Source organism: Anabas testudineus, chromosome 11 (assembly GCF_900324465.2).
Source record: "Anabas testudineus chromosome 11, fAnaTes1.2, whole genome shotgun sequence".
In the NCBI taxonomy this organism is placed as follows: Eukaryota; Metazoa; Chordata; class Actinopteri; order Anabantiformes; family Anabantidae; genus Anabas; species Anabas testudineus.
Genome location: NC_046620.1, coordinates 15,288,165 through 15,576,522, shown reverse-complemented (window position 1 = coordinate 15,576,522; position 288,358 = coordinate 15,288,165). Strand labels below are relative to the sequence as shown.

The 288,358-nt window shown below is 41.0% G+C and overlaps 2 protein-coding genes across 4 annotated transcripts; one reads left to right on the top strand and one right to left on the bottom strand.

Annotated features, from left to right (window-relative positions):
• Nucleotides 1-69,014: 69,014 nt before the first annotated feature.
• On the bottom strand, nucleotides 69,015-91,089 carry LOC113154857. 3 transcript variants are annotated; one of them, XM_026349263.1, is made up of 7 exons: nucleotides 91,020-91,089; nucleotides 88,647-88,860; nucleotides 87,531-88,485; nucleotides 86,230-86,370; nucleotides 85,071-85,225; nucleotides 78,898-78,970; nucleotides 69,015-69,168 (listed from the first exon to the last, which is right to left on the bottom strand). In XM_026349263.1, exons 2-7 carry the CDS (start codon nucleotides 88,794-88,796, stop codon nucleotides 69,134-69,136), a joined length of 1,509 nt encoding a protein of 502 aa, XP_026205048.1. In that variant the 5' UTR covers nucleotides 88,797-88,860; nucleotides 91,020-91,089; the 3' UTR covers nucleotides 69,015-69,133. The 3 variants fall into 3 exon arrangements, with proteins under 3 accessions (XP_026205048.1, XP_026205047.1, XP_026205049.1); XM_026349262.1 differs by lacking the exon at nucleotides 91,020-91,089 and adding an exon at nucleotides 89,769-90,049; XM_026349264.1 differs by lacking the exons at nucleotides 85,071-85,225; nucleotides 86,230-86,370; nucleotides 91,020-91,089 and adding an exon at nucleotides 89,769-90,049 and having other exon boundaries at nucleotides 69,041-69,168.
• Nucleotides 91,090-91,670: 581 nt separating this feature from the next.
• Nucleotides 91,671-284,254, top strand: csmd2 (CUB and Sushi multiple domains 2). Its single transcript, XM_026348691.1, has 72 exons — nucleotides 91,671-91,845; nucleotides 106,550-106,766; nucleotides 121,888-122,000; nucleotides 143,956-144,150; nucleotides 148,074-148,281; nucleotides 177,660-177,772; nucleotides 179,812-179,889; nucleotides 181,621-181,708; nucleotides 182,778-182,902; nucleotides 186,339-186,460; nucleotides 188,644-188,747; nucleotides 190,775-190,887; nucleotides 195,149-195,331; nucleotides 197,110-197,300; nucleotides 197,545-197,680; nucleotides 200,076-200,270; nucleotides 201,326-201,464; nucleotides 202,354-202,541; nucleotides 203,129-203,317; nucleotides 203,882-203,998; nucleotides 204,478-204,693; nucleotides 205,351-205,539; nucleotides 206,816-206,985; nucleotides 207,132-207,288; nucleotides 207,464-207,655; nucleotides 211,225-211,351; nucleotides 220,077-220,279; nucleotides 220,460-220,651; nucleotides 221,378-221,516; nucleotides 221,663-221,850; nucleotides 225,081-225,275; nucleotides 225,961-226,077; nucleotides 227,903-228,016; nucleotides 233,070-233,165; nucleotides 233,585-233,788; nucleotides 234,504-234,628; nucleotides 237,000-237,096; nucleotides 237,966-238,070; nucleotides 238,220-238,338; nucleotides 240,195-240,264; nucleotides 241,726-241,842; nucleotides 242,157-242,366; nucleotides 243,672-243,860; nucleotides 247,054-247,231; nucleotides 248,988-249,133; nucleotides 249,228-249,308; nucleotides 249,870-249,983; nucleotides 254,858-255,046; nucleotides 255,932-256,078; nucleotides 257,501-257,689; nucleotides 258,745-258,930; nucleotides 259,009-259,203; nucleotides 259,507-259,680; nucleotides 259,783-259,956; nucleotides 260,064-260,237; nucleotides 263,407-263,595; nucleotides 264,217-264,390; nucleotides 265,553-265,735; nucleotides 269,008-269,184; nucleotides 272,701-272,880; nucleotides 273,001-273,174; nucleotides 273,321-273,494; nucleotides 274,524-274,597; nucleotides 275,301-275,412; nucleotides 275,691-275,870; nucleotides 277,269-277,334; nucleotides 278,310-278,471; nucleotides 279,289-279,401; nucleotides 280,076-280,163; nucleotides 283,111-283,243; nucleotides 283,592-283,769; nucleotides 284,095-284,254. Exons 1-71 carry the CDS (start codon nucleotides 91,671-91,673, stop codon nucleotides 283,749-283,751), a joined length of 10,806 nt encoding a protein of 3,601 aa, XP_026204476.1. The 3' UTR covers nucleotides 283,752-283,769; nucleotides 284,095-284,254.
• Nucleotides 284,255-288,358: the final 4,104 nt, after the last annotated feature.

The window sequence follows — 288,358 nt, the reverse complement described above, 5'->3', positions numbered from 1 at the left end:
CATTAGCTTTGTCTTTTCCCTCTACCATAGTTGTGCTTCCTCCTCTCTGTCTCCCTCTCTCTGTATTTCTCTGCATGTATCCATGGCCTTGGAGCTCTATATCTCCAGGGTGCAGTTGCTGTTATTGATTTTTGTTGCCTATTCTTTTCTCTCTCCTCTTTCCACTCACCCCAACCGGTCAAGGCAGATGGCCGCCCACCTTGAGCCAGGTTCTGCTGGAGGTTTCTTTCTCTAATGGGAGTTTTTTTCTCTCCACTATTGCCTAGTGTTTGCTCATTTGGGGTTGTTGAGTTTTAATATTGAATTGAAATAAATTGAAATTTAAGAAACAAAAAGAAAATGGAGAGAAGAATGGGGGGAAAATTAACAGTCCAGTAAATTTATTTCTTTATTTCCGTAAGCTAGTTCCAAATGTGGCTTTTTTTGTCAGGTAATGCTCAGCATGTGTTGTTATTTAATTATAAAAATATGTTATAATTACACATTACACATCATAACAAAAATGTGACAAACAGCTGCTTTTTGATTTAATGACACAAGTCAGGTCATCAGGGCAGGAGGAACATACAATTACTGCAATAGAAACAAATGGACAACTGGATACATTTCAAATGGATACTTCACAATTTAATGATGACATTTTAAATGAAGGATTTTAATGTATATGAACGTTGGTAACAACCAGTGTGTTGGCAATGAAATGCTTAGATGAAGACAGGATCTGAATTAATATAGTGATAGTGTGTGATAGTAGTAGTTCCTGCAGTGGTTTAAATCTGGCTAATGAAGACATGTTGTGTAGTAAAAGTTTCCGGCAGTTAAATCACCAAACACTCAGGCCTATCTGTAGCACTGACGCAAAGAAAACATCTTGGTGAAGGAATCCGATGACGTGCGTTTGCATCTCTGTGTGTCGGCGGCAAGAGGCTAAAAGGACAGAAGCAGCAATTCTCTCGGCAGACGCCATGTCTCCCTTTCAATGGCTTGACACTCAAAGAGGTCTCTCCTCTCTCTTTCCCCCTTGACACCTTCCATCTCCCGAACAAGACCGACGACATGTGCAAATCCCAAAACACAGTTCCATTAAAACCTTTCGGCTGCTGACAAGGCCCCAGAAGATGGTTGACATGTGCAGCCTTTGGGGAAAAAGGCAGGGTTTTACTCGTGTCACCCTATCTCTCTCCCCAAAGCGAGAAGTAAAACAGAGGAACTGCCTGGCTGGTGCGTTGTGAGACTCGCTGTCATGTGTGCATACTAAAAATGAAAGAAAATAAATACATACAAAATAAATAAAAAAACACCATCCTGTCTTACCACCACTTGTTAACCCTTATGTGACTTTGACAGCATACAATTGCTGCTTTAAAGCTTTATGCTTATGGATGCTGTAAGGACAAAGTAAAATATACTCAACAAAATTAACAAATCTTTTGTGATTTCGTGGCATCATGTATCATTTCATGGCAAAATAAACATTTGAAGTTGCATCATTCTATCATGACAGATTCGCTCCAGGCTCGGCGACACGTCACTGACGGTGAATAGACTTGATGCTCTAACAGTATCGCTCTCTTTTCGTGCGCAAGCTGTAAACAATACGTCACCCCTGTCACATCAACGAGAAACAAGCGCGGTTCCATTTATGTGGCGGAGACTTGTGGGACTGACTCGGGGGGGGTTGGTTGGTGGGTGGGGGGGGTGAGGTGTACCTGCCAAGCTCTTGTTCCCTGGGGACTGGGGCCATAATAGCGGACAAGGCCAGTCATCATTAAGCCTGTTCCTCCTCCATGGGTGCAGTCATAACATTATAGGTTTGATTAAGACGTGCCTCACGAACATGACAGGGAGAAAATTGGTTGGAATAAATCAGTCAAAACTCGATGTACATTTTCACAAGCAGTACGCCCAGGCTACTCTGAATAACCAGAGTAATGTAACACAGAGATGAAAGCATTTACATACTTAACAGCAGATACATTTTCAATAAATGTACCATTTCCACCGGCCTCACACAGCTCAAACTAATACATCACCGTGTCATAAACTAATTATTTGCCAACTAAAGCGAAAGAAATGAAGTCAAATGACAGAATTTATGTGTATTATTTAACAAAAATAAAATGGTCGAGGCTTTAAAAAAAAAAAAAAAAAAAAAAGAGGGCTGAAAATGTTTGAACACAGATGACAGTAATGTATGCTAAAAAGATCCAAAATTGGTATCAATCGACCCATTTCTAGCACAAACAGGACCTAATACCGTCACATATTTCAAAGCATCCTACATTTTGTGTGCAGCCGCCTTTGGGTGTGTCGTTTTTTTTTACTTTGTACAAAAAAGCATCCAGTTCCTACTGTACGTTCGACTAGTTCTCTAGAGGAGGAATTTGCCTTGCAAATGGATTCTGGTTATTTCCCACTGATGAGCTGCCTCTAAGATTTATTTTTGCCACAAAATCGCTTGAGATCGTCAGAATTCTGCTGTTGTTAACTATTTTCTAAGTTACTTGTGCATTCTGTTGATTTGTTACATGGGTGAAAAAGAACATGTTACACTCTAGGCAATTCCTACTTGTAGCCAGTTGTTTGATTGCTCAAAAGGATGACACTGGAGCTCGTCTGCTTTGTCTGCTCTCATCTGCTGAGTTTCTTTGTTATACTGTATATCTCTTCTTTGCCAGAAAGCAAATTAATCAGTGTGAGGTCATTCAAGTTTTCTGGCAACTACCCTTTTTAAAAAAAATGAGATACAGCTACATGAGACAACGCTACAATGTGTAAGGTAAAGTTTATGTGCACTCACTGATGCACACCTCATCTTGGGAGCGTTACTCATTCTTATCCGCAGTAAGATCACTTCCCCTATAGACAACTACATCTATTAAGACTTTTGTGAAAAGCAACACTTTTTAAAGAAGAATCCGTGTTGAATTAGGAGCGCTGACATTGCTTCTACTTTGCATCTAGCAAATGGAGTTTCTGTCATTCAGCCAAGAACAAAGTGCATTGTGTCAAGTCTGATCTAAACTTAACTTGGATGCCAGGTAAAAGGAACGCACTCAGATGTGGTGAAAGACACAAACATGTGTGGATAGAGTACCAATAACAAGAAATCAGGACTGTGCCCCTATTACTGTTTAGATGATTCGATTTAAAACCAGACCAAGTTAAAGTCACGTCTGTTGCACGGTTTTCATGCAAGTAGTAGGTGAGAAAAAGGACAAAGAATACATCAGCAAAGTGTAATCTGGCAATCCGCACATGGCTTCACTCTTTAAGGGCTGTGACACACCAAGCCCGACATCAGAGAACTAGAGGCAACTGTTGCATCACCTCAAGTTTTCTTCATCTGGGCCAAAAAGTGGCTCTTTTACACTGCCCTCTCTCGCCACAGTTGGTTTATAGCTACTTTTAATAGAGAATCGCAAGATTTTAAAAGTCAGTGTTTCTTTTCGTGCAGTGATGCCCTAAGCCAAACAGCCAATCAGAGTGGTCTCTCTCACCAATGGGTCTGTCATCAATCCAATGCTGCACCATCAGGCTGCAGATGTGGGTCAAAATAGTGCAGGGCACACCACAAAAATGACAGGCTGTCATCATGGTGTGTCATGGCTCTAAGTGAGATGTCTGGCTTTCTGGAACTGATTCACCATTTGCAAGTTCACCTAAGATAATAGAAGTAAGAATAAAAATGTTATATGTTAATATAAACCTAATGTGTAGGAGGGCTATCAAAGACAATAATTTAATAAAAACACATTTAATCATCATGGAATAACTTAATTAGTTTTTTTTGGAAGTCAAGCACTGTGTTCTTTTTAAGTATCAAGTATTAACAAAAGAGTCGCCAAGATCTCTTCTTTTTCCAATGTTTCATTAAAATGAGGAGCTGTCCTTCCCTCTCACTCCCAAGTGGGGAGAGAAAACAACACAATACTCTCTCGGATCCTTCCCCAAATAAAAAAAAAAAAGAAAAAAAAAAAAGGGGCAAATAAAAATCAATGTGATGGATTGATGAGCAATGATTTTGCCGGGGAGCATCTGCGAAGGGTACAAGGGTGAGTTGCCAGCTGATGACACAGTGACACATTAAGACTGGAGCACTTGGACGATAAAACGCAATCACCGCGCCGCAGTCAGATTGCAACCATCCGCCGCAAGTTTTGTTGGAGGCAATTGACTTTTACACCCACTGATTTCTCATCTCAATCTCAGAAGTGGGCGGCGAAAGAGTAGGAGGGACAGGCACCAGACGTTATCAGCCTGTGCTTACCTGCAGCTCCATTCACGTCCTCACAGCTAGGGACTAATTATAATCCTTATCTCCCAAATGCCACTTCAAAGTACCCCCATTGACAGGTGCCCATTGATATACAAATCACTGATTGAAAAAGGGGCAGCTGATATTTTCACTTCCTTTTATAAAAAAAAGATATGACAGTATGCTGATGATATTATCCTTTTTGTCATTCATGCGTAGCGAGATTAAGTGGGAGGCAATGCGGTGGCTGTCAGCATTGGCTTTTGATAGCAGTTTTTCTATTTACCCATCAAAACACTGAAAAACATCTCCAGTAATGAGCTGTTCCTCCCTCCCAAGCATAAAGACCCCAGCTGTCACAGCGAGCAGTGCGTCCCACACTCCTGCCTGCCTACTGTATAGTGGGCTGATGTGTGGATGATAATGCCATCATGAGGATTAGCGTCTCCGCGGAGAGCAGACTCGCTGCTGTTGTCTCACACCCATCACTTCCACTCCGTCTAAAGTTAAAACAAAGCCGTCCCCGCCAAACAGATGACTCAGATCTTGTTTTCTTTGATATAAAACTCGACTCAGTGACATTGACAGAACCAGGTCTTGCTGTACTTGCTGTTTTTCTTTTAAATCTATACATGTGCAACTATGTTGAGTTCTACATGTGCACTTGTGGCCTTTGTAATGAACCTACTAATATGTACAAAATGCATGTAAAGTTCATTCATATGTTCGTTCAGGGATGGCGCAGAGACTCCTTTTGTTCTCTTTATGCTCCTTTGATTTTTCTAAGAGATTATTTTCAGCATTCTTTTCTTGGATTTCACTTCCTAGCAATATATTTTCCCCCAAAGGGATGCACCATTATCAGCTGGCTGTCTTTTCAGAGTAGATGCAGGGAATTGAGTTAGATGCCTCGCAAAAGGCCTTTCGTACAGGAAATTCTCTTTGAGATTATAATGCAGATATACTCTAAATTAGAAATGGTATTTTCATCCGGCTAAGCAAGAGCAGCAATTGTATAACTAATAGAGAGCCTGTTTTTTTTTTTTTTAGGGTCTATTCATTCTGCTCCTCTCATCAACGTCCCTCTCTTCATCTTCCCTCCTCTTCTCTCTGATGACTGATTAGTCTTTTTATCTACTCCTGTTAGTTAGCTGGTAGAGTGCGAGCGGATGACAGCGTCTGCCTGCCCTTCCAATATCCAGACGGCTGCTCTACCTGTTCCTCCACCTTGTCATGCCGTATTACCGTCTCTTCCTCTGACACAGCTTCTCCTGCACAGATCAGATGGAATTAACCTTTTAAAAGAAGATTGCAAACCAGCCATTAACTGTTTACGCTGCTGCCACATCACTCATTTCTGCTGTGTGTTCTGTCTCGCCATCCTTCATATGTCGCACACATTTTCTCATTTGTGTCTCCGTCAGCTGCCACATTAGGCTTCTATCTCATTCTCTCTCTGTCACTTTCCTGCACATCGCTCCTCGTGCTCTTTATTTTTTTTTTTTTTGTCCTCTCTTGCTCGTGTCTGTCTTAGTGACTCTACCTCAGCATCAATTTTTTTGTGTCCCTCTCATGTCAGCCCCGAAGCTGCAAGGTGGACAAATGTGGCAGAAACAAGCTCAGAACCCCACAAAGATGCGGGACGTTCCAATTTCCAGCAAGGGGATAAGAACGCCGAAAGGGGAGATGGAGTAATTGCCTAAACTGCTGCTTGACCTTGGGAGGATGAGCAGAGATCCAAACACAAACTCTGAACTCGCAGCTTGACCTTGTGGTGGAGGAGATGGTGTTACAGTGCAAGCATGAGCGACGGGGACAGGGATAATCTAGTATTGGACATCCTAACGATGGTTATTTTATTCATAACTGAGTGTATATCACTTGTGGCCACACTGACACATTTCACATTTCGCCAGAGCGAGCAGAGATTGAGGCGTCAAGGAGGGAATGACTTACGAGTGAGCGTGACAGGAGCTAATCATACTAGTCTCATACAACCTGCAGGATGATAAAATAGAGGAGAGGAGACGTCTCACACACACACACACAACCACACACCGTCACACACTCATCTTCATCCTTACAGATACAACAAGGAGTGACCTTAAGAATGGACTCGATTAATTACAAACTCTTAAGAAGCCCTGTTGATTCCACTTGACACGGGGTGTTACTCCTTAATTAAAATAATAAGGCAATTAATAACAACATGGCTAAGGTCACTGCCCATACAATGCTGGACTACCACTTAACAGCCTAAGAGGCTCAGGTTGTGTGTGTGTATGTGTTCATGGGGAGTTTGGGCGTGCATAAAAAAAAAAAAAAAATCCCTGCAAACGATGCCGCTCTCTCCTGTTCCCATGTCCTCTCTCTCACTCCCAAATAGCCACTCATCCTCCCACCGCTGCCACCACAGCATCCACCTCCTTTCTTCAAGCATCCCGTTTTGCCCCCCCTGCAGCTAAAAGACGGTGTGCCCTTGCAGGGTAATTATATTAGGTTTAGTGATAGAGGATCATAAAAGGTAAAGCACTCCAATACCAGGGAAATTGGCTTTGGGTCCCGCTGTTGTGTTTGATGTTGTATCAGGGTTGTGTACCTCGCCATGCCTTGCCTTTAGTAAATTGAGTCATCATGGAAAATAAATAGAAAGAATAAACAAACAGTCTTAAATCAGCATCCTTAGGAATGTAGCATGTGCCTCCTTGCTTATTTCCACGTTTAGTCCCTGCGAGGCTGTACAGGGTGATAATATTAAACTTTATGGCCTCTTTTTTCCACCGCCTAACACCACCTCTCCCTATTGTCCTCCTGAACTTTCCTCCCTTCTTCTCCCACCTCCCTCACCCATTCCTCCCCTATAGCCCAGCAGGTCATAAAGCAGAGACAAATCCTCCTCCCCACTCATAGGAGGGGGATCAATAACTGCTCAAATGATCCTTCAGCTCTAATTAAAGTATACCACAACAGCCCTACTTACACCCCGCCAGGCTCTCTGTGCCTCGCCCTTCTCACCAAGCCCCGTGGACACCATCCACATGTCCCAACCTGACCTCTTGTAACCCTCTGTGCAACTAATGCCTTCGCTGGCTGCCTTCCTACACACACTTTGCTCACACTGGCGCACACACACACATTGACACACCACCAGCTAAGTGGTCCATGGTGGCCCATGCACACCAAGGGTGATGGTTGAGTAATGACTATGGATTACTTCATTATCCCACCCCTAACACGCTGGCAGGGTGCTTACACGAGACAGCCTTTAACAAAGCCACTGAAGGGAGGGCACTGGCAAACACTTCACCATTTTAAATACTTATACTCTCCTACAGTATATGTTCCAAAACACAAAGTCTATTTTTTATCGGTCTGTCTCACCATTTAGTATTTTCTGCTACTTCTGTGCCTCTCGCTGTAAAGTTTTCCCTCAAAGAAGCAACAGTCTAAGAATAATTGTTAACTAAATGTTATCGTCCGTCGTAATAATCCCTTCCTGTCATCTATTTGAACCTTAATCAAGTCCGGCGGTCCAAGTGACAGAGATGTGACGTTAATCAATATCTTATCATCTGCAGGCAGACAGTAGCTGCCTTACCTTCCAATCAAGAGGAAGACGAGGCAATGAGTAATTGGCTCCAAATTGCGTTTTGATTATAAGATATAATTATAAGATTATAAGATAACAGTAAAGGAATCCCACTGGATAACTGTACACATTTTGGAGTGTTATTGTTTTCTTTTTCTTTTATTTCTTGTTTTTCTCATAAGAAAATAGTTTGTGATGATTATTTGTTCATCTCTTCATGTAGTGAAGTCTGGTAAGCAGCCTACAGCACAGACAACTGAACAACACTACAGCCAAATACAGCATATCATTTACTTAGGTTTGCAATTGCTTACTGGTTTTGGCACATATCGACAGGAAACAAACACTGTTTAGGAAATACTGTGTTTGATTTGACTGGTAGTACCACGAAATGCAATGGAGAAGTGGATAGAAGGCCACCTACTACTGCATGTACACGGCTCGCTGTGCATCCAGTACCTCAAGGTACAGTAGATCTATGGCACAGACTGTACACTTTGACTTTTATGCTATTACTTTACTATATTGCCGTCTCGGAGGAAAGCTCTCAGTTCTCTTTTTAAAAGAGAGAGATGGCCGTGAAAATAGGAAACACTGTGCGATGATGAAGCCCCAACGGTTCTTTGAGGAGAAATCCTTTTTTGTGTCAGCACAGAGTGGTCCGCAAATGGGCTGACATGACTTTGTAGTGTAGTAGTAGGTCAGACCCTCGCTTGTTTGACTATGGATGAAAATTGTTTAGTGATGTAAGTGAATGAATGTTACGAGTGTCAATGCAGGCTCTATATTTCATTTCTACTATGAATAGCATCAATTTCTATTGCTCTCAACACAAAGTACAGTAACACAAAGGGGCTTTTACAGTGTATGTCTTCAGGAAAAAAGTTAGATAATTCTCACAAGCAACATCTGACCACTACCAACTGTACCACATCAGTCTTCCTATTCAATCATGCAATTCAGAAACAAAAGATGCTAAGAGCTGTTCAGACAGGTTTGATGGCTGTGAGTCTGTGGTCGGGGGGGTTGATTCACTGAAGCTGTCCATCAGGGCGATATTCAACTAGATGATTTCTGCTAAAAGAAGAAAAAACTGCTCATTTTTGCCATCTGGCCTCTCTCACAGTTTTGCTAAAAAAAAAAAATGCAAATTTTCTTGCACAGAATTTTAGCTTCAGTACATATTTTTTTGGGGCATTTTTTTTTAATAGAAATCTATAATATTGGTTAAATACACATTTTTACATTAGTTGATTATGCTTTGCGGTGTGTACACACCATACTGGGTAAGGTGTAAAAGGATATGAACCTTTTAAATTTAGTATGCCGCAGCAATATTTTTAGATGTGCAGTTTGCTTCCTGTGTTCCCGCTGAACTATTTTGAGTCCTACACTTTTTTGCACTTTATGTTTTTTCCCTCCTATTCTCTCATCCTGCGTTTCTTTTTTGCCACAAAATTCGGAGTGAGAGAGGATCCTGTCATCTTTTGCAGTGCATAAATAACACAGCGAGGCTACTGATACATTCAAAGGAGGCACACTAAATAAACAATGATATAGTCTAAAAAAAAAAAAAAAAAAGCTTTGTTTAGGGAGATACTGGGGGGCTCTTCATGAAAGAAAATCTGTTTCTTAAAGGATAACATAGGTCATTCAGATACTTTGCTCATACAAAATGCTTAATCAAAGCTCAGTGACTTGATAATTGATTGGGGTAATAGCGAAGGCCTAGACATGCAAATAATTTCTTCCTGGTCTATCACCACTTTTAAGTTAAAAAAATCATTTTTAGCAATACTACAATATGTGTACGTATGCTTGTTTATTGTAGTACTGTATAAAAAAACTGTACTGTATAAAAATGTGATGTGCCCACCAAAATTAAACCTGAAAAAAAAATCTAATCTAAAGCTGGCTCATTCCTTGGTTGACATCCAGTGGCACCAAACAAGCAGTGAACCTACTGATTCCATCGTGGATCCACCAACGTGTCCGACTTTGCAGTGAAAATTTCCTTTGGCCGCCTTCAAGCATAAACATATGCAAATAAAGGAGAAACAAGGATAAACAAGAACCGCATTTTAGGACATTATTTATTTCCCAGGCGTATTCATACACTTGTGCTCCATATGCATCTTGTTGATTTGTTGTTCAGTGGCAGTTGTGTAATCAGTGACCATCTAAGACATGCAATGGTGTTGACTGTGCCATCAATATAATGACAGATCAATTCTGTACTAATAGTATTGCAGTTATCCACAAATGGCTCCAGATTTAGATGGATCTTGGACCGCTGATGATTCTGTAGACCACTCTCTTATTTCACATTTTATAATTTCGCCTCACTGAAATAGTTAAAGGCTCATATCTCTTAAACCTGACAGTGCTCAGTTAGTGTTTTCTGTTTCAGTTCATAGACATTTTTCATGCCTTACAGCATGCTAAACACATTTTTACAAATCCTTCAGATGTTTTCGTGGCTTTACTTGGAAACAATCCAGGAGAAAGCAAAGTGTTTTCGGAAAAGTAGTCCGTCAGCGAGAGGATGAGAAGATAACTGGACAGGACAATAGGTAGTAACTGATGAGTGTGTGCGTGAGTGCAGGGCCTGAGCAGGGCTGCAGGTTTGAATTAAGGTGCTATGTTACTGAACTACTGGCCTACATGCAAGGGCAAGAGTGTTCGGAATTGACTTGAAGTAAATGCTGAGAGCCATGGAAGTGCGCATAGGTGGGCTATGAAGAGAAGAGAATTTATTTAGGAGAGGGAACATGAGGGCTTTGTATTTTTCCTAATGCTATTTGATTTCTAATCAAATACCTGCAAAACCAAAAACCTTTGCAGCCTTAACCTTAGATGGACTCGGTCTTTAGTACTAATGAAACAGGGGAAAACATTTTCTCTCTCATTTTCTCAATATGATGTGAATATGTTAATAATTATTTTGGCAAGTTCCAAATAGTTGCAGATACACTGATGCTGAACATGTTGATAAAATGTTCACACCTGTGGTGTTTAATCACAGTCTTTCTCTAACCTTAGCCAAAGTGCTTTTGATGCCCAAACCTGCTCATTCGCAGGGCTCTGGAGTCAAACTTAGATCTGCGGTGTGATAATTGCACACTTTGTACACCTTCCATCCATCCCCAACCGTTTCTTTGAATCTCAGTTTCCATTAACAATTATAATGCTTCATTCATTCCTCAAATATATCGCACGGAAGGATAAACCAGTCGGTGATATATGGTCACAGTTTAGTTGCACTGGAACGTAAACAAGTGGCTATAAACAGTGAATTAATTATTTTTTATTATCAGGATTTGATTCATTGGGTTCAGTACGGTTTGGAAAGTCTAGAAGAGCTAGAGGATAATGTGATTTTATCCCCATTTCTTTGTGCAGGGAGCTGAAGGAGGTTGCTGGTGTGCATGCTCTAAGGGAGTTGAGTCACCCAGGTATTTTTCCCATCATATTTTGATATAGTCCACGAACATGAACTATAATGGTGAAATGTCCTGCTAAGAAATGAGTGCCGTTTTCCTCATTAGGGATTTGTGCTTTTTTAGCTCAAAGCACAGATTCATGGATGGGCTAGCATATCTGTAGTCACACTTTCTTTCATTTTAAACAACATTAAGTTCATTGCCCAAATGCTTGAGTTCTATAGGAACACAGGACAATGTCTTTGCATGTTACATGTGGGTGTTTTTTTATTTTATTATTTCATTCTTGCTTTCCTAAAATCACTTGTAAAGTCCTCCTAATGCACTTCATTTTACGTCAGGTAAGTAAATTGGTGCTGGCTTGGAGATATCCATGTGTCATCTGAGTGGGGCCTAATGTGTTTACCACAAAATATGCTTTTGGGCTGCTGATGTCAAATTGCTCTGAGTACTCCAGCCGCAATTACACAGCAACAGATGACTGGGGTGCGGCATTGATCTGGCATAACTGATTGCATCTTAACCATGCCCTGCATGAAATTAGAACAGAGTGGGAGTGGGAGATTAATACAGATACATCAGGGATTTTTGGACATATGCACATAGTATTAAAGTTGCAACAAAATGGCTCTTGCTCTCATGGCTTTTATATCAGAACTATCACAAACTGTGTGTCATCTCCTTTAAAAAAAAAACAAAACACGAATTTGTTTTTAATGTGTAGCATTAAATCAGAAAGTAGCAAGGGAACAATAATACAGGACATTAAAGTTTGAGCATGTCTCCATCTGTGCACACACGAACACCAGTGTGTGCAGGAGTTCCTATTTTAAAGTATGCATGGATGAAAACAGTAATTTTTTAAAGTAAGCTCTTCCTACATTATTGAGTTTCAGTTTTTATTCTTTTCAGCTTTTATTTGCGACTTTTAACAAACACTTGAAACTCCCTATTGTCTTTAAAGTCTTCTTTCTCCGGCGCTATCGGACTGCCAGCACATTTCTTTACCTTTTCTCCATTAGCATGTTTGAGTATGTGTGTCTGCACAGGAGGTTAAATGATTTACTCTCCAGTGGCGAGGTCTGTCATGATTGGCCCTTCTCCGTGCATGACCCCATATCTTCTCCATTTAACGTCTCTGTATCCTGTTGAGGAAAAAACCACTGTACGAGCACTTTACTTTGTTTTTACGAAGCATTTTATTGCCTACAAAAGCTCTGCAAATGCATTGTCATGTTTGTCATCCATCTTGACTCCCCAAGAGGTCTCCACTGCTACTGTATCTAGCGACAGAACCACATACTTTCATTGCTGTGACACATTTCATTGGTCACTAGAGGTAATCTGTGACCTATTTGCCCTTCACACCGTTGTCTTCAGTGCTTTGTCTTTAATATGATCACAGTAAAGGTTGGGTGTTACAGTAGTCTCATTGTGTTTTATGGCACTGCTGATAGCCTGCAAAATGGTTCATTTTCCACAGGTGATTGCTGCCTGGACAATTGGCGCTGCTACTTCATTATAGTGCGGTGCGTTTGCAGACGTGTGTATGTGTGTGCATGTGTACATAATCGATCATGTGTTTGGTTCTATGAATTTAAATTTACTTCCTTTAACTTCCTCTATCTAATGTCATTTAATGACTATAACCAGGAGGTTGTGAGCTGTGATTCACATCAAGTTTGATTACACACTGTATAGGTCTAGGACTTTTATTGTGAAAGATGTAAACAAAGGTGGTTTAAGATGCCCCATTGACAGTGTGTATGAAGGAAGATTTTATAGAGCTGTTGAGGAGCTGTGGTTTGACTACAATTTTTATTTTCTCTTCCACATCTATTTAGATAGGTCTCACTGAATTTACCCATTACACTGTTTAACCTAATCTCAAAGGCCCCCCTATAGAAAACAATAATTAAAGGATCTCGTCATCCCTATCTGAAAGTTTTTTTCCTAAATACACAGTCTTGTTGCCATAAATTAGTCTTACAAATCTTATTGTCCATCTTGAAAAAAAAAGAACAAGTGCGTCCAAGATATTTACAGGTTGTAATTGATGTTTCGTCGTTGGCATCGTAAACACCACAAGTTGGCTCCAGCTGAACTGACTTTGCACTGGGGTTCTCAAATGGTGACGGAGGATGTTAAGTGCCAACAAAAGCTGTCATAGGTTGGTTTCTTGGCTAAATTGGTGCCATATGTATTATATTAGGCCGATCAATCAACCTCAATGATGCAGCTAATTAGAACATAAATGTATCAAGGCGCAGTGATGCCCATTGAGGTGTGACGCAGCATTACGGTAGTGTTAATTCACTTTTTATTAACGCCTCTCCATCTCCCTTTCTGTCTATTTTTACAGTGTGCACCCATCTCTTTACTGCCTGTATGGATAGACTGTATTTCTGTTTCTGAGACAGAAAAGACAAAGGCAATAGGACAGAACCGTCTCCCAAGCATTATTGTATCTGAGTCATTGAGGAAACAGCTTTATTAATTTGGTATCCCATACAAAGATGGGAACAATTTGCTGCAAATTTTCATTCATCAATCATCAGTCATTCTGTCCATTAAAGCTAATGCATCATTTCACTGTACTGTGTATCATGGTATAAATGCCATCCTCCTCCAGACAGAACTTTGTATTCAACAAGTGACTGACTCAAAACACATACTCATTTACTACTACTAATATTCTTATACATTCCTCATTCAAATGCTGACGACTTTGATATGAAACGTCTCAGACTTGAAATGCTGATTAAAGATCAAGTGGTCAAAGGCGCTTCTCAAGCAATCACATTAATGAGTTGGGCCTCCTCCAACTGCAGCTCCATCACTTGGGGTGTCCGCTTGTGAATGTGTGTGTCTGAGAAAGAGAGAGTGGGGGAGCCTTTCTGCCATATAGCAAACACAGTGTGATGGTAACAGTGTTTGTGGAAGGCACTGATTTGCCACTGAGAACACTGATCTCAAAAAGCATTCATTACATTACTGACTATATGCAAAGGTTTACACGCCAACGTAGACACTTCATGTATCAGATCAATGAGTTATATTTGAAGAATTTAAAGATGCCAAGACATAATGTAAGGTTAATGGATATATCTTCAGTGTAACATAACATGCTCTTCTGGTCCCCTATTACAGCATTAGCAAATCCAAAGAATAGAGCAGAAGGACATTAAATAATTTAGTGGCATTTCAACCACATCTGCATACAGACAAGCATTTATGTGTTCCTCTGTTTTCCTCCATAAAGACTGAGGAGGAAAAAAAAGAAAGAAACAAAAACAAACATAAACGTCATGCTAAATCACTGCTGTAGCTGTGTGCTCATTTCTCTTTCCACGTACTGATTTTCCAGGGCTTTTGAGATGAGTTTGTGTTTGTTTAATGAATATTTCATTTTTCAGTTAAATGGAAATGTCGTCAAGAAACCATTCGCAAAGTGTAGTAAAATACAGGGAGACATACAAACCCCTATATCCAGATGAGCATCACACGCAGACAGAGGCAAACATGAGCTAAAAGGGAGCAATGATGAAAATATAGATTTTAAGTTTATGTTATTATATTTGAAATCATCACTGTATCATGTATTCATGCTTTTCATTTGTTGTGATAATATTCTTTGTCCTTAATGCAAAGATTAAAATAAACACATGCCATTGAAACATCTGCTCTAAGGTGCAGTAACTAGATATCTTAGTAATATTATTTGCCTTTTACTTAATGGAAGTAATTCCTTCAATATTACTTCCTTGCCAAGGGGCCATGATGTTATTTCATGTACTGTATTGTAGGCTGTTCATTGGCAATAGTGCGTCCAATGTTTCATACTGCGGCATTTAGTCCTGGATGATTTAGATACTTTAGGGCAATGTTAGCAACTCTGTATTTAACTAGGGACATGGAAACTTACTGTGACTGTCCTCCTAAGAAAAATGATGTTGTAGGTTGTAAGAGCACTAAAAAAATCAACATGAACGCTTCACCATTCAACAGAGATCTAGCACCTATCTGGTAATACCCTCAAAGTTTGCCAGGGGAGGTTGGGGTGGATGGGTGACGGAACAAAGCACAGGACTTTTTACACAGGCTACTGTTACCAATAACGTGATGAGCATGACTGCTCGGAACGTCATGGTTCTCATGTGACAAATGTTATGTGTAGTGAAGGATGCAAATTAATTCCCAAGCAACATTTTCAGTAACTTAACATGTTTATTTAGTGTCTAACCCAAACATCTTTATGCCTAATCACAACCACGTTGCGTAGTTTGCATGATTGTAATCTGGTAATGTGACACAAGTCATATGACAAATGTCATATTTGTCATATTAGAGTTTTATTTTTTTATTTTTTGTCTACTGCTGTTGGACAATAAAATAATTTCATATTTTCTGTGAAAGAATGAAAAATGTAACAGTGGATGCAGCTTGGTAAATGTCATTTAAACTACTTTTTAAAAACAAACACAAAACCCTAACCCTAACTACTTGTTGCAATAATTCCTGCAATTAATAATAACTCGCAAGGAACTGATTTTGGCTGCTACCTAATCAGATCATAATTGGACATGATTCGGCTAAAAATCTTGTATAAATGTCAAAAACCCCATTGGTCAAAACATTTTTTTTTTTTTCTTTTCATTTTGTCATGGGTTCTGACAAAGTCCCGGCCATCTGCTCTGCTGAAATATTTAGTCATGCTCTGTTGCAGCATTCCTCTCTAGGGCTGTGTTACAATGCGGAAAGACCAAGGGGCGATATGGTGGCAGTTTGTGAGGCAGTGTCACATTCACATCTGTATAACACACTTGTGGAAACAGCGGGGTTAAAAGGAGTTACTGAAGTTACAGGATTGAATACCACCACCAAAATCAGTTAAATGTTCATACAGCAGTGGCTGCTGTCTTTGTGCAGGGGTGACTCAATCCGCTCAGGCATCTGAGTGTTTGTGTGACTGCGATGGATCTGGCAGCCGATGTGACGATGCCATTTTCTCAAAGCATGTGCAACACATGGATTATTCATGAACATAATATGCAGTTCGCCATATAGTGTCAGGAATCGGTGTTAAATTGGTGACATTATTCTGCAGTGTGTTCCAACATGGTTTCTCAAATGCGCTCGTTATTAGTACAAGTAAGTGACAAGGTGTGCTAAAATGATAATATTGAATGTTGAATGAATATTCATCAAGAGCTTACAGCTGCACAAATGTGAGCAGAGTAGTAAAGGCATTATTTTCCTGAGAATTACCTCCCTTTAATTAGGGTAAACTCAAGTGCTCCCATGCGAGATGGGAGATGTCCCTCAAGCCGCCCTTGGGTGTTTTTCCCCTGCCAGTCATGTCCATTACAAATCCAAAGGAATCCAGCAAGACTTGTGAAATCCTTTGTACAAACTGCAATGCAAACTAACCTTATTTGGTATTCAACAACCCATTCTTACCACCGCTTCTCGGGAGAAGAAAGAGTCAGCCGTTAAATCAGCAAATTCAAGAACTTAATAACTTCTGTTCTCAACAAATCTGTCTGAGTCCACGTCTGCTTCCTAAAAAAAGAACAGATTGCTTCTCATATATGTCAAATTCAATTCTAGTCTTGTTTTTTGATTGTGGACATTTTTTACACATGTTTTTTATGTTGTTTTTGTTTGATTTACTATACTGTAAGTGCCAAACAAATGGTGTGAAGGCCATAATAAATCTGGCTTTAAACATCTCTAAGAAGCTTGCTTTGGGATTCTAAGTCACATATGCAAATTTGCAAAGGGCCGACTCAAACTATAAGTTAACTTGCAACCATAAAAGTGTTTGTGTGCTTGCTTGCTTGCTTGGTTTAAGTGGTTATATACAGGGCTTGACCTTTGCTTTGATGTGTATTGGATCGGAAAAGGTGGCAACAGGAGCCAGGCAAATCCACCTGAGAGAGAGAGAGAGCCTGGGTGATGAATGAGAGACGTATTGCTTCCCAGATTAGGTTTGTTTTCCAATCATCTTCTAGCCATATACCATATTGATTAAAACCTAATAACCTCATAAGATGCTCTCCTCCACCTTTCTCATCCTTCACCACCCCTCCCTCCCTTTTCTCCATTCCTCGTCGTCAGCATCCTCCTCCTCTTCCTCCTCCTTCTTCCTGTGTCTGTCCCCAAAGAGAAACGACTTACCAGTTCTCCTCTCACCATTAAAGAAGAGGGCTGACAGCAAATCACTCTTCCTGACCTCAAAGTTGTGCCTTTAATTTTGATGATATCTATCAATCATGACAAGGATATGAAAAAATAAATAAATAAATAAATAAAATAGAAAAAAAAAAAAAAGAATTGGCTGGGTTATACATCCAACCCATGATTAAAAGATATTACCTTGTAACACACACATCAATCTAGGGGTGTCAAGTGTCACGCAGACAAGAGGGTAAGGAGGGGGAAGCAATCTGCCAGCTTTATGACATCATCCTTCATTGGTGCAACATTCGGTCGACAAACATTTGCATGTATTTAAAACATTTGCTTGTTGTAAAACTCAGATTTTTAACACTGACGACTCCTTAAAGTTTCATAAAGGTGACGGTAACCTTGTGGGCACGACACTCTTTGCCTCGGCCGTTTGTTTGCGATCGTTACTCCGAGCCTCACATGAGCCCCCGAGTGTTTGTCACCACTCCGTTTTACAGGTGCCATTCTGCTGATACTCGCGCAGCCAATATTTCCTTCATCAAACAGTCCATAATGGGGTCTTAAAGCGTCACTTAAAACTTTCTCTCCTCCCATCAGCGCTCTTCACGCCCTTTCCTACGCCTCCTCCAGCTGCACCAAAACATCCTAATATAACATCCCATCACACTTCAGGAGCCTGATGAGCCTATATTTTCAGGAGAAGTGAAAAAAGGAATCGGCAGCGTGAAGGCATGTCACCGACCGCGCTCACACATGCAGACAAATAGACACAAGAGGGAATCAGCCTAACCTTCCTGTGGGCTATATTTTACTGCTGATGGACCACTATTTGTTCCATTGCCTGTATGAGTGATGTTCAGATTCCTCTATTTGCTTCCTATTTGGCCCCTCGTTTTCATTCTTTTTTCTTCATCGTCTGTCCCATAAAGCTGTCTTGCTCTCCATCTTGTTACTCTCCTGTTAATCTCCAATAAGAAAACATCAGAGAAGATGGTTGAAAAGAGAGACAAAACACACACAAACACACACACAAACACACACACTGCCACCTTGCACTTGACATTTGTGAACCTCCGCTCAATTTCTTGAGATCATTTAATTTCCTTCCCATTCACCGCCTTGGTCACAGGAAAACAAGTCTTGGTATATTAACCTTATTAGTGGTATTTGCATTCTAATTAAAGAGGAATTTACTAGCCTAGTGGGGGGGATTAAGGAGCACGGGGACTAGTGGGGCATGTGGCAGGCAGCAACCTTTTAACAAGGCTCTCGCTTTCATGTCGTAATGATACAGTGGTTGCTTGCCTTTGTTGAAATGCCCTGTTTCCCTCCATCTAGCCAAATTTCCTAAGCTATCTTCTCTCACAGAGGGGCATCGAAAAAGCGAACGCTTAGATATGCCAAGGTCCCTGCATCCAGCTGAAATGGGCTTGACTTAAAGCTTTGGGGGAAACTTCCGCTGTTGGAAAATTAATCGCAGGAATATCAAACATTTTCCCACTGTAGACTGTGCAAAAGTTAACTTATGGTGTAGAAAGGCAATAATCATCTGTGGTGCAATGATCACATCATCTCACTTTCACATATTTGACTAATCAAATATCCAGCAGAAATTTTTCTTGCCGGACGACCGTGCATTTCCTGCCTCTCTGCATTCACACCCAGAGCGATCTCATTAAAATGAATGAGGAGGCTGCGTTGTCTCACAGGCTGGGCCACAGGTTGTCAAACTGTGAGACTCCCCTTACCCAGTGGGGCACTGGGTGAAGTGAAAGGGACAGATGCACGCAAGATGCAACTGTGCTAAGAACATTAAGAAGTTAGACATTTTAATTTGGTCCACGGATTTGGATCATTTAATTGTATTTCTTCTATACACAGATTTTAGATTCAATGCTTACACTTGCGTGAAGAAATGTCCATTAATCTGTTTTGATAAGACTTTATATAGCACTTGCCAATCAAGCGACTGATGTCCTTACTGTGACAGTACTGTATGTACATTTCAGGAACTGCTAATTGCAAATTTCAGCAATCCACATATTGTTGCACAGATTTGCAAAACGTTTTTCACTGACAAGTTGTTAAATTGTTTAATACTGTGTTCAGTCCCACCTGAAATGTAGTGTCAAAAATTCTCTGTCTTATTGTATTATAACATTGGTATCAAATTCATCTCCGCAGTTTATCCGCAATATAGTAAATAAATGAACACCATCCTCTAGTATGATTCTTGGCGATGCGTTTCCCTATACTCCCACACTTTGCTGTGCATCTGCTGTAGATTCATCACATTTAAATGGCATTGCAAGAGGAGGAATAGGTCATTCAGTAACTCCAAAGCTGTCTTATTTAATTATTATGTTGTCTTAGTTTCATGTTGGCTTCATTCAGGATTCACTCTACTGAACCCAGTAAGGAGTGGTCCAGCATGATAGTTGCACTGAAGTGCAGGCTGTCTAGTTGTTGCATTATGTTGTATTGTTTATTTCAGTGCAGTAATTACAGTAGGTTTAAGGTTACAGCATGTAGGAGTGTGGTGGGTTTTGTGTTGGATGGCACTCAGAAACCAGTGAGAGTAAAGTAATGCATAATGTAATGAGTCATTAATACCTGGTCAAGAGCTATTTGTTGCTCACTAATTGGCAACGCCTTTACTTTTTCAATTAGTGAAAGAAAAACAGCCCGTAACCGGCGCTCCCTCAAGCTTGCAAACAGTCGTCAGCAGATTCCTCGTCCTCTCCATCTCCGTGGTACATTTCACTTTCTCTCCAGCCTAAATGTCAGTCTTGCGTACACTTGGCCCCATATTGACTCTTTGCTATTTTGTTTCACTGGTTCTGTCAGGCCTGTCTTGCTGGTCATTTCCAAGCTGAGTGGATCACTGTGTCTGTCTCCCCGATGTCCTTTGCTTGCCTCACCGTGGAAATGTAAAAAGACGATGAGCAGATCTGAATTGATTTGTTCTCGCAGACTGTCCCGTTCTTTCAGTTTTACTCATCTCGTCTCTTGTCAGATCTTGTCTTCTTTTGTGTAGTCAGTAGTCTGCCCTCCCTGTCTCCTTTTTTTTTTCTTGCTTGTTAGTGTTTTCCCTTTAAAACAAAAGAATTGAAACTAAAAGATGAGGCCTGACATACAGTAGTAACACTACTACAAATGCCTCCATGGCTATTGTTGTAATCCAAGTGTTTGTAGCCAGCAGTGTGTCGCACAGAGAAGCAGTTAACAGAAGCAGACGGGGAGCTCAGACTCTTACTCACAGAACATATACGTGAGGTGATCCTCAGATCAGTATAATCGATAGGAGTCAATAACTGCTTCGAATCCATCAGCTCCCCTTGAAGTCAAGGGCACATGTGACTTCAGCAAAGCTGACCTGTTTCCACTGCGGAAAGAGATGATTTTAGATTTAGATTTTTTTAACCATATGTTATTTATACTTGAGAAGCTTCAGAAAATCATGGGGACATTTAAAGCTTGAGCTATAATTTTTATTTATTTATTTTTCCTCATTCATTTGCAAGCTCTTGATTGGATTAAGCAGTAGCCTATTTGCTTTGGTCCATATATTTGACATGTCTCCTTTGTCCTCTCTTCCTAGTCGTGTTTTCTGCACTGTCTCAGCCTATAACGTCCCCCCACAGCTGTCAGCAAAAAGCCCCATTTCAGACCTTGCTAAGTGCCAAGTCTTCCATCTGACTGCATTGAGATTTTTGTGACATTTGATGTAAAATTTATCCACATGTGATCATGCATATAAACTCACATTTGCGCACTCCCCTACATGCGTGCTTGCAAATGCCACATGTAAACTTTTAAGAAACTGTGTATGTATGATAAAGGTATAACTTCAAACTTTGTATAATCAGGACTGTAGAAGAAAAAAAACTATTAGAAGTTTTGTATTCCAGTATTTAGGATTTGAAAATAATTAATGATTAACAAAGTTGTCGTTTTCAGTTTAAAGGGTCTTTGCGACTGTACACGTGCAGATTCATTAATAGAAATCAAACATGACAATGACTTCAACCATGAAAAGTGCTTATTGATTGTTATATATTTTTTAAAGAAATCAGTTTAAATTTTCTAAATAAATCGACTAATTCAGTAGCATGATGTGCTGAAAGCTGATTTACAACTAACTGTCAAGCTATTAAAATTACTGCAAACCTCACAATGAAGACTGATCTTACTTACTTACCTGGTTCGCTGCTGGTGGACGGAGAAGGATGTGCGCGATTGTTCATCGTGTATTTTGATAAATTGCTCCCGATAGATTTATATTCGAGGGGCTTTATATATAACAAAGCTCTCATCACTTGCACAGTAACAATTATGGATGTTTGACTTGAGCTCTCTGCCTCCTCTCTACCTGGCTGCTCTCTGCTGTGTGTGCAGTCTACCAACAGGGTTGTTGGACACAAGACGTAATTTACTTTTTCAGAAGTTAAGTCCCAAATTGGAAACAAATCCATTTACATGCATTTACTCTCTACTGAAATCTTTTTAAAATTCATTCAGTCTCACATGTCAGAATTATTAATGCAGTGCCAACGTCTTTGTTTCTCCAACTTTTGTCCCTTTATTCTCCATCTGTTCTCTCTAATTGTCTTCCTATTAACGCACTCAGACTTGAAAAGCCGACCTAGTATATATATATATATATATATATATATATATATATATATATATATATATATATATATATGCTCTCTGCTTTCCAGTCTGATGTCGCACCATAACTTTACACAACACATTGTTGATTTATCTTTAAAAACAAATACGCAGACGACCTGCACTGAACCAGCGATGTTTTTGTCTGCATCATGGAAATTGCTCTCACACAGCTGTTCAGTCGCAGAATAAATGAGCATCCTTTCTTTACACTCTTCTCAAACAGAAACAGTGTGCTTGAGAGATGCGCAAGTGGTTTTATTCTGTTTGCACGAGATTGTCAAGCATCATACAGTAGTATTGGAGAGAGAATGAGAGAGGGAGTGAAAGCAGTAGAGGCAACAAGAATGCATGTGAGAAGAATTTCACCAATCCTTATTCCTCGCCAACAACATGATTATTTTTTGAGTGTGTGGACTCAAAACGGAACGAGGGTTGCTATTGCAGCAGTGGGGCATGAAATTTTCATTTGGTCCTGAAGTTTTCATCATGCAGTATGTACAGTATCATTTTCCCAAACCAAGTAGGTGTCAATCCTTCTCAATCACCGTATCACCAACATCTATATGCCCCTGCTCTTCTACAAATTCCTTTGAGGCAAGTAGTTCAGCCTGCAGGGCCCACACAGGTGCCAGCTATGATTCATTCTATTATATAAATGAATGCACCGAATCAAACACACTGTAAGCTCACCAAGAAACGTGTCTTTCCATTCAAACGTCTTTTCTTTTTTTTTACACTTCTTTCTCTTCTTTTTATAGTGCATGGAAGATGAGTTGACCTGGTGATGGCTACCATATTTGTTATCTGCAATAAAGTACAGTATCTGTGGTAACCAGTTAAACACTAAAGTGTAATAGAACAGAATCTGATGCTGATTTTTTTTTAAACTAATCTATTCCACTGATGGACACTACTTAGTAGTAGTAAGGAAATGAAGCACTGGTCTGATGTATACACAGTGCATGCATCCAAGCAACAGCAACATGATACAAGCATCATGAACAAAGAATGCTGACTAATGAAGCTTCTCATATTGCAGCCCACCAGCAAGTATACCTGCCAAAGAGTGTCACTGTCAGTTAAAAATACATATGTAGATGGTACTCATGTTTAATAGATTAGTCATTTAAATACCTAAGTCACCCTCACCAGATAAGCTTCGGATATTGTTGAGCCATCGTGCCTGACGTGTCGCTTCAGTGTTGCATGGATGCGGGAAACCGTGCCCTTGGATTGGCAGGGTGGGTGCTTCTTAATTTCCATCAAAGGAACTGGAGGCTTCGGTGGAATCACACTGCTCATCTTACCTGGGAAAACGTGGTGTACTCTACTCTGAGGTCCTTCAAAATTATTCAAAAGGGCAAATGTGTATTTGCACTACCATTGTGAAATCTGTATGGCGTAGTTTTTTAGTAATTAGTTAGTAAAAAATGAATAAAAGTTTAATGCATTTCAGCGAAATGCTGAAAAAAAGTACTCCCCCACAGAGGACGAAAATATTTTATTGCGTCTCACGAGGCTAGGAATAGAAACCTACAGTCCAGCATTTGATCATCTCACAGATAATCAAGGTGTGATAGGAACGTGTTAAGATGCAGTTAAACCAGACGGGCTTGTGTGATGAAGCCAAAAGCGGGACGGGATAGAAAATAGCACTGGTAGGGCAAAAAAAAACTTAACCTGTCTGAGCTAACATAGCTAGCACAAGAGAGATTTGTCCTGATCAAAGATTTATTCTGATCAAAGGGGTCACATATTTAGCAAGGTGCAGTGAGAGTCTGACTTCTGGTCAGACTGTACGGTGTTTGTACAGAGAGAACTGAAGGGTACAGCAAAGCAGTAACTCTTCCAACCCTTACCTTCTGTCACAGACGTTGGTTGGTGATCAAAAGAGTAAATTTGAAGTATATTAGATTAAACTTTTCTACGAGGTGCACGCTCTCACTCTCACTGTTTTAGAAACGGCTATTTTAGTCCCTACTCAGAGCTGGTGACTGCTTCATATTAGGCGAACTCGCTTTCTGCCCTTTGGAAATATTCTGGGCACATCTGACGAGATCCAAGGGTACAACTAAATGCTCAAGGGAGTGCAACTTGCAGCTGCCCTTAGGATGTTTGGTATCCCACAGGAGAGGTTCAGGCAATTTGCTGGGGGGAAAAGACATTTGAGCTGCTCTGTTCACCTTCATTGCACCTTGGTCATGATCAGAATGTCTTCAAAATAAATCAGCAGGATTGATAAGGTAGTAGGGTAACTAAGATTGACTGTAAACCTAGTATCAATGGCACGAGTTCCCCTATCTTGGTCATTTCAATTCTAAAATAATGTGACATGGTAGACATACAAGTATTTTCTTCCCTTTTTTGAAATACCAAACACCAATTTATGATTGGCTGCCAGAGACAGAATAATTCGCAAAGGATTAAAAACCTGTGGCAGCACAACAAACAATCTGTTTTTTGTGGATATTTGTGCTTACATCCGCTGATGCATGTGAAATTCGGTGTTTATTTCTCATTTTGATACGGCACCAGGTCTTACTCAGAGGTGTGTAGGGGCTGTTAAATAAAAATGAATCTCTTGCTTTTGCTGTATCGATGTATCTGTCAGATGCTAAGTACGTTTGATCGCCACTCAGTGAAAGTTTATTTTCGAGAAACTAGAAACCTAGAGAAAAAGAAATGGTGGAAAACAAATTAACCCACAATTACGGTGAGATTATTTTTAAGAAACATGGTCCTTTGATATAATTGTGTCTGGCACAAGCAGTAGGGGTTAATATATCAATGGACGGTTGCACAAATGAGTGGAAGCATTACATTTGTTATCAGACATGAGTCAAAGCATTGGCTTAATTAACCCAATTACCATCTGAGGATAATATTACAATGCCGAGGTTCACCATTAAGTCACTCTCAATGTGTTTTGATTACTTATGTTGTCCCTTTTCTCTCCCTCGCCCTCTCTTCCTTCCCTTTTTTCTCTTTCTCTCTCAGTCTCTCTCTGCGAGCAAATGCATCTTATTATGCAAAGGCCAAGCTGTAGAATTAGCAAGGTAATAGATGTGATCCGCTTGCTAACCCCAGCTAGCAATCATGCACGGAATATCAAAGAGGGCCTTACACACAAGTGAGCTGCGTATTGCTGCGCGATGGGGGCTTGTCATCAGCCTGTTGAGAGCAAGCGTGCCCGGAGTGTGTGAGCGCGTTGTGCCGCATCACGTATGTGTCCAACATCTGTTGCTGTGGGACAAAATTTAGAGGTCAGGGTGTGGGAAAATGTCATCTCCTACTAGAAATACAACATACCTAGTGAATTTGTGTGTGTGCTTGTGTGTGAATACGTCAGCCTTTAGTTAATCTCAGATTTTTGCACTGGCCCACTGAATGAGTTAAATGTTCGAGCCCTCAATCCAGCCATAAAACCACCTTCCATCTGCTCAAAAAGAAGCCAGAAACTGTGAAATGTGTGGAAGTCCATATGAAGTAATTTGCTAAAATACTAGAATATGGACTAAGTTATATTCTCAGACAGAATGAAAGGCGATCGCATTGCCTCTCATTGGCAGCAGTGGCAGATGTGTGGGCGCTCTTGCCCAGCTGGAATGACATTGCGTCTTTCAGCCGCATATCAAATGCGAGGCTAGATTCTGATCAGCTGAGGTCTCTTACTCAATCTGCATAAAAGGCATTTCACACGAACGCAATGTGACTTTCAGGGCCTGTGAGTGTGTGTGCATGCTTGGCTTGTAATGCTGGAGAGAGCGTGTGAATGTGTGTCTCCGATCAGCTGACATGCTGGGTGTGTGTGTGTGTGTGTGTGTGTGTCTCGGCATGAACGTGTGCCTGCTTGTGCACTGGTTCCAAAAATGCTGATTTGCACGGTCGAAGGGATGAGATTTTCATATATTTAAGGACAGACACGTTGCTAAACTCTGACAGGCCGAGGGCACTGATGCATTCGCAAAAGCCTGTGTAAACTATAAGCTGTTGAATAGTGAGAACGTGCACAGGGCACAGCTGTAATGCAGTCATCCCTGTGTCCTGTAGTCAACCTATTTTTGCATTTTATTTTAAAGTAAAGCATGAAAAGCAGACTTAAAATACACACTTTTTTTTTGTTCTCTTAAATCCTCAGCTCCTGTCCTTCTTTTCTTCTCCACTGGCCTTCAGTGAAAGTTTTGGAAGATAAATAATGCATGTCACAAAATGGCTGAGCTATCAGAAAGAGAGCAATGAGAGGGAAGAGGGAGCATTTTGGTTGTCATGGGCCTGTTCACCTTTTCCGAGGCCGAGATGATGCCGAAAGCAACGGCGAGCTACGTATTACTAATGGTATGATTTCATTGAAATCGTGGCGGAAAAAGTCAAACTAAGAAATGTAGAGGCATTAAACGGAGAAGGGGTAGAGAATAGAAAAGTGGAGAGCGCTGAACCTCTGGATTTTTATCTGACTGTTGAAGGATGGAGGGGTAGACAGGAGAGGAGACTTTCTGCATGAGGAAGCTTTGAACAGCCATTGTTGGTTTTGGGAGCAAGCAATGGAGTGATATGCGGACAAGCGAAGAAAGATAAAGAGAGAGGGAGAAATGCAAAATGAGAGAAATGTCAGCTCCCGGGAGAATATTTGGCCTTGGCAATTTGTGTGTAATGCAGAACTTGTGTTTTTTTGTGTGTGTGTGATTTTTTTTATTTTACAGTCAAAGTTGCATCAAGTAGCAGAAAAGTACAGACTCACAGCAACAGTGATGTATTGTACATACCATAACAAATGAAAACAAAACAATGATCTGAACACTGCACAGGCCTGGAGAATAGGAGGGTGATTTTCCCTTAGATCAACTGTTATAGCAAACCTTCGCTATTACAGGTGGTACAGCAGCATTGTTGAGTTTGTGTCTGGTTATCAAGTATCAGCTATCACTTGGTGAGCCGGTGAGGCAGAGTGGATTTGATTCTTTCCTCTTTCCATGTCCCCGTTCCCCCCCCCCCCCCCCCCCCCTCCCGCCCCCCCGAAGCAGGGCATTGTTCTCGTCCTCCCTCCCATCTCTCTACAGTACCAGAAAAGGACTCGGCTCGACCCGCAGGCAAGTGTAGAGCAAAGGCCATGGAGCCATCCATCCTCCCCAAATGTGTGACAGAGGTCACCTTGAAGCCAGACACTTTTTAAATGTATAACAAGAAGAGGCATAAACACACCCACACAAACACACACACACACACACGAGCGCTCTGAGCTCTCATTCTGTCCTTGTCCATCCCTAACCCGTCCTTTCTTTCTGTATCCTCAGATATCCATTCCTCGCTGTCTGTCTCTGACCTCGTCTTTGCTCCTCACTTTTCTCTCCGTGTATTTGGTTATCATTCCTCAACCTAATATAAGTACATCACTGAATAAATAGTATTTATTGTTTGCTTATCTTGTTGTGTGGAATACTTATTAAACCATAGCTTGTACAGGTCTGCTGCCCTTGGAGACAAGTACATTGTATGATGTGCTATAGAGGCTTCTCAGTACAAGTCTCCCAGATGTTACCAGACTTAACATGATGCAGAAAATCTAGCTCATAGGAGTGTGAAGACAAAAATAAATTAGATGGCAGTGCAGACAAATGCTCCATATCAAGGCCTATCATGCGTTTCCACATGCAGTTGCAAAGTATAATAGCTGGCAATTGTCAAGCGCTGGTGTATCTACAGTTCTGTATTGACTGACAGATGCCAGTTGTTGTCTGACGTATCTGCCGCCAACAGGCACAGCAACAACGTTGGTTATTTCTTTTTTTTTTAATTGTTGACTTTCCAAAAGGATTGGAACAGGGCTTTCCCACCGAAGGTCTGTAGCTTTAGTTAGTAATAAAACAACTAAAAATTGATTATCAAAATAAGTATTAGACAAAACACTTGGAGATACTATTGTGATTGCCCCAAGTTGTTGCTGATACCAAACAAGACCACAATAATGCAGGTCACGGCAGTTATCTGTCTGCTGTGAGGCCACAGTGGGATTGTGTGTTATCTCAGCTCTGTATTTCTGCTGAACTGTAATAACATTCATAGTTAAAGTGGACAAAAGCTGCTTCCTACTGCCATTGTTATTAGTACTGGTAAAAGAAAAATGCATCCCTAAATCCACAGAAATCAAAATTACATGTTATTAGTATCGCACTATTATTGTTACTTCTACTTATACTACTGTATACCAATACTATTACTGCTGCCAATACACCTGCTAATAGATACTCTATATTTTACTGTATAATACTCTGTAATACTCAATTCCGAATGCCCACGTTCTTCATCCTATCACTTTGCATTTAAAACACTCTCACCTCCACCTCAGTTTCCACCCTTAGGCTTTGATTAGTCTTCCTGGGGAAAAGATATGTCATTATTAGTCTCCGGTCTCCTCCTGTGAGGGCTTAAATGTATGCCGCGGGGAGAGACAAGGTCAGATACTAAATGGTTATCATTAACCATACAAATGCTGTATTTGCATATCATCCTACACAACTGTTTGAATGAACTGATATTACTATTTTTGTATATGGGATTGAGGCACTTTTGTTACATTTGGTGGACGTGTGCCCTTTCAAATAATACATTTTCCTCACTGTTTATTTCTTTTATTTTTTGTCTGAAGAAGGAATGGCTTATCTGATACTAGACTATTACCCTGCAGCTATGGTATGAGTGCTTAGTCTTGAATGTAATCAGCAAAGACAAGTGTATGTTAGCAACTCAGGTTAGTTTTTCTGCACAATAATTGCTTCTGTTGTTCTACCTCGTATCAAACATACTGCATTACTATAATAAATTGTGTAATTTACTTCGTGATTAATTAGCCAGTTGTGTTGCAAAGAACAGGACTGCAAACACAGCAAGTCTTCAAAGGTCACGCATGCACCCGTGCAAGCACACACACACACACACACACACACACACACACACACACACACAAACCACACCCCAGGATCTTCCCGAGAAGGACAGATGCCCTTATTCAGCATCAGTTAACAGGCGATGTGTGAAGACATTTAGAGCAGCACATTTAACATCCCCACCTTGTCTCTCACCCTATCCGGAGTTGTTTATCTTCCGCCCTTGATAAAGTGAAGGGTCTTATTGTCTGGGTGCGCATGCACGCGGCAGGTGCGCGTGTGTCACGAACAATCAGTTGAAACATTTCCCACAGTCCCAAACCAGATCAATTGACCTTCCGTGAGACATGTGAGCAATGAAGAGTGATGGACGAAATAGGAAAGAGGATCAGTGCTGTTGAACTGTTAAAGAAACAGCAGGGAAAAAGAGAAAAGAGGGCTAATACGAATTAAGTAAAAGGGGAGGAGGGAGGGTCATGGTGCGGGAAAGATGACAGGTAAGGCTGTATATACATGATGTGGGGCTAAAACCCGCTGCAGGATAACGTTGCATTCACAGATACTGTATTGGTACAAAGTAGCTTGCTGTAGCTGGACTCTGGTGAATTTGTAGCAGTGTTGTGCCGAGTGTGTAATTTACTTTACATGCTCTGAGCGGGCAGATGTTGTCTGATGCATCCGTCACATCAGACAGGAACACCATTGGTGCTGATCACGTTTTTACAAGTTGTACTTTTCTATCCTGTTAACTCGTGTCACACAATGTGTCAATTTGGTGAAACTATGAGACGGCTGCAATCCGCAAGGCAAGGTTGATTGCAAACAACCCCTTTAGCATCTGCGCTTAGAGCTCAGCTTAACACGAATGAGTTCTCATGTAATTCGTGTCGCTCACTCATAACCAAGCTGCGTTTATTTACATCAGTTCACACTGGCCTGAAGTTTGACGTCACTGCTGGGATTAAAATATGACTTAAACCTGCAGTTTTGCTTTTAAGTGCATGTTGGGGAAAGCTGTTTTTTGGGGCCAGTGTGCACCGTGTAATGAAGGTGTAGTGGCCGGTGGATCAAAACTGCTTTGCTTCTTAAATTCTTTATAATCTTTGCATTTTAAAACAAATATTACAACTGAGCCTGACAAGTATTTCATTAGTTTGGTTATATTTAGTCACAAACAAAAGTATTGGTCATCACTTGGTGATGCCACCATGTGAACAGTAATGGGATCCCCCAAGTTAATATAAGTTACCCATTTAATTAAAGTTAGCCAATGCTAAGCAACTCGAGGCCCTGCAGACAGCTGTAATCAGCGAGGAAGAGAAAGAATCTAAATCGGTGAATAGGCAGTGGAGAGTAGGAACAATACAAACAAAGCATGAGGACATTCAGATCTCTCAGTGCCCTCTTTGGAATCCCCTGAAATCTTTCCCAAATCCGACCTTAAAAGAAACTGCGGGGAAGAGATGTGCACGAGCCATGGCCATCTTATTGTGCCTGCTACCCCTCCATCCCTACAGCGCATAGGCCATGAGCTCTGCGAGCTGCTGAATAAGTGGCTTTCCTGCAAACAGCCGACAGAGGCGAGTTATATGTAGTGTGTTGAGCTGAATCAGTGTGTGAGTGCCTGTGCTGCGGGTTTGTGTAGGCACAGTTTGTCATATATACATCTAATGCAAAGGGCTTTAATAATTCATATTAGATAAAAATATTACAGTTCCACTACCTAACAATTACATGATTGAGTTAAATAAATGTTTAGGTGAAAATAAGAAATGGTTTCAAATTGAGTGGACATGGTGTCAAACTGCACTAAAAGCAGGATGGACAGCTTTGTCTTATCTACAGCTACTCTTTCTTCTTTTACCTCGTTCTCTCCTCCAAGTTGAACTCAAAGCTCCTGGTTTCTCCTTTTTTTTTTTTTTTTTTTTTTTTCATTGAGTTCACCTGGATGAGCTCAGACTTTGGGTGTTTCGTCTTCCTCTGCTATCTAGGAGTGAGCAGTGGAAGACGAGGCTTTTTCAACAAAAGGTAGCTTTCAGTGTTGAGCGAATGATGTAATGACCTGTAAAATGCATATTAATATTGTAGGTGGTCTGAATACTCTATAGTACTGTGGGGTAGTTTCAATTTAACAATGTAATTTACCAGTGCAATTTAAAGATACTAATACTTATTAACCACAGACCTAGATTCATGCTGCCCTTCTGTTTTACAGTGGATGTGAGCACGAGAATTGAAGCCTATAGCATCTATCATATCAGAAACATTGAGTAATTATGCAGCAGGAAAAAAACAATACAACTAAATGAATCATTAAAGCATTTCTGAATAGATTAACTGTCAGGTGTGTTTTAAGGTGTGTAACTTGTCTGGCTTTGTTGGTAGCATTGACGCAACACATATACACCAGTGTTGCCCCATGAGCTCAGAGGTGTACTCATCCTTATATGTGGTTTTAGTGCTTAGTTTTAAAAACACATTTTCTCTTTCTTTTCCCCCTGACGGTCACTGCAGCCTGGCCGACAACTGGAACACAGCTAATCTTCTTTGTGTGTTGCTTCAGCAGCCTCATGATGCTTTCTGCACTGATTATCGTGTCCCCAGATTACCAACAGGTGACTAAAAAGCAACAAGAGTGTCACTAAGCAGCTGGTACTTGAGGCATTGACTCAAGGCTCCAGCTGTGCGGTGGGTCCTGACGCCAGGCAGGGTGTCAGCTTGGATATGCTCAGAGACAGGAAGACCTGCAGACTGTGAGACCTGTGTCATAATGACTGCTGACTGCTAAGGGCAAAATATATCTCTCTACAAACCTCCTTAGTGTTGCACTCAGTGGTAAAGCAGACTTTAAATAATGAATGTTAGTTTTTTTTAATAAAGTCACTGCTTTGTATGATTTTTCCAATGCCTCCTTTTTTACACAACTCTGGTTTCATGGCAGGTCTGGGGAATGGCCATCGGCAGTTGATGGTCTGAATGACCTAAATGCTGATGTGTGAATAAGAAGCAATTAATTATGAAACTCTTGAGTCCATAAAATGCACATTTTCAGTAGACTTTCGGCTTTACTAAATGCTTCATATTTAGTGGCATCAATAGTGGATTAAAGCGATCACGCACTCAGGACACACATTCTCTTGTTGTGTTGGAAGAGGCACATTATATTTCATGGTTGCTGGTGTAAGTGTGAAAATACCATTCTTTTTTTGTGTGAAAACAATTATTTAGAAATATTAATTATCAAAAATATGATTGTAATTAAAATCCTAGAATATGATAGAACTGTAGAATCAACAAAAATGCAAAAACTAGATATGTCATGTTTGTATGTCAGCACTCAAACATGTATACAGTAATGTGTGCTGCAAGTGGGTGCATATTCTGTGCTTGTATGGGAACAAAATACAAAATTATAATTACACATATTCATGAACACAGCCTAAGCAGGTTTTAAGAAGAAACTTCTTCTTAAGAAAGGCTGGATGTGTGAGGTCCCTTATTACTATTGTGTGGTGGTGGCAGTATCATGATTTGGGCCTGCTTTGCTGCTTCTGGAGCATGAGCACTGCCATCATTGATAGAGCAATGGAATCTGAGTCTCACAGCAAATTCACACAGGAAAATGTCTAGTTATCTATCTGTGAATTGTAACTTAACAGAAAGAGTCATGCAGCAGGACAAGGACCTTAAACACAAAAGTCATTCTACCAAAGAAATTTATGATGTTTTCATTACAGTCATGTCCTCCGTCAGCTCTGCATAATAGAGTTCACGATGTAGTTGTTACTCCTCTCCCACGAAACTCTCCCACACACCTCAAAGGATATGCACCTCACAAATTAAAATGTTTGAACTAAAGGAATTTCACCCGTCATGGTCATCTTGAAAAAATGAATTAATTGCTTTTGTGGCACTGATATCAGTGTGAAATGAAATTTGAGCCTCACTGCTGGATTGTACCCACGGTGCTTCTGCAATTAATTAACACAGTAATGATCAGTGCAAGAATTAAATTATCATGTGTTAATGAGTCTAGCACACTTTTGGTGAGTAGTGTTTAGGTTTGCCTCCAGACAATGCTAAACACAGGACACACATTTAGCGTCTGTCACGTTTGCTGCATATGTTGCATTTTAAATTATTTTTGCTGTTTTTCCAAACCTTTTGAAGCTCCCCATGCTTTTATTGTATGATGAACTGCATCAGTGGATGGCATTGGTCTGCCCTCCATCAAAAGCTCAACTGCTGTAAAGCTTTATAAAAGACTGGCTAGTGATTACTTCCACAATGTGTCAATTCATTGGAATCTATAAAAGTAACGTGATGCCACCAAACACCACATACAGTATTCTGTATATTGTAGTTTCTGTTGCCATTTGGTACAGTGGTCAAAAAGGACAGAGGTAATCTGTGATGGTTATCTTTTAATTTTGCTAGGTAGGGGAACATCGTTGTTAATTATTTACACACCATTAATACAAGCTGGACAAATACTGCAGCTGTTGTGTCAGCATTTTCTCTATTGATTTTATGTTAAAAAGTATGCCACTACATTACAATGATCTGCATTCTGCATTTCATTAAGGAATCCTATTGTCACATATGCACCTCAAGACATGATGCTTTTATGCATTTAGACGTGTCTCACATAAGGGTGCTACCGTTGCTCTGTGGGTTGCAAAGGCTGCCTAGGAGTCAATATTCTGTTGTCTCATTTGTCAAATCCCACAGCTCATTATCTATATTTTTCCTTTAGATGCTCACATCTTCATTAATGTGTGTTAGTAATGTTTATACAGTGCATTATACACAGTTTATAAAAGGAAATAGAATTTACTAGAATATCTTTTTTAAGATGTAGAATATAAATTCTGCCAGAGTTTGTATTAAACAATTGTCTGTTTTTACTGAAGACTACACAGTTGTTGATGTGAAGTAAATGTACATTAAAAATCAATTAATTTCATGTAGTATTTCTCTCCTAGTACTTAGATATCAGAGACAGAAAGTGCACTGATCAGGCTTTTTTCTCCCCCCTTATTGATTTTAATAGCAAACACAAGAACAAGTAACAAATGCACTGAATTAGCATTTATATTTAAAACTACAAATAAAAAGACTGACGGTGTGGGTTAGCTACTTTAACTATTAAGAAGACATTCAAACATTTATGTTTGAGTGAGTTTGCTAGTCACAAGAAACATCTGTTGACACTTACCATGCCTTTTAAAAGTCACTACATTTTCTGTTTCTTTAAACACTTCTTATGAGCACAGGAGGTACCATGAGGGCATAAACTGGTATGAGCCTATTTGCGTGCACATTTTTTTAGGTCTGCATCCGAGCAGGCACCACTACGTGTCACAACACTGAGCTGTTCATTTCTGTGCTAATTAAGTTATTTGGTGTGGGACCAGTAGTGGAAAAATATAGAGTTTCTTTATGTTCATTTATTTTATAAATGACAGATATCTAGCTGGCATTCGTGTCACTGATATGTTGCTCTGCTAAAATAAACATCTGTTGACTTTTAATAATAATAATGAATACTTTATTGATCCCCTTGGGGAAATTTGGGTTGGACAGCTGCCAGACAGCACATGCAGAACACATAGTTCTTATTCATCAAGACCTTTTAAACCAGAAGCTCATCACCCAACTTTCTTTCCATTGAATCTGGAGAAACTTTTTCAAATGATGGCATAGATGAGGCACTGATGCACAACCAGGTTGTAGTGCTAATGCCACAAAGCATTGTTCAAGAGTAATTGAACACACTCTTGCAGCAGCTTTATTAAAGTAAGAACAGTTTCACAATGTACCAAGCACAGCAGTCAATGATTTTTTGCTAGAGCTTCACCACTTAAGTAGCTCTCTCTCGCGTTCCCACACTGATAGTGTACTAATTGATATTTTTCAGAGGCACCAGATCCAGGTTGACAGAGAGGTCATAGATGAAATAAGCACTTCTCTGTGGGAACAGGGAATCCTATAAATAAAGCCATGATAAATGGTGGTTCCCTTGAGCTCTGCATATCAGCATAAGCAATATTATAAGGCCAACTTCAACATTATTGAGCCAGCTGATAATATTTTGGATGCCAAAGAGAACAAAACCTTCCAGTACGTCCCCATCCTTGCATCCATTCGGGTTCTGTTGAATAGGAAAGATATCGCGGACAGGATAGTTTGTCATCATGCAAAACAAAGGGAAGCAGAGACAGCAAAACAAATTGCGTACAAGTCATTTAGGGATGGTCTGCATTATACGCAAAATGGTTGTGTTGATTGAGCACAGCATTTTGTGTTACTTTGACACAATTCAAAGCAAAAATTTTGTGTGCAACCATTGTGTCCACTATTGAATTGAGTGAATCCAATGATTTTTTTTTTCCAGTGTACATAGCTGTTTTCAAACTTATTCTCTTCCCCCTCTGCCAGCTCAGATAAAGTCAGAACGCCACTGTAGAGTAGTTTATAGGACAACGCATATCTGCAACATCTGAACGTAAAGCTTATGCACACTTGGGTGTATGTAGGGATACAAATATAAACCATTACTCATTCAGTCGCTCTAATAACTGGTTGGCTACAATATATTAATTAAAAACTGTAAATGCTACATACACTACATATACATACAAGTAAATCCCATAATAAATACAAGTTTTTTTGTAATTTGTATCAGGTATCCAGCAACAAAAAACACAAATTATGACTTTAATGCTCAGTAATGTTTGTTCCAGTCTCAACATTTAAAGTGTATGAAGGCCTGATAAGGACATTGTTCAATAACTAAAGACGCACTGCACCTATACTATAGTATATTATATTTTACCTCCTCCATGGCACCTCTGGGACTCCGTATTTTTCATGAGACAGTGTACATTAATGAACATTTCTGTAAATGTTTCTGAGTTATTTCTATTCTGCAGAATGACCTCAAGAGAACCACCCAGGCCACACATCCTAAGAATATGACTGAGCTGGAGCAGTTGTGTGATGAAGAATAGTCCAGAACTCCTTCTGAGCATTGAATGCTCGTGGAAATTCCCACGAGGACATGCAGGACATGAAAGGGTGCAGTAACCTAAACCTACCTCTGTGTTTTGTAGATAAGCTCTATGAGACAGACATGCCTACAGAGAGACAAAGTACCAGTGTTCATATGATTTAGTGAATGACCTCATCCCTCTCCTGAGGAACCAAAAAAAAAAAAAAAATGACACTGTCACTTTACAACACTGACTGTATGTCATTGTCACGAATGCACCATGGGATTGTGTTGAACCTGTACTTCTTTCATATACACAGTGCAAATCCTCAACTAATCATAAATCATAGGCCCATCTGGGAGCAATGATTGATTTCATTGCAGTGAATAAAAGGCAGAATCAGCCTCGTCTCTCTATTCCTCACAACCCCTGCAACTCTTCCTGCTGTGCTCACTCTGCCAATCCTGTGAAGCTACATAGTAGACAGCAGCGGGGAGTGTGTGTGTGCGTGCGCGTGTGTGTGTTTGCATTTGTGAAAATCTGCGTGTATGTCAGTGGGAGTAATGAAGCAGAGGATGAGGCTGACATGAAGTCTATCAGAAGGTGTCAGTTTGGGTTAATCCTGATGCTAACCTGTCTGTATACACTATGAATCACACATACACACACACACACACACACACGCTTAAACTATGAAGCCTGTCCCTCCTACACACATGCTCTCTCACATCTTAGAAGTTTGACATGAAAGTAATTGAGGAGGCCATTGTCAATTAACATTATTTCACTATCTGCCTAACCTGTTACTGCTTCCGTGATTACAAGTGTCAATTCGCGTGCCATGCTACATTTATTTTGTTCTTTCGGGGAATGGGTTACTAAGGTCTGTGAGTGGCAGCCTCAGCGGAACATAACATTGCAATCATGTTAAATACTGTGTGCTCCTTGTGTCAGATTTAGAAAATTATAAGGTGTGTCTTTACTCTGAGAGAACAATGTTTTATTGCACTGGCTAATGTGTGGCTTCATTCACATTTAGGATGTGATCCTCTATTAAAGTCAATGCTGACATACTTTTCTTGTCCCCCAATATGTTTCCGGCTTCACCTGTGCCGATGAAGACAGAAACACAAGAAAGCCTTTTTTTTTTATGATTTGTTTGAAAAGGTAACATCACCGTCCCGCTGGATACACAAAGACAAACTCTGCGCTCCCCGACTGCTGCGCAGCACCAGCAGCCAAACTTGCAAACATAGCTTTTGTGAAGAAGTAAACTCCAAGCAGCAGTTGCTCTGTTGTCTACAAATATAAGAGCTCGCAAAAAAAAAAAAAAAAAAAAAAAAGAACAGGGACACGGCGAGTGCAGTTTCATATTTTATAGCAGAAGAGGTGCCTCAGCACTGCCTCAGCTTTATGCAGAATACAGGGGGAGTATAGAAGAGCAGCTTAAATCAGACTAAATCATACTACAAATTAAAAACAAAAAAAGAATTCATCCAGCAAGCACTTTGGTTGGACTATAGTGGCGCCTTATCTTTCTTCCAACCTCTCTGCTTATTCATCTTACTGATAATGCAAATCCTTAAAAATGGCCAAAGCAATAAACTGTCAAGTTCAACCAAGGCTCAGTTGAATAGAAGAGCACTCTAGTTTTAGGCGACACAGTGCATTTCTGGAACTATTTAAAGCTGCGGATTAACACGTTTTGCGCACAAGACAATAATAGAGCAACATGGCACAAAGTAGTGAGCTACTCCAGGTTTTCTAATACTTGTTAGTAAAGTGAGTTCAGTAATATCTTTATTCTATTTATGGGATTTGTATAACATAAGAAACACAACACTCAGATAGCCACTTTTTTTTTTATTAATCATATCACCAGCCTCTCTCTACTGCATCTCTGCGGAACGTAGGTTTTAAAGTTTAGAAAACTCCTTCTAAAAATTAGCTGCTACCAATGGCCTTTCTCGGTCCTATCTTTCCTCTCTCTGCCCCGCGGCCCTTCCCCACGTGAGTCGACATTTCCCAGCAGTGCTTGATGTATATCTGACCTTTGATGTTGTCGCTGCGTGTCCTAGAGCCTGAGGTCCAATTAAAACTAACAACCCTCACGGCCCTCCAGCCATCGCTCGAACACACCCTTTTGCTTTTTCTGCGTCTCACCCATTACTTTCCTCTCTAACATTCTTCTTCTCTGCTCATCCCCTATTGCTCTCCTGCCTGTATGCACCTCTGTTGTTCCCTTATCTCCTCACTGTCTTTCTCATCCTTTTACTTTTTTTTTTTACTTTTATTTGCAGTCCATCCCTAACTCAAGAATGTCTGCTTCCCTTTGAGTTCTCATCTTCTTTTCTCTGTTGTCACAACAATCTATCTTTTATGGGCACACTGATTTTTGCCTTGCCTCCCATTCCTGTAATAGTTTTGCTGGAAACTTCAGATCTCCCATTTCAGCATGCTGCTCATTTCCTCACTTGATACACGGTCTGTGTCATGTGGAGGCAATATCCCGACCTCATTTATTCCATTTAAAGCACATTTGGTAAATTCAACAAGTGTGGATGCTGTAGAGTCCCACAGCATATTCATTGTGATGACATATGGATCTAATTATTTATGTGTGTGTGTGTGTGTGTGTGTGTCACCTCCCTGCTTCTCTGATCATCTACCATCATCTCTTTGATGGGCAACATCAAAACAATTACTGGATAGCACAAATACTATATAATACACTAATGCATGCATTATAGATGGTCTTCTTGTTACATTCTTGTGCCATCAAATTTTTAGAGAGTTTTGCACATTTATCAATTTGTTTGTTAATTTTGTTTATTACAAAAATATTCACACTAATAATTCACTACTTACAGATTCTCAAGCTTTGTCAGATTGGATGTAAAACATCTTCAAGTGGCCACAGATTCAATTGATTCTAAATCAAGATCTCATGCACTTCTCATGCATTCCTGCTGTAATCCTACTGTATGATCTCTCCACTCTATGGTAAAGGTCCAGCCTTTCAGCCTTGTTACAGCTGGATGGCTCTAAAGAGTCCATGAGAGTTGTTGTAGTTTCAAATTGCAAGGACTCCTGGAATATTGCATTTCACAGTTAATAAAAACCACTGTGCTCCTGTATCATTTATAGTAATAGATGCTCTAGATGTACAACAGTTAAATTTTAGTCTGTAAAAATGTGTCGTATCCCACTGTGCCCTGCATCTTCCCACTGGATAATAAAAAAAAAAGAATATCAATTTATAAATGTTTAAATGTTTCCATGCTAAGCTAGAAGTCACAGTGGCATTTTATTCAGAAAGTTAATCATCTTTATTCTGCGTTATATAATTTCTCTGTGAGGGTACATGCATACACAGTTATTGATTTAATCTGTCATCACTGTGTGTTGCCTTTTGGATTACATACTGTAAGTGTGCCAGCCCTTGAGGAGGGTTCTTTTTCTATTGCTCATCTCTATCCCTTGCAGGATACACCAGAAAAACACACTTTGGCACATGGGCCACTAGTTACTGTGATATTTAGTAATATGAAATCAGTTCTGTTGCATAAAAAGATAATTTTGAAGATTAACATTTTACTTTACTTACTTTACATTGCATTTTTTACATTCTAGCCAAGGTAGGGTGACTACTAGTGCTGAGCCAAACCTTATGGAGCGTCAGGTCTCCACTCGGTCCTGATCTGCAGTCCACCTCTCTGCCCATTCTTGTTAAATAATGCATGCAGACTGGTGACCTCCCTGACTCCATCTGTCAGCAGTGTCGCTATATCTCGCAATCGCTTATACTTACATTCTACATGGCTAGAAAAGGTCTGTGTAAATGGCAGCAGACATGTAAACGTGTAGATACTGTATGTTGTCACTGACGATACAGTTGGTTGGGCTAGAGATACAGGTTTGATTCTCTCTCTCACTCTAACAATCATAGAAACAGCTGCTTTGTACATGCCCGTCCAAAAAAAAGTCACACACTCTAGTATTTTGTTTGACAGCCTTTAGCTTTGATTGCAGTACACATTCACTCTGGCATCAAGTCTCTGCAATGTCTCCACAATTATTCTCATCCAGAGTTGCTTTAATTTTCATTTTTTGGCAAGATCTTGTACAGTAATAATGATGGGAGATTCAGACCGCTGCGCAAAAAGTCTTCTCCAGCACATCCCAAACATGCTCAATGGGGTTAAGGTCTGGACGCTGTGGTGGCCAATTCATGTGTGTAAATATGTGTCATGCTCCCTGAACCACTCTTACACTATTTGAAAAAATCTAGTGATGGAATAACCTGGTCATTCAGTATATTCAGGTAGTCAACTGACCTCATTCTTTGGACACATATGATGCTGAACTTAGACCAGACCAACTGCAGCAACCCCAGTACATAGCACTGCCCCCACAGGCTTGTACAGTAGACACCAGGCATGATGGGTGCATCACTTCACCTGCCTCTCTTCTTACTCTGATGAGTCCATCACTCTGGAACAGGGTAAATCTGGACTCATCAGACCACATGACCTTCTTCCATCGATCCAGAGTCCAATTTTTATGTTCCCGAACAAACTGAAGCTTTTTTTCCCGATTAGCCTCACTGACAAGTGGTTTTCTTAAGGCTAAACAGCTGTTTAGTGCCATTCCCTTGAGTTCCACTCACACTGTGTATGGGGAAATGCTCTTACTTTTGCTATTAAACTTAGCCGTGAGAGCTACTGTCGTTTTTCTACGATTTGATTTCACCAAACGTCTAACTGATCACCAACCATGGTCATTCCAGATTTTTTTTCTGACCACATTTCTTCCTTGAAGATAATTGCATTGTTCTTAACACAATTTCAAGTTTTCAGATGTTTTCTTTGCTCGATTCATGCAAATTAGACCCTTCTGAAACAAATTAACAACTTTTCCACAACCATAGGATGCGTCTTCACACATGGTTGTTTAAGAAATGAGAGGCGACTCACTGCATCAATTAGGGTGAAAAATATTCATCCATGCAGTAATTATCTAATAGGAGGCTCCTAACTATTTGCTTAGTTAAATCCAGGTGGTGACTTTTCTTAAGGACAGACGGTGTATATATAGTGTGAGTGTGCAGTAAAAGTCAAATTCTTTCTCGGCGTCTCTACCTTTCTCCACGTCTCCCCCTCCTTAGGGTGCAGTCAGAATCAAGGTGATTACAACATGGATAACTCTCACCACAAAGAACCTGTCAGACCTGTACAAGGCACCACTGCTTTTAATGTGTTTTATCCTCCAGATTACCATAATTATTTGGCTGAACATTGGCCATTCTTCCATTTCATATTCAAGTGATGTTGAAACCTGCCTGCTCTGCAATTTAGAGATTTTTGTGTGGAAAACACCGCAGAGTTTGGGACTTGATCCCCCATGGGGATTTTTTTAAAAGGCTACTTTTACATTTTCTACTTGTCAGCGTGTTTTAATATTATACAGTGTATCCCATTATATATATTTTTTTTAAACTGAAAACATCACTCTGGTATTTAATTCATCTTTAATTTTGAGTTATTACAGTCAACCAGCATAAGTCCTATACTAAGTTTGTGGTTTCGCGCCATGTTATAGAACAAACAATATCTTTATGGTGTTAGATCCCATATCAATTTAGAAGAGTCAGGTGGTTCTGAAGTAGCTTAGCCTAAGTGCGGTGGCCCATGGGATTGTCAGCCACCCTGTAGAGTGTTACAACACAAGCCCATTTATCTTGCCCTGCTGTATAGAAAGATGCTTTGCCGCCTAAGTGGGGGGTTTGGGGTTGATGGATGTTAAAAAACTCAGGGGTTGTCAGAAAAGGGAGGCGACAATCTGGGCTTTCTGGGACCGTGTCACAATGCAACTCCAGGTATGATGGCAAGAGCTGAGGGAACGTGTTGTGAGGGTACCTGCTCAAGGGCGAGAGAGGAGCGTCAGTGCAGGATTGCTGGCTTCCTTCGTGTCACCTTTGTACCCTTCCCTCTAATGGATGCAAGACCCATTCCAAAAACAGCACAAGAGCACATTTTTCTCCTGGAAACACAAACACATACTAGTACAGTACAGCAGCTGCCTGTACAAACAAACCGCATTCATCCACACACCGCATTCATCCACACACACACACACACACACACACATAAAACACAATAAGCAAAGACTGACATACATAGCCTGCATTGCCTCCCCCAACTAGCTGAGTGACCCCTGACGAAGGAGTATCAGAGTAGTTGCTGGTGCATCATTGTCATTCCTAATGGTGTCTATGTGGGTGAGCATGAACCCATCTAACTACAGACAAGTGCTACACAGTCACTGGTGATGAGGTTGACCTGGCTTTCCTCATGGCATCACTCCTAAACTACTTACTGACACTAGTGGTGCTCACAGAGAGATGCAGGGAGATTAATTTGTCATACATACCTCCTTAGTAGCACTGTCAACGTCTGCCTGCAGCCCAATGACAACAAATTAAAGTTACAAGGAAAAGTAATTATTAACTATCTGTAATTTCCCGGCTTTCTGCGTAAAGGTATTACTTAATAATAGGTTATTTGATAACTCCTATCAGGTACTTCTTGACAGTCTGATTTGTAACACTTGGATGTGGATAATGTAATGTGGATGTGACTATGTGAATATCGATTTTGCTTCAATCACTGACTGATTTACAGCTCAGTGTGTAAGTTATGCCTTTTTTTTAAGGGTTATGGCGAAAATTGTCTTAGGAAAAAGTTGAATCCCTCTCTTCATTTTTGAAAGTTGCCATGCGATACCACTAGTAATTTAGTTCCCATTAATCCAGCATTTTTCATGAAGCTTGGCAGAAGAGCCCTTTCAAAACAAGATCTGAAATGTCATGAGCACACAGATGTTAGAGATGCGCAATTACTTTCAGGCCCTCCACACACAGGAGAATTGATTATCGCACATTGAAATTCAGCTTGCAACGGTAGCGACCTCTGTCATTAGATGCTGTGTGATTTGTCTAATTCCCCTGCCTTTATCAAAGCTCACAGCACTGTGGAGGCTTCCTACAGTGTATGATATTATAATTGTGCCCCACCGAAGTTGATCCGCTAACTCTTAAGTATTTGAAACTGTTTGAGCAGCCTCAGCATGGCCACTTCAACAAATAATTTCACAAATTACATTACAATCCTAACAATGGAAGACACATCCAAAGTTAAATACTTGAACAAATCCAATTCCCTAATAGTTCTTCAGAGATGATTTCATGTTCCAAATTACAGTAATTCACACGGTTCAGTAATGGGGGGGGGGGTTTATTCAAAATGATTCGAAATTGTGAGTTTCGGCGTGTACTTTTCAAAGTCAACTGCAAGACATCATTAGAAAATGACAAATAAGCCGAGAAAAAAACTAAAGGCAAATGGAAATTAGAGAACCTGTTTTATATTTGATCACAGCAGAAAATGATCAGTTATTATTAATTATTCTTCACGACCATACATGTGTTTTAATGTTTTGCCTCTAATGTACAATTTGCCTGTTCTTAAGGGGATTATATCAGATTGAAGTATGAACATTGCTTGTTACCTTGTCCCACAATATATATTTTTATAAGAAATATGACAAATGTTCGCACTTTGTCTCTTCTGTTTCTTCCTCACATTGAAATCGGGAAACCAGAATGTCTTCCCCTCATTTATGCATTCTTCCTTTTTTGTTACTCTACTCCATGGCATCTTGTTGCTTTGAAATCCTGAGGTGAAGGAAGAAAAAAAAAAAAAAAAAAAAACCTTTGATGTTCCATTGCAATACTTCAAAGCAGAGTGCTGTCGTAATTGACCTTGAAGTAATTAGGTAGTGAATTGTTGATCCTGACAGTTTTTACAGTATGGCGTCCTGCTGGTTAATGTGAGTTCAGAGCCTTGCCGCACGACTGCAGTCGCACAGACCCCGATGGAGGGTCAGAGAAAGAAATGCTCTTTTATCTTCACATATATGAGCATGCATGGACAGTATGGGCACGATGATATGTGTGTATACATACAGAATCACTAAACCACATATGAATTAATGTGTGTGTGTGTGTGTGTGTGTGTGTGTCCATGGCACTCTGAAAGCCCTGCTCCTATTGAAGTGGCCTCAGTGTCACTAATGAACCTTCAGGCACACTGTCAGGGATACAGGCCAATTTGTGTGTGTGTGTGTGTGTGTGTGTGTGTGTGTGTGTGTGTGTGTGTGCATACTGTGTGAGCGATATCTTGTGTGGCCAGTGGGGCTGAGGAGGCTGCAAACCGGCGATAGCACTGGCCTCTGTTGTGCACTAGCTAATCTACTGAACTGCAAGACACAGGGGCGGGAAGGGGGGAGATGGCGGGGGGGGTCAAGGAGAGGCCTCGTCCTATCGGGCAGCTTGGCCCAGCAATCTAAAAACATACTCCTGGAGTGTACTCCTCCACCTCTTCTTCCATCAAGGTGGAACAAAACGTAGGTGATGTGATCCCTGGAAGGCAGCCCTGTTGTTTGTCATACTGTACAGCCACCTGAAGTCAGATAAGGGACTTCAGAAGTGAAAAGTAAGACCTGTATGAAGGGGGGTGGTAAGCGGAGCAGTATCTGTCTACAGTATCTCTGCATCTGTTTTGTATTTTAAATAATGTTAGACAAAGCGATTAAAGGGTTTTGTTTTTTCCCTGCTACAGTATGCTACGTCTGTCGATCTGTGCTTGTGCAGTGCAAACCAAAAAGCATAAATATTAAAGTGTGGAGGTTCGGTTTTAGCTGGATTAAGTTATTTCTCTGGCAAATCCCGTGTGATTAGAGGGTAAACAATATAAGCCACACAACTGCTTTTAATAAAATGTGGGAATGATTAGACAAATAAAACTTATTAGAAATGTATTCTTTGTCCCTCTTTTTAATCCATTCCATTCATGTCATAAAGGCTTAAACCCAACCTTCTAGCTTAAATATTAGTAATGGTTATTGTGCTCTCCTGAACAACTGCCTTGGTTAAAGATTACACCCTGGATGTCTTTATTTATTCTCTAGGATGAAATAATAATACATTCAATCTGTTTAAATCCATTTTTCACATCAAAAGTGTACCCTTGCACACCACCGAGTATCCTTGATTCCTCCACGGCTCCCTGAAAAGAAGCGGCATCTGCCATAGTAGCTGCAGCGAGTCATTCAGGCTCACACAACAATCATTAAGCCAAGGTTGAAATCAGTCAAGGACCTCCACCTTGGCCCAATCATGACTCCGTCCGCCGTGCCCCATGGGAGAAGAGTTCAGTGATTAAAATATCTGTAATTACTCCGTCGGTGCACACGACTGTGTGCAAGTGCGGGCGTTTAGGTATATGTGTGCGTCCACGTGTGGGTGTGCGTCCGTGATGGTGTTGTTAGCAAAAGGACACCTTCAATGTAGCCCCTGCGGGGAGAGAATAGTGTAAGTGCTCCCAGTGTGAGAAGTGTTGGATAATTTGACTTAAGGCATTGGCACCTAGAGAGGGGTTGTAAGCAGTTTGTCAGAAGCCAAGTATCTGCAAAGCCTTCATGTGTGTTTGTGTGTGTGAGGATACACAGTATATGATTTCCTTTATCTATGCATATATATATATATATATATATATATATGCTTTTTTCATGCAATTGTCCAATCAGCCAATTATGTGGGACTAGTGCAATGCATCAAAACATGCAGGAATAGGTTTAGGAGCTTCAGTTCGTGTTTACATCAAACATCTCAAAGTTAGAGAAATGTGTCCGACTGTGGTATGACCGTGAATGTCAGACAAGAAAGCCTGAGTCTTTCTGAAAGTGCTGATCTCCTGGGATGTTCACCCTTGACAGTCTCTGAATCGAAGGAGACAAAGTCCAATGAACCATGCTGGCGAAAGACAATAGGAGTATAAGCATTTTATAGCTAAAATAAAGGATGTGGCATCGCAGATAACCACTCTTTATAACCGTAATGAGCAGAAAAGCTTCTCAAATCGCACACATCGAACCTCGTGGCGGATGGTCTCCACTCCTGTCGGCCAAAACCAGAAAAGCAGAGGCTGCAGCGGGCACAGGCTCACTAAACTAGACAACTGTCTCTCTCTGAAAATATGGAGCCTGGTCTGATGAATCTTGATTTTCTGCTGAGACTTGCAGATGGCAGCACAAATCCACGGGGGTGTACGGGCCAAAAATTACCCAATGGCTTCCAAGTATGATGATGCGACGTGTCACAAAGCGAGAGTCGTCTCCAACTGGTTCCGTGGACATGACAGTGAGTTCAGCTGACAAATCTGCAAAAAGTATGTGATGCAATCATGTCAACATGGATCATAATCTCTTGTGGAATCAGTGGCATGACGATTTGAGGTTGTTTTTATAGAGTAAAGGGAGGCCCAGTAATAGTTTGTTGTCCCTAACAAAGAACCCAGTGAGTGTATAGTCATGAGGGACAAAGAAGGAACCACAGCCTATGTGCTATTCAACAAATGAAACTAAAGTGACAACTAAGAGGCACTTTAAAAAGTTTTGTGTCCTTTCATTTTCGCATCTTTAGTCGCCACACTTACTGTGCACTAAAGAAATTTAGCTGCATAGAAAAGTCACTTGTGTAGTACCAAGCTCATCTCTGAAACGGTCTCGAGCTATTACGCCGACTGTCCTTAAGATTGTTCTGTGCCGAGGCCTCACTGAGAGAGACGATAAAAGTGGCACGAGACAGACAAAGTGCTCCTGATTGAAGTGGCAGAGCCAACGCGAACACAAAACGCGTTGTGATCGAAAGGTATTGTGTCAAAACTGCTCATTTGTGTCAGGGCGCATTAAGATGGTAGTCGGCACACAGCTTAGCTCTTTTGTCTGCTGAAATTACCCACTGGCTATGTGCGTGTGTGTGTGTGTGTGTGTGTGTGTGTGTGTGTGTGTGTGTGGCGCAGCCTAGTTTGAGAATAACATGAGCTATATGACAGCAGGTTGCGACCGTGTACCTGCCCATAACTTTTTTTTGAATGCACCAGTTTCTATGTTCTTCTTTTACATTCATCTGGGTATGCAACATGCATTACATTATAATGGACTCTTACGCCTATTCAGTCACTTTCCTATATGCATATTGTATATAAATAAATGAAAATCTTTTTCAGACTGCATGCAAACAGACAGCACATCTGTGATTCCTCACACAGCACACTGGCAGTTACTGAAAGTGGATGGCGTCCTGTTGCGAAAGTTGTCAGACGTTTGCTATACATTTAGAACGGTACCATTCTTAACATAGGATTGGCACCCTCCATGTTTTTTTCCCCGTACTTGCCCTTGTGCTGTTGCGCTCTGTTTAAAGTTGGCCAATCTTTTACCTGACAGCTGCAGGATGAGGAAAGGAGAGCAGAGTTACGGACACAGTAATGGCTATGATCATCAAGACCATCATGATCAGAGGGGTGGCCCTGTGGCTAGTCTACTTAAATCAAAGAGAAGGTCCATTAAGAGTGGAATATCCGCTGATGGAGATGGAACTATAAAGAGGGGAAGGAGGAAGGACTCCTCAGTGCAACAGTCCCAGAGCTCCATTAGATATTTCTGAAACCTAAGGAAGTCTGGTGTGGGTGTCTGTTGAAAGAAATTACTTAGGAATATTTCCACTAAAACTATAATGCTGACTTAGGCAAGAAAGTGTGCAAAAATGTTTTACTGTTGTAGTGGCACAACGGCTAGAGCTGCACCAGATGTGTGATTTATGATCCACCAACTATTTTAAGAAACTAGAGCAGAGTAAAGATTAACATAAGGATTAGGAAATAAAATGATACTGTGTCGTTTTAATTCAGTGGACAGTTTATAGTATAAGGATGACATAAGGACCGGAATAGTTAAGTACAACTGTATTTAATAAAGGCGATAAAACACACAATGTGGCACAATACTAATAAAGGAGATAAAATCCACATTGTGCTACAGGACTAACCCTCCGCTATATTAATCCTAGTGTGGGCATGCAGCACAAAGGATCCTGTCGCAGAGTGGGGAGAAATGGGATCTCTAATAACTACATTCAAGACATTTTAATACGTTCTAAGGTCTTGAATTGTAATTTCAGCTGTGATTTTGAGGTCAGATCAGGGCACAGCAACTAAAAATAAGTGAGGGTAATAGGCTGGAAGGAATAAAAAAAACCGAGGAAATGAGAGGATTTGGGTGATGGGAGGGAATAGCGAGTTTAGAAAAGGCCACTGGAAAGGAGGAGTGGCGTGTGTGTGTGCTTGTGCGTGTGTGTGTGTGGACTTGTGTGTAAGTTCATGTGAAGGATGCTGTGATGAGGGTTGTGGGAGTGATCAGGCACATGCACGCAGGAGGCTGGGGGGGGGGATTAACATTTAACCACCTCCCAGGTACAAGGAGAGATGGATATCAGAGAGAGAGAGAGAGAGAGAGAGGGGACACAAGAACAAGAAAAAAGGGGATGTTTAACAGTATAAGCCAAAAAAGTGAGTGTGGGAAAAGTATTTAAAGACAAAATGTACATGAATTTTTGCATAGTGTGACATCTAAGTGCACGTAATGGGGAGGTATTACATGTAAACAGGTTGCATTGGAATTTTTCTATGGGCCACTCGCAGGTGCTGGTGCCAGACATCAAAGCCACAACATTATCCCTAATTATCCCTGGGTTGTTGCGTTCCCTCGCTCTCCCCACACCTCTGCTGCTTTAGCCTCCGCTGAAGGAACCGGCACAACAAAGATCCATACGGGGCCCTTTGAAACGCATTCATATTGTAATGAGCCTACAGATTAGAATAGGAGAAAAAAGGTGGTTTAACGCAAAGCCTTCCAGAGAGTAGCGCAACGCAATCGGAGAGATTGGTGTTCGCCTCAGGAAGCCTCAAAGGCTGTAGAGCGAAAACACAGCGAGCAGTTGAAAGTGAAGGCGTCCGAGATGTTGTTATAATTACTTTAAGTATTTCCAGTCAATCCTGTCGCATCGCTTGTTATCCGGATTCATCTGTTAGCGTCCCAACCCTTTTACGGCCTGTCTAGTCTTCATCACAGCCTTCGACATGATTTTTGATTGATTTTTGAACTTGTGACCTCCTGGTTAGCGAACGGTCGACGTCCTTCTCGCGATTGACTCATCATCTCCTCGCTTTTCTCTCTGTTAAGACATCGTCAAGCACTCGCTACCTGTGCGATTAACCTCTATCCCTGCCGCTTCCCTCTGATGCCGTCGTCTCACCCCTTTCCATCTTCTATCCGCATGATTATAACGACTCCTCTCGGTGTGAGAGAAAAACAGGGGGGGGGCATTTAACCAATGACCAGAGGCCATTAAAGTCATTGACCTGCTGAGTCTGAGTCCAACTGTGTCCTTGACCAGCTCTGTGAACCACACTCAAAACAAATGGAGGCCGATAGCCTTATATGTAAACACACACACACCTACTTACAAGCACTGAGGGATATACACAACCGTGTGCAGACGCTCTGTGAAAGTTGCAGAGCCACCAGCGTGCATTAGCGAGCCTGACAGAGCTCATTTAGGTTTGCTGGTGATGAAAGGAGCACACAGCCCCGTCCCAGTGAGCTGTGTGGAAGTGTTGTGACAACGCAGAGTGATCCACTTAGGAGGTGCATAGTGCCCCTCAGGGGGGGTGGGAGGGGGGTGATGGCAGACTTCTCTGGTGGCTCCCTCTCTTTCTCTCTCTGCTACTGGTAATGTGAGCAGTGCACTAAATGCTCACCATGCCCCTCAAGATGACGAGCGGAGGACACCACGCTGCTCTGATGAAACGGTGGGGCTAACACGGAGAGCAGGAAAGGGGACACTGTTTGAGACCCTTTCGATGTCTCTGTACGGAAGTCCACAATGGCACCCGGACCATTTTTCCTTATCATCTTTGTTCCTTGTGTTTTCATTGGTTTTGTGCTGTGTTTTCTCGCAGTTGTGCTTCTCTTTCTCACATGTACTTGATATTGTAGCTTACCTATACAAGGGAACCCAATCAAAGAAATGATATAAACTTATTCCTTTAGCTCGGAGGGATTTTAACTCATTCCCCCTGATCTTCGTTGGCGTCTTGGCACAGGACGTCCAACTGTTAAGTTCTTAAGTTCTACTTTCCAGCTTCGCGTTGCCACATAACATTCTTTCAGTAGCCTCCTGGCTTATCTACAGTACATGTTCTTGGGCAAAATGGAGATGGACAGCAGTTTTCCTTCAGGGCTTTCTCCATGCAACTTTGCCATTCGGTGTTCTTTTTCACACCTTGCTCTCGACGTGATCTTTATTGGTTAAGCACTCCTGGGGAGAGCATGGTGTTGAATATTTTCCACATGATCTGTATGACAGTCAATTGGCAAAGTCCAAAGTCTTTAGAAGGAATTTTTAATCCCTTCCAGCCTGGTGATCACAACAAATCTTCTTTCCACAATAAACAGTACATGTAATTAGTTATCTCATTTTCTAACTGGGTTCACTATATCTAGTTATATCTCACATTTTAATTCATATTTATGCAGCAATAGAGAAAAATTCGAAAGAGTTCATAAACGTTCAAGCACCACTTTAAGTGCATCTTGCTGAGCCTGAAACACTTTCCATGTTAATGTTAAACACCTGCATTTTTGTGAAGTTTGCTTAGATGCAGAGCATTAAATGAGAAATAAGCCATTTAGCTTGTCTTATTCTTTTCAAAGGTAACAAAATCCAACCCCCAGCAGCTTTAAAGCTTACTCACACTTAATATATAAAAACAAAAAAGTGAATTAAGTGCTAAAACAACCAAACAGTTCCTGGAGGCTCCATTGGTTGCCTGGAAACAAAACCACCCGTAGTGTAAGACAGCAAACTGTTGATTTTACTCTGTGGTTCTAACATGTAAAACTAAAGTATGTGGCTGCTGTAGAGTGTCTACAGACATGAGAGAAGTATCCTTCTTCTCATCTAACTCATGGCAAGAAATCAAACGAGCATTAGCCCGACTCTCAAAGTGTTAAATCGTTTCCCTTACTTTAGCTCTAGCTTCCGTTTTATTTATCCGAATCCCGTAGAAATACAAAGGCTCCATCTCCTCCCTTCCAGAGGACACGAGAATGAGACGTGTTCATCAAGGTTTCTGTGCGACACTTGTTGTGTGCCAGGAGGCACGGTGGTCACAGGGGGTAGAGAGGCGCACAGATGGCAGCGCAGGTGTGGAGATGCCACCACATCAAGCGCAGTCATCAGCCCCATCTAAACGCGCTCTCGTATGCATCCATTTCCACACACACACACACACACACACACACACACACATGGTTTGCATTAGATCAGATGACTGGAGCCTACAACTTTAAAAATCCTTTTTTTTTTTCTCCTCTCTCTCTCTTTGCGTCTGTCTTCTCGTCTTTACATCTGTGAGGAAGCTGAGCTGTCAGCAGCACTGTCCTGTTAATAATTAAATCTAAAGTGGAGTCAGAATGGCCGTAGCTCTGACACATTAAACATTGATGCTGGGAGTAAATGCGTCTTTTATCGTAACATGTAACAACCCCCTCAGTCCTGGTTGACAGCTTTCCAAGAGCCGAGATTTCTCTTCTTTTTTCTTTTTTTCTTTTTTTTTTTTGAGCTCTTCTTTTTCAGCATATCACTTGTTTGTCATGTGAGCTGGCAAGCATGGAGGAGTAAACAAAACAAGACAGCTTGAATGATACCCTGAATTGGAGTCGCATGGGAGACGTTAAAATGGATGTTTGGAAAGTGACAGTTCTGCTGCTTGACACTTAAATACTTTGCATTCTACTTGGAGTACATATGTTTGTTTTTTTTAACCAATGAATGACGTTTCATGTCCTTTTTTTTTTTTTTTTTTTGGGCAAAGGTGTCCTTTTGTAAAAGAAAACTTTCTTTTCATCCATCAGTCTGCTTTTAATTGCAGGGTATAATTTATAAGACTCCCCAAACTTTCAATAGAGCAGGTGTAAGTGGGCACTCCTATAGAAGCTGTTGGTCTCATTTAACATATTCTTGACCCTTCACCGAGTTAATGAGAAAATGGAGCCCTGTACAGTAATGTGTGTGTGTGTGTGCTGATAGCAGTAGCAGCATTTATAAACCACCGTAGTGGATTAATTACCTAAAAAGAGTGCTCTTCATGCTGAATTCCTAAGAGAACTAGCTGATTTGGTTCATAATGAGGCTCGCTCATTACAATGACAAGTCCTCACGGCTCATCAGCCTGACTTTGAGAAGGCGAACTCAAGTGCCGAGTCTGTGGCCTTTAATTTTAAACGTATATCAGTAGCAAAGTATCAATAAAAGCACACTGGCAACTCTTTGAAGTTTGACCTCCTAGTTTGGGATGTGTCAAACATTAGCATTTTGTCACTCTGTGTCACTTTTGATTTAGAACATACTTTTTTTTTTTCACAGTTTATAATAATCATAATAAGATGTGTAAAGTCTTAGTCAATCTGACATGTGTTGATCTTCACTGAATACTGTAATACAAAGAAACTAGTAATCTGATTTTGGCAGAAAATGCTTCATGAGCATGCACATGTACTGTAACACACTATCAAGTGTACTGAAATATGTACTCGTATGGTGTGTGAACTATTTGCCTAATGACTTCTAACAGCTTGCAGGAAACAAGACACATATTACGAGTGTTTGAAACCATATTGGATGCAACAGCGCAAGGGGGACAATATAACCACCATGCTGCTCTCCCTTCATCACAGTCAAGTTCCAGGCTAAAGGAATAAAGAGAGAAATTCACCCGATGGCCCTAATGCATCAAGTGGCCCGTTACAAAGCACTGTTCCCAACTTGAAGTCATTTATAACAAACCGAAACCTGTAAAACTCTCCCTCCACCTTCATCAAAACTGGATTAAAGTCTGTCTGTGGCTATAGGCGCTCAACACCTGCAGAGAAGATTATGGTTAGTGGTGCACACAATTTTAAGAAGATATTATCTTTTTGTACTTTGTTAGTCAGTCTGACTCTCAGGCTCCATCGCAGGGGCCGTCTTTATCTTTGGACTTCAATCTTTCCACCTCCCTTTTTTACACCCCCCTCTTCCTCTCACATCCATTTCTCCCCGTCTTGCCACTGCTCTTTGTAAGTCCTTCTGTCTATACCCTATGTAGTGCCGACTTGTGTCTTTATGTGCATAGAGGCTTTGCAGTTGAGTCACATAGCAACTGCAGTAGGTATTATCCTGGAGTTCCACTTGCTGTGTGAAAATAATGGTTATATTTCTAAGAACTAGACACAAAAAAAAAAAAAAAACAACAGACAACTAATATAGTCTCACTGCAGAGTGGGTGGAGGTCAACGGAGTAATATTACAAGTGAAAAGGTGCAGTCTTGAGATCACCACAATAACCACAGATATTTCTCTCAAATATGATTAGTTCTAATATATAAATATAGAATAAATATAGAGTAGAATATTTACAATATCCTGGATTCATATTTGTTGTAATAAGAATGCTGCACAAGGTTTTAAACAGCTTTTTTTGTTTTTACTAATAATGCCACTGATGAGAGAACAACAAGACCAATAAAAAATAATACAGCTAAGGACTATAAAACCAAAACAATGAATTCAAAGATGCTCTCGAACCCCACAAAGCTAAGGAGCACTGCAGAGTCGGATGATAACTGTCAGTGGGTTCATCACCACTAAGATGAACCCATTTTGATCTGACGGCAACACTGAAGCTGTTCAGCATCAACAGTAAACAAGAGCTGTGGCTTCAAAATCTCCCGTCATGGGTGTTACCATGAGTGGTCCCACTTTAAGAGAGGGAGGGCCTAGGCGGGTTTAACGACTGCGCAGCTCTCCGTCATCGATTAGCAGCAGGGGAGGCGGGAGGAGGAGTGCTTTAGGGGTCAAAATGTGGTGTTCAGAATACATATGTTTGATCAGTGGAATGGAAGACCAATTTGCAGGGGTATGGCACTGGGATCAACCCTCTCACAACGCTTGCTAGGTTATTCCAGTAATAAAAGCATGGAATGGTTTTATTACTGTATTGATTGGAGGAATTGTGCTGCATCGACTGTGTTTGTGTGTGTGTGTGTGTGTGTGTGTGTGTGTGTGTGTGTGTGTGTGTGTGTGTCACACTTTTCTGTGTCTCTGGGTGATGTGTTATTTTGCCCAGTGGTGCTAATTGCTGTTTGGCTTTTAGTGAATCAAGACCGGCCACTTGAGGATTACAAAGGTTGTATTGATGAATATAAAACACTTTTTTTTCTCTTGCTCATCATCGTTGACGCTGATTTATTTATTTTTTTTTTTTTTTCGTCGCCATGTGGATTCCAGTTCACGCCAGTGTGATAGCCCTGGCAACAGCAAACACATCTCAGATATTTATAAGTGCTTACAAATACATATCTGCTTAGGGTGCAGTCGCCCCCGAAGGTATTTGAACAGCAAGCCTACTGTGTTTGTTAGCTGTACATCAAAACCATGTGTGTCTAAGATCAAAATGTGCATGTAAGATGCTACGTACCTTGGTGTTTTTAAGAACAGAGATGATGAAATGAATTAAAGTACCATTATGTAGCTGTACAGGCGGTCAACTCAACATAGGACATATGCAAAAATGAAAGTTTTAGCCCAGTTCAACATATATTTTACATGCTGAAGAGGAGAATGATGTATTTTACAACAAAAAAAAAAAAAAAATTTGGTGCTGCTCGTAGGTCCCAGGCTTCCAGCAGTTATTGCTTTAACGTGCTAATCTTTAATTTAAACCAAGCCACATCTAGTAAATGCATCTCTGTTAGCATTATCATAAATCTCATTGCAATTCATCGGGGTTTTCCTAGGGTCAATGCAAATTGAGGTCAAGACTACTGCAGTTCAGCTACAGCAGGAGGCTAATAACAAACTGATTAAGGGTGACATCAATGCTAAAACAACGCATTGTGCTTTCTGTGTGACCATATGTGTTGAAATCGTGTGATCATCATGTGAATCATCTCTTTAGTTACTACACTCAAAATACTTCATCATTCTGGATGGCTTACAAACCTCTTTCCAAAGGTTCTGGGACAGTTCCAAAGAGGGAGAGAGACACTTTTTGCAAACTGAGAAGACTTGAAACAGTATTGAACCTTCTGAAAAGTAGCTTTATTACCTTTTCACCATTTTAATCTAGAAACTAGATAAACTAGAAACTACATCCACAGACCGCTTGCTAATATAGTTTGACTTGCAGTTCATATGCATCTTAAAACATCACATGCATTTACACATTTAAACCACTTAGGGGCTTAAGGGATTCTAACCATATAAGTATACATTTGTTTCTATAATGTAGCAAGTACATGTTTCTCTAAAGCTAGCCATTATCACAGCATGTCTCTAGTGCAGTGGACAAAGAATATAATGTTTCATTGTAGTTTGATTTGTTATTACTGGAGGCTAAACAGCAGGGAGAGTACACAGGTACCATACTGCCCCCAAAATGAATCCTATTAGTAATAATAAAAGGCGTGTCTGTTTCTCAGAGTTCGCCTTTTTATTCATCACTGTAAACACATTCACACGCATTCCCGCATGAGATCTGTGGCGCTGGGATGGATGGCCATGAAATGAAGAAATTATCTAAACGAGGCAACATTTCCCATCTGCTCGTCTGATATCTGAGAAGCTCTTCATGTGGCAGTTCCTGCCATCAACCTTCACTGATTAAAGCGTTAAATATCCAGATAAAACAAACTCCTCTAATGTCCTTAGGCAAACTTCTGCGGCTGACGGCTTTGAAACAGTCCTGACAGTTTCGGTTGACACTGATTAGCCGACTGAGTCACGCTGTATGTTCGGTTTACCACTATAAACAATGTGCAGAAGCAAAAATCACAAGAAAGACAAATGAAACTGAGTGTTTATCTTAAATCTATTGTCATATCACAAAATACACTGTATTCTGCTAAGCCTTTTTGTATTAGACCGATACCAGATGGTTAACCTTCCTGGTGGCATGGGTTAGAGTTGGGTTACGGGCCATTTTAACACTGGCCAGGCTCATTATGGAGTGGTTTAGTTGAGGTTTTGGGCAAACTCATCCTTGCCCTGAGGTTAAGTCAAATGGGCTTACCAGAAAAGGAACCAGTCTTTCTAGGTTACATTTACAAAACCATCGAAATCTTTCTGTGTCTAATTTCATGAGCAGATTAAAATAAATAAATAAATAAATGCGTCTTAAAAAAACTCACGGTCCATTGCTTGCTCAGGGAACTGTACCTATCTACCCATCTCAGCATCAGGAACTGTTCGGGGAGAGGCTTTCCTGCAGTCGAGCAGCTCTCTGATTAGGGCCCTCTTCTCATCACTGATTTCCGCCATCCTATTGAGTAAAATATTCCTCCAGTCAAAATAAGCATTTCTTCCTGTCTCTAGCACCAGGCATGGCGATGACATGGGAATATGGGCACAAATTGTGGAACACGAGGATGGATGGCTACAGCTCTTTTCGTCGTGCTCGTCTTCCATTTGTTTTCCACAAAGCCCTCTTCTTTTTTCATCTTTGTCTCGGTTATGAATCACTCTTGTCAGTGGAAACCTACAGATGATGCCGACTGTCAAAAGGAGTGGGTAAGGTATCATTTTGAGGCACGCAACCTCACGACTCAGCAAACGTCAGGAGCAGTACACATGAGAGATTATGAAATGGAGAAAGGAGGCGAGTTGAGTAAGACTCAATGGCAAGCACAGTGGTTGTTTTCTGTATAACTTTTAAAAGGTTTTTAACATAATTAACATTAATCTGCACCCAGAATGCTGTTAATTATGCAATATGCAGTGAATTTAGTTGGTTCTGATAGATGCTTTTATTTCAAAGTTTTGTTAAATGGAGAACCGTGGGAGACTAGCATGTGAACTAGTGATTTGTTTTTAACTTTAAAGCAATACCAACTGTTTGGTTGACTTGAAATCTCTTATTAAAATCTCATGTTTATCAGACTTATGCTCCGAATTAATACCAAGCACAGTGGGGACCAGAAAGGCTTAGCAGGGTGCTGCAACAACAAGTGTGCGAAGAGAGCTTAAGAGCGGATGCAAGCTTTAAAAGAACGTCTAATATCAGTGTGTTAATCCTGAAAGGAGCTGATGATTGCAGATGCTTTTAGCAGCTCATTTGAAAAACAAGACAAGAATATTCAAGAAGAGGAGACTATAAATTGTAAAAAAAAAAAAAAAAAAGATAGAGAGAGAGAGCATCTAACCACAAACTGCTTTTGGCTCGTCTCAGAGTTCACCTCTTTTCAGTACACAGTAAAAATGTCACAGAGTATCAAAGGCAGTCAGGCATGAAGGACTGTTTGGTATCATAGCTTGAGAGTGAGCCAAAGCCTTCAAGGCGAACCTACTCCCTTGAGAAAACACTTTGGATCAAGCCGCTGCCTGACGAATCTGCAGCCTGGTGGATATGGTGATCCCTGGTTATTCCTGAGTGTTTGTATTTTACACCAACCCCTAAAACAAGTCTGTGTAAGCATGCAGAGGTGATCAATCTGCCAAATGGAAGCTGAACAATGGGGCTGCGAAATCCTTGAGAAAGAAATTGTTATTTTGACATATTCACTGCAGGAGCATTATTTTTGTCATCGCTGAAACCATGCCGGCTCCGGATCCCAAATAGCATTGCTAGTTTTCAGTGCACTTCAACATGTGGCTTTTACTGGTGAAGCAACACGTGCAGCTACATATGCAGGGAATGAGTAGTGGGGTAAACACTGGAGCAAAGCCTTATGCTGGTTTCCTCAAAAATCTTTGCCCCCAAGAGGCCGGCGCTCCCCAGCTGAGCTTATGTGGACATCAATATAAAATGGTGATGTCCAAAAATGCACACAGAGCTGCTTTTTGCCATGCAGACATGTTAAAGCACCAAACAATTACTGTATAAGTCTGTAGAAAATAAAATGTAAAAGTTTGTGCAGAAAACTTCACCGATTTGTTTCGAGCAAGTGATCTTGAGTGGAACTTTTCAGATACAGAGGGAAGAAATGCCTGCGAGCACGTCAGTAGCAACTGGACAAAGTCTTATGCAACACTTGAATTGCCCAGTTTGCCTAAATCTAGTCTTGTATTGTGTAAACTATTACTTTTACCTATGATAGCTATGCATATAAAAGTTGTTGTGTTATGTTTTAAGGTCTTATAAATTATACTTGTAAGGTTTTGGTGTGAAGGGACCCGATTACAATGCCAGACACGAGATAGTAGAGTTTATTGTAATGAACTAAACCATAAGGCATGGGATACACAAGACTGGAGAAACAAAGTGAAAAGTACAAAGACGAGGGACAAAGTCTGTGTATAAGACACAAAGCCAAGGTCCAGGGTGCAACAAGTGAGATGCCACTTTTTTCTTGTACAAAATTAGTGGAATTACTGATTAATTCTACTTAACGCTTGTCGTTCGGTTTAGATTTCATTTTTAACTTTCAGAAACACAAAAAAAACACATGGGATAAAAAAACCACTGCCTTTAATAGGCATCACCCCACCATACGAAAATGTATCCCAGAGTCATGTACTGAGGCAGCCATTGCACATATGCAGTACACGCTTTAATTTGTCAGGCAAACAATTTTTCTTTAGCCTCATGTATAATATGAGCATGTGAGCAAGAAGGCTGGTTGGTTCTCGGGAAGCCCGTTTCACATCAGGCAAAATGACACAGAAATGGGAAAGGTTGAAAGCTTCATTTTGTTCTTGGGCACTCAAAGACGCGGGGGCGCTAATAAGAGAGAGAGAGAGAGAGAGAGGCCATTAAAATGTAATTTGGGGCTGTGTTCGGTTTTGAGCAAGAGCGGAGGAGTGTACAGATTAGCCACTCGTTCCCTGGCAGGGACGACGCGTGCGAGTGCGAGCGAGCGCGTGCGTGCGAGCGTGTGTCTGGGTGTAAGCGTGAAATATTGATTTCTGATGGCCATTTATTTTTTTTTGGGTCATTCTCTGCTCATTGACCTCTGTGTAATTACCTTTGGGATGACTGGGAGTGTTATTTAAGCTTGTGACACTGTGATCTTGTTTACCTCCCCTCCAAGTGTTGGAAATGCAATAGATGAGCTAATAATAGACTCTTAACACCATTAGAACATAACACATTTAAGATTTTTCTCGTGTTATGTCATTGTCAAATGAACTGCAACCACCTGTAGCGTGTTCTGCGGCCCCTTCGAGGCACTTTGTTTTTAATTTTTCTACTTCTTGCTTTGATATATAACCTCCCATGTATTAAGAAGGAAATTGCAAAGAACCAATGCCAAGAACCCCCAAGTTTGATCAAATAAAGGCTTGCAGCCAGTCGTCTGAGCTACTGTTTGTAATCATGACAGATACATTTTAAATAATTCCTTTTCCCACAGCATTAGAACTAATCTCACATCAGTGCCTCAACGAGTAAATGCTGTGTACATATGAGAAGGGCCTTCACAGGCTTTTTAAACTTGTTTACTCTTCCATTAATAATGATGTTTTTTTGCAAATAGATAATGTATAAATGCAGCATGTGGACAGCTCATCCTTTCCCTAAATAATTTCAGCACCATTTAAAGGAGCTGCTTTCACGTCTCTACTCTCGGCCTGTCAAGTGAACGAATCCCATTGAAGGTGTGTGATACTTGCTAGGTGAGGAAGAGGAAAGGATGGCTGTTATGCACTGTTCACTCTCCCTGTGGGGATATTTAGTCTGTGGAAACTGACACGTTTGGGATTGTTGTTTTTTTTGCTTGAAGTGATGTATCTCTACAATTGAGGGGAGCTGCGGTAGAGCACAGGTACCTAAGGTGTGCCTACACTGTGTAACAGTCCCTATGTGAGCCTTCAGACAGACTTATAAATGTGCTGTATTGTGCATCCAGACACAAAGATGTGACATTTAGAGAATACTAATTGCTCCGCCTTGGTTCCCAGTCTTATTTAGCTATTAAATTACAGTCTTTCATCATTAGCTCTGCCAGCCAATTAAAATGCAAATACCACAGACTTCATTCAAAACACTAGGTAGCCAGTGATTTGCTGTTAATGTCTTAAAATGAAGACACTTCAATAATCTAACCTACTAAACAAACAGTTAGGTGGTAGTAGTGATCTGTTCATCAATAGCGTCTTTCATGGTGTTAAGAAGACAAATGAGGTACAAGGAAATAGCAGAGTAAACAGACTTTACTGTAGCTTATGAACGGCATCACACTTGAATAAATATTAAAGTGAAACAGGAGGTATTAGTCACAAGGTACCGCTGAGAGCAGGGAGTGCGCAAGTTGTCATTCCAACCAAAAGCTGAATCAAGGAGTTAGTTAATCAGAGAACTCACCTGTAGTTATGTTTAATATGTGTTAAAAAGAAAGAAAACCTGCATAATCGGGTAGAGTGGTGGTTCTATTACAGAATCACCTCACTAATTCCCAATTTAATCGTAATAATGTCCATAGGAAACCATCTCTCATATACATATCAGCCACTTCTCAATGCAAACAGTCATTAACTTTAAATGCTGAAACAGCAAACTGCTAGAAGAAGTGTTCCTTTATGGGTTGACATCATTCAACGTCTTTTTTGAACAACAGAAACCGCATAGTAGTGCAGGAACAAAGCTGAAAAGAGGGACGTGTTTCACCTGTGCACGGCAGTTTCTGCAGTTTCCTGTTAGTTGTAATAACGGTGACAGTGCAGGCGAAGGACAGATCATGGTTACAGTTAAAATGAAAGCAGACATTAATTATAGGTCAGTGTGAGAAGGTGAACTCTGGTCACCTGATGTGTGTATTTTAAGTAAGGTATGCGGCACTCCTATACCAGAACCTGGGTTTCCACACCTACAATTTATTCTCCCTACATAAAGGGCACAGTACATCCTTCACTGGTACTAAATAATATCACTGTTTGTGAATCATGACCTACAGGCCCATCTAATATGACCTTAATTCCTAGTCTGCTAAGAGTATATTGGAAACATCCTAGTTTCTATCATTCTAGGAAGCCAGTTAAAGGGAAACTGAAGGTAAATATAACACTTCAAAATACTAAAGCATATAAGTATCAAAGTGAATATACAGTATGTGAGCTGGAAAGCTGGGCTGCTAGCCAGTCTTAGAGAGTAGCAGCTGTGTCACCACTCACAGCTACTGAGCTGAACGCGACAATGAGTACAAGCGTAAAAGTAGTGTTTGGGTACCAAATGCAACCAGCATCCACCAAACGCCAATCCCTCTGCTGTGCTTCGTCCCGTTTTGTCACATTACCCTGACAAACTCAACAAATGCGTCATTTTAAAAACAGGTGTGTCGTCCACCAAGTAGGATCAGTCCTGGCCAAACGCGCATACGCAACACACATCCAGTACCCACGCACTCTGACGCTCTCCCCAGCTCAAACACACTGAGCAGAGAAATGCATGTACTGTATCATATTATAAGCGCAATCCCTCTTCACAAGACACCATCAAGTGTGTGCTGTTGTATTTAAAAAACAGATGAGAGCGAGGTGAAAGGAGAGGCGGCGTTTTGTGGAGCAAGGTCGCTTGACGCTTAACGACTCAACTTAATATCTCAGCGAGCAGCTGTTTCCATTATTCTGAGGAATGCCTGCAGCTGCTTCAGAGGAGCGACGTACAGTAGATGTTGTGGTAGGACTAGATTTCCTCAGAGAACAGAAACATGCATTGAGCTATTAATGCTGACTGTCTTGTATGATTTGGAGCTTCATTGAGCAAACCTGCATACGCCATGTGTGCCCGTGTGTTGTGCTTTTCGCCACATAGCAAATAAGCAGATAAAGGAGCGCCTGCATGGAGCCTTAAAGGGCAGACAGCTTGCGAAGGCACCACAGTGTCTTAGATGTATGCCCCCTTTGGGTGCTGAGGACGTCCGCAAGTGTTGACATGGCTTGATAAAGCCTCACAAAGACACGTACCCCCACCTACACACCAAAGCACACGCATTTAATCATTTTATATTACTCTTTTCCAGAATTACACCTGTGGGGACGTCATTTTTAACCTGACGGCATAGAGCGTCGTTGACGGGGTGTTTCATGTCACATTTCACGATGTGCTTCGTATTCCATATTCCATGTCCTCGGGCCCACATGTCTGCATGCAGTACACACAATGAGAACTGAAGATATATATACATAAGATATATATATATATATATATATATATATATATATATATATATATATATATATATATATATACAGATTCACAATTAATTCCTGATGTTTTTATTCCTGTATTCTAACAAACTGTTTTATATCCTTTTCAAAAAATACAAAAAGGTTGTATTGAGGAGCCATTCACCGTCTGTGCTGCACATACTTCAATAGATTATATTTAGATATTTTCAAATTCACTCTCTTGTCTCGCAGCAGCGTATCATTTGATCCTGTTGAAACAAAATTACTGCGTTGTCTTATGTATTAGAATCAACACGTGTGCCACGGCAGTGCAGGCCAGCGATATAAAAACGTGATATTAGATTACATTCTGCTTTAAAGAGGTAACAGTGAGCATTATCTGCACAGCAAATTAGTATGTTCTATGTGTGCGTGCCTGTGTGCAGGACTGTAAGCGCTGCCGCAGCACTCCGTCTTGATGGATGTTTATTTTCATCTGCTTGCTCACGCTTAATGAACCCCGACGTTCGCGTCTTAATTGAACGCTCTTTATGCTTTCATGTTTCTGCATTCTCCGATCAAGTCCCATCGCCCCCTTCCCATCCTTTCTCCCCTCTCATTTGCGAGGTGAATAAAAGGTCCTCACACGCACACACACACACACACACACACACACACACACACACACACACATAGGGGAATATGCAAAGGAGAAAAGGCCACAAGTCGCATTTGCAACTAAAATGCTGACTTTTCTTTCATCTTGTTGGCTGCATCTTTTTTTTTTTTTTTTTTTTTTTAAGAAGGTCCTTGAAAACCATCAGCAGATTCATGCTCATGGCGGGGAACTGGTGCTGAAAATGCCACGCTTTTTAAGGCACAGCCCTCATTAGGTAATCTATAGTATACCTTATATCAGTGAATTTCAACTCACACACACACACACACGAAAGCCACTGCAGTGATATTGCTGCACTACTGTCTTTCTTCCTTTTACTCTTTTCTGTGTTGTTTTTTTTTTTTTTTTATCTCCCTGAGGCCAAACTGAGCTGCGAAGCTTCCTCTTGCACGGTATGTCCATGGACATTCAGAATCATGCATGGTGTCCCTGCTATACTGGGATATACTGTTGTGTTGAGTGATCCAATACGGTCTTAATGTCAGTGTTCAAAGTATTTGGTGCAAATTGGGGCCAATTTTCGCTGCTTGCTTATGTTATTCTAATGGCTCTAATGGTCATTACACTTGTCACCATTAGAGGGGTGCTGTGGTAAAAGTGTGCACGATATATTTAGCCATTAGCTTCTTAAAAAGCCAGAGTACTGGAGGGTGGCTCCCAAAAGTCACAGCTGGTAATCGCCGTACAGCTCTATAACTGTACGAAGCATCATCTGTGTTAACGTGTGAGATGATAAAAAGAAGACCTTGTTAATTGCTACCATGCTTTGGAGGCTCTAAATCAATTCTTGCCAGCATCCAGCATGTCATCTGCAACTTCGACCACCTCAGTGTCTCCATCATCATACAAATCTGTCAGTTTGTCTCCACTCGACCATACCACCAATCAAAGGCATTAGCTGTAATCAATTTTAAAAGGCGCTGTTGATCTATGTGTTCACTGCAGGACCTTTATCATGCAAAATGTATCCAGGAACAAACATTATTTAGGAGCTTGTAAAATGCTTAAAAGTCTCTGCAAATTGCACCCTCAAGCGAGCAAACTGCGTCCCAAGTCAGCGCTCGAGTGACACAATAACAAAGGTTAGAGATAAGACAGACGGAGTACTCATTTGATTATTTTATTTCACCTTTGAATTCTTGATCAGGGTACCAGCGTTAAATTAGAAACCTCTGACACTGAGGAAGCCAACAAAAGTACAATAACAGTAACACTGTTGCAAAATAACACAGCTTGTTAGGTAACTGATGTGAAATTAATACGGTTCTTGTTAGCAAATGATTTACAAATTGCAAATAAATGTACAGAAAAGTAACCATGCAAACGCAAGACCGAAGAGAAGCTACCAAAACAGGCACTGAAAGAAAATACAGTCCAGCTGCTGGCATCCAAAAAAAATGACCTGGTATTTTACACAGATCAGTGGATACTGTTATACTGTAGTTACTAAAAATCCTTTCAGACTCACAATTGGGCAAAAAGTTATGAAAGTAAGACTAGAAATTCCACATCAGTGGCAGCTTATACTGCTCCTGGCAAGACATTCATTTGCAGGGTTGTACTGGTTTTACACCGAAATCACAGTATAAAACTATACTATAGAAATTAAACTATAGCTCCTGAGACCACAGCATGTACAGTAAAGCAAAGGACAGGGATCAAAATACAGCAGGGGCAATTCCTCCAGACGGTTCCCGGTACATTTCCTGCTCTGGGATAAAAGTCCATTTGAAGGAAATGTACAATAGGACCAGATTTGGGTTTTTAAAAATGTTAGACATTAATATTCCACATTGTATTTGGATAAGGAGTGACATTCAGCACCGCTGGGCCCCTTCCTGACAGTTCCTGAACCTTCAGGAGTCCTACCTGCTGACTAGGGACCAGAACTAAATTTGGACCATGGTACTGGAAATTAGTTTTTCAAAAGTTTCTGGTCGCAGAAAAAGTTCTTCAGTTGAAACAGGTTAAATATAACCTGGTAATTTAATAAGATTCACAATGTGGCATCACTTACCATGACAACGTAAAGTAACTGACATTTTTTGATATAGCTAAGTTATTTTTCAGATTTTAGATGTAAAAGATACAGATGCTTTAACATACAAACAGAAAATTGCATTAAATAATATAATAGATATTGAAAATATTACTTTTACAACAATATACTCCTCCTCAGGATCTGAATGTTTCTCATAACTGCAATATGTTATATTAGGCTTGAAATGGTAAAAGGAAAGTGACATTTTAAATTGTGGTCCCCTAGGGAGTTTGGGAGTAAGATTGCCTACGAAGCCGCCTTAAGTAAAATCTCTAGGGGGGTCACCTACAAGGTTGCACAGACGGTGGTGTTATTGAGGTTCGGTTTGGTGGGCCTGTAACAGAAAGTCTGAATTTCCTTCCTGACTTTGCACAAAAACGTGCCATTAATAAAAAAAAACAAAAAAAAAAAAACAAAAACAAAGAAAGAAAGAAAGGTAAACACTTGTGTGCCTGTCTCTTGTTATTCCTATCACTATGAAAGGAGCCATTAAGACTTGAGTGCGTGAAACCGCTTCATTCACATCATTTCGTGTTGTTACCCAAATCAGCTGCAACCTAAGCCAATATTATCAATCTGAACACCTGCCACACTGGCAGCTCAAGTTGGGAGACAACAGCAGCCTTGTTGATATTCAAATACAAGTGTCACTCTAATGAAATGGATATTGCCCAAAAACGGAAGACAATTTGTCAGGCGCTTACTCAGAAAGTGCCGATTTTATTATGGAGATTGGTCTACAAGCGTAATTGGCACAATGAGGTCAATCAGAAAATGACAGACATTTTGTTCTGCTGTTCACCAACAGACTCCTGTGACTTAGAGTAGTTTACTTTTTTCTTTGGAAACCTAATTGTACTGTCTTCAACTCTCCTTATTTGCTGTCACTGGCCAGATTACAATTGCCCTGACTTCGTGACAGGTGGTAATGATGCATATGAGGCAAAAGTTATGCAGATGCTAAGGCTGAAAATCACAATAGATCACTCTCCGTCGCATAATGTAGTAAATAGCTGCTTTAATCGCCTGTCTGAGATTATTTCTCAGGTGACGCTGTTGTATCAGCTCTGCGTTGGGGTGTTATAACACATTATAGCAACTGCCCCGAGAGGGGCGCTCTAATTAGAGAGCAAAATGATTCACTTTGATATGACGACACCGGCACACCTGATCTGATTTTTAATAGAACGCGGTGGCACGTTGTTCAAGAGTTTTAAATCACCTTGGGCTTCATTTATGGGTTTGAACCAGGTACACGCCCTTTTCTAGATTTATACAAATGAACTTTTCAGGGTGGAGAGTGTAACGCTTACATATTTAGCAACTAACTAAGAAGGCAGCTTTTATCATGACCCTTTAACACATTGCTTGTTTCCAATATAAAACCTTAATTTGCTGATTTAAAAAAAATATATATATATTAGATTAACTAATGAAATAGCTATCGCATTGAATCACATGTATAGAGCTGGAGAACAGAGTGCTGTTAGAATTCTTATAGTACTGTGAATATTTTGCCAACTGCAATTTTAATTGCTTTTCACTCACATCAGTGTACAAAATCGCCTGTGCGTGCCTGGTGCCAGGGGACCACAACTCAACTCCAACTCGGCCGTACAAGTGAGAGAAACACATAGTTTTGAACTTAAATGTTCAAAAGTGTCTCTGTTGTTTAAGATACCGAGGTTGTGATGTCTTCAGTTGTGCGTGCTTACGCGTCATTATAGGTGTTTAAGAGTTTACCAAGCAGTGAGCGCCAATTTTGGGGATTGTCCTGTTCGTTGCATTAACAGCTGCTGCGGCCATCAGTCTCGTAAATGTTGTATTGTTTGCAATACTGCCTCCATTCTCCTCAGCGCAATGAATATTCAAGAGGAATTTGCATTGATCATTAAGTGTGGGTGTTCTGGTAGCGATAGGAGACGCGGCGAAATGCGCACCTTTTCAAGTTAATTGTGATTTATAAGGGAAAAACTTTATAAAATCTGATTACAAAAGTAAAGACGCTTTAGGTTTTTTGTTTTTCTTTTTGGATCCTGGAGTGTGTGAGAAGTAAACACCAGAATATAAACTCATACTCAGACACCACTGGTCCACTTTTGATGATTAAAGGAATGTAATCGTGCTTGCACATGCACTGTGTTGGTCAATCAGCAGCATAAGATGAATGATACATGATAAAAGACACATTAATGACCACACAAAGGCCGTCCTCAATCATTGGACACCGTCCCCTGCATTGACCCAATATTAATTTAGCAGAGTAAAGCTGACCGATTGCCCTGACTTTTGCATCAATATCTGTTTTGATGGAGTGTCAATCTGCCAGTATTGACCCATCTGATAATGCAGAGAGTGAGATGAGTCTCTTGAGTGACTTGATATTTTTAACTACTTTAATCTTAAACATACAAAATAAAAATTAAAAAACCCACAAATTGATAAGTGAACTATTCAACACATCTTCTCACACTCTATTTAGAAAAACTTTGAAAGGCTTTTAAGGTAAACCTGCCTTTTGTACAGTGATGCGAATGGACAAGGACAGATGAGTGAGGTAAGGTAAGCTTAGTTTGTATTATTAGCAGCAGAAAAAGCTCACACATTTCAGTTATATCCTGTTAATATTGGGCATCCTTCAGCACTGTTACAGCTGCATCCCAGTGAAATAGCATAGAGATTTACATTAAGGGCTTTATGGCAGGAAAAGTAGGGATTTGTTTTAAATTGACTGTTTAAATTGCTGGGCTCCAAGTGAGGATGACAGCTCAGTCTGTTCATTGTTTGGTTAAATGAAATAGTTGACACAAATAAGGAAAATGACTTACTTTAGTATGGGTTTTTTTTTTTTCTTCTCATTAGAATAGTTTTGTAATTCACTTACCTTTTCTTTTGTTTTTCCATCTCGACGAGGGTTGGGCGAGAAAATCGATACCAAAATAGTTGAGTAGTTATTTTAATTAGAGATAACGGCCATATATGAGCTGTATATAAACTGTGCTGGCAATTACTGCACACGCTTGCCTGAAATCGTTTTTTTTTTTTTTCTGAGACGTGCGTCTCAGAGCTGCTAAAAGTAACACCACCAGCTCATCTGCCAGAGGGTGACGTCTTTTTAAAAACGACAGAAATGTTTAAAACAAATGTCACATTTGCATCGCATCCTCTGAAACTTTCACACGCAGCATCGTTTCCTTACTTAGGAATAAGTTAGGCTGGGATAATTTTAAGATTATTTCATGATGTGACAGCCAGTTTAATAAAGATAGACTTCCTCGTGATGACTAAACAGTTAACTGTCATTGCTTTTCATTCTTGTGTATTACTAAGGGTAAAAAGCAGCCATTTCTATATTTTTAACTTAACCCAACACCCCCCCTGCCTCTTCCAATTTCTCATTGATCTTCTTTACCTGAATAACGGTGAAGTCTGAGGGTTAGGGGGGGAAGAAGGAGGAAGAGGTGCACAGTCTCTAATTTCAATCAAAGGAGCTGATAAGAGCCCAGCGTGTGCCTCATAGCCGAGTCCTCTCACAGATTAATGGCCTCTGAGCATTCACAATCTCTTCAATTGATTGGTTGCCTCATTGATCATCACTTCCGCATTGACCAATCAAACATTTTCCCAGTAAACAAACATGCCATATAAAGACATCCCCCCCCCCGGAAGTTCGGCTCCGGAGGAGACGCGAGTGATGTGGAGAAAATATATAAACTGAAATCTCCCTTGGAAGAGAATATCAAATCATAAGAGTGCTTAATATTTCACTGGCTCGATGAAATATGCATTGTACCCCAGAATGGAGGAAAAATGCAATGATTTGGATGCATTATGTATGAGTAGGTCCGCTGGCGAAAATGACACTGCACTGTTGAATAATCGCCATTTCACTATCACCGCAGCACAATGAGATTTTGTTATTACCACGCATCACTCAATTCATTTGGAAAGTGCACACAGTTTGCATTTCGTACTTTAGGGCGTCGCTTTGTGTGTTCACAGCATGCAGATGCTCGCTAATGAACTAAAGCACTGGACGGGGATGTGTTTCCTTTGCCTGCCCCCCCCCCCTACCTGATGAGTCTCTCTGTGGTTCAGCCCCAGAAGAGCTGGTTGAGCTGGATCTCCCAGAGAAGAAGAATAACTGGACGAAGTGAGAATTTATTTGGCAGCAACGAGGAAAAAAAAAAAACAGAGGGCTGAATTATTTTCCTAATGTCCAGCAGTGTCCACAGCAGACGCACAGTTTTTTTTTTGCATCACTCTGGCTGCTGTCAAACATGTTTGTGCTTAGGGAAGTTACCTCCGGGCCTGAAAAAGACAAAGAGAACGACTTTAGTCCAAACTCTGCATAATCAGTTTTATACAAAGTATAGTGTGATAGTGTAGGTAAACAGCCTTAATGTAATTTATAGCAGCAGTGTGTAGGTGCACTAAAGGTGATGCATTGTCTCCGCATAATAATAAAGCGAACGAATTCATCCAAACAGAACGCAGTTGCAGTTTAAACTTTTAGCAATGAAGAGACATTTTTACTACACTGATTATTTCCTGTGACCTGCAGTGAGTAATAACTGGTTAATAGGTAATAATTGCTTTGGTACACCTCAAGCCACAGAATGCTGAATGTCAGGCTTCGCAGGCTGAAAAATGAATTTTAACCCTGTCTCTTGAGAATTACATCCCTGTGCAGCCTAAACGGCAACTGTCTTTCTGTTCAGCAGTGAACGTGACCATTATGCATCGTTTTTTTCTGAGTGACTGAAGTGCTACAGTTATTAATGCAAATGGAGTTGTAAGGAGCGTATAATGTCCAGGACTGATGAACCACACACCCAAATTCGGGTCTACTGTAGAGTCCTGTAGGGGGTTTAGAGAAAGATTGTGGTTTTGTTTAAATTTTAATACAGGTGTTGTGTAAAGTGACTGTTGAATTCTTTATTAACTCAGCCCAGTCTTTCCCTGACCTTACCTTACGTTAGACTCCAAGATGAAAGATTTTTTTTTGCGGAAAACTAAACGGGATCTTGTAGAACAGATATTTAGGTAGACGACAATATGTTGCCTGTGTAGATTTAATTCGCACGTTACCTGTGGTGACATTATTGCAAATAGACGTTGAGATCCTGGCACAAATGTTAGTTAAGCACAGCACAAATGGTGCTCCACAATAAAGCTGTGTCGATACCAGTGCTGTGATATTTACACAGATCTTCTTCAGACAGGACTTAAAAAAATAATAATAATAATTGCATCGAAGCAGGAGGCTTGGCTTTGATAGGCAGAGGCTCCCATGTTTGCTATGGACTTGTGTACCCGGCCCCAGCGCAGAACTGCGAGTGGCACAAACAGAGAAATGCTCTAGGCTCAGACAAACACTTTTATCAAGGCAGCAAGCAGGGAGGAGTGTAATTTGATGTAACACATCTATCCCGGGCATGCCTCTTTAAAGGGACCTGTTTCATAAAGTGCACATCTCAGTGTTTTTACAAGCATGACTCCTCGTTGCCAGACTTAAACTCTGGAGTGAGTTTCGGGAAATGTCTAAAGCTGGCAAGGTATCAAACCTGTATTTTGTACAAGGTTGATTACTTGGTGTGTTGCTCAGTCAGTGCACCTGGTTAGACGCACTCTACTTAAGATAGAAGAATGATCGCTGATACAAAAGTCACTTTCAAAGCCAGCAGTGGCGTAAAAAGAAGGCAGTAAAAAGACAGCGAGTCCCGGCACTTGTTGAAAAGCATCAATAAACTCATCATTTGCAGAATGCGTATTTATCCTGAATAATATGAGAGATTAAAACATTTCAATGCAAATAAACACACTTAATAACCAGGAGCTCTGTGAGAACATAAAACGATGAATGCATAAAGGCTTTGGCTAATAGACTGATTTTCCAACAGGAACTTAAACACAACACACACAAAAAACAAAAAAAAAAAAAAAAAAAAAACGTCTGGCTCTCAGCCACCTCCCTAAATATCATTCAGAGGCAGCTTCTTCTTCCGAGCCCGGTTTCAGCCCTCCCGTGTGCCAGCGTTTACATTAGTTATTTCCCAGTTTGCTCATTTATCACGGCTAATTTGTTGAAAAATGTTTTGGTGCATCTCAGGTCTCCGGGAGTCTGGTCTTCCGAAGGATGAGGTCAGAATAAGTGGACTCACTCTGGGAGCCTTGGCATAATCAAAATGCCACGAGAAAAATTCACTTCACGCACATCAGTAGCTATGAGAATGTCTGATTATTAATTTTTTAAGCATTAAGACATGGCTAGTACACAATAAGTGGAGGTGGATATTCCACTCTGCGGTTCAGAGGAAGCTACGACGTGGCTTTGTCTCAGTTGAGATACTTGATAGGCAGGCGCTTCTGAGAGCTGCGTTCAGCCTGCCTTATTACGGGTTTCACTCCCAAGGAGAATAAGACACCACCATAAAAAAAAAAAAAAAAAAAAAGGATGCTTCAAACCAGCCTTTTCCGTCTCCCTCTGTCAAAGACTAGAGAGAGACAATTTTCCTGAAGTAACAATCAGAAGATCACTCTCAGCCCGCATAGTGTCCACAAGCAATCATCTACCTATCTCGAATCAAGCCGTTCCAAAAAAGCGGTGCTTTACTGTACAATAACCAAGGCGTAAACTAAAAAGGGGGATCTGCTCCTATCTTTGGTTTCTGAGGTGAGTTTCTTCTGAAAAGCATCCAGCTGCTTTTTTTTTTTTTCTTTCTTTCAGTGCATGTGTGCACAATGGGACTCACTCACATTAATGTATGCATTTGATGTCACACCGTCTAAATATTTAAGACGTTAGAGGACAGAGGGAAGAGGTCTGGAAGGGAGATGGTGCAGCGCTCCTAATTGATTGTCCTCAGTGATGGTGTGGGGGTGTTACATGCAGTCGTTACATGTTATAAGACGTGTGCATTTGTACAGAGATGAATCTGTAGATCGGACAAATGCTACAATATGCATTTGTGCATGTGTCCATCCCATTCTGCGTGAACTGTGCACAGCTGTGTGCATCTTCACTCAGACCCACAACAATAGAATTCAAATAAAAATATATATATCAAGGCAAGGATAACATTTGGATACTGTCTGGATGACAGGAAGGTGTTGGCCTGACGGTGATATGCCTTTTATGCTGTCACTTTGATGGTCAACTAGGAGAAAAAAAAAAACAACAATTCCCCACTTTCTTGTTCTCGCTTCCTCACAGACGCAAGTCCCACACTGTTTTTCCACTGGCTTGGCTTCTAAAACTCTCTTCAGTAAAAGCAAAGCAAGCATCAGAAATAAAATACACTTCATCTACATGTTCTATATTGGTAATCTCTAATGTCTAAACCACAGACTGCCAACAACAGGGACGTACGCTGTGCTGCTGCAGTTGCCAGAGGGTACACGGAAAAGTTCCCCTGATTCAGATCCACTCAGCAAAACCCCAGAGATGACTATTTGTCTAAAGACATCCAAGAAGTAGTGTTGAGGTAAAATAAATCAATGTCAAGTAGGATTACTAATTGGTGTCATGCTGATCTTACATTATTTATAATAACATGTCGCTGCACATTTACAATTACTAGCAGAACTCAGAGCTACTAATGGAACATTTATGGAAACAATAGTCATAGAAACAGATTAACAGCTGATATAAGTGTCCTCAATTAGTAACCCATTATCTGTACTGCTTAAGGGGTTGCTGGGGTGCTGGAGGTGATCCCAGCTGTCACTTAACACCTACAGATCTATTACAGACACATATGTAGAGAGACCAATATTGTTACATTTGCATTAAGTCATCTGACACTTACACTTACAAGTGAGACACAAGGCAAGCGAAAATATCCAAGCCAAGGAGAAAACGATTAAAACAAAGTGCAACAGGAAGAAATGTTTCCATTTTATCAGATGCAAAACATATTTATTCGCGCCTACAAGCAATTAAGAGTCACCAATTAACCTAACTGCATGCCTTTGAACTGTGCAAGGAAACCAGAGTACCCAGAGGAAACCCACAGCGGCAAGAGGGGAACATGCTCCACGCAGAAGCTATATGTAGCTAATGTTGGCTGGATTATGATATTTGGAAATTGCTTTCCTCATGTATCCTCATCAGCCTATTTAGTTTTTTGTATTTCAAGTTTGCCTCGGCACTGTGCAGCCCAAATTGGGGTCATTTTATCTGGCTGCCTACTTCCTGGTACAGTTACTGAAATACAGTAACTAACTAAAAGTAAATAATGTGATACTAAAACTAATAGATGGTCGGGAATATCCAAGCAACACAGTTCACATGGAAACTTGTACTAGTCCCTATACATTACCAGTGTAAAAATAACCACCTTTTAGCTGTGTTAAACACTCTTATAGTGGGCTATGACAGGTGGGGTCAAAACAAATCTTTTTCCTTTTATGTATATTGTTGTTAGAAATTAGAAATAAGTTGGAAAAATTACTCACACGCCCTGTTTTACAACTATTTATCTGCCAGTTAAGTGGGGTTAAAAACAAATTATACAAAGACGCAGAGACGCACATGATGCTGAGGTAAAGGTCGGGTAGAAGAAAGGATGAGCAGCCAGGAGAATAGGTGATGGAAAAGAGAGAGAGGAGGACGAAGTCGGCACGGGCCCCTGAAAAGAAATGTTCTAACAGCTGTAAAACTCCATGTCCCTCTTTTCTTTTCCCTCTACCTCTTGTGTTCCCACAATGGCACTACTGAACCAGAAAATGCTGCTGCCTTCACCTCTCGCCCCCCGCCTTGTGTCTGACACAGATCGGGTTGCGACAGTTTGACACCGATAGTGGCCCTCGCCGTTTGTTGCGGGGGGGGGCGGCGGGGGGTGGGAGGGGGCTCCGGTTATCAACGCCCGCCTCGATCCCACACGCTCACTGGAGGCGCACAAAAGGGAGGCAGAGAGAAAATGGCATTTGAAATTCGGAGAAAATAGAGCGACAAAGAGAGAACTTTGATAAAAAAAAAAAAAAAAAAAAAAAAAAAGGGCATTGTGAAATTTAAAAGGGATTGAAAAAGGGTGCAGCATTTCATTTCAAAGATTTTTTTTTTTCTTCTGCCTTTGATGCAACTGAAAAGAGCTTTGCTTGATGTTGGAAAACAGAATTCCTTTTTCCTTTTCCATGAACATCCAACGGCTGGAAAATAATGCTGCTACAAAACTAACCTCCTATAAAAACACAATCAATTGGATATTTGCATCCTGGCCTATTTCTTCCTCCTTCATCCTTAAGTAGTAATATTTTTCATGTACAAAAGAAGCACTTTTATTTTTCTTTGGATGATTGATAGCAGTGCTTGAAATGATTCCCCTATATCCAGCTTCACACAAAAAAAAAAAAAATCCCCTGGCGTCAAAAAGGAAGCGGTGTGTTTTACATATCTGGCTTGTTTAGGAGAAAATCAGTTTTGCCCGACGGCGTCGATAGGCCGGTCAGAGCTGCTCCTGAGCAATTACACGTGCCTCAGCGAAGACGGTCAGGTGCTGTGCGGTAGAGGTGTGAAAACGCATGATTTCTTTGGCCTTCAGCTCCCCCTCTCTGACGGCACACGATGTCAAGCACGCGCTAAACGTGTCAATATTCACTTCACCTATGCGCTGGATTGACTCCACAATTCTAAAGGAACCAGTGAAGGAACATTAAAAAAAAAAGAAAGAAATCTACGTATTTTGTGGGTTTTCTAATACATTTTAAGGAAAAGTGACGTTCACAGGAGATACTAACCTTCACCATCAGGTCCATCGGGGATGACTGATGGAGGATGTGTTTATTTAATAAGCAAGTTGTGCTTTTTTATTGATGCATTATGTTCAATCTGTTTTATTGAATGTAAAGGTTCAATAGAGGATAGTGGTCGGTCGTGGATTTAAACTTAAAGGTAAGGGATTAAAACTCAAAGGTGAAAGTTATGGTGTAGAATTCAATGTACTGTATAGATTTAGCTTGATTGATAGATGGACAACCTTACTGGGCAACACTGGGGGCTGTATCACACATGATGTCATGCTCTCACTCTATGTCGTGATTTCATTATTTTCTCCATAAAAACTATGCTAATATAATTTATTTTGCTATATGATATGTAAAAGTTATGTTTGTGCAGTCACTGTATTAAGTTGATTACATTTACTAAGATAGAGATTAGTGGTTGCAAGGTGAATAGAATTTTTGCAGCGGAAAAGGGCTCAACTGCAGTAGATACGTGTTTATGGGAAGGAGATGATCTCTTCCCTCAGATTGTTTTCTGTGAAACTCTACTCAAGGCTACGTGTGATAATAAATAATCAGAAACCAGAAGGATATCCCTGACTGTTGCTAAGTAGCGCTTAAGAAACAGTGTCAGGAAAAAGTCGAAGGTCAAAACTGAACAGAACCTCAATGATGTGTCGCATTCGACTCTGGGTTTGGATCCATTATTAGTGACCGCTGCCCTAAACAATCATGAACACTGGGCAAGAAGTGCACAGACATTCTTCTCATGTGTTGGAGGGTACTACACATTAGGTGTAAAATAATGTGGAGAGGTTTGTGGAGATATTGGGCTGCATTAAGGGTTTGGTGCTGCCAGAATTGGTGTGTCCACTAAAACATACAAGAGACATATCTTGGAACTTGTGCTGTTGCCGATACAAGAACAGAAATGAAGCCAATAAAAGCACTGAAACAATATAAAGCGAGCAGCCCATTGGTGCTCGAACCCACCTTTTTAAAATGCAGACTGCGACGGCACTCTGATTAAGATAACCTAAATCAGAGCATCAGATAACCACAGAGAATGTTTTGGAATAATCTATTAAGCATCCTGCCCCCTTTGTCTTCCTCCTCTCCTCCGCCGTTTTTTTCTCGTCTACTTCATCACTCTCGCTCTCTCCTTGTCTCTTCATCTCCTCCCCTCTGCCTTTCCCGCGAAGAGGTGGGCGGAGGCGTTCCACATCGCAGTTCTTCTGGGCGCATCCGCGCACCATGGAAGGTATGTTTACTCATTTGTGTACGTGAAGACGGAAGCTGTCACCTTCTCTCCTACTAAGTCATCACTCCAAGAGACCTTGAGAACCAGTCTATCCCCCACATGGGCTTCATTTTATTGAAAATAAAGTACAGCAATATTATTTTGAGTACAGATGAATGTTTGGAAGCCAAAGATGAAAAATATCTACTACTGAGTTTCTGGACTGAGCCAGAAAGCCTCTAAAAAAGGATCTGTTCATTTTCCTTTCTCCTTTTTTTCCCGACCATTTACCTCCATTGTTCCTCTCCCTCTCTTCTAGTTCAACCAGGCAATGTAAGTTTAAAGAGGTTGGTTAAATATTAATCCCGGGTTCCATCGACGCAGTCAAATCTTTACTCATTCCACCACAACAAGGCACATTTCTGCCTAACTAAAAAGAAAAGAGAGGTGGGGGGAGCCAGTGTGAGGCGTGCGTGTCCTTTGAGCAGCTATTAGACTGATCTGTTTGAAGCTAACTGAGAAATGGGCCCCTCCGGCAACTGCTGTTCGCCACACAAGGTGAATGAGGCCAGTGTTTCGGGTTCTTCCAAACGTCCACAGCTACCCATCAGATGTATGATGCATCACAAGCGCCACGCATTTCCAGACTGCAGCTGCACACAGAGGCAACCCTCAGCTTTTGAGTGGCTGTAATTACAAATTATCAATATAAATGACTACAGCTAGCGCACGAGAGTCGTAATTTAGGGTACAATGAGTGCGGTATTTGTGAGATACACTCACATACAGCGCACAGAGCGCTTGGCAAGAAAATCAGGTGATGCAGAGACATGCAGTCAATATTTATGCTCAGACGCATTAATATCAACAAAAACACTGCTGTGAAGAAAGAGCTTTACATTAAACACGTCATTGAAGACACCAAACTGAGGGGCAACTTTGACCCCTTCCTCGGTTGATACGCTGACAAGTGCAAATAACAGCACAGTCGCCGACGGCTGCGATCACACGCGGCGCACTTTTTCACCTCCTCAAGGGAGACAAACAAGTAAGCACAGGTCTTTTTATCTATATAGATATTACACGGTATAGGTGAGCGACAAGCATCCCAGTCTGTTGTCACAGTCACATAACTGCTTAGCTGAGGGCACGATGATGTACCTGTGTTTATTTTCTTTGGATGTGTAGAACATCCAAAGCGCAAGAGCTCAAATACTTGCTGTGTTGTTTGCACTGAGATATATTGACTATATTCTTTTTATGCTTCTACCTCAGTACGTGCATTGAGCAAACACATGACCGACACTAAGAGAGTACAGTACCGATAAACTATGTCCTACTCATAGCTTGAATGTTATTATTGGATTATTTTGGCATTGCAAGAGTCTTTGTTCTGATCAGTTTAAGTAAAAATCTAATTCAATCGACCTGGATTCAATATGGTAAAAAAAAAAAAAAAAACTGCCAAGAGTAGTGAACACTTTTGTGGGTGCTGTAAAATGTTTAGCCTGGAATATGAGCAGCCCAATCCAACATGCATGGATGCAGCATGGTCATTTCTCTTGCAAGCTGTCAATACCAGATGTGTTTTAGTTCAGTCACACGCTCGTGCTCCTCACTCTTTGAGCATAAACCACAGACAAAAAAAAGCAGATTTTCACACTCTGACTTTACTTTCTCTGGATTTTGCATGAAGAACTATATTGATTTTGTGGATTTCTTTGATTTTGGCTGACAATGTATCCTTAGGGGGCACGGTAGAAACCAAGGCTTTGTGCATGCAGTGTGAAAGCTCTCCAAAGTCTAAAGCTACTGTTCTATCAATCAATCTGCTTGTCAAAGGCTCGTACAGTCTCTGTGACCTATGGGTTTCCCTTAGTGGCCCACTTAGTAGTTGACCAAATCATTCAGAGATGTTATAGAGATAATATTGAAAAAGGAGTAAACATGCCTGTCACATACTCAAGTTAACACAGCTTGATGGGGAAAAAGCGGCACTATTACTGTTTAGTTCTGCCAGGACTCAATCCTGACCCCAGAAACACTGCAGCTGAACTCTTTCCTCGATGGAACAGGACAAGCCCAAGACAAAACAATATGGAATAATGTGAATCTCTGTAGACGGTGTAAGACTTGCTCCACTTGGACGGCTTGCGGCAGCTTAGAAAATATGGCACTATGCACCAACTGTATCCAGACGACTACAAACCGATAAAACATTCATGCGCCCTTAAATAACCTCTTAACTGATCCAGCGCATGCAGAATGTATGGTCTTTAAAGTGGAAAAAGATGTATATATGATGGTGTAAGGCTCTTTCATTTTGCCATCGCCATGTGACTTATTATTAAAGACGTCCCTGCCTTCTTCTCAATTAGGACAGAGCGCACACAACATGTGGCAGCATGAAATGCACTGTGACACCACTAGCTACCAGTGCCAGCAAAAAGAAAAAGGGGGGGAAAAAAAAAACAGGAGTACGTGTCGGGCTGAGGGAATAAAATCTGATGGAGACGAAAAAGTAAGGAGTGGGAGGAAAGATGAGGAATGATCTCTGATTGTGCCTGTCTTATGAGGGACATCCATCAGTGCTGACACCAGGACAAATAAAACCCTTTTTTCCCCATATTCAATTATATCGCATGAGGCCATTTTTTCCACATAAATGCACATGCCCATGCGTACACACACACACACACACACACACACACACAAAACAGAAAGCATACACCGCACACGTTCATGCAAAACGCATGTTTGACTTTCACGTCTGGCTCACACATCATGCATTTCAATCTAATGTCGCTTACGTTTAGCTTCATTTCTGCAGAGGATTGTTGAATAAGTGCCGGGGAAAGATTTATTGCACAATGGCAGCACATTTCCACGCAATATAAGCTGACAATTTCATGAAATAAAATAGGAATCAATGCAGAGGCGAGCCGCAGCTGCAGCGTTTGCGTACACACGCACACACGCATGCTCCCACTTAAATTACAGTTTGACAGAAATTCAGCAACGCAGCAAATCGTACTTGAGACATAGTTGAAAATGAGACTGTTAGCGGTCTCACCTGTTGCAAATGAAAACGGGGGTATGCGAATCTTGGAGGACAGTTGGCTGGATGCACCTGGGCTCCAAAGTGCTGGAGAAGGAGAAGAGAATTAACAGGTGATTAGAAGAAATAAACAACTGATTGAAATAGAGAAAGAGAGAAAGTGGAGAAAAAGACAGATGAAGAACATGCCTTAGCATGTGAAATACGCAATGTTTAACTAGTCTTTAAGCCAAGAAAGTGTCAGTGACAAGGTCTGAGGTATTCCTGTGCAGATAAACTGTCTCACCAGATTGGGCAGCTTAGCCTTGGTAAAGTGAATGAATAAGTAAAGAGATGAGTGTGTAACATTTTATAAATATAATGGAGAGGAGGAGGGGAAAAAAGCAGCAACACTTTCAGCTGAACTGCAAAATCACAGACTGAAAAATTCCCATAGTTAAGTTTTGTGTGGAGTTCTGATGAAAATGACCCGACTCATGTGACTTTTGACCGTCTCACGATTCGCCATCACTACATCTGGATGAAAACACAATAACAATAGCTAGATGGCCTCCTTTGTATAATTTGTGCTGGACTCTAATGGCTGATTGGCAAATGTTGAAATAAGATGAACCGAAAGTAAATGCTACTATGAAGCAGCACTAACATTAGCAAGCACCGTGATGAATCGTCACAGATGTCAACGAAAACAAAAACATAACATCTGCCTTTAGAAAAAAAAAACACACATCACAACATTCATAAATGCATGGTTTAAAATTCGGACAATCAACCATCTTACAAGGCAACTTAGTTAGGTTTAGTAAAAAGATTGCAGTTTGCTTTGAGAGTGTCTTTAAGAGTCGTCACAGTCTATTTTTCCCCTCCAGAGCGTTTATCACGTAGTTAAACTGTAAATACAGCTGCTTAAATCTGTTAAAAAAGCTGATGTGACTCTATTGATTGGTCTGGCTCCCTGTGTTACTGGGAGCATTTTGGTCTCACTTCAAAAACTGTAAATCTCATCAGGCTTTTAAAACTTTGCTGATTTGTTTCTGCCGATGATCTGGTTGGAACGTTGCTTCCATAGCTCGTATGTCCCTCACGTCTCACTGTCAGTGGGAATTCCCAATAACATGCAGGTTCTTGCAGTGTCTGTGCGTCATCCTCCACATAGGACCAACCACAGCGAAGAGAAATGTTTGGGCCCCAAAGGAAATCCTGTATGCTACCGAAAGCAGCAGATATTAGTCATGTCCACACTACTGTATTCTGCATCGCTGGAAATATCGGCAACAACTTTATAAACCTTAAAATAAATCGTAAATTGCTTACTGTCTCTTCTTTTTATTAAATAGTAATTGTCATCAGTTAAGGTGTGTTATGTTTTCATAGATTGAAAATCATAGTAATCAGAAAGTTCACAGCAGAGATGAGCAAATGAGCTAATTAAAGCAGGGATCCAGTCGACAATAGAAAAGTAAAGGAGCTGTACGGTGTATATGAATCAATATAAATACACTTCAGTTACATGTCAACCACCCAAAGGTGCTCAGGTACACTGTATGGGCTCACAAAGCACTAATCCAAGGTCATTTTTTAAGAGACAGGGTCCTATTAGTTGCATCCTCTTCGGAGGAAAATGGATTAAATCCTCAATTAAATCCTACAACATATCGCATGTACATGATTGTTTAATTTATCACACAACGAAACTAATTCTTACCAAGAATTGGTGTTCCTCTCACTTTAGGGTTCAAGTCGCACTATCTAAGTATATTAAGTACTGTCCCATAGTGCCTGAAAACACACATGTGATTTGGCCTTGATTTGGCCTTGTTGTTTTTTTTCTTATTTCAATTTAGTGCATCATAAACCATCTCAGTCAAATATAGTGGAGATTTTGTCTTAGCCGTTAAACTATAAACACATAAGGGTTTTGTTTGATTTCATTAAGGGGGCTTTAACAGTACAGTGCTCTCATAATTTGATGGTAAGCTTCTAATAAAAACTGAGCTATGGCAAAAGTCCTTTAATAACAGCACATTATATAGTATTAAACAAATATTGCAATCTATACTCAAAGTTGCCATCAACCATTTTCTGACAAAGAGCTGAGAGCTCATGATAAAAATGACAGGAAAACATAAAATGTCATTCAAATCACACATAAGCCACTTGCAGTTTTCCTCAGGAGCTCAATGAAAACGTCCAGTTTCCAAGGCCAAAGGCGGAATACCAAGTCTCAACTGATAGAATAATAATAATAATAATAATAATAATAATAGTAATGATAATAATGCTTTGTCATTTGCATTTCGACTGGAGAGTACACTGTCTTGCGATGCCAGGCGCTTGCTCACAGCACCATCCTTGAGCATTTTCAAAATGCCAGAACGTGGGCGTGGGGGGCTGATCCAAAACAGAGTGCGGACTGGAGAGTACGCTCTGAAAGCCAAAAAACCTCAAGACTTGGCAAGTAATGTTTTGAGTCATGAGTAATGCTCAGTAACAATCGCATATCCCACAAGTATATTATGGTCATTTTTAGCTTAAGTGCTGTGAAAGTTAACTGTTGCTCCAGTTTCTATTTTCTGTATATTATTATTATATATATATATATATTTTTTTTTTTTGGATAAATATTTTATGTAACTCTCACAGAGCCCTCGGGGTCTTCTCTCAGGGACTGAAGGGTAAACATGGGGGGCTGGAGAAGTGAGAGGCAGAGAGCCGATTTCCTGATTATGAACAAACACATTGATGGGACCAATCACCGTCCACTGTGTCTCATGTGCCCTACTCAAAACCAATCTGTGGATATTTCTCAAAGACAATTAGACTCGTTCTATAATAGCTCCCTCTCCACCCCCTCCAAGAAATCAGTCACAAGAGGGATAACCGTCCCATAGTCTTTCGCGGCTTTGAAGCATTTCTTCTTTAAACTACACATCAGCGCACACAGAACTTTACTTTGTTGCCTAGTTACAAGATTTTGCAGCATCTTTACTTTAAAGATCGCCTCGGCCCAATGTGTTTGCACAGAAACATACACGGGTCAGAGACGGAAACACAAACACACAGGTAACAGAAGAACACGGATCTGTTACTGGGTCAAAAGCTAAACTGCAAAGACAACAAGGTGAAGAGGCAGCACACGTGTTACGATGCATGCATCTTCAGGGTCACGCTCTGAGCATATTTCTTAACATCTTTTTTTTTCTTATTTCACACTTTACCTTCCTATCTCTTGCTACTTCTCTCTGCGTCGCTCAATCACACACTGCTGTGAAATATACACGAGTGAATTTGTGCAGGCGCACACACACAGAATTGAGGGAAAAGGCCACCTGCCAGAGAATAACAACAGACCTGTGTAGCCTAGCAACAGCTCGGAGACAGGCTTATTAGCCGAAAGAAGGGAGAAGAAAGCGGGAAAACTTTAGCCTATGTCTCTGCCACTCAAAACGCGAGCTGAAGGGCACCGAGGGCTCAAATGCACGAGGCTCGTCCCCCTCCTCCCCCTCACATCCTTCCAAACGTGCCTTGTTTCTGACAATCCAACAATTGCTGCAGCCCATCGATCAGGACGATAAACCAACAGACTTGGCTGCTCACTTCTTTTTCGCCATCTGCCAACAGTGAAGCGCTTTTAATTGTTAATTTGTTGCTCTGCGCTTTTGTTTTTTTGTTTTTTTTTTTAAGTTTAGATGCTGTAGCACCCAACGTTCCAAGGGCGAGGTATGCCAACTCCTCTCGTGCAATAAGAGGGAGTTTCACTTAACCGCGCTTGTCTCGGAGGCAGTGTCTAATGGCTTGGATTTGATTACTGAGACAGAAGAGGTTGAAATCGATGCTAAATAATGGTTGAGTGAAAGACTGAAGGAATAAAATCTGAATTCACACAGGCACGGATATTTAGAACCCTGGTTCTGAGTGGTCGTGGCGTTATTAAAGAGAAATCTAACAGTTAGTATCACTCAGTCACAATACATCCTCATCCACACTCCCACACTTGATAAAAAGCTCTTTAGCCTCTACTTATCTTTTTTTTTTTTTTTTTTCCAGACACTACCCTTTCTCTCTCTGCTGTAAAACTTTAATAGCAGAATATTTAGGTTATGGTCAGCAGCTGAGTCACAGCTCCGGAGCGTTTGTGTGTGTGTGTGTGTGTGTGTGTGTGTGTGTGTGTGTGTGTGCGTGCACAAGTGAGAAACAAAGACAGAGAGAAAGATTTTAAAATATGTCTGAAATAGTTCTCATAACTTTTTCACACTCTCTATAAACATTTACTTCATCTCAGCATCAGCTGTTTTGCTGCCAAAAATAAAACTTTTATAATGTCTCCCTCCATCACCATCACCCATTTTAAGCTCTCCTTTTCTCTCTCTCTCTCTTTTGGGCTTGCCTCCTTGCATCTCATTTCTCAGTTGACACCAAGGGACCCCATATTGCCATTTCCACCCAGGAGGAAAGTGCATCGCAGCTTCAGTAATTATCCTGCTGGATTGGAAGTGCCAAGGCCAAAAGGGCCAAACCTCAGAGTGCAGCAAGCCTTGCTGTCACTGTCACCGCTGCACACGGTGAAAGAAAGTGCAGCCCACATTTAAATAGGTCATAGGATAGAAAAGGCTGAGCGAGGAAAGACTGAGGAGGAGGAAGAAAGAGCAAAAGCAAAAAAAAAAAAAAAAAAAAATGGAGGTGTGAAAATACAGCGTGCTGTTTTTATACTTGGAGAAGAGAATATTCTTGCAAACCTTTCTGCTCACCTAACGCACAAACCCCCTGCCGGATCAAGGTTAAAAAGACTAAATGAACCGTCGGAAAGAGCTGGAAAAATATACCCAATCAGGCGCAGCATTAACACCACCTGGCATTTTCTAACGTTGTGGTGGACAGGAGTCAGCACGGGCCCCTCCCGACCGATCCGCCAGCTACTCGGTGCCATTTCACAGCGAAACTGTGATTCACCGTCTGTTGATCGTGACCCCGCGCCGAACGTAAACACAACATTTTACACATCCTGTAATTTTCTGGAAACCCTTCTCGTAATTACCTTAAACTCAGTTGGTATTTAGTTTCCCACGAAATTTCTACAAAAAGATGTTGTGATGGGGAAGAAAGTGAAGATTGCGACAGTTATTAAGCACCAGCATGGTAAGTATATGTACTGTAAATAGCTCAAGAACGCACGTCAATATCAGAGATTACCAGAAATACTAGGAAAAGTTGTCCATTCTTCATTTGATTGACTTTTTTTTTTTCTCCACAGACCCATTTTGTGGAAATGAGTTAGAAATACAGTATGTTTTTCAGATATAACTGCTGCGTCTGTAAAGTGGTATCCTAGTTCTTTAGTTTACTACTAATAGGCTTTCTCCCATATTTAAGGGTATTAAAGTACACTTTGAAGCAGTTCTGGTTTAATTTCTGCGCTGTGCTGTTTTTACTTCTTGCTAGATTAACATTTCTCTCTAGGTAGCAGCAGATCAGCTTTTATTTTTTATACCACAGCAAGGTCAAGTGAACTGTTTTCAGGCTGGGCTAAGCTAAGCAAACAGGTCCAGTACAATACATGTGTGGAAAATACAGTATCACCGTTCTGAATGCATATTGTTGTTTACTGAGAGGTACTCTAAATATAAGTATCCTCCTCAGATCTGCACACTGAATAAACCTAATTAGCACTTAGACAAACATACAGAGTAGTTCTAATAACCTCCAATACTGTGCACTGTGAACATGCTGGTGTTTAAGCAAAAGCACAGTTTTTATATATTTCAACACCAAAGAAGTGAGGGTAGAATTTTCCTATTTTTTTGTGGTATTTATCTGGCTTAGTTGGACACTGAGGCGGAGAGCTGTGCAGCATGTAGAAGCAGTTCGGGAGCGAGACCTGGGTTTAACTGTGTGCCGCTGGTCAGCTGTGAAAGGTGTTTAACTGATGCAAGTCATGAATGGCAAGAAATTATTTCTGGCCATGATCAAAAGGTGTCAGAACACCTTTTGACAGCGCATTGCAGCTTGCTGCGTAGAGCGTGTCGCTCCGCCACAGACCAGACAAGGGTGCCCACGCAGTGCACAGCAAACCAAAAAAAGACCACTGCCTAAACCCCTTCGTGTACAATGTAATATATAGAAGAGGTATAAATGCAATGCAGCATGAAAAACCTTAAAAATGTAAAATAGAAATAAAATGTATAGTCACCTGATGGGTGGGAGGGTAACCAGGTCTAACAAACTGGTTTGGGTTGCAGGGTTGTGGGCCACAGCACAAACCAGTCACCAATGGATTGGCCTCCCGGTAGGCATAATGAATGATGAGTGGTGGAGCCACTTTGTAGGTGTAGTTCTGAGGGGCAGCTGCGAAAGGACAGAATAATTCATTTTACCCTGCACTTGCTTTGATGATATATAGTAGTATTAGCACAAGTGTCTATGTGATGTAGCACTGGTTAAACCGCTTTTCTAAACACCTTGATAATTTGTCGTCTACAGCGTCACATTCAAGCATGCACAACATGACACACAGAACGCCATGACTGCATAGTCTCTACCCAATTCAGACTATTACTACAAACACGCACTATCAGAGAAGCCGCTTCTCCGGGGAGGCAACTGACTGGATCGTTACATTTAGGTGATGGTAAAAAAAAAAAAAAAAAAAACAAAAAAGCAAATTTAAAAACATAATTTCACAAATCGACTGCACCCAGATATGTCTGAACTAATTCACGGTTTCTGTGATATCAAGTCACATGTGATCATAGGCAGGGGGTTTGAAAGCAAGTTTGAACATTTTCCAGTAACAAATAAGAGCATGGGTATCAGAACGGCACAGCCGAGTCTGTTTCACTTAGAAATCCTATCTGAAAGAAAAAGAATATGAGGATATGGGGAATATATCACAGAACAATACAAAGCAAAACCTCTTTAATATGTACTGTGTGAATAATCTGTCAGTGTTCAGTTTTGAACTTGGTAAAAAAGGAGCAGATTAATTAATGTCACAAACAGTAGCCGTACCACTAATGTAAGACAGACCACCAATCATCTCAACTGCGGCCTCATTTGTGCGTGGTAAATATAGCAAAATATCGCAATTAATTTAACAATGATGTATTGATGTTTAAAAAAAAAAATCCTACATGCACAGAACCTTTAAAGCCACAATGCATAAAGGGCAAGAGGACACGCTGTAGCCTTCAGCTTAGCGAGCGTTGCAAAATTAATGTGCTCAACCAGTGATGATCATGATGAATTCTTCATGTGGCCCACCGTGAAACATAATACCCAAGCACCCCCTGCACACACAGCTACCTACACACACACACAGTTTGGATGAAGTTGCCAAAGGATAAACTTACCTTTGGCTCTGTTAATGGTAACTATCTGCTGAAAGCTACAAGGTCTGGCTTTCTCCTGAGGGGCAGCTGCTTGCTTCATGCCCGCTTTGGCAGCGCAAGCCCAGGACCTGGCATTAACACCCGCGCCATCTGCACCTGCAACTGCAATATGCACAGCAAGGGGGCGAGGATTAGTGCTATACCCACTTCGCATGCACGCCGTCTTGTCTGGACTGTGTCATGTTAAGTGAGACGCGCGGGGGTAAAGCCGAACAGAACCGTGTTCTTCTCTGTCACAAAGGAATTTGCAGCAGCCTTCCCTCGGGGGGGATCAACAAAGAGCCACTGAATCAACAGGGCAGGGAGTAAATTCTATCATATCAGCACTGACTGCAAAGTGCTGGTGGTGTGCCAGCACTATGTATCACATATGCACAGTTATTGAGCAGAGCAGAGCAGCCTTCAGCTACAGTCGTGCACCTGTTATGAAGCAGAAGGGAATTCTGAACCAAATATAACCGAAGCATATAACGGTGTGTGTTTTTTTTTATTTCCCTCGCATAGAAATATGCAAAAGTTACACATGATTTTGGATTCATAAATAGCTGGAAGAGCAACAGCACTGTATGACCCCACTGGAAAGTGTGTAGGAGGTAGTGAATGTACTGTACAAGCCATACTCCCAACCAAAATTAACACTGTGTACTCGAGTTGTTGTTGACTTAATTCGTCTCTGTTCTGCTCTGCACCAGTGTGGACGGCTCACCGTGTAATTCACTTTGCCACTGCAGAATAATCCCCTCATTATGAAAACATTTTCCCACTGACTCATCCAACTGAAGGGAAGAACTTCTCTGCAACGCTGATCCAGAGACGCAGTGCTACCACGTGCACGTGCATGTGGACAGGTGGGGGAACTTGCCTGGGATTATAACGACCCCATGCACTGCCCCCCCTGATTGATGAGGTTCTTTTAACTGATTGGCTATTGTGCCATTGACACAACTTGAATTGAGCGCTGAACTGGTGGCAGAAAAAGAAAGAGCTCCACTAAAGGGAAAGGGTGAAAGTGTGTGAGCTAGACTTTTGCACTCCTGAGAGCCAGTATTTCCTGGCTTGGAACAGGTGCTGCTGCCTCTCGCCTGCCTTTAATCAGCCGTCTATGATGGCGTCATTAATATCAATAATGCATTCTGTTCTAGAGACATCCAAGCGCAAGTGTGCATTCGTAGATTTGGAGAATATTGAGAATGGCTTAAAATGGTATTAAAAATAACCCCGTTATTTAACTGATAAAAAGAGACACACAGCAGATGTACTACCTCTAGGAGGCGGCTGGTTGTTGGCCTTGAGTTCCTCACAGCTGATGATGGGAGAGTTCCACTGGCCGCCTGTGAGGGTTTGAAGGTCCAGCACAGATTTCTGATCTCCTGCACAGATGGAGGAAACCTCGCGGGGCACATTTTCCATCTTCCTCTGATGGGTAGCCCCAGTCTCGTGGCGATGATTCGGTCGGTGAATAAGCCCCCTTTTCCCCCTTGCATCTGTGGTATTGGGATTCCCATTATGCAGCACACCCAGTGCTAAAGGTCTCCTTGGGGGCTGGAGAGCTGGGAAGTCAGCCAGTAGGTCATATGATTCCTGCTGTGTCAGGGCCGCTGCAACGGTTTTCGAGTTGGCCTGAGGTGTTTCTGCTTTGCCCTGCACAGGCGCCTGCACAGGAGCGGTCGGCCTGCTCGCCAGTGTGCCAGTGGGGTTGTTGTGTGGGTGGAATGAAAGGGGAATCTCCCACTGGCCGTGCATCTTCCTGGAGGCTGCAGGCTCTGTGGGGTGTGGTAGAACGCCATCCCTGATGGTAGCTAGAGGAGGAAAGTCCTTATCAGCACCAGGCGATACTGAATCGTCCCCACTCCTTTCCCCCTCTTCACGACCATTGTTGTCATCTTCTAAATCGTCGGCACTGCTATCTGTGGCGCAACTTCGCACCCCAGGCAGAGTAGTAGAATCATCCTCATCCTCATCATCAACACTGGAGTCGCCTGAGCCGTTTCTTGTGCTCTGCTCATTCACAGTTTCACATTTATCCCTGGATTTGTTAGAAAAAAGTCTGGGATCTCCGTCATTCAACAGATGAGGCGCAGGGTCTTCGGTGGCAGGACGTGTGGGATTTGTTGCTTGTTGTTCAGATGCGGAGCTCTGCTGGTCTGTTCTGCTTCTGGATTCGGGGACCCAAACCTTCTTAAGGGAATTTCCCTCATGCCGTTGTTCATCTTTTTCCTGACGTGACAGTGAGTTGTGCAAGACAGAAAACGCTGTTATCACTTAATTAGCAGGCTCTTAATAAAACAGAGGTATTAAAGTGTTCAGATCAGTTAGTTTGAAAAGCTGAAATTAAGCAGAGCACAGGAAAATCAACATAAAATCTGACTGCAGCTCACCAAATTTCTTTCCCTTTCGGCCGCTTCCTCTCTTAGTTTCATCTCCTCTTCCATCACAGGGCTAAACACCCATGCGGGCTTGGCAACACGGGGATGTCTGCGGCCCGAGAGATAAGGGCGAGGAAGGGTGAACTCGGTGCAGTGTAGCATCTCGTCCTCCTTATGCTGCGTGTTCACGCTCAAATCGTCCGTCTCTGTCTGCTGCGCCTCAGCCCTAGAAAGGGAAAAGAGACATAGACGTGTGGGTGTGTGGCAGGGTTAATGCATAACAAACCGTCACACCAGCATCAATGCCACTGCGAGGTTAACTTGCTCATGCAGTCTTGACAACATACAGCAGGCTTGCAGCTGATACTGTACACTAGAGTATGAATCAGCATCATTTCATTGCCCTGTGTGACTGGACTTCACGTTGAGCTTTTTTTTTTTTTTTTTTGCCTGATAGAGGAGGAAACACTGGATCCGCGGCTCTCTACCTTATATTTGTTGTGTGGCACCAGCTTCAAACTATGACTTTTTAATGAGGCTACTCTTTAGTCACCAGCCTGTCGACTGTCAAGCCGCGATGTGGAACAGACGGTCCGGTGAGACGCAGGATGCTTATGATAACGGAGACGTCAAGGAAGCTCCAGGCAGCCGGTGAGCAGATGGTGTACATTACCATTATGCAGTGGGTCTATGACCGCACGGTAGCCCACTGGATCTACACTGCAATGTTAGGATCTGGGCCTGAAGTCCTGTGCTTGCTTTCATCAGTTCATCCACTGATTTTGGGAAATAATTTAAATTAAAACAACCCTGTGTCAAGCCAGGCAAAATGCCTAAGAACACAGTGACAATGTAGAGTGACTGACCTTCATCATCATCCTCAGTTCTCTACCATAGGGGGATATGAGATGACAGCACTCTTAAGAACACAATGGGAAGTCTGCACATCAGTTAGGTCCCTTTCATAGACCCATGTTGAGACACATTCATTAAAACATTACAGTGGTTTAGCCCAGCTGGTTAATGGGATTAAACATGGCTGACTTGTTACACCATGGTACAGTAGATGCTCTGTTTTACTGTCTAACTATAATTGACTGCACTGGAGCTCGTGTGTGACCAAAGCAGCCCTACCGGAGACCTTGCTTGCCATCCAAAGGGGCCTCAGATGTACTTGGGCCCCTGCCGCGCTCCTCCTCCGCCTCCTCCGCCTCCTCCTCTTCGGCCTCCTTCGCTCTCCTCCAGATGACTTTGCAGACCCGGTCAAAGTCGTCGTGCGGGACGCGCGGATGAATCCAGGTGGAGCGAGGAAACGGCGCCAGCGCCCTCACGACCCGTTTTGGAGTCATTCGCGTGCGAGGATCTTCAGGTAGCATCGTTTTTCTCTCTCGTTGTGCCAGTTGGTGGTTAAAGCTGTTCCATTGGGAACCAAGTGTTTTTGAAAGGAAACAGTAAGAAAACATAGCAACAAGGTGAAATTCCAGACCTGAATTAAACCATGGGGGAGGCCATGGTGCCATGATGTTGGCTGGATGAGTGGATGCGCATTAGACGCATTTATAACAGGCCTTTATTATTATTATTATTAATATTATTACTATTATACAAACTGTATTGGACTTTATTCACTGACACAGCAGAGGCAGGAGCAGCATTAACTAAGCTCAATGTAATGTTGCGGGACGACTATTTATGACGTCCATCACATGTAAAAAAAAAAAAGGGGGGGGGGTTGGAGGCCAGGGCGCATTTCATTATCCGGACTGTTGTTTCCACGCGCGGCGCACTGCGGAAAACTAATTGCACAGTTCATATGCAAAAAGCGGAAACGACATTTCGAAATTTAGTGGCAAAGGGGTTCCGGCCTGTTAAGCATCAATTTCACGTTTAGTGAGCAGGAAGTGGACATCTATGTAAAAGTGCCAGGGCAAACCCGGTGATTGGTCTTAATGGAGGGAGTCAGTGGCGTTGTTGTAACTTACCACAACCAACTGGAACAATTATTATTAATAATATATCATTATTATTATCATTATTATTATTATATTTGCATGTTGGTTTCTTCTTGTTTTCCAAAAGACGCACTGACCTCCTCACTCACCTAATGAGTTTATACTTAGTTATTTCTCTATTTTATTTTTATTTTTTTTTTATGTGACTATAAGAGATGAGAGAGCGAGAGGGAGGGCGGGAGAGAGAGAGAGAGAGAGAGAGAGAGAGAGAGAGAGAGAGAGAGAGAGAGGCGCGCAGAGAAGGAGCAGGTCTGCAGTCTGAATCTTGCCGTCGCACAGACGCGAGACGACGCTCCCGACCAAGCTCCGCCGTCCGTCCTGGGAATTACATCTCCTGTTCAACAACAAGAATAAGATCACCGACTGCACTCACAGCGTTGCGTCGAGAAGTTCTGACGAGTACGAGGCGATTTTCCTTTATGTCTTTTGGTCTTGTGGATCCGGATCTGTGGCTCTCCATCGTTCGCCGCTCAGCCAGTTGAGCCTCTGTTGCCTAACGACGAGTTCTAATGTGGATTATCGACGCCGCGAATGCCGCTTTTAAGTGTGGATCAGTTAAAGAGAAGGACAAATAAGTGGTGCCGGACGAAGTGAAGGAGCGATCCCCTGGTTTTTTTTTTTTTTTTATTTGGTGACCTGTGTCCGCTGATATCAATTACATATGTGGAGCGGACGAGGAGCAGTCGTGATTTTCTGCGCCTGCGGGGCAGATCAGTGACCACCTGAATCACGTCTCCCCCTCTTGGTTTGCCTTTCCCCCTCTTTCCCCCCCACCCCACCCTTCTCTCTCTTTTAGGTGTGAAATCTATCTTCTCAGACAGAGACTCTGAACCCCTCGGTCCCCGCATGACATGGTTCAGTCCAGCTGCGAGATCCGAGCCTCCTCCATGCATTGGGATTTTTCTCAGCAGCGCCTACACCGAGTGAATCTCCCTTTTGTGACTATCTGAGAACTATCGCCGCCTGCCAGACCCAGAGAGATTTAAAAAACAAAAAAAAAACAAAAAAAACAAAAAGCCCTGCCATGACCACCGCTTCACATCGGGACGGAGCTACGGGACTTGCGAGGGGACAGGAATGCGCATGCAGGAGAGGGGGCAGGATACGGATTTTTGCTCTAATGAAGGCGGGAGTGCAGGTGCACCAGTGGAGCCGGGTGCTGTTCTTATATGTGGGGCTACTCACCGCCTCAGTGAAGGGTAAGTCCCCATCTGTAAAGCTGAAGACATGCAAAATGCAGCAGGCTTTACCCCCCCTCTCCCCACCCTCCCCACTCCACCGCCCTGACTGAATGCAAATCAGCATCAGCACCACGCACTCATCCTGAAGGCGCATTCTGGGATGAGACCTCGCTGTGCCGCCGGTGTTCCAGTATCCAAAGTTATCAGCAGGGAGGGGGGGGCGGGGGGGGGGGGTGCTGTGTTGGTGACAGGCTGGTCCTTAGCTAGTCCAACTGAGCTTCTGCTGGGGTCTCGACTGAGTCGGTGCCTTTCGTTTAAAAGGAGCATGTTGGGTCATTTTGCAGGGATGTTGCTCCGCGCACAGAAAAGGGGGGTGGGAGGGTAGGGGGGGGGGGGTTCCTCAGGTAAAGAGGCGACCTCAGTGCGGCTCATGAGGATAATCAATCGAGGTGGTCAAGAAAGGAGGCTGATTATTATGCTGTCCAGAGTGCAGAAGTGTGCGTGTGTGTGTGTGTGTGTGAGAGTAGTTGGCGGGGGGGGGTGGCTTGTTTCTGAGTTTTCCTTTAAGACAACACACCACAGAAGATGCTCCACTTGGCCATGTAAACGTCTCTTTCTGTGTGCGTGTGTGTGTGTGTGTGTGTGTGTGTGTGTGTGTGAGTGGGTGGGTTACGCGTGCGTGTGCGCGCGCCTTCGCCCCTAGTTGGTAGGCCTAATTAACTGACTCTGGCTTTTCTCTTCTTGATTCATTGCGAATGGAAATCTTGAAACCGGAGCTGGGCATTCAACAGATTATCATTACTATTAATTTACTTCCACGTCTTTTGCAGCCTAATGTGTTTCTGGCAGCAGAGACTCGGAGACACTGAACCAGTGTGTTTATGTTGGGGGGGGGGGGGGGGGGTTCGTAGCCGTGGGCATTCATTACGCAAAGCTTGAGGCATTATTCAGTAGTCTAGGCTTTTTTTTTTTTTTTTTTTTTTGGGTTTGTTTCCGCAACGATTTTTGCCATCCTGAGCAGGTCGTTTGGCACCGAAAGCCGAGCGTTTTATCACTGTCTTGGCTCCACACCACAGCGCAGGGACTATTTTTAGCCAAAAAAAAAAAAAAAAAAAAAAAGAAAAGCCAAGAATACTGCCACGGCCACAATATGAATTTGACAGTGAGTCATGGCTCTGTGTTCGCCCACTCATACCTTTGGTTGGACAGCACACACACACACACACACACACACACACACACACACACACAACAAAAACCACCACCAGTGAGTGGAAAACGAGCACATTCTCGGCGTCACCGATGCGCACTGGGCCGCGTCGTTACTCTTTTACGCGGCCGTCACATCTCGTGCCTCCTACCATGTAGCTCCCACTCTGTCACCCACTTCTGATTAAACTTGTGTCATCAAGCACCCAGATGGGTTTATCACACACGGAGCCCGGTCATACCCACACATCTCTCTTGACTTTCCCCGTGGAGTATATCTCATATTCTTAGGGGGGGGGGGGTTGCTTGTTTTATTTGCGTCCAGGGAGCCTTTTATGGCCTACTCTCTTGCCGTTTGAGTCTACTTTTGGAGCCCAGTAAAGCGACTCTAACTTATTGCACATATTTACGCAGAGCAGAGGGGGAGGCTGAAGGCATCCATCTACACCACCCCCCCCCCCCCCCACCCCGTAACAACGTTTACTCTAAGCGGTGTCAATAAATAGCGCTGAAGGTGGAGGTGGTCCGCCTCAGCATCCCTCGGCGCTGCAGCCACCAGCAGTTGCCCCATCCTCCCATTGAGCGGCACCAGAGCCTCACGCTATGCTGAGAGGCGGAGCGGAGAGGGAGAGGATGAGACCTGGGTTCGTGGCATTTCTCTACCCACACACACACACACACACACACACACACACACACACACACACACACACACCAAACCAAAGCGCGGCCAATTAAAAAAAAAAAAACAAAAAAAAACACACACCAGCAATGGCTGACACGTGTGTGGTTTCGCTTCCTGGTCCACATCAGCGCCTTCCTGCGTATTTATACCGTCTTCATTTGTCAGCCAGCGCCGCTTTAAATCATACCCAGCCTCCTTTGTAACCTTATCATTGTCCCCACGGGGGCCACGCTGTGTGATGTGGAAAACAGAGATATTGAAGAAAGGCATTGTCCATGGGATCAAAAGCAGCCACCTCGGTGGACTCGTCGCTCAATGAGCAGTAATCAACCTCTATTCTAGTGAGGACATAATGCAAAAAGGCCACGGAGGGAATCAAAGGGAAAGGGAGACTTGGGTGGGTGGGTGGGGGGGGGGGGTGAGGTTTCTTGCCCTCTCCACTACAGCTCGCCCGGTATTAGATCATGCGTCAACGGCGCATGAGACAAGACGCTCAGCACGTCCATTTACGCGCACCATCACGCCCTCTGAACAACGCCCCCCCCCCCCCCCCCCCCTTTCTGTCTTGAAGGCACCGCGTTGTGCTCATGATGCAACTTGTAGTAACGTTATGAGGAGTATGAGTTTTTTTTTTTTTTTTATCTTTTTCACATCATGACATTTGCTTGGATTCGCACAGTCATGAAGCTCCTGAAGAGAGAGGAGCAGAGCTTGTGTGCGCGTGTGCGCTGGGCGTGCGTTTCCAGGCAATAATGTCGCAAGAAAAACCTTGGACCAAAGTTAAAAAAAAAAAAAAAAGAATTTAAAGGTGTCATAAATACAAAAAGAACCAGGTCTCCAATGTAGCTGGAAACGCTTGTTGAGGACGCTTTGGTGGCAGATTATCTAATGTCTTCTCGGAATGTACCATTAGAATTAGAAATTAGAGAGAAATCTGCCTCTGAGGGCTGGAGCGCCAGCGTTTTTCAGCACCCCGGACAGCGACGGGGGCGCAGCTGACTCCGCCGCGCTCGGCTGAAGTGGGGGGGGGGGGTCCAGCACCGTGGACAGGTCCTCCAGCCAACAGCATCAGCAGCAGCTGCTCCTCCTCCTCAGTGATGGCTTAGCTGGCTCCACAAATTGGGATTTCTCCAATGTTTTAATGGCTTTGAACCCCCCCCCCCCCACCCCCCAATTAGACACAGACTTCAAAACTCAATTTGACAAGATCATATCATGAGGGCTTCTGCTTTTGCTTCTCTAATGAATTTAAGAAGCAGAAATGAAAGATTTCTCAAATGGCAGGATCTGCTGCTGGTTTTTTTGGCTAATGTGTGTGTAGCCCAGGAAGATTAGATGCCAAACAGGTGATATGTGTTGTTCCAACGCTCTTTGAAGTTGATGGATGTCAGTTGACTGTGTGAGACACCATTGGGCAGCCACCATTAGTCCCATGACATCAGGGACTGACACGTCTGGGGTCAATTACAGATGCCACTTGGTACTTTAGAACCTATGGTGAAACTTACCTCTTGGCTATTTGGATATTAAATTATATTTATTTGGATTATGGGCTGTAAGTTGGCACAAGCAACCAGAAGATGTTGACTTGTTAATTAGGATAGAGTGCAGCCATTGAAGTAAATTGCGTCACTGAGAATGCTCACACAAAGATCCATGTAGATCCCAAACTCCACTTGGTAAACGACTCTCATAGACTGTGCTGCCTACTTAACAACAATATGCAGCTAAACTAGAGTTTGTTTGGTGATTTTGCGAAGACACTTCCTGGAAGTTCGGTGCAACCAAACATTTACGCAGCTTATATGTGTTTCGATGCCTGCAGTGTGTTGATGCCCCACTGTCCCGCCTGTACACCTACCTGCACACTCATCGTTACGTCCGACGTAATCTACTCAAAAACAGAGAACTGTTTGGGATGCGGAGTCCACGTGCATTGCCTCGTTGTTGCTGCTCTTCCTCCTTTAGCAAACAATGCAGTGGGCCGAGAAAGCGAGTCGCGAGGCCAAGATAAAGATGCAGATTGTAAAGAGGTTGAACTGGGGAGAAAAATAAGAACAGCGAAGCAGCACAAAAGGGTCGACTGTGAAGGGAAAAGAAGAGGCGGAGAGAGAGAGAGAGAGAGAGAGAGGGCTGCTGGAGAAGAGGGGTGATAAGCTCACACCAGCTGAGAGATAATCTGGGCCCTATGTTTCTGTGCTTTTTTGAGTGGTGGCTGATTTTCCCCTCCCTTTAGTAAATGATCTATTTGGAGGGCTCATTTTCTTATCAGGCATCAAGCAGACTCATATTTGAACAACTAACAGCGTGCGAGGAAGGAAGCTCGTGGGCAAGTGCGTGTGTGTGTTTGTGAGTTGCCCCCCCCCCCCCACTATTCACTACGAGATGATTAGAATAAAGTCTCGACAAGCAGATCATTAGCTAGATCCAAAAGAAAAGGACCACCGTGAGTGCACATGCTCCCGCTCTTCACATGATGCAGACAGTCCGTCCTCACGAGCACCTTCGTCGGCTCCGACTGCCCGCGCCATCGCGCCCCTCTCTCGGCTCCTCTCCTCTTACACCGCCTCCCTTTCATCCTTTACCCCCATCCGTCCCCGCCACCTCTCCCCTATTCTTCCTCCAGCCTCCTGCCTGGTGATTCACACCGTCATCATGTCTCCAGATGGCCACAGCTCTCCGTCGCTTTGCTTCGTCACAGCGATCACAGGCGCACCAGTGACACACACACACACACACACACACACACACGCAGCAGACTCCCCCTCCAAAAAGATATTCCTACAGTAAATCCATCCCTGCAGCCATTCACCAGCTTCACTGACCTTTACACACACATTAACACATGCACATGCCCTCACGACACAAACTGGACCATTAGACCTCGTATGCAGATGCGCATTTGTGGAAATTCTTGATTTAAAATAGCACTCAGCGAGATGATGAGGAACATTAAATTCACTTTCCATACCATTCCAATGCTTCCTCTCTCGTCTCGTCCGTTAAATCGCCGTAATAAAAGGCTTTTCTTTCATTAAATAGGATGCAAAGTGAGGCATTTATATATCTGTGGGCAGTTGTTGTAAAGTCAATAGTTCAAAGCTAACACACACACACAAAAAAAAAGCTTTGTAGAAAAACAAATGAGACACATTCATTCCTTTCAAATATGATGGAGCATGTCCTTCAGCGCAGCATTAAAATGACATATGTATATATTTGGCTGCTTTGTTTATCCAGGGAATAGAACTCTAACACTGCTGATGCTATTATGGCTGCGCTCACGCTTCCCATTCAAAGCATACTCTTGTGATCTCTTCTTTGAAATGGCAGCCATCCACTGTTGCAGCATCCGTAGCTCCTCTACAGACGCTGCGTGGGGGAACGGAGGCTTGAAGAACATACATGTTAGCGAATCTTGAGAAGAAAGCGCTTTTGGACTGGGCCACGTTTCACAGGAAGAATCCAGCAACAGCTCGCATACGCCGGTCGACCCCCATACGTGCAACCGCTGTAGCTCCCGTGAGTCAAGCAGTGAACGTATGCGCTAAGTGAATCTTCTGTGGATGACTAGAGGTGAAAATAAATAACGTAAAGGAATCTAAAGCTTGCATAAGAACAAATCTGCAACAGAGAAGTGTCAATCTTGATTCCTCTTCCTGTTATTATCAGACGGGGGGGAATTTACTCCAGCTACTGTAAATCCACACCGAGTGTGAAAGACAGATGTAGACGCCTTGTCTGTCTAGTGTCTAGTATGGATGGGAAAAGCTCAGGCTGGGGTTCTTTAGCTTCCTGATTTACACTGTTCTTATCAGATATCAGTGATCCCGGAGATTGAAGATTAGATCCTGGGCATGAGGTATCTTGTCCCTTGTCCTTGTCTTTTTTTTTTTTTTTTCATTTTGCTGCTGCTGCTTCTCTCTCTATCCAGTATAGGCAATCTGTCAGTGTTTTTTCTGGGAAGAGGGACAGGCATGCTGGAAGGGGGCGGTGGGGGGGCGGTGAGTGTATGTGTAGGCGGTTTCCTTGTATTTCTATTATTGTAAGATCCATTTAGAGTTGAGCTTTTGAAGCACTCATTTATTTCATTTATGCCTCAAATTAATACTTTACATTATTAGGATTAACGTGTTGTTGCACTGGTATGTTGTAGTGGGTGCTGACGAGGGAATTGTTTCAAGTGGTTAAAGTTTAATTCAAGTTTAAAAATAGTAATAAGAGTCCTTCACTAGCGTTTGTTGATGGGTACAGGTCCATTTCTCTCATCTCTGGGAACACAGGTAGGCCTGCTTATTAGCTTATGAACTAGTGAAGGGCTACACTTGATTTTAGCATTCATATTAAGTACGTTTCATATATGATTTTACTTTTGACATTAATTACGTGAAGGAACGAGCACGGCCTTCTTAAGAAAGTGCAAAGTGACGACTGAACTCTTCGTATCTGCTACTCTCTCCAACGGTAGTTTCGCTGAATCTGTTTTATCTTTAGACACCTCCGCCTGTCCGGCGAAATTAGGCTCAAATAGCGAAAGAGTCTCCTCTAAAATTACTGGTGTGAGTCAGGTTCAGCACTTTGACACCTATAATAAGCATGTTCTCGGCAAGGCTGGGGTTATTCTGGCCCCGGCCGTATCATTTGAGTCGCTTCCATCTGTTCGTCCCTTTAGGGCTGCAGCTGCAAGGACGGAAAGTGCTAAATTTCTCGGTGTTTCAGTGGCTGTCACTGGGTTTTCTAATTGGACCCTGGACCCTAGTGTTTGATATTTGGCCTCAGTTGTGTTGTGGCATGTGAGGAGATTCCCTCTCTGTTTCTCGGGGAAATTGTGTTTGTGTTGTCTAATTGACCTACTACTCCTGTTCTATATTGTTTATTTGGATCCACATTAGCTTCCACAATGTGTTTTACCAGTCATCCTGGGGTCCGCTGACATCGTCAACAGCGTGGAACTGCGACATGCAAACGAGTGTGCACCAGCGTGGTTTGATTGTGATAGCGGTCCGCAGCTGACGCTTCCTCGGGGGCAGTTAAGATGTGAATTGAAAGGTTAAAGTGTACTACAGCCTGTCGAAGCGAGGATGACTGATCGCCTGCTGCGCGTCCATCGCTCGATGATAGATGGAATAGTCCTGCTGGGACGGTCATGACCCGACCTTTGGATCAGAGCATCCTCAGATGTCCATGATACCTTCTCACCGACTCACACACACGCAGATGACGCGCTTGTCCAGGATGAGCATCTTATACTATAAATGTAATATTTCCATAATTGCATTGCCCCTATACCTCACATTGATGTTATTCATTGGCCGGTCCGGAAAGTGTAGTTTAAATGCAAATGCGTGGCAGGATGAAACAAAGAGTCCCTCTTTAAAATAGGCTGAGGCTAATGTAACTGAAAGAGTCCGACTGTCAGATGTGAGCAGAATGAAAACGAGGTGATAATTGACTTTCACTGTTTCGCACATTAGTGTCACACATAATTGTGCTTTTTTTTTTTTTCCCTTAAGTAGCGAGGAGACTGAAAGAGAAAACACAAATTATTTGAGGTGTGTGCGTTGAGTGTTAGTGCGTGTGTGTTTGGACGTACTGCATATGTGCATGCCTGTGCGGCTGCGTGTGTATGTGTAGTATTAAGTGTCTTGAGCTGTGATAAGTCATTGTGACAAGATGTTTGACTTTGTGTGTGTGCTCTTGTTTCTCTGTTGTCATGGGAACAACATACAGCACCTGTGATAGGAGCACTGTACTTCTCTTCTCTAAACTCATCTTTGACTCATCAATACCTACATGTGCAAATGGACACTTAAAAAAAGAGAACACACACACACACACACACACACTTACAAGCATGCATTGATGTTTCTGGAGGCGTCCAGCCCGTGTGGCGTGCGTGGGAGTCCCACTTGGATCAGTGCATGAATAAACTCCCCCACAAAGACAAGGGTCTTTCTTGAAGGGAAGAACATCAACCGTAACATGCCTTTTCACTCTGAATGGGCTATTTTCTATTGATCAGCTTGAAGCCGCGGTGTGTGGGTTGTTGAGGAGCTGTGTTGTTGCAGCGCAACACCAACTTACCAGAGGGCTACTGTATGAAATGAAGAGGAGGGATTGAGGAGAAGTGCATGGCGAAGAATACACGAGCAATATTATCTCTCTGCTGAATCAGAGGGTGAACTGCGTATGTAGACTTAGGGATAGGCTGCAGTTTGTGTCTGAAGTAAGTGGGTGGCTTTTTTTTTTTTTTGGGTGGGTGGCTGGGTTGAAGGTCCTTTTGGTTGGCATCATTCTACTGCTGGTTAAATATGACCCAGCTGGAAGGATCTCCCTGCCCCCCCCCCCCCCGCGCATCCACCCTCTTCTCTTCCTCTCTGTCTGAGAGAACACATGCTCCATTGTGCCTCTTTTGCCAGCCCCTGCTAACAGGCAGAAATGCGTGCATGCACTCATGCAAGCGCGAAAACTCCTGCATGCGCGCATCTCGCGTGTGTTTTGGCATGCGGCTCCCGTCTCCGACGCTTTAATCTTTGGCTCAATCGCTGCACATGAGGGTTGTTTATTTTCTTACAGCACATTCCACCCTTCGGCCATGTTGCTGTGAGAATGCATGTCTTGCTCTTGCGTGTCTGTGTGTGTGTGTGTGTGTGTGTGTGTGTGTGTGTGCATATTAACTATTTGCTATCATAGGCATCAACCGCTCTTGTGTTTCTTTGAAAGAAAACACAAGAGCCTGAGACGTGATAGTCAAAAATGCAGAGCAATGCTATTGGCAGTGTGTTATATACTTCCCGATCTACAGAGAGTAGATGCATTCACATGTGTGTTTGCTCGAGCGTCCTCTCTGCATGTGTTCACAGAGATTGCTGTTTCACTTCACACGTTTATGCACCAAAAGTGCAGTGCAAGCGCTCACTGTGCATCATTATGGAAATCCAAGCTCCATTTTTCTACCCTTTTAAGATAACAACATTTACCTTTCAGTCCGATGGAAGCAAGCGGAAGCAAAGCCTATTGCTAGCCGCCTTACAGTGCATTTGGCTCGTCTGTAATGGCAGACGGTGTCGTCCCGGCCCCGGACATTAGCCTAATGTATGGAGGCGAGCGGGACTGCTGATCTCATCCATTTCCATTTTAATGGCAGCCATCTAGAGGTTAATTCAGATATGATGCGGTCAAGGCGTGCATCCGCGCTGACACGTCAAGAGACAAATAGTGGTGCTGAGAGGATGTATGGGGCGGAACGGCTTATTTTCCCCACGAAGGAAGCTGTTATTGGTGCGCACACACGCGCACACACACAGAAAAACATTTGATTATTTGAAGTTTACACTTGGGTTAGCTTAAACATGATCATGGAAAGCTTTGTTACTCAATAAACCCTAAGAGATGCACTTATTTGGCTTGAAATCACTGCTTCGATGATGTACACCGTATGCATATGCAGTCTTTATGGGCTCTCTTGAGAGCGCGAAAAGGCTGAACTCTGCATCTATCAGCTATGTGATATGGGAAATCGGGAACAGGCGGTGCTTTGCAAAGAAACGTTGAAATTCCAGGGGACCCCTCTATAAACTTCAAACAATCTTCTTTTCCAGTTGCTTTCATCACACACGGCATAAAATGCAAGACACTTCTATTATTGACTGCAGGAACAGTGTGGTCTCTGTGTCTTTTTGACCAAAGGCGAAACTCGAATTTAAGATGAGGAAGACGAGACAGAGGCGGAGAGGAGTGGAGCAACAGTAAAACGATGGAGTCTAAGGAAAGGAAGAGTTGGAGTTCATTACTGTTAGTGTTGTTTGTTTCTCCGTGTGATGTCGGCACCGTGTTTCGCTATGATGAAATTTGCCCCTGCTGAGAATAACTTCAGTCGGGGTATCTCAGCAGAGGAGCCGCATGCTGGTGTGTAACACCATGCACACCTACGGTACTGGGATTATTCTAATGCAGGTGCAGCCGGTGGATAACATCGCATATGCAGAACTGCCATATCGACCTCTTGGCGCTTGCTAACGGTGCAGATGAAGCGCTATGTTGTTGTTGAATGTCACTCCGTTTGGCTGTGGCCTCGGCGCAGATAGGGGCAACAAGATGTAAGAAGATGGACAAAAAAACGTAGTGAAGTCTCCCTCCCGTTTCCGAACCATTTGCTTCCGTTGGCTGTTGCTCTTCCTCTCGTTGACCTTCTGACACGCTCTATCTTGTGCTCTTTCAGTCGTCCCCCTCTCTCTCCCTTTTCCTCTGCTATTTTTCACTTCCCTCCAGTGTGTCCCTCAGCTCACCTTTGCTTCTATTATCCCTCACATCACGTCTCCCCAATCTATTTTCTCATGCGTCCATACATTCAGTCAGCCAGTCAGCCAGTCCACTCTGCCCCTAACCCCTACCTCCCCCCGACACACACCTCTGTCTTTCTACTTTAGCCTCTCCTTGTCTGCCTCCTCCACTCTGCGAGGTTACTGTCCTGCTGGAGTACAGCACAGAGCAGCGACCACAGATTCATCCAAGCGTCACAGCAAACTGCCGCGGCGACAACAGTTGCCCTGGCAGAGCAAATAATAGCTCCGGCACACAGGCAGCACGTACACAGGTAAAGCCCTCCGCACAAGGTCACACTTCTCCCCTGCGCGCCCATGTGGCAGCGTTCACGTCCGAGCTGCTTAGTGCCAAGCAGATGCTGCCAGTGGCACAGTGGGCTAAGCGACGGACGGCATATCTGCTGAACATCCACAGATATCAGGCACACGCTGTAGTTGACATCTCAGTACAAGCCAGTGCAAATAGTTTCCACAGAGATGCTGTGGAATAAAACACACTAACCACTAGAACAAGTTATCAATTCTCCTAATAGCTGAACCAGCATACCTGCACTTGCTACTGTGCCATATTCATAATGGCTCACCTGAACTTTTACAAGTTGCGGAAACATGACCTTTTACTTTACCGGTGGCGTGGCTGGACTAAAACAGCGCGGCCAGCAGTCTGTTTATGGGGTCTTTATGGCGTGTCAGCGGGGGTCAACTGCGGAATGGGCTCTTCCCTGCAGATTTACACACAGGGCGCTCGGAGTAAGTCACCTGCTCCCGGGAAGCTAATTTCATAATGCACGCTATAGGAGAGGGTGAGTAATACAACCATGCTCCAGGTGCTTAATCAAAATCTTTGGGTTTTTAAATAACAGAGGGAGTAGATGCATCTCAGTTTGCGTGAACCACACCTATTATAGCTGATTGTGGTAAAGTGCAGCTGTGATTTGTAGCTGTGCAAATAACGAAAAGAACTACATGAGTCAAAGTGACTACAAAGTGCCTGAAAAACTTTTCTTCAAACGTCCCCATTACAACTACGTAATGTGAAAATCAAACAGGACAGGAGGTTGTAAATCAGCCCCCCCTAATGCCAGCAAAAGTGCATTGTCGAGCGAGGCTGTCACGCGCCTGCTTTTCGTTCGACTCAATTCAAAGCATCTTCTTTTTCAGCAAGGAATTGAAACGTCTCTGGCTGCAGCCAAAAGCGCCACCTCTCTAAAAGCGCCATCGTGGTCTTTTATGCCACATTGTGTTGCATCATTATCGATTTAGGAGCCGGTCACTTGGCACGGGGTGCTCACCCTTCAAAACAGCGTTCAGCTCTCGACTCTGGCAGACTAATTCAGTATCATGAGGTTGTATTTTTTATTTTTTTTTGTCTTGCTTAATTGTACCCATAAAACAGGCAGCCAGCCTTTTTCTGACTGGCTGTCTGCCTGTCATATATCAATATGTACAGCATGTTCCATCCCTTAATAACACATCCACTCTAACGTTATGAAACGCTTTTATTCGGTTAAAAATAACACAGCCCTATTATTATTTTATTTTTTAGCTTTCTAGTATTTTCACTTTAGCCGCAAACACTATTCCACTTTAAATATACTGATTTCTGAAGCTGTTAAATAGTAACTCTGTTGCTTTAATGTCCTTAGTATCATTTCATAATTCAGCCCAGCCCACACATTATAGCTGAGTGGCCGCGTACAAGGGGGCTCACAATCCACTCTGACCCCTATCAAGCTCCGCCATCAGGCTGCTGTCTGAGCCACTGATTGGCATTTGTCTGATGGAGGCCTCATAATGAAGGAGATGATGAGGAGATTATTGACGTGGCTGTGCATATGAAAATCAGGTAGCAGAGGTGGATGTGGATGTTTTACCTGGATATTGGTATTGACCTGATGATAATAGGAAGGGAGGGGGGGTTGGGGGGGATGCTTGCTTGCTCGGCCTATTTAAAGGCTTTAATGAAAAAGTCAGACGGAGACAACTCCCCGCTTTGATCTTTTTTGTTCTTTCCTCTTGTTATCTGTGAGAAAATGAGGACTGAGAATAGACGTGGTTAGCAGAAATCCACGCCGCGCTCACTCATTTGCAGCATCCTATGCACAAACTGCTGCCCAGTTTGCGCTACTCTATTCATTCCATCCAGCATTTTACCCAAGAACCCGCTCGGGACACTTGCAGATCCCCCACTACAACCATAGGGCTGAACTTGCGATGCAAATCTACACACCTACAGTAAAGCTTAAGTGTATTCAAGTGGACAGGGTTCAAGTGCACACGCATTAGCATCTTCTGGTGCAGGTCAAGCACACGTGAAGTGCTGAAAAGTGACGGCGGAGAGGCCCCCCGCCTGTTTTTTTTTTTTTTTTTTTTTTTTGACGAGACAGGCCCCCGGGGGGGTCAACAGTGATATGATGGATATACTGTGACTGGAAATGCTATTATCCTCCCGCTGAGGCTGATTCCATCCAGACTGTGTGGATCTCTACCTCCTCACATTATCCTCCCCCTATTCACCTTCCCTTTCCAAAACATATTGTGGCGCGGATTAGCTGCACCAACCGGAAACAATGTTATTATCAAACTACCCATAAAAACAAAGCAAACGCTAGTTCAGTTGGATTGCGTGACGGTGTGTATGTGTATGTGTGTGTGCGCCTTTTTTCCCTATGGTATTTCAGAATTCGTAAACACCTTGATGAGGCTTGTAGCCCCTAAAATCTTAAAACCTTGGGCTGGATTATTGTTTAAAAAACAAATGCAGTGTCTGCCTGTCTCACTAACCACAGATTATCCGTGCTCATGCTTATTTATTTGTTTCCCTTATGTTTTTATTTATTTCAGTTGTGGGTGAGATTTTGAAAAATAACAATTGCTGAGTTGTTTTTTTTTTTTTTTTTTTGTATTGTCTTGTATTCATGTTGGGTGACTGATGTTCCCTTTAAATCCCTGCTGGTTTTTTTTTCATTTCAGAATGAAAATTTGGACAGATTTTGAGCGTTGGGATTGTTCTCACCCATCACAAAAGTATAGCGTAGAATGTGTATGCTTCTCAAGCATTCAATATGAGATCCACATGTTCGGCCCGGAGGGATTTGACAAAGCAGTCTTCACTTCTACATATTTCAAAGCTGAAACGTGTTTACTAAGGATTCTTGTGTTTTATTGTCCTATTTTAATGCCCCCAGGTACTTTAGCTCCTTTCCGTGCACTGATTCATCATAGTCATTTACTCAGTTATGCGAGTGGATAGAAATGAACAAAGCAAAAAATAAATAAAATCCAGTCTACTGCGAGCATTGCATTGTTTGTGTTGTTGAATAATGTGGGTTATGCAGATAACAGATGTCCTCCAATTATACTCTCCTAATTACATTTTAATCAGGCTGCATTATGATTCAGGTCTGTGGCTGAAGCAAACGCGGGGAAAATGCAGGCCATTTATATAAATAGCATGTTCACTTGCATGACATTTTCATTTAGCCTCACCCCCCCACCCCCAGTGAGGATTTCTATCGATGCTTCTATCGTTGCTTTCCTGTCACCATAATTCCACTTTTGCTCGGTTTCTTCTACTAAAGGAAATGAATTCAGAGCATGTTGCCTTTTCCCGCTGTCTGAGTTCAAAAGCCGTAACACATTAGGCTGCTTACGGCGTGTGATCATCCACGGCGTAAGCAGGCTGATCAGCTACAGTGTGATCGGATTTTATCCCTCCGTCACCTCCGGTGGCGGAGTGACAGCTGACTGCTCGCGTCGAGCTGTCTGAATGATGAGGATTAGCTTTCGCATTAACCTGCTCTGACTTGGAAGAGGTGACAATCACCACTCAAGGCCAAATGATTGCTATCCGTTTGTACATTAGCACAAGAACACACACACGGGCTGAATATAAGTGCGGTCACGCTTAATGTATGGTCCGTATTACAGATTAATTACAAATACATCTCTAACGTGGATTAAAAAGTCTCTACTGTGCTGCAGCTGAGCTCTGGGATTCAAAACGCACACACGCAGGCGTTCAAAGCTCAGGACGGAGAGATGGCAACACACACAGCTAAGATTTACGACACACATGCGACATGAGAACAATTAACGTAGGATTCAAGTGTCATGTGTCATGTCCTATTGTCTGCCGCTCCCCCTGCTCCCCCCCAATCTTTTCCTCCTCGTGCTGTGTCATGTGTAATGTGGGAACCTATTACTAATGTGGTGAAAGGGCCGGCGAGAGAACAAGTGTGTGATGATGGAGGTGGGGAAAGCTGGTAGAGAGTGATCCATTTAGCACTGCTATATTAAAGGCTTATGCTGAACACTGTGGGTGATAATGGATGTTGCAGCAAACTGTTTGACTGTGTGTGTATGGGAATTTCTATTCCTGGATGTAGAGGAGTGTTTTTTTTTATTTGGTTTTAAACCCCTTTAATGCTTTAAAAAATTCCGCACTCTCCTCGCGCGCCGTGCACCTTTTTAATAACTGCCTATTTCTTTTTTCTCTCCACAGCTCAGAACTGCAGCTACACGCTACACAGTCCCAATGGGACGATAGAGAGCCCTGGCTACCCTTATGGTTATCCTAACTATGCCAACTGCACATGGGTGATTGTGGCAGCTGAGCACAATCGGATACAGCTGGTCTTTCAAGGCTTCGCCCTAGAGGAGGACTTTGACATCTTGTCTGTATATGACGGGCCACCCAGCCCTGGGAACCTGCGCACACGGTAAGGATATCTTTAATTATATCATGTCCAGGGTTATTATACCTGAACTCTGACCTACATCTTCATTATACAATGATATGGTATTGAAATCCACATTGTCTCTTAATGCAGTTAACAGTTTAAGATTTTATGGGCTTTTGTAATGGAGCAGTTCTAGTATACACGGTTTACAGCTGTTAACGTCCAGTTCAAAACAATGTTCATAGGGAATAATCCTTAATTGATAATAATGGCAGTACACTCAACAATGTAACTCAAGTTTTAGTGACTATACATTTGCAAAAGATTCACTTTCACTGACTGTAGTGAAGGAACACAGCGTATTTTTAGGGTTTGAGTTGGATACCGAAAAAAGAAGGGGATGTTCTTTTGAATAATTGCAATGACCAAAAAGATGAAACCTACATAGTCATGTACCTTTGTTTGGGTTCTGGGAACACTGTGAAACTCCCTTTTTAACACTATCAGGTAGTTCATCAGACAGATTTTTTTAAACAAACCTCCAGGTGAGCTAGAGCTAATTAGGGGAAGAAAACCAAGATGAACGATGCATTATTGTCCAAAGAGCCCACAGTAAGCATCGATCACAGTTCGCAGGTTGAACTGTTAATATACTGTAGTGTGCAGCTTTTTTCCTGCGAGAGAGCCCAAGTTATCCCATGAAAGATTAGTGGTGACACTTCGGTCGCCTTTGGTTTTATCTCCATATAAAGAGGTCATTAGTCTGGCTAAGCTTTAGTTCGCAGCCTGTTTGTTTGTCCATCCACATGAATTAAAACCTGTAAAAGAAAAAAAACTATAATCCAGACTATAACCGGCGATGCAAGCAGAGGCAGCTGCAGCAAGATCCTTCGGTGACTCATGCAAAGGGCTGAGTGGCGACGCCGTGACACCATCAAAGGTTATTCGCTGGAACTGCTGGCCGCATTTCGTGCTCCGGGGCTACTAGCAAAAACAAGATGAAGCCCCGCTCGGGCGTGAAGACTCAAACAAACAATTTCTGAATCAACAGCATCATCCCGAGTTTAATGGCCTTTAGAAAGAGCCGCGTCGTGCTGACATTGCAAACTGAAATATTACCTCTCTGGTTTGCAGGGCGCCATTCAGAGCTTCCACCATTCAGGAGCCTAAATTATAATTTTTTTGCGTTTTGTTTTTTTATTAGCTGTGATTATGAGATCCAGCCAGATAGCTGCTACTCACTGATGTGTTTGAGTATTTTGGAATGTGATTGCTTGCAGTCTAATATCTACCAGATCTTTTGGCAGCGCCTCATATACAGACTAACTTAATTAGTGACAATTTCTGCATCTGACAGTTGAGGCGACAACAAAGCTGCTTTTAATTCCTGTCACCTCCTGCTATGAGCTTAGCCTTACAAGCCGTTTAAAGCATATGTTATGCAAGCCTCTAGAGCCAGATGAGAGAAATATTCTTAAGGGCTTTTTGTTATTGACACTGTTCGGAGTCTCTGTCAGCCTCTGTGTTTCTCCCTGTCAATATCCTCCCCCCCCCTCCTACTATGCCCCCCTCCCACCCCTGCGCCTCTCATTCTGTGCCAGCATTGCCTCCATCGCATCTCCCCGCAGAAAACGAAATGAAAGAGAGAAGCAAATCCATTATGGATTGGTGTTGCGCTGTCCTCCTCAGCCTTTCTCCTGTTTGGACCTCTGGGCTCTGTTGTATATTGATGCTCCAGTGGGACGGGGGAGAAGCCTTCCACTCTCACTGGCTAAGCGCTTTGAAAATAAATGCAGGGAAAGAAAATGAATATAAAAAAAAGAAAAAAAAAAAAAAAAAAGCTAAAGGTGGTTTGGAAAAAGAGCGAAAAATACATGTGAAAGACATTGAGAAGCAACAGGAGTGTTCAAGACTGTGCCGGCTCCTGTACAAGCGAAACTTCAGCTTGGGAAGGCTCGGAAGAAGTTGTTGGGTCAACAGCAGCCTGTCAGAACATACATGTACACCTCCACTTACACCACATGCACACTCACAGGCACAGTTACACACACACACACCCCACATAAAGATGCACGTCTGATAATTCAGCCCTCCCTTTGCTCTCATCTCCTGCTTGTGTCAAAAGTAATTTTCTTTCCATCTCTCTTGCTCCTCTTCCTTCAATTTCTCTCTCACTTCCCTCATTTCCTCCTCACCTGTTTTTTTTTTTTTTTATTTTTTTTTTAATATCTTATCTCTTCTGCTCTCCATTTTGTGTCCTGCATGCTATGTTTACTGAATTGGATCAGCCTTTAATGTATAGCACGCTATAGGGTGTACAGCTTGGCGATATTTACCTTTAATCTCGAGTAGTCATCAAATGCATGAATATATATTTTGCCTCACTTTACATGCACATGATCACCTTTGATTTCTTTTTCAGAGCATCATATTTCTTTACTTTTAGTCATCATTCCATTGAAATGTTTTACTGCTGTCATAGCAAAGCTGATAAATAGTAATCAGGACGACACCAGCTTCTGTTGCCTGCATGTGTGCACGTGTACAAGTATATATAGTGTGTCCTCCTGCAGCAGTTGCTTTATGAGTCACAAACACTTGTTAGAAAATGCATGTATGAGTCAGTCTGTTGCTGCAGCACTTCATTAAACCGCTGATCCCGACTGATACATGGGAAGCAGGGATAATAATAAAATAAACAGGGGGGGAATAAGATCATATGAAGTGCATGTATGTCTTAAATGGCATGTATGGGCTGCTGACTGTGTTTGGCTTCTGCTAATTAAGCAGAGCATTATTTTTCCAGAGGTGGTGCGCTGATTAATTGGTTAAGTGCTTCTTGTGCAGGGGCCTAACTGCAGCAAAGCTAATCTCAAAATGAATCACGTTTGATTCGAGTCTTTTAAACATCTATAAAAATCCCACAATGATTTATTTTGACTTAGTTTTATTTTGAAATAGGTCCACAAACGTTTCTCATAGCTGCCTGACATCCTCTTCAGTTGAGATGTGAAATTAATCTAAATAAACCTGAACCTATAAAGCGGGCTGTGGTTGATCACAGTATAATATGATCAGCCACAACCTGCAAATACCTTTAGGAAATGTAGAATTGTCTAATGTGAGGGGAGAAGATTGATACCAGAAGCAGGGTTAAACAGAGAGCCTGCACCCTCCCAAGTAAAAACTAAACCGTCCAGTACTTGTGCATCATTTATAGCTAAAGTGTGGGGTTGCCAGAGCACCCTTTGTGTTGAGAGTCAGCTATTAAACCGCAACCTTGCTAACTTTGAGGACCTTCAGATTCACCTCGGCTTTGTTATCGCTCGAAAAACGACTTGACGACGTCGCTTCTGAAAGCACCTGACCCTCAACTCTATCTGGAAGCATTGTGTTCGAATTCATCAGTCGGATGGGTCATTCTCAGAGCGCTAAAGTTGCGTTAACCCATGACAACAGCGTGACCTTAAAGAGATGATCACTGTGATGGAGTGCCTGCATGTAGCAGGCGACTTGCTTGTGCAAGTTAATCTTGAATAATCTAACGTTTATGGATTCTAAATTAGAAAATATTAATATACCTGCTGTGGCCCGAAGGTTTCTCTACTTCTATTTGTCTATTTGTTTATTTCTTTTCCTAATTTCTTCATGCTGTGACAAAATTGGGTTTGCGGAGCGTTCCAGTGCGGTATATGCTCTGCCGAGGCCTCCCTCGGTGTTCTGCCATGCTCGGCTACGCTTCACCAAACTCTGCCCAGTGCTTCAGACAGTCATGATTATGAAAGTACAATAAATGAGACCGCTCCAAAATGTGCTAATTAAGTTCAGGATAATAAAAAAAAAAAACAATATTTAAAAAAGGTTACACGGTGTATCTTAACATGCATTACTTTGCAATTACATGCATTTAACTGACACGTTAAGTGATTATCTGCTCATTTATCTACAGTTGAAAAATAAAAGAAGTAATTTTGTTACCTAATGCTTTGTTTGCCTCAGAACCAAATCCATCCATAATGGATCATGCATCTTACTTGTACATGCTTTTTAGGAGCCCCGCTCTGAGACCCAGTCGTCAGAGAGGCCTGTACATGACTAAAGCAACAGCGCTGACCTTAAGTGAGAACCTCTACCAACGCTCCCGCTGTCACTCTGTATGAAAGTGCACATTTTTTACTTGTAAAAGCGATGTTTTCCCCACGTTTCTGTCACATTTCACCTTGTAACTGCCAATTGGGGAACACCAAGTACATTTCAGCACAGGAAAAAAAAGCTATTGGGGCGTGTGAAGGCATCTGCCTTTCTCCTGGTGATGGAGTGATGGAATGGAGGAAACTTAAAGTCTGGCAGTATGGCAGGGGTGGGAAAATGAGAAAGAGGAGGAGGCATGAAAGAGACAGATTTTCAGCCTGCGGGCTCGATAGGACCTAAATAAGGAGCACTAGTGCATGGTGCTGGGAGTGGCATTAACACTACAGTCAGCCCTCGGTGCTGGGAGGCTGGGAGCAGAGAAGCAGGAGTGTTTATGTGTTTGTCCCTAAACTGTGCTTACAAAGGGTGATCTAGGTTAGTGCGCATCCCATCCCAGCAAGCTTATTCAGTGTCAACAAAATCAAGGTTTATTGGAATACAGATAAAATGAACTCCACACTCGCAAACACACTCGCAAACACACACACACACACACACACACACACACACACACACACACGTTTAAATGGCAGTGGGATGGGAAACTGTTAGCCCCGTAATTCAGGCACATAAGCTTTTAGAGATGTTTCTGCTTTTTCTGCAAGCACTCGAGAGCACGAGTGCTCGTACAGAATATGCACGGGAGGGACAAGCATTGTATTGTATACATATGTGCTTTCACAGTATATAGCTTTTTCTTTCCACTGCACAAATATTCCGTTTAAAAGTAAAACATGCAAGAATATTCACAAAAGAATATTGATATTGAAGCGGGAAACAACCGCGAAACAACGAAACACCAGTGGAAACAAGCTGTGAACACAACGTGGACATACGATCACATACATTCGCTCTGTCCACGTGTGCTATCCACCTGGTAAACGTGCAACAACTCCTTTGCGTACCAAAACTTACATCATGAAAGTGATGGCACTGGATCGTCAAGTAGTCGACCTGAAAGCCGAAACAATGGGCTGAAAGATACTAAAACGCTCCATAGAGCTGCATAGCAACAATAAAATATTGATTAAAGCTGCTTTATAGCTCATTTTGAAAATGACTAAGTAATAAAACATAGTGTTTGTTATAGGTGTTCACCAAACTCATATACCATATTTGTCTGCAGACTATTTACTGCAGTATTATCTGATAAAATTGCAGTTACGTTACACTTTTTAGTAACAAACGAGTGTGACAGGTTTTTATTGCGCTGAAGCTTTTGTTGCATCATATTTCTTTTAAATGGCACCAGCTGCTTACATAAAAAGACATGTTTGTGTATTTGTTAATACACTTTACCACTTGTATTTATCTTTATAGCAGTTATAATTTCTGCTTTTATCACTCCTATGATAAGTTAATGCTAATGGTCCACCAAGGATTTGTATACAGAGGCCTGATAGCGCGGAGCATCCAAAGCTTTTGTTAATTCAGTCTCTTATCTCGCCCAGCTTTGGGTGTGTTAGTGCGCATCCCCCCCCCTGTATGTGTGAACAAGTACAGTGTTAGATATGAGTCAAGCTTGTAAAGAGCCTATGTCTGCAGGTCAGGGCCAGAGCGAGTGACGTACACCGGCACTTCCTGCCTGAACACTCGCCATAACAATAATTCTTCTCCAGCGAAGGCCTCGGCCGTTAATCTTTCGCAACACATACTTTGGAAAATGATTCCACTTTATGTAGACTGCGGTGCACGTGCTTATAGTGTGCGTTTGCTTGCACGCGTTTCTTTTTCTTCTTCATCTGTTCATCCTGAAGCACACATGCCTACCTACGGAAGAGTGTTGTGTGCAGGAGTGTGTGTGTGTGTGTGTGTGTGTGAAATATGGCTTCAAGGCTGCATCGTTTCATTTGTTTGTATTGGTCATGATTGAACATCATCCTCTACAGCATCCGCATGTGCCATGCATGCATGCACTCTATGTAAATATGTAGTTGGGTTTTTTATTTTTTCATACACAACCACAAGCAGACACAATTTAAACAAACACACACACACACACACACATGCGCGCGCACACACACACTCTTGGATTTATGGATCCTTTGAGTCTGGGATGTTAATGGAGAGACAGCCACTTATCAATGCCAGCTTTAACAACAGACTGCTAAAAACAGGAGGAAGAGTGATAGTTTGTTTTTCATCATCTCGCGCCGGGGAAAAAGTGAAACGATGTCGAGATTTATGGCACGGGCTCACCTGTGAGGCAGAATTATTAGGCTCTGTAACCCCAGATTAGAGAAATAATCAACTAGATGGCTGTGAATTTATATCCTACATCCTGCGTATCACTCATTATGCGTATTGCTATTGACATTTTCCCATCCCCGGGCCTATCAATGTTCTTAACAGCACACACTTCACTGGCGGCATGAAATGAAATGTTTCTCCTGCCGAGTTAAAAGATTAAATGTGCAGCGCACCCTTCAAAAAGATGTGTCATTTTTACTCCTCGTGTGCTAAGCTTTGGACTCATTTAAGTCGAAGGCTACACAATTTTGGGAAGCCAGCCTGTTGAGCTGTGTAAGCCTGCAGGGATGGAAATATAACCACTAAAAATAGCAGTATAATTACACCCATGTAGTGCTCCTTGCTCACATTTTGGCCAACATGTGTTCTCCGAAAACCGGAGTACATTATTAAACCTTTTTTGCCTTGTGCAGCCCCAGATAATAAAATTTAAATGAGCTTTTCTTAAACTGTTTAATAATTTATTTGAAATGCATTCAAATCATTTAGGTAAATGAATTGTAATTGAATTCGCAGCATATTTATGTAAGAGGTTAGTAAAAAAAAAAGAAAGATGCAGTGTGGTCACTTTTTTGTAAGGAAGTGATTTGCTATGCACGGCACAAAGGTGCTAGTTGGATTTTGGCTGTTGATATGTTGATATAATTAAAGAAATATATAGAATTGAAGAGGTGTGTCATAGAAATTGTACCCAGCAATACTGCTTTCTTCACTGAGGGAACGTTTATCTAAGGTGCAGTACAATTCATGAGTTGCTGCAGGTTTATAGCGTACAGTGCCTCTGGATTTGACTGACTTCACTTATTTTTGTTTCCTATAATTCTCTTATATCCCTGGTCAGAGATGATCACAACATGAGGTCAGTGTCCACTTTGTGAACAGTATTTTTCAAAACCTAGTGAAAATTCTTTAAGATAAAATGTAAAATTATACAGAGAGTCCTAGTCTTTGTCATATAGATCACATCCATATAGCTATGCGGCTTATACCACCATAAATAATAGTAAAAAGAGTTTTTAATCAGTGTGATCAGTTTAATTTCAAGTGCTGTCTCTCACACATTGCAGGTATTGATGAACACATACTGTGTGCATGCTTTCAAGCACACGCGACATCTTTGCTGCCTTAAACTTTTGAAAAATGACACTCACCCACCTGCAGGAAACACACAAAAAAACACACTCCACTCTATGCATTTATCTTCTTTATCGCTATTTCCAAATCATATGACGTGTTCTGGCATTTATTTATGTTTATTTAGTTTGAAAAGAACTTCAATAATCGGGTGGTGTGATAAAAAAAAAAAACATTGCTGCATCAGGCTTTGTGGCTGGTTCCAGTAGTGGCTGGCTTTATAACTAAGGGTGCACATTTAACCGAAATGTTCCTACAAGGAAAAATTCTAGAAGAAAGGCAAAAAGAAAAAGCATCCCCAAGAAGCACAATCCAACTGCTGAGCAATTTCAGGCTTGATTGGAGGAATAACTGCACATCCACAGCCTACCTCCTGTTTATGCTTCCTCTGCCATATATTTCACAAAAATGTCTAATATGTTCTCAGACTCATCTCATTCCAGTATCTATTTTTAACTGTAAGTTAACAAAAGCGTTCTAGAGTCGCAGAGCTTCTGCTATTTTGTACTATTTGCTTCCTGGTTTCGGTAAATCCCCAGCATATTTTCTATCCTGGGTTGCTGCAGTCACTTGTTCATTCCTTGATTTCACTCTTTCCTTTTGTTTTTTCTTGCTCATCCCTGCGAGACACAGAGCATAGCAGTCTAATTAGGCATCCTAACACCTTGTGAAACGTGATAATGGATAAAGCACACACACACACACACACACTGACTGTGCTGTGTCAAAAGGATTTTCCTGGCATGTAATTAGACACATGTTGCACGAGACCAGTTGCACTTGTGCATATTTAGTTGGTGGTAAAGGTTAATGCTCCGTACCCTGCTACACACGTACAGTATTGTGATCAGTCCCGCCATAAAGGATGTGAATCTGTCTACAGTGCAGAGCAGAGATGTTGAGGACTAACATAGAACTTGATCTGACCTCCGTACTCAAAAGACACATAATGAACAGATACAGGGCTTTAATGTCAAGATCTACAGAAAGAGAGGGACTTAAGGACAGTTCTCAAAAAGTTATGGTGAATTTTTGTCAGTCAAAGTAGCTCTAGTTGAGTTTGAGGTCATTATTCCAAGGGTTCACAAGGGTTTTTCCACTGGCACGGTGAGGTTTTTATGGTTGTTCTTAATAAAGGCACGTCATATTTGTTATTTCTCTTGACTCAGATCAGATTTTATATGCAGAAAAAACATGAAATTCCAAAAGGTTCACATACTTTTTGTGGTGTTTGTGAGAGCCTGCAGCTAATTCTAGATCAGAACCAGTGCTTTTTCTTTTTCAGTAAGACACACACAAATACACCACCGCCATCCCCTCCTCCTCCTCCTCCTCCTCCTCCTCCTCTCTCTTCTCCCTCGCTGTCTCCTTCCCTCTGCCGCTCTTTGATCATCCTTGCCACGGGAGCGAAAGAAGAGCGACGGGTAGAAAGTAAATAGCATTGGTTGGGCGCTCCATCGGTCACTGTGTCCCTGTTAGCCCTGCTGGCTAATCAGATGGTCTGCCCAACCTTGTTTTGGAGTTTATTAGTGGCATCCCTCTGTGGAGCGAGGGAGAAAGTGAAGATCACAGCGAGAGAGAGAGAGAGATAGAGAGAGAGGGAGAGGGTGATAGGAGTGCAAATGATAAAATTCAGGAATTTAAATTCAGAGCTTTTTGCAGCGTCTTTGAAAGGAAACCTCGGTGGCTCACGCTTAAAGCCTTGCACCGCAGGCGTGACCAAAAGTACGTGGAGACTTTGATATTACACCCTGCGTGTGACTGTCGAACATCCCATTCCGAAACAATGAGCATTAACGTGATGCTGCACTGCTACTGCAGGTTGGACAACAAGACTGTTGGCATCCCAGGCCAGGCAACTTTCCTACCTCAGAAAACCGGTCCATCTTGGATCTGGCTTTGTGAACGCTGCCTTAAATATCAAAAACAGCAGCATTCACATACATATTGCCCGTGTGGTGTGGAGGGAAGCGGGGTTGGAGCATGAGTCATAGGCAGAGCGCACACAAGTAAAAAGCCTTAACTGGTGTAAGAAGGATTGGGTGTGCGCCATACTAAGTGGCAAACTGCATTCGATTAAACAGGGATTCTGGGAAAAAAGGCAGCATTGCACTCAGTCATTACTGAAGTGTACATTAGTGGGGTTTGTGTCTTTATATTTTATCAATGATATCTCCATCATGCCACATGATGACTCTATGGTTAGCCAAGTCTTCCCGATACACATAGAAATCTTGATGCTTGGAAGAGTGATAAACATGTTTTGTGAGCTCTGATCAGGTTATATAACACACATCTTTGCAGCATGTGTTATATAACTTGTTTATTTAGACGTTACTAGACTTCTAGACTACTACTGGATTTTTTTTTTTTTTTGAGTATCAATGACTTGAAAACAATGATGACTGCTAAAACTTTCATCAGACAGCCAATCATCGGTCGCACATTACAGCTTTGTGACGTCACCCTTAGCGGAATCTGTTTCCCCCCCCCCCCCTTTGCGTCCCGTCTGCTTTCCCCCCTCCCCTGTTCGCTCCCTCAAGTCCGTCCTTACTCTCTCCTTGATCATTTTCCCACATCCTCGTGTATCATAATTGCTTCTCGCTCACGCACAAACACACCTGCACACCGGCGCCGGTGAGTAAACAACAGCATATCTCATGGCCAGCACTTAGCTTTGTCACTTGCCTAGGGAGGGGGGGTGAGAGAGAGTGGCACGACATTGAATTAGTTTTATTTTAGCCCTAATTGTTTTCTGCTCCAGGATTATAGCAAAGCGATTTGCGCAGAGCAGAGGAAAACACAGTGGACGTGTGAGCGTAACCTTGTTTCAATTGTCACCCTTGACGTGTTTGCTGGAAGTGTAATTGACTTATGTCTCTACAAAGGGGAAACAAATGAACAAAGAATATAATTGTACTTTCTTTTTTTTTTTTACTTCACCTCTAGCGTCAGAGCCGCTCTGTTGTTTATTTAATGATCCTGCATTAAGGCTTCAAATGATTCTGCCTTTTATGACTTGTGTTTTTCAGCACTGCTGCACTTTGCATTATGAGGACAGTCTCTATGGAATACATGTGGGGAGTGTGCAGCCAGCTGTGCTGCCTCACAGGTATCTATGATGTTGAGCAGACGCAGATAGAATCAGGGTAACGTAATATGCTGTTAATGGAGTGGAGATAGCCTAGAGATAAACCAGTCACATCACTCACTTGATGACCAGTAGACACTCCAGGGGAAGTAAATCTGTCTGTGCGTGCGTATATGTGTGTGTGTGTGTCTGTGTGTGTGAGCTCATTCCAACCCTTAGGTAGAATTAGATTTAAGAAGTTCAAGACTGTGGAGAACTTATCTCCGGGAACTCCAGCACCCTTTCGCGCAGACACATGTTTTAATTTAACTGGCGATGACTTTAGCTGTTCGAGTCTACGTCTCGCCACCGGTGTTCTTTTTATGAACCGAGCTCACGAGTAAAGACACTCTATCGGAGTTCTGTGGCTGTATGTCGTCAGAGCTCCTTGATGAGCTCTTCATCTGTTCAAATCTCCTCCAGTCACTGCTTACACCCCCCCCCCCCTCACTCCTCACTATCTTCCTTCACCCCTCACCTTCCCTTCCACTCCGCTCTCCCTCTTTTATCAGCCTCTCTCTCTCTGTCTGTCTCCTGTTTTCTCTCTGGAGACGCTGGTTTGTTAATGACTTCGCCCGCGATTTGTGTCTCACTTGGCGTGGACTGCGGTTGATTGTATCTCCATCGGCATTCGGCATCAGAGGCATCTGAGAGACTCTCCCAACCCTTCCCGTCCGGCCAAGAAGCGCAAATACCTTTGTGATGTCACGCGCGTTTATTAATTGAGCAACTGCATGCTAAAGCCTGTCTCAGTGACTAAAAGATGGCTTTTTGTTTCTTAATTCTGATGGGGTTGTGAGATCTGTGGGAGGCAGAGTATGAGATTTACAATGTGCTGCTGCCTTCAGCTCGGCTCTCCTCCTGTAAAGCTGCTCGCTGTCATGATCACTGGTAGCGCATTTGCAGGCTTTCAACATTAAAGACCATGAAGTTTAACTGAAATTGAGAACGCTGAAGGCGAACCATAAAACGTTATCAAGGAGAGATCAAGCCCCATCCCCCCCCTCCACCCCCCGGGCAACGTGACCGAGTACATTAAAGCAAAAAAGGATGAGGAGGCTGATAGAAACATCTCTAATTGCTTGCGAAGGTCTCCCTATTAGCCGAAGGAGTCGAATCACGTGTGCCGGGGGGGGGGGAACGAGGGCGCCATTTTAACTTCCAACAAGGCAACGTGGTCAGCGCATTTGAGTGTAAGGAGAGCGAGTGATGAGTCACACACACACAGACACACACACACTTTTGTTTTCTTTCTGCTGCCAAAAACATATGGAAGAGCTGGAACTAAGCGTGTGTGTGTGTGTGTGTGTGTGTGTGTTACCTTTTAGGTGTGATAGGCAGAGCACAACAGAGCAGCAGCCACCAGCCTTGACCACTGACAACTTACAGCTGCACAGGGTTTCATGTTGAAACAGTCCACACACACACACACACACACGAATACACATGAAAATACACACGTCGTTCTTTGCTCCGCTCTTTAAGTACCACTCTCTCTCACCTCCCATCATTTATTAGTTAATGTCCCTCCTCTGCTCAGCCATCAAAATCTTGCTGCTATCTTTTTTTTTTTTTTTTTTTTTATCCCCCCAACACTTCTTCTGGGGGAAAATCAGCTGAGTCAGCACTGTGCTTTACCTTCCACCTCGTAGAACACGCCGACACGCGCGCACACACACACACACACACACACACACACACTCGCACGTCGACTGAGTGAATGAGATTAAAGGACGGAGACGACCTTATTTAGTCTCTGTCTGTATACAGCTGTAAACACGCATATATTTGGGAGGTGGATATTCAAATGAAAATGTTCAAATGAATAAAACTGCATGCGTGTGTGTGAGTGTGTGTGTGTGTGTGTGACTGTGTGAGTGTGAATCCCTGAATAGCTGTATTGCCTAATGAAGGAGTTTCTCACTATGACTCATCCTCACTCAACTCATTGTTATTTTGTCATTTCCACGTACTGATGCGTCTCTCTCACTTCCGTGCTCCCGCCCCTTCACCTGCTCTTCGACGCTTCCGCCTCCTCATTGCTACGTATGTCTCCGCTCTTTTTTTTTTCCCCCGCACAGCCGTCTTCCTGCACGTACGCTACGTCACCCTCTCGGGCCCCGTCTCTCTCTCTCTCTCTCTCTCTCTCACTCTCTCTCTCTGTCTTTCCCATGGGTAGCGGTGGGATAATTGGAAGCAGAGGTTCTTCATTGAGATGATGCTGAGGCCAGTCAGGTGGAAAGCCCTTTTAATGGACCTCTGCTCTCTTCGTGCACGCACATGCACGCACAAACTTATGCAAACACTTCCACACACACACACACACACACACACACAGCGGACACTCTTCAATGTGGTTGCAGCCATGCACACACATTCCTGTTCTTCTCCCCAAGGGCCCATCATTCCCGAAATTACTCAGCTTCCACATACACTGGAAACAGCCAATGATTTCCCATCACTAGCGTTATTTTTCTTAATTTCTCCCTCTCTGTCTCTGCCTATTTCCTCCTTCCTGTGTCCCCCACTCTATTTTGCCCTCCCTCCATCAATTTACCACTCACTCGAGACACCTGCGCTGCAAATCCATTCTTTTGTATCGCTCAGTCGCAATCATATCTCACATCTTTTCCTCGATAACAGGCAATCCCCCAGCTGGCTTTTTTCACAATACCGGCTGCACACCTCAGATTGCCACAGCCCATATCACATTGCAATATTTAATTTACCTTCGCACGTGAAGCCGTTTTGTGTGTGTGTGTGTGTGTGTGTTCTCTGACTATATCCATTTTGTTTTCTCTTAGCCTGGCAAAATGATTCCATGCCGTATCTAGCTAATGCCAGATGATCACGATTTGGATGTGGCAAGCATCCCTCTCAGTTGGTACACCCCCCCCCCCCCCCTCCTCTCTCCCTGGACCTTCCATCATACCCTCTGTCAACCCCTCCTTTCTCCGCAGTGCGCTGCCGAACCAAGATGGCTACCATCCAACTCAATTTGCGGTCAGCGAAGGGGCTATTTGCATGAACATGTGTCCCATCGTTTAGCCGACATCCCGCCGTGACAATCTCACAGAGAAGAAGTGAAATCGCGCATATATTAAAGTCCTCTTCCCCTTTTTTGGCCCAATTCGGCTCCCCCCCCCCCCCCCCCACCTCCAATGTGGTACTTAGGGATTAAGTGAAACACTGAGGCCCCCCTCTTAACAGCAGGAGATAAAAGGAGGGGATGTAATACATTGTCAAAAGAGGGATGCACATGCATACGAACACAGTGCACGTGGGAACGGAAAGTGAAAATTAAAGTGACACTTGGGAAGGATGAGCTAAAAGTAAAGAGAGCAACAGTGTCCTTGAATCTATTTTAATCAAGGATCCATACAGTACAATGCACAAACACACACACACACACACACACACACACACACACACACACACACACACACACACACACAAGCAAGTTACAACTGTTCATTTATTGCCAGTCACAACTTATTGATTCATCTGTGCACAGACGTGTGTGTGTGTGTGTGTGTGTGTGTGTTAAATGGGTTTCATAAGCTGAGCTGGTCCTAATAACACAAAGCTCATCACTCAACTATTTAGCTTGTTTGACCTCGACATCAATGATCATGCATGTATAAACAATATATGTTGATGTGGTATGGATTCATTTAAGATGTCTTTATATGTGCTGGGAACAGAGCTATGGTGTGATCTTATGTAGGGCCACTCTGATCCTAAGAGAGATGGGACCAGTTTCTTACTCTGAAATGATTAAAATGGGTCCATGTGAGTAACGGCAGCCGACTGCTGTTAGTTTCATTAGAGAAAACAAAAAGACACAAAAGAATAAGTACAACTAGAAAAATAACAAGTGGTTTCCAACTGGGCTCGATTGGTAGCGTCACTTTGAAAAGCCTTAAAAAGTGAAATCCAATAGACAAAAAAAGAAAAAGAAAAGGTACTACTAACTTACCTTTGGCCCGGGAAGTGGCAAGATGTTCCCAGTCTCTCAAGGTATAAATAGCTAACATACTTTGTGTTCCAGTTGAATTCCTGATCTGAAAGCTGCTGGTTGGTTATTAGAAATAGCTGCTGACTCATAATCTGACAGCCTTCTCGTCTCCTCAACTGTTGGTTCATTCCCACACCGCCTGCTGCGTTTCTAATTCACCGCTGATACATGATTGCAGTTAACTCTGTCTCCGCTGATGGAGAGAAATCTGTTGCAGTTTTCTGTCCTGTTGAGGTCTTTGGCATTTTAATAATTTGTCGGTGATTCAGAGCCTCGTTACGCAAAATGTTATCCTTGAATGCCTGAGGGAACAGCTGGCTTGATGGAAATGGACTTCATATCTGACCTTGCAACCAACTGTGCTGTTGATTGGATCTGTTTTTTTTTTTTTTTTTTTTTGTCTGACCGTTATTGTCCTTCTGTCCATTTGTTCTCAGGTTAACGGGGTTCCAGCTGCCTTCACCCATAGTGAGTACAGGCTCCAGGCTCACACTGTGGCTACTGTCTGACTATGCAGTCAGTGGGCAGGGATTTAAAGCTGTCTATGAAGGTAATTCAAAATCTCTCTTGTTTGTTTTTGAGCAACATGAACTTTTGTTATACTTTGGCATGAATGTGATCACCTGTGTGTGTTCTACTGAGTTTTAGTTGGATCTCTCAACCACTACAGTTGGTGTTTCTTAGATCAGAAGAAAAAAGTCTCTAGAATTTGTTCCATAGCGTGATTCATATTCCACATCCAAAGCGCTGAACTAATTATGTCATCGGATAGTCTAATTTGAAGTCTTTCTATCTAGCTAGGTTATTATTTCTCTTCCCAGGCCAGAACTGGGACCTTTATCATTGTGACATGGAATGCTTTATGACCCATGGTGGGATGGTATGTATTGTGGCACTCTTAAAACTCACGCAGGATGAAAGGCGAACCTAAGGGGCGGGGGGGACGAGATACAAGTGGGTGGCTAATTAGGCTAATTACCTGACAGGACGTTGTCAGAGTTTTTGAGATATTATGAACGTGGGGATGCGGCTCGATGGAGCGACATCAGTCTCACGAGGCCTGAGACCACATTGCGTGACTAGATAAAACCAAAGACAAAAGAGCAAAGAGACTGTTTGTTAACTCCACTTGGAGGCTTTTGGGGCACTGTGCCTTTCCCTTCCCACTACGGGAAACTGTCAAACTTGTTTATATTCTGACCTTGGGTGATAAATTGTCTTGTGCTCTAAATGCATTTGCAACTTTTGGACTTTTATTAATTTTGCTCCTACTTTTATGTAATACATACACTCACATGGATACACTGTGGAGTCTATGGCTAAGTGCCTCAGAGGGATTGGTTGAGTATTATCATCTCTGTTATGCACCAGGGGAAACGAGTGCATACCAATAATTACCTGTCACCTACCTCGCATGACACAGGTGAGACCAGCTGCAGTGACCCATGTCACTGGGGAAAAGAAAAGAGGCCCTGCTGTGCTGACATGTGATTGTGCCCTGTAGGTTAGAGTGAATGTTAATTGCATGGTGAGCAATGCCCACATCGTTTCTTTGTAACTTGGGAAATTTTGCACCCTGTTCCATGCACAGATTAAGTGAAACCGCAGAGCTGTTCTGCTACTCTCTGTTCTGCTCTGTTCTGTTCTATTCTGTTCTTGTTTTGAACCCAATTTTCTTATGGCACACATGGATTCTTTGGATTCTCTGTGCCACCGACATCCCACTAGGGCCAAGAAAGGCCAGAGATAATGAACCTCCGCCCTGTGGCTAGACCTGTTTTATCAGTGTAAATGAAAATTAACACAAAAACTTCAAACCGCGAGGATAACAAGAGCAGCCTGGTTGAACGAACATGCTAATTAAACTCTCTAAATATTTCATGCTGACCAAATAAATAGTAAAAGAGGTACTTTATACAAATATGTCATGCTATAATTATACATGCCATTTTCTGTGGTATTTGTGTATACCATCAAATAATGAGATGTAGAGCTTTCATTTAAAATTAGCCAATTTTCACAATAGATCCTTTCTTCTTCTTTTTTATTATTTGGCAGTCTTATACGTGCTGTCAGTAATGTGACGTTTCAAATTACTTTTAAAACCATTGACCTACCCAGCAAGCGGAGAAACAACACCAGCAACACGTCACAGAAGCTGACACACTGATTTGTGCCGCTTTGTATAAAAGTTGGTTTTGACCAGAAGCTGCTGGCGTGATGCCACTGTTCTGCTTCGATTTGATTAGTTCACAGTTCGAGAACAGACAACTGCAAAAGATGTAAATAATCATAATTTCACCCTGTAGTCATCTTTGATAGTGTCCAGTGTTTACAGATTTTAAAGAATTCAATTTAGATTATATGAATATTATATGATTATAGATATTGTCTTTCATGTACCCCTTCATCAAAACCTTTCTCATAGATAGTATTCCATGTAGCTCGAGCTCAGCTTGTCACATTACCCGTTTCTCATTTGGTTTTCTCTGTCTTGCCTGTACAATCATTGTTTATTTAGCAGTTTGTTACGCTCCATTTGAGCCAGAGCTATTCTTAAACAAATCAGTTAGCACAAGTTGCCTTGTTCTATAGCAGTAAAATGTAATGGGGCAGCCACAAGACTATATGTATAATCAACAGTGCAGACAATCTAATTTTCCTGACTGACAGAAAGCATTTTTTTATTACTACATGGCGATACCTCATCCTGTGGTAGCTATGGTTTATTACTGCATCCTTGTCATTTCCATAATCTTTTGTTTGTATACTGTTTGGTGACCTATTCACCTTTCAAGTGGTGGCTGTAAAAAAATATAAACCCTGTGAAAACATCTGTAATTAGGGGCTTTCACAGAGAAACTGTTGAAATTTAGGCTGTTTTAGTTTGAATTGATCTTGCTGCCATTGTTTTTTGTTAAAGGCTCAATGTCCCACTGATTGGACAGGAAACCGCTGACATATCTTTAGCTGTTGTTGTGTCTTCCCATTACAGATGACCCACTTCAAACATGACAACTGTGGTTCTTTGCTTTTAGAATAGTTTCTTGGATGTTGTATGAGGGGATCGGTGTACCTTTGATTTTATTTAAGTAGATGCATTTATCCGTATGCTTTTGCATGTCTGTGTGCAGATGTCGCTGAGTATGCATTCGTGGGGTTTCCTCCCTGGAAGTCCTTCCATTTTCCCAAATGGGATAAATGTCTTGGTTTCTTAGCCTGATTGTCTTTCTTCAGCATCGCTTTTGGCAGTAAAACCTCAGTATCTACAGCTTCTCTTTTTTATTAGGACTGTGCTTACCATCCACCATTTTGGTGTGAGCCCATCTCGCCTATATTAGATATCTGCTCTATTTCAGCCCACACTGCAATAAGCCTAAGTGCTGCACAGTCCATCTCCCCAACACTGCGTAATGGCCGAGACCACTCTGGAATCTCTCCCCTCTCGTCACCATGGCAACCACCAGACTCCTTTTTTCCAGTCTTATTCCCCTCCTTCTCTTCTCCGTCTCTTTGCTAACTCTTTATTCATGTTTAATCTGTAGCTATAGAGAACGAGGCTAAACGGAGGAAAAGGGAATTAGAAACATTTGCCGAGCCTCTGAAAATATCTTCTGAGAATAGAAGAGAACTCTTATCTCGTCATGTCTTACTGCATTCCTTGCGCTTCACCTGTTTCCTTTCCATCTTTTTTCCCTTCTTCCTTATTCCTCTTCTCCCCTTTGTCTTCCGCACCTTGAATCTCAACCTCAGTGCCTCCCATGTTTTGTTGCCGCTTCCCCGGTGTTATCACTCGCTCTCTCTCGCTCTTGAATATTAAAGTGCCATGATGATTATCCAGTCATGTGTTGCCAAGTTTCTCTTCCGTCTGTGTCTTAGTTGCATAGTCAATGTGCCTCCCAACTGGGTCAGCCAGGAAAAAAAAGAAACAGTCAGCTCCTCTGCACAAGTCGAGCAGTCTGCCTCTTCAGCATTAAGTCACTGCAGGTGTCTATATGCAGTAATTTAGTCTTACATGTATTCATATTGCCAACTTTAAATTCATTATTCACTTGATATGCAGGGTTTGCATCTGAGTCTCAGTCTACGTTATGAGTATGTTTGAACAATGTATTGGCAGTACTGTAATATAACAAGTTTTTTGCTATAACAAGAAGTCAACACAGTCAACTATTTTTTTTTTTCTTAAAGTGAGTGAAGGAGCAGCAGTGGGAGTGCTTCCAGTAACACAGCCTTCTCCTGATCCATCAGAGCTGATCTACAATAGTGTCTCTATTTACTCCCCTTCGACCACCCCCCACCTCCTCTCTCTCTCCCCCTTCTTCCTATTAGTATGAGAGAGAGGAAGGTGGGAGCTGAGTAGATGAAGGTGATGAGAGAGCAGTGAAGCATGAGGGAGTTTAGAGCCTAGTTGAAAAATGTAGGCCCCTCCCTTTAGTTGAGGAAGTTGGTCCAATGGAAGTTTGGTAAGCGAGGAGAATGTGAAAAACCTGTGTGAACTTAGATCTAATCCTATAGTACTGATCTCCTATTTTCCCTCCGTAATGACTACTGCACATCTTTATTAGGGCTGTACTGTATGATTCCCTGTTCATGCATTTACTCTTGGAATAATTTTGATTAAATATTCAGCATTATTTAACAGCCTTATGCTTTACACATATTTTTTCAACTGAGGTATTCTGCCTTTCTTTAATATTAGCAATTTAGTCTGCTCTGAGACTCTACACTGCTCTGGCACAAGTTCCAGGGAACTGGAGGACACGGTCACTTTAAATGTCAGTGTGGTTTTAAGCTGGTGGCAGCTGCTATAGGCCCGGTGTTAAATGCACTACAAATATTGTGAAATATAGTTTGTGAGAGAGCAAAAACACTGTTGAGTGCTGACTATGTTTCCTTGACTGCTCGCTGGACTGTCCAGGTTATGAATGCACTTCTTGACGTGTGTGTGTTGCTGTCTTTCCTCAAATGTAAAAACATGGAGACTGATGCTACTTATGTTTGCATGCAGGCATCAGTTTCCCTGTCTTCTTCTCTGTCTTTCACACAGTAGCAAGATTTTTATAAAATGTGAGTTAGGCTTGGCATATAGTGTTGTCAGTCTAAAAGAGCATGAAACAGTAAAAAAAAAAAAAAAGACAAATCATATACTTTATACTTAATTCTGCTATTGATTGACATGGATAATTTAAGAGGCATAAGTACCTCTCAGGAAGCACTACACTCCAATGCGGTTCAACAGAAGTGAATACTATTAGCTGAATGCAGAATACAACTAACAGTTGCCTTTTTAACACACTAATACTCATTGCAGGTCTGTGCATGTTTAAATAGCTACAACTTAGCAATTAATGCACAACATATCTAGTGTAATTGCTCATTTGATACTATACAGTGTTGCTCACAGGCTTTTACAAGCTTGGGTTCCAACCATCATCATGTTATCAGTTACAGCTGTGTTTGGCCTAAACAGGTGCTGTGGTATAATATAATGTATAATAGTGCACTATATAGCATGTTTGCCATTCTGCAGTGGTTGACGTTGATGTGTAAACTTGTCCACATATAGTGCACTCAGAGCTTCCGCAGTGGATACTTTTCGCTGACAATCCCACAATGCACTGCAGCCTGTTTGATTGATAAGAAAATGACTGTTGCTCTGCTAAAAGAGGTGTTATTGCTGATGCAATATGAAAATGATAAGCCTCGTAAGCCTTGAACAGACATTTACTGTTAGAGAACAGGACCAAGTAGAAACCTCTACCCTTGGCCACAGTTCTGTTTTGTGTGTTCTCAGGCATATTCATAAAAAAACGCTTACTGATGTAAGCGTCTTCAAAAGTAGAGACTTACTGATGTTGAAATGTTGAACTTCCGACCTTGACTTTCTGAAAACTGAACTGTGCATAAGTTCCTGTGTACATTTTCATGCCCTCAGTGACCAGCTGCTTTTACTGCACAATGCCAAACCTTAGAGTCACAGATATTTTTTTTTATCAACTCCTTATCAATATTTTTTACCAGTTCCTCCTGTTTAGCTTTTTAAAGGACCATTTTGTGAGCACGCTGTTACAGCACGCTCAGTAAAACAATTAAACTTTGAAGTTTTTCTGTAGTTGTTAAAATTGACTGCAGAGTGCATCGCAGTTTTTCAAACAAAGACAGGGCACATTCATTTGCTTTTGGTTGAATAGTTGCAATAAACTCTTGTGATTCTGTCGGGACCGGTAATTATGGCCTCACAACAGCAGGATGCAGCTTGGATGTATTAGTTCAGCTTTTGCTCCAGAGAATGTCACAGTGACAGGCAGATATACTGTAAGAGGAAGAGGCAAGGAAGTGCTTCCTATTAAGATGCATTTCAAGAGAATGAACTTAGTTAATAATAAGTGAAGCCTAACTATTAGGGCTGTAATTTAGCTGAATGTATTTACTAATTTTTCTTGGAAAATGTGGGCAGTCTGGCACGTCTCGGGAAGCAGAGCGTCCGCTCTGACAGATTGTCGCTGTTATTAGAATCTGGAATGGGAATCGGCCGCCAGTGCGTCTGACCGTTTAAATGCTTCTGACACTTAATTAATGGCTGATTGTTGTGCAGCAGTTCTCCGTCAGCCTAATGAAGACTGTTTTGGCTCACACACACACACATACTACCATGCCTGCCATGCATACAGACTTGTGAACACAAACTCTCTGAGAGTCTTCCAATGCATCAGAAACATTTGGACTGAACTCTTAAGAAACGGTAACAAATTTTGTTCAGCCTCAGATGCATTAGTATTAGAATTAGTTTTTCATCTTTACCATAAAATCAGGGAATTACCTCATTTTGAATAATTCACATGTATTGTGAGAAAAAAAAAAAGATCTTTTGTGGCTCCTCCATACAGACACTTAAATGCTTTTGACTTATAAACAATCTTAATTATTTGCACACTCTTAAGAAGACTGAATAAAGTTAAACACTAGCTCCTTATGATTACTTAAAGTTTAATCAAGCCTTATATTGTTTTTAATTTGAAAGGACCGGTGCTGTTGGGTGAAGAGAGTTATGCCGTTGTTGAAATCCTTCCAGGCGTCTCTTTCCCTGCTTCACATTGTGTTAATATTTGATACTGACTCCCACATCTGAGCCTTTTTGGGATTATTTTTTCATATTTTCTTTATTCTTTTCTCCTCTTTTTATAGAACTGACATGAGCTGAGAGAGCTCTTGACAGTTCCCATTGCCCCGCAAGTCATTGCCAGGCACATCTGCTCTGCACACCACTGCGAGATACAGTCATTTTTTGGGTCTCTACCTTTATTCCTTCTTGCCCTCTATTGTTTCTGGGTGAATGGGCGGCAAGACAGATTCTAGTCTGTGGTTAGGAGAAGTTGTTGTTTGGCTCTTGAGATAAGGGGTTGGATACAGCCCCCCCCCCCCCACAACCATCGTTGCATTCAGACACATGGACGCATCTGCACACAGTAGACAGCCAAGCGCACCCATTCACACGAGTGGACACAGGAGTGCACACTCAAAAATAGCATAATGTATTTGCGGCGCAGTGGAGCATGCACAGAAAGGTCAGCCTTCCCTGTGAACCCATAGCTTTGGGTTGAGTTTGTTTGCTGTGCCTCAGGGCAGCCCAAAAAGTGAGTTTCTATGTCTAATAGCTATAGCACCAGTTCTCTGTAACTGCCTGCATGGACAACTGCATATGTTTCTCACTTGGGAGTAGACCATAAATGTGTACTGACTGTCAATATCAGAATAGTTTTAAAGCCACTTTGATTTGGCATTGATGATGCAAGAGCCACCAACATGACATAACAAACAGTACATGAAAAAGATTAAAAGGTATGCAATTGTTAAAACAGAATCAGCACAGTTGTTCATATATTAAACCTACTTAAATAAAGCTCTCTGTTTTCAGTTTAATATATTGGCACAGTATAAAAATAAAATAGGACAATCAATAGGTAATTTTATAGAGAAGAAAAGAAAGTCTTCGTGTTACTGTAACTGTCTAAGAAACAAGCTTCAGTGAGTTCAGTTTAAGTCCCTCACTATGATATAAGTGAGGCCATGTTTAAAGAAATCTAGGAACATTCCCATCTGTGCTTCTCGTACAGCTCAAGTGTGAAAAAACTTGCGGTCCCTCTGGAAATGTGACCCCGTGGTATGGGGATGTTTAACCAAGTGCCTGGAGCAAGCAGGCGACGCGCGCGCGTGTGTGTGTGTATAGTGCCTGCGTGAAAATGCACGTGTGTGACTTTGTAATGAACACATGTTGGTGAGTCGCAGCAGATGAAGCCTGTCCCACTGAGAAGAAGCAGCTGAGGTGTGAGTAGTTTGACAATGGCACAAAGTGACAGACAGACTGAGGAGAATACTAGAGTAAGAGGCGGGATGTGTTGTGTTATATGTCTGGGCCTGCAAGAGGGTGTGGATTCCTATACAGCACATACAGCGCATACAAGGCTGTGTGTGTGTGTGTGTGTGTGTGTGTGTTTGTGTGCGTGTGCGTGTGCAGTCTAGAAGAGTGAACAATGAGGTGTATTTTGCATGCCTGTCTTTATTTTGGCTTCTGTGAAAGGCCCTCTGTGCCCCCTGCTGTTTCCACCCTGACAGACTACACATTGACAGGGCCTACCCTCGCTGCATCCTAACAAAGACCAAGAGAGAGATGGTGAGGAAGACGGGGAGATAAAGGAAAAGAGACATCCACAGGAGGAGAAGGGGTTAGCTACACAAGGGACTTAGGGAGGACCGAAACGTAGAGAATAAGGGAAGAAGTGATGAGGAAAAACAGGAAACAAACAAACAATAAGAAAAAAAAAAAAACAGAGAAAGAGCTACAGTGGTTGTGTGAGTGAAGTGTTATAGATAGAAAGACAAGGATGACTCACCGCTATGAGGTAAGAGTTTAAGCAATGATGAGGGAATCATCTTGCTCCACCTTGTTGGTGGGAAAAGCAGGTCAGGGGAAGGCAAGGAATGCCACACAGCACATTTGCTGCACCGTTACTCATGTGCAGAGCTCACCCTTTTCCACAGCCATGCATTTTTTAGTTCCGTGAGCTCATCTCCCCCCAAAAAAAGCACCATGAACCCAAAGTGCACTCACATCTCTTCTGACATAGCAGTTTGTTATTGGGTTTTAGACTGCACAAAATGTCACCCAAAACACTTCATCCCCTTTACCCATTTTGTTTGACTTCTCCAAAAGGTTGCTAGTGTTGTTATTTCTCCACTGTTTATGTGGGGAACCAGTCTGGCGGACTAATTCTGCTACTTTATGAAAGTGTGTAATTAAGCGCCTCGGTTGGCCTCTTGTAAATGTCATCTGCTCAGCCCTCTGGATCGTAGACTTTGATGTAATTAATTCCAGCCTGAGATAACCCCCATCAGCCAACTTGCTGTAAGTAAAGGTGATAGTTCACCTTTTGAAAGTGCGTCCTGTTTTCAGTGGGTAAACCCAGTCATATGTGAGGAGTGCACAGCAAAAGCAGCAGGTGTTTTTTCAACTTTCAACAACCTTATGATGGAATAAACATGAACCAGATACAAAAGCTCAGGTTTTAATAGTTTACCTTTACATTTAGTAAAGGAAGTCATATTGGTGTTTGATTGATGCAGTAAGATAACATTGTGACTGCAATTTGCAAATCTTTTGGGGTGTCTCTCTTGATTGAACATGGAATCAACCTGATGATCTTTCTGATACACTGAAAAAAATACGGTAGTTGTACAATCATTTGGTTAATGGTACAGCTAATAGCAGTTAAATAGAAGACAAAAAAAAAAAAACTCCTCCTACTTATTTTGTGTGTGTTGCGATTATTGGTGTTCCTGCCTTGTCCATGGCCTCTTGTCTTGACTTTCTAGTCACATATTGGAAATCAGCAATGCAAGGCCTTGCTAGCTGAAATGACAACAGTCTTTGGGTTTTAATAGCTGTATATTAATCTATAATAATAGCTTAATATTTTGAAGTAGGCCAAGCACAACATTAAAACCGTTTTTTGCTTTTGTATTAAATTCCTTCTGATCAATGAGTCTCAGTGTTACTTCTACATCTCCTTCTTTTTCATACTTTCCTCCACTTGCCTCTCCCCTTGCTTCCTATGTCTTGCCCTCACTAACAGTCATTTTTATCCTTCCCTCCCAGCCTCTATCTCTCATCAGGATTAGCCTTCTTTGCTTGTTAGCGAACTAGCTCTTTTTATCCTCCGCTCCCACGTTTGTCTCTCTATACAATCCCTGTTTTGTGTGGATTAGTGCCTGTATTGTCCCCGGATTAGGGTGTCATTGTTTTTGAGCTGGGATGAGGTGGGAACGTGCCTCTGAATATGCATTTGAGTTTGTATGTGTGTGTGTGTGTACAGTATGTTAAAGTGTGTTTCTGCATTTCATAATGAGGTGATGAATGTCCTTTTGTATATGCAGTTTTTTTTACAACATACATGCAGTATTTTCAAGCTCTGACTTACAGGGGCTTCAGGAATTATTCCGAATCCTTTTACCTTTTGTCGTGTTGCAAATTTTACTTCTGTTGTCAATAGATAAAATGTTTCACATATCTAGTGAAACATACCATCACTCCACCCATAGTTACAGAATTTATACATAGATGTTCCGTGCTCAGTTATTTAATCAGAGGACCATAGAAATCAATGACCTGGAACACCTTGACTAAACAAACCTGTCTTCATATTTTATATCAAAAGTATTGGGAAATTATACAAATTACATGCACAAATAATAATTCACATGGTAAATTACAGGTAAACATTTTTTGTTTATATTTCAGTATTTCTGATCATTTTCACTTGCCCCACCTAGAGTGAGTAATATTCATCCGATCATAACATAAACAAAGGCATATGGAAATCCTGCTTTCCAGCCTTAAAGGCCGACTTGACATCCTGTCATGTTCTGTGACTAACCGCACACAGAAAGTGAGTGTGAGAATAAAACTATTAAAGAGGTATCTGTATCGATTGCTTAGCAGGGATCCTGTGCTGGCACAGTGTGGCTGAGACATTTAGCAGGTGGGAGTTTTGGGAAGTCTGTGAATGTGCTGGAGGATGGAGATGCACAAGAAATGGACTTTTGACCTCATGTATTGTTTGTGACATTATGATGTTTACCAGTATTATTGTTTACCTTTTTCTATAACAACTAGGTATTTGTGAGAGTTTATTGATCCAGTGAATATTTTTCTGTTGCAGACAGACAGTATATCCTCATACTGTTTGTTGTGTTGGCTAAAGAGCGCAGGCTTTAGTTCCCCTTAACGGATTTTTCTCAATTAGTTGGATTGGAAGTAAACTTTTAACAGTGTGAAGTATATTTACTATAGACTCCAGTATAGGCGACTTCAGTAAACCCACATTTATCATTGGGCAGCCGCATACTCTAATACATCATTAAGATTGCCTTGCATGCCTGTTACCATCCATGATGAAATACCCAGCGACAGTTATGAACAGTAACCAGTGCATTCTCTCTCATTGCTTTAATTGATATAGGCCAAGCGGCTCCTTCCTGGCTGCTGTGTTTAATAATTTCTCCATTTACCGATGCGCTGTAATGTGCAGCCATTCATCAGGCCGGACCTATTGATCAGCCATTGACAATTCCCTCTACTCATCTCTTTCAGACCTTAGTGACCGTTGAGTATTCACTTGTTTTTCACCTAAATGTCAAAGGTCAGATTAAGGGTCTAGTATGTTTGTTCTGGGAAGTTGTGACTTTAGTCAAAGGTTTGTTCACTGTGGTTGTTCAGGTTGCTCTGTATTGAATTATGAATAATTCAGTCTATGCTGTGATAGGTCACGGTGCTGAATCTTTACAAATAACACGAGCAAACTTAGATTTTGTATATGACAAGCACACACACACCCACACACAAGGCACTGCATAATATCATTCCCTCAACACAATCGCATGGGTCAGCTGTGTTTGTTCTAGTTCTTCTCCACTTATAGAGAATCAATGTTTACCATACTCTGTTGCACAGCCTGGACCATTTCAGGTTGATTTACTAGAGAGAGAGACAATAGGGAGGTGTCATGGAGAAATAAACCTTCCTCCACAGACTGCTTGGAAGTAGACAAATATCTTCACAAGTCGCATGGAAACTGGGCTTTTAGCTGATTTGTGTTATCCTTGCGTTGATTTGTGTCCCTCTGAGTGTGTCTCGCTGTCTGCCTCCATGTGTGTCTGACAAGCTCTTGCTCAAACTCACGGCACAAACACACCATCGCTGAAGCGTAAAGCGAAGGCACACCTGTTTGTTTTGTGTTTGTCTCTCACCCATCATTTGGCATTACTATGTGCTCTATTTGAGGCCTTAATTCACAGTTGCTGTTCAGTCAGCTGTGGCAAAGATTGGGAACAAGCTGAAGCGTTGTGTCAAAGGGAGGAGCTGGTGGTTATTTTTTTTTGCATGAGCCGTCTATGTAAGAATGGGCGGGAGGTAAAATTTGCATCTTTTGTGTGAGTTAAAAGTGGAACTCCGTGTCCATGGTTGTGTACTTTTTGAACAATGTCTTCAGAGTGACAGTGAAATGATCACATGATTTATTTATGGGCTTTACTTGGATCTCTTCCAGATTCCAATTGATTTAGGTGCAGCATGAACAATAAACTCTCTTTACACCTTCCCAGAATGGTATGTGTATGGGTTTTAAGCTCTCTCTGCTCATTTTTACTGGAAATGGGTGGGTTGGAATAATATATTTAACAATTTTTCCTTTTACACCACATGTATCAGAATATATAAGAAAGATTGTTGCACTCGTTGCACTTTTTTATCCCATTCAAAGTTGGTAAATATGTTAGTTAATCTCTGCGGCCAAATAAATTTCTTATTGAACCGTTCATTCAAGTTCTCTGTTTAGTTAACCTCTCTCTGAAACTATACCTATTTCTATTTTTAATAACTTAAAAAGGATAAGTGCTCTGTGTGACACTGCATTCTGTGACCTGTCAGATTCAATCACCTGTTCCAGGTAACATTTCGTGAAACTAGCTTGGGGAGTACCGGTTGGGATTTAGAGGAAACCAGTAAAACCTCTCCTTTCACATAAAGGTATACTTATTGTTTTGATGATGGAGTGGAGTGTTTAGATAAGATGAATCGCTTCTATCATCTTATAGAAAAATGCCTGAAGTCAAGTTTAATATGTAGCATTTTCAAATGTTGGAGGGGACGATGATGATAAGAGGTTAGAAAGAAAAGATGTGTCCTGGTGGGTTATCATATTGTGGTTATTGTAGTTAGTCAGATGTGAAAAAATCAATAATGCAACAGAGCACTAGCCACAACACTATGATTTAATGGATTTTATCATTTCATCAATCATGCCATGTAACTACAGTTCAATAATTGTCCAGTGTAGCTTATTGTAATATTAGAAAAGATCTAAAAGTGGTTTTGCTTGGGGATGAATACACTCAAACCAATTATTTTTGCTGGCAGATTATGCCATTCAAACTGGGAATCCTCTCAGAAACTATGTTAATATCAACAAATTGTTTCTTAAGGGTCTTTCTTGCTGATTTATTTTACAGCTCTTGGTATTTCTTATATGGTAGCAAAGGCAACTGAAGTACCCAGTCTATTAAAGATGAATTGTAAAGCATTGCCAGCTGTCACAGAGGCTGATCAGAAACTTTGTCTGAAAATTGTGACCATAGGACATAAGGATGACAGAATGATTTAACTGGTGAAGCGGCACATACAGACTGAAGTCAGTGCTGTGAGTTGAGTCTAAAACAGAACTGTGTAAGAGATACTGACTCCATGGGACTAAAACACTTCCATTCACCTTTTGTTTAAGAAAACTTTAGTGAGGAAAGAGGTGAGAAACATGAACATTGTCTCTGCTGTGGTTGTTTTTTAGTAACATGATTTGCGTGCATGTGTGCGTGTTTGGAAGGTGGCTGAATTTTTTTGATTGGGAGTAATATTATTCAGCCTCACTCATATTGTTGCTCTCCTGCATTGTTTCTCCCTCAGGTTTAGAATTGAGGCTTAGTGGTAGGTGGCCCCACAGGTTGCAGGAGTGGAGGAGGCTGTAAACTACAGTATATTGAACATTAGGAGTCAATAGCCTTTTTGAGCAATTAAGCAATAACTAATTTAAAAGTTAAGTAATGACTGCACTTGAGAACTCGATTCATTAAATGCTGTCATTCACCAACATTCACAAACCTGTCTAATAAAAATGTTGTTTTAAGTGCCAGTATTGGCTGACTCTGTATTTGGCATTTTTTGACTTAAAGTGGATCACTTATTTTCTACTTATCATCCTTATTATATCTTATCATAGAAACATGATGACATCATGTCATATCTTATTTCATTTTGGGTCTCTGCCATCTCCACACTAGTGTACACACAGTGTGACAGGATCAAGTAATTAGTGTCATAATCAGTCTTAGATGTATCAGTACATAACTGGTGGACATAGTTTGGATTTTGATACCAATAGGTCTGGATGAAAAAGGTATTTTCTACTCAAAGTTCTGTTAAATGGAAGATTCCCCTCCCTTACACCATAGGACATGGCAGGAAAGAGAAAGAGGCAAAGAGAGACAGTGAGATTCAGATGAAAACATGGTTATGGGATGAACTGGCATGAATGACAGTAAAAACATGCTGACCTGGTTTTGAAGGCAGTCTGTACAGTAATAAGTAGACAGACAAGAGGACATATGAAGACAGTGGATTTATAGTTATGCTGCATTTTAAGAAAAGTGGTGTAATTGTTTTCTCATATTCCCCACAAGCTTGCACATTTATGCATCAACACTTCCCCTTCTACGTAGTCCCCTCTGAGGGAGGGCTTTACTGTTTCCAAGGCAACCTACAGAGCTGGGGAGAAGGGATTGGCTGAGGGGAGGGAAGACCAAGACAAAATGCAGTAACGCAAGCAAGACCGGAGGGTGGAGGGCTTCTAGTATAAGTATGTTAGTGTTGGTGCGAGTCTATGCACGTCATACAAATAGAGCATATGTTGACAAATAAAATGAGTTGATGACTGGATTCAATTTGGTATAGTTAATCATATTTATTTCCCCAAAGGATGCATGTTGGTGATCCAGACGTTTCTTTTGGCATCACTTCATAAAAACATTCAAAACCCTTAATTAGGTAGAATATTTGAAAGTGTAGCAGTGATGTAAATTTTTCTCTCCATTTCAGAAAATGATTCCAAGCACTGTTTAATATGTTCCCCCAAATTGAAATGTGTGAACTTCACTGTATGGACCCAATTCAAATAAATTTGGTATGCATAATGCAGCTAGTATAGCTATAGCTACGCATTACTTCTGAAGAATAATTATAGAAATTCCTTTCGTTCCTTTTAAAGATGTCCCGAGCCAATCAAGAGGACATTCTGGCCACATTGTGAGGGACCAAAAATCTTCTAGTCTTTTCTAGAGTATGCTAATGTGTTTTGTGTATGTCTACCTGTTGCATCCCTGCTTTATCTCAGAGCTGGGTTGTACAGTAAATAGAGTGTGTGTGAGTGTGTGTGAGTGTGAGGTTGGCAAAATGCATGATCTGATAAACTGTGAAGCTATTTATCACAGTGACCTGAACAATTAATTGAATTTGCGTTCATTTTGTAGTATGATAAAAAAAAAAAAAAAGATTTTCTAATCAATCAGTAAGGCTGCAATTACACTGTTGTCATGTAACACAGAAGATGGTAGAGCAAATGTGAGAGGAGGCCAAGGAGGACTTTTTCCCCATACTCCATGCTAGTATTATTCTCACTTTGAGACCAGATTCAGGTCATTTCAGTTGTCATTAATGGACATTGATTCTGCAAATGACTCGTTGGTTGAAGGTGTTCTCTGCAGCCAGTATCTGTATGCAACCAAAGACTGGTTTGTGAAGGAAAATCCTCCACTTTGTAACACTGCTGTGGAGTGGACTGAGTGTCTGTGAAGTTCTTCACTCTAGTGGATCCCATCACATGAATTTCAGAGGTTGCACTCTCCCTGTTAGTGTTTCGTTCATATTTCATCAATTTCAGCTTTTAACTGGGAGCTCCAGTATTTGGATCTAGTAAATATGGAATATGGAATATGAAAATCGGTGTGTCCGATTAAGTAGGATTAAGAGTGGTACACATGCATGCGACATGTGCCTTTACCCTTTGGCCATTGGACAGGAAACCAGTGCAATTTGCATTCTCATGTAATGTTCTTGATTTTGGATAAATGGACCTGTGTGCCCCTGTGCACCTTAGCTTGTAAGTGTGACTGCAGAGTTTCAGTATTTTTTAAAGACTAGTGTCAGTGGAGAGATAAGCCTGAAAAGCCAGGGGGGATTTAGATGCTTCAAGCCAGAGTCAAGGCTGTACACAGAAGTGTTGATCTCACCTCTCAGCTTTCCCAGTCCTGTCTCTCATCTGTCTTCTGGCTTTCCTTGAAGTTTCTCATTCTCCCTGATCCCTCTTAGTTTAGTCTCATATATAGTGAATGGCTACTGAATGGCACATTATTCTGTTTTGCAGACATTGTCGGCAGCCATCAATTCTGTATGAGCTTTCGTTTACACCTCAGCGCCTCCCACGGCAACTGGCCCTTTTACTGCACCTGCTGTTATGTGCGTGGGAAATGAGGATATCTGGGGTTCATTTCAGTCTGTAGTTGTGTGCATTTTTGTGTTTACACAGGTTCAAACTTTCGTTCTTAATCCAGAATTTAATTTCTTGTCAAATTAGAGAAGCTTTGTACACAATTAGGCTCAAAATCAGACACGGATTTCCAAACATGGATCCCCAACCTCAATCCATTTGGGTCAGCAACACTCAGATACAGCTTTACACACACACAAACGCGCTCAAATGTGATTACATTCAACAACTTAGATAAGAGTTTTCCTCTGCCTATCTAAATCTAAGGTGCCTGGGCTAAGTGTTTGTTTCCACTACCTGAGACGCTGAATTTAGAAAATACGCATTACAGGAAAGTAAAGTGCTGCAGAGAATACAGCACAGTAATTAAATGATAACTCATCACAAAAACCCAATAAAGCACATTTAGTGTATGGCAAGTGTTGGAGCTCAGAAACTGTCATGCCATATTTACCCATCTTCTGCTGTCCTGCATGAGCTGTTTCCTGAATTGTTTATCATCAGAGTTTTTAAAAAGGGACTTTATGTCACTTAAGTATAAGCCACAGCACTATAATGCACACATAGAAACTATATAAATATAGTCAGGCAATATTAATTTTGTCAGTGTGACTTAGAGCGGAGAAAATAAATTCAAGTTTGTAATTTAAGCACTGTGAGCTGCATCTACTGACTAGTCACCTGGCGAAAATCTTACATTTACCTACCTATACACACTCGTGTGCACACACTTGACTATAGGACGCTATCTGAAGAGTCTGTTTCTGCACCCCTCAGCCTCTCTAACCAGAAGTGATGGGAGTTGCCAGCTTTTGTCCAGCCCATATGTAGGGAACAGGAGGCATTGATTGAATTGCTGCTTGACAAAGCAGAAACTGCTTATTGAGCTAATGCACCTGTATGTTGGGATCGATTTTGCAATGTCACTTCCAAATGCATAGCAGGAAGACAGAGAGGGAGGGGAGAGGTACAGCAAAAGGCAATGTAAAGAGGGAGGAAATGAAAAAGGAAAAGAGTGATGCGAGGCTGAAGAATTTGTAAGTGGCTACATAAATACCAGTGGAAAAGTAAACCTTCAATCTCTAGAGAACTGGGTTGAGTTTTCTTACTTAAATTCAGTGTATGGTTATTTTGTCTTGCTTTGCCCTGCTTTCTTTTGCTGGAAACCAATTTGGATCCAGGTGCTGCATAATTTAGCTCTTTCCTATTGATGACAGTGCTGTTTCTCCCACCATCCCTGCAACTGTTTATTTCTTACCATCTGTCTGTCTGCATTGTCTCTCTCTCGCCCACTCTCACTTCAAAATATGAGTCAGTCTTAATCACTATTCCAGAGGAGCATCCTTTGCTACCACCACTTGCTTTGTTTATTTAAACAAAAATGGATCTTTGACTGAAAAAAAAACAACAACAAAAAAAAACACAGATCGGAGGATTAAAAAATTTACCTGCTAGTATGATGGAGACATGAACTCGGATGTACGAACACGAAGTCAAGAAAGAGCGCAGATTCCTTGCTTGGTATGTGCATTTTATTTTGCATCTCTGCTACTTCTCAGGGCATATTTTTATGTATATACTTCTCCTGCTGGGCTACACTGTCAATCATGCATCCTCTTCAGCTGTTTGATACACTGCAGACACCATGATGTTGCATCAACTGTATCAAGACAAACTTGCAAACTCTTTGATTCTCCCCTTTCTTGGCCCTTTCCTATATCCTCAGTGTGTTTCTTCAGATTTACTCCAGTGACTTGGTTCCTCACACAACTACCCTAGAGACACAGACAAATCTGTCCTAGATCAGAGGAAGACATCAGTTTTTTATGTCCTGTGATCAGTGATATATGCAGCAACTATATGACACTTACTTCCTTAGTACTTCTCACCATATGGAGCTGCACATTCAGGATCTCTATTTTTTTGCAGCATAAACCTTTTAAGAACATTTTTATGACAAGTATTCTACAGCAAGGATATATGACTAATTCCTATTCCTAAGAAAGAATAAAATTAGGTATAGATTTGAGAATCTTGAATTTGAGAAGAGGGAGAAAAGCCATCAGTCTTATTAGGGTCAAAGGTCATCCTACAGGCAATGAGCGTCATACCATCACCTTCTTCACTGCGCTGTGTCCTAGCCACTGAAAAAAAGAGAATACAAGAATGTAAGCAGATGATGTAAGGGATGGATTATGTGATGGATGGCAGCACGCTTGAGCATGTGCGTATGGCTCTGCTGTTAGCCTGTGTGCACCATAGAGACGGATGCATTGATGGACGAGTAGCATCCTTTGCCGTTTCAGCAGTGGAAGTGCTTAAAGCATCCAGGCCCCAGGGACGAACCCTGTCACAGTCTCCCATCTGAGTGACTTATAGACCTGCCATGAGAAACGCCCAAGGGCTGCCATTGTGGCATTGGGTGTGTGGGGTTGGGATCTAACAGTCTATGTAATGATAGTAACCTCCTGGAAGGAACTCACCTCTCTGTTCTAAAACCTGAAACCCCCCAAAGCTTGCGGAGTAATTTGCGAAGTAATTCTGATGTATGAATGTGTGTGCAGAGGAGGAAATTAATGGAGAGTAATGTGAAGTCATCTTGCAAATATGTAAAATAGTTTCTCATTATTTCTCCCAAGCACCTTTGTGTGTGTGTTTGTTTTGTCTTTCTCCAACTGAATTTCCCTTTTTTAATAACATCTCTGTCTCAAGATTTAGCCTGTAGAAATAAATGGGATAGATTGAAATAAATGGCTTCAAAGCATACAGTAAAAAAACAGGCAGGGTGCATGCAGGTGATATTCTGTAAGGTTTTCCAGCTTTATCATACACAAAGAGAAAGAGGGACATTACTTTTGCATAAACTGTATTTCTCTCAGCTTCACAATTCTACCAATATCAAATCAATTTTGGACGGGGAAATAATTGCATCGGAACACAGTGAGGGAACGGCTTCTTTTTCAGGTGTTTTATGTATTGCTGTTATAGTGCACTATATCAAACACTATCAATATTGTTTACTATTGATGTTTATTGGTTACAGGTTTGTATCTTGGGGAAAAAAAGAGAATAGAGAATATTACCTTGAGACTATTGATGATTCCGAACTTTAGTGCTTCAGGCAGATAATTATTCTGGGGACTGCACCAGTAACTGTACTATTAGACTATTAAAGCAGTAATACTGTACATGCACACACACCGACACACATTCTCATACGCTGTACCTTACTGTACATGCCTGCTCATACGTGGAATCTACACTCAACGACATCAGTCTTATTATTTATCTCCACCATTTCTCTTGTCATTCCCACAGCCTTGCTTGCAGCTTGTCTTTTACCCACATCTGCCACCTATGTTTTTTTTTTTTTTCTACTCAAAAATAGACCGCTCTTGCAGCGGACATTTTGACTTGTCATAGCAGGAAAAAGCACAGGTGTAACTAATAACATTAATGGTGGCTCTGTTCCATTTACACATGCCAGCAATCCATGCCAGTAAGCCAGCATGTAGAATATCAGGGTCCTGGCGTTGGCACATCTAAATGGAATGCAGCCAGTGCTAATGTTGTTAGTTACACCTGTGTCTGACAAGTCAAAATGTCTGCTGTGAGAAAGAGCTCTATGCCTCTACCTCACTCCATTGTCTTGTCTCCCTTGTCGCACTAAATCATGCAATCAAACAACAAGAATCAAACTTTTATACAAATACAAATGCTTTGTTGATCTAGCAATAAATGGTCACAACTGCAGGGGTGATGCACTTACCTGCATGCCACCAGGGGGCTCCTGTGGCCATGCTGCAGCACTGGAACCTTAAGACCTATAATATTAGGTACAATATGCTAATCAGGTAGTGCCCTTTTATATATGCTAATCTAGTTGTGATGGAAAGGGAGTAGTAATAAGGTGGCCTTGGCAGGTCCAAATAAAGGCTGTGGAACACTGGATGTTGAAAGTAACAAGTCAGTCTGTCCTACTGGATTAGGCCAAGAGCAGAGTACCCAAATATTCCGGTGGCTTCAAAATTTAAATCAGGGCTGAATTATTTAGGGCAGAATCCTCGCAGGTGTCCTGCATTCAAGACATGATGGAAAACACCTGCTGTGAAATCACTGATGGGAATGTAGCTGGAAGCGCAAAATGTAGCTGCTAAATTCTACCCTAAGTGAGAAATTGCTGGTTTTCGCCTAAATTTGACTGATATGTATTTTTTCTCTTACCAGAAATGCTAACGAATGAATGAATAATAATGAATATATTTCTGGATTGAAGATTGTGCTCGCATATTTTTAGGTTCAAAATCCATGTACAACGAGTTAGCATGGGATTGGGTTTTGCCAATTAGTATGTCTCTGATGCAAAACCAAATTAATTTGAAGTAAGAAATAAATATGTGCAGATCACATTTATTTATGTTGAGAATTAACAAGTCCATTACCTCTAATTCCTTTACACACAAACACAAATAGTAATACTTCAATTAACATTTTCATAAGCTACATTATGATATTTGATTAATGTACATAAATTTGTATTTTGTTAGTTAACCGTCTTCCAAATACAGTGGCAAGACAAAGTATGTCAACCTTTTGAATTTGCGTGGTTTTCTGCATTAATTTGTTATAAAACATGATCCGATCTTCATCTAAGTTAAGTTAAGTATTAACAAATATCATGCACCTACAATAATAACACACAAACACAATTCTGATCTTTCACGTCTTCATTGAGCACAACCATAAAAACCTCACAGTGCGCCTTTTGGCGAGGTACGGCTCACATAAGCGCATTCTTCTTGTGTGAGTGTTTTTAGTCAAAGTAGCTCTAGTCCACACCCTCAAAATAATTTTCTTAACAAGACTCCAGCGTTAGTTTCTGACAGCAAGCCTAAAAAGTTTCTTATAGGCCTTAAATTAACTCTGAATTAAAGCAGCTCTGTGTGACATATGAAAATAAGAACCTAAAAAGACTACTTCATTATATTTTCATTAGAAGAAAAAGGAAATTAGTTTGCCATTTAGTATTATGCTGAGTCTTATTTATTAGTTTTTAACTTCATTTATCTTAAAACAACTGAACAATATTTTCTAAACTCAATATGGGACTTGTTGAGATGAAAAAAAATCTTTGCAGAAAAAATGAATGTAATCTTATACAATACATCATGAAGATGGAGGCATCCAATAGGGTAGAAATGCGAGTTTGTTATTGGTTGGTGAGATTTCAGCCAAATGTGTAGCTGTATAGGAGCCATTCTGTTCAACCCGCTTCCTGTGGAGAGACTGAGTTCCATCCAAAGTCCAGCACATTCCCTGGCCAGCACCCTCGTTGTGTGGAAGTGTGTGACAGCGTCTGTAAGCTAGATGACAGAGTATGTGTGTGTGTAGAAGGCATGTTTTGGTCATGACAGTTATAGTCATACTCTTAAGTATTTATCATTTAAGATGCAACAAGAACAAATCCTTTGACCCAGTACAGTTTTAATTATCTCACTGTATGTCATCAAACATCAAAGGGGACGTCACTTCTTTTACCACACTGTAAGCAAGAGGCTTTAGGGCATAAGTTTGGCTGAACTTCCTTAGAACTTGATTTGCATAATAACACACAATTAGACAAGGTTCCATCAGTACTGAGCTCATTTATTTGTATGCAAGTGCATGAGTGGACAGACTGTCAGTGCCAACAAGGCGTCTGTGACTGACTTCTAGTTATATTTTTACCTTGTCTGTGGCGATGTCACCAAACTCTTGCTGTGCTTTCTTTTTTATTTTCTGGCTTTTAACAGTATAAACACCATGTGCTGCGAGACTAGCCTTATTACCGGTCCATTCTCTTTCTCGTTTCTCAAGCTCTGCCCAGCTATACATGTGGCAATCCTGGACAGCTACTACATGGCCACCAGCAAGGGTCTACATTCAACATTGGTGACAAAATCCGCTACAGCTGCAGCCCAGGCTACGTGCTGGAGGGTCATACCACCCTATCCTGCCTTGCTACTTCAGCTGGTACTGCTGCCTGGGATTTCCCCCTTCCCTACTGCAGAGGTATGTTGGAGGGACAGTGGGAAACTGTATCATAACAGATCTTTAGGCTTGATTTTGAAATATTTTGGTCCACAATATAAGCATTTTAACTGCATCCAGATTAAATGCTCTTCATGATAAGTATTTATATTAAACAGCACATTTTGACATTTTGAATGATAAATTAGTAAAACTATGTGAAATTCTAATTATATTTTCTCAATGTAGTCTCTGGAGCAGAGAAAATAACAGCATGGTGCTTTGGCTCTGTATTTGGAATTGTAAATCACCCAAACCTATTTCAGTGGAGTCCTGGTATAGAAATATGAATCCAAAATTATGCGTATTATGGCCACCCTAAGCGTGGACTTTGAAGTTTATTCAGAATATGATGTGCATAAAAGTCGGCGTGGTATTTTATTCATTGTCAATGACAACATTGCTTTTAAAATGTCTATCAACTTTGCTTTTGTTGTTTGCTTGCTGATAAAAACGTCCCTTCTGCTCACACACTGACATATATTTCCAGTTGCCTTCACATGACCTGACAGGTTTTCTGTGGTTATGCTGACATCTTATTTACCATGACAGGACCTCATGTGTTAGCTCCCAGTCAGGTGCTTGTGCCAGTTGTCTTTCTCTCACCGTTAGCAAGCACCCCTACGGCAGCGACACCTGCCAGTGTGTGTTGTCTGACCCAACGTGACACGGTTTTTGAAAATAGTTCACTGTAGGCAAATATAATGTCATTATACATAACTTTATAGGAATCCACTTTGAGTAAAAGTGAACACTTACATAACTGCAATGCATGCACGATGTCATACACATGTCTGCATGTTTGCATGTCTGTTTGCTGTTTTGTAATGTTATGCTGCCTGTGTGCGTATGTGCGTGCTTGCGTGTCCATGTGGCCAATGGCTTGTGTCAGTGTGCTTGCTGAGCAGAGAGCTGAGACACTGTGCCATCTGCAACCAGGCCGGGAGTCAGGAAGCCCACATAGGAACACACATGGCTGGGCACCATGCGCCAGCACAGTCCTCACCCACCCAATCACATGAGGACGCATGCACTTGCCTGTACTCTATGCATCTAAATGGGAAATTATTATGTGTATATTTTGTTTCTGGCAATTTCTTAAGCTCCCATCCTTCTATGTTTTCTTTTTAATCCACTAATATTTGCTGTTTAGACCCAAACTCAGCTCTTTCACTCCCCTCATTTATGCCAACCTAGACTCCTTTCTAGAAAAGGAAAAAAAAAAATGCTTGAGCACTCAAGGATGTGATTATGCCACCTTTTGAGCACAAATTACACGCCAACAAGTTTCAGAAACTAGCAATTTCCCCTGTGATTAATTGAGGTCTCCCAGTACCACATAAAAGTCAATGTGTACACCTGAGTGCTCTTTCATAAAGCATAAGTGTATTGTTAATGTCACTTCAATTATAAAGCCTGCCCATATGTGTAAGAGCAGAACTTGCTCTGTACTTTGGGAGCAGGGGGAGAACATTCTGGCATGACCACCCTTCTGGACTCAGTTGAAGGCTAATGTGCCAGCACTGACAGGACACAGATGATAGCCAGTCAGTGATGGCGTGGATAATGCTTTACATTTCCTGCCTAATGCTTCTCTTTGCTATAATTTAAAGAATTGCATCACTTGTCACACTTGTACACTTACAAATGATTTAACACACTCTTTCCTAACCCCAGCCTCCTCACAAAGTACACCATCATTCTTTTTCCTGCTCTTTCTGAATTATGCCTTCCCTATTGTTGCTGCATATCTTCCCAGAAACAGGCTTACTACTGACAAGTTCCAAATGTCACTGCATCTACATACAACATTACACACACGCAACACAGTGTTCACATGCTTCATTCTGCCTATTATGAAAGAACTTCTATTTAAAATCTTAAATATAGTTTTCTAACTTTTGCCATGTGCATGTTTGATGTTTGCATGCAAACATCTATTTTTTGATGCATATTAAACATGAATGCTGTTATAGCTTGGCTGAATTGCCCATACTTCCCCACATCATTGTATTTACAGTTTTATTTTTTTTGGTTTGTATGCTAAATATTACAGCCGTTTTCATTTTCCATTGTCGTGGAGAACTTGCAGTGGTGAGTGGCAGCCACAATATGGACAGAGAGTAACAGAGAGTCAAGGTGAAGGGGAGAGTTAGGCGTCAGAGACTTTCCTTCAAGTGTGAAGAAACTGCCTCGTGTGGAATATCAATGCACTTCTTCATCCTTTCTTCTGTCTTCCTTCTACTTCCTGTCACTCCCACTGCAACAATCACCTGTCACCCTTCTCGTCATCTCTCTTTTTCTTCATTGTCCACCCTCCCTGCACATTTTCCTCTTGCCCATCCCCACTTGTCACCTGTCATCCTCTTCATCCCTTTCTTCTCGTCCTTCTGTCGTGGTTTCCCTCCTATTCAAGTTCACACCTCACAGGTTTCCGCTCTTCCGTGTACTCCCTTTCTCTCCCTCAGGGGTGTTTCCATAGTGACAGGTAGGGTGGATGATAGACAGGACCGGGCACTGCTCAGCTCCTCCTCTCCTCTTTGAAACACCCCACACAGCTAGCTGGCTGCCCACTAATGAATCCCAAACCACGCCAAGGCAGTACGCACACACCAGCATGCACACACAAGTTTGGCGATGTCACTGAAATATTTTGAGGTCTCCCTTCTGTTCACCCGTACATTCTGCCTGAATTTCCACAAATTCCATGAAGGCATATGAGTCCAGATATTACATAATACCGTATTGTTAAAAGCAGTAATTAACATATCAGAAACTGGGCAGGGGAATTATCTTGGCAACACATTAAATGCATGCTGTATTATTTAATGGTCTCCTTGAAGCGGTCTTGAGGAGGGAAGAGTTGCTTTGATTAATACAAATCTGAATTAATCAGAATTGAATCACGTCTCCCCACGTTGCATGAGGTTGCATCACACACCATCTTCTGCTCCTTGTCAACTGTAAAACACTGTAGGGCATTTTGAAACCCTGCGAATCCTGTCTCTCTGGCCTATGGCGATAATTGCAGACAAAGGAACAATATGCTGTAACTCATTGCACATTTTTTATGCTCCTGAATTGGAAAATCTGCACTTTGGCTCATGGCAAAAAGATAATTTGGGGCCAGAAAAATAAATAAATGATAAATATGTACTTTCTTTTTTTTAACTGAAAAGCAAACAAGGTTTTCTGGCAAAATATCATCCAGAAAATTCTCACTAAGCAAAGCCAGTGTGACACATGCATAGTATGGAAGAGTTTTCTTGTTCAGTCATTATTTGTGTGTGTATAGTATCTTGTGTCTCTTTCAGTAGGGAGTTTTTATGCTACAGAGTGAATCTTTTGTTGTTTCTGTCTTTACATATCTATACTAGAAGCTAGTCTCAAAAGTGTTCCATACAATTAGTTTAAATAGAGTTTGGTGGCTTGTGCTTTGGACTCATTGCTGAAAATACATATTTGGGTATGTATATTCTAAGCAAAAAGCACCTGCTGGCGTCTTTGGTGCACCAAACAGCAGATAAACACAAGCAGGAGAAATATATTTTAGATTACCAAAAACTGCTTGCAGTTAGAAATGTTCTGCAGTCTGATACTGATGACTTCCAGGAGCTTGACAAGAATACCTATAAGTATATGAATACTGTTTTTATTTTTAAATGTTTTTATCCAAAAAGGTGCTGCAGAAGGAGTTGAATGAGCTAACAATTGCACGTCTGTGTTTTTGAAGGCTTTCGTTGGTCAGTCTTGACCTTTTAGCAGCAGTTCAGCTGCAGTTTACTTATTAGCCTCTTACTACTGTCTCTCTCCTACTGTTCAAATACCTCTACAACACAAGTCTGTTATTTTCCTTCCTTGTATTGCCTTTTTTATTAAGTCTTTCTCTTTTGTGCTCTCTGCAGCAGATGATGGGTGTGGCGGGACACTGCGGGGCCAAAGTGGAGTGATCACATCTCCCAATTACCCCTCAGAGTACAACAACAATGCTGACTGCACCTGGACTGTGCTGGCTGAGCCAGGAGACACCATTGCCCTGGTTTTCTCTGACTTTCAGCTGGAGGACGACTATGACCTGTTAGAAGTCAGCGGCACTGAGGGCTCTTCACAGTGGTGAGTAGTGAGCCTGCATTATTTTTGTCTGGTGAGTGAAGTAAGCTAGGGACATGAAGAGAAAAGGAGTCCACGGGTGCACCACCTGATCACAGATACCTTTCCCGAAGGGAGAATGAGCTGGTTAAAATATAATTGGTAGTGATTGGATATTGGGTAGTTTTGGTAGAACTTACCAGCTTACTTGGTCTGCACCATATGCAGACGTCTCTGGAGGAGAGCTGAGGAGCAGGAATTTATTCAAACATCATGGTTATTAAATGCAGTGTACTCCCAGTAGCATCTTTCAAATGATAAGATGAAAAAAAGTGTTCATTATGTTGTTCGTAGCTCACTTTGTGTCATGTATCACATTTATGGTTTCAGAGTGTATTTTGACACATTTTGAAACATTGAACCTTGGTCACACACACACACACACACACACACTCTTACTCATTCTCTCAATTACTCAATCTCACACAAACTCTCATGCTCAGCTTTAATGATGAAGAGGTAGGATATCTTGGCGTCAGTGTGGGTCTCGCACCATCTGTGGCAGCTCCTCCTCTCTCTGACAACTCTCTCAGCTCAGGAAGTAATTAGTGAGCTTGATTACCACCATCAGCCATATAGCGCTGTTTCACTCATGCACACATGCACACACACACACACACAGTAGAGCCCATATGGGCAGAAATGGACATGTGCAGATGTATTCACGCATGTATTCTCTCTTTTAACCACGCTTCCATATATTTGTGCTGGCGCTCTGAGAAATGTACTCTTTCTGCCACTTTGTCCCCCTCTTACTAACTTAACACACAAGTCTAATGTAAGCCAGAACAATATGCATAGGCTGAATCCATGTGGATTGATGCATCTATTGTGCAGCAGGACCTTCCACTTCTGGAGTGAAATGTAAAAATAGAAGTTTAGTTCCAGGATCATGTAGCAGACAAGCAGTTCAGATAAACAAGAGAAGGCAGAGGAGTCTTTGAAGTTAAAGCAACAGGCAGTTGACAGGAAGGGATGGGGGGCTAGCACTGGCTGGGTTATTAAACAATTGAAACATGCCGAGCGAAAGCAGTGTTGATAGAGGAAACATGTTCAGAATGAGCATACAAAGTCACTGCGAGACTGTGTGTCAGTTTAAAATTTTTCACTAAATAGTTAAGCAAAAACGCTTCCAGAGAATAACTTGATTGACTCTGAGATGTCTTAAAACTGAGAATTGTGCCTTGTAGCCTGATATTAAAGTCTCTTTGAATCTCAGCTTGGCCAACTGAGAGTTGATCTCTTCCCAGACTCCCACAGACTGCAGTCTGACTGTGCTTTTTTTGCGCATTCTTACGATGTCATCAGCTTCTTGTCCCAGACTTTGATTTGCTCACTGTTGTCTTTTGGGGCACCCAAATCTTTACTGACTCTGTCATCTTTGTGGCAATTGTTACTGAGGCTGTCTATTGTGGTGCACCGGCAGTAAGATTGCCCTGGCTTATAAAGCAAGAAAAAACAGTGAGATGAAAGTAACCAGAAAGAAGGGCTACTGGCAAGTCAAGCAGACTGTAAGTCACAGTTGAACATGCACATTGCAAGGAAAATGCAGCACAACGGACAGAGGAGATGGTGCAGATATACTGGCTTGCCTCTGTTTTTTTTTTTTTTTTTTTTTTTTCATATTGGCTTGAGTTATACTCAGTGAATGTGTTGTCTGTCTTGTCCTGAAACATAAAAACCAAATTTTGGGTATCTTAATTTCAGTCAGTGAGTGAGCAGGGGGCAGAAAGGACAGTAGAAGAAGGTGTCAAGGCCAAGCAGAAAGAATTAGAAGATGCCAGGGGAAAGAAAAGGACAGGACCTCCCGAGTTTATGGTGGACGTGGAAGTGGAGAACTAGATAGATGGGCGGAGGGTTTATGACATCCCAGCTGGTGGCCAATTAGGGATGTCAGGTGGAGCACCATGATGGTGCTGACCTGAATCACACATCTTCTTAGTCAATGGCAAGGTGAGCCCTCTACTCTGTGGAGCTTGATGATTGTACTTTCTCTCTCTTACTCTTACTACATATTTGGACTGGTCTGTGATTTAATCACAGGGATAGGTTATGGTTAGATTTAAAGTGAGTTTTCTCTGTGTTAACTGAACTTTTAACTGTGGTCAAAATATCCTATCATCAAGCTGATCAAACAAGGAACTAAAGAAGAAAGTCATATCTTACACACTGCCCATCCAAAAAAAAAAAAAAAAAAAGTCACACACTCTAGTATTTTGTTGGTCCGCCTTTATCTTTGATTAGCGCACTAATTCACAGTGGCATTGTTTCAATAAGCTTCTACAATGTCACCACATTTATTCTCGTCCAGAGTTGCATTCATTTTTCACCAAGATCTTGTATTGATGATGGGAGAGTCGGACCCCTGCGTCTTCTCATAAAGAATCTCAACGTGGTTAAGGTCTGGACTCTGTGGAGGCCAATCCATGTGTGAAATGATGTGTCATGCTCCCTGAACCACTCTTTCACAATTTGAGCCTGATGAATCCTGACATTGTCACCTTGGAATTCATCTGGGGGGAAAAATCCATTAATGGAATAACCTGGTCATTCAGTATATTCAGGTAGGCAGCTGACCTCAGTCTTTGAGCACATAGCGTTACTGAACCTAGACCTGACCAACTGCAGCAACCCCAGCACATAGCACTGCCCCCACAGGCTTGTACAGTAGACAGTAGGCATGATGGGTGCATCACTTCATCCTCCTCTCTTTTGATGCTCTCATCACTTTGGAACAGGGTAAATCTGGACTCATCAGACCACATGACCTTCCATTGGACAGTTCTTTACCCAGTTTTAGTAGTTTCATCAATCACCACGATCACGGGATGTGTCTTCCGACATGGTGGTTTAAGAAATGAGAAGCTACTCACTGCATCAGTTAGGGTCATCCTAAAATTCTGATGGTCACTTAATTCACACTGTGGGAACTACAAGAAGCAGAATAGATTGGGATCTGAAGGGCAGGGTCATTGGTTCAGTAGGAGGAGAGTCGGGATCAGGATGAAAACCATGCTTTCCTGATCGATCCAAAACTGGTCAAACTAAAGGTCAGTTTTGCATGATCTCTGTTCTCCTGTTGTGTGTATGTGTTTCTGTGTATGTTCTTTAAGAAAGAGAGAAATATCTAGAATAAACAGCATCATCACTATCATTAACATCAACCCCCTTTGCGTGTATGAATTTGATCTTGATCAGTTACATTCTTATTTACTGCACCATCCACTGCTTTCATTGGTGCAGAGTTAGTATTCTGAAAAAGTCAGGAAAAGATTAAGTTAGATTGACTTCCGCAGTTGAGATGCACATGTGAATAGAATGTGGCAGTGGGATGGTAATATCGTCAACTAGATTCTGCCTCCACTCAGTACCACCCTGACATGACTCAGGGTGTTGCTTGCCCAGTGGCACACATTACTCTGCTATTACATTGTTGCCTGCATCCACATTGATTTTCATCCCATCACCATCCACTTTGAGGCAATGTAAATAAAGCCTGATGCTTACCAATTGCCAGATATTCATTTGCCCAGTTGCTACTACAGTAAGTGCAAATCACAGCTATTTGACTTGTAATTTTCTTTGGTTCTCAATTGTTTTGCAAAGCACTGTAATACATTTTCATCTGCCAGGAGCTCTCCCTCGAGAAAGCAACTCCCACCGCACCTTGGATACTGTAAATAGAGCAAATAAAGTGCCTAAATTTGGAGTTGAAAGCATTTTCAATATTGGTATTACTCCCTTGCTTCTATAAAAAACATAATTCTGTTTAAAAAAATGCAGCATCACAGTTCAGTGATCACACTATTTTACAGAAAGTGTTCCCAAACAAAACTTTGTCTCCAATTTCCATTCTGGTAACTTCAGCAAACTCTATTTCCCATGACAATTTACTTTTTTTTTCATGCATCCATTGCTGACAATACAAAGATTTGTGGGTAAATGCAGCTTATTTCTTCCTGTTAGGAGATCTGAGAGCCCACTGAGATTTGTTCCCTCTAGGTACCCCCCATCTTTTCTTTTCTCTCTTTTTACCCTTTACCCTATGGACTTGAGACACTGACATTTAGCGAGCATACGGATTATCCCTGCAGTGCTGATATGTGTGAACTTGTCCAAACCTGTGGAGCAGGCACATCTGTGTGTATGTGAGAGATAGATAGAGAGAGAGAGAGAGAGAGAGAGAGATAAAGAGTTGTTGGAGACAAGTACAGAACACTGGATATATATTGATTGGCTTTTAGGTTGACTCACCTGAGAGTGAGTGCATGATCTTCGGAACAGCTTTTTAAGTCCAGGGGCTGTTTTCTCTAGTTTCCGATGGGAGTTTCAGCAATATGTGTATGCTTCATTTTTTGAAGATAAATGGCTCAACTTTTGTTTTCGTGTTTTCAAAGAGTATTTTTTTTTGTTTTTCGCGTTGGGACTCGTGAGATTTAAGTTGGCTTTTACTGCACCATAGATTCTAATTGACCTCAGATGATCCGTGTGTGTATTTGCATTTACATATCTATACAGTCAGGATTTTCAATTTGTGTTTGAGTGCATGCCAACTGCTGTTCGCCCTGGGGGGGGGGGCAGCACACTTGTGCCACAGTCTCTCTGCCAGCACGTTATGTCACGTTCTTAGCTGCCAGTTACATACTCTTCTTTTAAATATTTCCTATAATAAAACATTCAGAGTGAGTAATTGTCCAACATATTCTCTGACCTGGCAGCACAAGAAGAGGTGGATGCCCACCTGTGATGCCCACAGTTCCCTGCTTGTAAACATAATTTATTGTATATTCAGGCACTAAGGCAGTTATTTCCAGCATGCGGATACAGAATATTGGCAGCGCTTGCTTAGGCACTTTGCATAGATGTGTTTTTAAATGGATACTGTGTGATGGTTGAGTGGGCGTATATTCTCGGTGTGAATGTTAATTTTTATTTTTTTTTTATTCATTTCTTATGCTTTGGCCTGTTTCTCACAACACAGATTGCTGGAGTAAAGGAAGCGTTTCGTTTTGGAGCTTTACTGGTAATTCACCGCAACATCACTAGTCTGGTCACGTCTAGCAGGGTCTGAATCTGGTGTCTCTCTCCCTCTTGCTGTCTCCCTTTGTCTCTCTCTGTCTCTCTCTCTTTTTCACTGATCTATGGGTGCTATAAAGTATCTGAGTGGATACTTTGGTCTGATTGTCAAATGAAAGTCTACAATTTTTCATTATACGTTGCATAGTCATTTAATGTAAGTGGCGCCCTCATCATAAAATCCATATACACATCATTCAAAACAAAAATAAACTATAGCTATTGAATAGCGTGTTCTGAATTCTGCAAAGTTCCTCATATTCCAGTGTTTAACACGCAGCCCAAGGTGTGCAGTGCATGTCAGAACATTTGCGTTTGATTTGTGGATTCTCAAACACAGGTTACTGTTGACTCATGTATTCCCCTGACTTTCCATGTCTGTTGCAATAGGGAAGGTGTAGATATCTAAAAACCCACAACTATACTTCTCTAAACTTAACAAAGGAGAAAGCTCATGCGGAGATAAACATTGGTAGAGATAGAAATGTCTCACGGCTGATGTGGGGGCATGGTAATGAAGCCCTGACGTACGTCAAGGCTCATCACGTCAAAGACTACAAACAAAAAATAAAGAAACCCCAAGATCGTCTTGTGAGAAGGTTATATATACCAACTACATCTATCATATTGTCTTATCTGGCTTCGTCTAGATTGCTGTCTGTTTCTCTCTGTCTTACACATTGTTTTCTTTCTCTACTGGCACAGAGTCATCTACCACTTAGCTTTACATTATTCTCCACCTTGCTACTGACTTTCAGACCTAGAGAAGAACTTAAGCAGTTCTTATTCAAGTTCTTGAAAGGCGAATTTTGAAGAAACAATAATTCTATGGTAAGCTGGAGGATTGGCACCTGTGTCCTCCAAAGTGAAAGGCAGGGATTCATGTTATCCACTGATATCCGATTGCACCTATAGGTTTTATGATAAACATAGGGTGGTGTTACTGCTATGTGTGGTCTTCTGCTGTATGCCATTTAGAGTAAGTAATGAGTTGACTTGAGGAAAGAATCTGTGTAATGGTTCACCAGACTAATGGAAAGAACCACTGAATCACTTTTCTGTAAAACTAAGTCTACTAGTGTTCATTTTACTTTGCCCAGTAGTTTAAAATTTCTTCTCTGCTGCTGTACCACTTTTCACTTCTTCCTGCAGTGTCAGCTTAATATATCCAAAACCATAGTTTGGCTTATCAGCCTATCAGCCTGGGCTCGACCAGTAGATCAATAGCTGTCTTTGCCTGTCTCTCCACCATGGCCCCTCAAAGTATGTTTGTCTGACTCAGGATTTATTAACAACAGCACTTGGTTGAGGACTCAATCTGCAATGCGCCATCAATCAAAACTGCAGTTACGATGAACTTTGCGCCACCCGCCAAGAAATGCTCCAGCAGAACATTATCTCCAACACCTGGTGCCGTGCTGCAGATTGGCTCGCCCCAGCACTCCACACTTTGTTACTCACTCTGTCACATTGCTCAGGCTCAGGCTAAGAGCTCTGGTGGGGAAGGGATTTGGAGTGCAGAGAGCAAGGTTAGCGAAAACAGGACAGAACTTACCTGGGTATTTAATCAACCTTCCAAGCTTGCTTGTGTGTGTGTGCGTGTTTTTTTTTTCCCCTCAAGGTGAGGGTTATTTCAGTTATATTGTCAAATTTATACCACAGCAAATGCACAAGGGAAGACATTCTATTCTTGATTATATATTTAATTGCCGTTGATCATCTGTGTTATGCTAAAAAACAGCAGGTGCAGCAATTTACTTAACATATAAACCAAGTCCCCTGAGGCAAACTGCCTGGATGGCAACGTGCATGTATAAGCATCCCTAGTCTTGTGTTAAACCATGCCTCCTCTCATCCCAGTGAGATCAGAGAACATGCAGAGGTTAGAGGTAATGGGCCGGATCACTGTGCCCTGACTGGGTGTCTTCATAGTTGTGTTTACTAAGCACTGCACCACCGGGATCCAATCTATCGCTTTTAACAGGCCCACAGATGCACTAATGGCTTATGATTTGTTCACAGAGACATATTTGAGGTTTGAATGCGTGCTGGCACCCTGGGCCTGCAAATGGACTGCAAGCATTCGCGAGATGCACTATTTCATTTCTGCAAAACAGTGACAACTTTGATTTTTTATTATCATGTCCTCATGGGAGAACTTTGATAGTCGCTTAATGTTTATATCTTACTAGCTATGCTGCAGTACATCCGAACATCCAAAAGTTTGTTTTTCTCTTGATCTGTAATCCCCAGACTTCTTAATTCTGCCCTTTAGGATGCTGCACAGGGTATGTTTATCCTCTTAACAGTGTCATCCGTCTTCCTACTTATATTTTTTGAGTAATTACATTAAGAAAAGAGTTCAAGGTTTGGCGTAGTCAGAGCCACAATTAATCTCTTGTTTCCTGCATACTTCATCATCTTGTCACTTTTGTTAAAACAGTTGTTATACATGCACGCTTTTTCTGCGGCTCCCACTGATTCTTCGTCACACAGCTCACTTTGATCCTTTAATTCACTTCCTGGGTCAAGTGCTGCTAACCTTTTCTTTTTCTAAAGAAATATGGATTACTTTAGAGGCTTTTTTAATGGCACGATCAAAAGAGAATATTGGCTGTATGGAAATTGCTTTTGTTTTGCCTTGCTTGGTCAACATCACTGTTTTCTGCCAATTTTCTTTTGCCTTTAACCTAGACCTCACTCAATCTTTCTCTGACAGTGTGATTGGGGTGATACATTAAGCTTCGCAGAACTGTGAGGGACGTCACCCAAGTCGATTAATCAATCATAGTAATTATCCAGGATAGGGGAGTAGGAAGAAGGAGAGCTTAAAGGAGAAGTTTAAAAGGAAAGAAACATATGAAATCAGTTGGCCAAAAGCATAGCACACTCGGTGGTATGTTGTTACAGGACACAGAGCACAACAGTTAGATTGTAAAAGCAGGGCAATGGGGACAAGTGCATGTAGCTCTTTAGTGCCAAGTCATTGCATTGTATCCAGTCTGTGTAATGGTGTGTTTGTGGAGTGTATGGAAAGATGTCTAAAGGCCCATTTAAAGATGTTCAGTTAGAGTCTAAAAGTCTGAATTAAAGTTATCTGGTAGAATAACGTCCTCGACAAGAGGACAGCAGTGCGTTTTCTAGTCAGGAGTTGCAGTCTAGTATGACATCTCTCTGCCTTAAAAACAGCTTAATTATCCCTAATGCTTTATTGGCCATTTAGACTTCAGATTACAATCATTTTCTAAGGTCACATTGCCAAACCACAAATGCAAATGTAAAAGCAAAAAACTATAGATATAAAATTGCCTAAACGGGCATAGTAGACAAAATGGCTTAAGGTTATCTTTGTATGCAGTATGGCCATGCTGCAGTAACAGCAGAACATCTTGTCCCTGAGCATCCCCTGAGTGGACGGAGATGTCACTGTCTGATCTGGGTCACCGCTCAACCACAACACATCCCTATTCTCTGGCTTTAACCTTCCTTTTTTTCACGGAGCAACATGCAAATATACCAACAAAGGGCACAAACACACCACATAATGAAGCCTCTGCTTTGAAAAACTAGCCATCTTGACAAGCAATTTAATGTGACAGCATCAGCCAAAGGCATCAGATTTGCCTTCTTTCCAATGCAAATCATCTTTGCTTTTGTTGAATCAAGCACTATTGTGTTGATACTAGTGGAGTGATCTACTGTTTGCAGACAACAGCACTTGTGTGTGTGTGTGTGTGTGTGTCTCTCTTTTTTTTTTTGGCACATCACTGAAACAAGTAAAACAAGAAGAATCAACTCAAAAGTGGCAGAATGAAGAAGTCTTGTTTTAAAACTGAAAAACTGAAGTGGGATCTTATGTGCAGTGAAATAAAGCCTTCAACTGAATCAGATCCAAAACGTGCCTTACGTCTTTGCAGCTGAGTCACTCTCGACTCCTGGGAACATAAAGGCGATTGACACAGCAGGTTTGGTGACTGAGTCATCCTCACCTTTGAAGACGCTAACACAGTGGGGGTCCTCAACTAAACATTTTAAAACTCATGATCGTATATAAAATATACCTGTTAGATAGAAAGCCATATGTGGTTGGTAATAATAGAAGAAAAGAATGATGAAGAGAGGAGGAGGGAGCCCGCAAGGTGAAATAAAGCAAGGACGTGCTCACTGGTTTGGAGTGTAATATATCTTAATCTTCTTACAGCAGGAGAGGTTGCACAAGTGTTAGTTTATACAGTCAGTGTATATATTCACTTCTCCCCTGGTGCTACTGTGAATGTATTTGTGTGTGAATAGTTGTGGTGAAGTACCCTTCCTCTTTCCAGTCATCCTACAGAGGCTCTCTTTTTTTTTGTATGAGGTGACACTAAGCCAAACTGAATATATTTACAGAGGAACCTTTATGAACTCTGGTGAACGTGCCTTGACCAGCAATTACAGGCTGCACAGCAGCGTGCCACCATAAAAATGCCTCTCAACTGCATCAATAAACATAGTGAGGTAAAGGTTGACAGGTAATGTAGCCCTACACTGTCATACCTATAGTGGGAGAGTCAGTGATTTGATTTACCTTCTTTAGATTAGTTTGAACAACTGGATACATTTTTATTGTTATAATGTTATTATGGTATACTTTTAGTATTTTTATTGCAGTGTACAATATGTAGGCTATAAAATGTTCTTTTTATTGCATTTTATTAGATTGTTAGAAGCTCTTCTTTTATGAGTTTGCACACTTGTTTTGTGCTTTTTCTTTTTCTTTTTTTTTTTTTTAATTTTTGATAACCACTTATATTTATTGCAGACAAAGCTGTTGCCTCTCCAGGGGTTAAGTCAAAGCTAGGGTGATATAGTGGTTATGTGATCCATTAGAACTCCCTCTGTAAGTGGGGTTTTGCTTGGTAGATATTTTTGGAGAGTGCCAGTGAGGTGTCAGCATTGTATTGATCCCACTGCACTGCAATCTTTCTTAATCCCACTTTGCCCACTGACAGAATGAGACAGAGGCAAAGACAGTGAGAAAAAGGTTTATCTTGACAAAGCTCTAATAATACATCTGTGGCGACAGCACTTTGTAAGCGTACCAAAGTGCACTTTCAATAAATTATTGGTTATAACTGTAGTAATCCAAAAAATTCTAAAGTTAATCTACAGTTGATATCATAGAGTTGCTAGATTTTGGTATTTAAAAGCTGGATGGGTGGAGACACACATGCACTTCATTCCAGCGTACCTTGTAGTGCAGCCTAGCAGCTCTGTCTACTGACATGCCCTTAATCAACATCATGCCCTTCTGTATTTTTGAACAATCAGTCTGCCTGCTTTGCCCGCTTGGCCTGATTAGAGAAAAGTAAAATAAAATAGGGATTAGTCCGGTCAGGGCCTCATGCAGACAGAATTAACGGCTAGCACTGCCTGGCTCTATCACTTGCAGATCAGTGTTGCTAATATCACAGTGTTATTAGCTTCACTATCCTCCCCAACTGTGTGATAACGGAGGATTACCGAAGGTACTGTGGCCAGTGAACCAGGAAAAAACTGTGTGATTTGTCTTAGCATGGCTAATTAGTGCACTGTTTGCATGGATGATATGGGGATGAAGCTGATCCTTTGACAGAAGGCCAGCTTTGGAGGCTATACTGTAGCTCCGTATAAAAACACAAATGTGCAGAGCTGTTGCTGCTGCTGTGTGTAAGGATAAGTAAACAGAAACTGGCATTAAATTTGATTGTTTACTTAGTGAGGATAAGCAGGGGAAGCAGAGTAGTCGTGTCTCCAGGCCTACGTCCAAACAATGACCTCTAGAGATGTTTCCCCTCTGTTTGTTCACACTCCTCTGTCATGTTAATTACTGTTGCTGACGTGCCCTGGGTCTAGGATACTGCATAATGGAGTGCCTTGTTTGATCTATTGGTTTGTATGTGTGCAGGTTGGTACCATGCACTGTATGTTTGGTGTATTGCGGTTCTCTAGCAGATGTTGGAGCTCAAGGACTCTAAACACTCTGGTCTTTCTTTTTTTTTTTTTTTTCCCACATATAAGCATTTGAATTATAAATATAATGAAATTATTTGAGATTTAATGTATCTGTTGGATTATTTAAAAAAGAAACATTCTCATTTTTCACTATAAATCTGTGCTGCTGTTCTACGGGGGCATCGCTTTAATTTCTTGTCTCTACTATTGGGTCTTGGAATGCAAATGAAAATGAAAATCACTATTTAATAAGAAAACTATAATGAAACTGTCTTATTAGCTGTCAAGGATACACTGTGTATTGTATGCAGGGCAAGGATATCTCGGTGAATTATAAATGATAGGGTCAGCCTAGAGTAGTGTTGGAGATTTACGTTACATTGTGATTATAATTAACCCCAGTAAAGGCTTTTTCAATTAGCTATAATTAAGAAACCTTTTGATTCCATCATATGGTTATCAATTGTCTTTGCAGCATGGATTAAACTGAAGCCCGAACTTTGACGCAGAGACTTGTGTTTTTTTTGTCTTCTCTCCTTCCCTTATTGTTTAAATTATCAATGCTCTCACACTTGTTTCTGTTAGTGGAGATTTAAATTTGAAGGGTATTTGTTTAAGAGGTGAAGAAAAGGCGTTTTTTACCCCTTTAATGTGCTATGAATAGCACCAAAGAAAGGCAGATAGATAGTGTTGCTGAGGGATTATTCTGCCTTTTCTTCTCTTGGTGTAGAAACCATGGGGAGGGAATGGACTATAGACTACACCAAAGCTAATACATTTAGTTTCTCCATAGCATCCTCCCTTTTTCATAGAGTATGCCAATATCAACTTTCTTTGCAGACAACGGCTTTTACCTCCTCTATTTCTTCCCCCATGTCACACCATATACCATCCTCTGGCCTACATATGATCAATTCAAGATATTATCAAGTCAATTTTCAATTTTCAAAAAAGGGAAAAGGTTTGAATACTCATTTTAATACAGTACATTTAACCGGACCTGTAGATGAATATTTTACAGTGCTCTTTTCTCTCTCTATTCATCTTTTCTTCCTTTTACCCCTGTGCCACATTCTTGATTCCAACTCTTGGCCTGGTTAGGGCTCAGGAAGCCCCACAGCAGATTAGCTCAGGCTTAAGCTGTGCTCCTGACATCAAAGGTGTAAGGAGAGAGGGGGGAAAACAACAGAGGAACAGAGACACAGGACAGCAAACACACTGGCACCAATATGGAAGTGGGGAGAGGAGCACATGGAGCAAGGCTGAGCAAAGAGATGTAGAGGCTGAAGGGCCACAGAAACGGCAGGACAGCTGAAACTGAGAGACCCACTTGCTTTGAACCCCAACACCCAGAAATCACACACCACGATGACCAGTAAACAACACAGCATGTTTTGCACATCTGTGAAACAGAATTACAAATACATGCGAGGGGACGAGAGCCAGTGTGAGAGAGTTCAGCTTTCTTATGCACAGAACTGTAGATCCTCATGCTTTTTTGGCTCACGGTCCCTTAAAACCGTACTTAGCACTCTCTGTTACAAGCCGCCAGACCAAAGGAGCAAAAGTGTTATGATCCTCTTTTGTGTTTGCTCATTTGATTCATTTTTAGAGAAGGGCATGAGAGAGGACATTGTTCTTCAATGCACAAGATGAAAAGCTTAAATAAAGAAAGGAAGTACACAGGCATAACACTAAGATTACTTTATTTCTCTACTATAAATATTTCATGATCATCAGGGGTTTCTGTCTCCAAAAGCCACTGGCCTTATAGTTTTATTTCCTTTTTTTAATAATACCTCCTGCGGCCTAAGCAGCTAGTATCTGGCTGGATGCGACTGCATTTTGATTTTAGGAGGACAGTATGTAGTTGTTTAAACATCTTGATGTAAAAAGGATCCAGGATGCAATTTGGATAATTTGAATTTCAGTCACTCAACCATCTGCCTCCTCATTTACCAAATTGGATGTGTGTCTGTGTGAGCCTGTCAAGTTAACCATTACAATAGTTGGTCAAAATCAGACAATACTGGGATTTGCACTGGTTGGAAGTGCAGCACCTTCTGCTCTGTGTTCTTGCATGGGAGCTGCTGTATTTAGTGAAGATCGATTAAAATGGAAGAAAGGACGTCATTGTAGCAGTGTTTTTTTATGACTTGAGCTCTATTAGTTGTCACTGTATACGGGCAGTGGATCATAGTCAATCATAGCATTTACCGGTCCCTGAGGCAGCCTTCCCTGTGCCAACCCAGGCGTGTGTTTACAGACATGGTGAATTTGAGGCTAATTATCAAGCGCGCACTGCTGCTCAAGGAGCTCTGTGGCAGATCCCAAGGCAGAGAAAGCGTGAACATAAAGCCACAAATACACACGCACGCAATCCTGCACACACCTACACACACACACACACACACACAAACACAAGAGGTATATTTTTAGTGGGAAGATATTTGGGTGCTCATGGGCAGGGCATTACAGTCACTTCATTTATTTAACTGTAACTAATTGCGTCCTGCGGGATTGTTTGTTGTGATTGAGTTTTCTCTGAGCAAAGAAAGGGAAGAGAAGGAAAGACAGAACTTCATATCATTTTTATATATGTTTTAAATGAAGTGATGTTCACAAACTCAGTCTGTTTACACTTACTACTCCCATTCCAGTCTCCAGGAAATATACAGTACTCTTTACAATGACATAACTCTTTGTACCTGCTTCGTATTAACATAGATTATATTTCACACATTTATAAATGAATTCTCACATTTGGTTTCTAACTGCATTGACTGCATTAAAATAATATCACTGATTTTATTTTTTAAATCATAAGCTTAATTCATGCTGTTTGTTCAAAGAAACAGGCTGACAGCGTCATGTTTTTTGGCTGTTTTTTTTATTTAAACAGACAAACAATGTAGCTAAACAGCAGACATACAGTACAGTGGGGCGATAAGTGCAGTTCCTGTGGCTTTAAAGAAAGTATTCTCTATTCCCACGCTTCTTTTCCCATTCATTTCTATCTTACTGACAGACATATTTGTCAGTCTGAAGGTGATTCTTTTTGTAGGCAAGAGTCTATGTTCTTTCTGGGCAATAACTTTGGTAAGAGCCAAATAAGGAGGGACAGTGCAATTGTAATAATGCAAATTATTAATTATATTTGGTGAATTTGACGTGTTTCACTTCAGGGTAGTAAAGAGAAGAAACACTGTACCATAGGGTACGCTACTTTACCCCATGTGACTGTGTTATTGCAGTCTCTCTGTCTGTCAGGGAATAACTGAAGTTGATTGACAGTAAACACAAGGTCTCTGTCACAGCTACTGTAAGCACATCCACCAGGGTATGACTGAGGCATACTCAGTCTTTGATCCCCTGATGGTCTAAAGATATCACATGGATGAAATATACAGTATTTTACCATAAGGCAGTCTTGATATAGGGGATCCCAAGTACATGCATATATTGTCTGTGGATGTCTGTTGCAGTGGTTGGCACTTTGTGTAACCGACCCTACAGTCTGATGGGATTTTTAAATGAACAGTGTTCTTAGTACTTTGCCTTTCTGTGACTTTCACCTGTTAACTGTTGTGTGCTAGAAACCTTTAAGACAAACTCATGACTTAATTTTGTGTAAATGAATGCTCATACAAACTTTAGATATAGTCCAGAAAGCTTTGACTGGATGGTTCATAAAATATAAGCTGATAAAGACATTTCTGTGAAATGGTATTGGTACTGTAGTATATAGGCTGCTACCATTTGGCTTCTGAAGATATATTTCTTTATTATTTGCTGTTATACACTGAATACTAATTTAGGTTGTGTCAAACCCACTCCGTCCACACAACCACCCCCACAACCTATTTGATTCATTTTAAGTGCTTCCTGCTTGGGGCTCCAAGTACTAATGAGAGAGAAATTAACGATAGTGCTGCCATTGTCCTGACATTAGACTACTTCTGCCCCAATTAACTGTTGCTGCTGTCATTCTCATTATGGTGCCTCAGAATTTCAAATTTTTGAAGTGAAATTAATATCAATTACTCTGCTCTTTCAGTGGAGCTATTTTGAGTGGGGCAAATAAACCTTTTAAGCAGAGGAATGCTATGATGACAGAAGGCAGACAAATTGTCAACTACTATACATGCAACTACATGTAGCTTTGTTAGTATATAAATGTCTGCATCTTTGGATATAATGTGCATGTGTATGTTTAAAGAAAGCAGCACAGAGATAGGTTTGTGCATGTTAATGAGTAGTGACAGTGAATTTTGTTTTCTTTTTTTTAAATAAATGAGTATAAAAAAAGAATTCTAAGGAATGGAGGCTTAACATAAAACATCAGCAAGGTCTGGTCTTGCCTGTGTAAATTTCTCAAGTCATGTATCTTTAAATAACTATACATACAGTGGCAATAAAAAGTGAATCTTTGGGAATTTTGTGGTTTCCTGCATTATTTACATTGTCTGATCTTCTAAGTCAAGAGTATTAACAAATTTTGATGTGCCTAAAATAATAATACAAAAAAATATTAGTATATTCATTGGGAACAACCATACAAACCTAATAGTGCTAGTGGGAAAAGTATGTAAACCCGTGGAATAATGACAAAAAACTTGAATTGGAATCTTGTTTAAAAAAATAGTTTTATAGGTATGTGACAAAAACCACTTAAACATTTTGAGTTTGCTCCACACAGAAGAATATGCTTATGTGAGCCATGTCTGTCCAAAAGGATCTACAATCAAGAATTGATGATTTACATAAAGCTGGAAAGGTTTACAAAGTGATTTCAAAGACTATAGCAATTCACCAGTCTACATTTAGGCAAACAATCTACAAATGGAGACACTTTGGGACTGTGGCTACTCTACCAACATGTGGGCGGCCAGTCAAAATGACCCCAAGAGCACAACAAACACTCACTGCTGACTAATAGTTTTCCCAGCTGCTTTCATGACTCTAGTTGGTTAGCCTTTGTTTGCCACAGTCACGTTATTATACCAAAGGAAATATTAAACACCAAAGTGCCCTTTCACAGGCTGACATCCAATAATCTCTTTCCCAAAGCATTTTGACTGATCCGAAAAACGCTTGTTGGGCATTGTTACTGTAGCTGTGAGCCATGCATTCTAAATGGTGAGCTTCAAAAATCTTAGATCATGAGATTTGTTTGTAGCCGTGCGGTAAGTTTTTACATTAGAACAAGTAGAAACACATAAAGTAGTTTCTTGGCTTGCCATTACTGATCAAGCTTCTGACTATGGAAGGATCAACTTAGTATCCAGATGAAGCTGCCAGATGCTGAGCCAGATCCTTGCTGGACTATATATATATATAGTACTGCTGTATTTTATCTATACTGTATTCACACCAAAATTCCATCTGCTTTCCTGAGAAGGACATTTACTTCAAGTCTGGTCTAGTTGGCAGAAGGAGGAAAGCAGCATCTTGATGGGTGAGAATTAAAACACAAGTGCTGCTGACGGCCACAGAAGGTCAGAGTGAGTTGTTTGGAATAATGAAGCAGCTCCTGTCTACAGTTGAACATCTGCTCTCATTACACTCGTCACTGTCTTTGGTATTTTGGCACAAAGTTCAATGAACATTGATGTTACATGCAAAATCCCAACTCTGCTTCCACCAGTGTTTTCTCTACTCCTGCACCTCCCACTTCACTCTTTTATCCCTCATTCTGGCCGACATGCTGCTGATTAATATGTTCTGAACTATGAAAGATTTTAAATGCCAAAATGCTCCCTCTCATGAAAACTAATGACAGTGATTTATATTTAGTGTTGGCAGGTCTATGGTGCCCTTTGCTTCTGGGCAACACTGACATGTAATACAGTGCATCGTGGTCTAGATTTTTATTGATTTTTTTTATGTTGTGGAGAATTCATGTCACAATTCAAAGACGATTTGGACATTTATTGAAGACAAAAAGCTGAATAATTATCCACATTAGTTTTTCATTATGACACAATAAATGCTAAAGCACAAACACTAGGTGCAAAGTGTGTTATATTTCACTTTATCTCTACATTTGAATTTTATAGCTTTAAAATCTTCCACCTACAATCACCCTGGAGACAGAGATAGGTGATTTAACGTAGTCATTTATCATACAGCAGTCAGATCCTCCATTGAGTGTCTTTGACTTTTGTATTCACACAAGAGTTTGTGTGCTTCCGTCGCTCAGATTTTTGTTCATGAATGTGTGTGTGTCTGTGTGATTGTGCTGAGGGTCACATGATTTTGTACATGCTGTACGTGTCATGGGAATGATTTATGTATTCTCATGCTAATGTCTCTAGGGTAATTGTTGTGAAATAAAGGCATCTTTACATCTTCCTGAATGTAGCTGTACAGTGTCAGTGGCTTGCAGCTTTTGGGTAAAGATTGAATTCTAGGCTGAAGTGGCAAAGCTTGAAAAAGTCAGTAACAAAGTAAGTATAAAGTTGTTGTTTTTTTTTTTATCTCCCCCTGAATTGACAGATCCTTTGGTCAGAACAAAATAGCACTTGCAAAGCACTCACAAGGTGTCAGCTGCCTCAGCTCACTTTCTGCTTTATGTCTGTAAACACCCACTGCATATAGCTGTATATAGAGGTAGTCAGTGGCCACCCAGCCTAATGACATTGGCTATTAAGGCTTCATTAATCCACCCGGTGAGGGAATGAGGATGGCGTTGATGTGACTGTCCACTTACTGCAACCACTGCAATGTCCTCCATGGGCCCAGACTTTATACCCTACAGTAAGGTTGTCAGTGACAGTGAAAAAGCATTTTGTTTTCCTCTGAGATTGGCTAAAAGTTGGGTCATATAGAACAGAATCACATAAATGGTGCATGTAGACACATGCATGTATGCAGACACATTCATTATAATTATCTTTATTTCTTAATCATTAAGATCATAATCAACAGAACACCAAAACAGTGAAAAATGTGTGTAATTAAAAGATTGAAATAAATAGGAAAAGAATACCCAAAGGGATGCAGTCAGTGTTTTTGGTTCCTCATGCTAGTTTTAAACAGAATTGATTACAGCTGCAGACATCAAAATTACATTTTCAAAAGTAGAATTTATTTTCAACAGCATACGTTATTTAATCATGATCATTGTGATTATCATTATTTTGTAGTTGTTTACAGCATTAAAAACGATTCTGATATCATATACAAATATTAATGCTATCTTGTGATATTTTGCTTTTGCAACAGAAAACAACTTCAGTATTTACCCCTCCAGAAGGTTACCTCATGTGGTCAAGTGTTTTGAGTTTATCTCTGAGTGGGTAATTCATCTTTGAAAAAAGGAGTGACAGTGCAAGGCAGCATTTAGGGCTGACTTTGCACCATTCTTTTGCTTTAAATCATCAAGGTTGAAAATTACACAACTAATCTTGGCACAACTGCAATTGCAGTAATTCATGCCCAAGGCAAAAATATCATTTGTCATGAGACTGGTGAAGATGGATAATGTAAACAAGCAAACAACATGTACCAGAAAAGATTGTGGAGAGGCACAGTGACCCACAGTGCTTTGTAATTCTGTGCAGGCAATTACTGTTAACTCAAACAAAACCAGTTATTTAACCAGTTAAGAAGAGTACTGACTCCACAGTGCCAGAAGTGACAGATCATTTTCTGTTTTTGCACTCCCTGTGCTCATAATCATGAAAGTGAAGCATTTTTCAAGCCTTGTCTTCTCTCTCACTGTGTTTTCCATTCTTTCTCTTCCCACTTTACTTGATTGATGACTTTAATATTTGCCAGCAGTCTCTTTTTCTCAACACTGAGTATGAAAATAAAAGAACATAAAGTAGTAACACATGAATAGATTAATAAAACTGAAAAAAGTATATAGTATAACCATCAAAGACTATAAGAGTGCATGTCATCTCCCTTGAATGGTTCAAGACTGGAAGACCAATAAAGGCTAATGGAAGCAGAGATCAGGCTCTGTCAGCTAGGCTGGATATCTCCACTGTCTGCTGTATAATGGAAGAGTAGTTGGCCCACTTCCACTTTTCCCAGTTAACTGTTTGAAGTTTAGTGTAACGCGTGGAAGGAAGAAGAACGATTGCTTTTAACAGTTAGAGAGCAAGACGCACTCACACCAAATGCACGTAATGTGACATGAGTGTGTAGACATTTTGAGTGATTTTGAACATCTATAATATTAAATATCTGTTGATTTTGAAGAGTCTCTTCTCTTTCCTAAGATAAGTAACAACAATATTTTTATTGCACTTAAAATGTGGAAACATGTAAGTGGTATCTTCGGTTCTCAATGTCCCTCTCTGTTGCCACAGTGAACATCATGCTTCTAGTTCACAGTGGTACAGTAATCTATGTGTTACTGTACTGCAGCAACCCAAGTGATTATGGATGAACATGTTTCACTGCAACATATAAAACCAAAACGTGGTATTCAGGACAGCCCTAACATAATCAGAAATTGTGGTTTAGTTTCGTAAGAAGCTAATTCTCAGGGATTTTAAGGGTCGGTTTGAGAAAGACAGAGCAGATAATGCTGAATATGACATTCATCAGCTTTGCATATTGTCCAAAAGTAGGCATGGAGCAGCAGAGTAAGACAGAGGGAAGGATTACTGGGAGTGGTGGCAAAAGACAGAGAACAAATGCTAATCTCTAAAAGAAAATAAATAAATAAATAAAAAGAGAACTGTGAAAGCCATACAAAGGGCCAAAGAAAACAACGGTGGAATAAAGGGCCTTCTCTATCTTTTTTGCGTCCCATACTTTTCAGTTCATGCATTAGGAAAAATCTTTGTATGGGTGCACAATGGAAAGGCTTTGTCAGCGACCCTCAAACTAATTAAAAAAAAAAAAAACAAATACATTGAGCTCCTGCGGAAAGAAATGCTGTGGGTGGACAGCAAGAGAGACAATACAGAAAAAGAGGCACTGAAAGTAGAGGTTGTGGTTGATTTTTGGCTTTTCTTTGGTGCCTAGGTGACAGATTCTCTGTGTAGACAAGAAGCTACCCATCTCTTCCCTGCTTGGTTCTTCCTCCCACATTTGCCATTCTTCTCTCTTGGTATACTCAAAGCTTGTGTCTATCCATACCGCCAGAGTGAGATGGTGCATGATTGGGAAAAAAATCTATTTGAAATTGTATACTTTATGAAGTTGTGTACTTTAATATGGTCGGGCACTTGAGTAAGCAGGGCCACAAGGGACAAAAAGTCTGGATGAGATGAAAGAGGGGAGCAACTGGGACACCAGATGTCTGGGGTTCATTCACTCTCTCTTTTTCCAGCTTGTCTTAGTGGCTCATTACCACATGCAGGAGCGGCAAAACATCAGGCTTAACAATCAGGATAGGAAAATGATTTTTATTAGTTAAAGTTGCACCTACATATTTTTTACATCATTGCTGTGAACTGTTAATTTAGATTTTCTTTACATAATATGAAGATTTTAACTGGGACATTCTGAAAATGTAGAGTACATGATTAGCTGCTGGTTTACAATAGAAGATGTTGATAGTGAGGGAGTGATATTGTGTTTAAGCCTGTTTCCCTACCAATTTGTTGAAACCATATGGATGGATATATATTCTGTAAAAGCTGTTCAAAGAGACAGGAGTCTTCAGACTTTGCATAAATGCGACTATTGAGACAGGGTCAGTGATGCTAGAGAAACATGTTAAATCATCCTTGCTTTTGTTGACATAGCACAGAAATGTGTTATTAAAGCTTATTAAAGCTTGTCAGTAAATACTCACGACAGCACAACAGATGTGCAAAAGTGATGGAGTAAGTGTCCTGTAGTTTAAATGTATTTGTATGTCAAGTACTTTAGTCTATAAGATGTTGTTTTTAAAGCACTATATAAACACATTTAATTAGATTTGAAATGTTTCATAAACTATGCATGCAAATACAAGGCAGAAACACAGAGTAAATGTGTATGATCACCTTATTTTCTTCATTTGATGACACAAGGCACAGTTGTGATCCTGGTGCATCTTGGGATAAACTGGAAAAAAGGCTTAGAGGTATGATCAGCCTCAAATCAAAGCAGCTCCTCTCATCCGCTTTAAAAGTAGCAGACATTTTGCTAATGGGCTAGAAGAAGCAGATTTGTGTGAAAACAGATTTTTGCCTGAAAAAGCAGAGTTGCACAGCACAAAATACGCCTTAAATGTGCCTCCAAACCAAATGGGTAATGATGCACACAATAAAAAAAAGACACACTACAAGTATTGTAACTTGTAGTACAATATTTGTTTTTTTGTTTTTGTATTTTTTTTTTGGCATTTAGTTACTTTTTCTTTTGCTTACCTCAAATAAATCTCACCTGTGTATGATACAGTAACTTCAGGGAGTAAAAAGGCAGTAACATTTTAAACCACCGTGATGCATCTAATTATACCCTCTCTTCTTTGCATTTTAAGATTTAAAACATGCCACATACGCTAAAATACATGAAAATATTTTACATATTTTTAAGTGTGTGCCCTCCATCAGTGAAAGCCACATAAATGACTGTGTGTGTACTTGCTTTTGTGATTAGAAGTACTATGAGTAGGTGGTAATGTGTACACAGATTCTTGCCAAAAAAACATTCAAAAACTGCACTGCGCCATCTGATCTGCATAATCACAACCTCACTTACTCAACTTTGCTCACCTTGGTGCAAAGGGGGAGCATTTTTATCCTGGAACAGGTGCAAGCACAAAAAATTGACATGACAAACAATAGCAATGCAGCCTCGTTGGAGCTATCGACAACTCTGTGCTGGGTGCAAAATAGGGGTTTACACTTGTTTATTTATGTTCATAGGGCCTCCTCAAAATCCATCTCCAAAAATGCCACAAAAATACATACATATCTTTTGTAACTAACAGTAACAAAAGATATGTAGACCGTTGCAGGTAATATTAGAGCTAAATTTGTATATAGTAGTTGTATATTGTATTGTAGAGCTGAGGTGTGTGATTACTAACCATTAGATTCAAAAACTGCATTTGAATAGAGACATGTTGGATGTTTTTCCAAGAACTCTGTTGTGGTTAAAATGTCTCCCTGTCATTAATTCTCCTCTAGTCTACCTTTTCACACCTAATCTCCGCTGATTGAAGCTGACAGATGTGTAAGGATTTGCATATGGTGCTGAATTAAAAAAAAAAAAGGGGCGTAAAATGAAAGAATAACCCTTAAAAGAAATCGTATGCTATGAATTCTTCACAAATAACCCTTCAAAATAAACATAGGTGCATTTTAATGGTTATTATTTTGTGGATTTTTTTTTTCCCACTTGTAGTTAATTAGCTTGCTTTATATTTTCGTCAACCTTATGTACTGCACTAACCTTTAATATGTGGGAGCCTTGGGGCTTATTGTTTTAAAGGGAAAATTCTGACTCTGCACTTTGTAGTGCCTTCATTACTAAAAGTGCACAGGAGCAGATTGTGTGGCAACATAGGTTTATATGCCATTAGTTTTATGAATGCCAGTAAGTTACTGCTACTAATGGGTTGATGTTAAATCATGCAAGCATTTAATAACCACATGAACTGAAAAAAAAAAAAAAAGGTATGCATATAGTTGGCATTTCCTGAAACCAACAGTCATTTAAGGGAAGGTGGTATATTATTACAATAAAGTAATATCATGCAGTTTACACATACATGTGGGGACCACATGTATTTAAACCGACTAAAAATCTAGTGCTCCAATACTCAATTCAAAGACAAATACAAATAAAACAAAAGGGTTTTGTAGACATGCATGGGCATGAGCTCACTCAGATATGTAAAGACAAACAGAGATATGCGCAAAACCCCAAGCGGCCTGTCTTCTAACATAACAATGCAGTTGGGTGCTCAGGATGCTCTGATATTGGGAGAATACAATGCGCCAGGTGTGTTTGAAGGGTGTGACAGTGTTGCCAAGTTCAGTATCATTAGTATGGTTTTACCAGTTCCTCACATACTGCGTCATGTTAGACTCCCTCTGAACAACTAACTGCTTACAAGCACAAGCCACGAAGGACGAGGGAGTAATCCTCCAGTGTAACATAAATGTCTATGTCTTAAACCGAGAGATGGTGGACATTTCATGTGATATTGAATCTTCAGCTCTTACTATTTTTAACACAAGTGAAAGAATGTGAGTAGGATAGGAGTTCTATAGGTACTGTTATCTTATAAACAGAGCCAGGCAAACTGTCTCTGGTGCTGAGCTAAGCTAAAACGCTGCTGGCTATAGACTTCATACCTTATACAACTTTTTACTAATTAACAAAAAGGTGAAAAAACTCACCCTCATAAGCATTCCCTTAAAGGTGCAGTGTGTAAGATTATGCTGCTACCATTTTATTGCTAATGTAACTGTTTTTCAGTTAACATTAACAAACTTACTTACATACTGAAATGTATTTGTAATTTTTCCTTCTTTGGAGAGAGCAGTTTCATTCAAGCTTCAAATTATAGAGCATGATTTGATAGATAGAGGGGAAGACCGATAACTAGATGTACTAGTGCCACTGTCAAAATCATTCAGCCAGCTTCTGATGGAAGTGGCAGGTATGATTTTAGATTAGTACATACTAAACGCAGACACTAAATGTTTCTGTTTCCCACTGAACTTTTCTCGGTGACACTGTGGTGTCTGCTTTGTCTTTCTTGTTGCTTCCTTTCTGTCTGCCTCCTCTAGGAGAGAAGGATGATGTCTCAGTAATCGGCCCTAGGATATTATTGGCGTTTGTTTATTGTTGTGTTTGATAGATCTACAGGGAGAACTCAATTATCACTGCTGCTTTTAAGAGTGACCTTGGAAACTCATTTGTTTTTCTCCCGTTAACCACAGATCCAATACTGGCTGCAGACGATTACTCCCATTCAGAACGTTTAATGCACGCATACATAGTGTTTGGATTTGTGTATATATGTATATATATATATATATATAAATGTGAATATGTGTTTATCAACCTTCCCTAGTAATGAAGGCATTTTACCTGGGTTTGATTGGCGTTAATATGAAGGAAAGAAATGGAGAGAATAGCCAAAAGGTAAGTTTGACAATTTGTCCCTGTGTAGGTCATTCTGTTGAAGGCAAACATTCAATAATGTAAGCTATTAGACTCTGTATGGGTTACTCATCAACATTGTTCCACAGTCCATTTGATAGCAGTTCAGTCTTATTACTTTCCTCTTTGTGACTTTGCCTAAAACCTAAAACCTTGACTTTTTGAGCAAGAGTAATAAATCACAGTGGCGCTAGGATCAATTGTGGAACAAGTGGCACTGAGTTCTTTACTTCAATGAATTGTGCCAATAGAGTTTAGGTGCTATTGTGATTTGTTAAGCGTATATTCCGTGCAAAAACTTTATTCATAATCCAGTGTTTGACTTTGGACATATACGTACACATACTGCAGCTTGCATGACTGAAACACAAAAGTGGACTTTTAGAAAGCTTCAAGATAAGCTTAAATAAATGCTAATTAAAGAAATAAAAATCGGAAAATAAGGGAAGGGGATCCAAGATGGAAAACTGGTGTGTTGTTCTTCCCAAAAGGATATTGCTTTCATTTTGGCATGCATATGTTCTGTGAGGGCAGAAAAGGAGTTGTGGAAAGAGGAACAAAGGAATCCCTCAGTAGATTTAACAAGGCTTTCTGATAAGGCCAGAGGTCTGAATAATACATAAGAACGCAAAGAGGAAGGAGAACAGACATTTTGGCTCTGTTGGACCAGTGAGTCTAAGGAAAGAGGAAGCATGTTGTGCTGTGATGGATTTTACTGACTTGGCCAGTGGAGGTTTCAACCTCTTCTGCAATGCCTTGTTTTTACACTCATAGCTTCAGTCCAGTGCAACACAGGCCCATGAGACATAACTGCCCTCAAGGCCTCTCTTAATACTTTGGCCTTAACTTATAGTGCAAGGTTGATAGTTTTTACTGCCTGGGTGGTTGTTGTTTGAAGAAATGAATGAACAGTGTAGAGGGTTCTGTGTTGTTCGGAGCAGTGGGGGCTCTAGTCGTTCATTTAAACCCCAAGTGTATGTGTGGTCTCAGTTACGTCTGAAGGTCACAGCTACAGCTCCACTGCCAGGGCTTTAATACTGCCATTCTGGACTTAAGGGTCTTTCACACTGATTAGTTTTACCTCAGAATGATGCTGTGCACTGTGTGTGTGTGTGTGTGTGTGTGTGTGTGTGTGAGAGAGAGATTTAGGGAGAATGAAAGAGAGGGAGAAATTATTGGTATCTGCATATGTGCTTGTTTGTATGTGTGTGTTCGCTAGTGGTGGTGTGTGTCGTGCGTGTACATCTGGATAGGCCGGCCTGTGCTATAATTCACATAGCCTCATTAAAATATTAAAAGTTTTAGCTTTAAAGTCGCTCTGACCCTCATTCTGCTGTAAGCACCGGGACCTGCATACTGAACAGAGCTCTGATTGATCTGCCTAAGTAGCTGCAATTAACAGGGACGTTCTTTGCCCAGAACCGGCTCTCTCACCACAGCATGCATGCAAACACCCACACATGAGCGCATGTATAGTCATCAGATACTATATCACAATGAATTCATATGCCTAACTGCAATTTAAAGCGTTTGATCCTAATGTGAAGCCGGTCACCTTTGACTCCCAAACTCCACCCATTACTGATTATGCATTGAGTCATTTGACACTTTGCCCTTTGAAAACAGATGACATGAAATGATGAATATAAAGCAGAAAAAAAAGGCGCTTTTGGCTCTGGAAGGTTGCTTAATAGCCTTGTGACGACGACCTTTGTTCAAAATCCTAAAAGGCATTATTTACAATTTAATGAATCACGTCACATCAATGTGGAAAACATCTATGCGCCAGTGTTAAATAAAATTGATCTTGACTGGTCTTGTGTATACCTAAGACCATTAGTGAGAATATAATAGCAAAAAGACAAGTCTAAGCAACAATTTGACTTTTTATAAACGTTGATAACAAACATTGAGAATGGAAGTACAAGGAGCTGCTCTGCCTCTGTACTCAGAAAACCTCTCTGTGTGAGTGTGTGGTTCACAGCTCAGTTCCTTCAGTCAGGAACACCATTGGTTGCTTCTATCACCTTGCCTTGCCCTAAATGCATTTCTTGAACAATCATCAAAAGTCTGACTCAGACTGAGGAGCTTTGGGGCCTGGAAATGGAAACTGATTTAGCACGGCACTCTCAAGACAATTCCACATAAAATCGAATATGGTCAGCCCCTACAGAGAGCAAGTAAGAGAGTGAGGTGAAACGGAACCATGGAAGTATCCACAACACCCTTCAGGAGACCTCCATGAGCCTGCTGAAGTTTTTTTTCTTTTCTTTTCTTTTGTTGCTCACCCAAAAACCTGAAAATGAAATGGGTAAAGGCAGCAGTGACTTTGGATTAAAATTATATTTATAGTGGTCTGTTAATTGCTTGTTCCACATTTATTAATTGGCTGATGTTGGCTGGCGACAACTTTCATTTTGCTAATGTTTTTCAGAATCTAAAGTCGGCCTTTTTCTTTATTGTTTTGTGTTAATACGAGATGATTTCAACTCAAATCGCCCTTTAATTCCAAGGGATGTTTCTTCATTTTTTTCCTGTGGAAAGCGAAGTAACATAGTGCAATTGGACAGAGCAGTCTGCACTGGGGTGTTTGTCCGGATGTGGGTTTGGTGGACAGTGTACTATAATTCAGTGGTTAAAGATATGTACTTAGGATTTAGAGCTGTCAGAGGACCCACTGTGTATGTAGAGCCAGCAGTGATTCCAGTGCTCTCCATGCTGTAGCACTCGTGCACATGTACCAGGCACCACGTGGGCCCCCTCAATACCTCATCTTTCCCCTTTTTGAGTGATAAAACATTCCCTGAGGGATGCTGATTTTCATGATCAGTCTACCACTTGCTGTTGTAAATCAAGACCAGTGTCTTAAGGTATAGCTTTCTTCATTATACTATGCAGCCTCAGGGTCACACTGAAACGAAGGACAAAAAGATAATTTGATCACATAAATAACCTACATAGGTTCATGTTTAATACTACAGATTTAGAATAGAGAAACTAGTTCCAATAAAGACACAGAGTGTGTGATTAAACTGATCTATGATTCTATTCTATTGTTTCTTGGTTTAGGTTTGTTTACCCATCAGTTGTGTTTTATATAAAGCAATGTAAAGTTCTGTGTACACTGTATATTTGATTCTCTTTTCTTTATCAATCTAAATATAAGACCTAAAACTATATTATGAAAGGTTCAGTATTGGTGTGGCCTTGGTTTTCAAATTAATTGGTGCAGAGGCAGTGAGTTGTTTGTCCGTTACCACAAATTTCAAATGTGGTTTGTCTACAGCAAATAGAAGATGAACTCAGAGGTTAGCATTAGGTGCAGTATACCTGGTGGGTAGTGCAGTACAAAGGGATTTATAACACATGCCCTGAATTACACAGTGTTGCTAGAGCAGTTAGGTATTGTATGTACATACATATGTAAATACACTTTTCACACTCACTCTGATTAACATCCAGCTTTAAACAAAGGTCTTTACCCTCTCCACCACTTTCATTGAGGCCTCTAGAAGGAGGCATCAGGGATCTCACTTATCTGTTTAGAAAAAAGGGTCAAACCAATATGTGAAACTGTGGGAACCAGACAAGCTACATCCTGAAAGGAGCCTTGGTAAACAGGGGAAAAACTCTTTAAACCTATTTAGAATTTTCCCAATGTCTGCTGGCTAGAAAAGCAAAATCACTGACATTTCATCTGCCGTCTTTGTTTCTTATTTGTCTTTGCCCCATTGCTTCCTTGCCATTTATCCTGTTTGCTGGTCAAAAGTCCTTTTAAATGGCTTTCACTCTTTCTGTGTGTCAATGCGACCCTACGTTTGTGTCAAACTTAACTAAGAAGTTGAGCAACTGTAAAGTGAGGCTGTGGCCACACTGCAGTGAGAGCTTATTTTATGAAGGAAGGAGGAATTGTTGGTAAAAGCTAGTTCAGTCAGAAGTCCATGTGATTTTAATTGATCCTATGAGAGCTCAATAGTTCAGTCAGTCATGTATCGCCGCCAAATACTGTCACTAGATCCTTGGCCTTTATGTTAGAACTGTATGTATATGTTATCTGCCTTCTCTATAGTATTCAACTCTTTAATCAAAGTTTACAGTTTGCTTTAGCGTTGTTTGCTTTTTTCTGGGCATATGTATTCCAGTAAATGTGTACTCTGCAGAGTAAAGCAGACATGTAGGTTGGGGAGATGAGCTAGGCCCAGTTGGGGAAATGTAATTTACTGTCGGGGAATTGGAATTTATCCATGAACTTTAACAAATGTGTGCATGAGGGTTTGGAGCCACATATTCTATGTGTGTGTGTAGGTGTGCGTGTGGGTGTGGGTGCTTGTGTTAGTGTGTCTCAAGATAAAACATAATGTGCCCCCAAATGACTTTGGCTTTAACAACTAAAGAAGTGCCTGGTAAGCAACAGCCCCCATTAGCATACAGATCAGGAGGCACTATTAAGAGTTTGTGAGGTATAATTCACTATTGCTTTTTCACAGCAATAAACGGAGTGTCCCTTCTGTGCAAATGCCAGAGCTGGTCTGTCCTGGTCTCATTTTTTATTGCGCTACAGTTTGGTTAAGAGTCATTAACATTACAGTTTCCCTTGAGTATCAGCCCCTCCCTTTAATAGATCTTAAAGGTGCAGCGTTTTAACATCTCTAAGTCATGGCCACATTAATTTTTAAACATTAGTATAATTAGCATAAACAAACAAGACAATCAACGGGAAGACTGGCAGGTTCTGCCCTCAACTACAATATATTGTCTGCAATTGCACTTGACTTTATTGGAAATCTGATTTATTGCCTAATTGTTTTATATCAAAGCAGCGCTGCTTTCTTAAAGTGGTGGAAGCTGAGTGAATAAAAGATAATAGAGAGATTAATTCTATTGTATTTATTCTCAACTAACCCTTAACTAAAACAGAGGCAGGAAGAAATGATGGCTTCACCAATTGCAGTACTGCATACAGTAGTATACAGTATTTCTAACATAGTAATAACTAATAAGTACAGTAGGATGACATTGAAATTGATTCATTAGTTAAGTCTGCATGCTAAGGATGTGTATTGGTGCTCGTAAATATGCTTTAGATATTACACATCTTTGACTTCAAATTCCTTTATGTGCAGAATGTGCTAACCGTTACTGCAGTCAGCTACCATTTGCATGTTAAAACACTAACACACTAATAATCTAAGGCACTTTTATCTCTTTTTCTGTGTCTTCAGGTTCACTGGTCCAAACCTTCCCTCACCCATCATCAGCAGCAAGAACTGGCTTCGACTGCACTTTACCTCTGATGGAAACCACAGGTTGAGAGGTTTCAGCGCCCAGTACCAAGGTAAGATAAAGGGAGGTTCCGATTTGTATTCATTAACCACCCTTAGATCACCTATCTTGTACATTTCCACACAATTTGACATTGATGTAATCTTGCTCCCCTCATTCATGGATATATCCTAATATTTATTTTGACAATCTGACCTTTCTCTTTCTCTCAATCAGAAGTCTAGTCCCTACCAGCTACCAGCTACCAGAATTGAGACACATTTCACGTCCCCAGATATATGAACATTGTACAATTTAGATCATATATATGTATATATATATATATGTATATATATATATATATATCTATATATATATATATACAGCGCCATTGTGTTTCATTTTGCACCATTGTCAAGACACAGTTATTCAATATGTTGTCAAAATATAGTACAATAATGGGAAAAAAAGTAGCTAGTCCTCTAGCATGATTCTTGTTTTAAAGCAAAGTAACTCAGTCCTTAAACAATCAATTCCGTTTTCCACATAAACGTGCAGTACATATACACACTGACAAGCACACAATCCTCTCTCGCTCGACACATCCACTTCCCCTCCCACTGCTCTTAAAAGGTTCAGGGGTCAGTCTTGAGAAGGGATGAACAGGGAAAAAGGATTAGTTCATCCACAACAAAAGGTGATCTCCAAGGATCTCACATCCAAGCATCTGCTGGAAATCTCAGAGACATGAGAATAGAGATATAAGAGGGAAATACAAGAAAGACGGTGAAGAATGAAGAATATAGTAAAGAAAAGACACTCAGCTTATAGAATTACAAGGTTTATAAAATATACTCAGTTGGCAGTTTAGTAAGAAGTCCCATACGACAGTCCTGCAATAAATCCTCCCTTCATCAAGGACCAGTTTTTGTCCTTGACTGTTTCAGACAAGTGTTGATTCAACTGATCATTTTTTGGAGGCAGGTAGTTTGTGCTGCTGTGGAACTGCATAGCGAGTTGAGAAATCTGAGACTAATATCGTAATTAGATGAAACACTGACTCCATCTCTAGCATCCGCCAAACCCCACCAGCCATTCTCATCATGGCATTTCCCATGATACTGCAGCGGTGGCAAGTTGAAGTGTTGAAATGAAGGTTGAATATCTTTGTTGGCTTTAAATCTTTTTATCGTCAGTGTTCATTAGCACATGCGAAGCATAGCAACCAACCCCAGCTAATCAATCCATGCGCTTAATAACTTTGTCTGCTTACTACAAAACACGATTAGATCGTTTTCCCCCTCCTATTAACACATATCTGAAAAGAGATTTTTCAATGTAATTTTCTTTCCTTCCAGACACATAACAAACTGTAGTTTTTGACACATAACACAGATGAGCTTTGAATTAAAATCCAGCTGAAACCGAGCAAAGGATCAAAATACATTTGTGCAAAACAAGTAAAGTTCCATTGTCAGGAACTGTCAAACTAATTAAATAGAATGAGTGTGAAGGGGCGCACAGACAATGCTGATGGTGTTTTTGAAATTGGTGAATAAATATGCATTTAGATGAGCCTCTTACTTTGCAATGATGACTTTGTTCTTTTTTTTTTTTTCTCAGCAATTATCATTCAAAAATGGTAACTTAATTTTTTAAACCTCAACTTTTTTGTTGAACAGAAATGAAGGGTTTTGCTTCTTACACAGCCTGCTTTCTAATCTTAATAGTCAAACAATATTACTATTCCCTTCACTCTTCAGTCCAGGAGATGGTAAAGAAGTGGGCTAAGCTCTTAGTAAAAGTACAGTATGATTTTTATAGGCTAAACAAATTAAACAAATGCATGTTGTAGGTTGTTTTAAGGTAAAATGTTTTATTGTCATTAAAAAGTTTAGTAATTTTCTTGCTTTGTTTTTGGCAGAGCTTCATTTTTGTTTAACAGCTTTGTCATTAATGCTGTTAACCTAACTGGAGTGGGTGTGGGCAATGGTGTATGTTACTGTATACATTATGCAGCATATTATAGCTACTGCAGAACTTCACCACTGCTGGAATGTGTGGGTGTCATGTTATTACTTTCTTATGTGTCTCTGCTGTTTTTCTATACAGTAAAGAAGATGTCTGAACTTAAGTCTCGAGGAGTAAAGATGTTGCCCAGCAAGGATAACCACCAGAAGATATCAGTGTGTGAGTTTCAAATCTTGATTGTTTGCAGCATTTAAACTTGACAAGAATCAAGCCTTTTGTCTATTCAGTGCAAATAGACAGAGTCATACAGGTAAACTTCTATACAAGTGTGGGAAATGGAAAGCACCTCCAGTTTGGCACCTCCATCTGCAGCGTTTGTTGTCTTGCAGTGGTGTATAGGGCTTAGGCATTGTGCTCAAGGATAAGCAGCATATACAGCTGCAGCAAGAACTGAACTTTCTGCTTAGAAAAGTACTAATACATATGACTTAAGGCTCAGCACAAAGAAAAATCGAACCTAACTCACGTAAGCTGTGAATTCAGTTTGATTCTAACTGTGGCCTCCGTAACTTGTGCATCTGACTTTTGGAGGACAGTCCCTTTCATCCTCATCTTTACACCTGTCTCAGCTCTTGTTCAAAGTCATTTAAAAGTTTTCTCCTCTTGGTGAAACAGCTGACTGTTGAAAGAGGTACCGACACAAAGAACACACAGTCTGTGCAAGAGATGCAGTTCTAATAGCGAACGGACGGCAGCAATTGCATTGCTTGCTCTTTTCACCATGGCGGTCTTCCTTGCTCTTGTCCTCTCTCACCTCCTGTCTGAGTTCACTGTTCATTATCCTATCCAGCTTTGTTTGAACATTTGGAACATTAACGACTTGACAGCTATAAGTCACCTGGCTAGAGTGGCACGGAGACATGGATGTTGGAGGGTTTAAGGAGAACTTGTTGAACTAGAAAGCGGTGTATTAATGGTAATCCTGCCTCAAGGCCATTAGCAGTTTGTTTTATCCAATTCTGCTTCATCTTTTGCTTTTAATTCTTATGTTTCTCAGATAAAAGTCACTCTTTTCTTCTTCCTTTAATTTGCATTGCTTTATTTATTTATTTATCTTTATCTTTGCTTTACCGTTCTCCACTTTAGATTTGCCTCTGAGCAGCATTTGCGCATTATTTGACTGCCTGTGACCCCTAAGAGAAAGATAAACACATAGTGGAAAATGTTTCTGTGTACAAATTCTAAAGTTTGTTACCTGGAAATTTTTCATCAACTGTAAATATGATGAAAATCTTAGATTAACTTATTTTTTTAAATTTAAAACAATGTTTAACGAATAGTTATTGAAAATTCATACTTGACAGTTTTGTGTAGTAACAAGTCAAAGTACATTTCTCCCATAAAAATGCGAGTAAGCCTTGTAGTCTCATACAGTCAATATATTCATACAGTGTATTCCTGATTTGCAAAGTAGTGTCCATTCCTTCTGTAGCTTGGCATTTCATCTTTTTCCCCTGCCATTTCACTGCTGTCTTGCCCAACACTGGGAGCCTGGCCAATGAGCAGGCGTCACATAGATTTGACTCTGCAAATCTTTGACCCCTCCCAGTCTTTCAGAAGTGCTTTCCTGGTTGGACACGTTTATTTGACCCCTTGTGGCACTTCATCATGCACTGTTTTGACACGGTTTAACAGAGCACCACGAGCAATGTGCACTGTGATAAAATCTACTTTTATCGTCTTATGGGAACGAGTGAAGGCTTTTAATATGTAGCTTAACGCGAGCAATACAAGCAAGGCATGTGGTGTCCTACCACCTGCGGAATGTGGTTCTGCGTTCTAAATGCAGCAGAATGAAACATTTCAGACTTTTTCCTTGTCAATAGACTTTTTTTTACCTTGTACGCGGTCTCCTTCATTAATCCTTTTTATTCTGTCTTTTCCAATTAGTGTCTCAAATGGGGGTAGCCCAGGGACACAACATGTGTCCAGACCCAGGGATCCCAGATCGAGGAAAAAGAAAAGGCTCGGACTTCAGGTAAAAGCAAGTGAAGAATGATTTCAGGAGCTGTTAATTAAGCAGCAATTGTAGCTGAATAGATGAAAGATTGTCCCTGTGTGAATAGATAGACAATACACTCTGGTTTATGAAAGTGTTTTTAAATGTTTTAAAAGACCTCACTGTCATGTTAGGTGATAACTGTAAGGGCTAAATTAATTATGTAATTTTGCTAATACAGTACAGGTACAGCTTATGCAGTATTCAAGAAAAACAGTATATGTGGCGTGTGAATGAAAAAAGTCAATACTTTGTTGCAGTTGTTGCTTTTATTAACCTAATTTTTCTTTTTTTTTTTTGAGTGACCTTTGTCACATTTCTTCAGACAAGATGCACTTAATAACATTTACCTTTAACACAATCTTTTGAGTTGTAATCTATCATTAAGACCTAATTAACAAATTAAAATGTTCTGAAATATGTAATATTTTGTGTTAAGTTTAAGGTAAAATTAACACTTAACACACAAAAATATTTTAAATGTATATATTATAGAAAACCTGCCAGAACACTGATGCTGTGTGAAAACCTTGTCCACAGTGAGATTGCATTTTGGAATTTGTGGACACTATTGGATGCTCTAATAGTAAAAATACTGCATCTGGAAATGCGTTTCAGCATACAGGACATTACCCAATGTCATGCCACATAAAGCCTCTGCAACCTATCCAGATAGAGAAATGTATACACTAAAACAAATACATATACCTTACATTGTGAGCCACTGCACACTAATAGGCTGCCTCTGTGGGATAGTGATATTACCGGTGGGATTATGGCGTTTCATTCCTGTCAGGGCCATTGTCTCTATCAGTGGTCAAGTGTAACACAGATAAATAGGTAACATCCATCTCCCACAATGCAGCACCTTTAGAAAGCACAGCCAGAAACCTAAAAACAATATCTGTATTGCTTTCCCAGTAAGCATTTTTGCTTGTTACTTTTACCTCATCTGCACTTACACTGCAATAGTGATTTTTTTTTTTTTTTTACAGGACAGTTTGAGGTGCTGATGTTTTTTTTTTCCCTGTATACAATCTAACTGCAGGAGAGGAGCCACAGTGCATTTCTCCTGTGATGAAGGTTATGAACTGCAGGGCTCAAAGAGCATCAGTTGTCTCAGAGTGACTGACAGCTATGTAGGCTGGAGTGACGACCGGCCCATATGTAGAGGTAAGGATTGACGTGTCTTGTCCTTTCGTGCACACGTTTTAAGGAGGTAGTCTCAATGTGACCTTCAGTTATGTCTCTACACTCAGATGCTCAGTCCATTTTCATTTTTTCATATTCCGTAAGAATATTGTTATCATTTTTACCTCTACTAGTGTGCATGGCTTAAGTAGCCCAAACATTAGCATGTGTGCTGTCACCGGAGAATAACTTGACGTGGTACAGCTACATCAGGTTAGGTTAATTCTTTTCCAGCTTTGGTGCAGCACTATTCTCATTATCACTGGCTTTTCACAAGAGTGCAGTCCTAGGAACAGCAAAGATACTTTGCATGTCCCTCAATCTTCTAGGCCTCAGGTAGAGGACCCGAGCATGAAGGTAAAAGACCAGGTTCGAGTGGGGTATTTATGAACTGACAACTGTGGGTTGTTTCTAGTGATGAGTGAAGGAGTACAGCTCAGTTCTGCCGGTTCGTAGAACTTCATACTGAGTATCAGCTCATTATTTTGTTTCTACCATCCAAAGTTGCTGTTTTGCTTCCCTTAAAACATTGATTTCAGCAGCAGAGGGCAGCTGTTTTCAGCAAATCTACTGTGCAGTACCGTACTCAGCATTAAATCACAGGCAGCCGAAGAACATCAGCACTTGGCAGCATGAAAAACATATGTACTATTTTCTTGAGAGTTGGTGGAGACAAAGAAACTTAAATAAACGTCAAGACACTCCAAAGTAATGGTAATGTCATTTCAAAGAGAACCACAATTTTGTAATGACTTCTCTATGTCTTGAAGGATAAAAAGGGGACAATATTCCATTTCTGTGGCCAAAAATATCTGTTATTGCAGGTTTCAGTTGACATTTGTGGTGTTAACTGATTATTTGTTTCATTGATTCAACTGCACTAATTGCTCTGGCATTGCTCCAAAAGGGCACTGTGATTGTAAAATGCTGCATGATAACTCCAAATGTTTGAAGTCATTAAGCCAAACAATTCTGCATTCACTGATCTACATCATCAGAGAGTGCATTAACAGAACACAGCATATAAAATTAACTTTGAGGTAAGTTTGTCAGTGACAGGCTAAATGTTGTTGGACCTGTAGTAACCATTTGAACAGTTTGTGATTTCCATTTAAATAGACATAAAAGAAAGGGTTCCTTTATCTTTTGCCTTTGGCTGCAACAGGAAGATCTGCCATTTTGGAACAGTAAGGGATTTTCTGTCCCAGATTTGTCTGATGCAGTCACAGGGCAGCATTTAGTCCTGTGTCGTTCCTCAATTTCAGTAAATGCATGCTCAGTAAAAGCAGCTTTCTTCTTGGGTTGATTCAATAAGGACAAAATTCAATTACAGCACCAGTGCAGAGCCACCAGTCACCTGGATATAGAAATGGTTTTGGTGACATCGAAGACCCAACACAGAGTTTTGTCTTCTGTCAAAACACACACACACACACACACACACACACGCAAAAACAAGTGGTGGAGCTGTTTTTAATGCAGGCCATAGCGTCACCATCAGTGGGTCTTCCCATTTATGTAAAGAGACATTCTGGATTGACATAACATCCATTATAATGTCACTGTTAAAAACCATTAAAAATATCCATCATCCTCATTTAACCTTTGGTTCTGTGCCTTTGTTCTGCCTCACACTGTTTAAATGAAGATTAAATATCATCCGGCAATAATTAAAGATCTGTATCCTGAAATAGCATTAGTCATCATTAAATTGAACAGCACTATCATTAGCACAGGGGGGGGGGGGAACTCTTTTTGGCTGCAAATTCAATTTCTTGATATGGAATTCACAGTTTCTTTTTTGTTCATACTTACTATATATTATTACATATTAGTTGCACTGAGCTGTTGCAGCTCTTTTTCCTGTTGGTTTTTGATAGCCGTTTGGCTCTCAGCACTTTGATGTCTGTCACTGAATACAAGGGTTTATCAGGCATGATTATCCTAGTGAATTTTAGAAAATCAGAGGGCATATGGTAGCTTTCCTCTGCTATATTATTTTCATTAAGGTCACCCTCACTGTCAGAACAACTCATATTAATTACTTTATTCTCCCCTTAACTTCGCCAAAGTTCTTTCTACATTTTTATAGGGGTGATTTGGGGGGAGAGGGTGGGACTATGGAGCCACTGATTGGACTTGAACACACGCACCCAGAGGACCTCACTGAGACATAACTCATTAAAATCAGGATAACTGATTCAGGCCCTTTCAAATACTTTTAGGTTACACATATGTACACACTCACTTTCCCTTAAAGTACTCATTAGAAATTCTGCTTTCATTTGAAGGGGTGTTTAACAGTTCAGCCATGCAGACACCCTTAGGCATTGATAAGAAAAGTCACATTGTCCTTTAAAGCTTGGTTTTCAAACTGCTCACCTACCTTTCTCAATTAGAATATCAAAGTGTCATATTAGATTTTTAGAGTTTTGTTATGTGTATTTCTTTAACCAGTAATAAGCTATACTTTTTAATGGACATTTTAATAATTTTAACAATGGTATTGGTTTATAAATGCAGTCTAATATATACTAGTTTTATTGTTCTAATAAATCATATAGCCTAGTTTTTCTATTTATTAATAGATTTTCTCTCCAGTATGTTGTAAACCAGCATCATTTATGAGTTTGATTCAGCCTTTCATTAGTCTCCTTTTCCATCATGACACACTGAATTGGCAAGTCAAGTGTTTAGAGGGATCACCGCCAATGATTTTGTTATGATGGTACTTTGGTTTACAATTAGATGATGGTTTAAACACATTACCAGCCACTTGCCAAACAGATTCACTCAGTCAGGAACGCTGAGCTGAAGCTCAAATAATGCAAAGTGAATGCTTACACAGTTGTATTTGGTAGTTTTCCTCATTAAGATACTCTTTAGGATGTGTTCCATGTCACTTGGTGAAGACTGAGCTGAAAGGTTTGAGCATCCCACTCCCTCACCTCGGTGGGGTGCTTGTTAATTGACTGAATTAATTGACAGCACATCATGTTTCTGTTCTCAGGTGTTCAGGTTTGTCCTGGTGTAAATATTCTTTTCCTGTTTGCGTCGGGTCTGGCTGTTCTCAGACCCTCTGTGAATTGGGTCTTTAATTTTTGGAAGTTCATTTATGCGTGCCAGGTTCAGGTAGTTTTTTAACAGTTTGTATTTGCTCCCAACACAACAAACTAAAGTAAAATATGACATTTACATAAAGAACCAGGCAAATTTAAGTTCTAGTAATAAAAAACCCTAACAGGTGGAGGGTGAGGTGGTTAGCGGCAGAATCTGCACAACTAGCAGCCAAACGGCATCGTGGCTGTCATGACAATCCACAAGAGGCTTTTAACACTCACTCGTTTATAAATGAGAAACTGTGTATTTAAGCTGTTCGTGACCAAATCATCCCCTCCTGCTGTGTCTACCTTTGTAGCACCAATGTGTGGAGGTCAGCTGAGAGGACCCAGTGGTGTCATCACATCTCCAAACTACCCGGTCCAGTATGACAACAATGCCAACTGCACTTGGGTCATCACAGCCACAGATGTGTCTAAGGTAAGGGCACTGATTTAGTTTTGCTGCTGTTGCCTGAACTCAGTGGTGTGTTAAATGGCGTGCTTAGCAGGCAGACAAAAAATGATGTGTGTTTTGCACCTGTTAAGGAGCAACCCCAAAGAAAGCACCTCTCTGACACATGTGACTAATTTCGCACTTTGTATAGATTTTTTATGTGTGACAGAAGCTCTTTCACTGAAAAATGTGAATGATAAGGAAAACAGAAGGGAGGCGCTGAAATGGAGCCAACAGAAGACTGAGGGTTTTTCAGAAACACCTGTGGTGAGCGAGAGACGAAGAGAGGAAGGTTTTGAGAGCATGCTCAGAGGATATCATGAAAGTGTCATAGCCACTCTGTTCAGACCATTGACTTTGGAGTTACGTTCAAGGCCACCTAGCTGCTTTCCTGCCAAAGATCCTTCTCTGAACTCAAACAAAATAGCTTTACAAATGTTATCTTATTGCACTGTGTCGTGTAGAGGACAGGCTGCATGAGGTGAAAGACGAGGCAGATACAATGTGCACCCACCCAACCCCACCGCTTGCCCGTGGGTGTGTATGTGTGCAGACGCTCACGTAGACACCCTTGGGTATACACAGCGGGCACGCTGCTGAAACAGACAGTGGTACTTTGGGCTGTCTCTCGCTCTGTGTCTGGTCCAGATGAAGATGGAGCGAGGCTGTTCTTTCTGTTTAGAGATGTAATGGGCTTCTATTCCTGCCTGTGCCTGCATAGACCCAGCCCAAGGAGACGTTAGGTCAGGCAGAAGACCGAGGCGGAACTGCACAGGGAGGTGGCTGGGAAGTGACACAGCTCTTCTAGACCTAAATCCAACCTCGTGACATCATGACTAATGTGGGTTCTTGTCAAGTGTTACTCCTTCATCCTGAAGGTACCGAATGCGGCTGTTTTTTAGTTGATCTTTCAAGTGTTTATCCGTCAGCGTCAGGGAAAACGGGGTCTGTGTTCCGAAACTACCAAAATGTCAGAGATGCCCTCGGAGATCGCAACCAACATAAAATATATATAGTTGCGTTGCTTTTTCCTTTTTTTGTCATGTTTTCCTTCCCCTACTGTGCCTCACCTGTTGGCTGACAGATGGGAGATGACTTTGTGGTATGAAACTCTATTTATCGAGTGATCTGACCTATTTTGCCTGCACACCATCCATCTCTTCTCTCCACCTTGGCAATTTTCATTAGGCACTGGGTTTAACATAGGACAGAATGCAATTTGCATTTATATAAGCTTTTTCATTAGGCCTTGCTGTCTCAGCCCTCTGAAAACATTAAGAATTGGCGGAAATCAGTGGCAGCCAATTTAAAATAGTAGACAAAGACAGACCTTCCCTGCTTTGCTTTTGATTTATTTATATTTTAGTCTTTTATATTACAATGCTTTTAGTCTTTATTTATTAACATTTTACAAAATCATTATCAGGCCTTATTAGTTTGTCTGTCTTTGTTAGAGCTGGCTCTTATATTTCTAAGCTAGGGAAAATGTATTGTTTCCTTATCTTATTTAACTGAGACTCTCACCTGTAGCACAAAAACACAAAACACATATTGAAAAAACTATTTTAAGTTAAAATCCTTTACATAAATGTTTTGAAACTTTTCAAAACTTTTTTTTTTTACAATCATGTCCTATATATTTGCCTTGTGAGCGACCTCAAATCACACATGCTTAAGGTCATTGTAAATCTGGCCATATAGGTCACCTGCTGATTTGACGAGCAGAGTAGGGGGCATGGAGCCTGTCAACAGTGAGCGAGAGATCACCAGCCTGGAAGACAGGAACATATAAACACTCTGCCACACATACATATGTATACATCGTAAAAACTCTGTGGCTACACCAAGCTCACGATTCACATATACAGAATGAACAAGTTGTGACTGGAGTCTGGCAAGGCGACGCTTCATAAAGGTATATGAGTGTTTACAAGAAAGAAAATAAATTGACAATAAAGGATGGATGTTATACACAGCTGGTACACGCTGTGTGTCAACATGGAAATGTGCCAGACGGAAATTCAGTAGAGACTGGCAGCTGATAGACTGATGGATGGAGTAATGGAAAGTCACAGATGGGAAGGGGTCTCTCCACTGCACCTGATGTCAGGAGCATTCAAGCATCTGCCGTTAACGCGTGTCTTGGCGATGTGCTCACTGTTGTCTAGGTGATCAAGTTGACATTTGAGGATTTTGACCTCGAGCGAGGCTATGACACCCTGACGGTGGGAGACGGCGAGGTGGTGGGAGACCAGAAGACCATCTTCCACGTGTGAGTGACTCCTTCGACCTTCCTCTTTTTGCCTTTAATCTTCCCCCTGTTCTCTAACTTCTTCTGGCTTTTACTCTGCACTATCATCTCTAGCAATCATTTTCATTTTAGCCACTCGTGTTCCATGTAATTATATTCTCTCTTTTGCTTTCTCTCCTCCTTCCTCTTCAGCTTTCTTCTTTTTGACACACTCGCCTTCTCTCCTCCACTTCCCTGCACTCGGCAGCACCCCTCTCTCTTCCCTTTCCCCTCCAGCCTTTTTTATTTCTCTGTTGTACTGTTTCTCTTTCATTTCATCACCACCTGATGCAGGAGTGCATGAAATATAGATGCCACACCACATTGTCAATCATCACTCTTTCCAGCGTTAAAAACAAGATCACAGCCATGCGGTACAGCACTGCCAACTGCTTATTTATACCCCCTAATGGAGTTTGCTAAAGCAGATGCTCCATAACAATTCACAGGATGTTGTTATTAATTGTGCTCAAATTTACCACCTTAATAAAGTTTTTATAGATCAATTTTTATGCAAGGCTTCCTTGTCCGGGTGGGATCAGGGAGGAGGTGGGAGATAAATGATGAAGAGGTTCGTGTAGAAGGGTTTGTTGATGCGGAAAGATTGTCCTCACTTTAATATTTTGGTGTACTTGCACATAGTGTCACAAAACACAAACACTGCACGTCGCCTAATCTATTCAATTAAGGGCTTTCTCTCCCCTTTATGATATGAAAGTTGAGTGAGCAAACCTTTCACTGAGATTCAATGCACTCTTGCACACATAATTTAGGGGGAGAGAATATACTGCAGCTATTAGCACAGTTTAACTCAGCACCATATTTTTGTTTATCAGTGGTGCAGGCAAGCATGCGCAGCACGTAGGTTATTTTTTGTAGCTCAGAGGTCGGAGGGACGTAACCTGACAACAGCACAGTCATAAATGTGGTGCTTAATAGACGATGAGTCACAATGACTCAAATCCACTCTTTCCCTTCTTTGAAAGACGCTGTGCATGTACAGCGTCTTTCCCTTCTTTGAAAGACGCTGTGCATGTACAGCTTGGTAAAACATCTTTCCCCACAGAGAAAATGATATGATCTCAGCAGACACACTGCATTAGACCAACAAGGACAATGTTAAGATAGCAATTTACTTGCAGGTAATTCACAACACACTGTCTAATTTTGTTAAGTTATCATTCATACCTGTGTTTAGAGAGATGAAAAAGTGAAAAAAAGAAAGCTGAAATAAAAAAATAAATCAGTTTCATGTTATTTTGTATATTTAAATAATTTTAGTCAGTCACAAGGGTTTAGGTAGAGAAAGAACGGATGATACGACAAAGGCATTTTCAACATGTAAACTACAACTGGTGCTTGTTTGGACATATTTTGTTCCACATACACACAAACAATTTGCAGAAACAGAGATGAACTGAAGGAATGACAAAAACGTAGACATACTTTCTTACTACTCCCACCATTCTGCCATCACTAAAATTAGAACCCTTAATCACTTACTCTGCTGTTACACACTTCCTAATTAGAGCTGGGTGGAATTACTATTCAAATAGGATTAAATTACTTCTGTGGCATTGACTGATCTTGCCTTCATTTTCCACTTTCGTGTCCCCAACTGTTTAGAATTAGAGGGTTAGGATTAAAAAATAAAGGCTTCTCAGACTGGAACTGCCTGCAACAGTTTTAAAGCACTTTTCTTTGATGAGAAAAGTCAGATAGTTTAATATATAACTCCAGGTGTTGTTTTGCTGCTTGCGGTTGCATTAAAGTTTTTAAATTATGCAGTGAAAACTGGGCCTTTGGCTATTAAAATGACACAAGTTCACTGTGCAGTACTCGCAAATACAGCTTATAATAACTGAAACAACTGATTTAGATTTCACCAGTGACGCACCTTGCATTCATTGAGTTTGCATTTATTTCTACATTTCATCATGTAGTTAAACTAAACAGTATATTTATGGCAAAGTAAACTATTTTTAAGAAACTTGTGTTTTGTTTTGTAGCCTGTCTGGTACCACAACCCCAGACCTTGTGGTCAGCACCAGTCACCAGATGTGGCTCAATTTCAAAACAGACGACACCAGTGGCTCCCTCGGCTTCAAGGTGTCCTATGAAGGTAAGGATGCTTCAAACAACCTGGGTGTCAGCCAGTAGGATGCGCTGGCTGCATTTTAATAGGAGCTGTTTGAGGCACCAGCCCAACTGACACTCAGGTAGCATCAAAAGAGGTTATTTAAAGTCATGCTTTTATGTGATTTTTTAGGGGGGGGCGGGGAGGTTGAAGTGATCCTATAGTGCATCATTGTTTCAAACTTGTGATAAGGATTCACAGAATAACACAACAGTATGGTCTAGATTCCTTATTCAAACCTAGCATAACTCTTTCTGTGACAAACTCAAATAGAATTACATTTCTTTTTGGTCATTTAACCTAGTGCATTGTGACTCACTGCTCAAAGCTGACATCATGGGCTCTGACAGAGCACATTTTGCTTCAGTTGACTGCAACATAGTTGTCCATCCCTGCATCCATCATCCTGAGTTTAGTCTAAAACACATGGGATCAAATAGCATCTGTGCATCTAGTAAAAAAATAAAGAAGTGAATAGGCATGTTGCATAAATACAGCTACAAAGTTTATTATATTATATCAATTTATAATGTATTACAATTTTAATTTGAGCAGAGACTCCAGTAATAGTACATGCCCAAACAAAAAAAAAAAAAAAACATTTATTCCCTTCCAGAGTTGCATCATTTTTTTGCCAAGATCTCATCTCTGAGTATTGATGATGGGAGAGTTGGACCACTGCACAAAGTCTTCCTTACCTCATCCCAAAGATTCTCAGTAGGGTTAAGGTCTGGACTGTGGTGGCCAATACATATGTAGAAATGATGTTTCATGCTCCCAGAACCAGTCTTTCACAATTTGAACTCGATAAATCCTGACATTGTCATCTTGGAATATGCCCGTACCATCAGGGAAGAAAAAAATCAATTGATGTAATAACCTGTTCATTCAATATATTCAGGTAGTCAGCTGACCTCAATCTTTGGACACATAACATTGCAAAACCTAGACCTGACCAACTGCAGCAACCCCAGATCATAGCACTGCCCCCACAGGCTTGTACAGTAGGCACTAGAAATGATGGGTGCATAACTTCACCTGCCTCTCCTCTTACTCTGATGATCCCAGCACTGTGGAACAGGGTAAATCTGGACTCATCAAACCACATGACCTTCTTCACTAGACAGTTCTTAACCCAATCTTTTTATATGTGTTCTTTGCTTGATTCATGCCAATACTTTGACCCTTCTGAAACAGATTAACATCTTTACGTTACCTATCTTACCTATTTGTTTAGTTAAATCCAGTGTATCTCTTAAAAAGGAGCAACAGTGCACTGGCTGTAAGTTGGTTTATTGTCTGCGTTACATTGAGTAGACAATGGCTATCAGTGAATGTCCCAGATTACTGGTTCTATTGCAACAATACAGACATTCACTTTTAGATTAATTACTTGTGTCATTCTTGATGCCACAAATGCTAATAAGTCAGGACAGTAGGTTATTTTGGTACACTAAACTTGTCATCGGGTTATGAATGCATCCTACCACAAATAGCTGATGCATTTGTCATTTGGCTAATCCTAGTGTCTATCTGTATGTGTGTACTCATATGTGTCTGTGGTTGAATGCGCATGATTGTGAATCAATATCTGTTTGTAGTTGCTTGTATGCGTGAAGACAAAAAAGAGAAAAGGGAGAAAGACAGCATGAGTTTGTCATTGTGCGCACAGTTTGCTAGTGTATGCGTGAGTATGAGGGAAGTTTACCGGAGCTTTTTGCCTACATAAGGCTGCTGTTTGTGTCTCAGAAAAGAGTTTCCACTCATGCCCACAAATTCTTATTTCTCGCCAGTAAAAATAACAGCAAGAGTGGAGCCGCATGCTGAACCAAAGTGTAATTAAAACAATGAGTTCTACTTAATGAAGGGGAAGAAACGCTTTGAACCACTTCACCTCCCAGATTGGAGCACCCCAAATCTAATTTGCATTCTCAATTACTTGTATTTTTAAGCCTGATCATCAAGTGTAGTTGCAAACACAGTCATACCAGTGCACACGCTGCCATCTCGCTCATGCATTTCAGTATAGGCTGCACATGCTTTGTTGTGGCCTCAGTCCTTCAACAGAATCTGTAATACTTGCCGTCAAAAATTGGTGTCAGTGCATTTGTGTAGGTTTAAACCCAAGAACTGTAGTTCATTGTGCTGATCCTGACTGTATGTAAATTAAATCATTTGGATTTATTTACATCCATATGGAAATGTATACACTGACAGGGATTTAGACCCTATTTAGAGTCTAGAGAGTTTATACCACACTGGAATATATCAATAAACCTGACTATTTCACCCCTTTTGTCGTCCCGGGCCTCAGGACATTGCAGTGTAGTTGTTGACAGTAATGGGAGTCTGAGTCCCTATTACACTGGTCGGATTATTCTGTAAAGATGGGGACAACAAATATTCCATTACATCTCTTCCTTTATTCATGAGAATCAAATGCTGTTTATGCAGCACATGTATAACAACAGACATACAGAGCCCATGGTGATGCACATGTTTATATTCACTGCCTCAATTTTCCATACATTTATTTATGAATATGGTTACTGGTTTCACTGTAATCTATGGTAAAATTCAAGATGGTTAGTATTTCAGATTCAAATTTTAATTATAATTAAAACCATTACTGATTACTCCTTCACTGAAGGGTGAACATTTTTCAAGCATCATCCACAGATAAACATCTCCCAGACTCATGGACTTTCAAGGAGGAAAATGGACTAAGTTCCTAAACTATTCCACCAATTCGGACCAGAGGAGCTTTCAGAATTCTGCCTTTTAAAGGTGACTTCCACGTAAGATCAATGAGTTGTCTTGTGAAGAGGCTGCCTCAGGACAGCCATACATCCAGCAGTGAGCTCTAAATATGTGTTCTAAATGATGATCATCATTAGGGCTGAGTATGGATTTATACCCAGCATCACCCCTGGTGCGATTTAAAATCGTATTAGGCCCTGCCATCATTTCCTGGATGGATGAGCTTATTTGCTCTCTGCGTCCACCATCCGGATGCCCCGATAGGATGCCTCAGCATTCCCATCTGCAATATGCAGCCTCAGAAAAGTAGAAAGAAGAGTAAGTGAAAGAAAGAAGCGCGCATAAATCTTGCAATAATGAAATTGGCATGTGTGGTTTTAAGGAAGAAGGGTGGTCATGGAGGTGCGCGTGTGTGTTTGTGTGCATTCCTGAAAGTGCTCACGTCAGCTTCCAATTCAAGTGAGAACGTTTGTCACACAGTAAGGGGATGTGATGCATTTGCAAGGGGAGGGAGGGAGAGAAAGATGAGAGAAACGGTTGCAAGATTAGTGAGTAACATCTTGGAAGGGATAAAGAGGCAGTAAAGAGTACTTAGTGGCAAAGGAAATGATGGTAAAATTAAATGCATGACGAGACAAAAGGAAAATCGTATGAGTTTTGATGTTGTGAAGTCTAGAAGCTAGTGTGTTCTGTCAGCCCATAAACATCTCTGCAGTGAGTCGTTCATTGCCAATATCCATCCTGTTGTATCTGTTTAAATTTAGCTAATATGCCAGACAGGAATAATGTCTTTAGTGCAAAGGAGAACAAGGGATTCCTGAAATAATGACCAGAGACTCTCTACCCAGGGAGGCATTAGCCAACCTAAGTTACTGTAAAGGTACACTCACATATTGCTTTATATTTTATTGGTGTTACAGAGTTGGACTGGTGCACACACAGCTCATCTCACGTCAACAAATGCACAGATGAAAACAAACATGTAGTATGTAGTAGTTTTACTATGTAGAGTAAAACAGCATTTGTCTCTGTTCACTGGTATGTAGTGGTACTTTAGTGGTCCAGGCCAAACCAGCCATTGGCCAAACTGACTGACGAACAAAAAAACACCATCATAGCATTCATCAATCAGTCAGTTAAACCAGTTTCTAATCAGTGGAACTGACAATGGTGCCAGGAACCAAAAGTAAAAAAAAATATATATATATATTATAGTTGTAGGAAAATTAAAAGAGTGGTGCAAATCATCGAGACTGAGCTGTGTGCACGTCCTGTTATTCATGCAAGATTCCCTTTTAGTGTTTCCTACAAGTTATTAAACAAGAGTTATGTTGCGTTAGTTGTGTTAGTCTCTGCTGAGAAAGGGGGCGCCCAATGTGCTGTAATGTAGTGGTACCATTTTCCCAGTCAAGCCAGTCATTATCTGTGCCAGTTTAGTGAATATTCTGTGTTCTGTGTTTTTTTTTTTTTTTCTCTACCTATGGAGAAATTGAACAAGGCAGCTGTGGAGATCCCGGAATCCCAGCTTACGGCAAAAGAGAGGGGACGGGCTTTCGTCACGGGGACAGACTGTACTTTGAGTGCCTGCCTGCATTTGAGCTGGTTGGGAAGAAGAACATCACCTGTCAGAAGAACAACCAGTGGTCAGCTAAGAAACCCAGCTGCGTTTGTAAGTTCTTGGATGCCTTATGCTGCTCGGGCTCTATATACACAATGTGCACACAGAAGTACAGCAACACTCAAGAGGGTGCATATATGCGTATATTTGTGCAGATGAGTGCAGGGAGGGCTGCATAATAAATGGTCAGATTATCCCTGCAGTTTGCCTAGCAGAGGCTGTGGATTTTAAAACAATGGGAGGCTTATTAGCTAATTAACACTGCGGATGACAAACACAGAGAATGTGAGAGTTTCTTGGTGAGGGGGAGAAAGGAAAGAGAGCTGACCATGCAGATAATGCTCACTGTTGTATTATTGATAAGATAATGGGATGGACAAAAACCTGCCGCATTTAGATAAACATCACAGAACTGAATGACACAGAGGTTGCTGGCACAAAACTCAATTAGGCTACATAATGCAGGGAAACAATGTTTATTTAGTTAACATTTAACACACAATTTCAGTCATGTCGACGCAATGCAACACGCTTGTCTTTTTCATTAAAGTTGATAATGTTAATAGGATAATGAGATGAACAGTTGTTCTTTTCCTAATTGTTTATCTGCATGTGCAGTGGGCACTGTTGGTTTTTATTTATATACAGCATTTATCCAAATGAACACAGTGTTTATGCTTTTTATTTTCACATATTACTCTAATTTTAAATGAGTCATCCTAAATCTAATCAACCTTAGTTATTGTTGCCGCTACTGTGACTTAATATTAACATATATGTCAGAGCACATTCTCTTGATCTTCCGCTTCGGTACACAGTTTCTTAGGAAAATGGAAGAAGAAAGTTACAAAAATCATACATTGATAAAAAGCTAAGTGGAGACTTGGGTTAAAGTCATTATCATATCAATGCAAAATGTAGAAGATATATTTTCTGTAATTATTCACATGAGTGACAGAGCTCCTCTGTCTGATTTTGGCTTTCTCCGACTGGTTAGGAGGGTGAGCCTCACTCAGAAACAGAGAATATCCTCACTGCTGCCAGGCTGTTCAATGAGTGTGGGTCACTGTAACCCTTAATAGCTGCTTTCCACACTTAGATGTGTTTTGTACAGTTACATGATGTTGCTTTTAGTTTGTTGTCAGTGACAGCCTCTCAGGGTCTTAGGTAAACACATTCAACGAGAGTGGTGCAAGGTTAACATTCACAGCCTGGCAAGATCTTGAAGCCTTGAAAAGCCAATTCACACACATTTTAGAAACTCAGTTTGTAGGGAAACATTCCCCACAAGCTGGAATAGACAGTACATCAATTACTTAGCTAAGAGCAATTGTAAGAGATTATTTCCATCCTATTTCACAACTGGGCACCACAATATGTGCCAGCCCAGAAGTGGTCTGTTTGTCCTATCAGTGACAGGAGAGCACTGTACTAACTGTATAGACTTAGTAACTTAGCCAGCAAACCTAAAAAGAAAGAAAAAGGCAGACATGGTGGACTGGCTATTCAAGGAAGGCTACATCCGCCTAGTAGCATTGTATTGTGTTATTGCCCTCTAAGCATATGCCATTGGTGCGTTTAGGTGGCAGCCTTGCCAGAAATTAGTGTGGAAGATGAGACTTGTATTTCATTTTCACTAGACATTGATTAGAAACAATGACTGTTGGGTGTCAGGTGGATTTTGACGGATCATATTGTCTCCTGAAGTTTTTAAAAGGAATTTGTGCCATGGTGTTCTGAATCCCAAACAACACTCATCTTGTGTAACTTTGCTTTATTTCTTTACCTCTCCCTTCCCCTGCATCTGTGTCTCATTATCATCCCTATAGTTTCCTGCTTCTTCAACTTCACTACTCCATCCGGGGTGCTACTGTCGCCCAACTACCCGCAGGAGTACGGAAACAACATGCACTGCGTGTGGCTGATCATCACCAACCCAGAGAGCCGAATCAATCTGGCCTTCAATGACCTCAGCATGGAGAAACAGTTCGACTTTCTCTCGATCAAAGATGGGGGGAAGGTAGCATTATAAGCTCCTCAGCCACTTTGAATAGCTCTTTGTGTAACTTTGTCTATGGACTTGTCTATCACTCATTGTGCTCGTCAGTAGGAAAGACAGCGGGTATAATTATGTGTATGATCTAAAAACCTTTCTCTGAGCATCACTGGGTATGCTTGGCATTTTATCTCCTGTAGGAGCTGTTTACTTTCTGACTTTTTTTTCCAATTTGAATCCCTAACAATGTTTATCTTGTCTTTGTCAGGCTGAGTCACCCATCCTGGGTACCTTCTCTGGTGACGTCTTGCCTCCTCCCATAACAACAAGCGCCCACGTGGCACGATTGGAGTTCCTGACTGACCACACTTACACAGACAGAGGCTTTAACATCACATTTACGAGCAAGTATTTACTATTACTTCAGAGCAGATGAGAAAAGTGTTTAAAGCTTATCACAAAAGCCCTCCCTGAGTGGATGTTTTGTAATTCCGTTTTGTTTGTTCATGTGTACAGTATGTATGAGCGTGTTTGCGCTCAATGTGTGCATGCATTGGACGTTATGAATCATTTGTTGTATCTAAGTGCCTCCCACAGACTGCATAAACTCTTCCACCCATCAGCAGCTCATTCCTTACGCACTCCCTTGCAAAGTCGCATCGAGAAATGACAAAAAGCTTGTCTTTATTGTCTAAATAGAAACTTGACATCTAAATCAAACCCAAACAATGATGCAGCATCCCTACCTGACAGATACATTACGGCAGCGCTCATTATGTTCCATTCTGGGCAGCTGCTGACTTCTGAGGCAATTCCAGATGGAGTTTACAGTCTGACGCAGTACATGTTGGCTGCATGCTGGTAAACACATTTCACGGATATACTGTAAGGTGAAGGTTTGGTAGCAGGATTATTCTATTCATTGTATAGCTATAGCCACTATTGTGTAAAGAAACTAATCTCTGAATTCTCGTACATCTATAAATAAATATCTTAGAGAAGAAAGTGTGGAACCGAAACCTTGTAAAGTCACAGCACTATTTCATAGATAGTTAAGGTGCCTCTGGGAGGTTTGTCTAAATAACACTTGGCACTAAAATCAGATGCAGTGTTTCACTTTAATGTAAGCAATAAAATGTGATACTTTTGTTTCTCTGCCACAGTCTGCTACAGTATTATATATGAAGACAGATGTATGTAGATACATGACAACATATTAGCACTATTAGGAATTTTATGTTGTTCTTGTGTCACTGTGAATGCGAATATTCATTATTCTAATATGGTGAAACATTGTCAGATTCAAAACAACAGCTGTTTTTTACTATACTCTGCTATACAAATCTGAATCTTGTGTATACATGTTTACTCCTTCAGATTTTTTTAAAGAATCACCCAACTAGAAAAAGTCATCAGAAATGAACGACACTTTACTGAAGTGTAGCCATTAAATCATCATAATGGGGGCAGTAGAACATGAAATAGACTTCCATTTTCAGTTTCATCTAAACCTGTCAGTTTCTTCATCTGATGGTAAATGTACCTGACCATTCCAGTGCACAGAGAGACATTGTTCTCTTCTGGATGACTTATGCTTCACATGAAACTCTGCACGGGACAGTATGTTCACAAGACCACAAGACGACTCCTCTTAATTCTTAAAATCCTTCCTACTGTTACTAAATACTGTAACGCGCCTTTCTTACCTCGATGCATTTGGGCCCTGGCCATTTCTTCTGTAAAGCCACCGTGTGGACAACACATGTATTAATTAGCAAGTTAGATGAATAAATAAAGAGCCAACGTGGCGTGGTGAACGAATGTTAAGATCAGTTAATTGAAGATGACAATTAGCTCCTGAGAACAGTGTCGTTTAACTGCGGGGCTGTTTATAGGTGGTTGCGGGACAGAACAGACCTTCCATCATTCATGTTAATTAAGGACATGCCAAACTGTATTGAAGGGATTTTTGGCACGTTAATAAATAAGATGATTGTGATGGATGAGGTGTGGTCCGCACTCTGTTATCTTCCAATGGATACAGAAGAGGGATTCATCAACACCTACATGTGTCACCTACCCGCGCGCGCGCGCGTGTGTGTGTACAGGAACGAGACTGAGAGAGATAGTAGCGGAGGTGATGTATTTGTTTACATGCCTTGTTCCAGGGCCATGCCTCTTCTAGCGTGACTGTGTTTCTATGTGGCCTTTCTAACTGCTTCCCTCTCATTGAGAAGTCTGATAGATAAAGTTTTGAGGATGCATGAAAACAATTTTGCTCGTTTGTTTACTCCACATATCATTCAGCGGTGCCATTTGGCGCCGGCGATCTGCATGCAATGTGGTTTTCCACCCTCTAGAATTACTGCACCAGGCTGAATCAATGTGACTCACTAAGTGAAACAAATTTCTTCTTGTTAAGTGCTGGCATTGATAAATGCTGACAGTAGAAAGAAAAAAATAAGTTGTGTTTAGAAACTTAGGTAATTATTTTTGTGCCTTCATGAAAATAGTGACTTCTCGCAGAGAATGTAGGATGTTAAAAGGATTAATACCAACACAATTACAGGTAAAGAGTTCTTTTTAATGTATTCTAATAACTGACACGTAGTGTCTTAGTTTCTTTGAAAACCTTTAATTGAACTAAGTGTTTTATGAATTATGGAAGTAATATCATCTTGATATTATGTGTTGAAAAGGAGTAAATCCTCCTCTTTTTATTATAATTTTTTTACACTCATCTTATACTTTAGTCTTCTCCGTCACACCAACCACATCTCCGCTCTGCATTTCCAACAGCATTCCGCCACAACGAGTGCCCAGACCCAGGCGTTCCAGTTAACGGCAAGCGCTTTGGTGAGAGCCTTCAGCTGGGCAGCTCCATCTCCTTCCTGTGCGAGGAAGGCTTTGTTAAGACCCACGGCTCTCAAACCGTCTCCTGCATTCTCAAGGATGGCAATGTGGTGTGGGACAACGCTGTCCCTCGCTGCGAAGGTGAGTAAGTGTGGAATCAGCCAGGATAAATATGCGGGCGATGTAAGTAATTAAGAGGAAGATGTTTTCTTCTGAAAACATTTATTTCACCGTCTAGCACATCATTAACTGGTTGCCCACTGTGTTCTATCCTATTTACAACTGTTACATAAACCGATGATGCAGCAGTATGTTTTCATTAATGTTCACTCTAGCTCATAATACATCACAATACAGCTACAGATTTCTGATCTTTTAGCCTCTGACAAATTTTTGAATGAACCACTGTGTGCTACACTGGTGGTCTTCTTGAAGACCATGACCTAGGTCTCATCAGGTTCGCTATTTATGCTAGACTAAGGAGAAATCCTTATTAAAACATGTCATTTGTCCCTGTGTGCCACCGCAGCTTTGTATTCCTCCGAGACCATCTATCATACCACTGGGTTTGTAACTTAATGCGTTTTATAGATGTCCTTCAGTATGCTGAGTTGGCTGATTAAATCATTCCACTTCAGAGCGAGCGAGGAGCTGGCGATGTAAGCCTTTCACTGTGCCCGTGTGTTCTGGTTAAAGATAGGCAGTTAAAGAGATGCATGGCAAGGTGAACAGTAACAGAGATTAAGCTTGTGCAAGGGGGGGAGGGGGGGTTCATGTGCTCAAGTGTCTTTTATGCTAGTGATCAAAGATGTTCTGTTTCTTTCTTTTTTTTTTTTTTGTTTGATAGTGATGAGAGCAGAACCTTTGAAGGATGAGTTTGATGACACAATTAGAGCCAGCATTGGGTGGGGAAACGTATGCATACGCATGGATATATAATGGATGCACGTGTTCATACACATATGCAAAACAATCAGCCACGTTACTCGGAGAAATGGTTAACCTTTAAGTGAGCTGTTTTATTTATATCAGATATATATCTTAGCGGTAAAAGAAATTTAGATGAGCCTCAGCTGATGCATAGGATCATATATGGACATTGTTATATATCAGCTGGGAACGACATGCATAATTCAGACATAATTCGGTTTCTATCATCACTCTCTCTCTCTCTCTACTTCTCTCTCTTTCGTTAGCCCCATGTGGAGGAGATCTGAAGGCTCCCAGTGGGATCATCCTCTCCCCTGGCTGGCCAGAACTCTATAAGGAGGCCCTTAACTGTGAATGGATCATTGAGGCTCCTCCAGGCTACCCCATCAAGATCATCTTCGACAAGTGAGTCACACAGATAGCAACTGCCTGTCGTGTCACAGTTATTATTTTTTTTTTTTTCTTAGATTTTTGTGGGCTTATTCATCTCTCTACTCAATCTACCACTTCTTAAAGATTTTCATCTCTGTCGCTTCTTGTGGCAATGCAATGGATCTAATGCACATTAACGTACTGTATGGCTGCAGCTACTATGTTTTATTTAGTAAGTGCTCGTAACTATAGAGCCTTTGATTTGATACTCCTCTCACTGAATATACACAGATGCCCTATCAGTTTCTACACACAGTAACATGCACATTCACACAAAGAAATCCAGCCAAAACTGGCTAATATGTAAGTGGAGACGGTCTATCAAAGGGAACTAGAGAGATGGGAGGAAAGGTAATTTGTCCTGATGTTTGAGAGAGAGAAAGAGAGATGATGTCATAGGATCAAACGCTACATTAGCGTTTCACTAAAGCTCATCCTTACAAGCCCATCCCATCCTTGCCCCTGCCTCGATAGCACGCCATGCAAAATAAATACAACATAAGTGTTTGTTGCTCCTTAATTTTTATGTAACATCAATAAAATATCACAGACTGCTTAATATAGTCAACGTAGTTCTGCAACTAAGCAATTTATTCATGGCTTTGAAGATGAAGTGGCTCTGGCAACAAAGATGGGAACAAACAGCAAGTAAGCACACGCAAGACACACTCATGCACACATACATGCCACACAGATGCACTCACCAAAGCATGACGGATATCTCAGGATTTGTCCAAACTCAGTGTCTACAAATTGGAAATGATTTTATTCAGTAAATTCTTCACTGCAGGTAAAAATACAGAACCTTACTGTTTTATCATTAACTGAAAAATGAAGCAAATGTCTTGTTTCCTGTTTTCAGGTTCCGCACGGAAGTCAACTATGATGTCCTTGAAGTGCGTGATGGGCGATTCCCCTCTTCACCTCTGATTGGCAGTTACCAGGGTACCCAGGTTCCCCAGTTCCTCATCAGCACCTCCAACTTCCTGTATCTCCTCTTCTCTACCGACAAGAGCCACTCTGACATCGGCTTCCGCATTCGCTATGAAAGTAAGTGCTTCCAGCATTTTGAAGTTGAACCCAAAGTCAAGCATGAACCCAAAGAGACAGGATAGGAAGGGCCCATTCACCATGGCAAGACAGTAATAGCAATGAATCAACTACAAGCATTCAAACAGCAGCTATAAGTCTGTTTCACAGCACTACTAAACGCTATGGAGCCTTAGCTGGAAATACAATCTTCTCATGAAGCTATTGTCATTACACGTTGTCAACACCTATAAGAACACATACAGTGCCATGCTCAAGATGCACATACCGTCACACATGCCAGTTTACATTTTCAGTCTTGCTAACATTGGTAACATTTTGCATGTTTTCTGTGGGTGAATGTCTACAAAGCTTCAATAATTCACTATGAGTTCTAGTTAGGTAGAACCTATTTGACCTGTTGACCTATGTTTCCTGTTGAAAAGGATGTTATGGAAATCATTTATCAGGATTGCTTTGGGAGCGCAAATTGCTTTTAATCATTAATGGACTTGTCAGAAAGAGCCTAATTAGACTGCAACTAGGTATGTATGTGTCTCTGTGTCTTTGATCTGCATTAACCCCTTTTTAAATTTGTTTGGCTGTAGCGCTGCAGTTACAGTCGGACCACTGCGTGGACCCTGGTATACCTGTCAATGGTCAGCGACACGGCAACGACTTCTACGTTGGCGCTTTGGTGACATTTAGCTGTGACGCAGGGTACACCCTTAGTGACGCGGAGCCTTTAGAATGTGAACCCAATTTTCAGTGGAGCCGTCCCCTGCCCAGCTGTGACGGTAAGTTCCATAATATTCACGTAGGAACGAGTGGACACCTTTTTTCATGAATAAGACTAAACCTACATTTGTTAAATATTGAATGTTTTTAAAGAAACGAACACTTTGCTTCATATTGCTCCGTATTTAAATTGATACGTATTTATGGCTCCTAAAATCCATCGAAGATGAACATTTCTTTCAACAACTCTTTCGACAACTTGGACTTTAGAAGTTTGCTCCACATTTCATCATAAATGTTTTATATGTACGACAGTGAGCTGACCCTTTGATGTTTCCCTTTTTCCTCATCTGTAAATGCTTTTATATTTAAGGACTGTATTGATTTCTACCCACTCTGTAATGATATTGATGATACTACTCTCTCCTTTTTATGTCGTCCTGAAGGGCACCTCTTGTGAAATGCATTTTACAACTTTGTAGACGCACCACAGAGTTTTGGCGTATTTTTTGGGAAATTTGATTTCTGTCTACTTCACCCTCTCCAATTTTGCCTCTCTGTTCTTTTCTCATTCCTTTCCATCATCCGTCTCCTGTGTGTTTCCATTCACCCTGTGCCACCAGCATTGTGCGGAGGTTATATCCAGGGCAACGTCGGCACCATACTGTCACCTGGCTTTCCGGACTTTTACCCACACAACCTCAACTGCACTTGGATTATCGAGACCTCCCATGGCAAAGGTTAGCAGAGAAATTCTGTGTCAACACATGCAGCAGTCAAATTCAATTTCCCTTACAATGTTATTTCCCCCTACCGAGTGGCCTTTTTATTTTGCCGAACAAGCTGTCTCTGTATGACTGGAGTGCTCAGAGGCTGGCCTAGGGCTACAGCGCCACGGGATGACTCTCCAGTCATGTCACCTTTGGTAGAGCTCTCACATCAATTTGACACAAGCTTATTTGCAGATTCTCTCTCTGTGTGGGTGTAATGTATTTGATAATCAGTATGAGAGGGAGTCAGGGAATTGATGCTGTATGCATTGCAACACTTATAATATTGTGTTTCACATAACTTTGTACTGAATAAAAGATTTTGTTGCGTGCCTTTGTCAATTGCAAATTCCAATAGACGTAATTTGTGTTCATGTTCATATGAAAACCGTCAAACACTTTAATGCTACCCACTCAAAGCACTGGCTGTTTCTTTCTCTTATACTCAGGTGTCCAATTCACCTTCCACACGTTCCACCTTGAGAGCCCTCACGACCATTTGTTGGTGACAGAGAATGGGAGTTTCTCTCAGCCCTTGTGGAGATTGACAGGTTCCACGTTGCCGCCGCCTCTCAGCGCAGGCCTGTTTGGAAACTACACGGCTCAGATCCGCTTTCTGTCCGACTTCTCTGTTTCCTATGAGGGATTCAACATCACTTTCTCGGGTGAGGCTGGATTTAGCAATCCACATCACTGAAGGAGAGAAAAGGAGGACAGTTGGAAAGCACTGCTTACAGTGCTGAGCAATGCTCATCATTTACACTGACACCAAGCATTTCGGTAGAGGGTGGGGCTCTGTTGATCAGAGGCTTGTGACTATTTGAGGTAATAAAACAGATATACATAGTGATGGATAATTAAGGAGGAGGCCATCACAAGTATATGTTGTAGTATATGTTCTGGAAATATGGAATGCCATGGATTTGAGTGTCCCTAATGAATTCATTAATATCAAGAGAATTTATTTATTAAAAAAAAAAACAACAAAACAATTATTATAGAGCCCAGGTGGCCAGTAGTTTACCTACTGAGAGCATGATTTCACCTCCTTCTGTTTCACAGTTTGTGTTGATTTGGAACCAGAGTAAAAATATCAATATCTTTCCACTGATTTAACAGTTGTAAGAAGTGACATTTGGGCTTCCTTTTTGTCAGTGGCAACAGCTTTTCTTGATTTTTTTAATGCATTGATCAGTGGAATCCTTAAGACCCACCAACACACCACAGAAAGGATTTCTTTTTATAAACTAAACATATTTAGTTGAGTGTCTTCTGGGTAAACAAGTATTTACCATGATGTTATTCTATCCCTGTTCTTCCAGAGTATGATTTGGAGCCATGTGAGGATCCTGGAATCCCGCTCTACAGCACGAGGAAGGGTCTGCAGTACGAAGTGGGAGACGCCCTCATCTTCTCCTGTTTCCCAGGTTACCGACTAGAGGGTCCAGCGAGGGTGGTGTGCTTAGGGGGCAGGAGGAGGGTATGGAGCTCCCCTCTGCCAAGGTGTGTTGGTAGGTGGTCACATACTTTATTTTGTCTTTTGTCACCCCCTCTTACCCTCAGAATGCTGTGATACCTCAGTAACCCTTTCGCATACACCCACACATTAAGAAATGTACAAATCTGTCAGTCAAGTTGGAAGATGAGGCATTTCCCTTTCAAGTCTCCTCATTATCATCTTTTCATCCACCCACGATTTGTCTCTTTGTTGGATAGCTTCCCAGAAACCAGGCTTTTTGACTTTGTCCAAATTACATAGAGCAGCAGCTCTAACAAGGGTGACATTAAAGAGCTGAAATATGTCAATTATTAATGTTGCATGTTGTTGATGGTTGGGAAACACGACAGGTCAAATTGCAAAGATTTAGGTCAGTGTGTTGATTCCATGATGGGCTGAATGTTTGGAGCTGTGTAAGAGCTTGTAATTGTTAATGTTTTAATACTATTGAAAACAAGTAATTGTCATTTATTAATTACAGATTTCGTCTGTACCCACACCAATAGTATCTGATTTGTTTCTAAATATTTGTTCAGTGTTCAGGCATGTGTGAAGTAGGTCAAGTTGTTTCTTTACCAAAAAAAAAGCACAATATTTTCTGTAGCTTTAAGCTGCTAGTTTTCAGTTTCTTGGTCTTTCTTTGCCTTTAGAAAAAATCCTGCTCTTTGAAGGATGTCAGTGATGACACATTCCACTTCAACTCAATTTCAATTCAGTTTATTTATACAGAGGCAAATCACAACAAACGTCATCTCAAGTAAATTTACATTGTAAAGTTAGAGATGTTATGAAATGATGTTCTGTATAGAATACTGTTGAGATCATTTGTGTACTTCTTACCAAGCAATCCCATCATATCACTTATATCTCACACATATCATCTTAGCTCAATGCATTTATGAAGTTCAGATTATGGCTACATTTGCAGTCATTTAAATTCTGGCAGCTATTTTCCTATAGAAAACTTTGCACCCCTCTTTTTTTTTTTTCTCCTTATCCAGTGTTATTCAGAAAAAGCAATTTTCAGATAGAGCTGAAATTAGTGTTAATCATATTCAGATTGCAGTGTGATTATGATGATGATGTGCCACTCAACATTCAGGTATAGTCAGTGACCACATTCCTCTCCTCACCACCTCTCCCATCTCCCTATGCATGACGGCATGAATAAATACACTCGAGTTTCAAGCATATAGCGATTGACATGTCCTGTGCTCTCTCCAATACCACCACCTCCTCCCTTCCTCTCTCTGTGTCTGTCTGTCTCCACTCCCTCCCTTTTTCTCTAGCTGAATGCGGCTCATCCGTGACAGGCATGCAAGGGGTGCTGCTTTCACCCAACTACCCCGGTTACTATGGTAACAACCATGAGTGCATCTACTCCATCCAGACACAGCCTGGCAAAGGCATCCAGCTACGAGCACGAGACTTCAGACTGGAGGAGGATGACATACTTAAAGTGAGGGGCGGGGGAGAAGATGTACCCTCCCAGTGTGTGTGTGTGTGTGGCCTTGTTAGCATGTTGTCTGTATGTGTGCACTCCTGATGTACTTAAATCAGATGCTTCCCACCCCTTTTTCACCTCTCTCTCTCTCTCTCTTCCAGGTCTTTGATGGCAGTGGTAATAAGGCTCGTCTGCTGGGAGTGTTTACAGGCAGCGAGCTGCTAGATACAACCCTGAACTCTACCTCCAGCTCCATGTGGCTGGAGTTTATCAGCAATGCAGAAAACACCAGTAAAGGCTTTGAACTTCACTTCACCAGTGAGTAACTATCTCCCCCATACACACAAATACCTAGTTTTCTTTACATTCAATGTTTACAATTTTGCATAGTTTGTAAGTGTTTATCTGCAACATATAAATATCATCCGTGCTTTAATTTTTAAAATCCTCCTAATTCTTATACTTTCCCTCTCTCTCTCTCTCTCTCTGCAAGGCTTTGAGCTGGTCAGATGTGAGGATCCAGGGGTTCCTCAATTTGGCTACAAGCGGGAGGACAAAGGTCATTTTGCAGGGAGCACTGTGTCATATAGCTGTGATCCAGGCTATACCCTGAAAGGCCCCGAAGTGCTCACCTGCCTGAGAGGGGAAAGGAGGGCATGGGACAGCCCTCTCCCACTGTGTGTTGGTGAGTCGGATGCTCTGCAGATACAGAATAAATGCTCATCAAGTGTGACCATGTTGTTGCCACACGAAGTGATTTCTTTATTCATATTGCTCTGGGTTATGCCGATTGTGTGTTTTTCAGAACAACATAAATTCTTTCACCCAACTTTATGGAATCATAATTTGTTATTTCAGAGCTAGTAGAAGCTGACATTTACATTTAGTAATTTGAAAGACACTTCACAATCCAAAGTGACTTACAAGCCAGAGACACACATGAGAGGAGCAATTTGTGGTTCAATATCTTGCTCAAGGACACTTTGACATGTGGATTGCAAGAGCCGGAGCTAACGCCTGCGCTACAGCCAACCAACACACAAATTATTATTAATACCAGTGTGAAAAAATAAGGTAAAATGTTATTACTGCATATATGTTACAGTGTCACATTGGATTATTGTGATGATCAGTTAGCAAGTGTGCAACTGTAGCCAAAGAACTTACCTATAATTAACCAAGCTAATAACTTGTATGGAAACTTTTTACTTGAAATTCACTATGACCTGAAGTGTAGTATATGAACATATGGATTTAAGTACTGTCCCTTGTTTCTAATGTCAGCTAATTAATGGGATCTTACATACTAGTGTCATGTAATGTTATTCTCTGCTATCTTGCCTCACAGGAATACATTACAGTGTGTTATTAACTTACCTTAGTGTTACAGTATGCCATGCTACTGCTTGATGTTAATATTTTAGGTTATGTAAAATAGCATTGTGTTGTATAATATTATAATGCAGTATTTATCAGCACTGTCTGGCACAATGATAATCCGAAGCAGTTTCTTTTTTTTTTTTTTTAGCTGAAAAAGATGTCTGACCTACTTCCTTGCCTTAAGAGCATTGTGAATACACTGTAGCAGTGGAGGTTTAGAAAAAGCACTGTGGTTTGTTTTAGCTCTTCTATTTAGGGACATGCATTTGGTTGGTTTCCCGGCACCTTATTCAGTGCTTTATCTCATCACAAATGACTGTGCGGTCTTTAGTTGAGTTGGATTATGTGTGCAAATTATTCCCGTTCACATCTTACATATTTTACTAAACAAGACTTGCCCCATATAAACTGAACCCTTGAACACATAAGCAGGTTTTTAACCCCAGCCAGCCAACTATAGGGAGAACATTTCTCCATAACAGTTAAGCGGTGTCCCCTGTGTGTGATTTTATTTGTTGAGTTCATCTACAGTTTGCCTGTCACATAAATTCAAAACTATTAAACTGTCACACACACACACACACACCACCTATATGGTGTCATGGTAACAAACCCAAAGCAGTTTTTTAGATCTTCTCCTGGGTGACATTTTTGACAGAGTCTCTCTGAAACCAGCCAGAACTCAGTAGGAAAAACAGGCAGAATGGTGTTCTTTGACATCAGCCCAAGGTGATTAGAATAGCATTGCTTGGCTCCCCTTTTCAAGCCAAACTGACAGGTAATTTCATGTCTGGTTATAAACAACATTCAGCATACTGTATATCTCTGAAAATGTTTGTCCTCCCTTGCCTCTTTCGCTGCAGATGATAGCCTAACAGCCAGAGTGAATTTGGGAGCAGATGAGGAGCTGTTTTCTGTTTGTAATGGTGGGATTATTTTCTTACAGCGGGGACACAACAAACACAGAGGAGAAGGGTATAGTGAGCAAAGGAGGAAGGAGAATGAAATTGAGCTAAAAACAGTGGGGGGATTTGAAATGCTGAAGGTCACAGAAGAGGAAAGTTGCAAGGTGAAACCCCTGTGCAACTCTAGATTGAATGAGCGATTTAAAGAGCATTTAATGTTTGTAATTATAGTATTTGTTTTTACGTGCTACAAAACCTTAAAATCCCACATTAAGACATCCATACATGTAAAACCATGAGCCAAAATGGTAGGTGAGCTTGGACGTGACCGCACAGTCCGTGTGACAGTAACCTACTGTTTTTGTTCCTTGTGCAGTTAAAATAGAGCTTGAGGAGATGAGAGAGAAAAAAAATATTTGTATGCATTCATAAGAAAAAGGCATGTGTCAAATGAAAAGTGACATAACCTTTATGCCTGATGTGTATGGAAAGCACTGCACATCCCTGTGTTCAGTGTTTTGTTTCTCTTCATATGTGTCTACTGCATTATGTTAATTCTGTCAGCGCCGTATCTGGGTGCTTCTTTCTCGCCACCCTGTCCTCTGTTTGTGTGTGTCTGCCACTGTTGCTGTGTTTCAGTACAGAGTCTGCTCGTCACAGATGGATTTCATGACCGCCGCCATCGCCATCATCATCAGTACGATTCCTACACTTCCATTTTCCTCCTGTTTGAAGGAGCTATTTTCCTCTCAGTGGAAGGAAAAAACGAGAACACTTTCACCCTCTCTTGTCAGTTGAGATGGCCTCAAAAATGTGAACAAAAACACTTCAAATCTGATCTTGGAGAACCTTTTCTTTTTTTTCCCCCCATCACTTTTTGGATAAGGGTAAGAGGTGGTAATTGAAGGGGGGCTGAAAATTGCCTTAGAGTCACAGAGTGTTTCCGATGGCAATTCATTATTGAGGCTGAAAAAAAGTCCATCTTTCCCACTGTTCTTGACAAAACATTTCCCCCTCTGATTTTAGTTTGTAGTTTCATAGATGTGTTTGTGCTGAAGAGATAGAAATTATGTTGAGTGGGCACTGTGTAACTCAAGAGGGCTTGTTGAACCATAATATGCTACTGCAACCATCATGCTGACTACCACTAGTATGACAATCATATCCATAAGCATGCTTAATTGCATTCTCCTGATGAACAAGGAATTCATCCCAAGTCTGCCACACTCATGGCCTGTTGAGAAGGATCTCCATCATGTGTATGTATTCTGGACACGTGGCATTTTCTGATTCATTTCTGAAAAAGTAAAAAAAAAAATCCTCTTTGAAAGTTCCGCTGAGCTTTCATCCATCCATTATCCCGACTGTTTGTCCTCTCAAGGTTTGCGGGAGTGCTGGAGCCTATCCTGGCTGTCATTGGGTGAGAGGCAGGGGACACCCTGGACAGTTCGCCAGTCTGTCACGATCTAACATACTGTAAAGAGGCAGACAACAATTCACACTCACATTTACACCTATGGGCTATTTACTCATTGGTTAGCCTAACGTGAATGTGTTTGTATGGTGGAAGGAAGCTGGAGTACATGGAGAAAACCCAAGCACACACAAGGAGAACATGCAAACATCACATAGAAAGGAACTGGCTGACTGGCTGGTTTCAAACCCAGGTCCTTCTTCTTGTGAGGTGACAGTGCTAACCATTACACCAGCGTGCCGCCCTCTAAACTTAGATCTCATATATTGAAAACCAAACTAGTCTAACAAAAGCAATAAGATGAGATAATGGTTGAGGCTACTGGAAGTAGGATGAGTAGTTTCTGGTATGTTAATTGTGTTATCCTTGCTGTATCCTTTAATTTATTTGACATTCACAGCATTGATTAGCTTATACTTATTTTACACATGCTCCTACTTATTGTTCACCTTCTTTAATCTCTCCTAATCTTTCTCTTCTGTCTCCTCTTTCCAGCGGAGTGCGGTGGCACCATAAGGGATGAGCCCTCTGGCCGTATCCTGTCTCCAGGCTACCCAGCTCCATATGAGCACAACCTGCACTGCATGTGGACCATTGAGGCCGCCCCTGGAAGCACTATTAGGTCTAAGCAACACCCTTTGTTTCCTTTTCCGTGCTTCCTAGTTTTCTGATTACATTGTTCTTTTCCAGGCTTTCTTTCAATCCGCCACCTTTCAATATACTTGCAATTTACCCCTGCACCCCCTTTTGGCAGTGGTATTCATCACTTTCGCAGGCTGCTGTGTAATCAATCTTCAGTGAGTTGCTGTTGGCCAGTAGTTGAGTTACCACTCTTTGAGGGGAAATGCCACCCCAGAGCCTTTAGGTTTTAAACTACGCCAAAGAAAGTGTTTTAACAGGCTGGTACTGTTGAAAACAACAAAGTTTTGGGTTGGATTAGTTAGTTAGTTAAATTAGTTTACTATTTTGAAATTCTAGCCTCAGAAGCAAGTAGTTTTGTCCCTTGTGACGTCAGATTCAAAAGTGAAACCTGGGAGAAACCTGCGCCATTATACTTGACATTGCAGCCAGATGGTGAGCAGTGCAGGAGATTTGGAATGTGCTTTAAACACTAATTATACCTCTGAAGTAGTGGAGTTTGAAACATAATTTCTTTCTGTTATTCAGCTAAAGTAATATTCAGCAACCCATATCTGTGCTAAAGTTTGCCTAAAAACCTCTGGCTACATTTAAAAAAAAGATGGTTTCTATAAAAACGTAGACACAAACCTACCATTCTACACTAGACAATTTTTGGTGTATGAAATTATTGAAATTATTACAGATACAGATATTCTTTCTTTCTATCATATGTACATTTATGCTTGCCTTTCATTTTCAACTCAAGTGCTAGCACTTATTTACTGTTATATACAGCATGTATCCATAACTTCTCCACCTATTTTGATGTTCTGGTATTTTCAAGCAACTCCTTATAGAGGGTCAAGTATACAGTGGTACAGTGGTACAACTCCTGGGGGTTTCCCAGATGATTCCAGGACTGAGGGATGATATAGCTTATTGAGTGTCTTTGTGGACTGCCCCAGGATATTGCTCCCTAGTGATATGTTTTATTCATACTTACATTCATTTATTTTATTCAGTGGAAACATAATAGCACATTAATGCATGTATGCAGATGTTTGTTTGTGGGTGTGCTCCTTACTGTGGGTTTTAGAGGGGATAACAGAGATGTTCGTCCATACCAGCAGCCTTATTTTACCAGTGTTATGTGTTCTGCGTGAATTTCAGCTTATACAAATGACCAGATATTTATGGATTTTAATTGTCCCATAATGAAGCTACTCCCTACACCCTACACCTACACAGAGGTGAGGGAGTAGGGAATAATCTTGCCAAACCCCCTGATATCATTCATTTTCTTTTCATTTTATATACTGTATACTTGTGTGTGTGTGTGTGTGTGTGTAAGATAATGCAAAGCTTTGCTAAATTCTTTAAACCAAAGCGCTGTATCATAAATGCATGCAGTACTTTTTTTTAAGATGAAGAATGCCTTTTGCATTTGCAAAATAGCAAATAGCCTCGTTGTATTAGTATTTATTCTGTGTCCATTAAGCTACTTAACACTGCAGTCATGTTAAGACCAGGGGAAGTCATTCACTGCACTGAAATGAATAGCCATTAATCCACAAGCGCAGATCAGCCAACATGTGTTAGCTATATGCAGAACGTTAATGCTGTTTATGTGCTGCTAGGAAGTAGTAATGTAAACTAATGTAGTAATATTATAAGCCTACATAGGTTCAGGGAACAGTCTTCCCATTAAATACAGTACTGTCAAATTCACAAGTACTGAACATGTGTGTATGAAGGAGCACATGGAAAAGGAAGAGAACACAATAGATGCTTTAAGTGGAAGGGGTGTAATCTCTCTTCTCAGAAATCAGGTTAACTTTTCAGAGATTGCATACCCACCATAGTGCAACATATATAACATTGCAAAGCTCAAAGCAGTGAAATGCCGTATTACTTTCAGACTACATATATGTAGTTTTTTTGTTCACTGTACCATAACATGCACATTCTTTGAACATTTCTACATGACTGTCTGCATGTATTATTTGTGTTCACATGTTGTCTCTTAGCTGCACATCTGACATTTGTAGGTCCCTCGTGATTGCTAGTTTAGGTTCATTAGCACCTTCACTACGCTCCTGGTCCCTGACATTTCTCTGCAAGGTATGCTGCATATCCATGCCTTTGATCCTACCCACTCAATTCATTATTGAGAAGAATTTGCAATGCATTAGCCCCGGGATTCCTTGTATATCAAATGATGCAGCTGAAGGTAGCACACTAATCAAACTGTACTGAATCTGTGACAGACCAGGACGTATGCCGAGCGACAGCAGACATCGAAAATGCCTATGAACTGATTTGCCAGGTCTTATTGATGGTAAGAGAGTATAGGTGGGAGGCAGATAGTGAAATACAGACATAAAGAGATAATAACAAGATAAAAGGAATTGCAATGTTAAAGGAGGCAATGAGCCATTTTACTGATGAAACATTTAGTGGTTACTGCAACAGAAATCAAATGAGGGATCTAGGCCACACGGTAGACTGAAAATTAGAGTCATAAGTTTTCATCAAAAAGACAGACTATTTAATAAGGCACATGCCACTATACTGTTTGTTTTAAAATATACAAAACTATCAGTTGTGAATGTTGTACATTTACATTTAGGTCTTTTTATGTGCAAATCATCAATCTTTTAATAAGACACTCATTGTAGGGTCTGATTATGTTTTCTGTTTACAAATCACGGCATTTGTCTTCAGATAAAGCCGTCATTACTGTCTGTGCTGTTGAGAAGAATATGACAAAATGCTGTTTTATTCTAAATGTTCGCTTAAAAATTTTCTGTAAAATAACACAGTTTACATACCATCTCTTTATACATACATATAATAAATATGGCTTTAAGGAACCATACACTGAATATTGCTTTTCCGATGCAATGCATCCCTCATTTGTCATGCTCCATCACAGAAATAGTTCCATCAGTCTGAAATGAATATGCACATATCTTTCAATATCCAGTTCAATCCAAAATATAGTTTAATATATTATGTAATACTAGTTTGTTCTTGTGGGTTTCATCCTGCTGAAACCCAATTTAAGATTGAGACGATTAAAGATAAAGAGGCTTATTCTACAGGGAAGTTATGCTGGTTGTCTGTGCTTTGCATTTGGGGTATTTTCAACATAAGAAATTTGGGTTTAGGTCATTTTAAATAACAGTTTTATTATAAACAAAGAACTGAGATTGTGATGGTCGAAGATGGAGGGTTGAAGGATAGATGTGAGAAATGGATGTTGCTCGTAAATGAGAGGATGCGCGAGTGCACTGGTTTTTGTTTGACCTCTGCTTTTATCTGTCTTATTCATTTCACAATTTCACACATTGTCCTGCCCGAAAATAATTGTAGATTTCTTTAATCTGTACGGTAAAAGCTGCTTACACCCTGTTACATCATGCGTCTCACAGTACGTGAACTGGACCGAGATTGCAGTGGCCGCAGCGTGGCTTTTCATGTTATGAAGACCATGCAGCATTTGTCTGTTGTGCTTTGTCTCGTTTAACACCCATGGTATGGGTGTGTCTGAACTTTGATATATCATCCCATCGGGACAGTCCCACAGCGGCCACATACACACATGCTGATGATGAGGTTAGCTCTCGGGGTGACATCGCTTTTACATACTAAATCTCAGCTAGTTGTGCGAAAGTAGGCAGTTGCGAGCATATGTTTGCTCAGTATATTTTTCTCTTCCTCATTCCCTCGTACCCCACACCCCCACATACTTACTTATTTATCATCTTCATGCACACATGCACCTACTCTGAAGACTCCCCACAGGACTTGTGATTGCAGCTCCTCTGTTTTGTATTCATATGAGAGAGTCTCAGCACTACGTATTTCTCTCTCTGTTTCCCTCATATGAATACAAAATAGTTAAAGCAGAATCAAAAGAGACCTGAGAAATCTCTTCCATCTCCTTGCGGCGATTCCTCTGACACTTGATTGAACTATTTTATCTTGTTAAGATGAGGAGGGGGGGGGGACGCAAGTGTAAAGAAGAGCCCCCAGCTGTAGACTTCAGAACATGCTGTCCTATGATTTCACAAAACGTTAACTGCACACTGACACCCATATTTCCTTTTCCTTAGTGAGGCATATGGTAATTCTGCTTCTTTAAACCTGTTGTGTCCACCCCTGTCTCTTACAGTCCTAAAGGTTGCATTTGAACATCCGCTTTAAGCACGAGTATAGATCCATCATGTAATCAGAACTTCATTTTTATGCTTGCTCACATCCTCAATGCCAAATCAACATACAGGTGCGTGCATGCTGTACATATGAAAATCAGTAGTCAATGCAGGAAGACACGTTACACATATTAGAAAACAGATTTATTTTAGTTTTTTTTTTTTTGTGATGGCACATGCTAACAAACACATCCTATCTCGTGTCTAGAGTATGAGGAGGTGGGGGATATAAGTCAAATGATTGTAGTACCTGACTGCCTAGGGTGCTTAGATGACAGGGATGGAGGCCTTTGAACATAGTCATGTTGATATTGGGGATTTATAGATTACTACTGCATCTCTCAACAGGGTGGAATTACATGATTATAATTTAAAATAATTTGTATGGTCAGTTGATTAAAACTGTCATGTGATTATTCATTATTCACACATTTAACTAGGAATATGACATACGGTTTTACTTGTATTATAAGCATGTGTAGAGTTAGAGGAAGTTGACAAAGTAGATAGGATTTACAGTACAGATGTCTGCAATGTATTTACGACTAGTCAAATCTATAATCAAAGATATCCACAACAACATTTTGACTACTCACAATTCCAGTTAAAAAATATACAATAATATACAGATTGACTATCATAAATTTGTTTTTCTATTCAAGTCAATGAGCCATTTATTTTGACTGGTCAAAATGGAATATTTTCAATTACACTTTTGATCACTCAGATATACATTGCAGTTGTAATGTAAACTCTTTCAGTCCAAGATATGCTAAATCAGCACAATGGCATTGATGACATCATTTCTGATATATAAAGAAATTATAACTAGTAAAAACGTGAGTGTAGATATCAGAAATTGTCCTTACTGGTCAAAACGCAGTTGCAGATAACTTGAATTTTAATTTTGCCTATTCGCCTTATCATTTTAACTAGTCAAAATGCAATTTCAGATATCTTAAATGTGATCATGGATGTTTAGTTTAAAACTCGTTAATATTAAAACGGCTGCCATACGAGCACGGCTTGTTGACACTGTCTCAGTACTAGTGTCTTTGCTAACATCAGCAAAAATGTGCTTCGCCTGAAGATTGTAATTCATACTTGCCGTTTTTTTTTGGTGGGAGTACAGTTCATCATCAACTCATCATTCGTTAATTCTTTATTTAACAGTTCTTTGTCCGGTGAACTTTTTACGCAGTTCCCACCATCATTTTAATTATCAGCGCCGTAAGAGAAAATGGCTGGTTATAACTTCTGATCCCTGAAGGAGTGGAACAATCTACAACGTATTGTACGGGATATCACACTCGCATGTCCGGGCCAAAGACAACACTAGTCGCACCAGAAAAGGCAACCTGTACAAATGTGCAGCACCACCAACACATGCACTGTAAACCATGATCAGGCACTCTTAAATTTATGTGTGAAAGTTGGAAGCGTGACGTGTTTACTTTACAGGAATGAGATTAATGTGAACACTACATGCACCCATCTCTGTTCTTGCATCTGTTCCCCAGTTGTTCATGCTTATGCATGAGTGTGTAATCCAGCATTCCCTTTAAATACCACACTATCAGTGTATGTTTGCGTGGATGTGTACAGGTGCGCAGGTCTGCGTCAGTCTGTTTTATCTGCACTTCTTCCACAAGCATTGCAGGACTTGTCAAGTGGGTTATGTACAGTATCCACATGCACAGTGCATTTTTGAGTAGCCTCTGGCTGCTGCTCGCACATCAGACAGTATGGGGATCGGAGTCTGACACCAATTATGCAGAAACGATGGGAACTTGTTGCTAAACCCGACATTTCACTGGGTTGCTGTTTCTCCTCTGCATCATCTGTAGCTCAAGGCTCTGTGTGCGGGTACATGTGTAAAGGGATGAGAATACTAAAAGCACATAAAGCACCGTGATTTCCCCTGGATGACTGGGACAGAGGTTGCAACACAAATTGTTGAATTTGAAATTGTATTTTTTTAAAAAGTGACTACTGGACAGACTTATAATAAGCTTGGGGACAAAATAATAGAATAAACAGATTCAAAGATTACTGTCTTATAAAAACCGAACTTAAGTACTTGGTGGGTGTTTTTATAAACACTGGAATCCTTTGGGACAAAATAGTTGACAGTAAATTTTCAGAATAAAATTGTTGATATTAACAATACTGTAACTCAATCAACTACAGCTTTTAAAAAATTTACCTTAAGGTCATATTTTCCAATTTTGTGTCAGCATTTCTCAGCTGCAGCATGATGATGTAAATGGTTTTTCCGCTCTGTGTTTATACTCATCTGGGCTATTGAAGCATCTCAGTATCTCTGTAACATGCGTGCTAGACATTACATCATCTCTCTAGAGCTTTTGAAGCAACATTAGAAAGCATTTTCCTTTTGCTCTTACAGATTTGAAGAAACAAAAGCTGTGTTGTTGTGATAAAAGTGTGTGTGTATGTGTGTGTGTTTGTTTGTGTAGCATGTTGAGAAGAATTCAGTCCAACACAATTTGAAGCTTTTCCTATTGAGTCCCTCGTCATCTCATTGCTCTCCACAAAATGTTCTTATTTTGACGTCCAAAAAAGTCATAGTTGCAAATAAAACCAGCCGACATAATAGATCCTGTTTTTATTATTTAAGACTTTCAGAATAAAGTCGCTGAGAGAATACTGTCCTTTATATCGAGCAGTCACTAGTCTCTCATTTGTTCTAAACTACCGCTCTCTATCCATTCACTCCTGCTGCGCTTGTCCAAAACGCATACTTACACATCGTCACACGCAAAGCTGCGAGCGACATTTTATCCTGAATCCGCTGCACTGACGCTAATGCTACCTACTCACCGAAACATACACGTACACAGCTACAGTGCATTTCACATCTAGTGGACCACCAGCTGGCTGACAGCTGTCTAAGCCAAAGTGAAGTGTAGATATTTTGACAGCATCATCTTTCTGATGTCTAGACTGAAACTATTAAATGCAGTGGCAGATGTATCTGCTTGACTGACAATGTGGAACATACCGTACACTCTGGATCTGGCGTCTGTGTTTCACTTTCAGATGTGATTTCCGTTCCACTTACCCTAACTGTCTTCTTGTCTTTTGTGTCTCCTTATTGTCCTTATTATTAAAAAAAATTACAAGAACATAATGGAACCTCTGTGGAAACATGGAGGCTGGAGAAGATTTGCCCAATCCCCAGCATGAGAAAAAGTTGACATTCCCCCAAATTTACGCAGCCCCATAGTTATGTGATGAAACAATTGCAGCCTAAATGTTTCCTTTGATTAAAGCACTTAATGGAAAAGCTGTGAGATACTAGCTTCTGCTACAATTACCTTCCATTAAAAGGACCTAAGGGCTGTTTAAACAAAATGTATATGGTAATATTAAACTTTAAAATTTTTAAAGGAGTAATTAAACAGATTTTATCAGACTTTCTGTGAGGAAAGGTGGTCCCATCACTTCACAACCCATCCTGTCAAGGTCCAGACTCCTACCCCAAAAGGTTTTTTGTTTGGTAATGCAGTCACATTTCAAAATTATAAAATGAAAAGCCTAAATATGATGTCTTCTGTCTTGCTACGTATTAATTAATTCTCAACGATGCATATTATCATAAAGACCTATATAAAATCCATATCCTTTGTTAAACTGCAGTAGCCTGTAAGATGAGTATGACGGATAAAAATACTTAATAACTAGAAAAGGCAATCGCTGAAGAAATTACGCAGGAGAGCTGTTCTGTTGCCGAAAAGATGCTGATATCTTAGAAGCTGCAGAATATGTTATTGTTAGTTCTTGGACAGAGAAAGTAGTGAGAAAAGAAGTTAAAAAGAAGTTAAAATAAAAATAAGAAAGCAGATACTAAGTTGAAACAAAAGAGACATGGTTTTATTGTGAAAACAGTACTCATATTTTGACATGTGTGCATTTGTCAGTGTGAAATAATTAACATTCAAATAGCAGAGAAGAGGTTCATAAGGAACCAAAGCAAATAAAAAAATGCAGAAATTTAGAGTCATGTTTAGGCATGAGGGGGTGAAGACAAAAATAATGCATTAGATAATACATTCTGTTAGTGAACAGACATACACGCATACATGCACAGACACCTTATGAAAGGTAAATGTGACTGTTAAAAAATGAACTAACTGTGAAAAAGGACAGTTTTATTTTGAAAAACATTTTTACAAATATCATTTAATTGGTGAAAGTGAAACAGAATAGAATACTGTGAAATAGTAGATATCACGGTGTTAGTTGGACAGTATGAATTAGTCATTCAGGTTGTTTTTTTTTAAATGCGGGAATTTGATTTAGCTTTTATTTACCTTATTGACTGTAGCAGTGCAGCATTACGGCCTGTGCTTGTAAGGACAAGGACAAAGAAACACGTATTTCTTTGAGTATCCACTAATCTTTGAGCACTATGTCATGTTTCTACTTTACTCGGTACTGAACAAGCCGGTTATTTACTGCCATGTATCTTGTCTTTTCCATTAACAGTCTACATTTCCTGGTTTTCCACACCGAGGAGGTCCACGATGTGCTACGGATCTGGGACGGGCCTCAGGATGGCGGGGTCCTGTTGCGGGAGCTGACGGGTTCGGCACTGCCTCCAGACGCCCACAGCACCTTTAACACTATCACCCTCCAGTTCACTACAGACTTCTTCACTAGCAAACAGGGCTTCGCTCTGCAGTTCTCTGGTGAGGAGGAAAGATCGTGTGAGGGGGGGGAGGGCGGTGAAGAAAAATTTAAATGAGAAAACAGGTTGGGTGGTAACTGGATGGACGGTAGAAGAAGGCACACTTCACTATTCAGCAGGTTTAGCTGTGAACTATGACAATATTATCCCCCTTTCATTTCACCTCCTTCTGCATCCTCAGTTTCTACTGCAACCTCCTGCAATGACCCAGGCATGCCTACTAATGGGACCCGCAGCGGCGACAGCAGGGAGCCTGGGGATCATGTGGTGTTCCACTGTGATCCTGGTTACGTCCTGCAGGGGACCAACAGAATCACCTGCACTGAGATCAATGGTCGCTTCTTCTGGCAGCCAGACCCTCCTACATGCACAGGTGCTCTATTAACACAGCATGTAGTCGTTACTGATGGCTAATGATGCTACATGAATGGTCAGAACTAGGGTGAATGATGTTCCTAACCAGTAAAGAACAAAGAGGACAGCAAAACAAAGCAAAGGTTATCTCACAAACTGTATCATGATGCCTGATCCAGTCTACCATGTAACCTCTCATGTTGGTCTGACTTTTGTCAAACAGGTAGACAGTACAGATTCCTAACTTGATTACTTAACTGACTCCGTAAGTGAATCTTAAGTGGCAAACCCAATTGCAGTGTTCCCGAGACGTTTCCTGGAGTCAGCAGACAGAGAGATGTGATTATCCTTCTCCTCAATAACAACACAGACCTCGCAGTTAGACCTCTACTCTCTCTCCCACTTTTGTTATATATATATATATATATATATATTGAGTTCCTGGATTAATTAGATTGCTTTAACACCTTAGGAACTTGCAGCCTCTCTCTTTATTTTGTGTATTTTTCTAAAACACAGGTATTTTTAAGTAGTAGTTTTCAATCGAATGTGGGAAATGACATTTTTGAAACTGCATTAGACAGTGTATAATCTTCTTTTGGATGAAGGTTTTTGTTTAGTTTTTTTCAAAAGGCTTTTTTGTCTTTTATTTTGTTTTTGAGTTTGCCTGAATATTGAGTAGCTCTAAAAAGGAAAAGTGTTGGATTTACTGCTGTGAATAGTAATCAGTTTCTCTGCTTTATAGCTCCATGTGGCGGGAACCTGACAGGTCCTAGTGGTCTGATTTTGTCTCCAGACTATCCTGAGCCTTACCCTCATGGAAGAGAGTGTGACTGGACTGTTACTGTCACACAGGATTATGTCATTGCTCTCAGCTTCAACCAGTAAGCCTCACACTAACTGCTACACGTGTGTTGATCATGAAATGCAAGACTATTAGCATAGCTGTCTGTATAAGCAGTTGTCACGGTACTTAATGTTCATCCCAGCTGCAAATGTTTTGTAATTTTATGTAAATGTCTGTTACTAGGTTTAGCTTGGAGCCCAGTTATGACTTCTTACATATCTACGATGGGCCGGACTCTCTCAGCCCCTTGCTGGGTAGTTTCTATGGCACGGATGTTCCAGATCGCATTGAGAGCAGTTCCAACACGTTGTTCCTGGCTTTTCGCAGCGATGCTTCTCTCAGCAGCAATGGCTTTGTGCTGCAGTACACAGGTGGGCACCTTTTTGGAATCGTGGCTTGAAAACCTACTGCGTTTGATTCACTGGACAAAATTGTGTGTCTTCCTTAGTAAAGGTTTTTCATCATCATCTCCAGCATCATATAATTCTAAACAAAACTGTGAATTTTAAGTAGTATGCCATGCTTTATACTCTAAACAATTCTTTCTCTGGCAGAGTGAGAATGACTTTACCCTCTGCCACCTATCGACCTTGCAGATTGTTTTCTTTTATAACTTTCTTTTTCGTCTAGTCCAAAGCAAGTGAGATTAGTGGGGTGAAAATTGCTTCGGAGAAAGAATGAGCTGTGGCGTCCTGATCACCGCAGTCATTATTGATCTGTACCTCCTCTAGTACCCGACAAACACAAAGAATTATGAAAATGAAAAGCCGACGGCATGTTTGCTTGAGCGGTAGCAGGCAGTGCTTCGCAGCTGTAGAACAGCCACAAGACCTTATAGAGGAACATTTTGCTGTCTCGTATCCAAGCTCAGCTGACCGCAGCATGTTGTTTAGGGGACCTAGATTTATTTGCTCCTGAGGTACTATGTACTGAACACATGGTGCAGAATGAGCACAGACATCCTAGAAAGCGGTTAAAGATAACATCACACATCTGTGTTTTCTGCATTTGTGATTCACACATGGAGGAATGCCTCAGTGGCTGTGTGTTAAAGACATTTTCCTAACAGATATACAGACTGGTGAACAAGCTCTAAATTAGACAGGGCATCTTCGTTAAGGGCTTTGCTTGAGAGAACAGTGTTAAATCTTCCTAAATCTCCCAGCCTCAATTAGAGCTGTTTAAGGTATCAGACATTTAACCAATTCAAGATCAACCTTGATTTTCTTGGCTGGTGTGCAGATGGGATTTGATCTAACAACTCAACTGATTGTGGAATGTTTCCCCTTTTTACGCAATAGAGCTCTCGATTCATTTACAAACTGAGCATAAATGGCGCGCGCACGGTCTTTTACAGAGCCTACCCCTTAACTTACTCCAAGCAATATCTACTGCAGTGGGTGACTCAGTGTGTGATATTGTATGGCCAATCTGGTAGAGCAGATGGACTCAGTGTGTGGCTCAGAAAAACTCACTCTCCCTACTTCCAATTCTCCACACTAATGAACCATAACCAAATAATACATAAATTACCTCCTCAGTTTCAGACAAACAACATGGCACGAAAGCATGTTTGGCTGCAGGTTTGGGTCTGTTTGGGGAGGAAGCAGCGAGTTGACGAGTTGGCCCCGGCTAATAGTTGGTTCGGCCCGCCACTAAAAATTTCATTACAGAATTTGCCTGAGGTGCTGTCAGCCTCTTTACAAAGCAATTGTTATGTCTTTCTGTTTCTATGTCTCTGGCCATGTCTGGTTAGGTTCTCCAGGGAAATATGTGTGCAAAAATCTTTTCCATGCCTGAGCTCGATTTGAATAACACACATAGACACACACAGAAAAGAAAAACACACACACACACACGCCCAAACAGACCCACATACTCACATCTGTCTAATTCAACTCTAAGGCTCATTTTCACTTCACATCACATCACCAAAACTCCTCTGAGTATTTTCTGAAACAGATGATCTCTCTAGCCCATTGTCTTTGCACCTGCAAATGTCCCAGGGAAAGGCTTGCTAAATCTGCTATCTTCATTCCAGCAACCGACCCTCTCACCCCTAACTTGCGTCCAGGGCCGGTCCACACCCAGTGCCTCCTACATCCATCATGCCTCCACTGTCTCTTGCCAGGTGGTACTGGTTTAATAGAGGAGGCAGCGAGGAAAGGTTCAGGTCTAAATCCTCCCATGAAAGGGCTCAATGTGTTTAGAACAGGTGCCCTGGGTGACAGACAGACAGACAGACCACATGCCTGGTCTTAGCACTCTGTTGAGCTGTGAAGGGCAGCATCCTGCCTGCTCACAGGTTCCCAGCTTTCAGGCCTTTATCCAGAGTGCACATTCTAACATGAATACAATTTTAATACATTTGATCTTCAATAGAACTTTTTTGTTTGTTCCCACACAAACAAAATTTGCAGGAAAGGTGCTTGCTTTTATTTTATTTTATGTTTTTTTTTTTTTGCTCCATATGCTTGGTAGAAGACAAAATAAGGAAAAAGGCTAATCGTGGAATAAGGGGGGGGAGAGACATTGCTTCACTTTAAACATGTCCCTTTCAGTAAAGTTAGACAGAAAAAAAACATTGTTGTTCATCCACGACAGTTGACATTGTCAATACTGTGTCAAGTAACAATATGGCATGAGAAAGAAGTGATGCCTTAAAGACATCTTTTTTTGTTGGCATCCCAGCTGACCTGCACAAACGGAGGGTGCATGCTAAAACGCTGTCTATTTAAAGTTTGCTCTCAACTAGTTGATGTGGAGATAATTTAGGTTGTTGCATGTGTTTTTGTCAGTCAGTGAATTGTAAGTTGACGTTTCCCTAACAAAACAAAACCAAAACATTGAATTCACCTTTCTTTTATACACGTGTGTGTGTGTGTGTTTCCTGTGAGAATAGAGTGGACTGTGTTTAATATAGAACTAAATTGCTTCAGGCGTTTTTCCTATGTTTATTTTAGCTGTAAGGGTGTGAAGTGTGCCAAATTGACAGGCCTCCTCTCACATGCACATTTTCCACCTAAGAACAATGTGATGGCAGATTGAGTGAGACATCTTTCTCACGACCTCAGGAGTGGTGATTGAAATGTGGTTAGATGTAGTGTGTGTGTGTATGTGTGTGTGAGCATTTGAGGGGTGGGTTATGCGTGTGTGTGTGTGAGAAAGAAAGCTTGCGTATGTGCATTGTCTTCTCTAGTTGACTGCACTGCGAAGCGTTGTGTGAGAGGCGGTTGTGTGCAGTCAGCAGACCTTGGGCCAGAGCAATGCCACTCTCAATCAGCTGCCTGTCTGTCTCCACAACCATACATACCTCCAGCAGCCACAGATGAGAAGGCACTGTCAAGGGCTAGAGAGAAAAGTGTCAGTGAGATATATTTACTGAAAGAGGAAAGCGCAGAGTAACAGAGGAAAAAAGGAAAGAGCAAGGAAAGGAGCAAAAGAAGGAACTAAGAGAATCTGAGAATATCAGGAATGGTAGACAGAAAACTATTTCTACACCAGCATCACTGCAGCTGCTTGATGCAGATATCTTTTTATTGAATACCAACACACGTTCCCTTCTGTCGCTGATTTTCCACTGTGTTACCTCTCTCCACAGAGAACCCCAGGGAGTCTTGCTTCGAGCCGGGTTTGGTGCGCAATGGCACACGGGTGGGCACCGACCTCAAGCTGGGATCCACTGTCACCTACCACTGTGACAGTGGCTACACGCTAGAGGGAGACCCAACCCTCACTTGCATCATGGGGGGAGACGGCAAGCCAAGCTGGAACAAACCCAAACCCATCTGCATTGGTAAACACTGACATCTGGAGACGGTTGTTAGGAACACAAACTGCATCACTGCTTATAGATTTATCACCTGTAAACATGCAGGCATGTGTTATGTGATTTGTGGAGGAGCTATATCTTACAGTTATATGTATGGAGCCAGTATAGCATTAATTTAATCTGCAGTGTGACGAGAGCTGCTTATTTTGCATATCTGCTGCGCACACTCACCTCCTGGCTGTTCTCTGACATTCACACGACACGACTAACGCACTGTGGATGTATCCCTCGACACCACAGAATCTGGTGTTTACAGTTTGAAGTTTCAGTTATATGTCAGGTGGAAAGCGTTCTCGCACCGCACGTATTTTCACATAAGCGGAGACAAAAAAAAATAATGGATTTAGTGCTTGCACAAAAATGCCAAGACACATGGAGCATTTTTAAGGGCTTTAAGGAGATTCGGGCCTCATCTCACCCAAGCTAACCCTGAGGGACACTTGGAAAACATTGCAATCTCACCATGGCAAACACCAGGGACATCTTCCACCTAAAGCCCAATCAGACAAGAAAAGTAATTTAGGAGTGATGGAACAGAGGGGATAGAGAAACGGGAAGTGGGGGAGAAATGGAAACTTACACTATTGGCTTTAGACCTTTCTGCTGTGTCTCCCCTGTCTCCTCATGTTTCATCTCTGTGTCTCTCCAGCTCCGTGTGGCGGACAGTACACAGGTTTGGAGGGAGTCGTCTTGTCTCCCGGTTACCCTGGAAACTACAGCAGCGCACGGACTTGTCTGTACTCTGTGGTCGTGCCCAAGGATTACGGTAAGCCAAGGAAGAGCACTATATTACTATTTTTGGTTGCTTTTCTTGGCAGATTGTAAATTGTGCATGTTTGCTTGTGCCTGTGAGTTTATGCAGTAGAGCTTAGTTATTATTAGTGCCTAGTTACTATTCAGTTATACTAAAGTGTACAAATTGTCCTTATTAGTTTCAGATTATGCTCTAATTCTTAACAAAACATTATTTCACTGTTGAAAATAGTGAAAGTAAGGTTTTTCGTTTCTGCACTCGAGTATAGTTTGTGTCGAGTGCGTAGGAGAAAACAAGTTTGTGAAAAACTTGTATATGCTTCCACACATCATCTTCATAAGTTGCAATTCAAGTGCTTGAGTCAGAGGTTTATTGGATGCCTTTTTTTTCTACACTAAGTAAAACTCTACTGATTGATAGTCCCCTTATCCATCTCACTGACATATACATATTTTCACATTACTTTGGTGGAGCAAATTCATTTCTGTCTTACACACTACAGTGTAGGTATTCTCTGCCTGAGACATGCACCAAAAAAATAATTGGTGACTGGTAGATCCGGATTTTCGTGACTTTTTTGGGTTTTTTTTTGGGAGTTTTAAAGGTCAAAACTTGCTTCCGATAGGTAAGTTGATACTGGTGCAGCAAATTATTCAGCAAAGCAACACAACAAGTGTCACACAGCTCAAACATCCAAATACAGAAGCCAGCAAGTCTCGCTCACTTGCCCACAACGCCTCTGCTTCCCTTTCTTCTTTCTCTCCTACTATTACCTGTTTCCTTTTCTCCTTCCTCTAGGTCCTTAATGAGTTAGCGACATCGCGCCTCGCTAAGGAAAAGCTGAAGTGCTATCATTGTTAAATTACACCAAACGGCAGCAGCCGGCATGTGTTTTGGCTTTGGGGTAATTCACCCCAGTCTTTTGAAATGCAGAGGTCATGGCGCCCGTTCGGAGGTCTGGCGCTGTTCCAAAATGACACAGCACCCATCCGTCTTGGGCCCTGTCGGCAACACATTTCACACAGTGGAGTCAGAACGAGAGGGAAAATTCTACTAATTAAAGTCCACATTTGCATTTTCCTGGAAAATGATAGCAAGGCCCAAGGCAGAGAGTCAAATGCTCTTCCCTCCATTCTTGCTGCCTTTCATTAGACTGATACATAGGCTATTTTTCCTCAATTTAGAGGACAGGGTCAGAGGATATACAAATAAAGAAAACTACCGAGTAGGAGATGGAAGATGCTGAGTCATGTTGAACAAGTATAACTCAGAAGATAAGGTTCCGCCATCGCATCTAATGGATGACACTGGTGCTCCGTCCCCTCTGCCTTCTTTCTGTCTCTCTCTCAAATCGTCTTCATCTCTCTCTTTAACCTGCAATATCCACCACAAGTAAACTAGACATAGATTGGATGTGAAAGGGCTGAATATGTTCAGGCAATAGCAGTAGAAAGGGTGGTTTGAAAGGATGAAAGCACCATAGTGGAGCTTTAGCTGCACATTGTACTACAGATTGGCTGTCATTGCCAAAGCCTTTCATCTACTGACAAGCCATCAAGCCCAGACAGGTCTGCTGATCTTCCCGTGTAATATCAGTTTTGGGGTTGTGTTGTCATAACTGCTGGCATTATCCACCTTGCTTTAAAGACGACATTTTGATTGAAAATGCTTTTAAGAATATTCTTTTGAATGTGAATGCTGCAGTACATTTCATGGATTTTCTATGTCATTTCAAAGGGATTTGAGAGTTTTCAGCCTGCCTGTGATGCCTTCACTGATTTTAGCTAATTTCAGTTTTCCCTGATGTCAATTTTCTGTCCATATCTGTCTTTTGTAGTGGTCTTCAGTCAGTTCGCCTTCTTCCAAACAGCTCTGAATGACATCGTGGAGGTTTATGATGGGGCAACGCAGCACTCTCGTGTTCTTAGCTCCCTTTCTGGAGCACACACAGGTACATAAACACATACATACACGCCAGATGATTTCCCACATAGTTTCTATAGAGATGTTTTAGTAGGTTTTAAATGTTAGTGAGATGGAAAGAAGAAGATGCTTACATGAAAATGGAAGTATGCAAGACATGACTCATACTCACTAGTAGAGCTTTTGTTTCATATACAATACAAGCTTATACCAAATCAACCAATGTGATTGAGACTTTTTAAGCTTCCAGCCATTATTTTTGAAAACCCAGGTGGCTAAATAAAATGTTGCGTTAGTCTTATCCCTTTCATAAAGATCCAATTGAAGTCAGAGACAAATTGCTGACACAAGCAGAGTTACCGTGGCTGCAGGTGGGCTCCAGTGAGCTGTAAAACAATTCAGCAGTGACAACAACAACTTAAATAGTCGCAGGGATAACATATCAGGAGACAGGCTCAAGAAGACGCGGTTACACTTGCTGAATTGGTATTATACAAAAATTTAAACTCTCAGGATACAGACACAGCCACAAACACACACAGACACAACCGTCTCTGTGCAGGGTTTAAACCAATGAGAGAGAGACAAGGATTTTTTTGTTACCTGAAACAAATAAACCAATTGAAGTACAGGTATAATAATCATTATAAAAAATAAGAATTGCTCAACTTTGCAGCTTAAGGCTGTTGTTCATCACCAACACAGCTACATAAATCTTTGCCAAATTTTCTGCAGTTATTCTTAATGCATAAAATGAAGTACCTTCAATAAGCACTAAAAGAATGTTCATGTGTCATAATAAATTATTGAAATACCCTTTTTTTAAGACTAAATTAATAAAACCTTTTGACAAAGCATGACAACAAAATACAGAATTTGTACTATTTTCTGCTTTATTATTCACATTACACTTTAGTTACTATGTAGTTATGCTGCGGAGCATAAATTATGTATTCCTTTAGAAGGAGAGGCACAAGAACATATTCAGTCATGCTAATAAGAAACATAAAATCACTACTCTTTCCCAGTACAACCTTAACCTAGCTTCAAGGCCTTACCTTAAATGTCCTTCAATCTTCTTTATTTGCATATAACCCTAATGTTATCCATTATAATACAGATAAATCTGACATCTACTGTCACTAGTCTCTAAATAATGTAAGACTGCCCAAACATTTCTAAGTAGATGTACAACACAAACAGGCAGAAAACAGAGCAAAGCAAATGCATAATAGAATGACAGAAGCAAAAGAGGATAACACTTGTAAGGTTAAATGTGAGACACTGAAGGATAATGAACCATTTTTTGCAACAGTGCTGTAAAATTGCGAATTCATGGTTGTGATAAATGCTGCAGCTGTGTTGATGGGCTACACAAGAAACAGCTTGAATAATGGAGGTTCAACCTTTGAAGAGGGAGAAAATGAAAAGTTGTGTAAGTTTAGGGCAGCTCTCAATCTCAGCCTGCCCCAGACCTGAAGCTTGACAATAGCTAAATGATTACTTTGGTTTGTGTCCAGAGCAGTCTTAGAAAATCCAGTTACAGCTCAATAAACAGGAAGCTATATTAACTGCTGCTGAGTCCTGGCGGCAGGTTCACAGAGCTCTCTAACCAGTGATGGCAGAGCAGAGCAGAAGCCTTTTGGCAAGGGAAGAGAGACTTGTTGCCCACACAGACAGGTGCAACCATAGAACTAGTGCACACAGGCATAACTAGCAGGAATTAGCCCACATATTAGAATTTGCACCTGCATCTAATAAAAAGCTTGAAGCATGAAGCTCCGAAACGTGTACATCTACTAGCCTATGTACTAATATCCCAAATAATAAATTGTAAAAATTGCACATTTTGTTAGTGGGTGTTTTGCTAGACACCTAAGGAAAATTGTGTGGTTTTTAGGATTTTGAGTGTTTCACTAATGTCCAGCATTTTGGAAGAGTTTGGAAGATTACTTTACACACATTCTCCTTTCTTTAAGCAACAATTTTACAAATGTTATAATGACTCACCTAAAAGCCAAGCATGTTCATATTCGCAGTCTCTTAAGTTGAAAAAAACTGCCCAACTTTTTGGGCAGAAAATGTATTATTTTAGGTCATTTTGTCAATAGTCAAATTTAAAATAATTTTAGAAAAGTGTCATTTTTATACATACACATACACAAGGCAGCCAGAACATTCTCACTACCTGGTGGTTTTGATGTTGTGCTAGATTAGAATGGGAAAAATGTGATGAAGGCCATGTTTGACAGATGTCAGATGTCATCATAGCTTGCTGCATGCAATATGTGGCTGTGTATCTGCAGACGGGTCAGGCCACCCATACCTACGACTTTCCACTGCAACATTAATATTGTGGCTGATTGTTGTACAAGCTGTCATTATAAGCAGTAAATATATAGTCAAGTAATTAATATTTTAGTGGTTGGCAGGATATTATTTGTCAAGCAGGGTAGAACACATTAGTCTAAACACAAGGCAGTGTGCTGTGATTGCTCTGACCTTGAAATGTGTATTACATGAAACTTACCTTAACATAGCATTCAGAAATATATTTTTATTATATTCATGTCTTGTGAGTCAAATCTCTCTTTTGGAAATGAGAAGGAAATGATCTGAGAAATGGTCACAATAAATAAGTGACAGGGATGGGAGAATAGAATAAAATGAAAGATAAAAGGTGGGAATTAGAAAAGAAAAGAAAACAGCATGTAGGCAGCAGGGACAAAAGGACTGAATCAAGACATTAGGGAAACTTATCTAAATGGTAATTTTAGAATTGGTGTAAAAAAGGCAATAGTCACTCACTTGGCCATCATTTTTAAATGTGACCATTTTCATTCATGTACAGTACATGTGCTGTACGTTTTACCACTTTTATTGCTAATGTGCTTTACTTTTTTTTTTTTCAGTGCTAATATGCAGCTGTATAAATAACATTTCACAAATATATTCATAAAATGTTGATTTCACGTCTCGTAATGCCAGTCAGGTTTTAATTGGGAACCGTCTGAGTTTAAGTGGTTTAACAGCTTGACCAATAATCTCTAACATTGTTTCCCATGACTGCCGTACGTGAATCAGTGCACAACAACAACTCACTCTAAATTTTGATTGCTGACTTCAAGCTAAAGTTGTATTGTGTCCTTGCGAGTCTTCCCATGACAGCGTAGAGGACCATTTTAAGGGCAGAGTGTTTTGGAGCTGCAGAGTGGCCAGAGGTGTGATATGTTACATGCTGACACAGGTTTGATCTGTCCAGATAAATACCTGCCATGCACAGCAAATTATGAAACACTGTCACCATGACAGCACACAGCAGGGGCTTTTTCTAATAAACTACCCAGCATGTCTTGAAAATCCTACAGTGGAACTTGAACAATCGTGGCGACAACACATTAAGAAACTCTGCCGTTAGAGCTATTTCTAACACCGCGCTTAAAGTCACAGAACTCCGAACGCACAAAAATGCGAGAGAAATATGCATGCACAGGATAGACTGACACACACCCAAACACACAGATGTTGCCTCCGGGGTTAAGCACGTCTGCCTCCCACTACAGTGTGACAACAAGCAGACACAGAGTAATGAGATCCACTGCAGAGAGCCAGTCAGCAGCACACTGTGAGAAAGACAGAGGCAAAGACAGAGATGCTCACACTTCGTATCATGTTCTACATCAGTCAACAAATAGTTTTCCACCACAGTAGATACATCATGGGGGGTTTCCTTGTGTTTAATTACAATATGAACTGACAAGGATAGCAGGACTTCATTTCAAGAATTCCTTCATGAGGATTACATTTTGGCACAGAGAAATGTTCTTTTTTTGCATAAACGTGTATTGTAGCAAAACATATTTAACCCCTGTTTTTAATCTAAAGAAGAAAAGAGCACAAAATACGACAACTACAGTACAGTAGAAACAACTACAGCACAGCAGCAAAATCTCTGGCACTTGTGTTTTTGATTTTTCACACATGAACAACTACTCAGGTGACCTTAGAGTCCTGGCTGTGTAGTGGGTTGTTAAAGCTTTTTGAATAGCGGGAGCTTGATTGTGGAGAGCCTTACTCAGCAGGTGACAAACCCAACCTTAAATGTGATTGTGTGTTTTGCACACAGCCAGTGAAATGAAGGGGACGTGTGATCTTTGCAGGTGGTTCTGCAGCACTTAGGAGTCTGGCTGCATTATTATAAAGCAGCTGCAAATTCTGAAGTAATGCTTTTTTAATTGGATAAGTGAACTACAGTTGCAAATGTGAATTACATGGTCCAGCTGGGGAAAAAAAAAAACAAAAAAAAAACTTAACATTGATTAAAATACAGAACAGAGCATGTTGTTTAACACTCATATACTGATTAAAAATCATTCTAAACTCCCTGAACATGTTTTAAAATACAGTACTGTAGTTAGACTGCCTTTAGAGGTCCAACCTGTGACATGATGCTATACATCAAATATTCAGGACTTTAATTTAGTTACAACATAGCTAATGGCTATCCAATAAGCATTTCAGATAACTGTTATCTTCTATGATAGTAAAATATGAGGCTAATTTTGATAATGGCAGTGCATTTGCATATTGTGATATGATCACCATCCCCACTCCTGTTAGCATTATACATTTTCATCACAATTCTTCTGGGAAAGACAAACATCACCTGTCACAGCTATAGACTAAACAGATTTTCAGTGAAATAACATACAGTATTTTCACAGTTTTGTTTTGTTATTTTTTCACACTTGCAATGCAGTTCAGGAACAAAGCTGCTAATTATTTCCATATTTAGAGACCTGCAGTATGTCCTGTTTCACAGAATCATTAGCAGAATCCTTATGACTTGAATTTTTTTTCGAATATTCATGCTGGGCACACAGATTCAGTCCCTAAATAGTCGCAAACATTCACACTTAAATTATATTGTACCAGGGAGGGGAATATTTGTTAGTACTGTAACTGCGTAGGTGATTATGTGGCAATTGGGTAGCTAGAAACAGTTGTATGTACCCACACAAATGTAGTGAAGGTAGCACTTTGCTAGAAACAGTACAAACTGTAACTTTTCTTCATCTCAGGCGAGTCGTTGCCATTAGCAACCTCCAACCAAATCCTGATTCGGTTCACCTCCAAAGGCCAGTCCAGCTCTAGAGGATTCCACCTGGTCTACCAGGGTAAGTGTGCAACACACACGACAGGCACACAAATAAATCCTACTGTCTTGTTTCTTTTGAATTCCCTGTGTTCAAGCCTCAGTTCACCTCCATAATAGATGACTTGCTGAATGATTCAAAGGGATTCACCTTCGGCCACTGTTTCAGCTGTGACATCCTTATGTGTACAGTTGCAGAAGTATATTGTATGTTGACTCACTGACTGTATTTCATTGTAAGGATGGTGGGAAAAAAAACACAGGGCAAAGAGATACTAAATGTATTTGGTATATTGATACCATTAGTGGGATTTCTAAAAAGCCCCCCAAAAAAGAAGTTGTTAAGGAAACTATTTCAAAAGCTTGAAATGTGTCAGACATGTTTGAAATTTAAAGACCGATCACCTGAAGTGACCCTGTCTTTCTCCATTTCTTCAAAAGCCGTGCCACGTACCAGTGCCACACAATGCAGCTCAGTCCCTGAGCCCCGAAATGGTCGCCGTATGGGTAACAACTTTGCTGTCGGTGCAGTTGTCCGCTTCGAGTGCAGTCCTGGTTACGTGCTAGAGGGATCAAGTGCCATTGAATGTCTGACAGTTCCCAGTGCGCTGGCTCAGTGGAACAGCTCCATACCCAGCTGTATAGGTAGGACTTGAATACTCAAAGATAGAAAACAAACACTTAACGTGTTTGTTCTTTGTTTCTTTTTCTGTCTTTACTTTCTTGCTCTGTCGCTTCTTATATTATTGCCTCTCCCAGCTGAAGCCTTGAGTGTCAAACTCTTGTTACTCTGACACAGATGTGGGCTGCCAGCCATTGCCTGTAGCAATACAGTGAGATTCAGCCATGCAGCACACAGGTGGCAGGCAATGCTGAGGGTCACACACACACACACACGCACACACACACATATACACACACATGAATATCCTTGTGCACACTTTCACTGACACAACATACAGCTGCAGCAGATGCTCCTACACTGTCACCAGATGCGTGGATGTGCAGAGCAAGCTGGAAGAGACTGTAGTCAAACCTTAGGAGTGCTACACTGTTGTGTGTATATGTGTGTGCTTGCATGTCCAAATGAATCAGAATCTGTGTGTAGTTGAGTTGGACATTTCCATTCTAATTCTGATAAATGATGAGTTGATTAGTTTAGCAAGTTCTGAAAATGTTGCTAGTTGAATGTGAAGATAATAGATGAAGACTATTTACGCGTCTATGTAATCCCCATCATGTTGGCAATATTGACACTTGTTTGGAGCGAACACTTAATCCTACAAGCAGAATCACAACTATGTTTGTGGAAAAAGATTAAGCCAATTTATAGTTGATAATCCATCGTTGTCCCCCACAGTGCCATGTGGAGGCAACCTGACCCATCGAACTGGCACCATCTTGTCACCTGGATTTCCTGAACCTTACCTCAACAGCCTTAACTGTGTGTGGAAGATCACTGTTCCTGAAGGGTCGGGAATTCAGGTTTGTATAAACCTTGGACCTAAAAAAACCCAACATCTAAAAAAAGAAATTGTGCTCAATCCATGTAAAACCCATCCACTAACCAATTATGTTACAATAAGGCGCACCTTAAAACACTAAATCTGTGTTTTAAGAGATATACAGGTTTGGTACATACACAGCACATGAAAATGTAGCCTCACACTGTTTTGATATACAATGATGTTGTGGGTTGTGACTAACTGTGGGCATGGTCTGCATACATTTGATCAGTTTAGTAGTTTGTTTCCACAATGAGACACAGTGTGTGTGTCTGGGAAAGGATGTTTTTAAAAATTCTCAGTGCAATAATAATACTTACTGGCTTACAGACATGGAACATAATAAAACATATTAATGAAGCTAAGCTTCAGAGATCTAATTGTTCACTTTAAACTTACGGAGTAATCCATTTCTAAAACTCCAATTCTGGTCAGCCTCTGACTGATCAAACACATTATATTTAACTTTAGCCTGTAACCGTTCAGCTTTGCGGGGTCCTGATGACAAGCTTCTTGGTGGTGATGTGTTTTCAGCTTGAGAAGGGCTAATTAAGAGGGCTGCTCACAGTAAATCAAAGTATAGCATTTACAGTATTTACACAAGAGCTTGTACACAACTGCAGAATCTGTGTCAGCTCAGATTTTCATTGGGCACTAAATCTAAAATCAGAAATAAGTGGCCTTAAAACCAGTGATCTCAGTGCTATTCATCAGTCATTACTACTACAACCATTACTACTACTACTGGAATTCTTGCTTTTTCCAAATTAGTTGTTTTCAAAGCTGATTTAAACAACATCTATTGTTTGGAGAATATCAGATTAAACTGCTTATATACACTTTAAACAATAGCTTATTTTGTTACTTTTCTGCAGTTGCTGCTCTTGTTGATAAAATCACCAAGGTCCTAACAGTGGTATTGCTTCAGAAACCAGCCTGCTCAGCTCAGCCACACCAAGATCTTGCATTGCACGGCTTTATTTGAACAAAGATCTCACCTCTGTCTGTTTCCTTTTCTCTTATGTGCATGCTGTGCATGCTGCAGCTGGTCGCAAAATAAGCAGACTAATTGAAGTTTTTGCCTCTCACCTACCTTGCTCTGTCTGTCACTCATCTCGAATTTAAGTTACAGACTCAAGCCCCGGACTCGAGAACCGAAAAGAGCGTATGACATGCTAACTGTAGAGGACTTGCTGCTCACTGTCTAAACTCTCTGCACCTGAATCATCCTCATCCACACTGCTCCTGCTCCTCCTCATCTCGTTCACACCACTGTCCTTTCCATCTTTGTCTGTCTTTCTCGCTGTTGCACCCCTTTTACCAGCTAGCAGATAGACATTAGATTGGGGTGTCACGATCCAGAAGAGAACTTAAAGCAGTGAGGTGCCTTGCCGGCACATTCGCTGTGGCGCCCTAATGAAAGATCAATCTGTGATCTGCCTTGTCTCCCTGAGGTGCGCCAGAGCTCCTACCGCCCCTTTAATTGGCTCATATCCGATTTATAACCATCAGAGGCAGAGGGGAAGGCTGAGGAAGAGATGTGAGAGGGAGGCTTGGACAAAGTGAAAGAACGAAATAGGTCACATAGATTGCTGTAGAAGTAGGATGGAGTTTAGCTAAAGGCAGAGGACAACGCTATAATGGATGGCACATTGTAGCCCCTTCCACACATTCACCTTCCTTTATGTTAAAGTGCTCCGGTAGTTTTACTTACTAGAGGTAAGTCTAACCTTTCACTTCCTTTGGTCAGCATTTAACAGAAAAAATAATATTCAGCAATTAGGCAGCTTAAATGTTATATTTGCAGTATGTGGTAAGCAAAAGAAAGACTATATTTATTAAAAACAAAACAATACATATATCATATATACATATATTACTCAATGACTTGTGTCATTCTGAACCTTTGGTATTGGTGCCCCTTATGGCTTAGGTCATCCTGTTCCACACTTTGTGTCGTATAAAATGTATAAACATTGTTCCAGTAAAACCCTGTGTAGTACAATGGTATGCACATAGAAATGTCAGTTAAAGTGACATTTAACACAGGGTCAACTGTGTCAGGAAGGTGAAAGTAGTTACTAACCAAATAGCCATTCCATTTAGTCCTTCTCCATATCTATTTTTCATATCCACATTTTAATGACGTGTCCTACCACTCATTGATCTTCAGCTGCGTTTTGGATTTCCCTACACGTACAGGTTCTTGACCTCCCTGCTGCTGTGCTGTTCCCTTATCCCATCCTTCTTTCTGTCTCCGTACCGGTGTTTCTTTTTTACCCCGCTTCTTGCTAATTGAGGTCTTCTTCCAACCCTAACCCGTCTTTTGGTCTACATCTCCCCTGTCTCAGATCCAGGTAATCAGCTTTGTCACAGAGCAGAACTGGGACTCACTGGAGGTGTTTGATGGAGGAGACAACACTGACACCATGCTCGGAAGCTTCTCAGGTAACACTGCATATGTGTTTGTGTGCATTTCTTTTTTTATTATTGTGTTTTCACTGTTTATTTACACTTATCCTTGTACATAAAAGGCATTTTAGAAATCACTCATAGAGATACCAGACCAAAAGCAGAGTCTAGGCATCGCAGTCCGTTTTTTTTACAGAGCAGCATCTGGAACACATACTGTATTTCTTAACTAGCACATACTAGTACTAAAAATGACAGCCTCATTTGCCACAGTTGGCTTTGCAACAGCGCTGAATTTATTTCAGCACACAAAGGCAACTGGTGTAGTCATGGGAAAGTATCAAAATTTCATTCTGTCTGAGCTTCCCGTGGTACATGTCTACAAAGGTTAGCCTTTTCTTTGAGGAGCTGAAGTAAACGTTTGTTTACACTATCTGTGTTACTCCCCTCATAGTGAGGATACAGCAACAGGGAATTCTCCTTTTGTTTGTGCTTGGAACTAGACCAGAAGTAAATATTAGATGCACCCCAAAGTAAAGAGATGAAAGAGAAAAGCCATGCAGAGAAATTTGAGTTATTAAACGAGCAATTTTAGGTCAAATCTGTAAAACCTGATGTTGTTTTGTTGTTGTTGTTGTTGTTAAATGTTTTTTTTTTTCTTTGTGTATGTGTGTGTTTTCTTCATCATTATCAGCTGAATGCATACACACATATTAAAATAAACTATTGATTCTGCTCTTATTCTTGTTAGAAATTAATATGTCAGGCTCTTTTGCTTTTGTTCTTTCCAAACATCTAAATGCCGATATATACAGTTTTCCATGCGTGCAGTTGCTATAGTTTGTTCTGGTCGGACTATGCGGGAGATGGAATTGCTAAACTCCACTATTTATCTTATCCCCAAGGCACCACAGTCCCAGCGCTTCTCAACAGCACCTCCAACCAACTCTACCTCCACTTTTTTTCTGACATTAGCGTGTCTGCAGCAGGATTTAGGCTGGAATACAAAAGTAAGTAAAACGCAGTTCACAGTAATAACAAACAACATCGTTGTATATTTTAATCGGGTCCTGTTTGTATATTATTATATAATAATAATTACCTTTCTTTTTTTTCCCATGTCCCTGCCATCTTTTTTATTTCCTCTTCATCCCTTAAGCCGTATCTCTGACCAACTGTCCAGAGCCTGTGGTTCCTATGAATGGCATTAAGGTTGGGGACCGCCTTCAGATGAATAACGTGGTGTCTTTCCAGTGTGAACCTGGGTACACTCTGCAGGTAACATCTCCTACTGTGGCGTCACATATGGTTTGGTATTATGCTTATCCTTTTCTTGATTTTGCCAGTGTCACTCCTGTCAGTTTTCCTTCTCGTCACCTACTGTCTCTCTCACCACAGATCAGATTTCACAATAGCTGATAACTAAAATGTAAGAGATGAGAAAGCGGGGCAAGCTTGATGAACTCTGCTCTGATTATGTCAACATGATTGCATCAGTGTACATATATGAACATATGCAGCAGATGCCTGATTGACTTGCCTTGTCTTCATTTCATCTGTTCTGTGAAAATTAGAAGATGGTGTTTATCAAATACTTAAAGCCATTCAAAGACACCTGGACAGGTATCTCTCATTTGTTGGTCGTAATTTCTGGGATGTGATGTTGTATTTTGCACATCCTACAATAGTTCCACAGTTGTCATCTCAACTCCAGGAGACAGATGGTAGCATCAGTGGAACACACTGCATGCTGCAGTTCACACAGTACTGTGTGAAATTTCCCTCTTCACTCTACAATACACATCAGGACTGTGTGTTCCCACCAGTTCTCACTCACTGTCCTCACCGAGAAATGCCAGGTCTGGTTTTTTGTCACTTAGTTTTTTCACATAGGTGTTACTTAGCATCTCTTGATTGTAATATTGTTGACTGTATGTAGCGTAAAGGTTCAGTGGGATGATGCCACGTCTGAGTTCCATTCTGGATAACCAAATGTACACATGCAAATGTAATTAATACGGGAACACACATCCGTCATCCTGAAATTCATGTCCAGTCATTTCACAGCTGTATAAGCCCATTTCCAAACACCCTTTTCTCTCGGTAATCAAATAATATTGTCTCCTATTACAGGGAGTTTAAAGTTATGCCACTAACTTGCAATCATGTAAATGGCCAGAATATTGCTTTTCTCACTATATTCGCAGTAGTCACATTATCAGGCACAATTATGTAAATGCACCAGATATAAATGAATCGACTAAAACTGCATAAAAAAAAAAAAACATTAATTTTCGAATCACATTTTATTACATAGTAAGTTAGGTCAGTCACACTGGAATAACAGTGTCTGTCACTCAACTGCACCAGGGTAGAACTAGTGCCGTTGTTGCTTTTCTACATGTTCTTACATTTATCTACTATAATAGTCTGTGATACATTTGTAAATCTGACCTAAAGTTAGGCCGCGAGTAAAGGTACTGTACATACAGAGATAAGGTGAGGAAGAAATTAGACTGTCCTCCCTCAACCTTGAAAATGTCCAAAGTCAGTGAGTACGTTCTAATAGTTCACGAGACTTTACTTTGGCATTGTCTTGTTCGCCACTTACTGTTCATTATAGTCGGCGTAAGGCCTCTGTGACTGTAAACACATTTTCAGAAAGGTCAGCTGAGTTAGTCTGTTATGTTCCAACATCAGAGAATAATAATCAAAAAAAACATTACATTATTTTTTTTAATACTTATATTTTATATTTATTTTATAAGTTGGCTTTGAAAGTCAACTCCGGAGCTTTCACAAAAAAAAAAAAAAAAAGTAGCATTGTACTGCTACTCATTTTGGCAGAGCTACAATAAACGTGCACTTCTCTGTAATCGTTCTCCGTGTGTCTCGCTCTCTCTCTCTCTATGATCGTTTTAATATGCTTGTGGGTGCCCCTCTATTGTTCTGTCACTTCAGATGGATTTAGTCATTTAGTTGCCACGTGAAGTCATGTGGAGAGAGGCAGCAGGTTCAAATAATTGGAGCAACAGATGAGTGACAGTAGGGAGAACAGATGAATTAATTGTTCTTGTTCTTGTTGCACTTTTCTCTTTGTGTCTGTGTTTGTGTTGCACCGATGCTTCTTGCAGGGGAACTCGCATATCACCTGTATGCCTGGAACTGTTAGACGATGGAACTACCCACCTCCTCTTTGCATAGGTGAACATAATACCTTTTTTTATGCATGTAGTTTTTCCACTTGTTTTTAACTCTCTGACATATTTTCTTTGGGAATTCGGTACTCTGGTGAGCGCACCAGCTAATTACACCTATCACTATACAGAAAATCCAGATCAGGTTAAACATAACATAACACTTTAGCAGAGAAAACCTAGCTTTTAAACCCACCTGAAAAATGAATACAAATAGGAGATATAACCAGAAAAGCAAATATTAAATTTCTCTCTCTGCCTTTCAATTAAGTTTATGCGAGCGTTTTCAATTTTGAAAATTAATTTGGTATTTCTATCTTGGAAGCTGAGTGAAACTCCATTCAGTGTCTTTTCTCCATCTTCTGTCTGTGAGAAAACCTTGACAGATGTGTTCCACTTATTGGAACAACCTGCTATTGCCTAATTAGTTCCATCTCAAACTGTGATTGGTTAAAGTTGAGGGAAGATTCACTGTGTTTACAGGCATCAGCAGCTTGCCCATTACCTCAAGTTGTTCCTGCTGCAACAGGACAACATTTAACCCCTCGCTCGTTCCTTACAGAAACATTATGGTACACCACCGTAATTTTCTCTGTGTGGTTTGTTCCTCCCCTGACTTATGTACACAGTTTGTCCCATTTATTTCTTAATCTTCTTCCCCGTGTTTGCTTTTCTCCCCTTGCCATACGCAATTCTTTTTGCCTTGAGTCAGCTTATTCTTTTACTATTATTTTCAGCATCCTTTCATCTTTTTAATTTTGGTGCCGGAATCTCTCACTCTTTTCATCTTTCTTGATGCCATACCATACATTCATATCTCTTTTTTTTTTTTTTTTTTCTCATTTCACCTCTTTTCAGGCTCTTTTGAGTCTTAGTCCTGGATTTCATTCGATGGAAACATTTATCTATCATAGAGTGTAAGATGAAAGGAGCGGGATGAAGAGCAGTGAAAGATACAGTAACACCTTGGTATCACAAGTAGAAGGAGCAGAGCTGCAAAGTTCTTTAATTGTCCTTTTGATGAGATGCTGCCTTTATGTGACAGTTCAAACTGTTATCATTTTTACATCTTAAAACATTTTTTTTAAATCGTCATGTAGAAGAATGTGCTTTTGTGCACTTAAGTGCATTTTTTTCCAAGAATTGATTAGAGCCCACCAACTTAACGTAATCGAATCTCTCTTAACTCCAAGCAATATTCAAACACATTTAGGTTTGAGTTGTTTGTGTCGGGTGTCAGCTTTACAATCTTTGGTATAAAATTACAAATTAGCTGCTCTAGCTCGGATTATAGTATGCTATTGGCTCCTCATATCACGTCACCGCGTTCTACTGACAGTGCAGCTGTTTCAGGCTGCCACTACCACTGAGCGTAGAATTGCACTGAACCGTATTTGTAAAATTATTATAATCTGGGAGAGTCACTGTTTGCAGATGCTAATGAAATGCTTTGTCTGTCCTCTGCCAGCTCAATGTGGTGGAATCCGGGAGGAGATGGAGGGCATGATTCTTAGTCCTGGTTTCCCCGGCAACTACCCTAGCAACAGCGACTGCACCTGGAGAATCTACCTGCCAGTTGGTTATGGTGAGCACTATAAGAGGCTTTTTTCCAGGAGGCTCGTCATTTCCACACTTAAGAACCTTTAATTATAGAGTTGTAGGGCTTGATTGTGGAATGACCTTTCGAGTTGTGGATACAATCAGGTAGGTGTCCGATAGTGACACTTCTTTGGAGTTGTATATTGATGCTTGTGATGCCAAAAGGTAACCTTTGCTGTGGGATGAGGACATTGATACAACCAGTTAACTTAATTTGGATATGAAAGCTTGTACTAGTATTGTAAAAAAGACAGTAATATTGCTCTTTCATTTTTGTATCTTCTTTCTCCTTTTTCCCAGGAGCCCACATTCAGTTCCTTAACTTCTCCACCGAGGCCAACCATGATTTCCTAGAAATACGCAATGGACCCCTTGATACGAGTGCAGTGATTGGCCGATTCAGCGGCCAGGATATTCCCTCCCCTCTTCTCACTACCTCCCATGAGACTACAGTATATTTCCACAGTGACCATTCGCAGAACAAGCCAGGTTTTAGGTTTGAGTACCAGGGTAAGAATCCAGGCATGATGTTGCATGGCACAGTAAAAAATGCAATGATCAGCAGCAGGACTGGTTTACAGAGATACGCTGAACTTCAATGTAATGATCACCACTTATATACCTGAATTGAAATAATCACACAATCACTATAAGAGCTCACAGAGATGAATTATGTCTCATTAAAACTAGGGTGATAAATCACAATTTAGTCGTGTTCAGTTATGTACTGTTGTCACTTCACTGTGAGGTGTATACACGGAAAGCCATTACATTACTGCATTAGCCCTAGAACTGACTGTGTCAAACTAATCAGCCCACACATCCCCAGTAAATTCCCCAGATCTATAAATCCCTATAATCTATAAAACTGTTGATTACCTAAAAGATTTCCTTGCAGCGTGCCAATAAAAGGCTTCATTGCATATCTGCATGGCCACAAGGAATAAATTGCCCTTGTCTACAAATGCAACAGGCACACAAAGTTGGTGTTTTGTGATTCAACAAACGAGCCGGCAAATCGAAAGGTGGCATTGTGCATTTGCATAATTATGTGTACATTAGCATATAAATCAAGCATTATATTTGCAAATACACCCCTTTTGCAATATTTGCATGAGTTATCTCCTACAAAAGGAAGCTGTGATCCATAGAAATCAATTTCTTTAGTCACATTTATATCCTGGCTCTTCAAGGCTTCAAGGCCTGCTCTGCTTTTGTATCCAAGAGGGGAAAAAAGAAGTAAGTCTTATTTATCCACACTGCCACTGATGACTGTCTCCTACTCCTCAAATCTAACCCGCCACTGGCATTTCTTTTACTTTTTGGAAAAGTCCTGTTAAAAAAGAAGGAGGAGGCAGAAAGAGCATGTAGGAGGATGAGCTCATGGAGGAGGAACAACAGAGAGATGAGGAAGAGGAATTAAAAGTGGGAAATATAAAGAGAGAAAACTCCACAAGAACACAGCTGTTGTCTGGACGAGGAACATTCAAACACTGAGGCAAACTTGTAGACCTTGTGTGCACTGGTTGATATCTTCATGCAGTAACAAAGAATCTGAAGCAGTCAGGGGGTCAGACTCTGTAGGTGGCCACAGTAATCATTACACAAACAGAAACTTGGAAACAAGAGTTTCACAGATCTACTTAGTTTAGACAATTACATAGAGACAAAATTGTCTTTCTTTTTTTAATGAATAGACTGAGATCTCCTGCCAATAGTACTTTATATTTGTTTAATATGTGGCTTAATAAAAGTATGTAGCTTAAATGGGAAGAGTATTACTAATTAAAATTAATTGAATTCTTTCTGCCTCAGCTTATGAGCTACAGGAGTGCCCTGATCCAGAGCCTTTCCATTACGGAGTAGTTGTGGGTGCAGGCTACAATGTGGGCCAGTCTATTTCCTTTGAGTGTCTGCCTGGCTATCAGCTAGTGGGACACTCCATCCTCACCTGTGAGCATGGCACCACCCGCAACTGGGATCACCCTTTCCCCCGCTGCGAAGGTAAGCTAAATCATACAATGGACATTTTACACATCTATAAACCTAAACGCTAAATAGTACCAAACAAGTGCCCGACAAAGCAGCCTCACAAATGCAGAACTAAAACCTCAACTTCCTGTTCAGAGGGTAGTGAGCCATTACATCATTAGGGCGAAGGGCGGCCATGAAGATAATGATTATCTCTTATGAATAATGCAATTAAACTAAATTATCATCCGCCATTAATGAAGCAAAGTCCTCCTCAATGAAAATCAATACTGCGCTAAAGAGGAATGGAGGCAAATAAAAGAGGAATAAAAGAAGGGCTAAATTGAAAAAGAAAAGTAATAGGTGCTCTTTCTTTTGCCTCGTCCTTGACCCAAATTCTCGTGCTCTACCTGTCAGTTATTCAATAAGGCAGGCGAAATTACAGAGGGAGGTTATGGCCATGAAACTGGAACTTTGAGTAGGAGAGTGAGAAAATAAATGGGAGTGAAAGAAGCAGCAACAGAATGAAGAAACAGTGGGAACGGGAGATAGTTTATCGCGGTTATTTCCATTGTACCGGACTTCTCAATATGTTTGCGAAACTTGAAGCTGTGAGATAAGCCATAGAAAAATCTACCTGCACTTATTCACGTGTGTGTTTGTGCATGTGTATTTTTGTTCTATATGATATTGCAGAAATACAACAGGGACATGTGTATATGCAAATGATGCACCCCGGCCCCAGCGCTTCTGTAGCTTTAGTGTGCTTTTTTATTTCTATAATAACCTATCCAATTCCAGTGCAGGCTGTAGCTGTGCCGGTGCAATATGTATCATAAATAAAATATTTAATATACTTGAGTACATATATTTCCACCAGTGAACTCAGTATCTTATGTGTGTATGCTATCTGACATGTTTCAGTGCAGGCATACATTTATATTTACTAATATTTGTCGTTGTGTGTGAGTGTGTGTGTGCATTCATTCCTTTTTCAGTTTGTGTCTACATGTTCTGTACACTTATGCATCTGTTTGAATAAAATGCGTCGATCCTTTAACATGTTTGTGTGCATGTGGTGTAAGAATTGATATAGCAGGAGATGAAGTGACTGCAGATACCTTATTTTAAGTTTAACCAGTCAGTTGGAATCCGGTGTCCATTCACTAGAAGAAAATCTCTCAGCGCATCAAAACCAACCAACTCATTCTAAAATGTTCTTTTCTCTTTTTAATTTTACAGACAGTTCCAGCACGCACCCAATAACAAATACATACATCACTGCCTTTAGCTGCAAAGTAAATGTATTGATCTTTTGAGCACATATTCTCTGAGCTAATACGTAGTCATTAATACATGGCAGCAAACCATGTTGTAGCACCTTTACTTGGCCCAGTGCGACTCAGAACAACCTGCTTTCCTGTCTCTCTGTCACTCCAGTGTTTGCATAGATTTCCTCTGAGAGGGATGTGAGACATTGATTTTTGTTACCTGGGCTATATTTAGCCTGTGTTTATACAACAGTTTGAAGGAATGTCCAGATGATGTTTTTTTTTAGGCCCTAGTCTATATATATAAATACTAATATTGGGTATCCGCTGAACAACGATCCCAGTCCGATGCTTAGCCTATATTAACCTACAGTAAATAGCCATTAAATATGTATCCACCACTTACTGTAGGCAGCCATCACTGGCTAAAAATTAGAAGCTACTAGCTGAGTGTTTTGCACACTGAAATTTGCTAATGATAAATAATGGCAGAGTTTAGCAAACCCATCCATTTTGTCAACCTCAGTGTGTGAGTCACTCACCAGCGTAATCATGTCTCACATTCATCATCCAAGGGTCAAAATTAGTTGGCAACATCTATAACAGTGTGTCTAGAAATGCATGTGGGAGAATTTCTGCAGTGAAGTTTGCAAGTAAGGACATGCCATAGGGTTAATGTCTCCTTTTGGGAAGTTTTCGATCATCAATACAAATTGTGCATCACGGATTATACTTTCACGCATGCTTTTTGCAAAGGAGGAGACATTCTTTCATAATATAATAATATTTAACATGCTTCTTTTTATTTGAGCAATTTCCCTTTAGGATTTATTAAATTGAGGGCTTTTTAAATCTTGAATCTTATTTAAGGGAATTCTCATCTCACATCAACCCTTCAATTCTCTTATGCTCTTTCACACGCAGGGCTGCATAGGATGTCTGAGGTTTAATCAGTTGTTCTGATCGATAGCTCATTTACCAGGTGAGGCAGCAGAGGGCCAGTCAACCAGACGCTAAAGCAGACAGCTGTATGACATTAACACACACACGCGCGCGCGCACACACACACACACACACACACATAACCTGAGAGAGAAACAGAGGGACAACACATGCACTCTCTGCTCTGGAAATGATCATACACCCACAGTCATCCAAGGGTCTGCTGTTAAGCTGAAGACCCTCCGTGGATTGCTTGAGATGCCTGCACTTCTGTGATTACCACTACTTCCTGATTTTCCCTTCTGCACCACTGTGAATTTTAGGGCGTCTCTAAGGGCACCAGCGGGAGAGTTATGATTCATAATCGTTGGGTAAAAGTTGGTTAGAACCTCCTGGGTTTCCAGTGGAATGTTTGAAATATAGCAACAATTTCTATGCATGCAGATTTGAGGCTGGGTGCAGGGATGTGTGTGTGTGTGTGTGTGTGTGTGTGGCAAAGAATGTGTAGACTTCTTGTGATGTCGGTTTTGAACGTGCTGTTGTAACGTTTACTGTAACTAAAACCTACACACACAGGTGTACAGTACATACTCATGCATATCCAGTCTGTATACACATACTGTACTTGTATAAACCTCAAAAGCCTGGTCCACACTAACCCTCGCCTCATCTTTTGCACTCTCTCTCTTCACCCCCAATGGGAAAGGGCTGAGGCCTTATCTTAGCAAAACACTCCATCCAAGTCCCCACTCGCTAACAGGCTTTACCGGCTAATTTTTAGCTCAGACAAGCGCCTGGGCACTACATGAAGAGTGAAGGAGAAGGGGGCGGGGTGGGGGTGGGTGGGGTTGGGGGGGGGGGGGGGGAACTGAGAAGGGAAGCAGAAGAAGTGGAGGATGAAAAATCCCCTTTTTCTACTGATTGCAACTGAACTGCTCAACTGTCCTGTTGCATCGCTGGCCCACTGATATATTTATACTTCCTCTCTCTCTGGCCTCCCCCTTCCCCCTCAGTGCCTTGTGGTGGCAACATCACATCAGACAACGGAACCATCTTCTCCCCGGGTTACCCACAGGAATACCCTAGCTCAGCTGACTGCTCCTGGTTGATCACCGTGGCTCCTGGCTTCGGCATCAAACTCAACTTCACGCTGCTTCAGGTTCATGGGCCGCACAACTTCATCACTGTCTGGTAAGAAATGCTATAGATACTGCATGTGAAAATAATCATTTCTATGAAATGCTGCATATTATACATTATATGCTGCGTATATATTGATTTGTGTTTGTAAGTAAAAGAAATATTTTTAACCAGTCTTCTAGTTATGGCCAGAACAAAATGTTTCACATTTCAATTAACCTACTTAAGTGTCCTTAAAATGATGTCAGTCTTTATTAATTTATTTCATAATCAATGCACCTTTTTCTCCCATAATCCCACAGAAGTAAGAGTCCAGTTAGCTATTTCAGAGCCTGTCCCTTCCCTGTTTTCAACATTATTTTCTAACTCATAAGGACAGAATGGCCTCCCACTGTGTCCCTCAAGTTTGTCATGCACTACTGCCAAATATCTGAACATTTTAATGTCAGGTCAGCTTTGCTCCTTCCCTTGATCCCTTTCTTTTTTTGTGTAATTGCTGCTTTTCATGTCCACCAATTCCTCATCCCTTGGCCTCTCCCTGACAAAGAGATTAATTTAATCACAGCAAAGGATTAGTTTTTTATATTATATGCTAAATGCCAAATACGAACATGTAAGTTTGCGCAAAGAGAAAATCACACAGACAGTAGGTTTTCAGCTAGTAGAAATGTGTGTGTGTCTGTTTATAGAAGTGTCAGTATATTTGTTTGGTAGGTGTATGTTTTTTTTTGCCTGACTAAGGATCAACGGGTAAAGCTTCCTTTCATCACCTCTATAATGCACGTCTGGTCCTGCCATATGTGTGGCCAAAGACTGAATTTTGCATGCGAGGTGGTTGCCAGCCTCAGTTGATCCCCTCTCCCTGAGACAAGCGCCAAAGGTCCCTGTTCTCAGTGAGACTGGAGATATGATTGTTGGCCAATCTGGCAACTTGATGACCACATGAAAGGTCTGCATGGCATTGGGTGACATCTATGTTTTGCTTTTGGGTTTGTACAGAAATTTTTTGAAGATTTTGTTTGTCCATAGAGAGTTTATGTCACTAAGTCGACATGACTGAAGTAAGCCAAAGTGTCCACGTTCTATCTATTGTTGCTTTTCTGTAAACAGACACCACTGTGTTGATCTTTTCCAACAAGTTCCTGCAAAGCCAAGATGAGGACTATCATGTTCCCCAGTTTCCAGTTACCTCCACTGTGTATCTATCCACTGAACTACTGAGCCAAGGAAATGGGCTTCGTAATGGCGGCTTGGCCAGAGAGCTGTCAGGCAGTGGTCCCTAGCCAGCCGTTTCCAGAGCTGCTTGTAATCTCCCATGCCCAGTCTGACAGCCAAAGACAGATGGTTTTTAAGCTGAATGGTTGTGGCAGGAATCTGGGAGCTGGCTTAATCGGCCATGCCCACGCCAGGGGACTGCCAAGGCTGGGCCACATCTTCCAGAGACACTCCCATTGGATGGCAGTTAGCAGGAACAGTGCAATCCAGACCTGTCATTCCTTACTTATCTGTAATTTTTACCTTATTTCAACATAATCACCCAGAGCAGCCAAGAGTAATTGCTTTGGTTATGATAAAGTGAGAGCAGCTTGATTATGCTCTGCTGCTGGAAGATCCTTGACAATAATCAGGCATGTGGCCTTGTTTGGTTTTCTCACAGGTATAGTCCACAAAGCCTCAAGGTGCTTTATGGTTGTGAGCACTTTTGAGCAAAAACTGCTGACAGAAAATACCATGACAATTATCATCACTGAATCACCTTTTTTTTTTTTTTTAAATCATTGTTAACCTGCAACTTTTTTCCCTACAGGGATGGCCCACAAGAGACTGCCCGGAAACTGGGAGTATTCACTGATGGAGAACCCAATGACCCACCCAGTAGCACATCCAATCAGGTGCTGATACGTTTTCGTAGTAACACAGAGAAGGGTGGACTGTTCCGTATCACCTACCAAGGTATTTATTATGTTATTTGATCCTTCTGTCTAAAAGTTATTTTATATATATTCTGTGTCTGATTCCTCTCATGTGTGTGATCCTCTCACTAAAGCTTACAGGCTGCAGCACTGCCTGCCTCCCCCCATCATTCCTAATGCAGAGATCCTGATGGCAAGCAAGGAGTTCAAAATCGGTACGTGGAAGAGCTGTCACGAAAAGGCATATTTACACTTAGTAGACACAGAGTCACTGCTATCTGAGCACCAGTGACTGTGTGTGGCTGTGTCATTCTGAAGTAGTTTGCATTGCTTCAGGTTCACTGACTACACATCCCATAGGGCAGTGGCACTGAATGTTGACTCATCCTACACTACATCACCCAGGGAGTTATAAGGCAGCAGTATAAATGAAAGATTTTGGACAGAAGATTCAGAAAGCCAGATGGATTTGGGGCAGGTGTTCTTCTTCTCCCTTGTAGAAGACAATAGAGATTAATTTCCCTTATCTGTTTATTTGCATACCTTCTTGACTCATTATTATTCAGGAATACAAAGGCAGCTATAGGATCCCCAGTGGGGATTTAGAGTAGCTTTTCCACTGTTAACTTTTTCTTTAACTGAGACACATAATGGATCATGATTAGTTCTGAGTCATATTAGTATTCCGGCAGAGGAGCACTGATTGGTTTGTGAACACATTTTTGCTAGTATCAATCATATGTATTGACGTCTTTCTCCTCGATATCTCCCTTCAGGTGATATAGTGCGCTACAGATGTCTTCCAGGCTACCAGTTAAGTGGCAACAGCATCCTGACCTGCCAGTTAGGTACACACTTGGAGTTTGAGGGGCCTCCACCCTCATGTGATGGTGAGTGAATGCCTGGAGAAAGGCCCTGTTCTCACTCCCTCCTGTACTGTAAGATGGTTAACACAAGCCTTGTCTAGCTACTCAGAAACTCCACTTTAACACTCGCTCAGGAGTACCTCGTCTGTAGTAGAAGACAATTGCTGCTCTTCCTTTTCCTCTCTGTGACATCCTAGCCATCAGAGATTCCCAGCCAGCTGTTAAATTCACCAACCATGCAGTTGCAGTTTTGCCTTGTTTCTGGTTTCCCATGAGTACTCTAGCCTTTAGTGATGGAGCAGTAGCCACATATCAGTTGGGTAGCGCTTTCCATCTTTGTGGATGATGTTTGTCTCCCCATGAGGCTGAGGATAGCTGTTGTGATTCTTACTACATGCTGAGCTATTGTCCTGCCAGAGGACTCAGTGTATGCTGTTTTCCCAACACACCGTATCATCACAATACTTTATGTTGTGTGCAATACTTTTCCTCTGGGCAAGAAACTGGGTGCTGGGTGTTAAAACATCTTGAAGATCTACGTCTTTCAGTGTCTACTTTTTTGAAATGATGCACATCTTTATTCTACATTTTGCTTCACTGTCACTTTTACATCTGACTCAGTTTGTGGGTTACACAATGGACTAGGAAAAGTAGGCGAAGTTTAATAAATGCAACTAATTTCAAGTGCTAAATAGAAAACTCATGCAAATTCTCCCAGCGTGAGATGAAAAGGGAGGAAAAAAAAAGATTTAGCCAAAGAAAGAGGGCAGTCAAAAGGGGAAGAGGAGCTATGTATAGGCTAATAATGATGTGGAACAGAGTACCCAGGACACCCAGTGAGAAGCAGAACACAGGAGACTGAGAATGTTAAAGACCAAGTTAGAAAAAACAACGAGTAAGGGAACTGTGGTGCAGTCGTTTTCCACTTGTCTGCTATCTTTCACTCTACATCTGTGCCTGCATAATTGCAAAGGCTTTGTATTTTATTTTAAAAATACCACGCTTTGTGCACAGCTTTGCCTTGCTAAGATAAACAAATGTGGGTGCTGTTTTTAAAATGACAATCAGTGACAGTTAAGTATTTTTTTCTTGCAGTTTGCTATTTATTTCAGCACGGAAGCTGCACTTATGCTCATGGCTGCCCTGGTACTTACTCACCTTATGCTGAGAGACACATTATACTGGGGACAAACTGTTCCACTGTACTCCTACTACCTGCAAACTGTCACTTTGACTGCATATACACAGACCAGGGTGATGGAGAGGAAAGCAACGGATAACAAAAGCTGAAGGATTCAGGAGTTGAGTGAGAGGGAGCGAGTTAGGGTATCAACTAACTGATGATACCGTGAAGCACAAGGAAAAGATTGGATGGGGAGAGTACAGGGTAAAAAAACAAAAAAACAAACAGATAAGTTTGGGACTGAGAGTAGAACAGAAGTTAAAAATCCATGGGGGGAAAAGAGAGAAAAGGAGAGGTTTAGTTGGGGCTGGGGGGTCAAGAGATGTGCACGGTGCGCAGCTCATTAAAATGCAGAGGACCTGCTGGCTGCAGCTGCACCTATCAAATCACCACTTTTAGATCTGACAAGCAGAACCCTCCCTGCATGTCTAACTGACGCCCCCCCCCCCCCCAACGCACACCTCCCAATCACACTCAATCACAAACTAATCCATGTATACTGTATACACGGGCACACTAGTCGAGCCTGTGTCTGTCATTGTGATAGTCTTCCAGTGAGCAGCGCCAGGTCCTACAGACAGTTCTGCAGTGCTGTTTGCCCCACAGCGCCAGTATCCTCTCTCATCCTCCGCATTTCCTCTGTCTGCAACCCCTCCTTCATAACACCACTTTCCTACCCTGACTCACTAGCATCAGACTTCTGATCTTACATAACACACCTACCCTTTATTTTCCTAATTAATTAATTTATTTTTGTCTCTAAGAGGCTGCTTTAAAACAGTGTGGTGTATTGTCATAATCCAGCACATACATCAATTCCCAGATGTGTCTTTTATATTCCCAAAACTGAAACACAGATAGAGAAATAAAATTCACCCCCATAACACACATAAACACAGTCTTTTTTTATATAATATATATATAATTCAGAAAATTGTTACCCACTTAGGTTTAGCCTCTCTTTTTTTCAGGCATTGGGGCAACTTGTATGTTTGTCCAGTATTGGCTTTACTTGCTATCAGCCCTTACATACAGGTGCTCTCTACTTAGACCACAGGCAGTTCCGCAATCACAGTACAGAGCAGCAGCAACAATACAAAATGATGCTTGAATTCATTAATGAAACACAAAGAGCTCTGATGATCCAAAATCCCTGTGTTTATCCTCCAGACAGATTTCTGGTTAAAACCTGCATAATCACCCATTGCATTAGTTTCCCAGTGCGCCAGCTTTCTTCATCCCACTTGGTCCCTTTACCTCCCTCGCCTCTCTGTCTATCTACTTTTTGTTTCCTGAATTGTTATTTTCCCCTGGCCCATTTCTCTTGGTCCCACAGAATGCATTACACTTGGCTTTTTTTTTTTTTTTTACATTCTTATTGTCACTCCTGACTTCTCAGAGTTGTTAGGTCCTGATCCATGCTAATACATACGTCCTGGCCCATCCCCTGCAATCAGCTCATTATTGCTCCTCAGCTTATGCTAATTAAATACCAACATCAGCATCTCAACAGCACTGCGGCACTATAAGGTTGATGAATTGTTGATTTATGCACCAAGTGCATCCATACGTGCATGCTAGTGTGCACAAAAGTGTGTGTGCAGATGCACATATCTGATCTTGTCTGTGCAGACCTTTCCATGGGATTTTTTTTTTTTTTTTTGAGAAGCTGTTGCATCCGATGAACAGTTTATGAACAAGCAGGAGGGATGTTGCACGGATTGCCGTTTCTCCCACGAGTTTTTTCCGTTACATCCCTTCTCTCATTAAAGAGAAATTTCATTTTGAGCTTTATCAGGGTTGATGTCACGTTGTGTGTTGAAGCTGGCTTTTTCCAGCTGTCATATTTGTCCCCTAATACCCTTTTTGTTTACAGGCAAACAGACTGATGCTTCATTTCAAAGTAGATTAGTTTAATAAGTGGCAGCCTATAGATAAGAGTCCTGCCTGTCTGTTTCCATCAGCTCTGAGATAACCTGAAGGTAGTTTTGAAGACACGTTGGTAGCTCTCTCAAAGGTCACTGACAACACACATCCCATCCTCAGAGAATTGATCGTTTAATGAACTTCACTCTTAGATTTTATATGCCACTTCCAGAGGCAATCACTTTCACTATCGGTGATGGATTTAAGTCTTCTGACTCACATCCACTGAGGTGCTTCAGGTTGTAAAGGACTTCACAGACTTTGTGACTGTCTACTTGAAATTTAGGATCAATTAGCCTCTTTACTTCCAGAGTTTGATGCCATTTCTCCTATCCCCGTTTGCAAAATATATGTTTTTGCATTGGCTCATTAGTTGCTTTGTCCCATCCATCCAATATTTATATTTCTTATCCTGTTAACGGTCATGGGTGGAGGCTGGAGGTGATCCGAGCTGTCACTGGGGAAGTGGCAGAATACACCCTGGATATGAAATTGTGACACATCTACTGTTTCTTGACCTCTGGTGAATAACATTTGCAGATTTGTTTTGCCCCTGTTTCTTGGTTAGGATTTATAATTAATGCTTAGACAATGTATAGCAACACACTGTAGAAAAAGTATTTTAAAGCAGTAATTTTACCATGTTTTTCTGTGAGTGACATCTTCCTGACATTATCTGAGATTTCCTAAGGCAACAAACCCCAACTACAGTACCTGACACACCAAGCAAAGCAAAACAAATGAGAATAATTATTGTCAAACCAGGTCGGATTCCAGTTCGCGTGTTCCCCTATGAACGCACAAAGGGTGGAGGGAGATCGAACACGACGACATACGCACAACAGCGCATTGACACAAATCCATGCACATATGCACAAACAAGTTTAAAGCCACAGAGGAGATGCTGCTCAAATGTGATTCTATTTCAGTATTTCACCACTGTAATGAATGACCTGCAAGTGCCAAGTGCTACCTTACCCTGAGGCAGAACAGGCTCTGGTATTCAAATTGCAGCACACAACAGGGGCATTTACACTGCCAGCGAAATTTTCTGCCACACAGACAGATACACACACACACACACACAAATGCGAACAGCACCTGGGCGTGTGCACTCTGAAGTGGTTTTTAATCACATTTACAGTACAAAGTCTCATGGGGTTGTTCTTGATTCCTGCTATTTTGTCCTCCTTTTATGTTGTACCTTGTTTTGTTTCTTTGTATGTATGCAGACAGCTCTGGTAGATTGAAAGGTTGGGATCACAACATTAGAGCATACATTTAACAGACAGGAATGGTGTGCAACACCTCATAATACGGACTGAAACTACTAGGAAATGTCAAATGATGTCATGGAGGTTTCCCACATGAATACCAATGATGAGGAGGGATGCAGTCTGCCCAGACGTGTTACAGCAAATAGGGATTTCAGACAGATGTGAGCATTAAGTGCCAGGTTAGCGTCACATCTGTCGCATACTGACAATGGGCAGAGAGGAAACAACATGCTCATGTAATTAAATAAGTAATGTTATATGCTACATAAGCCATTTCCTGGGCTGACTAGACGTAGACAGCTCTGATTGATGCAGAAGCATCAGGACCAGAATGACAATTAGCTATGTTTCTACTCACACTGAGTTGCCCTCTCGCCAGTAGTATGGGTTCAACCAGTCTAATTGTGCTTCAAGAAACTAATTTCACTAAAACAATCAAGCTGTCTGTGATTACAAAACAACATGGTACAGCAACACGTCACACATGCTTTGCCTTTTATCTCTCTCAACAGTGACTTGTCCTATGAACGAGGTACTGACAGCTTCCACAGGCGTCATCATGAGCCAGTCACCAGGCAGCAGTTTTCCCCATTTTGAATCGTGCTCCTGGGTGGTTAAAGTGGAACCAGGCTACAACATCACCTTCACTATAGAGCACTTCCAAACCAGCCGCCAGTTTGATGAGCTTGAGATCTTTGATGGTGAGCCACTCTGTGTGTTATTAAATTGAGCATGACTACACAGCACTTTCCAGTGATTAAATCCATTGTTATGTAATTTAGTTGCACAGCATCCCATGGCATTGATAGTCTGACTGATGCCCACCACATGTACTGTTCACTAGTCTATTGACCTAGTGTCGCTATAACTCCTCCCCACACACTTCCTTGGCCTGCACTCATTTTCTCAAATATCTACCATTACAGGCTAAATTGGGCCAGACAGCTGAATTTAACATCCCAACAAAGGTCTCTCCATCTGCTAGGTGAAAATCAAACACAGGCCGCTTCTCGTGGTGATAGAACATTGACGTCTCCCTTGTACATTTGCATGTGGTTACAGGCATAGTCAGCAACTCTGCCAGGCTGCTTTGAGAAAATGGTGGTTATGTACACTAGTGCTGCTGATTAGTGCTTTTTATCTTCTGCCGAGTGGAGGGGAACAGACATTTGCTAACCTTGGAGCTGCCAAGCCATTTATGGGATGTAATCTTTTTTCCGCAATTAGAAGCTGAGCAAATTTTTTATTTTACCGTAAGTATAGCAAAATGCATAATCCCCTAAATTCCATAACTGGGAATAATGGGATTCATATCAAAATCAAAGTCAAACTCAGTGTTATTTCAAAAAAAATGCATTTGTAATTATCATTAGCTTTTCTATTGCTGTTTATTTATTAGGTATATATCATTTCACTTCTTGTAAGTGGGCCAAGAATTGAATGCAACTCGCTATTTAAAAGAAAATCAAGTGATAGCTATTTTGAATTAAAAATTTAATTATCGATGCTCTTTTTCTTTGGCATAGAGCCATCGGCCTATTAAAGCCTTTCTAATAACTTTGATTTTTCGCCACCTTTTTATCCAGGCCCATCCAGGCAGAGCCCCCTCCTAATCACCCTCAGTGGTAACTATTCCAGTCCACTGAGCATCACCAGCTCCAGTAACAAAGTCTACCTGCACTGGTCCTTCGATCACACCACTAGCCACAAAGGCTTCCGAATACGCTACTCAGGTAAGTAAGGACCTGTAAGTAATTACATTAAGTAACAGTCTTGAATGTAAATGTGTATTTATTGAATCTTTTGAGTCTTTTATTAGGACTTGCTTTTGTTAATTCTGAACACTGTTGTACATTTAATTCCATCAGAGGTGTCTTTGGCTTATTGTGGCAACAAGACCAGTGTTTTGGCTGCTAACTGCGGCTGAAATAGCTAGAAATATGACCCATCTCCATGACAACCTAATGGGGGCGGCAGGCATCTGCGGCACTCCTTGCTGTGCAGCACAAGCCTGGGAATTAGTAAATGCTATTTCTTGTATTGCTTATTATTCTTCTGTTTTGTCCTGCCTCCACGAAGGAACTGTTGGTATATGACACCTGCATAACTTGCTGTGAATTATGACTGTGTAAATATTTAAAAGGCTCCCACCGTTCTGTATCAACACCGCTCAGCCAGACTGACTAATCGTCTCTCTTCTCCTCTCAGTGGAACACTCTGTCTCCCAAACCGGATGTTCTTTCATTTCTCTGCCTTTTTTGGCGTCTTGCGCCTTTTTTTCGAAGCTGTGATAAATTTGCCATATCAGGTTTAGTGACAGGAGGATAAAGTGATGGCTCAGAACCCAAGTTTGCGTGGTCAATATGGAGTTGCCTCCTATAGTACCTTGGTGGGGAGAAAGAAGCAGACAGCACAGGCAGATTAAGTGTATCCAGCTTTATCAATCAATATCTGGTTTGTTCCATTGCTTAACTATGTAGACACGATAGAGTACATAAATAAGAATTAATGATGATTGTGAAGATGACATGCATTACAACAACATTTTTCTTAGTTAACCCCAGTGTCAAATTTCACATAAAATCAGTTTCTTCTAACATTTTTTCAATAGCACAAACTGGTCTGTCAGCTCACTGTGGGAGTCAACAATAAGTGCTAAATACATTTTATTGTGAGAGCTGCCAAATACAGTTTAAGCTCGAGAGTCTTCCAGACTTTGGGAACCATGGATCTGTTGCTGCCACCATTTTGGATGTTAAGCGATTATTGCAGCCGCCAATTAAGCCAGCAAACAAAAGCAGATGCTTTGTTTCTGTTATTATGTATCCATCACTTTTATGATCCCGCTCTGCTGTGGCTGACAGACTCCTGTTTTGCTTTGCAGAACATTAGTTTCCTTTAATCAATTTTCCTTGCCTCTAGTCTGCAGTTTTTGCCTTTAAGAGCTTGCGTTGTAGCATTTGTACTAACACACATCTTCGTACACCTTGCCAGGCGTAGAGGACAGACGCAAAAAAGATCTCCGGCTCTTTGCTATGAAAGGCACAATAACTTTTCACGTCTTCAACTTGTCTTCAATCTTGTTTTTTTGTTTTTCTTGTTGCACTTTTATCTTTATGTGTATTTACATACCTATTTCTGTTATTTCTTCACAGCGGCCTACTGCAGCCCTCCCAACAACCCTGTGAATGGCACAGTGCACAGTCTTACAGGCACTAAGTTAGGCAGCACTCTGCGTTTCAGCTGTGACCAAGGCTTCCGGCTTATTGGCCAGAGCAGCGCCACGTGTACCCGGACTGCGCAGGGGATCTACCAGTGGAATGCACCAGTGCCACTTTGCCAAGGTGAAGGCTCGATCACAGCAACAGGTCAAGAGGAAGAATATGAAGGCAGTAGTAGTGTAAAACAGAAGTGTTTTATTTTCTCTTCATTCAAGTTAGACAAATGTGCTTGGTAAATTAGCTGGGTCTGGATAAGATCACATTACAAATGCAAATCAACACGTAGAAGAATTTTGATCAATTAAGTAAAATTTTATGAACATTATAATTGTGACTAATCTCATTCATTTCTCGAAAGTGATTAAACTGACCTTGAAACTGTGAAAAGGAAACTAAATGAGAAAAACCTCACTGGTATGCTGCAGTCGACGGTTTTGTAGCAAATCTATTTTGTAAGTATAGTCATTCACATTTAAGTTGATTGAAAAAAAAAAAAAAGTATCACTGAATCCATTTGCCTTGGATCAAAGTGTTATTTGAGTTGACACTGTGCCATCACTAGCAGCACCCCAGCCTCAGGCAGGCTTCAAGGATGCTCATTTCACCAATTGCTCAGAATTACTTTAAAATAACACTGCATGGGTGATCGTGTTTTTTTGAAATCAACTCCTGACAACTGGGAAACAACTTTAAAAGAACTGTTTTTTGTTATATGTAACAGTACAACCTATATATACAATATGTATATGCTTCAATTTGGAAGTACTTTTTATAATATCATTTTAGATTTTACAAGTTCATGATGCTGATGTTGAGACACAACAGTTCAATTTCAGTAAAAGCTCTATTTATTTTGCTCAGTTCCTTCATACATACATGCACAAAATCCAAAAGCTCTAGTTCCAGAGTCTAGCTCTCAGTCGGCAGCCATTCAGTGCCTGGTCAAGTTTGCACCAGGTGTAATCTCCACATGAATTGTATGTGTTCTCTGTAGACTGGATTGTTTACTATTGTGCAGATGGCCGCCCAAGCTAATGTTTACTGCACATCAGTGCTGGCTCTGAGAGTGTGTTTGTACAGGAAGGGTATTGTGAGCTAGGCAGTCTGCATACAAAGATGATTGTTGAAATATACTTTTAATACCTGTGCTTTCATTCTAACCACGTTTTTTTTCCTAGTCATGTCCTGTGGAATGCCAGTGCCTCCAGTCAATGGCAGCATTGTTGGTCAGGACTTCTCTTTGGGAGCCCGGGTTACCTACCAGTGTAATCCTGGATTTCGGCTCGCTGGGCCAGTCACCACTTCAGTAATCTGTCAGGAATCTGGAAGGTGGAGCCCCATCGAGGCCCCACCCAGATGTATTCGTAAGTATTTCTCTCCTCTGTGTAATTGCAGCATTGCTAACAGTTTGAATTAATGTTTGTTTGACCTTGACCTTCCAGCTGTGACCTGTCCTGAAATTGGCCACTCTTCTGTGGAGCATGGGAGATGGAGACTAATCTATGGAACTCAGAATCAATATGATGCTATTATGATGCTCATATGCGATCCAGGATATTACTACAAGGGTCAAAGGGTAATTCGTTGTCAGGCCAACAGCACCTGGAACTACCCAGATCCACGGCCAGTCTGTGAGAGTAAGTGAAAACTGCACATTTCTCAGTCATGTTTCCCTAGTGTTACTTGAGTTAACTTCCTCATGTGCACTAGAAATAGAAAACACTGAAAGAAAATAACATCATTTACTCGGCTTAAAACAATAATTGCATTCAAATGTGCCTGATTTCCACTATGGTATTACGAAAACAACAAAATAAATTGTTTTACTAAACAAAATGAATGAATGCTCAACAAAATAATTTCAAAACAAAACAAATGTACCGTTTATTATATTTTGACAGTATGGAACAGCAATGTATGATATTGTTTTCTCATTTCAGTCATTTCCTGTGGGGACCTTGGGACTCCACCAAATGGCAACAAGATTGGAACGTTAACTGTGTATGGAGCCACAGCCATTTTCTCCTGCAATACAGGGTACACGCTGGTGGGCTCTCGTGTGCGAGAGTGCATGTCCAATGGGCTCTGGAGTGGAACACAAGTCCAGTGTCTAGGTGGGATACTCAGCATCTGAAAATGATTATAACTTCATAAAGGTCTGCAGTGACACATCTCACTTCCACATTTGACTCTTTTCTTTTTTTGTGCATCCATAGCTGGCCATTGTGGCACCCCAGAGCCCATTGTGAATGGACAGATCATCGGGGAGAACTACAACTATCGAGGCAGCGTTGTGTACCAGTGCAACCCAGGGTTTCGTCTAATCGGGGTGTCTGTGCGAATCTGTGAGCAGGATCATCGCTGGTCAGGACGCACACCTGTCTGTGTTCGTAAGTGCCTACACACGAGCCTCTGTACAAAATACACTGCAAATGTAAAACTGTATTCTTGTTCTGCAAATATGTAACAATGATTTTCTTTCACTTAATTTTTCCAGCTATTACCTGCGGTCACCCCGGCAATCCTACCTTTGGCTTGACCCAGGGAAACCAGTTCAACTTAAATGATGTTGTGCGCTTCGTCTGCAATACTGGATACGTTCTGCAGGGGACTGTAAAATCTACCTGTCAGGCTAATGGGCAGTGGAGCAACGCCCTCCCCAGGTGTAGGAGTAAGTGTCTAGTAGATGCCCAATAAGTCGGTGCAGCTGTGAGTTTTGAAGAAAGTCAGGCTTGAAAGCAGCACTCTCTTCACATCAGTTATTTTTAAAAGCAATTTTAGAAAAAGTCATGCAATTATTCACGTGTGGGAGCGAATGACTAATTTAAGAGAACAGTTTGTCAAAATATTTTCTCTTGACAGCTCCATAAAATAAGTTTAAAATATTTGTACATATCCATCTCGCATATAAAAATAAGGGGAAATGTGTAAATGTTTACATTTTCAGGACACCTACTGTGTGCAGGTGTAGCACTGCATATGTCACATTGGAATTTTCTATCTATCCTGACAGGTGAATCACTGGCAAGATAAATAAGCCAGTGACACCAGCTTTGTGCATATCTAATGCACAGAGTGAGGACATTTACTAAAAGGGCCATGCCTCTGCGTGTTCGCCTGTGGCGGCTGTGCTTCACTTTTTCTCTTCATTTGTGTGGTTAGGTATTAAATTACCTATTGTGTTGTGCAAGGTCGTATCTCCTGTGACCACAGACGACCCCAATCGCAGGGAGAGCAGAGATAAAAAGCAGAGGCACCCAGGGGGAGAAGGGTTTTAAAACGACACATTTTAGGGGAAATTGAAATGAAAAACCAAAGAGAAGTCTGGATTATTTAATTACCATGGTCTCAAACACATGGTCCGTGTTGGTTGTGGATAATATTTACATGTGATTTTACTTTCTCTTAGACTAGCTACCTCTGTTATACCCTAAGGCTCACCTGCCTTTCAGGGAAACAAACCTAGCTAATAAGCATGCAGAGGCAACTAAAAACAATCACATGATCCTTGAGCTTGTGTGAAAGACAGCAGCCTTTGGAGACCTGTATCATAGCTTTTGCTCAGAATAAGAAGTAGCCCTGCTCTGCTTTGAAAGAGCCAGGCAAGGACTTTTAATTTGGCAGTGTTCTTGCGACAAGCGATGTATCTCTAAACGCACGTCTGTCTCCTAAGTCCCCGCTAACTGCAAGCTTTGTGACAGTCACAGAAAAGGGGGCCAGTCACAAGGTCGAGCCCCGAATATGACAAGGCAGTGACAGAACCAGTGACAGATTGACTCATGAGTTTGTTTTAAATGAGAAGAAAAAGGATTTGGTTTTTGGATTTTATGAAGGGATGAGGAGGTTACAAGTCTCACAAGAATCCTTCAGTTGTTAAAAAAAGAGAGAAGTACATTTGGCTGCTGCATGCATAAGCAGCCAAGATTTTCTCCCAGACATAGGCCTTAAATCTCTCCGCTCTGGTAGTGACATCATATTAGCATTGGCCTTGTTTCCATGCAGATGCTGACTCTGAGATGCGTTTTGTGTTGCTGCGTCCGCCTCTTTTTGTATGTGTGTGGTTGGGTGTGGGTGTCTGTCTTGATGGCACATTATCCTCGCTGTTGATGTGGAGACATAAGTAGCTTAGAGGTCTTTTTGTCAATCAGATTTATCACCTTAATTACAGCATCCGAGACTTATGTTTGGTGATGCGTGCTCTCCTGGCTGCCATGTATTTCCTCCCCCGAGTGGAAAACTTGAAGTGGTTTGATGACATCCACTTCATCCATCTCACCTTAGCCTCAGTTAAGCCTCATACTCGGCTTTTCTTATAGGGGGAGAGAAGAAACTGAAAGGATATAGAAGGCAGGAAAAGAGGTGAGGTTGCGGCTGTAGTCAGTCAGACAGAGGTAATGATTTCCAGTCCAGATTTTAACTCCAAAAGTCTGTAGGCTCCATCAATAATGCAGGGAGCAGGAGAGCACCTTTGGCCCAGCCAAGCTTCTATCCCTCTCTAATCACCACCAATTTGAGTCCAAGCAACAAAACCTCAACACCGCCTTCTTTGGACGACTCGTATGTGTTTATTTGTCTTTTAGCAATAAAAGGCGAGAGACGCGGGACAGATGAAAAAAACACCCTCTGACACACCACTTACAAGGCCGTTATTTGGCGGGAGGCCAAGAGGAGGAGAGGGTGACCGGGGTCCGCACTTCTGAGTGGAACAGAGATGAATTACCTCAGCCCATCTTCCCCTCTCACTTTTATTTTTTTCCTTTCATCCTTTTGCTTCCTCTCTCCCAGCCCACTGGACCACACACAAAAATTTACCAGGAGGTCAGTCGTTTTAGATAACTGTTGGATCGTTTTGAGCCTACGTTGCCCGAGCACATTTATTCAAAGCTGAATTCCGAGCTTGGAAGGTCTTGCGCTGAAGCAGCTCCGCTGCTTCAAATACGCTTTGTAGTGTTATTATGCAGGAAGTTGTAAATGATGGCACCATGGGTCAGCACTCTACTGGAAGGAATACATTATAATAGGTATTTGGGGGGTGATTTAGCTGTGCTGATCTGCTTGGGAGCATGGAAATAAGTGAGCTTTTAGGCACATTAGCATACAATAGGTTCATTTTGGCTGGGGCAAAGGCACCCTCATGGGCATGAGACTGGTAAAGCAAATTGGGGGATAATGGCTGTGTGGGCATTCAGTCAATGTTTTAGAAGCCATTAGAGTTTTGGCATCATTGTAAACATTTATTGATTCACTGTATAGACTAGACAGCAACTGTTCCTCACTATGCTCTGACGGTGTTGAGCCAATGTAAGATTTTAGTTTATGCCTTGTTTTGTGAGACGCTCAAATTGGTGATGGTAGCCTGACATTCTGTCATGAATATTATTTTAATATATTCTGCACCATCAGGGCCTTTCCTTCTATTACTCTGTAACGCATTCCCTCTCACTGTCCCTTGTTGCTCACTCATCCCTCATTCTCCGTTCTTCCCTAACTCTCTCCATCTGGTGCTAAACTGACATGGTGCCTCCTCTCCTGTGAGCTCTCCATCCATCACATCTCTGCACCACTGCGGCCAGCAGGAGACTGGCTTTAATGAAGCAAATGTTTATTTCCGGAGTCTGCCTCCTACCTTATTTAGATAGGGGCGGGTGAATAGATGCTGGGTAGGTGGAAGTAGCGGATGCGGAAAGTAACGGACAGAGTAAAAGCATGAGAAAAAAAAGTGCTTGTACAATGGTTATGTTCTCTGTGTCCTAGATCTGTATTATAGTCAAAAGAGGTTAGGTAAATATAAAATGCTGACACAAGATGTCATTTGTTCTACCTCCCTTCCCTCCCTCCAGTTGTGAACTGTACAGAGCCGGGTCACGTAGAGAACAGCATTAGACAAGTACTTCCCAGCGGGCCTCATCGCTACAGCTTCCAGACCACTGTGTCGTACCGATGCAACCCAGGCTACTACCTGCTGGGCACCAGCTCTATAGCCTGTCAGGGGGATGGCACCTGGGACCGCTCCCTGCCCAAGTGTCTGTGTGAGTATCTCAGGGGTTAGTTGTGGGTGCACAATTTACAGTGTGTCTGTTTGTTTTATATATATATATACATATATGCTCTGATATCAGTTATTTTCCTCACATTATCTGTAACAGAGTGTTAAACGTCACTTTTGTATGACGTCATTATAAAGAATTCAGTCAGTTATATAGTCTAAGAAATGTTGAAGACATTGAAAATTGCAATGCACTATTCACCAGATATTTTACCAACTTTTTAGGAACAGGAAACACACAACGTTCTGCATTTTAATGACCTAAATGGTTAATTTATAATTATTCAGCCAATAATTGTTTAGCCATTAATTAACTAACCAACCAACAGTTGTAGCTATTTGTTTTCATTCAGAGTAGGACATTTTTTGCAATCTTAACAGACTGTGTGATAAAATGATGAAGCACTCTGACTTGATTAAGTTGCTTAATTGGAATTCTGTAGTTTTTTATGAACACATAGTGTTAGAGTAGTGGTAACACACTATATTTAGTGTACCTCATTGTACTGTAATGTACACATTATATCATTTCAGTAAACCAAGTCGGTATATTCAGATGCTTTCACTTGTTCATTTTCTTTCTCTCATTTCCCTCCGTTGACAGTGGTGCTGTGTGACCGTCCCAGCATGCCACCATACGCCCAGATCTCAGGCGACCGTAGGACAGTTGGCTCAGTCATCCGCTACAGCTGCATCGGCCAGCGTACAGTCATCGGCAACACAACGCGAATGTGTCAGCTGGACGGCCAGTGGAGCGGCTCGCCGCCACACTGCTCCGGTAAGAAAAGCACTGAAAACAGACCAACTCATTGACAGTTTGGAACAATAAGACCTGTTTTGTAAAGTGGAGTTCATACTCGATTGTTCATATTTGGAGCCGTGTGTTGTTTTGCCCATTTTCCCATCCTTATCTCCCTATTTTCCCTCTAATAACTGATTAATTCAGATGTAATATCACCACCCAGTCACACTGATGCCCTCGTAACGCCAGGCCAAGAAATAAAGAGTTTTGGAGGCAGCTGTTAGCAAGTAATGAGATGGTGGTAGGTGGAGCAAAAATGAAGCTGTCTGCTCTACAGGCCTCAAGGGCAAAGCGAGTGTCCCCCATAAAACTGCTTTAATATGCTCATATTAGGCTGAGGAACAGGGACACCCACACCTCAGTTGGGTTATGAAGCACTATAAAGACATCAGTCCTCATACTCCCTCTTACAGCGATTCGCTTCAAGGCTAAAACTTTTCACACACAAGGCCACAGGGGCATCCACGCATGCAAATGCACGTCCACAAATTCAATCACATACGCAAAGATAGGACAGAAACATGCACTACTGCACACAGGGGCCCACGAGCTGTGTGACAATGAAATAGCATGCTGGCGGTTTACTGTCACAACTCACAACACAGGGATCGCTAATGTTCTTTCAACGGATAATAAATACAACCTTTCATAAAGATTTGCCAGAGTTTCTCAGTTATGTACTATTAAATTGATGTTGACCAGAGCCTTGTAAAATGATGGATGAGAGCAATTCGCGGCAGTACTAAATGGTTTGTGATTGTTTTAAACGGAGCACATGGAATTATGAATCAAGGTGCAAAATACAGCATATGTACGGACTAATGAAATGATAAATTACATTACATTACACAGTTTTGCGCTGCATATTTCTGAATAAATAGGTGTAATCAAACTTAATATTGTGAAAACAGGGATGCTAGTCACTCCTTAAGGAGGTAGGAAAGGTAGTCTATGTTCCTGCTTTAATCCCATGATTATTATTGAGTTTTAATATGAAAACATCACTCATGTGGAGAGCACACATTAAAAATGTACTTTCCACATGAGTGATGTTTTCATATTAAAGCAGTAGTCCTGTATTTTCAACAATGAGTCATTTTTCCTGCTACATTTCCCCCCCTTTTTTAAATCTTTTCAGGGGATTCTGCCGGGCTGTGTGGAGATCCAGGTGTCCCAGTGCATGGGATCCGTCTGGGCGAAGAGTTTACAGTAGGCAGTGTTGTCCGCTTCAGCTGTGAGCCTGGCTATATGCTGAAGGGTTCACCAGAGAGAACCTGTCTGGCCAATGGGACGTGGCTGGGAACCCAGCCCGAGTGTCATGGTAAGGAATACATACAGAGTGTGATTTTTAGGGGGGATTTTTTGTATGTATTTCATTGATTAGAGAAAGATGATTGATGATTTCTTTTAAAAGGAAACATTTATTTATATAGCAGCAAGGAGGCTATGGCCAATTGTCATACTTTATCTCCTCAACCTTCACCCTCACTGAGATGAACAAAACACATCATGTCCTGTGAGTGTATAGTTATGAGAATATGAGGTACTAATATCATTGTTGCTCATCCTTACCAAACCTACTGTAAACGAGAGCCATGTACACGCACTTGATGGTAAATTTAGTATGTTCACAGTAGGTGTTCCCACAAAGCCTGTGTGTTATCAGCTATTCTGTTTGTGAGTTTGTAGATAAAATTTCAAGGCTGCTTCCTCGAGTGAAAAATGCGAGGGGTTGTTGGGGTCCTGTGGAGTCTAGATCAAAAGGCAGATTGGTGTGGCATCCACCAGCTTCTGGCAAGCTGTACTGAACTTTAAGGTGAAAGTTAAAATCCTATGGATTGTGACCAAAAAACATGGTGAAATAACTAGAATATAAACTACTGTAATAAGTGGAAGAGGAATCTGATCAGTGTGCCAGGTACTGGAGGACACACACTGGATCCCATGCAGCTAGATGACACCTCAGGAGGAGCTGGGAAAAACAATGTGTGGGCTAGTGATTAAGTGGTAGATAATGAAAGGATGAATAGTTTGATGGATTTCTTGGGAAAAAGGAGAGCACTAATTAATGAACATGATGTGCGCATCCAGTTCCACATAACGCTGGGAGTTAAGGTTGTGCAGTAACTGAACATAAACATGATGTTGACTGAATTTTTTGAAGCACTGTTGGCTTTTGCAGTATATTACATCTACACTTCATTTAGTTTAACTTCAGTAATGTTTATTTCCTTGTTGAGAAACTTGTATTTCTTTGCTTCTCTGCATCCTTTTAGTTTCCATTTATTCTTACTTCCCTCAGAGCTGCATTAGTTTTACAAACATCTACTGTACACTATATGTGTAAACTCTGTGAGGGGTAAAATCTCCTAAATTAGAGTTAATTGTAGTCTTAGTTAATGTTTTAGAATCTGGGTACATTATTAATGAGCATTTACATTTCATCGTCTCTACGTTTGCATGTCTTTTCAGAGCTATTTGATCTCAGAAAATCCCCTCCACTGAATTGCACATTTTAAGCCTTTCTTTACTCAAAGATTTTGGTTAATACTGTGGTAACAGTCTCTGATTGAGTAATTAGATGCTGCCTTTTCAAACTGAGTGAAAGGCATAGCAAATTTGTGTCTTGCGTGTGCTCGCAAAAAATGTAAAACAGTGATTAAACAAGAGTGAACAGAGAACATAACAGGGTTTTCTCTGTTGATTAAAACCACCATAAGGTTTTTAATTTTTGTCCTTGTGCAACATTGCATCAATTCTGCCATGGACATCTGGAAAAGCTTATTATTTTAATGTGTGGTGTCTGCAACAAAATCCGTGTTTTTGCTGAGACAGGACAAAGACATTAGAGACTGTGAAAGAATTGCACAGACTTTTAATTTTTTTGTTCGTTTTTCTACTGCCAAACATTTAGCATTCAGTAGAAAGGAATAAATTAGAGGCTGTTAAAGATGATTATAAGAGGTGATGTCGTACTAACACTTTAGTTTAAAGTGTTTGGATTCATCTTAATTTGGGATCTTATTAAGTTGCTTTTTAAAGCGTGAATGGTTTATTTGTGTAACTGCTCTAGGTATTAAATACCTAGTGTGGTGTCTATCGTCAGTCTTTTTTTAAATTTTCACAACAACTTATTTTAATATCAAATAATATAAAGCCCCTGCTCCTCCACTCAGCATTTGTGGTGCGGGCATTGAAGTGGTGCCAGCTTACAAATATCTAGGTGTGCACCTGGACAATAAGTTGGACTGATCCCTTCACACAGATGTCCAACATAAAGATGCTACAGATGTTTTACCAGACTATAATAGCAAATGTGCTGTTTCATGCGGGGGTTTGCATCCCCTACACAACATCCATGGACCAGAGAAGTAGCTGCAGTGGGCGACTCACCTCACTGCGTCGCAGGGCTAAAAGATACAGAAGATCCTTAATCCACACAGCCATCAGACTCTACAACACCCCAGCCAACAGCTGATAACTACTTTTAATATCTTTATCTACAAGACTACCTGAATTTCCCTTCGGGATTAATAAAGTTTATCTTTACCTATTATTAAATACTGTACACTGTATGAACAACAAACAGGTCATCTCCTAGCAACACTCAAATGATAAAGCCACCTACTGTTTCAACATGTTTGCAGTTTTACACCTTTAGGGTGTTATATTCTGCTGTCTCTCCATGAACACATGGCTCTTTTCTTTCTCCATCCTTGTGTACAATGTGTTATTTCCAGAAGCTTAACCCTGTCTCCAAGCCTGTTTTTACTTGTGCTCTCACCACTCTCCCTGTTTGCGTACACATGCACCCTCTTTGCACACCACCACCTTCTTTCTCCCTCGCCTTGCTCTGTCTCCTTCCCACTCCGGTGTGTGGTATGCCCAGTAGCCAAGGTTCCCCACCTGTTCTCTGTTGGCACAGACTTCAAGGGCCAGGCCACATCTGGTCATTACGGGAGGGCGATGCCCACGGGGCTCCGAGGGCCTAGGGCAAGCTGGAGACTGTAATGAACTGAACCATTGCTGGCGGCCGGACAGACACCAAGGGACTTTCTGTGCAAAGGATGTGTCCATCAAAGCAGAGTTACTTATGAAGTAGAACACACAGGGAGATGATAAGGTTGGTGGTAGGGTGGGCGGACGAAGACCAGAGAGAAAGTGAAAACAAGCTGAGTGAAGATGCAGACATGTGAGGGAGTGTAAAGGAATGTATTAAAAGCCAACCTACGCTGGATTTTATTTGCAGAAGACATGGTAAGCATGATAAATATACAAGGCATATAGGATAAGAAGAATAAACTAGATTTCTTTGCCTTGCAATGATCGCTTCGGCTTGCAGTGAACGCTTCTACTCAGCGTTAAAACCAGCAGGGGGTTTAATGTTGCGTGTACAGTGTATATAGTATGTGTGTTTGCAGTGGTATCATGTCAGCTCGCCTCAAACCATCCAACCCTTTACCACTGCTCACAACAAACACACACACACATTACAGTTTTCACCTCTGCTCACTTAGAGTTTACCCTCTAAATGCATATTAATCATCACCTAAGCATATTCTGTTGCTCTCTCCTTCTCTATCTTGTTTTCAGTCATCTCTTGCGGAAACCCGGGAACACCACGGAATGCCCAGATCCTGATCCATGACGGCCTAACGTTTTCCAAATCCATCACTTACGCTTGCAGGGAGGGGTACTACTCCACTGGACTGCTCACTCGACACTGCACTGTCAATGGCACGTGGACCGGCAACATGCCCGAGTGCTCAGGTAATTAACAGCTCTCACAGACAAAAAAAAAAAAAAAAGTGTGTGTCTATATGTAGTGCTTATCTTGTTTTCCAGATTTAAATGGAACTTCATGCTTCAGTTGAGGATGTTTTTTCCTTGGCTTATGCACATTTCTGAGTTTTCTACCTGCTGGCCTCGTCTTTATTTGTCTTGGAAAAACAGTTTACACTTGGCAGTTTGGGGAAGTGACAACAGCAGATTACATATCCAGGGGAAACAGATTAAATTGGTAATATTATGCAAGATATGTAATATTATACAAGGAATGCAACAAAATATGGAAGATATGTTAATATTTTGTAATAGCATTTGTTTTTTTTTTTGGTGCTCTGGCTCAGGAGGCTAGGAGAAAATTGGTTTGTGGCCTGGTCCACTGAAATGGCACAGGCCTGAGTGACAGTCCTTTATCATTATGTCTCACAAAAGACACGCAGCTGCTGTACAGAGCCTGGGGACCCTGGCAAATAGAGGTCACTACGAGAACCGGTTTCTTCTGAATGGAAAGGATAAACCCTAAGCAGCACCATTATGGATCTCAGAACTCTGTAATCCATAGGAGTTCAATGGTTCATGTTGACGTACTTCAGCAGAACATGTACAGCAAAAGAATGATGTGAATAGGGGCCCTTTTACTTGAATTATTTCTATTGATCTAAAACAAAATGCTAAAAAGGGATTTACTTGACAGGAGGAGGTTAGAAGAAGTCTCCTCTCCATTTTAGCTGTAACTTAGTTACTGTTAGTAAGCACGGTATGATGAATGAAAGTGGTGGACTGGTCTTTCCACTCCAGTGGGAACCGTAAGTGGTTGTTCAGTCAAAGACACTCCACCTCCAAGAGACCCAGTTTCCACAGCCCACTGGGAATTTTGCAGGAATGTTGGTCATATGCATTTAATAATGCCTTTTTGTCCCAAGGCAACTTAGCATAAATTTGTCCTTCTGTACTCTGGGTTTTCCTTTTTAGTCATTTACAGCAGAGCTGAGCTATAGTGCTGCTGAGTCACACAGTGGAATTCTCACTGTTGTTAATCAATCACACTGTTTTCCCTGCAGGATATAGAAGTATAATCAAGAAGAAATGTGGTTCATTTTAGGGCTTGAGGGAGCTACAGCGGAGGCATGCCCATCACAAGATTTAGTCTCTCCACATCCTAAAAGCTCTAAACTGCAGCCAATCAAAGTACAGCCTTAAGACACATTGTGGATGACTGTGATAGAAAAGTCTGGCAGTTGAATATGAAATGAGATTTGTAAGCATACATTCAGGAAAAATGTATCCTCTAAAAGTGGCAGTAAGTAAATGATGTCGTGCTAATTGGCTGTGAAGACATGACAACTACCTTCTAGATTGTTAGGTTTTGATTGTGAGGTGAACTGCTTAGGTCATGCACATATAACAGTTCATTAACTATGAGGCTCCATTCAGTGTGCAGTTCTAAATGTTTGTTTACTAGCTTGTATTTCATCCTAAGTGTGCAATATTGATTCTCAGCTTTTCAGAGTGCAATCAAATGTAAGAAAAGAGAAAAGGTAAATATTTTAATTGCCGTAGCAACAGGCAGCAAGTAGTGAGACTGGCCTCAACCACCTCTCCTCCTCTTACCATCAACACGAGCAACGCAGGGCTGTGTGCTAAGTTCTTTTTTGTTCACACTTTACACCAATGACAGCGTCATTCCATCACCCAGCAAAAAGTATTTGAAATACTCTGATGATTCATTCTCGCCTTAATTAAACACAATAACTCCATCATGGACTGTCACACCACTTTTGCACTCTTCGCAAAGTGGTGTGAGGACAACCACCTGTACCTCAATGTCAGCAAGACCTCACGGCAGCACCCCGTTGTCATTCATTACCAAAAATCTGAAACAGTGGACACTTTAAAATACCTGGGAGTAACATTAGATACTCACCTTCAATGAAGCACATGATGGTTATTCAAAAAAGAAATCACTAAAGACTGTAGGTCGTCCATAAACTTTATATTACTCCTCATCTACTACTGTTACTCTATCAAAGTTTTATTTAGCCAGTCTTAATGCTTTGCTCCAGCCGCTTCTTTAACACCCTCTCTGTTAAAAATTGTAATAAACTTATGAAGGTGAGCAGAATGGCTGCAAAAATAATCGGTCTTCCCACACTCAATTTAGTTGAATTAAGTAATAATGCCATCAAATGCTTTGCGATTTCAATAGAGCAGGATCCCACACACCAATGTGCATTTAGCTTCACTGGCCTCAGTTAGCAGGTACAAGGCTCTGAGGTGCAGGAGGGCCCGCTTTGGAAGAAGGCTAATTCCACTCAGTCATCAATTCCTCAATACCAGACCCCGCTGAGCTATGCCATTTGCTGCCATTTACTGTCATTGTTGTTATTGTGTTGTTGTGTCGATTGTAACTTGTCAAACAAGTGCAGTGTTGTGGATAAGAATTTCCCCTCGCAGACAATAAAGTCAAAGTTAAGTCAACTGTAATCAAATAAAATAGCAAAGAGATCTTTTTATGTATTAAATGACTGTCTGTGAGTAATAGACAATTGCCTTATGCATTTATTACTAATAATACAGCAAGGAATTACACATTAACAACACTAACAGCAACAACATAAAATGCATAAACACGTAAGTTGCAAAAACAGACAACACATCCAATGATGATGAGTGATGAGTGAACCCAAGTAGATATTGGAAATTGGACCACCTGAGAGCAACTGATAAGAGCAGTGCTCATTTGGAATATTGCCAATTGTAATTTTAGCACTCAGAGATAAGGTTGACTGAATGAATTTGTCCTTGCATTTCCAAGAATAGCACCTCTCAGTGTTAAAGAGATGATGAAGAGAGAGAGAGAGACCTGCAGCTATGGTGCAGATGGAGAGAACTCCTTGCTATTCAGGTCAGAAAGCAATTCGGACAGCTTTCTACCAGTCAACCAGGGAACTGGGGTTGATTTCTGGCGTGGTCTGTTTGTCTCACTAAGTGACCTGTAAAGAAATCGTCCACAAAATAGAGATAAGTGGTCTTTCTGGGGGAGGTAAAGAAGGTCATTCCTCTGCCAAATGTGAAGAGACTTTAAGTGTCAGTCACTTTGTGAGAATCACAAATCGTGTTTTATTGTATGATACTGACTTACAGATTTAGGTTGCTGAGATTCTACGGATTTAGATAACCTTAATATTGAAGATCTGAAATGCAAAACTAATAACATATGAGATGTTTACATGTGATAAGAAAATAGATGCCATGTAGTTGGTTTGCGTCTTTTCAGTCTGTTCCATCAGTTAGAGATGAATGTGCTCTCTGTGTCTGCAGAGTAAAGTAGGGATGGAGCATATGGGTGAGCGCCCTGAGCAAATGGGCTGCAAGGCCATGGCACATACTCAACTCCCATTCTGTTTTCATTAATGAGTATGTGGTTCAATTCCTCGATTTTGTATGTTAGCGCTTTACTAGGTAAAGATTCCATGTTATTTCTGTCCTATTATCCCACAGTAATCAACTGCGGTGACCCTGGAGTTCCAGCCAATGGGGTGAGATTAGGGAACGATTTCACCTACAACCACACAGTCAGTTTCCAGTGTTCTCCTGGTTTCACCATGGACGCTGACCGGGCCTCCACTCTCATCTGCACCAAGGACCGCACCTGGAATGGCACCAAACCACTCTGTAAAGGTATAGCTGTGTATGATGCTGATCAGAGACAGTGGGTGACCTTAACTCCCAGCACATAACATGACTGAATCAAAATGCACAGTACAAGAAATCCTGCAATGTCCCTTTGTCTCCCTATAGCGATTGTATGTGGTCCACCACCCGCCATCCCTAATGGACAGGTTGTGGGTGCAGACTTCATCTGGGGCTCCAGCATCAGTTACTCCTGCAACCAAGGTTACCAGCTGTCCCTGCCCACTGTGCTAACGTGCCAGGGTAACGGCAACTGGAGTGGAGAGAAACCACAGTGCTTCCGTAAGTGGCACCATGCTGCAAAGCCCAATTACATTACATGTCAATAATTTGTCTCTGACATTGATTTGCCTTATATTCATCCTCAGTATGTACTGTATATATCTTCTTTGCATTTCACCTCCTTTTCTCCTTCTCCCTCTCTGCAGCTGTGTTCTGTGGAGACCCAGGGATACCAGCCCAAGGAAGGAGGGAAGACAGAGGATTCACCTATCTCTCCTCTGTCTCCTTTTCCTGCTACCCTCCCTTTGTCCTGGTGGGGTCTACCAGGAGATACTGCCAATATGATGGCACTTGGAGTGGCACACAACCCTCTTGTATTGGTAAGCTACTAGTTTGTTCCTTCAATTAAGTTATAGGCTATAACACTGTAAATGTTAGAATACAGTATTTGGTATTATATGGTTGTTGTTGCCATCATTGTAGATAACCTATTGCTTTGCTCTTCCAGACCACAGAACATTGAATATTGAATTTTACTAGTGCCATATAACACGTAACTAGCTTCTGCCTCCATAAAGTATACCTACATATGTTCTCCCTTCTATTTTGAAGATTTCAACATAGCCCATCAGCATGCAAGCTATAAGTCTCATCCTGACATCAGTCAATTGCCTATTCATTTTGACAAACAAATGCCGAGACAATGCGGTGATGCATGCAATGATAAGTAATACCATTTGAGTTTAACATAACATAAATGCGGATACTGCTGAATCACCCAAGTAAATCACTCTGTGGTCAAAAACAAGTTATGGATAAAATAAAAAGCATTGTTCTTGTCCTTTAGGTAAGTTGTTATTTATGAGGTTGGAGTTTGACGCTGTGAAATATGCACAACCTTTGACCCAGAAAGGCTGAGTTTAAACATTAATCCATCACAGCCAAAAGTCAGCAATAATTCCACTGCCTATGCATAATATATCAGCCAGATTGTTTAGCCACTGTTGAAAAGCCATAATAGCCCGGCATGTGCAAAAGGTTAAACTAAGATTTAGTGAGATTTAATCGATTAAAAACACAACATTTACATTATGTACTGCAGCTACTGCTGACCCTGCTTTACAGCATCTTTTGCAGCACATCAGAATCACCTCCAAAGTCTCAAAGCTTCATTGACATTTCCAGATTTCGTGGTGACAGTTTTTTATTTTAACATTTCCACTTTATTCATTTTATTACAAAATTCTATGTTTGACCCTTAGGGTGGATTTAATGAAGGCACATACACATATGTTTATAACGTACTTTCCTAAAGTGATCTAGTGGGTTTGATGGCACGTTCTGTATAATAAATTGGACTAACCTGACAGTACTTATCGCAGAATTGTTTTTTTTTTTGTGTGTTTCAGATCCCACCCACACTACCTGTGGAGACCCTGGCACTCCTCTCTTTGGAAACCAGAACAACAGTCAAGGCTACCAGGTGTGAATATACGGTCACACAAGAAACTGAATTCATTCAGTTTATTGAAGGCTGTTTTACTGTTTCTTACTTATTTACTGCAATGTGTATTTTCTTCTTTCGTTACTGTACTTAACATTTTTCCATACAGTAAACTGCAAGGTTAAATCACTGACAACCAGAGCATTGAAAAAGCACTATCACTTATTGTAGCTTAGATTAGTGTCTCTTCTGACATGAAAAAGCATGTTGACATCATTCATAAAGTTATTTGCCGTATTTACTAGGCAAGTTGAAGTTATTTACTTTTCTAAGTGTCATGGGAAAAGGGAAATTATATTCTTATTCTGTCCATACTGCAAAAGACAAACAGTAAACTCTAATGTAATGCTAAAGTTGATCATACATTGAAACATTGAAAAAATTTAAAACAAATTATATCTCACCATCTTTAATGTCGATATAATATACAAAATAATATATTATCTATTTAAACTCCTAAATACTGTGTTAACAAGGTGAAAACATTGGCGACCAGCATCATATATTTAGTTCCACTAAAGTTTTACAGTAGCCTTATTGTAAGTTTGATGCCATCAGCTGTGTTGCTCCACAAATTCATGCTAATATTTTAAATAAGCTGCCACTTGTGTGTAGAAAATCTGCTTGATGTTATGTACAATATGTATATTCATTGTCTAATCTACATCCTATCCTGTTACAGATAAGTAGCACTGTGTTCTTCAGCTGTAGAAAGGGCTACTTACTGCAGGGCTCCATTTCTCGCACTTGTCTGCCTAACCTCACTTGGAGCGGTTTTCAACCAGAGTGCATCGGTAAGCACACTGTCTGCTCATCTTGCAAAATTGCATATGTAGTTAAGTGGGAAACATAACCTTGAGCAAACAGATGCATTATTCAAATGCAGCCTACATATCCCATACACTCTTCCGCCACCCCACCTCTTCACCTTGGATCTCACTTTTCATATTTTCCTTTCTCATCTTGCTCCTCTCAAGTTTCTCTCTGTCCCGCTCCTCAAACCCAACTTTTAACCTTTCTCCTCAAAACCATATTCTTTTTTCTCTGTTTAATCTCTCTTTCTACTCTCCAGCCCACCACTGCAGCCAGCCAGAGCTGCCAGCCCAGGCTGATGTGAGAGCCATTGAACTGCCATCCCTTGGCTACACGCTGATCTATACATGTCAGCCTGGCTTCTACTTGGCTGGAGGATCAGAGCATAGGACCTGCAGGTCCGATGGGAGCTGGACAGGGAAACCACCACTGTGTGCAGGTATAAACATGGTTATTTTACATCCACAAGGGAACAATGAATACTTGATATTAAATATGCAAATATTAAATAATTTTGCTGCTGCTGGATTTCAGCAGTATGCTATTCTTACTATATTCAAACACACACACACACCAACCTTCATAACACAACAGAACTGTGCACATGGTCAGTCACTTCTCCTAAGGTAGCATCCAGATATACAAAACACACGTCATATTGATAATGCATAGTTTCCATGTGCATTTTTTATTGAAACCACCAGGGTTTGTACGAGTGTGACATTCACTGGTAACTCAGGTCGGGAAATTGGGGATTCAGCTAATGTTGATGAATAGCTCTGTTAGCGCTTGCTTATTCTCAGACACGTGCCAGGGCAGGATGGCCCATCCATCACACAATTACACAGCATGGAATTACACGCACACACAGAATCCAACACACATGCAGACACACTTTGAAACATTAACAAGGGTGCAAAACCTGATTAGGCCAATGCATCCCATTGATTAGGTTAGCAGAAGTAGCTCTTATAAATGGTGAGGTAGTGTTAACAAGGTCTAGCAGACAAATGGACTGCCATTAAGACACCCTGAAGCATTGGCCTAAATACATATACGAAAAAAATAGAGTCATCGACACACAATTATCTAGGGTAGACAAATGCTAATGGCTTAAAGAGAAAGACATACTAGAGGGGATATCCATGTGATGGATTCCATGCCAAGCTGTTGCTGTATTATAGAGGGTGATGGGTAATTTTAAGGCCATGCCATTAAGAGTGAAGGCAGGAAAGAGAACTGGCCTTAGCACATGCAGGATATTAACAGTGCTTGTGGGCATAGTGATGGAAAGGCAGCTCAAATGACTGGCAGCTAATAAAGTACTAGGTGAGAAATTGTCTGCATGTGTGTGTCTGTATACATTTATCCATGGTTATGCTTGTGCTCATAAACTACCATCAGTATACCTGTCTTTGTTTGTAGTTGCGTGTGAAGCCCTCCATTTGTGTGTATGTGTGTGGGTGTATGTTTACTACTGTGGTGTAGTCCTGCGGCCCTGAGTGAGCAGCAAGGCATTATTAAAGCGCTTCCCTTGAAGCTGCAAAACTGTCTCTCTGACTTAGCCGTCACCCCACAGGGACACCCAGGCTGCTCTTTGACACATGAGTCAAGTCTTGTCGCAGGCTCTCACTCTGGCCACCACAGGGTTTATTACACATGGAGGTAGACAGGAAGTGCTGATTATACTATCCTACTACTGCAATTAACCTCAGAGCTCTTTTGTTTAAAGTGAAAATTAAATCTTTTGTTTTCTTCCTGGAACATACAATTTGCCTGTTTACAGGATAAATCAAAGTATTGTGGTTAGTTAATTTTGTGTTGCTGTGCTCTTCAGCTGATAATCGTCCAAGTGGTAAGAGCCCAGTGGGGACAGTGCAGGAGCCACCTTCCAAATTACCAGGTAAGACTTCTTGCATTTCAAGATGTTTATACTTGCAGCTCTTTATCTTTTCAAATGCTGTCAGTATTAGTTTTTTTTTCTTTTCATGTCTTGAAGTGTGTGTATGAGATGTTTTATTTTTTGGAACCAATTAAATGGCAGACATTAAAAGAAGAGGATAAAAAGTGTTTGAATGAACAATGGCAGTGTGGGATGATGAGTGGAGAACCTCTGACAAGTGGGGAATCCCAGTGGGGTCTAAGGGGAGACCAAGAGAGTAAGACCAGGTACAGAGAGTTGGAAAATACTCAGTTATCTAGTAGAGAGCTTACGTGGTGAGGAAAAGTCAGCATGTGTAGAGGGATGAGGCAGGAAGTGGATGTAGTCCGGGGTTGATGGAAGATGTAGTCTGAAGTGTTGAAATGACATCTTCCAGGTGGTGGCTGGTGAGAGGGAGAGACACTGACAAAACAGAGGCTAGGGTTAGTTAATTGGCGGAGCAAGAAAACAAACTTTGTGTGCACACAACAGTTATTTAGTCCAAAATCCACAATTCAAAAGTGATCCAAAAGTCCAATAACGTAGTCACATCGGAAAAACAGAGCAAAGGTGGCATAGGGAGAGCCAGAGTGAGTAGAGAGTCCAGAGATGGCCAGAGACAACGAGAGGAAAGTCACAGTTTAGAGCAGATTTAGGGTCAGATCCAGGGTTCAGGCCCTGTAGAGTCACTGCTGGAGTCAGAACAGACATCAGATCAGTAGCAGACGGGGATGTGGCCAGGTGAGTAAGAGTGTGGACCGTGTAAGGTGGAATAGAGGAAGAAACAAAACTGGGGCAGGAGCAGATAGTGTTTATGACAATGTGTCGTCTGTGGATGAGGATGTTTAATATTAAAATGTTTAAACTTTCTGCAAAATACAAAAATAATTTCACTGCCTCCACTACTCCACCACTTCATACATTGTTATTCCCCATTGTCTCCCTTCCCTCTTTCAGTCCCCAGTGGTGTTTTTGCTAAAAACTCTCTCTGGAGAGGATCCTATGAATATCTGGGGAAGAAGCAGCCGGCTATGCTCAGCATCACTGCCTTTGAACCCTTCAGCAACCGGGTTAACGGGACGCTCATTGACCACAGTGGAGTGGAGCTCAAACTCGCTGGTTGGTACCCCAAAACAATGAAGTCATACCTAAGACTTTCAAAACGCACACAGACACACACACACACACACACACATCCTGTTTGATTGTTGTCATTGTTTATTTGACAGAACTGTCATACAAGAGAACCCCCTGTATTCAATCTTATCCAAACAGACAATTGTCAGATAAGTTCAAGTGAGGACAAGGAGGGAGAAATCAATGTGGCCCCTGTTTGGAGAAGATCATTCCTGCTGTTAGAGAGCGGCAGACATTTACCTTTTTTTTTTTTCCCCTGTGGCATAATCATCATGCAGCTGCGATCATTAAGAAGCAAATTTGCATCAGTAACAGCTTGGATACTTCACTTCTCTGTACCTGGGTACCATCAATCTTCATCACTGTGTAGTAAAAATTGTTTTCTATAGCTACAAACTGAGTGGCACACTCTTCACTGACTTATAGTGTACGAGAACTACAGTACCATAGAGTACAAAAGCAGTGGAGAACTGTTTCCAACAAATACATAATACTACTAGAAGCTGAGAGACACAGAAAACCTGACTCATTATTGACAGTAACAAAAATGATGTTGCCAATCTTATTCTTTCATTATGTGTTCACACCTCTGGTTTACCTTTCTGTTACCTTTAACCAACAGAGAAAGCAAACACTAACACTACACACAAATAATTTAAATAAGAAAGATCTATAAAATATAAAGACTTGCATCAACAACACTGGATGGACTCACTGTGTTTGAGCCTGTAGCTCTAAAGTATCTGTAAAACCTTTTGACTTTTTTATGGTTTTAACTTGTTTTTTTTCTTTCTTGTAGGTACATACAAGCGAGAGGAAGCTCAGCTGCTGCTTCAGGTCCACCAGATCAGAGGCCCCGTGGAGATCTTTGTCAACAAGTTCAAAATAGACAACTGGGCCCTGGATGGACATGTAAGTGCAGTTCCGGGGTCACGTTCAACACAACACCTAATTTTGTGACTGCAAAGACGTTACAACACATATATACGCACACGCACACACCTACGCTGCGAAATATGCGCCAGCACATAAACACACTCACCTTGTCACTCTGGGGAGATCGAGGGCCCACCGAGAGTTTTCTCTTTAATTAAAATGTCAGTTAAATCATTGCCTGGTAATCAGGACTTGACAGACCCCTGCCACTCCTCTCTCCAATATTATCCCTCAACCTTAGGCACCTCTAATGCGCGCACACACACACACACGCTCTAAAAAAGCAGGTCATATTATATAGTACAGTACTGTATGTGCGCGAGCCAGCATGTGGTGTTTTTTTTTTTTTTTATCTGCACATTTTACAAGAGCGTGAGTGTTTACATTTCAGCTAGTCTCTTACAAAGTGCAGCATTCCTCCTGTGAAGAGTACTTGCGTGCGTGCAGCATGTACTGGGTGTGTTTATGTTTGTGCTCTTGTGCAGAAAAAAACATCATATTAAATGTCAGCCATAAGAGTGCCTTACAGCTCCTTTGACATGATATTTCATTTTCTGTGCACCAGCTGCTGACACATTGATGAGCCACTCCTTTGTAAAGCCGAGATGTAACACATAAAGTGCCTGTCTTCCATTCCTCTCTCTCCCTAGGTGTCCTACATGTCTTCATCCAACTCCTTTGTGTACCAGGGATTTGTCAGAGGAAAAGGCTTTGGCCAATTTGGTCTCCAGAGACTGGGTGAGTGAGCCGTCCACTTGGTTATATAAACCACTGTGACCAAGTGGTCTCCTGGGGAAAGAGTATGCCCGTGTGTGTCTTCTTCCTGTCTGGGTTTTTATCACAGACATCTTTCGCTTAAAATATGTGTAGCGTCCACACACACACACACACACGCCTCACACATCAACAGTGAGGGTTGTGTGTTGATGCATGCAGAGCCTTGTCACATCAAGTAACCCTGCATCTTGCAGTTTTGATACAGTAAATAAAATCTATTCTATGCCGGGTGTGATTCTGTAATCCTTCAGCAACTTCAGCTTTGCTGTTAAAGGTGTATAACTTTTGTTTTTCTTTTTTTTTTTTTTTTCTTTTTCAAAAAAGCTGCAGTTATCCATATATTCTGCTTCATGTTTGTGACCTAGAAATTCAACCCACGTGATTCTCCTCACTGTGAATTTCGCTACAGTTTGTATACAGCAGAAATTCTTGCATCCTGACTCCATGGATCTGAGTGCCTGTGGCTGTGAAGCTGTTATGTGTGTGACTTCGTTTTTTTTCCCCTTTATTTTCCCCATAGTATTATGCACCTCCAACTGCAAACACCCTCACTCTCCTGTCTAAACTTTGTGAGGCACATGAAAGGGAAAAATACAAAAGATTCTCTCCAAGGACGTGTAGTGAGTTTCTCAGGGACAGGGGCTTCATTTAAAAAAAAGGGTCATAGTCAGTACAGAGCTATTTTGTAATTATTAATAATAAATACATATACAGTATCTATCATTATCTCCCTGGTAGACACTGTAAACAAGCTGTGTGTTTCACATTCACTGTTAAGAGAATTAGAGTACTGGTATTACTTACAGTACTGTTTCATATTTTATTTTTACCCTGAAAGAAATAATCACTATAAAAAGATGTCTTTGCTTCGCTTCTCACCTGGGGCCTCGCGATATAGGCAGTATGCAAAAGCAGTGACTATTTGTATACAGTCGATATAATATTGATATATTGTAATATGACATCATTGTAGCAAATACATTCAAATTGTTCATAGTTGTCATAGCTACTATTGCCTGTACCTTACAGTAATGAATTTATGCTTAGAGAGCTAAGGCATCAGGAAACAGAAAAAAGAGCTTGTACCCCAGAGGATTAACTAACGATGAATTGTCCATATCTTTGATTAATTTGGGAAAGGCTCAGGGGCTTGAGCCCCTGGAGCCAATTCCTTCTGCACATGTCCGGTTCTGTCAACCTGTGTGTGATTTAATGATGAGTTTAATTGGTTTTGATTATAAAACCGTTATTGAAAAAGGATTGGGAGGTCTGCTTCCTATTTGAGTTTTGCCATTTCCCAATATTGGTTTACTGCTGCCACCCACTGTTACAATCCCGTTAAAATGGTCCACAGTAGAGTACTTGTGAACATAGAGAAGACATTAAATAGGTCGATGTAAAACATTAGCTGCAGATTAGCAAAAAAATGCTTTGATGTATTTTGAGTTAGAGACTTGGTTGGACATTCATTATTATTAATAAATCTTTATTTTATTAATTTCAAGGTTTTCTTTAAAACTCCATAAAATAGATCAAAATAATCTCACTCACAATCTCAAGTGGACACGTAAGATTCAGAGTCACCCATTGTACATTCAGTTAAATATGTGTTCACATTTTCTCCTAGCACTGAACTCTCCACTAAACCATCACATTAATTGAATAATTTCTGTGACTGCCCGACACTCATTATGTCCCTGTAGCCGCCTTTAATCAGACAAATATGCTATATGTGGATAAACAAACAAAAAACTAGTATGTATGCAGCTTGTATGACAAGTGATGTTTAAAATGCACATATGTAACATTGATCTTACATAAACAGTTAAGCAGATAATGTTTGCTGTTTTCTTTTTTTTTGCTGATGCTGCTGACGGCGACAGATTTCACTGGATTTTAGCAGCTTTTAAAAAACAAAGCCCAGATTGGAGGGGCTTCCATATTGGCTGCAAGACAGACTGAAGAGCAGCAGTGAAAGTACAAAGACAGAGTAGGAACTTGGAATTCAGCAAGAAGGCATGCAGTGTTAACATAGATTAAGAGTTTATGTGCAGGTTTAAAGTTGTGTGAAAATCCCCTGTAATGAGGAAGGTGCATGAACAGCAGGTGCAGACCCTGCTCACATACCCACCACCATGCAGCCGCAACACACTGATTGAGCAAACAGCTCTTTATTAATGCAGAGGACTGGGGCTGGTGCCAGGTTATTTGTGTTTATGTGTGTCTAAGCATGCGTGAGTAAAAGGGATGTGAGTCTGAGATAAGTTGGGCGTCTCTGTAATAATCCCTCTCAATTTGTCGACGTTTTCGTGTTTTGTTTTAACTCGGTGATGTAACCGCGAGTGCAGTTTGCCCGCACGCGTGTGTTTGTGCATCTGTTTGTGTGCTCGCACTTATCCGGCAGGGGGTTGATTGGCAAACACCGCAGAACCCACTAATTGAATTCCTTCTTGTTTGTCACCCGTCCTTTATTGGAGCTTTTTTGGCATTCTGTGGCAAACAGGTGGGCTGTCACTCCTCCACTGCTGCTGTTGCAGACACACATCTCCATAAATTAGAGAATGAAATGAGTTAATAGCTGTCGGCCTTTGATGTCAGTAATTAAGAGTCATTGTTGGGGTAATGGAATTTGACGTTCCCAGGGGAGGAAAATGAAAATAAAACACGGAAATAAATGTAAAAAAGTCACTTATCTGTTAGTGGAGGGTTCCTCATGACCCTCTTCAGCCATTTTTTTCTTATTTTTTCTGTTTCTGTCTTTGTCGAGTCACGTTCCTGGCAGAATGTTGGGAAGATAACTTCCCCTAATTTTTTAAATTGTGTTATTAATAGGGTTTGATTACAACATCTGCTCTGATGTCACTTTGTGCTGAAGTAATGTTGAATTTCTTATCTTGTTTACCTCCAGAGAGTTTAGATCCCAGCAGAGACAACCCAGGCTACAACTTTGCCTCCAACAGCAGTTCAGTGGCAGCAGCCATCCTAGTGCCTTTTATAGCCATGATCATTGCAGGCTTTGCTCTGTACCTCTATAAACACAGGTAAGACTCACATCACTGATCCATTTCTCACTGCTACTCCATCTGCAAACCTCAACTGCTCATGCAAACCCATGCTGTTTTTATTTTGAAAGACAAATGTACGTTTCAAGAGAAAGAAATACAATGTTTATTTATTTTATTCACAAAGTCATATCTTGACCAGAGTTTGAGAAAATCACCTTGATATAGAGAAACTATAATAAGAAACGGCAGTAATACAGCAGCTGGCACAAAACAGACAGCAAATCTGAGCTAAAATAGATTTTGTTCCGGTGCAGTATCACCAAATACACACTATTGCCTCTAATGTGATGACAACTCATATTTTATTTTATTGATTCATTTCAGAAGAAGACCCAAAGTCCCCTTCAATGGTTATGTGGGCCATGAGAACACTAACGGGCGAGCTACGTTTGAAAACCCTATGTATGACCGCAACATCCAACCCACTGACATCATGGCCAATGAGACAGAGTTCACAGTCAGCACAGTGTGCACAGCTGTATAGCAGCTGTTTCCTCCAGAGGTAAGACACACACACAATGAGGTCTCCTTTGATTTGTATCTCATATTAAAGTTTATTAATGAATGACTTTTCTTAGTTCAACCTTTTTTTAATGTATTAGTATTAGTGTTGGCAATATTTGATGCATTTATTTTCTCTCTTTGTGATTTCCGACATCTTTTCCATCATCAATACATTCGTTCTTTTGCCTGTTCTTCCTTTTAACCTGCATTTCCTTACATATTTCTATTCAATTCCACCTTTGTCTTATCCCTCCCCTCCCTTGTCCAATCGTTTCCATACATTCCTGTCTTTTCTCACACCCTCACATGCATCCTTGATTCAGTCAGGTGAGGAGACGTGCACCACATCTTTGCCTTCCTGCCAACAGAGGACATCTGTAGTTCCCCGAGCAGAGAGCAAGACAAAGATTATTTTATTTGCCGAAATACATTCAACAAACATATCCAGTGGAAAAGGCTCTTACCCGCAGGAGACATGAAAAAAAAAAAAAAGAAAACCATGTGAAGACGGCGACTGTAACAAATGCCAACAACAAAAGGCTTTTTGTAACTTTACATGGTTTCTTGATCATTGTCCATATTTCGAGGAAAAGCTTCCACCTGAAACTGCATCCAGCAGGAGTCCTGCTGGAAGCAAAGCTGTGATGACTTTTCTCGGCCGCCCTCGGCCTAAACCCAAAGGGAATTTAATGGTCAACTTTAAGTCAAGAAATTGACCTGTAGCTAACGGAGATCTCTGTGCAAGTGAACATGAACGGTGGACAGCCCCTTGTTGACCCGTGGGAATCAGAGACAGACAGTCTGGACTTTTTTAATTCATTCATTTCTGTTTTTTCTTTCTTCTTTTTCCTTTTTTTTTTTTTTTTTATATCCAGCTTGCCTTCTGTGATGAGTAATTGGGAACCCTGTTTTCCCCAGCCTTCGGCTCCTAAGGCTGTTGAAAGATTTCATCTGAGGCTCTGGGTCTCTGGCTGAGGATGAATTAAAAATTCAGTGAGTTTTGAAGGCCATGTTGGAGACACATATTCTTCTTTTTCATTACTTTTTGAGCATGACTCAGTCCTCTTCCCTCTCTCTTTTTTCCTTTTCTTTTTTTTTTGTTTTTGAAGTGAAGGTGAACTGGGGATGAACCACTGCTTGCTGTGGAAGTGTCCAGAGCAGGGGTTACAAGGTAGCTAGGGCTGCTAAAAAAAAAAAAAAAAAGCACTTAATGAATTTGTTAAGAATTTATGTGTATGTGTGAGAGAGAGAGAGAGAGCGAAAGAGAGAGAAATAGAAAGAGAGAGTAAGCGTGTGTGTATGTTTCTGCACACATTTCTGGTGACTGCATCTGCAAACATCATCCTAAATATCACCTGCTGGCTTTGGCCCCAAAGACTCCACCAAACACATGACAGATAAATTGCTCCTTGTATATATTTTTTTACCTTTACCTATTTGATTTTAGGAAATTCTCTCATTTCAGTTTAGGACTATAACTTTTTTTTTTTTTTTACTGGATGCTCTGGATACCAGTCAATGAACAGGCTCTGATGAAAATTTAAAAATCCACAAGAGAGAACTAAGCCTGAAGGCGGTGGTAGTCTCTTCCAGCTTTCATCCTCTTTCTCTTGGTTTGTAGTGATTCCTGTGCAATCACTTTCCATTTTTTTTTTTTTTTGTTATCTGGGAGAGACTAAAATGAAAGTGTGGATAGACAAATCCACCTCTCAAACTGATGCAGCCAGATGAAAATGTTAAACAAAAGGCAATACTCTAAGATTCGCTTCACCCAAGCATCGGTTACAACCACCCTGCCACTCTGAGGCACTTGAGGAGAAAGAGACATTGGTTAGGTTAAAGTAGGGAGGGCAACTGTGATATTTCCATGGATCTACGAATGCCTTGGAACCACATTGTATCTCACTTTTTTTTTGTCTTTTTTATTGCTTTTGCCTCATTTCTAAAAGTGTGAACAAAGCTGTAGCACACAAGTTACAGAACAACAAGTTCTGTTGTGAAAGACTGCAAATCTGATGTCAAATTCTCTGCTTCTTTTCCTGGATCCACCTTCACATGTTTCTCCAGCTTGAAGGTGGTATGTACTGTGTTTCTCTGAGATCAAGATGCAGTATGAGCTCCCTAAACTTGGCCTTAGGAAAACAAAGATCAAAGTGCGGCCATGTTCGAACTCCCTCGAAATGTTCAGCTGAAGATGCTCGAGTCTGAAGAATGGATGAGTCAGTGATGTGTTCCCTCTGGATTACATTCAGGTCTTTTCCTCAAAGTTAACTTCTGACAGCTCCATCCCTTTGAAAAAGAGTAGTGTTGCTTTGTTTTGTCTTCACCCGTCAGGAAAATGTTGCAGGAGGCTTCCTCGGAGCTGTGACAGCTGGGGAGTCGCTTGCATACTGATTACTCCCATGCATTAAATTGGAAATTAGAAATACGATATGGGGGGAGTGTTTATGCCTCTAATGCTAATACTCCTCACATCTGTGGCAAGTGGGGGAAAGTGACATATAGAGAAAATATTGTTTTGAAAGTGCGACACAGGAGGGAACCATCATCAAATTGACACTCAGATGCAACAGCAGGATTTCACCTTAGCTGGTGAATGACATACCTGATGAGAAGAGGGGATTCAAAGCAATAATGCTTTAGTGAACCCTATAATGTGTGTGTATTCATAGAACAAACCCCACTGGATTTCAAGCACCCCGCTCCCAGCTATTTACCACTAACTGCCCCCACACCTGTATATCCTGTGGATGCTGAGGTGGGTGAATAGTGCTCGAATTGCACTGCAGCAAATCAAGCCATTACATGCAATCTGCTTTAATTTAGCCTTGTTTCACTGTCACACCCATATTGAATTCTGAATTCATCTGAGCATTATCACTGGCAAGACAGATCCTCAATGACGTAATGGTAGACTGAAAAAAAAAAAAAGCCTGTCTGAAACATTCACACTTATTTAGTTGACCATGCACTCTTTGGCATCCTCCTTTTGTGTTAACACTGTTGTAAATTAGGAGGAAAATTACTATTTATTGTAAACCTTATAAATACAGTACAGCAGCAAGTGGCTTTCACAGTCACATTAACCTCCATAACAACAGGTTTTTTAATGAAGTCTTTAAAATCACCTAGAGTACATAATTTCCCTCTGAAATCCAGGCCTTTGAAACCAATCACTGTATTGTTCCTTCAATCAGTTTCGCTGCAGGTCGGTAATTGCTTTTACAATTTTATTACTTTTAAAGCTCTCGCTTATCTCGACAGTACAGATAGAATATTGCCCCTTGCTTGCTCTGGTCGTGAATTGATGGAAAAGGAAACGATTGAATTACCCTGGAGATTTCACGGGGAGAGGAGCAGTTGCACTCACATTAGCTCGAAGGCATTGGTACTCACTTCTCATAGTTTTATGTGGCTGCTGCATTGTGCATTTCATTTATTTTTTTATTCTGAAATAGCTCCAAATATCTTAGCACAGTGAATAGCTTCATTACATCTCTGTTAGCTTCTGGTAAGCCCACTTTAATGTGGGTCTTTTCGCCTCCATTCATTCCTCCCATGGCAACGTTTACCGCGTTTTATGCAACACTTTATTAAGCTGCGTTGAGTATTAAACAAACAGATGTGATTAGCTGGCGCAATAGGACATGATGCCCCCACTCCCTAGATGGAACCGATTCTATTAAATAAGACTTAGACGGGAGATTTGGACAAACATAACACAAAAGCATAAACTCACATAACTGTGATTGTTTTTTACCAACAAGGGCTCAGTAACAAGAAATTCAGAAATGGTTTAAAAGGGCCAGATTCCGTGTTTTTGAACCTCCTCCAGTTTCCAATAAGCACTTTACATTCATTATAGTGCCTTGGTAGAACCCCGTGGTATGGTGAACCAGCTCAAGTGGCTCTGCTTTAGTGTTCAGTAATTCCAAACATTGTTTCTTTACTAAGGACTAATGAAAGGATTATGTTAGGATCATGTCAGAGTAACTATTAATTCTGCCCCGTTTTGCTTTTTTTTTGTGCTCATTAGTGCTGTACACGTTGTGGATTTTACGTGGTGACATTCTTCACTGTGTGGTTTGTGTTGTGTCTTGAAGTGTTTTTAAAAAGTCACCTTTTGAACCAAAGAAAGTTATCCGAATAAGAATTAGGTAAAATTACAAATTAATGAATGAACTGTTCAGTCCGTTTTTGCATTGTTTCTTCAAGTTCCACTAGTAAGGAAAGTTTTTAATAAGGAACAAGATCATTTAAAAAGTTTTTCTAGGTAATATTACAGAAATAGACCTTTTTACATAATACATCTATACATCTTTTTTACGCATTTGGGTTAGTCAAAAAAGTTCTTTAAGAAAGTGCAGTTCAGTTATATGAAAATGAAGATCAGTGAGTTCTAGATAGAGCTGTGCTATTAAGAGCAAGAGGAGAGTTTTCCTTTATTGTAGTTGGCTACTTCCTGGTTCCCTTTGCATAATTTAAAACAGAACCTGTTCATCCTAGGTTCCTTTTTTTTTTGCGTTATCAGCCAGACACAGCTTTGAGTTCTCCCCTGCTCACCATCTCTTCTATAATAAAACACAC

What these genes read in the sequence shown, in the direction of transcription:
- LOC113154857 (XM_026349262.1), bottom strand. Translation starts at nt 90,010, where the DNA reads ATGCTACCTGAAGATCCTCGCACGCGAATGACTCCAAAACGGGTCGTG. An exon ending in GATGGCAAGCAAGGTCTCCG is followed by an intron (nt 88,861 to 89,768) that starts GTAGGGCTGCTT and finishes TTCCCTTTCTAG; the next exon opens with GGCTGAGGCGCAGCAGACAG. An exon ending in CCGAAAGGGAAAGAAATTTG is followed by an intron (nt 88,486 to 88,646) that starts GTGAGCTGCAGT and finishes CTGTCACGTCAG; the next exon opens with GAAAAAGATGAACAACGGCA.
- csmd2 (XM_026348691.1), top strand. Translation starts at nt 91,671, where the DNA reads ATGACCACCGCTTCACATCGGGACGGAGCTACGGGACTTGCGAGGGGA. An exon ending in CCTTTCTGGAGCACACACAG is followed by an intron (nt 228,017 to 233,069) that starts GTACATAAACAC and finishes TCTTCATCTCAG; the next exon opens with GCGAGTCGTTGCCATTAGCA. An exon ending in AGTGGAGCTCAAACTCGCTG is followed by an intron (nt 278,472 to 279,288) that starts GTTGGTACCCCA and finishes TCTTTCTTGTAG; the next exon opens with GTACATACAAGCGAGAGGAA.